The 283871-nt window shown below is 46.8% G+C and overlaps 13 protein-coding genes across 16 annotated transcripts in view; 6 read left to right on the top strand and 7 right to left on the bottom strand.

Moving 5' to 3' along the window:
* The window catches only part of FAM83E (family with sequence similarity 83 member E), a 26635-nt gene extending 3494 nt beyond the window's left edge, over window positions 1–23141 (top strand). Inside the window, exons 3-5 of the mRNA XM_063138050.1 lie at window positions 3020–3144; window positions 17979–18591; window positions 22902–23141. Coding sequence (XP_062994120.1) covers window positions 3020–3144; window positions 17979–18591; window positions 22902–23141 — 978 coding nt within the window. The remainder of the gene's footprint in view (window positions 1–3019; window positions 3145–17978; window positions 18592–22901) is intronic.
* Window positions 9343–9720, top strand: SPACA4 (sperm acrosome associated 4). Its single transcript, XM_063138123.1, has one exon. The coding sequence runs from the start codon at window positions 9343–9345 to the stop codon at window positions 9718–9720; it is 378 nt and encodes a 125-aa protein (XP_062994193.1).
* Window positions 23142–46123: 22982 nt separating the features above from the next.
* LOC134405653 (immunoglobulin superfamily member 1-like) lies at window positions 46124–52019 on the bottom strand (the record flags this gene model as incomplete). Its single annotated transcript, XM_063136897.1, has 4 exons — window positions 51971–52019; window positions 49307–49591; window positions 48385–48672; window positions 46124–46278 (listed from the first exon to the last, which is right to left on the bottom strand). Coding segments are annotated over exons 1-4 (777 nt in total), but the record flags the coding sequence as incomplete, so codon positions are not given.
* A 3553-nt stretch (window positions 52020–55572) lies between these two features.
* On the top strand, window positions 55573–59868 carry NDUFA3 (NADH:ubiquinone oxidoreductase subunit A3). Its single transcript, XM_063137455.1, has 4 exons — window positions 55573–55635; window positions 57632–57706; window positions 58655–58732; window positions 59658–59868. The coding sequence occupies exons 1-4, from the start codon at window positions 55620–55622 to the stop codon at window positions 59747–59749; spliced, it is 261 nt and encodes an 86-aa protein (XP_062993525.1). The 5' UTR covers window positions 55573–55619; the 3' UTR covers window positions 59750–59868.
* Window positions 59869–61120: 1252 nt separating this feature from the next.
* Window positions 61121–68134, bottom strand: TFPT (TCF3 fusion partner). 3 transcript variants are annotated; one of them, XM_063136466.1, is made up of 6 exons: window positions 68096–68134; window positions 65406–65639; window positions 64758–64828; window positions 64275–64344; window positions 63152–63388; window positions 61121–62084 (listed from the first exon to the last, which is right to left on the bottom strand). In XM_063136466.1, the coding sequence occupies exons 2-6, from the start codon at window positions 65628–65630 to the stop codon at window positions 61950–61952; spliced, it is 738 nt and encodes a 245-aa protein (XP_062992536.1). In that variant the 5' UTR covers window positions 65631–65639; window positions 68096–68134; the 3' UTR covers window positions 61121–61949. The 3 variants fall into 3 exon arrangements, with proteins under 3 accessions (XP_062992536.1, XP_062992535.1, XP_062992534.1); XM_063136465.1 differs by lacking the exon at window positions 68096–68134 and adding an exon at window positions 67548–67593; XM_063136464.1 differs by lacking the exon at window positions 68096–68134 and adding an exon at window positions 67376–67500.
* A 326-nt stretch (window positions 68135–68460) lies between these two features.
* Window positions 68461–80568, top strand: PRPF31 (pre-mRNA processing factor 31). Its single transcript, XM_063136463.1, has 14 exons — window positions 68461–68628; window positions 69825–70010; window positions 70790–70850; window positions 71397–71480; window positions 71960–72057; window positions 72525–72631; window positions 73577–73746; window positions 74624–74781; window positions 74873–74962; window positions 75307–75434; window positions 76118–76190; window positions 77127–77255; window positions 78165–78263; window positions 79368–80568. The coding sequence occupies exons 2-14, from the start codon at window positions 69837–69839 to the stop codon at window positions 79494–79496; spliced, it is 1500 nt and encodes a 499-aa protein (XP_062992533.1). The 5' UTR covers window positions 68461–68628; window positions 69825–69836; the 3' UTR covers window positions 79497–80568.
* A 1934-nt stretch (window positions 80569–82502) lies between these two features.
* Window positions 82503–117768, top strand: CNOT3 (CCR4-NOT transcription complex subunit 3). Its single transcript, XM_063137437.1, has 19 exons — window positions 82503–82600; window positions 92895–92941; window positions 94027–94101; window positions 94611–94678; window positions 94958–95032; window positions 96182–96271; window positions 99014–99142; window positions 101615–101710; window positions 102454–102673; window positions 103058–103191; window positions 103505–103561; window positions 104361–104676; window positions 108188–108293; window positions 109883–110060; window positions 111910–112009; window positions 112796–112997; window positions 113747–113879; window positions 114036–114161; window positions 116386–117768. Exons 3-19 carry the CDS (start codon window positions 94077–94079, stop codon window positions 116482–116484), a joined length of 2154 nt encoding a protein of 717 aa, XP_062993507.1. The 5' UTR covers window positions 82503–82600; window positions 92895–92941; window positions 94027–94076; the 3' UTR covers window positions 116485–117768.
* A 1241-nt stretch (window positions 117769–119009) lies between these two features.
* On the bottom strand, window positions 119010–126138 carry LENG1 (leukocyte receptor cluster member 1). Its single transcript, XM_063137446.1, has 4 exons — window positions 125950–126138; window positions 123566–123739; window positions 122085–122332; window positions 119010–120227 (listed from the first exon to the last, which is right to left on the bottom strand). The coding sequence occupies exons 1-4, from the start codon at window positions 126079–126081 to the stop codon at window positions 120011–120013; spliced, it is 771 nt and encodes a 256-aa protein (XP_062993516.1). The 5' UTR covers window positions 126082–126138; the 3' UTR covers window positions 119010–120010.
* Window positions 126139–127957: 1819 nt separating this feature from the next.
* On the bottom strand, window positions 127958–140182 carry TMC4 (transmembrane channel like 4). Its single transcript, XM_063136896.1, has 16 exons — window positions 140146–140182; window positions 138852–139086; window positions 137976–138124; window positions 137718–137879; window positions 137380–137465; window positions 137147–137292; window positions 136884–137031; window positions 134788–134961; window positions 133769–133932; window positions 132416–132542; window positions 131951–132048; window positions 130619–130805; window positions 130009–130139; window positions 129397–129552; window positions 129072–129150; window positions 127958–128022 (listed from the first exon to the last, which is right to left on the bottom strand). Exons 1-16 carry the CDS (start codon window positions 140180–140182, stop codon window positions 127969–127971), a joined length of 2133 nt encoding a protein of 710 aa, XP_062992966.1. The 3' UTR covers window positions 127958–127968.
* Window positions 140183–141324: 1142 nt separating this feature from the next.
* Window positions 141325–157190, bottom strand: MBOAT7 (membrane bound O-acyltransferase domain containing 7). 2 transcript variants are annotated; one of them, XM_063137701.1, is made up of 8 exons: window positions 156887–157190; window positions 149760–149840; window positions 148402–148531; window positions 146757–146883; window positions 146508–146664; window positions 144972–145332; window positions 144090–144272; window positions 141325–143058 (listed from the first exon to the last, which is right to left on the bottom strand). In XM_063137701.1, the coding sequence occupies exons 2-8, from the start codon at window positions 149833–149835 to the stop codon at window positions 142677–142679; spliced, it is 1416 nt and encodes a 471-aa protein (XP_062993771.1). In that variant the 5' UTR covers window positions 149836–149840; window positions 156887–157190; the 3' UTR covers window positions 141325–142676. The 2 variants fall into 2 exon arrangements, with proteins under 2 accessions (XP_062993771.1, XP_062993772.1); XM_063137702.1 differs by having other exon boundaries at window positions 156914–157190.
* A 205-nt stretch (window positions 157191–157395) lies between these two features.
* Window positions 157396–164913, top strand: TSEN34 (tRNA splicing endonuclease subunit 34). The gene is made up of 5 exons (XM_063137466.1): window positions 157396–157484; window positions 158909–159174; window positions 162468–162636; window positions 163848–164102; window positions 164361–164913. Exons 2-5 carry the CDS (start codon window positions 158926–158928, stop codon window positions 164546–164548), a joined length of 861 nt encoding a protein of 286 aa, XP_062993536.1. The 5' UTR covers window positions 157396–157484; window positions 158909–158925; the 3' UTR covers window positions 164549–164913.
* Window positions 164914–165854: 941 nt separating this feature from the next.
* On the bottom strand, window positions 165855–170600 carry GRWD1 (glutamate rich WD repeat containing 1). The gene is made up of 7 exons (XM_063137465.1): window positions 170291–170600; window positions 168993–169110; window positions 168674–168842; window positions 168359–168572; window positions 168118–168260; window positions 166895–167092; window positions 165855–166762 (listed from the first exon to the last, which is right to left on the bottom strand). The coding sequence occupies exons 1-7, from the start codon at window positions 170520–170522 to the stop codon at window positions 166451–166453; spliced, it is 1386 nt and encodes a 461-aa protein (XP_062993535.1). The 5' UTR covers window positions 170523–170600; the 3' UTR covers window positions 165855–166450.
* A 48526-nt stretch (window positions 170601–219126) lies between these two features.
* Window positions 219127–279234, bottom strand: GRIN2D (glutamate ionotropic receptor NMDA type subunit 2D). Its single transcript, XM_063137652.1, has 13 exons — window positions 279171–279234; window positions 249156–249577; window positions 247938–248530; window positions 246705–246819; window positions 245708–245904; window positions 245120–245273; window positions 244335–244488; window positions 241429–241554; window positions 241062–241291; window positions 235119–235279; window positions 229254–229441; window positions 224615–224847; window positions 219127–220569 (listed from the first exon to the last, which is right to left on the bottom strand). The coding sequence occupies exons 2-13, from the start codon at window positions 249552–249554 to the stop codon at window positions 219127–219129; spliced, it is 3993 nt and encodes a 1330-aa protein (XP_062993722.1). The 5' UTR covers window positions 249555–249577; window positions 279171–279234.
* Between the last annotated feature and the right edge of the window lie 4637 nt (window positions 279235–283871).

Genomic DNA, 283871 nt, shown 5'->3' with positions numbered 1-283871 from the left:
ATCCAACGAGCGTTTCATTGCACGCTCATTACTGGGCACTCACGGATTTTTTGCAGGGCCCTCCCATGACATCTTCTGCCTCTCGCGCATCTTCCGCCCCTTCTGGCCTTCCTTGTGTGACAAAAACTCTCTCCACAAAGTCCGATATATTTTAAATCTGGAAGTTGCTGCTCTCTCTTGCTATGTGCAGGAGAAGCATTAGAACAGCCAACTGAATGGGCCTCGTGCTCGTCATTTACTTCCTCTTTTGAAAAAGGAAGTAACTGAGCAACGTAAACACGGGCAGAGAAGCGACGGTAGGGAGTGTGTTTTCCCCCGTGTGATGGAGCTCCAAATCTTTCTTTCTTTGCTAATAAAACAGGAACAGGGGGTTGTCTGTGGCAGCCTTCCTGAACCTAGCACCCTCCATATGTGTCAGACTACAATTTCTAATCCAACACATCCGGAAAGCGCCAAGTTCAGGAAAGCTGATCTGTAGTGCCTTTGGAAAAAGCTCTCCCAAGGAGGTGCATCAGAACAAACACCTCCCTTTAACTTGTTAAATTTGAAAGAAAAACACACATAGAATGTCCTCACATGAGGAAAAATTGTGTTTCCTTACTGTTGCTTCTCCGCCCCCGCGTTTGTCCCTCATTACTTCCGTCCGGAGGGGAAAGAGGAAGTAAACAAAGACCACATGGCCCATTCAGGGGCTGTTTTAATGGCACCACTTTTCCTGCACACAGCAAGCAGGGGATCACGGCACATTCTTTTTTTTAAAAAAAAAAGTTGGATTAAAAGGGGTCTATTTTGCGACGGAAGAAGGAGCAGAAGGAGCGGGAGGCGGAAATCGTCATCTAAAGGACGGCGCACATCCGGAAGCGGGCAGTAGCGAGCTTGCGATAAAATGCTTGTCTGATGAACCACATAGTCCATCTTTTTAAACTGACTTTTGAGGAATGATACATTATTAATGGCGTTGTTGGTTTTCCCTGGTCACATGCTGTTGATGTAAGACTTCGTTTATTTCTTTTTAAAAATGTATGTTCCACTTTTCTTATAAAATAAACTCAAAGCTGCTTATAGACAAAACGTTAAGGACAAAACCAACATGGCATCATCTTAAGAAAACCCTAAAAAAGAAGACAACTGCAGTGGCCAATTGCTTCTTAATCAACCAGTTGTATTTCAATTTGATATTTGTGAAGAGTCTGAGGCCTCTGGCCATTTCCCTCCCAAGTCCAGTGTCAGTACAGCAGCCAGGTAAGGGTAATGTTAGGATTGAGTTTCGGCATAGATTACTAGTAACAAGCAATGGCGTTCAGGGTTACACTGCCAGATAATTTTGGGTGAAGATCCTATGCACAGGATTACAAGGAATGGGCATTTTTGTTTTCAAAGGATTGAATTAGAATATGAGTTATGGGATGACCTCTTCATGAAGCTGAGATTTGAGATCTAGGGGAGGGGCTTTAGATCTGTTTTGGCACAGAAGACCTGCCAGTATGATGAATCCTGTATGTTGAGCTGCAATAGGGAATTTCCATGGGTATGTGGGCCAATTTCACCCAACCAGGGCTACACCCATTCTCCCTGGAATCGCCAGTGCAGCACCACTGCCAAATTTGCAGCCTACGAGCATCATCAGACGGGGGAGAAATCACATTTCCTTACCGTCATTTCCCCCCCCCTCCATCTCTGTCCCACGATACTTCCTCTTTCTTCACAAAGGGGGAAGAAAGAGGAAGTAAACAATGACCATGTGGCCCATTCAGTGGCCATCTTTATCATGCCGCTTTTCCTGCACACAGCAGGAAATGGCGGCACGTTTCATTTTTTAAAAAATCGGATTTACCGGTGTCTATTTTGTTACGGAAAGAAGGGCAAAAGGAGTGGGAGATGCATGGGACGTGGACGTCGTCATCAAAAGGACCCGTGTAGATCTGTAAGAGAGGAGTAATGAGCGTACGATAAAACGCTCACCTGATGATGCTTTGTATTTGGCAACAAAAAATGGGGTGATTTAGTTTAAAACAAGTTGCGTGGGGAGTCAGACTGATTATTCAGCAGTAGGGACCACAAAAATGGTCAGGGAACTGCATGTTACCCACTCCTGTTTTAGAGGAACTAATGTTTATTTATTTATTTACATTTTTGTTTTTTTAATAAAACCTGGTCCAGGGAAGCAGATTTAAGTACCCATGCAGACTTTTCTTTCTGAAAGCAAAAAAGAGCCAAGGACATAAATATCCAAAGTATTGCCATTATTTCAGTCACTGGAAAGAATTGGGTTAAAAAAAAATCAAAAATCAATCCAGGGAAGTGAACTTAAGCGCTCTTCCACTAACACCACACGCCAGGGATTTCTTTTGCGACATTTTACTATCCTGAGATACATTGGAATTTGGGTTGAGTTAGTAAAGTGTCCCTGAAACCATTTGTGTAATGTGTGTGTGGTCAAGGATTTTAATAATGAATTGTTAAACAAATCTTTTCTGTAGATCGGGGTGGGCAACCCATAGCTATCGGGCCTAATTTCATGCAGCCCTCGGGCCAAATTTCCAAAGTCCTCCGCATGCCATTAGGTAGACCTCTAGCAGGAGTGATCTGCCCCTTCCTGGCAGCCCACTGCATGGGATGGAAGAGGGAGAGAAAGAAAAGGAGGTGGCAGAAAGAGAGAAAAGGAGTGTCCCATCCACTTTTATATCTTTATCACATTTATATGCCACCTTTCTTCTGTTGTGGAACTCAAGGTGACTACATGTGGTTCCCAGGTGGTCCCCACTCCAAGCACTGACCAGCCCCAGACCTGCTTAGCTTCAGCAATGTGGCTACCTCATGTGCCTTCAGACCACCTTTGGCTCTGGCCCTGCCGCTGGCTTCTGCCCTGCTCACCACCACCTTGTGCCCCCCGATGGATTACCCACAAGGGAATGCAGCCCACCCTTGCTTTACATAAACAGTTCATTACCTAAGTGGGATAGGAACTGGAAAAATCGACCACACCGTGGCTACTGCAATCCTTCATTGCCTTTTCTAGAACTTGAGAGTCCGGGTCATCCATGGTTGCATGTTCCAAAGCAGACACCAGAGACAGGTGACGGGGACCATGAAGGAGAAATTTGTACTGTTCGACGGAGAAGTCGTCATCACTGGCAGCTACAGGTAAGGAGAATTCTTGCCTGCTGCGATATACGACGGGTGGGTTGTAGCATGGCCTGGCTCAGGAGGTGGCCCAGCTGGGCGTTTGTGGGGCGGCAAAGAACCCACCTAGGGCTGCTGGATGGACAGGGGAACACCCCTGGCCAGCTCTTGTATCCTTGGTGGTATTCATATTGGCAGGTGAAGCTTTTCACTGCCTGGGAATAAGGATGAACACCTAATCTCTGTATATCAAGCTGCAGATAAAGGCACCTCTAGGAATGGATGGATCTCGGTTTTGCTGAGCCTGTCTGTTTTTTTTAAAGTCAAGCTCATTCTGTCCTGTTTCTGTAGAAGCGTGCAATTAAAAATCAATCGATCACTATTTTGTACTCATTTTTCATCATGGATGCATGAATGAGTGCATTTTTGTACGTGTTTTAAAATGTTTGCATTTGGGATGCATGTACCGTTGATTAAAGCATGTTTATGCACCTTTTGAGAAAGTGCACATTTTTCAAATGTCTGCATGCTGTCAAATGCATTTTGTTTTGGTTTGCAAGCTTGGAAATGTCAAGATTTCTGACCGCAAATTTCATTCGGGTCCACACTTGGTTCCCGGAGGTGTGAACTGGGTAAATCCATAAAAAAGAATTTTAAAAAAACTTGTCAGAGTGAATTTCTCACACATCCCTAGGCAAAGCTAGAAGCCCTCCTCAAAATCCATCTCTTCAGCTAGGGCTTATCCTCTTAATTCTCATTCCCAGGGCTGGCCCTGCCATGCAAGAGCATGAAGCAACCTGCTTCAGAGGGCACCTTCATTGGTGGGCATGGGGAGAAATAGATAAAAGTAAAAACTGGTTTCTGAACGGTGCAGCAAGACTTTAAAGCAGGGGTAGGGAACCTCCGGCGCCCCCAGACATAGTTGGACTACATTTCCTATCAACCCGAGCCAGCCTAGCCAGTGGTTAAGGATAATGGGTGTTTTAGTCCAACAGCATCTGGAGGGCCACAGGATCCCTTCCATTGCCTAAAAGTGTTGATCCTGGGGGTGATATTTGGCCCTCCTTCAGATGGGAAATGTCTTAGGCCAGGTACTCTTCAGTCCCAATGTTAACCAAACTTTAAGCACATGTTAACTGCAATTTCCCCCACATCCCTCCCTCCTTCATCTTGTCTCTTGCTCCCCACTGGGTATTTTAGATTGTAACTTACTTGGGGTCAGAGATCTAACTTTGTAAGTGCCTTACAAAGTATAGTGCCTACTCACATTGATGACACTGTATAAATTACAAATAATAATTCCAAAGGCTGGCAGACTCTAGATCCAACCCAACCACATTGCCATTGTTGCTGTGCATGGGACACCCCAAAAAGTCAGAGCCTGTACAAGAGAATATTTCAGTCTGCACACCTTCCCTCTTCCAGGTTAAGGGGACCCATTGACTTATCCAACCACCACCCCTCCCCAAATCCTGGAGCAGGTGTGGAATGTTACATTTCGCCCCCTCTTGTCGCCACTGCCATTTCTTCCAGGAGTTATTGCATCTCATTTCATTTCCATGCCATATACTCTGTTCCTGGTCTGCCTGCCCTCCCACTGCAATGACTCACAGTTAAGACTGCCAGGCATGGTGAAAGACTAGTTGCCACCTTTAGGCAGAGCCTCGGTGCCTTTAACAAGCCGCTTGACAGGCACGAATACAACAAGCGATGCTTTTGACAGCACAGGGCTGGGAAATGCTGTAGCTGTTCCATTTCTGCCAGTTGTACACATGTTAGAGATGCATTAAAGAGCCTCGGTGCGTGACAAAAATGATGGCAGCTCATATAAAAAGTGGACTCTCAGCCCTTTGACTGTGCAGTCTCCCACATTAGGGGCTGATGCTATTCTTGGGGCAAGAAATACCTCCACCGACAAAATCTCCTTCTCCCAGTTACTTTAAATTACATCCTCTGATTTATTGTTTGTTTCAGTGCAACTTTGGTATTTCTTTTGATGCAGCCAAAAGAAATACCAGGAAAGAAGGTCTTTTCTGGTTTAATTCTTGGTTGCGGGCAGAGGATGTCCGTGAGGTTCTGGATAGGAATTGTGGTGAAATTCAACTGGGTTTTGGCAGTAGAGTTGGGATCGATTTGATTACTCCTTGCTGATGGGATCCAAGTCTTACTGGCAGATGGTGAACCACTTTACAGCCCAAGGCTTGAATTCAATTTTAGAGAAGCTTTCAGGGGCTGCATTCTACTGCTGGGTGGGAATGAAGTCATAGGTTGCGTTTGGACAACACAGTAGTCAATGGTGGGTTAATAGTCAGCTCTATGGTTGATTATCACAGGGATACTTCCCACACAACATGATTATAATCAACCGTGATGTGGATTAAGGCCAGCGTAAGTTGACTATTAGTCAATGGTGCATTTGATTGACACACCTCCCCCCTCCCCCCCTCAGTCCTCCAACTGGTATCCCATCAGCCACTGCGAGTTCTGACAGCTGGACTAGAGCAGCAGCTACCGCTTTGGCTGCTCTTGCCAGGGGACTCTGTAGTCGCCATAAATAACCAACTGTGTGTGACAAAATAGTCACCGGTGTCCGACAGACGACATGATAGCCAATGGTTGCAATCTATATAAATAAAAATGAAAAAGACCGTTCGTTACTGTCGTTATATCTCCGAAAGTTCTTCACCAATTGCTTTGAAATTTTGACACAGCGTTGCGTTCAAATACACGAGCGTTGTTATGTAACTATGTTCTCTATGGGGTCAAAGGTTTGTCTTAAAATCGAAGAAATAGGCCTCCTCAAAACCAGTCCTGCTGATCATTGTGACATCACCAACCAGTAGGCCAATCCGCTGCCTCTGCCTCCTCTCCTATTTGCATGTACTCTCGCAATTGGCTGAGTGAATATAGATGTCACACCTGTGACAGTTACACGTTCTGAAGAAAAGTAACTGCCAGGAGTTTCCAGTAACCTCCTCACCGTAAAAACATGCTTTTATATCTCCGAAAGTTCTTCACCGATTGCTTTGAAATTTTGACACAGCGTTGCGTTCAAATACACGAGCGTTGTTATGTAACTATGTTCTCTATGGGGTCAAAGGTTTGTCTTAAAATCGAAGAAATAGGCCTCCTCAAAACCAGTCCTGCTGATCATTGTGACATCACCAACCAGTAGGCCAATCCGCTCCCTCTGCCTCCTCTCCTATTTGCATGTACTCTCGCAATTGGCTGAGTGAATATAGATGTCACACCTGTGACGGTTACACGTTCAGAAGAAAGGTAACTGCCATGAGTTTCCACTAACCTCAACGTAAAAAAAAACTTTTTAAAAACCAAACAAGCTGCTTTACTTCATCCAAATAATGCCTCGCAGAAGATCACACTTAGGTCGTCGTACTCGTGGAGCGGAAGCACTGCGACGAGAAATTGCAAATCAGACTCAGGAAGAACGGGCATCAGCAAACGAGAAAAAAAGAAAAAGAATGCCTCAAATACGTGCCAAGGAACCAGCCAAGCAACGTTCAGCCAGACTTGAAGATGCACGGTTGCGAGCACGGCAATCGCGTTCTACAGCTTCAGATCTGCTTTGTTCTCAACAGAATGAACGCGACAGGCTGAGAGTGGCTGAAAGACGTCAACGAGAAACAGCACATCAGCGTCAAACACGACTCCGTGGTAAACAATCACACGATTACAATCGCCTTGCATTCCGGTCCAACCCAGCTGATGATTATAGTTTGAGGCGGCATGTTCTCATTGGCACTATGACTGAAGTGTGTCCTTATTGCAAGGCTCTTAAATTTAATGGAGAAACAAAAGGAATGTGTTGCGCTGCTGGAAAAATTAAACTGCCTCAACTTGGAGAACCACCAGAGCCATTACAAACTTTGCTTGCCGGATATACCGCAGAATCAAAGCATTTCCTATCTAACATCAGGAAATACAACTCATGCTTCCAAATGACGTCGTTCGGCGCAGAAATCATCACAGCTCCATTTATGCCAACTTTCAAAGTCAAAGGACAATTTTATCATAAAGCCGGCTCCTTCCTTCCGTTTCAAGATAGTCAACATAAATTCCTACAAATGTATTTCATTGGTGATGGCAATGATGAATTGAATGCACGCTGCGGAATTTATACCGGCATAAAAAGGGCCATCGTTTCAAAACTGCAACAGCTACTTCACAAAAAAAACAATTTAGTACATTTGTTCAAAACAGCAATTGACATGATGCCATGTGATACACACAAGATTGTTATTCATGCTGACAAAACGCCTGCTGGAGAACATGTGAGAAGATTCAATGCTCCACCTATAGACTAAGTGGCAATTGTTATAGTCGGAGATCAATCTTGACAGGACCTTTCAAAGGTGAAGATGTCCTCATTCCTCGCATTCCTATGATTCCAACAGATATGCCATTTCAATTTAAGAGATTGCAATTCCCAATTCGATTGGCGTTTGCAATCACCATCAACAAAGCTCAGGGCCAATCTTTAGAATTGTGCGGTTTAGATCTAGACACAGATTGCTTCTCACATGGACAATTATATGTTGCGTGTTCTAGAGTCGGCAAACCAGACAATCTCTATATCTACACAGACAATGGAACAACTAAAAATATTGTATATCCACAAGCCTTGTGAAATTAAACATATTAGAAACATCCGCTTTGTCTTTTCTTTCTTTTCAATTTAACCAGACTGAGCCACAGCAACGCGTGGCAGGGTACAGCTAGTAATAATAATAATAATAATAATAATAATAATAATAATACATTTATTTGTTACCCACCTCTCCCTCTGGATTGAGGCGGGGTACAACACAAATAAAAACACCATAAAATAATCCACTCTGCACAGCGTTGGTTATTTGCGTTGGTTATTTTGGCCGAATAACCAACCATGGTGTGAAAAAGTCCCAACAATAACCAACGTTGACTATTTAACCCACTATTGGTTATTGTGTCATCTGAAGCCAGTCATAGGTACTATTAATTGACCCCAAGAACGTGGGAGCCAAGACTCTATACTTCATCCCCCAAAGACAGAACCTAACAATCCTGCTTAATCTCTCTTTCACCCCCAGCTCTATCACCAAGATTCCACACAATCTATGCACTGGGCAATACTGCCATGCCTTGTTACTCTCCTTCCTTCTGTGACATCACCAAAGTGATGTCATTTTCTGTAACCTCCAGCTGAAAGTTCTCAATGGTATCTGCCAGTGAGTGTTTGGCACCTATTGTGATGTCATTGCTTTAGTAGCCAGCAAAATCTGCTAGCCGTGGATTCATTCTATCCCTTGAGTGGATTACATTTGCTTGGTTGGAGATTGGTTGTCTGTAACACATGCTTAGTAAACAGAGGAATCCAGAGCCACGAGTTGGGATCTGGTTTTGGAGTTTTGTATACTGTATCAACCAGGTTTTGAGTTCCTCAAGCTCAAGAAAACTCAGTTCACATTGACTTTCTGGGAAGTTCGTGTACATCAGCCCAAAGGTTGGTTCCAAAGCTGCCCATGATTTAGTACCTCTGCTGGAGCCTAGCCAGCTCTAACACCTTTCGAGTTGTGAGTTCATCAGCTGGGATCTGCATTTCTGAAACTGGGCGATCCAAAACCAGATCTGTGATTTGCTCCCGAAAAACCTACTCCAATGGAAGCATGGATCGAACTGATGTTCTGGATCACTTCTAGAGTCAAGTATCCTCTGTCCATTTGAAGTTCTTATAGCTCAAAAAACAACGTCAAATGTAAGGATTACAATGATTAAGGAAGCCAATTTGGATGGTACTACTGATTTTTGAAAACACATAAGTTACAGAGAGTCCCAATCCTCATTAAAGAGCTTCCTGAGAGGGCAAAGAAAGGCCGGATCAAACACATTAAAAAGTATAGTTGAGAAGTTAAGAAAACCCGGACTTTTTCTTTCTTTCTACAATCAGGATACGAAGTCAATTCATTTCTGTGGAGAACTGGATTTGGAAAACAAATCTAGTTCTGAAATCTCTGAAGTCCCAACAATCCCAGTGAAACACTTAGAAAGTTGGGAAAGTCACACACACGCACCTTCAATTAAAAATAAAATAAATCAGCTGGCAGAGAGGATTTTTGGTTTTTGGCGGTCAAATTCACAAACCTCTGCATTTCTACGCCACTCCTCTGTGACTCAAAAAAGAAAACAGACGTTGGCAACCATCGTATCCTCAACCACGTGATGAAGTGCACGGTACCCTTTGGCCTGGTCTGCCTTCTGGTCTGCTACGTGCCGCCTTCCGTCTTTTCCAAGGAATGCTACTTTTGTGAAATCACAGCCTCGGCCAGGTGCCCCAGCACCCAGATGAGTTGTGCGGAAGATGAAGACTGCTTCGTGGGCGAGGGAGCCGCCTTCGGGGTTTCGATGATCCAAAACAAGGGGTGCACCCGCTCCATCAACTGCGGCAAGGAACAGCCCATACCCCACATGGGGGTCACCTACAGCTTGGTCACCAATTGCTGTAAGGGAAACTTGTGCAATGCAGCTCAACCTCCAGTTCTCACGTCCCTTTTCCTGCGGTTTGCCTTTGCCAGTATGCTCCTGCTGGGGCTCCTCTGATTGAAAAAATAAAACCTTTGCCATGTTTCTCAAATGTTGAATCCTGTGTCAGTGATATAATGGGGTGATTCACCCAGAAATGGCCACATCTAGGAACTAGGTGAAGAATAATTGCATATAATCTCTTGGCTTCCTTATACTAATCATTTAGGGTGACCATATGGAAAGGAGGACAGAGCTCCTATATCTTTAACAGTTGCAGAGAAAAGGGATCTTCAGCAGGTGTCATTTGTATGCATGCAGCACCTGGTGAAATTCCCTCTTCATCACAACAGTTAAAGCTGCAGGAGCCCTACTCAGTGACCAGACACAAAAGAAAGCAGGGTTCCTGCAGCTTTAACTGTTGTGATGAAGGGGAATTTCATCAGGTTCCCCATATTACAAATGACACCTGCTGAAATTCCCTTTTCAATACAACTGTTAAAGGTACAGAAGCCCTGTCCTCCTTTTCATATGGTCACTTTATTTATTTATTTATTTATTACATTTATATACTGCCCCATAGCTGAAGCTTTCTGGGATGATGATGATGATGATGATGATGATGATGATGATGATGATGATGATGATTCAATGGTACTTTAAGGTTACCAAAAAAAGAACCCAGGAGTTCACCAGCTCAAAGCACAGCTTCTCCAGAACATGTAGATCCCATGTTTATGGCTAGGTCCTCTGCGTCCATTAAGATATCACAGTTTGTTCCCTGTGGCGGCTGCAGCAGATTGCTGTGTGGAACGATGCCACCTCTGCTGTCTCCCAAGTTCAGGCACAATTTCTCCTTGTCGCTTTTCTGATGGCAATGAATCATGCAGCCTGCAAGAATCCTAACTCTCCCAGCTTTTCAGAGCTTGGCCTGTGAGTCCCTCCTCTGCCCTATTAGCTTTGCATTTCCTCCTCTCTGGGTTCAGATTTGAACCCAGAGAGGTTCCGTATGGAGAGGTTTTGAGCCTGGAGAGGTTCCATATGGAGAGGTTTTGAACCTCTCCATATGGAGTCTGAATTTGGAGAGGGTCTGATGAAGTTTTCAGCATTTTGTTAGGGTGAAAATGTCCCCCAGCTTCTTATAAAACATGAGGCTTAGGTGTTGGGTCTCAGGAGAAGTGCACAACTCTAATCCTTTTGTGAGAAGATGGAAAGACTGTCGTGGAATTTGGGGAAACTGCCTAATACCAGGACAGGCTATTTGTTCATCTTATCCCAGCATTATCTACTCTGACTGGCAGCAGCTCTCCAAGGTGTCAAGCCGAGATGTTTTCCTATCACCTGGCAAATGATCCTGTAAACAGGAGGTGCCAGAGATTGAATCTGGGACTGCCTGCCTGCAAAACTCTACTGCTGAACTTCAGTTCTTTCCCCAGGGCTGGGCAAAGCTGGTAATAGGCCCGGGCCAGATAGGAAATGTAGGCCCCAATTCAAATTGTTCATTAAGTATTTTTTAAATCAGTTCTAAATACATATGAACTAGAACGATTTATTAAAAAGGCAATGGCAAGCACTTTTATTCAAGATGCATATAAGACATCACTTCTTCACATGAAATGCTTTACGTGCTTTTCTTTGGGCAAATTCATCAACAACAGAAAAATCAAGCAACTTTGCCCAGGGGTACTCGGAGTAGGCCCCCTCAAAATCATAGGCCCATGTCGACTGGCCCCTCTCTGCCCAGCCCTGTCTTTCCCAGTCGACTTCAGGGCTGCTTTCCTTGTGATCTAATTGGAGAAAGATTTTTTTAAAGAAACATGGAAGTGTTTAGTCACAGGGCTTTACACCTGCTGAAATTCATTTTCTATACAACTGTTAAAGATACAGGAGCCCTGTCCTCCATTCCATAGGGTCACTCTAGGTCTGTCCCTGGCCTCCTACGTTTCTCTTGAACCAGGAGAAGAGCTGCTGCAGGCCTGTGTTTAGAACCCTGCCAGCAAGCTCTGGTTAATTAGCTGGTTACGTTACGAGCACTTCTGTTCAAAAGACAACACAAGGCAGCACTTTAGGATGGTGTGCGTGGCAGACTACGTACTACCTCCACTTGTAACTGTAACCTAGCAGCCCTTTCTGAAGAGGAGAAGCTGCTTTAGCAGAGGACGGTCAAGAGCACAGACACTTCAGCTGGCTTCGCGAACCCGGTGCCATCCAAGACACGTTGGACTAAACTCCCATAATTCAGTGTGGTAGCCCCCCCCCCCTAGAATTCCCTGCCTCTGGAGGTCAGTCAGGCACCAACTTTGAATTCCTTTCGGCGCCTCCTAAAAACGTCATTATTCCAGGAAGACTTTACTTAATGACCAGCCACGGTACACTGTACACTTTGATTCTTTTAAAATCTATTTTAAAGTGTTTTATTCTGGATTTATTTAATTTTATCTTGTATACTGCTCCGAAATTTTGAATGGGGAACGGAATATAAATATTGTAAATAAATAAATTCCCAGTTACCATGGCCAGTGGGAATTATGGAAATTGTAGTCCAGCACGTCTGGAGAGCACCAGGTTTAGTAATATTGTGCTACAGGCAGGGAGTACTTAATACTTTCTCCTTTTGTGGAGAGAAAAGACTTTGAGGACAAGCTTTGGTGTAGGAAAATGGGCAAGGGAAATATTAAATGCCACCTCCTCACACACTGTTTCTCTGCCCTTGTTTGAACCCTGCTCGCTTCTTCAAAAATGGCTGTTAGGCAGTGTGTGTGTGTGATGTGCAGTTTGGCTCTGAGAGAGCCGCTCAGTTCAGACATCACACCATGGTTTGCTCTAACCAAGGTTTACCTCCCCCCACACATACAAGATTTCGAAACCAAATCACAGTTTGAGCTTCCAGATGTTCTTGTAGGACTTAGAGCTACTTGTCTGCTTTTCATTTTCTCGTCTCTCTGGTTTCCGTGGTGTAGGGGCATCTGGATGTGGATTGCTGGCTGGAAGTAGCTATGGATTGTCAGTTCACCTTCACACCATGGTTTCTGATTCTGGTTTATTGGCTGGTCACAAACCATGGCATGTCAATTCAGACAGCTTGACAAATATATTGTACGGCCACTTTGTAGATACAGGCAAGCTAGGCAAAAAAGTTTGCAGATACTGAAAAGCTAGCAAAAGAAAGACCTCTACTTGCTTGTTGTTCCTGAGAAATTTCCTTCTTTTTTCCTTCCTTAAAAAACAATGCAGCAGCTATCTTGCATCCATCGTGGGGCTTTCCTGCAAAGCTGCAAGCTAGAAAAGTTGGGGACTCACTCCAACTTTTTCACCAGAGCGAGACGAATATGGCACATCTGCCATTTAACCTCACTCCGGCATTGCAGCGGAGGTGTTCCTGGGCGGATGGTGCCCCCTGATTGGTCACTTCCACCTGGGCAGAGGGTGGGCTTGGTGACACGAATGGACATTGGGGATTAGCTGCTGCCACCCGACAGCAGAGAAAGCGCTGGGTTGGTTTTTTTTAACACAGCAGTTACCCGACGCCATCAAGGCAGGACCCAAGTTTTATGTGGAATAGCTGAAAGAACTGGGTGTCTTTAAAGGGGGAGGGGGACATGGTTATTGCCTTTAAAGATCTGAAGGGCTGTTTCACAGAAGATGGAGCAGACATGTTCTCTGTCGCTTGAAAGGGTAGGATTAGACCCAATGGGTGGAAATCACAAGGAAGAACAGCTGTATCTTGCATTGTATTTTATTTATTTATTTACAATATTTATATACCGCTCCGCATTCAAAATTTCGGAGCGGTGTACAAGATGAAATAAAATAAAACCAGAATAAAACATTTTAAAATAGATTTTAAAAGAAGCAAAATGTACAGTGAACTGTGGCTGGTCATTAAGGAAAGTCTTCCTGGAATAATGACGTTTTCAGGAGGCGCCGAAAGGAATACAAAATTGGCGCCTGCCTGACCTCCAGAGGCAGAGAATTCCATAGGAGGGGGGCTACCACACTGAAGGCCCTTGTAGCTCCTACCTTGAGATGGGGTGGACTAGATAACCTCCACTGTCCATCCAAACTCTTAAAAAGTCTATGTTTATATACACGGGAGTGGATTAAAAAAGAGAGAAAAGAAAAAACTCGCCCTATTGCATTATCAATTGGCCACTGTCACTCACAGCAAACCTGCGTCGGTCCAATCTACTCAATTGCTAGTCTTTCAGAATAAACAGAGATCCAGAGTTTGGAACGGCATCAGTCAACACTTGCATTCCTTTGGAGAAATAATGAAGATGTGTGAGGGATCAAGTTACTCAGAAAAGCTGCAGAGTCCCGGCTGCCTTGACAGATTAACAATGCGGTGGATAAACAGCTGTCCTAGATGGTTGGTTTAATTAATCCTCTCTTAAGAATGCAAGGTGAGCCTTGCCGGATCACACTAAACGTCTGTGTCAACTCTGCATCCTGTTTCCCACAGTGGCAAGTCAGTTGCTTCTAGGAAGTCCCAAAGCAGAACACAAGAGCAATAGCCTTTTCCCACTATGGTTTCCATGAACAGGTGTGGAGAGATGTGGTGATGGCCACCAATTTGGATGGCTTTAAGAGAGGGTTGGATAAATTCCTGGAGGAGAAGGCTATCAGCGGCTATTAATCCTGATAGCTAAGTGCGACCTCCAGTATCCGAGGCAGTAAGCCTGTATACACCAGTTGTTGGGGAACATGGGTGGGAGGGTGCTGTTGCACCATGTCCTGCTTTGTTGGTTGCTGGTTGGCCACTGTGTGAACAGAGTGCTGGACTAGATGGCCCCTCGGTCTGATCCAGCATGGCTCTTTTTATGTTATTATGAGCGGTATACTGAGAGCTTTTCTACACAAGGTATTTGTTGTGTGGTCATCATTCCCTACTCATGGTTGTTTATGGGTTCTTTAGACAATGCTGTGACCACCCCCACCAACTCAGTTTTGCTTCTTTTTGTAAACAGTACTTTCTGCATTTAAAATAGGTGAAATGAGGTATTATTTCTGATTGGTGAAAGAAAGCACAATTTCTTCTTGTGCACTTGCGCTATTCCGTTATACCATAGCGCCACCTAGACGTTATGTAGGAAATGCTCCTTGTGTAGTGCTCGGATCTCAATTCTGTGACGAAACTGAAAATGGATGCCGTGGATTTACAGCCTCATGTAGAAAAGCCTAGCTTGTGAACGTGATTTCTATTTAACTGTTGTGACGAAGAGCCATTGGTAACAGTTTTCACCATTAATTAGAATCCCAAGCAGTGGAGGCTGGTGGCTCCAATGTCAGTAGAGTGGTGATTCTATACTGGGCTTCAGACAGAACTCTAAAGAAGCTACCCAAAGTGAGTTCTGACTGGTTCTGATTGAAACCATGAGCGGATTCACCACGTACTGACATCAGAGCCAGTAGCCTTCCCCAGTCTCCCTCCTACTTCTGATTCAGCACTGGGCAATGAGGAACTACCACTGAAACCTCTCACAACTGTGGATGTATGAGAAATTTGTTTCAGTTCGCTTTTGGTTAGGAGTTTGTGACTTCCGGAATGACCGTGGACTCAAATGCAATCTGGGGTTGGAGTCCATCCTTTTCCGAGCAAGCAGTATCATATACAGACCAAAAGAAATTGCGTTCGAACAGCTCCTTTAGAGTACTGAGTGGTTCTGACAGAAAACCAGAGTGGATTCACCACCCCACTGACATCTGAGTCACCAACCTCCACTTATCCCAAGATCCAAAGGAAGTGAGGCAGGTGGCTACTAGGAGGAGGGCTTTCTCCGCTGTGGCACCCCGGTTGTGGAATGAGCTCCCCAGAGAGGTCCGCCTGACGCCTACACTGTACTCCTTTCATCGCCAGCTGAAGACCTTTTTATTCTCTCAGTATTTTAACACTTAATTTTAACTTAAATTTAAATTTTACCGTTTTAACTCTATTTTAATTTTATATCAATTTTGCTGCGTGGTTTTTATTCTGGTTGTGCTTTGTATATTATATTTTGTATTTCTGCTTTTAACCTGTTGGTTGTCTTACTATGGTTTTAATTTTTGTGAACCGCCCAGAGAGCTTCGGCTATTGGGCGGTATAGAAATGTAATAAATAAATAAATAAATAAATAAACCCACCACCACCAAACAGAGCCAGGTGCAAAACACATACGTGAAAAATGAAAGAACAGGATGCTTTTGAGCCTAGGAATTTGTTTTCAGTATCAGCTCTGAGCTGAGCACTCCGTCCTTTCACACAAAAGTCCATTCCTAGTTACCACAAGCTTTCTTCAATCCAGCAGCCTTGTTGATGTGCTAAAACAGCCTTCTTCAACCTGGGGCGCTCCAGATGTGTTGGACTACAACTCCCAGAATGCCCCAGCCAGCTTGCCCCCTAAACCGACTATGGGGCAACCGCATGCATGTGCCAAGTTAGTCATCTCTTGAATCCAGGAAAATATTACTGCATCCCAGTAACCCATATTTCCAGTTGGTTACATGGAGCATGGTGAAATAATTTGCCTCATCCTACTTTCTGCAGGGGGTTTTAAGTTTGCCCTGCCAAGGGCCCACACTGCACCAGGGCCCCACTGACAAGAGCCCCGGGACTTGCTCCTCCCCGTTGCAACTTACAAGTTCCCCTGCCTCTCCCTCTGGCCAACAATGCAGGTAGTGAGAAGGAGGAACAGCAGGTGCCATGGCCTACTGGCTCACTGACTTTCTGCCTGTCAGGCAAGCAACTGGCAGCAATGATGAGAAAAAGGCTGAGGAGGAAGAACAGCTGATGACAATGGCAGTGAGAAAGTAGACTCATTGAGGGAGGGCCTCCACTGAGGGTGGGAGGGCCCCCACTGAGGGTATCTAGCCCAAGGGCCCTCAGAAACCTGGAGTGGCACTGAGAGTACCACATTCTCCAGTAGCCCAAGTCCACCCATTTCTCCATTGACCTGCTTGCCTCCAGGCCAAATATAAGAGTGGGCAACAGCTAAGTTAATGTCAACTGGTTGAACTGTCATTAGTTCACTTTGAGGAACTGTAGATTTTGCTGGGGATGGGGGGAGAAGTTACCTTCAAACTACAATTCCCAGAATTCTCTGGGGTGAGCCACAAGTTAAATCAAAATAAAACTGAGGGTTTTTCCACACAAGGCATTTATTGTCATTTTCTACTCACGGTTATTTACAGGGTTTTAGATGATGTCGTGACTTCCAGTTTCGCTTCTCTGTCTAACCAGTCCTTTGGGCGAGTTTTTTTAGAGCAGGAAAAATGCAGCATTTAATTGTGAAAGCAAAAGAAAGCGCTGTTTCCACTTGTGTATTTGCACTATACTTCTATACCACAGTACCACCTAGAGGTGCTGTAGTGGAAAAGCTAGAAAGGAAACACTCTTCATGTGGTGCTCGGATCTCAATTCTGCGATGAAACCCAAAGTATGTTCAGCTGATTAACAGCCTTGTGTAGAAAAGCTCTGAGATTTCCAGATTGAGCTCTACGTGCGAGGCAGTGACAAGATGGTATTCATTATAAATATGGCTTGGCCATTATCGTATTTTCAGAATCTTGTGATGCCTGCACTCCTCTACCTTCAAGCTTTTGGGGTTTTCTTTACTGAAAAATAAGTTTCAAGATCTCAGGCAAAAAAAGGAGGCCTGAGCTGTTTCTGTTAAAGGTTCAGACACCTGAGCATTCTGACCCGTTACGTAGAGAACTTACTGTCATTCATAGAACTAAAAAGATAGATCTCTAAGGCTTAAACCTATGCATGTTTAGACAGGAAAAAGTCCTACCACTCCCTGCATGCCCCAGCCAGCATAGCTGACTAGGGAATACTGGGAGTTGTAGGACTTTTTTCTGGCTAAACATGTATAGGATTAAGCCTTAAAAGTTGGAAAAGTGCAAAACATTGAACTCTTGGTATACACAGTTGTGGCAAATAGCCATCATAGCACACACACACAAAAGACTGAAATTAGCTAAAGGCAAAGTCAAAATATCAGATTTTTAAAAATAAAATATGGCATGATTTCATTTCATCTACAAGTCAGGGTCATATGCAGCAATAGCTGTCAAAATCTTTCCTCCAATTATGGAAGAGAGACTAAATAAAGTTTGTTATTATAAAAAAAACCCATTAAGAAAACCTCTAAACAGCCAATGGATTCTACCTATGCATTTCTTTGTAAAGGGAAATATATCTTAAATTGATATTTAATCAATTGTGCTCTCTCTCTCTCTCTACACACACACACACACACACACTTTGTTTTGGGGGAATTAATACAATTTAGAAGGAAGAAACTGGAGCAAACAGGATGCAGGATCCATGCCTAAAATTCCCTTCTTCTCAACAGCTTCACGTGGACTGATGCCCGCTTGAACCGCCACCTGGTCACTCGGCTTACAGGGGAGGTAACGGACGCCTTTGACCAGGAATTCCGCACCTTGTATGCTGCTTCCTTCCCCTTGCCGGCCCCAGAGATGCCACCTAGACCCCAGGTAGCTTCCATGACTCCGCTGCCGAGCATCAATGGGCCAGAGGTAGCTCCCTACATCAGCGTCCTGGATGGGGTGCAGCTGTCCAACCGCATTGCAGAGCGGCGCTCCGTGGCCCCTCAACCCGTGGCCAAGAGCCGTGCTGGTGACTGGGAGCTCGTATTAGCCTCACCTGCTACTGCTGAGGAGCCCATGCTGCCTGCCCCATCACCCGAGGTGTCCATTCGAAACCGGCTTGCAGCATGGCGGGGCCCGGACCTTTCTGGACAGGCCCCACACGGATCCCCTGATGGGCATAATGCTCTTAGCGATATCCTTAGGAATGTACAGCGGAGCCGGCTCTCAGCAGCCAAGACTACGGGGGCCCGTGCTAGTAAGTCACTCTGGGACCTCAGCCGCTTCAGTCAACTCTCTGGGTCCAGTGCAACAGGTTGGGGACGGAACGGGATAGACGCGGCTGAAGATGCTAAGGTAAGCACCGCCATTTTTGACTCGAGGTCCTGGTTCATTCTAAAGTAGGGGTGGCCAACTTGTGGCCCTATTTTGGCCTACAACTTCCAGCAACCCTAGCCAATGGTGAGTGATGATGGGAATTGTTGGCCAAAGCATCTGGAGGGCCACAAGTTGCCCACCCTTATTCTAGAGAGTCCAGACATCTTGGTTCCCAGGATTTCCTGCTCTAACCCATAAGATTCCCTTCCCTTCTCAGAGAAGTCTAGTTGAAGTAAGATTCAGCTGCCCGTCCATTTGTCTTCTGGAAATGGAATGGCGGGGGGAGGCACCATCTTGTACCACGAACTGCAACATGTCTCGGGCCGGCCCTCGTGGCCACAGCCTAAGTCCACTTCCGCCTACCTTACTTTGAGAGGATGTCTCTCCAAGCAAAGAGGCTCTCACAACAAACCTCTGTATTCTGCAAGCATTTTACGACTTTTTAGGAGCAGAAAGGTGTGACATCCTGAAACAGCTGATACGTCTCACTTCTGGATGCTTCTCTAAACCCATGTTTGCTGTGTAATGTAGAAGCAGAGAGTCACCTGCAGGAGAAAATCAGTGGGTGGGTGGGAGTGGAGTTTAAACCTCCGCCCCTTGTCGATTTCCCCTGGCAACCTTTTCCCCCTATTATCCACCAGCTCTGCTCTAACACCCCAAAATAAGCTCATCTGGGGAAGCAAAGAACCCAGGGAGCAGGGGAGATGGGATGTGGGCAAAGAGTTAAGCATTCTCATCCTGGGCACGTCTACATGAAAGGTTTGCCCCGAGGTGGCTTCGCAGTAGCGGCACGTCATCTACATGATGCAGCTGCCATTGCGAAGCCATTCGGGGGCAAACCCTGGAAACTCTGCTGAAAAAAAGTCGGGTACTTACCCAAACTTTTTTGGCAGTGGAGGCTTGTCCCAGCCCACGGCGCCCCCTGATTGGTTGCCATGGGCTGGACAGGGAAGGGGCGGGCCCGCACCTCTGTAAAAAGAAAAATGGGGAAAGGAGAGGAATGGGGCTGTTCCTCCCCCCCTTTTAAAAATTGTTATTATCTGTATCTGCACAGCTACGCAGATGCAGATAATAAAAAATTACTCCCTATTAGAGTTATCAGGTAAAGATGTGTTTGTCATGATGTATCCTGCAGCCTGGCCCCCAGCAACTTCGCCAAGGGGCATCTTTCTCTCTCTCTCTCTCTCTCTCTCTCTCACACACACACACACACACACACACTCTCTCTCTCTCTCACACACACACACACACACACACACACACACACACAAACGTGCAGGAAACAATTTTCAGAGGAAAATGTGGTCCTCTTCTCCCCCCACCCCCATGCTTCTTTCTATAAGACAGATTTGAGTGTTTTGGTTTTTTTAAAAAACAAACGTTCCCCTTTGTTTTGCAGCTTAAACTCTAACTCCCTTGGGAATTGAAATTCCTGTAGTAATTTAGGTTTCCATGGAAACCAAAAAAATTCAATATTCTCTAATCCTGATTTGTACAGGAGGTCAAATTTAACATTTTAGTAAATCCATGTCCTGAAAGGAGCAATGATTGTAAGCATTTGAGCACTGTGGGATCCTTCAGCAATGAGTTCTGGGTGCTTTTAGAACAAAAAGTTTAGTTTTTTTGTAAATTCCAGATGTTGTAGAAACCCACACTCAATAATTTCTCAGATATTCCAGTTGCTACAGAAACCTGCCCCTGATATTGAATTCCCAGAGGTTCTTGTTACTGTGGGAACCTAATTATTTGCCACCCCCCTCAGAGTAACCGTCCTGACATGGCTAGATGTATCAACATTTTGATTTCCCATTCCCAGCTACAATAGGGACAAAATATTAGTCTCTAAATGAATTTAGGATGCCAAATATGGTTGGAAACCCCTAAATAATGCTCTTCCCTTAAAAAAAATATCTTACCAAACATTTCGTTTAATACAGGGCAATAAAGATATCAATTCCTCAATGTTTGAACATTTTCATGTGGTTACACCACCCTGTGTAACCTTTACTATATAAGAAGAAAATAAATTATAGCTGTTCCTTCTTGTTGAACAAGACAAATTCCCAATGAGGCATAATTTAAAATTGGACAATGATTACATACGTAACGTGTTGCTTCTGGAAGCACGGGGCTAGAGTGCTATGCATGTAATCTGTGGCTGAGGTGAGATTTAATACTTCCTATATAACGTTTTCAAATGTCCAAAGCGCTTCACCTACATTGTCTCCCTATAATCACTGCAACAGCCTTGTAAGTTTGAATATTATCATCCCTATATTGCAGAGGTAGGGGTGAGGCTGGAAAGAGCGGCTTGCTCAGCGCTATCTGGTGAGGTAAGATTTGAACTCAGGTCCTCCAGTCTCACAGCCCAGCCTCTTAACCACAACCTAGACCTCAATAGGGGCAGCATCTTTGTTTTTCTTATCTTTTTTTTAAATCTACTGTACTTTTAACAGTTGACGAACAGGCAGTAAAGTTGTGTTAATAGTAATGCTTTTTTAAAAAAATAAAATAAAATTGGCAACCCTAAATTTCAGTTCTAATATGCCATTGGCTAATCCCATCTTCTTTAGTATGTGGACCGCCTCTTCTCACTGGTGGTCAGAAAAAGTGGAGCCCAGCCACTTTTAGGTGGCTGATTTGGACACCATTAAATATAGTTGAGTAGGTGACAGATTATTTGACCCATGGTGCTCAGTCCACTGGGACTTTCTCCTACACAGACCTCATGGGAGTTGCATGGGGCACGGCATTATTCTGCCCCATAATTAGTGAGGGTAAGGAGGTATCATGGATTTTCTGCCTAAGTTCCAAATATCCGTTGGTGGTGTCCTGCTCCTGGTCCCTGAGCCTGAGCTGCTGCATGGCTGTGTGGTTGTAGGTAAGCTGGTTGCCATTGGCAAGGCACAGGCCAGGTGACAGGCCCAAAACTGGAAGAGTTAGCGAAGGGTTGGGCCTGCCTCACAAACAGCCCAGGAGCTTTCTGACAAATTGGGGAGTTTGGGGAAATGCCTTCCTTTCCCAGCTCCCACCTTGGGCCAACAGCAGTAGGCAGCACCTTTGATCAATATTGAAAAAGGCCACACCCGTGTTAGGGCAGGGAGAACTCTTAAGAGTGACGAGTCTTGGACCAGAACGATCCCCTCTGCTTATCAGCTAGAGAGGCCACCTTCCTTTCCTGTGTCTTGAACAGCTGTGGGGCCGGCAACTCTGAAACAGGCGTAGCCTTTATTATCCCTTTAGTGCCAGGAGTGCAGCTGTTAAGGCACAGGGGGGAAAAGGTGGCCAGACTGCTCTTACTCAGAGGTTACTACTTTGCTTGAACTTCATACTCCTTTCTCTTCTCTTCCCCCATTGTGCTGGCATCACTTCCCCTACTCCTCCCTCTCCTCACACAAACTAATTTGCTCCCTTTCTTTCTCGCTGGGCCCACTATTAGGGTGACCATATGAAAAGGAGGACAGGGCTGCTGTATCTTTAACAGTTGTATTGAAAAGGAAATTTCAGCATGTGTCATTTGTATATATGGAGAACCTGGTGAAAATCCCTCTTCATCTCAACAGTTAAAGCTGCAGGTGCCCTGCCATCTTTTAAATCTGGTCACTCTAGTATTGCTCCTGCAGCTTAAACTGTTGTGATGAGAGGGAATTTCACCAGGTTCTCCATATATACAAATGAAAATCCCTTTTCTATGCAGCTGTTAAAGATGCAGGAGCCCTGTCCTCCTTTACATATGGTCACCCTACCCACTATTGCCTGTGGGGAGTTTAAGAATATGAATCCCATAATGTGAGAATCCTGCCACAAACGCAGAATCTCATAAGCAGACATTAACTTTCTAAGGAGAGAGGAAATAGGGTCTTACTATCCCTGGAAACCAAGCTCTGTCCCTTAACCACAGATGTAAAAGAATAGTGGTGAAAGCAATGCACATACTCATCCTCTCTAGTATTGTCCCACATGTTTCAGAGCTTTGACCAAGCTTTCAAAGCAGGTTTTGAAAGTGGCGGTAATACTTGGGCCCTGGCAGTAACCTCCATGGGCTGCTGAGAATCCCAGGTTCCATTTTATTTTAGTAAACCATTATATTTCTAGTTTCAGTAGTTGCAAAGAAGACCATGAGAGCACCTAGGCCATTTTATAGGCCTAGCTTCTCTTGACAACCGTGCGAACTACAAATTTTGGTCTAGATAAAGACATTGGAAGTGCCACCTGATAATTGTGTGTGCCTACACCCCACACTCTGGTTCTAAGTCTGAGGTTGTGTGTGTGTTTTAACTCTTTTACAGAAGTGGGGTTACCAGGACACACCAGCAAGGGAGCTGATGAAACAGCGAGGGGCTGGCCATGCCCCCGAAGAGCCAAGGATGCCCATCTACTTGCCACATGGACATATGAACCCTTCCCCTGGCTATTTGCCTTTAGGAAGACTACAAGGACAGCTGTATCATAAGCCTCCCAATACAGGCCTGCCCCGTGCATGGAGGCACCCAGGGAAACCCCAATATGGACATCAGCTTCGGTTCTGAAATCCCTTTGAACATTTGAGGGGGGGGGGCAGAATACTGGGAGGCTAACCTGGAAGTTTTCCTTCAAGCATGGCTCGCAGAAAGAGCCGAGGTTGTTCAAGCTGCAGGAAAAAGTAAGAAATGGTCACAAAAGCCTGGGGCTGTTAGTATATTCTATTATACTACCTAATGACCTTTCTACCTAATGACTTTCCCCATAGCAAATGGCGGTCCAGAAGTGTTACCGGTTTATACACTGTGACAAACTTGTTTTAATGAGATTTAGGTTTCATCAGCAAAACAGGAGAAACTAAACACATTTCCTCTAACACAGCCACCGTAGGTCAATGATGGTTCATACAGGCTGAATTGGAAACAAGCGGCAGGTTGGGGAATGTATACAGATTAGCTGCTCAAAGGTTCTTGGTTGCAGCTGCCAAGGCACTGAGAATCAATATAAAGGGTTATTATACTGGCAGAAAACAGGGTTCTATGGCCATCTTTATTTCATCAGCTACCCTACCCCCATCCACCCCCATTGGTAAAAATAGAACCCATTCATGCAGAGCCTCTGTTGTGAATGGGGGGGGGGAATACTTACCTGCTCCATTTTTACTAGGTTACATTTGCTCATAATTTCCACAATCAAAATATAGTATTTGGGACACTGGACCAAACCAGCGAGCAGAAAATGCATTGACATTTAAGAGGTCAGATTAATTACACTGTGCCCCACTGGTTTCAAAGGAAGGGATTTAGAAAAGAAGAGGGGATTGTTCAAAGGTTTAGATGCACACACAGATGTATTGCCACAGGGATGCCGATAAAGAGAATGAGAGAGATGCATCTCCTGTAAAATTGTGGGGAGGATCTATCCGTCCATTCCTCATAGAATCATTTCTAAAATCTGGTTAGACAATAACTTTGTTAGGACCATCCCAAATGTCATAAAATAGTGAGCAAGCTCTCTTCAGAAGTCTTCAGCCATTGCTTCTTTGCCCAGAATCGCAATACTTGCAGCAACGAGCTTCATCCCACGTACCTGTTTCCTTCAAATTATCCCCTACAGCACTAAGCCGTCGCCGTTGTTGCTGCTGCTACCGGGCGGCTAGATCCTTTGCATACCAGGAAATGGGTTTAAGGGGGGAAATGTAAAAAAATCATTAAAAAATCAATGGATGACCCAATCTGATTCAAATTTGGTATGCTTAAAGCTCTCCTTAATATCTATTACTGTGCCAATTTTGATGTCTTTATCTTTAAAGCTTACGCAGATGTAAGCATTTGTTTAATTTTTCTTCAAATCCTGCTCCTGTGCCCCAGTGGCCGCTCGGAAAACAACAAATGATACGCTCGAAAACTAGTAGCAAAATATTGCACTTCTTTTGGTTAAGAAGCGCAATTAAAGCAGGATGCATGGGGGTACTTCACAATAAAAGCAGATTATAAGCTGGAAAACTTCGGAGTCCTTTGCACGCAATTCGTAGTGATTGCACAGTATAACACGGGTGTGATAAAGCTCAACTAGGAGAGAAGTTTCAATGCAGACTTTATAGCTAAAACACCCAACCTATTTTTTTGTACTCCCCACCCCCACCCCACCGGCTCTATGTTACGTCCAGCCTGCTGAAGAATTCTGGACGACTTGAAAGCTTGCTCACTGTTTTGTGTCGCTTGGTTTGGTTCTAATAAAAGACTATTGCCCAATTGTGGATTATGTGGTGTGTGCTTTTCTTATGGATCAACACAGCTTCCTTTGCTCTTTATGTTTATTGAATCAAGAATGAGGAAGAGGGAAAAGATTCGTGCCTGTTTGAATCCAGACTACCAAAGAGAGAGGGAGAGAGAAAACAAACCCAGATAATTAAAGGAAAGGTGGGTCTATCAATGACTATTAGAATCTGTTCAAGGCTTCAAGTGTCCTGAAGTGCGAAGACGCCCAACCGAGAAGCCTCAACAAAGAAACTATAATATGCTGTTGAATCACATAGCAATTTTTCAGCATCGATACAAGAGGTGGAATTACCGTTGCTAGGAGCCAGATTCAAAAGGGCACCTCCTGTCTCTTTAATACAGACTTTTCTAACCTGGTGCCCCCCAGAAGTGTTGGACTACAACTCCCATAATTCTCAATGGGCATTGCAGTCCAACACATATGGAGGGATCCAGGTTGGGGAAGGCTGCTTTAGTAGTTACAAAGAAGCGGAAATTCCAGAAGGGTGTCGCTTTTTCTACAGGCAGCGTCAGGTTGCCGCCATCTTTAAAGAAACCCCACACTTTCGCTGTTACGGGGTGGCGGCAGCTTATCCTGACACAAAGAAAGTGTGGGTTTCCAGTAGCCATTCGGCCTGCCGCACCCATCCCCCTGCTCTGGCGGATGGCAACTAATCGGGAACCATCCACCCGGGAATTCCTCTGCCGTATTTGCCTCACTTTGGTGAAAAAAATCAGGTTAAGTCCCCAACTTTTTAAAATCACAACTCCACAGAAAAGCCCTGTGATGGCTGCTGTGTCGTATAACTCAGCAGTCCACAACCTTTTTGGCAACAGGGACTGGTTTCGTGGAAGACAATTTTTCCACAGACCTGGGGGGGTGTTTGAGGGGATGGTTTTGGGAAGCCCCCCCCTGCCCCCCACTCCAGCATCCTGGCTTCGCTTCGGCCGAAGCGAAGCCAGGACGCTGGGGCGGGTGGCTTTGGAACGGCGCGCCCGGAAGTCGCTCTCCCAGAGTGGCTTCCGGCCAGGTGCACCGTTTGGAAGCCACCCCACCCCACCGTCCTGGCTTCGCATCGGCTGGGCAGGTGAGAGGGCGCCCCACACCCAGGTACACTGGGGGGGGGATGAAAGCAACTCACCTGTGTGGTCCAGTTCCTAACAGGCCACGGACCGGGACTGGTCCATGGCCCGGGGGTTGGGGACCCCTGATATAACTGACACAGCACCACCACACACCCACACTTTCAGAGTGTCTAGGCAGCCCCCAGAATTGGGCAGACCAGGCTTTTTCATTTTTTACTAGACCTCTGAGGTCCACCAAGTGCAAACCAGTGGCTCAGGGAATAGGCCATACACTCTGAATTACTTAATGAACTGGCTACTAATCCTGATGGTTATACGCTACCTCCAGTGTTGGAGGCAGTATGCCTAGGTATACCCTTTGCTGGGGAACATGGCTGAAAGGGTATTGTTGCACTCATGTCTTGCTTGTGGTCTTCTGTCGACAGCTGGTTGGCCACTGTATGAACAGAACAGTGTACCAGCAGGGCTCTTCTTACGCTCTTACGAGTGCTTCAAAATACAAGCTTAGGAATTTCTTTTTGCATGAGAACTGAGCTTGCAGCCCTTTCATACACAAATGGATTCCTGATGTTGTTTGACTACAGCTCCCATAACCTCTGACCATTGACCATGCATGCTGGGGGCTGGTGTAAATTGGAGTCCCAACATCTGGAAGGCCATAGGTTCCCCTGCCTTAAAGCTTTCTCCATTGCAGAAACCTAATTTAGAGGGGAGGGAACCCCATTTTGGGGTTGTTCACATTGTTTAATAGGGAGTCATATCTCCTTGCCAGTCTACTGCAAGTCACCCAGAAATTTACCAGTAGATCCGATTCGGCCTTCTACATAGGAGGAGGAAAAGCTGGGGTTAGTGTAGTACTCCTTTTCTGGGCTCAGTGGTCATATCCTGCAGATGGAAGCCCCCAGATTCAGAGGTAGCCTCCATGGTGTATCTGTCAAGACTGAAAGAAGCTGACCAGAATCTAAACTCCAGGGATCCAATAAATTTTTTTGTAACCGAGTGGCCAACACCCATTATTTCTTCAAGGGATAAAATACAGCTGAGCAGTAACGGAAGATGATCCCAGAAGTCTTCTCTCGATGAAATGCTTCCATGACAGGGAAATCGTGGCCTCAGCACTCAAAACAGGATACTTATCATTGAGGATAAGGAAAGCGCCTCTACTTCCAGTTGCAATACCTACTGCTCAACAAAAAGTTAAGGATATATATATATATACAGTGAAACCATAATATTTAATATACAAAAATAAAATAAAGATGAACAATATTGCATTAAAAGTGCACTAACATATTGCACAAACTAATGTATAACTAAAACAACGTAGAAAAAGGCCAAACGCGTGAATATGCATTCATGTAACATGTTCTTTTTGTATATTGGATTTTAGCATTGGCCAGTGATGAAGACCTCTTGTCGAAACGTGTTTGGCCTTTTTCTACATTGTTTTCGTTATACATTGGTCTGCGCAATATGTTAGTGTACTTTTAATGCAATATTATTGTTAATCTTTATTTTATTTTTGTATATTAAATATTATGGTTTCACTGTATATATATATATATATATATCCTTAACTTTTTATTGAGTATTATATGGTTGTTTGTTAAGGATTTCACCTTTCCTTTCTTGCAATACCTACTGCAACAGTTAGTGCGATTTGGACTCTGATTGCACGAGTCTCACTGATGTTTGCCTGCACTAACCTTCCCCAACTTGGTGCCTTCCAGATGTTTTGCACTTCAATTCCCATCAGCCCCAACCAGCACAGCCAACAGTCAGGAATGCTGAGAGCTGTAGTCCAAATCATCTCCATGGCGTCCGGTTGGGGGAAGGCTGGTCTATTGGCTAGTGCCAGTGACGAGAAGACCTTTGATGACGTCACTCCTCCCCATCCATTTTGCTATAGCCAGCCCAGTAGCCCTGAAGAAAGAAGCCCGTGGGCCACATTCCAAGCAACCCATAAAAAGCAGCACGAAGGAAATGCCAGAATCATGTGGGCTTCCACAATTCACAATTCAACCATGGACAGTGGAAATTCTCACTTTCCCTCACTCCAATCCAATAAATGTTTCACCTGCTCCAGTGCTGGGAACTCATTTCCAAAGCTCTTTATAATACTATCCTCCGTTAACTATTAACACCAGGCATAGGAGTGTAAGGTTATTAACATACTAAAGAAATCTCTATTTGGATGATGGGGGAACCACAAAAAAGTATGGATGTTGCGCCCTCTAGGGGCTGGATCCCTAAGGGCACCCGTTCCCAGTAGCAACATCCACTGAAATCAAGGAACCACCAGGCACTCAAAAGCCCCTTTTGACAGGGCATGTCTGGATTAAACCAGAACAGTTCGAAGTCCTCCTGAATCTGGAAGCGGATTCTCCCACTACAACACCAGGACCTTCGCAATAGCAAAGCAGAACTCCTAGGACTCCTCCTCCATTGCACCATTCCTTTCTTGCTGTGTCTGCTGGTTGACAGGACAAAGTCAGTGGAACATCTTGCCACCAGCTATTAAAAAAAGGGAGGGAGGGAAGAGAGAGAGATTTAGATATCTAGGAGCTGTAAAACAAGGATCCAAGGACATAAGGTTTCTTTATACTTCATCACACCAGTGAGCATCTAGGAACGTGGGCAGCTACTTTCTGCCCACTCAAACCAGTGCCTTGCTCCAATATAGGTCTTTCATATAATCTATTATCATAGTGCTGGAGATTGAACATGGAACTTGCTGCATGCAAAACATCTGCTCTACCACAGAACTATGACCTTTCCTTGAAGATCTCTTCAGGGGTGCATAGATCCTTTGAACTCAAGAACATTCTTCTATGCTATACAGAAGAGGATGGTTAAACTCTGGAAGGTACCTGTTCAGATGGCAGGTGAGAAGAGGGCCACTTCATGCTTGCCCCACTACACGTAGTACATCAGCACATGGCAGACACTGAGGCTGCAATCTTATGCACATTTAGACAGGAAGAAAAGGCCTACAACTTCCGTGCTGGCTGGGAGATGCTGAGAGATTTTGGACCTTTTTCTGTCTAAACATGCATAGGATTGTGCCTTAAATCTTTCACCCTTTGCTGCTAAGCTTTCTATATAGAGGCATATTAAATAAACTTTGGGTCCTTAGATGATGTTGGACTACAGCTGCCATCATGCCAAGCCAGCATGGCCGATTACCAGGAAGGATGGGAACTGTAGTCCAACATCTGGGGACCCAAGACTGGAAAGGGCTGCTAGTCTAAACAGTGCCAGCACCTTTAGGCACAGGGCACCCAACAAGGCAAGCTCAATAAATGTTGGCTCCTAAAGTGGAAGTTCCAGAATGTTTCCGCTCCTACAACTTTCTCAAAGGGGCAAGGATTTGGCAGGGGGAGCGGCTGGAGGGATACTAGCATGGGGAAAGCACACACGTCATTTCCCATGTCTTACTGGGAATAGGGCCTGTTGACATGGCCAGGAGTACTCCATAATAAACAAAAGCCAAACATCTGAATTTTCAAACCTGCACATGTCAGTTGTGCCCATTAACCAAGTGTGCATATATTTAATGATACTTAGCATAATTTAAAAAATCTCTGCTAATTAAGTGGGCAAGGCAAGGAGCTATGCTGGGCAAGGAAGCCCTGACTCCCAAATAATGGGAACCCTGCTAAATCCTTCACTGGTTTCGGAGATTCCTTCCACCAGGCATCGGCCTCATGCTTTCACGGCAATCGTTGCAATGATCATAGCCAGACTTCTCGTTTCTCTGCCTTGCTATATGTTTTATTATATAACCACTAGATGGCACTATGGTATAGCAGAACTGCAGAATTATACACTATAAGTATAGTGGCATTCAGGAAATTATTGCACATTCCTCTATCTAAAAGAAAACACATGATAATGATTGCAAAGCACAGGAACGGCCCTGGAAGATGACAATGTCGTGTAAAGAACCTGCAAACTACCACGACTGAGCACTCACGAGTGCACAATAAAAGCCTCATGTAGAAAGGCCCTAAGATCTACAACAATTAAGTAAAATTATGCCGGCAGATTACTTGGGAATTGCTGCTGCTAGCTCACGTGGGAGACAGCATACAAACGTCTAGTGAGCTAGGAAGGCAAAAAAAATAAGGCCGAAGGATGTCATAGCTCTCCTCTGATGACACAAGGCCAGGATAGAGACACTCACCTGGCTCCAACTGCACAAGGCACCGGGAAACCTTCTTGCCTGGGAGTTTGAGTCTGATTCCCCGCACGGCCTTCAAGAAGCCCAGGCAGTCCCTGTAGCCTCGTTCCATGCTCAGCTTCCACAGCTGCACCTTGTGCTCCTTCCACACCATGGCCTCCAGCTTGTCCAGCCGCAAACCTGAAGGAAACGGGCCCAGTGTGCTTCGCAGGAGAGGGAGCACATCCTCCCCACCTGGAAGACAACACCACCACCGAGAAAGGCTTTTGTACCGTTTGGAACAGATCCTGGCATCCTGGAGAGGATAGCCAGCCCATCGGTCTGTGTGGAGGGAGGGCAGCCATTTGAGATTCACTTTTAGACATGCTTCACCTTGTTATGGAAACCACGGACAGCGCTACAGCCACACCACGACCTTGGGGAGGAAAGAGGGCTCTGGAGTAGGGTGACCATATGGAAAAGAGGACAGGGCTCCTGTATCTTTAGCAGTTGACTAGAAAAAAAGGAATTTCAGTAAGTGTCACTTGTATGCATGCAGCACCTGGTGAAATTTCCTCCATCACAACAGTTAAAGCTGCAGGAGCCCTGCCCTCTTCTGTATCCAGTCCCTCCCTCGGTGAGTCTACTTTTTCAGCACCATTGTCACCTCTTGCTCCTTCTCCTCTTTCTCATCATTGCTCCCACTTGCTTGCAGTTTGGGCTGAGAGTTTAAATCACCTTCCTTCTCATTGGAGCCCACCGGACACAACTCTCTAGTCTCCACTAATACAAAACCTACAAGTCCTGGCTTCCAAGCTCTTCAGTGAACCTGGCCCACGCTATAGGGCTGCACCTTTTCTTCTAAGGGGAGTGGGAGGGGGCAATATGCAGCACTCAGCCTAATTTCCAAAGCTCTCTGTAAGTGACGAGTTCAGATCTCTGGCAAAAGCATCCTGTTCCTCCTCTGGTAGCCAGCTTGGTGTGGGGAGGGGGAGAAAAAGGGAGTGCAGAAAGGGGAGGAGAGAGGGGTGACCTGACCACTTTGTCTCTAGCCACACACACAAGACACTGTCTTCCATTCATAATCTTCCTATGTTCCCTCCCCCCAATCCCCGTTTCTTCAGTCTTTTTTTTTTTTTAACTTTACTGCCCAAAAAATCTGTTAAGGAGAGAAAGCCAGAATAGGTCTTTTGATTGGTAGTCCTGGGAGCCCTCTGTGGATGCTTCCAGACATGAAAAATGCCATACGTGAGGCAGGGCAATTGTACGCTAAAAGGCTTCTCAAGAAGCAATCCATGTGTTTCATTTGCAGGGAGGTTTTTTTGTTTGTTAGTTTTAAAGGAAGAGCATTCAGTGTTGGACCTCTCCTGTAATCTGAAGTGTTCAGCATTCTACCACTTGTTTTCAGGAAAACAGGCCTCAGACACCTCCAGTGGTCTCTTCTCACTCATTACAAGCCTTCTTACACAAGGCTTTTATTGTGTGTTTGCTCATGATTGTTCACTCACAGTAGTTTACGGTCCTTTACACAACACTGTCATCCTCCAGGGCCTCTCCTGCTCTTTGCAAGCATTTCCCCGGCTTTTTTTAGATCAAGGAAAGTGCAATCCTGCCATACCGCAACACCATCTAGTGGTAGCGTAATGAAACATATAGAAAGGCAGAGAAAGAAACCCCACAGGAAAAAAAAACATGTAAAGGAGCTGACCTTAATCCCACAAAGATCTGGAAGCAGAAGCCTTGATAAAGATGTGGGTTAAGAGCCCTGTGTATATCTCTGTACCCACATGTGGCCCTCCAGATGTTGGCTATGCTGGCTAGGACTGATGGGTGTTCCAGTCCAACAACATCTGGAAGGCTGCACTTCCTCCACAACTGGTATAAAACCGTGATATCTGGACCTCAGTTTCCCCCCAGCTTTCAGGAACCTGAGTGTTACTTTCCTCCCAAAGCGGACACAAAGACTGGTGTTTGGTTTCTATAAGGCTCTTACGTTTCCTGGCTGAAGAAGGTTCCCTCGGCCACTCGTAGGCTGGGTCGAGATCATCTGAGGTGAAGTCGTAGGGATTATAAGCGGCCCTGCATGGAGTTTTTTTGTGCCAGCTTGTGGACTGAGGCTGTGCCTTGGGGTAGCCCAGACAGGAAGCAACCAACACTGTGGATACAAAACAGACATCAAAAACAATGACAAGATGGTGTGTTTTCTGGATACTTGAAGAAACAGAAAAACTGCCATTGAACACAGGAGTTCCGATACTCATTCTCACCCCCCCATGCTAACTGGGGATGATGGGAGTTGTATTCTAAGACTTCTAGAGGGCACCAGGTTGGGGAAGATTGTTCTAAGTTGCTGGGACCCAGTCCCTTTCCCAAGAGTTCTAGGTCGGTCGGTCGGTCTCTCTTTCTCTCACCCCCACCCAACCCACCACCTGCTCTAAATTTGGTCAAACCACACTTTGCTCTGCTAGGTGTGCTAATCCGTATCCTACAGAGCTCTAAACTATTACGCTCGCCTCCTCTCTTCAGCCGTCGAATTCCCTACTCACCCAACTTCTCTAGGCAGTCGGCCCCACATCCCTACTTGGAGGACTCAGAAGACTGACAACTCACAAAGCAGAAGTAGTAATAGGGTGACCATGTGAAAAGGAGGACAGGGTTCCTGCAACTTTAGCAGTTGTACAGAAAAGGGAATTTCAGCAGGTGCCATTTGTATGCATGCAGCACCTGGTGAAATTCCCTCTTCGTCACCACAGTTAAAGCTGCAAGAGCTATACTAGAGTGACCAGATACAAAAGAGGGCAGGGCTCCTGCAGCTTTAACTGCTGTGATGAAGAGGGAATTTCACCAGGTGCTGCATGCATACAAAAGACACCTGTTGAAATTCCCTTTCCTATGCAACTGTTAAAGATACAGGAGCCCTGTGCTACTTTTCATATGATCACCTTAAGTAGTAACCTTGCCTTACGTAACATATAATAAAGACCACATCATTCGTCTGCTGCATTATTTAACCCAGGGGTGCAGAATTTCTGTCCCCTGGAGATTCCTCATCTGGGCACGGAGCCATTGGCTTCCTCCAGGGGGCAGTGTTAGGAAGATTAAATCCATGGAAACCCCAGTTACACAAGTAATATGCACTGGGAACCAATGGGGCCTGTCCTAGGGTGACCATATGGAAAGGAGGACAGGGCTCCTGTATCTTTGAAGTTGTATAGAAAAGGGAATTTTCAGCAAGTTTCATTTGAATGCATGTAGCAGCTGGTGAAATTTTGTCTTCATCTTAAGAGTTAAAGCTGCAGGAGTCCTGCCCTCTTGACCAGATACAAAAGAGAGGAGGGCACCTGCACCTTTAACTATTGCTATGAAAAGGGAATTTCACCAGATGCTGTCTGCATACAAATGACACCTGCTGAGAATCCTTTTTCTCTACAACTGTTAAAGCTACAGGAGCCCTGTCCTCCTTTTCATATGGTCACCCTAGCCTGTCCGCTAGCACAAAACCTCTCCCTTTCGCAGAGGGACACTTTCTTCCTTAACAGAAGAGTGTTGCATGAGGAATAGCAACTCCAAATCCAGGGGTTCCGCAACTTGGCACATGCTCTTGAGTAAAGCTTTGCACATGACCTTATTCTTAAGACCTTGTTATGGCCGCTCAAGCAGCCTTCTGCAAACTGGCACCTTCCAGGTAAGTCGATTACAACTACCATCATCCCCAGCCATCACAGAAGGCAGGCCCCAGTTTGGGGAAGGCCGCCTAGTGTCTGTACACTATGCCTACGTTTTCCTTACTTCACTGCTTTTCACACTGAAATGCAACCCTTCCACCTCCTCTGCTCCAAACAACACTTTTTCTTCTGCTCATAATTCTTTGGAGCCAAGTCAATGAAAGAATGAGTCGCATGGCTGTAAAGGTACCCACAACCACATGTGGTAGTAGAGACCTTTGGGGAAGCATCTTTAAAGAAATTTCAGCATGTACTAACAACAAATTCCTGAAGATCTCAAATGCCTTGTTGGGCATTTTTGAGGAAGAACATAAAGCTAATTTTGTGCTTATTGGTGGCAGCAGGATTAGTTTTCACAAGACACTGGAAAAATAATATTGTGATTTCACTTGAAGTTTGGTAGCAAAGCGTTTGGCGTATAGCTGTTGCTGAGAAGCTAATGTACCAACTTAGGCTTCTAAAGGAACAAACAAGCCCAGATGCATTTTATATGATTTGGCACCCTTTCACTTCTTTCACAAACCTTTCAGAAAACAGGTGTACACCATCTGCCATTTACGCACAAATCTGGAAAACGTAATCATTGGTTTGATTCTCATTAGTGCTCTGAGTATACCGGGTTTTCTATTGATATTTCATTGCTGAAATCGGAGAACTATTATATGTAAGCTACCTCCTGCTCTTTGTACATCCAAAGACTTACAATAAAGTATTTAAAAGTTCTTTTAAAAAATAAAATTGTTATGTACCCCAAAAAGAAAAGAATGAGAAAAGGGCGTGCATGGCGGGCCAACTCAAGCCCTGGGGGCTGTCTATACAGTCTGAAAGCCCTACGGTGGGTGTGCGGCGGCGTGGCAGCAGTTATATGACGCTGCAGCCACCTTGAAGCCATTGTGGGGCTTTCCTACGAAGCTCCGCATTTTAAAAGTCGGGGACTTACCCCAACATTTTAGGCTGGAACAAGGCAGACATGGCTCTTCCTCCATGCGGAGGTGTTCCCAGACGGAAGGTAACCCCTGAATGGTTGCCAGAAGCCTGGGCAGAGGGCAGACTGGTGAGCTGCACGGCTGCCGGAAACCTCCTCCCCCTGCGTTGAGATTATTAGCCGCCGCCACCCCGCTGCAGCCCCCGGTCAGCAAAAACTATTATAGGAGAAGGATGGTGAGTAGCAGGGGCAGGGGCGTGCACCCATCCTGCAAAGCTGATGGCCAGAGAGTCCTATTGCCACAGCCACTGGTCTCTCCAAATACTTTTCTTACCTCTAGATAGACAACTGATAATTCTTGGGGGGCCAGATTAGGCTGAAGGCCTCTAGTTGCTTATCCCCAAGTCAGAGGCCATTAAAACACTAACTAATCTAACATTTAAGTGCTCTCGAATACATATTAGCAGACAGGAGTTACCGTATTTCTTCTATTCTAAGACGCCATCGATTGTAAGACCCACACTAATTTCAGTTCCACCAACAGAAAAAAAGCTTCGATTCTAAGAAATAATAAACGCACCCGCGATTCTAAGACACACCCCGTTTTTAGAGATGTTTATAGGGGGGAAAAATTGTGTCTTAGAATCAAAGAAATACGGTATTACCGCTCCCAAAGGACCTCGCTCCACACCCTAATGGTCTTCTGCTTCTCCATCTTTTAAAACAACACACTTTCAGCAGCAGACTTTCCCCACCTTTAGATCCACTGCACCTGCTCCGATCTAGTGGTAGGGTGGCTTCCCATTCCATGGGGTAAACTGGCGAATCCCTCCGTAGCCTCTTATAAACAGGTTGGCCTTCCTCCAAGACGGGTGCAGAGCGCTTCTGACAAACGCCTCCTTCAGCGGCGATCACCACAACTTCCAAGTGTCGTTTTTCCATGGTGGTCTTAATTTGGGTCCCCAACCTTTCCCCAAATACTGCACCACACTCTCCTCTCCAGAAAATTCAGGTATCCTAGCAGGTCAGTCTACACAGAGGAGGGGGAGAAACTCCACCCACATTCTATTTCTATATTGACTCTCCTCCAAGTTATGTTAATTCCACATTTCTTAAGAGCAAAGAAAGAAAAAACAAAATATTTCCAACTTGGATGAAACAGCAAATAACAAGGGGAGGGGAGGAGGAAAAAGAGGTACTGATTCCCTTTATAAGCCTACTTTTGCACAGGTGTAGCAAAAGGTCATTAACCGGAAGGGTGGAGCCTGAAAAAGGATAAAGCCCTTCTCCATTGGGCATACTCTAATCTTCAGGCCCATCACAAGTTCTTTAAAGCCGTAACTCCACCTTCTTAACTCAGTGCAATGGAAGAATTGCTTACTATTTATATGGCAAGTCATAGCCATTTTGGAAGGTGCAAATCACCACTGCTTCAGAGGGTGGAGGGGAGGGAGTAGTGAAGAGAGGCATTTAATGTTTGTTTTTAGTAATTCATTTCTGCAAATTTTAACATTTTACCCACTGGATACTTTAAAAGTAGTAAAAAAATAAAATAAAACTGGTTATTGGAAACTCCCAAACCTGCTTAAGCTTAAAACCTGTAATTGGGGTTCCTATTATGCAGGAGCCTGAATAACACAACAAATTGCTATGTTATTTCCCAGGGAATAGAGAATCCTAGGAAATGTAGCTGACACTTTATGGGATTCCTCTAAACCTAAAATCCATGTCAATAGTCAATTATTTAGTTTTTAGCTAATTATTTTATCTTCACCACTGAAGGCACCATTTCAATTTTCTGCATCAAACATGGTTCAGGATTTTTTAAAACTATCAACAGCAAAACTAGAAATTTCAGGAACATTAGAAAAACTTCTCATTTGGAATGAGCGAAATGCTTTTAAGGCAAGTTTACTTTGCTCAAAATGTGTATTATGATGGGTTTGTTTGTTTTTTAAAGCAGGACAATCTCCAGTATTAGAGAATGATAAACCCTGTGTATACTGCAGACCAGCCTTTACCTAACTGGTTGGAGATGATGTGAGTTGTATTCCAAGTTGTATTCTGGAAGGCATCAGGTTGAGGAAGGCTGCAGTAGACATATACAACACTGATTTCCAAAATGCATCTCCACATCTCAAGGGTACTGACATCTTCATGAATGCACCACATACACAGCCTTCATTTTCTGGTGAATTGTTGCCTTTTTGGTGGCAGCCTTTGAAGATACAAGGAGCAAGTATCCTGTACCTGCTACTTTTTACACCAGGCTTTTATTGTACACTCATGATTCCTCACTCATGGCAATTTGCGGGTCCTTTACGTGACATCCTCCTCCTCCAGAGCCTTTCCCGTGCTTTGCAATCATTATTGTCGTTTTTTCCTAACGAGGAACATTTGGTATTTTTCTCAGTGGCGTTATAGAAGCCTCGCAGATTTCTGCAATTGCACAATACCACAGTGCCACCTAGTGGTTGTGTAATGGAATATATAGAAAGGCAGAGAGAGAAATGGGGAAAAACGTTTAAAGGTGCCAATCTTAATCCTGCAAAGAATATGGAAGCAGGTATGTTTGGAAAGCCTCATGTAGAAGAGCCCCTGCTTGTTCAAAATATCACTGTCCCATGCATGTCTGTTCAGTAGTAAATCCCACTGAACTCTATGAGGCTTGCTCATAGAGTTTTGGACTTCAACTCCCATCAAGCCATACTGGGACTTTGTCACAAGTGCTGGGAGTTGTTGTCCCAAACATCTAGAAGGCACCAGGTTGGGGAAGGCTAGTCTAAAGCAGGGGAAGTCCGTAACCCTCCAGATGTTGTTGGATGACAACTCCCATCATCACAGACTATTGTGCATGCTGGTTGGGACAGATGGGATCTGAAGTCCCACAATGTCTGAAGGATCACAGGTTCCCCACCCTTGTTTTATACTTTTTCAGGCTACAACCCAATGCATACTGGGAGTATGCCCTATTGACCACAGTGGGTCTTTGAGTAAATGTGCATTGCATAGGATTGCTCTGTAAATGTCCTAAAAATGTCATACAGGATGATTTTATGCACCAAAGGAAAATGATGCATTTATGTCGTTCAAGCAGTAAAAGCAGCTTAGGTATGATTAGAAAGTAAGCAGTGCATGTATTTCAGTCATCCCCTTCCCAATTTCTACTTTTTCCATGGATTCAAAGTATTATGTTCTTAAGGGCTTGCTTCTGACATATTTAGGATTACTTTGTGAAAACCAGGCAACGGCCGCAACATCAAACCAGTATTTCTTCTCCTTCTCCCCCCCCCCCCCAAATACTTAACATCCAGTCTGGAAAACTCAAGAGCTTACTCATATTTTATGACATTTTGATCAGCCCTAATAAAGATTTTGCCCAACTCTGGGCTTCCGAATATTCTTATATTCAAGAGCAGCTCTGGCCCATTAGGAAATTCTGCTCAGGTACAAGTCTACAAGCAAGACAAAAGCATAACACCGTTTGAGAAACTTTAGCATATATGCAAAAAGAAGGGCAGCAAGAGAACTTCTTATTTATTTATTACTTATTTGATGTATAGCCCATCTTTCTACTAAGAAAAAATGACACCCTAGGCAACTAATGTACAACTCTAGAAGTAAGGCAGGCATAAGACACTGTTTGAGAAGCTTATTTTAATTCCATGTGGATCATCTGCTGTAAATTGTAATTTGTTATGAAGAAGTTCAAGAACCAATTTTACTTGTATTGTTTTCAGTCTGTACCTTGAATAGCTCATTTGGTGTTCTGACTGAAACCTGGAGCAGATTCACTGCTCCACTGACATTGGAGCCACCAGCCTCTACTGATTGTTTATGGTACTGGGGGCTGTCTAAACGTCGTCTGCCCCAGGGTGGCTCCGAGTCCGCACTGCATCAATTATATGACACAGCCGCTGATTTGGAGCCACCCCAGGGCAATGAGCCCAAGATGCGCTTTGGAAAAGTCGGGGACTTACCCTGATGTTTCCTGTTCAAGTGAAGTCAGTGCTGCTTTTCCACCTTCTGCCTTCACTCCGGCGCTGCTCCAGGGGCGTTCCTGGGTGGAAGGCAACCTCCCATTGGACACTGGAAGCTGGGGGAGGGATATCCCACTTCTGCAGACAATGGAACTTAAGACAGTCTGTACATGAAGTTCCTGGACAGTTACCTAGCTAGACACTGAGCAGCCCCAGGCCTGCTTAAGTTCAGCAAGGGGGCTGCATCATTAGGGTGACCAACTATCAGTATTTCCTCGGATTTGTCCTGGGTTTTGCTCTATCCTGGGTGTCAGGGGGGACTTTCTGTAATTTTCTATAATGTCCTGGAATGACACACTTTCCCCTTTAAGGCCTCCATTAGCATGGCATAGGGAGGAGGGGAATTACATGCTTTCTAGAGGCGTATCTCCCCCACTGCTCCAATTGGGTCCTTAAAGTGGAAAGCATGTCATTCCCAGACATTATAGAAAAGGCCCCGATTAGAGCGGGGGGGGGGGGTGAGAGAAAGTTGGAATGACACACTTTCCCCTCCAAATGGGGCCTTTAAGGTGGCCCCATTTGGAGGAATGGCGTGCTTTCCAGAGGCCCCTCTTTTTCAGTTTCCCAAATATGGCCCCCATCTATACGACATCGGGATTGCTCCTTATTAAATATAAACCCGAATTTTCATTGATTTGAATCTAGGTAAAGAGCGTCACACTGCAGCAGCAACAGCGATTTATCTCCCGATTTTTTTAATAGTGCAGTTATAAATGCGCACATGTGCATATACGATGGTATGATGCTACGGAGGAGAGATGATGGAAGCTATAAATTCTATATGCAGACCGCCGCAGATTCATGTAACAGACAAACTAGGAGCGGGAGGGGGAAGGAACGAGGCAGCCAAATCGGAGAATTCAAACTAAAAATGGCGCAAAGGAACGAGGCAGCTGATGGGTCACGTTGTCCTACCCTCAAAGCTCCACCCACATGTCAAAATGCAATTTAACTCCCCTAAAGACACAACCATAACACGGTGCAAACTTGGACATGATCCAAAAGTCACGGTAAGAATATGTGCATTATCATGTTAAAAACCCAGCACTACGGCAAATGGACGGCTGTGTCATGTATCCTGAAACACGAATATGCGCATTTAGGTCAGGGTAAACAAGCCCTGCCCTCTTTTAAATCTGGTCACTCTAGTATAGCTCCTGCAGCTTTAACTGTTGTGATGAAGAGGAAATTTCACCAGGTTCTCCATATATACAAATGACACCTACTGAAATTCCCTTTTATATGCAACTGTTAAAGATACAGGAGCCCTGCCCTCCTTTTCATATGGTCACCCTATACTGAAGCTTTTCCCCAGATGTCTAGTGCAGCTACAGTGGTTGGGGGGCGAGTTGTGTGTGTGTGTTTTCCATATAATGAGAAGGATTAAGCAGGGGGGAAAAGACAGCCACCAAACTTGGGACTCACTTGAAAGGCAATAGAAGCAAGGGGCAAAAACCTGTCATGAGCCTCTTCGAAAAACATCTTTTCCCACGAGAATGCAATAGATTTCCCTCTTTCCATACTTGCACAGGAAGTCATAAAATCTTTCATTTCGATGCCCTCCAGAAACAGAGTACCTTAGCTTTGGCACAATTTTGATCTCTCAAGAGAGCCCTTTGGTAGGAATGTGGAAACTACCAGGTAGCTGAAGCTAGAAGCTAATGTTTTAGAGTAATTAAAAAAGAGATCTGCCTACTAGTCCATAGAAAATCTCAATGAAAGTTGTGGGGCGTGTTCTTGTTGCTTCTTAAAAGGAAGAGAGGGCAATTATTGAGCTAGACCAGGAAGAAGCAGACTGCTAGTTTGAAGACAAATAAGCCACCTTTAACTCATCAAAGTACCACTTGTGTTTTTCTCATTTGTGCATCCCTCACCCCCAAACAACCATCAGACTATTTCTATGCACCATTGTGGCGTAACTTGCAATTTATATCTCTCACTCCCAATAAAGGGTGGAACCTAGGTAACAGGCTTCACCTGAGAAGGTAATCATTAACATGCAGACAGAGAAGTCTACATTCCTTGGTTTGCTACTATTTTTAAGAAAGGGGGATTCTTTTATTAATGACAACCACAGTAATGAATACAACTAGACAATCAAACCTATTATACAATTCATGACTGTAACAACATCAGGGTCTGTGTTACATCTGAAACAATGAAGAGACTTGTGGAATCTTAAAGACTAACAAGTTTATTTGGGCATATGCTTTTGTGGGTTACAGTGCACTTCAATCAATGCAAGGAGTTGTCCTGAGTTATATGATGGGCTGGGGAGGACTGCGTACAGTGAAATCAGAAGAAAATAAAATATAGAAAATACAGACCGTGACAATCACGTTTTTAACAGTGGCCACTCTCAAAACAGTTGTTGGTAACATAAACATCCTGTCATTGAGTAAGTCAGCCAGGTTTTCCCAACACTGGTGCCGTCCAGATGTGTTGGACTGCAGCTCCCATTAACCCCAGCCAGTATGCTGGCTTGGAATGTAGTCCAACATATCTGGATGGCAGCAAGTTGGGGAAGGCCAGGGTCAGCCAATTAACACATGTAGTGTATGTTTTTGTTTTTTTTAAAAAAAACATCCTGATTCAAGCCACAGGAGTAAGAATTGAAACACTTTAGGAATTATAAATATTTAACATTCCAAAATAAAAGAAAAAGGTTGAAACAACAAAAAGCACACTCCCGTATGTCCTCTCTTCAGTAAATAAAATGTTTCAGTTCTGATAATATTAAGATTTTCCAAAGTTTATCCATTTATCCATTTATCTACTTACGAATGTTTCTTGTTCCTCCAGTGTTTTATAAATGTCAGCTAGCAGGTACAATCGCTTTTGATATCACAACTACCCTTCCTTTAGATAAAAGACAAAGGCAGGCCGCACAGAGAGTGCAGAGTGCATGCAGCCCGCTGGCTGTGCAATCCTGATCTAGAAGATTTCATTATGTGCCCAAAGTGTGAGGTTGCCAGCTGTTCAATGGCCTCACTCCTGTGCCTTTAACAGCAGCCTGGCCTGCAGAAATTGAAATTCTTCCCACCGTTTAACTCAAAGCCGGGAAACACTTCCCCTGCGTAATTTCTGCATAGCAGCAGGAAGGAGGGACGATATAGTTCAGCAGCAGAGAGCACACACCCTGCACCTAGAAGCTCACAGGTTCAATACTTGGCATCCGTAGCCAAAACGATCCATCTAGCAGGACTAGGAAAGACTCTCATTCAAGAACAAAGAGAGCCAATCCCACCAGCTGGAACGGAAAGCGCTAAAGATGCAATCCTATGCACACTTAGAGTGAAAAGTGGTATTTCTTCGATTCTAAGACGCCATCGATTCTAAGGCGCACCCCATTTTTAGAGATGTTTATTTGGGGAAAAAGGGCATCTTAGAATCAAAGAAATACGAACAAAGACACACACTTTACCAACATAACTGGCTTCCTCCTTAAGCATTCCTCACAGCCACTTTCCTACTCTAGCCTTACAGAAAAAGGACGGTAACATACAGCCCAATTTCCCCGCGCTAATCTCTCCCAAAAGCGCAGAGTCCGCCCCTGCACGATTGCGCACGGGGTGGGGAGAGCGGCTGGAGCGCAGAGCAATAGGCGCCGTCCGAGGACCGTCACGTGCTCGAGACCCTCTCCCGCCCCCTCTCTTGGAAAGAGCCGAGAGCGGCTCCTCATCTCGTGGCCTCCTCCGCTATTTCTACCTAGACAGGATTTGTGTGTGTGCGTTTTGTTTTGCGATCCCATCCGATCTCTCTCTCTCTCTCTCTCCAATTCTGGGTTGCCGGAGGGTTCGCGCCCCGCCCATTTGGCTGGGGCCTCGCGCCAGGCTTTTGCTCTCTTGCTTCCCATCTTGCGCCGGCTCCGGCGAGCCGGGAAGGTCAATGCAACAGCAATTCATAGGCAAGACAGAGCAGGCAGGGCACAAAGGGCGGTAGATGGTTGCTGTTGCTGCTGCTGTCTCCCCCCCCCCTTTTTCTCCACAGGACGCGGGAAGTGGTGTGTGCTTAACCCCACACCAACAAACCGTTGCTTGCTTGCTGTGATTGCCCTGAGGCGGGGGCTAAGGATTAAGCCGCTCCCCTTTTTTCTTCCTTTTATCTCTCTTGCGAATGTATGTTGCTGTGCGGGGAAGGGTTAGAGGCGATTATTACCGTATTTCTTCGATTCTAAGACGCCATCAATTCTAAGGCACACCCCATTTTTAGAGCTGTTTATTTAGGGGGAAAAGTGCGTCTTAGAATCGAAGGAATACGGTATGTGCATTTTGCATGTTTTTGTGGTTTTTAATTTTTGTATATTGTTTTTAAGTGTTTTATCTTATGTGAACCACCCAGAGGGCTTCAGCTATGTGGCGGTATAAAAATGCAATAAAATAAATAAATACAATTCCTACAACTCCCAGCATTCCCCAGCCAGCATAGCTGGCTGGGGAATACTGGGAATTTTAGGACTTTTTTTTCATCTAAGCATGCATAGGATTGGGCTTAAGTTAACATAGGAAGTGGAGGAGGATCAACAAGTTTTGAGCTGCCAATACTGGCTGAGTTCAGACGACACCCTACTCAACCATTGTTTCCCATTTTGTTCCTATTACACACACACACACACACACACACACACACACACACACACACACACAGAGTTGATTAGCGAGTTGTCCGAACTCAGCCACTGCCTAGCAGCGTTTCTCCATGTTTTTCAGTTTTTCTCAGCCCTATCTCTGGACATGCCAAGGATTGAAGGCAGGATATTCTTCATGCAAAGCCAGGTGTTCTGCCTCCAGGCTATGGCTCTTCCCAAGATTGATAAACCAACAGACTGACTCAGTACAAGATCAGATCACTGTACATGGTGGTGGTAGAAGCCCTGTATGTACATGGCTGGCTGTAGACCACAGCTCTTGTTTCAAAGAAGCTTCTTCACTTTGACGTGGTTGCCCTAGAATAAATTGGTTAAGGGCTGCAGTCTATCCATCTTCGTGGGTGGCTCCCGATCCATCTTTATGTCTCTTTTCATCAAATGGTGCCACCAGAACAGGAGGTTGTTCAAACCACACACTCAGTCTGTTTGGCGGGATCTTGCCGGTCCAGGATCCCCACCCTTCGCTCAGTTCTGCTGGAGCCTCTCATTCCGACATGCGTCAGCTACGAAAAGTAGGGCCAATAAAAGGATGCTTGCTCCGAGTCCAAGGCGCAAGGAGTTAGCCGTGGTGAAATCAGTGCTCCGGGAACGCGAATCTTTAAAGAAACAAGAAAATATATAATAACGGGGAAAGAATGAACTTCTCCGATGAATGGCTCTTTAAAAAAACAGCATACAAAGGGTTTTTCTTTTTTAAAAAAGTCCAAAGCAATTGTGTCTTCCATTTATGGTTATGGGTGATTCCTAATGCTACCAATAATGGTTTTTCTGTTTTAAGTTACAAGAAAAGTTGTAACTGACTACCTACACTTCAGAGGTGTAGTGCTTTGTTGGAGTGTGCATCTTGCTATGTTTATTTATTTATTATTGCATTTATATCCTGCCTTTTTTTCCTCCAAGGAACCCAAGGCGGCATACATAATCCTCCTCCTCTCCATTTTATCCTCACAACAACAACCCTGTGAGGTAGGCTGGGCTGAGACTCTGTGACCGGCCCAAAGTCACCCAGAGGGTTTCCATGTCCACACAGTGGGTATGACATAGCCACACGTCCACTCCCCTTTTCCCGCCCCTCATTCGTCGCCATACCTACTCTTCTGCTGCTGTATTTCAAAGTGGGGGCTTTCGGTGCCATTTAACACCCTGTTATGTGCATGTGTGTGCTTACAGTTTTTGAAGCAGCACAATTGCTGTATTTTTTAAAAAGGTGTTTTTTTAAAAAAGAGTGCCTGCAGTGCATGGCAAGAGGATTGCGACTAAGCTTACTTCTGAGTAAATATGATTATGGATTGGGCTGTAAATCCCATATTTCACTGGACAATGGCCAATCTCTAGTTTAGTCAATTTCACAATGGATCTAATCCAGACAACCCGATCTAGTCAGTTTCACAAGTAAACTTGGATTTTACCTGCTCCTTGGTTGCATAGTACAACTGAGAATTTTAAAGAAACATTATTTAAAAAAAAAAAAAAAGTGCTTGCAACACAGGGCTAGAAGATTGCTGCCTTACAGCATTACAGACAGAACCTACAAAGATGTACTCAGAAATAAGTGCTGCTGTTTCCAGTGCAATCTACTAATTAAATAGCTAATTGAAGTATGTGGGCCGAGGAAGCATCATTTCCAGGAAGCAATTAATTAAGGCTGAGGGCTGGTAGATCGGGGGAAAGGACACATGGTGTGGGACGTGAAATGGTTCTGAAATTGGAAATATGTAGCAAGCAATAGAGAAAGGAGGGTTACCCCCAAATATCCTCCATTTTCCTCATGGACAACTCCCTCCACTGTGCTCTTTCCTATTCACAATTGTGAAGAGATTGAGTTGCTATTCTACTGTTTCCCTCCTTGACAGATTTTCTGTGGTAAGAAAAATGAAGTGTCGGGAAAACATGGGAGCACTGCAATTGGCTTACACTGTTGTCTGGACTCCCCGTTAAATTGTGTGAAGTTGCCATTGTGCTTCCGCATTGAAAGCCCCACCTGGTAGTAACTTACGTGGCCTGAAAACTCACGTTGACCCTTACTTCATGGCGGCGTGTTGGCACTGCTCTGCTGCCAAACCCCGCGGTATCGCTGCTGCAGGGCAGCGGCAAGTAATTCTCACTGGAGGAGACAGCACAGGCTTTCCGACAGCCATTCAGCTTGTAAGGCTCACCCCTGCTGGGCTTCTGGTGACCAACCGGAGGTTGCCTTTCTCCTGGGAATGCCCCGGCACAACACCGGAGCGAGGACAGGCAGCAGAAGAGCCGTAGTGACCTTGCTCCAGCAGGAAAAGTCGGGGTAAGTCCCCAACTGTTCCAGCATGCAGCTTCACGGGAAAGCCCCGCAGTGGCTGTGAGGTGACTGCTGCTTTGTATAACCGATGCAGTAGCAGCACCGTGCAGCCACCACGGGGCATTTAAATCATATAGATAGCCTCCTTGTGAAGCTGAATGCTTCCAAAGTGGGTAGAAAATATAGCACAACAGGAGCCATAACCTGAATTCATTGGCCTGTGCTTGGTTTTCCTTACCAGCCATGAACTAACACAGCATATTATAATCCTCGTCATCTTATTCGCTGTTTCTGGCCACTTTTCGCATTCTCTCTGGGCTTACCCTGTGTCCACACTTCGGTGTCGTTGAGCTGTTTTTCCCCATATCGACAGCTCAACTCTCCCTTGGTAACGTTGAGCGCCTCTTCTGTGAGGTTGAAGCATGCTATCCCCCCATCTTGCCAAGCTCTGGTTTCAGCTAAGAGCTGCCCGTCTTGGTAAAGATAGAACCAGCCCTCGGCACCGGTGGGCACTGAACAATTCACTCGATATCTCCCTGCAAAGTCCAACAACACCTCCTGGTATTTGGTGTCCTCAGCTACATCTGGAAGAGTCAAGAGTGGAGCCGAAAGGTGATAAAACTAAAAGGGAACAGCTCAAGAGAAGCTCACCGATGTCCCGTTTTCTTTTTTCCCATTTGCAAAACAATGTTTCTAGTCCTCATGACTAGGTTACTGTTTTGCATTTACCACTGCAGAGATTACAGGAATAAAAGTTGCTGACTGTGGACCAAGCAGGATTCTCAGCGTACCACAGTGCACAAGGGGCAAATGACAGGGCAGGGAAAGCATCAAGTAGGGAAACCAGTAATTCTGTGCAATAATTAGTACGGGTGAATTTAAAGGGTGATTGGTCCAGTTTTCCCTTGACCCATTCTTCTTTCCTATTTTTGCACAGAAGAGCAAAAAGGAACTGGGAATTCTATATAAAATGATTCAAACGTGTAAATTCACAAAATCCCAATTGCGGGATTGGCATAAATTGGACATGTTAGTTAAACATGAATAGGCATTTTAATCAATCTGTGTTCTTTTGTTTTTGGTTCAAAACAGGTCTGCTTGGTTTTTAGTTATCACCTACTTTCATGATTGGGATTTTTGGAATACGAGCGGGGGATTACACGCCTTTTTTAAACCCTGTCAAGGAAAAGCTCTAATGATACGTGCTTTCTTGATTACTGGAACTTTTTGGATTTTGTTGCGTTGAAGCGACATCAAAAATACAAGCCCATGAGATTTAATATCTAAACTCTTACTTCGTGCTTGGTGCTTTGATTGCGGATACCTCTGTATGTGTGTGTATGTATATATCTATATATTTCTGTAGAATAATAATAATAATAATAATAATAATAATAATAATATATTTATTTATTTCTTACCCGCTTCTCCCTTTGGATCGAGGCGGGGAACAACATTAGAACAGGAATCAATACATCTTAAAAATTCTTGATTTTACATTGATCTGGATAGGCCTGCTGGAAGAGGCTAGTCTTTAAAGCTGCCTTAAAATCACACAGAGAGTTAATTTTACGAATCTCCTCCGGCAGGCCATTCCACAGTCTGGGGGCTTCAAAAGAAAAGGTGTTCTGGGAAACTGAAGTCAGCCTAGTTTTAGCTGACTGAAGTAAGTTCACCCCAGAGGACCTGAGTGTGTGGGGCAGACTATATGGGAGAAGGCGATCCTGCAGGTAACCTGGACCCAAACCAATAATCTCACCATTCCTCCAAGGAGCTCAAGCTGGTGGATATGGCATCCTCCCACTTTTACCTTCACAACAACCCTGTGAGGTAGTTTAGGCTGAGAGAGTGACTAGCCCAAGGTTAGCAATGATCTTATGGCAGGGAGGGGATTTGAATTTGGGTCTTCTTGGTTCTAACCTGACACTCTATCCATCACACCAGGCTTCTCCAACCTGGTGCCTTCCAGATTTGTTTAACTATAACTCCCACCATACACCTGGGGAATGATGGGAGTTGCACTTCAACATATCTGAATGTCACCAGGTGTGGAAAAGTTGCACCACACCACACGGTCTCTGACTATTGTTTCAAGGTGAATCCAGAAAGCATGATGGCCCATAGATCTACAACCGCTTCCTGTTATTCCAATCCACTTCTCTTCCTTCCATTTTTACCCTGAGACCTCCCAAACCATCAAATTGCAGCCTGCAGCCTTACTTAGTAAGGTTGCCCATTCTCCCCAGCTGAGCTGTGTAAGAAGCAGAATTTCAACAAGTGAAATTCTTTTCTATCCTGGCACATTTATGCCAGGGGAAAACCTCCCTCATCCATTTACATTTCTGCCTGCAAGATGCAGAACCCCATCCAAAAAGGAAAGGCAGCAACTCTGGCCAGATCTACCCCAAGCAGGATATTGCACTATGAAAGCGGTATATAAAAGGCAGGAGACACACGGCTGCTTTATAGTAGCATTGAAGTGCACTGACAGCTGTTGGGGCCCATTGACACATCCCATATACTGCTTTCATACCACTATATCCTGCTTGGTGTGGCTCCTGCCTTTTATATACCGCTTTCATGGTGCTATATCCTGCTTGGTGTAGATTAGGCCTCTATGTCCAAGGTGACAAAATACGTTCTCTCTCTCTCTCTCTCTCTCTCTCTCTCTCTCATGCATATTTACTCACCAATGACTCTCAGCAGCACAGGGTCGCTGGCATTGGACCAGATGACAGGCTCCGCGATGCTATGGTAATAGCAAGTGTATCGGCCCGCATCAGCTACTGTGACGTTCTTCAAGGGGAATTCGGCGACACTGGAATCCCCCCGGGGGGTGACCTCGAACCGGAATTCCCTGGCCTGGTAGAGGACATAGCTGATCCCTGCTGATGGAGCCCAACAACGGACAGTCCAGTCCTGCCCTGCAAAGACTTCCTTATTGGGGCTCGCAGCAATGGATGGCTTCGGGTAGTGGTCTGAGGGAGGGAGAGAAACACCCATCTACATGAGCTTCAGGCATTAGGGGCTGCTTTTTTATTATTACAATGGTAATTGTTATTATGTTATTGCAGTGAATATTTTAATATTATTGCAATTAGTTTCTGTCCAGGCTCTACCAAGTGCCAACTCGAGATCTACTTTTCAAGTTTAACCCTTCCAACCTAGCCTCATGAACCTGGTCTCAAATTAAGTAATAAAAACAACAGTAGGAGCATCTGCAAAGCCAAAGGAATTTAGTATAAGCACCACTTCTCCTCTAGAAATCGCCCCCCCTTGTTACAGTTATCACCACCCAAATCTGACATTCCCGCACACTGAAGCAGTAAAACTGGCCCACACACCATTAACTCTTTTCATTAAGATCATGTCCTGAGAAACGCAAAAAAAAAAATTTTTTTTCTTTTGGGTTGAGGCTGAACAATCCAGTCGTTTGAACTGATTTGCAACTGACCTCTTGCAAAGCTTATTCTCCTAATTTTAATTAAGATGGGGAGGCAGACATGCTCTTGAAAAGGTGCTGATGGGGATCACGGCTCCCCCACTAGTTGGCGTCGTCTTTCGGCTGCCTTCCCTCCTGGTAAGCAAAACAGCTCATGGCCCAACACTCACCTTCCGTGATGTTTGCAGGGCCACTGAGCGGGGAGCGGATAGCTTTCCCTGACTCCCAGATTTCATAGCTACAGTAGAATTGCTCACTGGGACCAAGGTGGTCAACGGCAAAGGTAACTTCAGCTTGCCCGGGAAAAGCTTTCTGGTCAGCCATAGGCTCCCGGCTGCCTCCCTGGTATAGGTAGAACCAGCTGCCCGCATATTCCCCCTGGGCTGCACAATGGAGGTGGTGCTTCCCTTCTGCATCTGGAACCCGGTGCCAGAAGATGGACGGCTTTGGAAGGGCTAGAAGGGAGAGAGAGAGAACAATATGCCGAACCCGGGCATGCTGATTCAGGAATCCCAAGTTCAAGCTGACTGTAAGAATGTCACTGCCTGGCAGCATCAGATTTTGGCACACCTCCTGCTAGCATGTAGCCTCTGGCAGATTGCCTCTGATAGAACATGGCCCTCAAAAGGGGCGGGGGGAGAGAAATATTGGCCACCCCTGGTCAGTGAAGGCTGGTGGCTCCAATGTCAGTTGGACGGTGAATCCACCCCGGATTTCAGTCAGAACTCTAAAGGAGTTATTCAAGGCTGGCTCCTTTAGAGTTCTGACCAAAACCTGGAGCGGATTCACTGCCCCACTGACATTGGAGCCATCAGTCCCTGGTCTGTTCTTACTAGCAGTGGATTTCCAAAATGTTGGCAGAGTGAGCCTTTTCCATTACCTGCTACTCAGGCCTTTTAATGGGAGATGCTGGGTTAAATGTAGGACCTCCTGCATGCAAACATGTGCTCTGCCATGGAGCTAAGGCCCCTCTGCTTCCTTTTATTTCACCTAGGATTCTTGCACTCTTTTCTATTTGACTTCAATTCCCGACACGGTCCCAAGGCCGAGCAATAAATCCTACTCCCCTTGCAAATCAAGATGCGTCGTAGCCAAGGCCAGACGAGCTCTTTTGGCACCTGAGGCAGAAATCCCTCAAACCACCCTCTCCCTGGCAATTAAAAAAATACAGTACGGGCCCTAATTTTATAACCTTGGGCTCGTCCACATGGGTGCTTTGCCCCTGGATTGCTTCGGAGTGGTGGCACGTGATCTACATGATGCAGCCGCCACTCCAAAGCAAAGCCCTGAAGCTCTGCTCTAAAGATTTACCCCGACTTTTTTAGATTGGAGCAAGGCTCCCGCCTCTGCGGAGCCTTATTAAGGAAAAATAAATAAAATTTAAAGGAGGGGGGTTGGAAATGCAGCCAGGGAGAGAGCACCCCGTTGCTCCCCCTTGCTCCCCCACAGTTAGCTGTAAATGCGATTCTTCGCATTTACAGCTAACCCCACCCCCACCCCAAGAAAACCCATTTCAGCCTCATTTTCCCATTAAAACCCCCACTAACCAGCACAGATGCTTCCAAGTACCCCCAGACCAGCCTCGTGAGCGTTTGGGTGGGCGGGCGCCGCTGCTGCCTGAGAGCCCTCAACTGCGCTCCTTCCCATGTAGATGATAATAATATATTTATTTATTTATTTCTTACCCGCCTCTCCCTTTGGATCGAGGCAGGGAACAACATTAGTACAGGAATCAACGCATCTTAAAAATCCTTGATGCTGGGAAGGAGCGTCAGTGCAGCTGCGCCCCCCGGCTCGCTCTGCCGGGTGCAGCATTATCGAAGTCGTATCGACGAGGGCTAACATTACGCTGACTTTTCATGAGACTCAAAATCGGCTGCTTCCCTCCCCCTAACGGTAGGGCCGGCCCTGAGCTTTACCAGAAGTACAAGAATTGTCCCCGGAGGGAACGGCTAGAGTACCTCAGGAGCCCACCTCCCACTTGTGCCTCTTGCCCGCCAAACTGTACTCACTGATAGTAAGAAGCAAGACGGGGAGAGTAACAGGCATCCTTAGAACAGACGCAAAGGCTTCAAAGGAGAATTGGAGTGTCTGGGCACTCTCAGCATATATGACAACCCACCCACCCCCAGGAAATGATGATCCATCATCAGTCACTTTTTTGGTGGGGGGAGCGGGTGGTGGTGGAGAAAAGAGTAGTTCCCTTTCTGTCAAAGGCAGGAGCAAAAGGATTCTGACTGGAGATTATCGGTCGCTCTGAAGACAATTACCGAAGCCATTTCCTCAAGCATGAGGAAATTATGTGGGGCATTCCATAGGCAAAGCATTTTTAAATTGTATAACATGCTGCTTGGAACTAGGAAGGTATTCACCGCTGCCACATATTATTAAGGGGCTTTCTCTCCTCCTCTTCTTCTGAGGAATAATAGGTGTCCACAAGCAGAGATGGAATTTTTTTTCGCACTGAAAGATTTCAAACAGATCATGTTCAGGGGGTTGTGGGCACACGCTAGAGGACACACAATATCATGGCCTGCAGGTGTGTTTCCAGCAGTGTTACACAAATTGCTAAATGTGAATATTTGCTGGGCTGGCATATAAGACCAATTCTGTCCTGCTTGCATTGGCTGCCTGGATGATTCGGAGAAACCAAAGGACGAAAGCAATCCAAGTCAGGTGAAAAGAAGGGAGAAACAGGTTCTCAGGATGCAAAGGATTTATTGACACAAAGCACAACGCGTTTCGGCCTGTGTCTTTTCAAAGGTCTTCTTCAGGGGGGTTGTCCAGAAAAGTCTGCAGATTTTCCTCGAACACTAGTGTTACAACCCCCTCACATGTCCAGGCTGACGGAGACCAATCAGGGGTCATCATTGGCTGGGCCATGCCTCCGCTGTAACACCGGAGCAAGGCGACAGACAGCAAATGTGCATCTGGGCCTTGCTCAGAGGAAAAAGTTGGGATAAATCCCTGACTCTTTTAAAGCGGAGCTTCGGGGGAATGCCCTGGGATGGCTCCGCAATGGCTGCTGCGTCATATAAATGATGTGCCACCACTGTGGATCCACCCCGGGGCTTTCCCCTCGCCAAGACAAGCCCCAGGAAAAACTTCCTGACTGTTAGAGCAGTACAACAATGGAACCAATTGCCTAGGGAGGTTGTGGGCACACTCATTTTTTGATAAGGTAACCTCCCTTGTGGACCGTGGGAACGCTGTGGACGTCATATATCTTGACTTCAGCAAAGCTTTTGACAAAGTACCACATGGCATTCTGATTAACAAACTAGCTAAAAGTGGGCTAGATGGAACAACTATTAGGTGGATTCACAGTTGGCTACAGAATCGGACTCAAAGAGTACTTATCAATGGAACCTTCTCAAACTGGGGAGAGGCAACGAGTGGGATAGCGCAGGGCTCAGTCCTGGGCCCAGTGCTCTTCAACATTTTTATTAATGATTTGGACGAGGAGGTGCAGGGAACGCTGATTAAATTTGCAGATGACACAAAATTGGGTGGGATAGCTAATACCCTGGAAGACAGAAACAAACTTCAAAGTGATCTTGATAGGCTAGAGTGCTGGGCTGAAAACAACAGGATGAAATTTAATAGGGATAAATCCCAAGTTGTACATTTAGGAAATAGAAACCAAAGGCACAGTTACAAGATGGGGGATACTTGGCTCAGCAATACTACAAATGAGAAGGATCTTGGAATTGTTGTAGATCGCAAGCTGAATATGAGCCAACAGTGCGATAGGGCTGCAAGAAAGGCAAATGCTATTTTGGGCTGCATTAATAGAAGTATAGCTTCCAAATCACGTGAGGTACTGGTTCCTCTCTATTCGGCCCTGGTTAGGCCTCATCTAGAGTATTGCATCCAGTTCTGGGCTCCACAATTCAAGAAGGACGCAGACAAGCTGGAGCGGGTTCAGAGGAGGAGGGCAACCAGGATGATCAGGGGTCTGGAAACAAAGCCCTATGAAGAGAGACTGAAAGACCTGGGCATGTTTAGCCTGGAGAAGAGAAGATTGGGGGAAGACATGATAGCACTCTTCAAATACTTAAAAGGTTGTCACACAGAGGAGGGCCAGGATCTCTTCTCGATCCTCCCAGAGTGCAGGACACGGAATAAGGGGCTCAAGTTAAAGGAAGCCAGATTCCAGCTGGACATCAGGAAAAACTTCCTGACTGTTAGAGCAGTACGACAATGGAATCAGTTACCTAGGGAGGTTGTGGGCTCTCCCACACTAGAGGCCTTCAAGAGACAGCTGGACAAGCATCTGTCAGGTAGGCTTTAAGGTGGATTCCTGCATTGAGCAGGGGGTTGGACTCGATGGCCTTATAGGCCCCTTCAAACTCTACTCTTCTATGATTCTATGACTGAGCATGTTCAATAGCCATGACTGACTGACTGGAACAATGAACAGGGGCACTCTATACTGCAACAATTTGTTGCAGCATTCCATATTATTTCCATTCATTTTATAGTTATGGAAACTGAGGTTTGTGTGAATGAGTGAGTGAGTGAGAGAGAGAGAGAGAGAGAATATGTGTGTCTGGGTGCTCATATGTGTGGGTGTAGAAGTAAGAGGGAGGAAAAACTGTGCAACGAGTATGGAGCTGGGATTTGGGCAAGGATTCCGTCCCAGACTAGAGATTCAATCTGGAAATAAATGAAATTATAATAAACATAGGGGTGCCTCTGGGTAACCCAAGCCAGCCCTTATGCATCTGGCAACAGAAACGAGTCTCCCAAGATGCATAGTAAGCTTCACGCTACAGCAATCCTCTTTTTAGAAATGGGAATGAAATCCCACTAAACCCCAACTCCTAATTCTCCACAGGGGTATTCTAGAGCCAAACAGAATAGAATGTTTTAAATCCTACAGGCTGGCTGTTTCAAAGAGGAACTGAACGTGATATTATCTCAAAAACCGGAGTCTTGTGGTCAAGCGCGGCTGAAAGTTTCCTTCTCTCAGGCCCGGAAAGCCCCGCATGATTCAAGGAAAGCAGCTGCCAGTGTGTGAGGCAGGGATGAGAGTGTTTCCTTTGGGGTTGGCTGAGGAGACTGAATCTTGGTTCTTTGGAAAGAAAGTAGACCCTAGTGGTTAACTGCAGAGAGGTGCAGAGGTTAAGTTTTAAAAGTGGATTGCCACAGTTAAGTCCTGCCTAACTGCCTTTCCCAATCTAGCACTATGCTGGCCGGGAATGATTGGAGCTGTAGTGCAGCACATCTGGAAGGAACCAGGTTGGGGAAGTAACCTGTTCCCTCACGCTTAATCTCCAGAAGCGTAAAAATCAGTGGTCAGAGAAATATGCTCTGCACATGCTCTGGGTCATTGTTCCTGGTTGCCATCCCACCAGGAGCTGAGGGCAGGAGCTGAAACATTTAGCCCAAGACAAATAGTGTTTTGTTAGTCTTTCTGTTTCTGCATCCATAGTGGATCCAGAGTCCTTATTGCTTTGCTGTTGTGCTGCTTTACACCTCTCTCTCTCTCTCTCTCTCTCTCTCAATAGCGAAGAAGAAAAATTGTGTCCCAAGTTTTTTGTGTGTTTCTTTTTCGTACTGTTACTTACATAGTATCTGAAAATTGAATAAAAGGCTCGTTGGTTAATAGAAGTGAACTATTTTAAGGTTGTCCTACCTCCTAAAAGATGGACCCTTCTCCCTTGTTGCAAAAAGCACCTTCATGATGACACGATTGGCATCAGAGAAGGGGTGTACGTGTGTATTTAACCCTATCTCACGTTATTTAGGTGCACGTGGGAATGCGCTAAAATGCAAGGTGTGAGGGAAACCATTTTAGAATCGCATGCACATCATCGCTAAGGCTGCAATCCGGGACGGTATGCAGTTGCCTGGGAGTAAGCGCTATTGAACCTCATGGGGCTTACTTCTGAGTAGACGTCCATTTGTTGTTGTTTATTCGTTCAGTCGTTTCCGACTCTTCGTGACTTCATGGACCAACCCACGCCAGAGCTTTCTGTCGGCGGTCGCCACCCCCAGCTCCCCCAAGGTCAAGTCTGTCACCTCCAGAATATCATCCATCCATCTTGCCCTTGGTCGACCCCTCTTCCTTTTGCCTTCCACTTTCCCTAGCATCAGCCTCTTCTCCAGGGTATCCTGTCTTCTCATTATGTGGCCAAAGTCCATAGCATTGTACTATACTGTAATAGTTTCTCTCCCCCACCCACTTCTTCTCCGTGTTACAAACCAGGACAAAGCAAGACATGTTTGCCGCTTTTATACGATGCAGGAAATAATAATTTAAAACCCTCCACCACCATTACCACGATTTAAGCGTTATTTACTACAAAAGGTTAATGTGAATGAAATTGCAAGGGTCCAGCCTTGCTAGAGAGAAGCAGGTCACAAAATCGCGATTAAAATACACCCAGAAATAAGGGGGGGGGGGTTTTAGAGCGAGAGAGGATTTAAAACTACATTTCCCAGAATGCTTTACGCTCCTTCCGTCTTCATTGCAAGATGTCCGCGTTGAGTAGTAAGTGCACTACCAGCTTATCCTTATTTCTTCCTAGAAGGGGCTGATGGATCGGTATCTTTGTCAGTGCAGGATTCATACAGGGATCTCCCCACCCCCGTCGCTAAGGGCATCCGGGATTGGGTGGTGGGTGTCACTGGAGGGGATTTGCTTTTGGATGGGTGCGCAGATAGATGGACAAGGACGTTAAGAGGACGACCTTCTTGAACTGGTCTATGGGGAGGGTATGTCGGGATGCGGCCGAGGCCGTACGGTACGTGTGAAGCATGTGAGGTGAGATCTAGTTAGCTCTGGAGTTCTACACCTTGGGTTGCATCCAATGGGTTATATCTCACGTTAAATCCTATTCGTTTCAGTGTGTTTAACTAGGACTAAAATTGGATGCAAGCCTCTTGTGTATTTCCATGAACTAACCCACACCAGTATGTCCTGGGCCTGGCTGGATACCCCGCAACGTGTTCTCTCTTCTTACTTACAGAAAACTGTTCTCCTGGCAGATACAATCCTATATGCACTGACATATGCTTCCAGATGAGGCTTTTATTGTGCAAGAAGTGCCGTGCCTCATTCACAGAATTTTATGGGGGACCAGACTAGGGTGACCATATGAAAAGGAGGACAGGGCTCCTGTATCTTTCACAGTGGCATAGAAAAGGGAATTTCAGCAAGTGTCATTTGTATATATGGAGAACCTGGTGAAATTCCCTCTTCATCGCAACAGTTAAGCTGCAGGAGCTATACTAGAGTGACCAGATTTAAGAGGGCAGGGCACCTGCAGCTTTAACTGTTGTGATGAAGAAATTTCACCAGGTTCTCCATATATACAAATGACACCTGCTGAAATCCCCGCTTTCAATACAACTGTTAAAGATACAGGAGCCCTGTCCTCCTTTTCATAAGGTCACCAGACATCATTGTCTTCCTCTCGTAACCCTCCTGTGTTTTCCCAGGGCTTCTTCCATCTTTTTCCTTAACACAGAAAATCTGTGAAGGAAGAAAAGATGGAACAGCTGTGCAGTGCCTTCTGGCTGTTGCTTGTGCCCAGAGCCCTCCGTCTTCTACTCATAACCCTTCTGCATTTCCCCGTCACTTCTTCCATCTTTTTTCTTACCAGAAAAAAATCCGCTAAGGGTTGAAAAGATGCAGTCACTACACAATGTGCCTTGGCTCTTAGCATAAGGAGCACATCTATCTGAAAGTGCCTAATTGAGCTCAGTGGGACCTATTTCTGGATAGACATGCATATGCATCTTTTTTAAAAAAATTTAAAAATATTTCTATTCTGTTTTTCCATTAATAATTTTAAGTGCAGCTTTTAGTATTAGAAATAATAATTTTAAAAAAACCTCAGATCAACCACAAATATTAAAAGCAAGAGCACGAACAGCAAAGGGTAGAATCCCAACCAAAGCCTGAGTGAATAAAATGAGATTCGCTTGGTGGCTGCATGGCAACAGTGTAGGTATCAGGTGAATGTCTCTGGGGTGTTTATTTTGAAAAATGTAGTGCCACCACAGAAAAGACCCTGGGTGTTTCCAAACAAGGCTTTTATTGTGCAATCGCTCTGCCTTATTCACGGAATTTTACTGGGAGTCTAGGTGTCACCTTCAGTGTGTAACCCGCCTGTGTTTTCCCACCACTTCTTTTTTCCTTACCAGAAAAAAACCTTAAGGATGGAATATCTGCACAATCTGTCTGGTAGCCCCCTCCCCCATCTCTGTTGCCACCCATCTAACCTCAGAAGGATGGAGACACCTGGAGCAGGGTCTTTGATAGATTCTAAGTGAATTAAGCGTATGCAGCTATTATGCCCATTTTACAGATAGAAAAAATGAGGCCATGAGCAACCCTGGTGTTAAAACATCTCACAAATACTGGGGGTCCCGACACTTCAGCCCCCACCTGTTTAACGTAAGAGACCCCAAGCTGTTGCCAGAGAGCCAGCGATTGAAAACAATTCTGTTAAGTGTGCTTCTTTTTCTTACCCATCCTACAGAAATCGGTACATTTCTGAAAATCACATGGGGAAAGGAACCTGTGATTGTGGTCTCTTTCGTCATTGGCATTGCGGGTGAGTTCATGTAGCTTCTTCTCTGCAGCCCAGGGTATTCTATTTTAACATCATGGAAATTGAGGCAGCATGCAGAGGGGTGGGTGGGGGTCTCTCATCCAGACACTGACCAGAACTAGACCTGCTTAGCTTTAGCAAGGGTGCTGCATCATGTGTCTTGAAACCATTGCAACTTTTTAATTCTGTATTATTGTGTGTAGTTGTTATTATCTCTTCCCCACGCATACTTTCATTATTCATGGCTCAGATATTTTATTAGGATGTAGAGCCCTAAGTAAATGCTGTAACTAAATAATATCCCAGGGACTTTAATGACTATTTGCAACCCAGATTTCTCCTCCCTGACAGGGAAGGGCTGGGGCTCAGTAACAGAATCATAGAATAGCAGAGTTGGAAGGGGCCTACAAGGCCATTGAGTCCAACCCCCTGCTCAATGCAGGAATCCACCCTAAAGCATCCCTGACAGATGGTTGTCCAGCTGCCTCTTGAAGGCCTCTAGTGTGGGAGAGCCCACCACCTCCCTAGGTAACTGTTTCCATTGTCGTACTGCTCTAACAGTCAGGAAGTTTTTCCTGATGTCCAGCTGGAATCTGGCACCCATTCTGCAGAGGGCTCCAGGTTTGATCCCTGGCATCTCCAGGTAGAGCTGGGAAACACCCCTGTCTGAAACCCTGGAGAGCTGCTGCCAATTGTAGACAGTGGCCCCGTGCAGACAACACGCTAAACCATGCTGCTAAATCACAAAATGGTTAACGGAATGCATTGACCTTAATACATTCCATTAACCATGCTGTGGTTAAGCAGCATGGTTTAGTGTGTTGTCTGAACCAGGCCAGTCTTGGGCTAGATGTACCCAGGGCCTTCGATATACGCTGGTTTCCTGTGTTCCTTCGCCTACAAAGTGTTTTTAATTCCTTTCCGGCCTTGTTCTCTTTTCCTGCGTTTCAGCTGTCGTGGCACCCCTCGTCAGTCCGTACACAAAATATAGCGACATGATCAATGAAGTTGTACCATATGCGTATCCAGGTATAACCACATCCACAATGCGCCCCCCCCCCTTTTTAAAGAGGCCGTTTCTGAGGTTTAGGGGATAGCAGAGAAGTGAAAGGAATTCGTTGCACCTGTCTTTAACGTGGATCACGTTAGAAGCACTGCTTGGGAGGAAAGTATTGGAAGATCTAAGTCAAGTAGAGGTGACAAGGATGAAATTCTGGCGGGGTACGTAACAAATTAACAATGAGCAAGAACAAATGAACAAATCCCCAGCTCTGGAAAGCATCTGCCAGCCTTCTCTCACCTGGTGCCCTCCAGATGTGTTGAACAACAACTCAGCATTTCGGGGTGAATGCTGGCATATTTCCCCTTAAAGAGCTTGAGGGTAAAATGGTTTGCCTTAAAAAAAGAAAAAGGCAACTTGTCAGTAAAATCAGCCTTCTTACTGGAGAGTTGTCAGGGTAGCCACCGTAACCCATACTTAGAAATAGATCTGTGGTAAACTAAATGGAACCTCCATCTTCAGAGGCAGTGTACCTCTGAATTTTACTTCCCTACACAATGGGATGGCCCTGTGTGTGGTCAGAGGGGCTCTGGACCTCTATAAGATGTATGGCTGGCAAAAACAAAAGGTGCTGTGGACGGAGAGGAAGGTTCTCCCATGGCCTTCATGCCTGTCACACAGCTGCACAGAGATCTTTGTCAAGAAAAAAACAGCCAATTCTAGCTGCACATGTTAAGAGCAAGGGTAGAGATGTGATGCTGGAAGCGTCTTTTCAGACAACCCCTCAACCCTTGAGCTAACTTTGCCCTGCAGCGCCCCATTCTGTACAGCGTAGCATCCAATGTTTTCTGTCCTTCCCTACCAGAGGTATTTAACTCTTTTATCAAAGTTGCCACCAGACATGGATGCACACCCAGTTATTTGATTGCCTTCTCTTTCTTTCTTTCTCCACAGTTCCAGTTCGGGATGATGGCAATATGCCAGATATTCCCTCTCACCCCTGTGACAAGGAAGGCCGAAACCTTGAGTGGCTGAAAAACCTCTGAGGCGTGGGGTGGCTTGCAAACAGGCAGGGAGAGCTACCACGAGAGCCAACCGGGTCCCCACTTGACTCTTGTACATGTGTAACATTTCCAGGATGTAATAAACTAGCTGTTTACTTCAACGTGGGCTTCCTAACCTTTTGTCATAGGGGAGACATTCCGGGAGGGGGGACGGGGACACACAGTTATGGAATTTTTCCGCGCTTAGGTGTCATGGCTTCTTCCTTCAAGTTCTGAGAGGAGGTAATGGACTTCCCAGGATTATTTTGAGGGAAGCCATTTTAGTGGTCCCCTAGACCAACGATGTTTGGCAGCTCCTTTGAAACAGATCCGCCTTCCTCAGCCTGACACACTCCAGCTGTATTGGACTGTTAACTCCCATAATTCTCAGTCAGCATGCCATGCCAGCTGGGAATTATGGGAGATCAAGAGGGCAGGGAAAAAGAAGTGGGAGGAGAGTTGTATTTTGTGGTCCTCAAAGAAATATGAAACACAGAAGGCAGATTGGGCTCTGCTGGTAGATTGGTTGTAGTAGACTGGCAAGAGTTTTTGGCCCTGTTCAGAAGACACCTTAAACCACGGATTTAACCATGGTGAATAAAGCAATAGGCCATGGTTAAAGCCATGGTTTAAGGTATCTTCTGAATAGGCCCATTGACTCCCAGTGGTTTAACATTCTTCTCCACTCTAAGTTAGGCTGCTGAAATGGAGAATGTTTCAGTGTGTGTGTAAATCAGCGGGGATTTGCATTCAAGGACTGTGGGCTCAGTGCTGCAAACAAAGCCCCAAGCTCAACAATCACGCAGAGGCACCCTCTTCCTTAATTGTAAGTTACGCCCATCTCCCCACCTCAAGCCATTGGCTTGGGTTGATGGACCTTGGGATCATGGTTTAAAAAATAAAAAAGTGAATCCTGCAACCCTGAAGATGGCTCTAAGACAAGGGTGGGCAGAAGGTAGATCTCCAGGTTTTGGGGACTTCAACCCCCAGAAGGCCCTGCCAGCATGGCAAATGGTCAGGAATGCTAAATGCTGGTTGTTGAAGTCCAAATTCTCTGAAGATCTACTTCCTGTCCACCGCTGCAAGAAATGTATTTTTCTGATGTCAAAGTACATCTCTGTTAAACCTGTTCTGTTCAACAAAGCGAAGAGCAGTATTCATCATTTAGGGGTATGAGAATTTTGCAGGATTTTAAAATTAAATGTGATAAAAAATGAAGGTTTCTAGTCCTCATGGCTATGAAGAGAGGACTGAAACAGTGTAGGCATTGCCGAGGAAAGAAGAAACAGGGAAGAGTAGTTGAATCTTACATGCACCCTCTCGCTGGCTGGCTGGCAGAGGTGCAACCAATCCCCAAGAAACGGACAAATCGAATGAACTCACATAATTTATACAGGTTGTACAACTGCTTTTTCTTGGTACAGAACTGAATTTTGTTTTAGTGCAAACCACAACTAGCCCGTCCATCACACCGTTCCTAAAGGTTGTGACCTGGATGTTGGAACTTGGTTTAAGAGGAAGTCTTTTAGTCTCTTCAGAAGAACAGCAGCAGCCAAAACAGCCGCTCCTTCGGTTTTCATTCACTGTCTTGGAACAGCGCACATAATTTATCTCTCTCGGAAATGTACAAGTCCTGCTCCTGGAAGGGCAACGGAGCAGCGGCTGAATTCTGTCCCTCCTCTCCTATAACCTACTCATAACCCCTCCCCCCCCACAAACACACAACACTTAAAACGTACAAGCACTAACAGTTACGTATCTGTTTCTTAACCCAGATCCAATATTAAGCTGTTGAATGCGTGAACAGAAATCCATTCATCTCTCCAATCATGCTTTCCCCAAAGCTGGCGCCCTCTCAATGGGTTGGACTGCAACACCCAGCATCCCCAACCCATCGGGAGGGCGCTTGAATACAATTACACACCGACTGCCACGTTTTTGTTACTCGATCGAAGTCCAGTGCTGTTCGTTTGGTCCTCCAGCACTTCCCCTCAGCAGCTCGGTGCTGGTTCGGATCAGGCCCTCCGGGAATAGGGTGACAGTTCTATCGTCCCTATCCTGCTGTCCCCTGAGACTGAGCCAGTGATCCTTTGTGTAGAACGAGGCATCCTCAGACAGCACAGTGACTTCATTAACCCAGGAGGGAGGCAAACGACATACAGATATATACAATCGCCTTCGAGAGTTAGGAGAGAGGCCAGACTCAATCAAAATCAGAACAGGCCCCAGGGCTTGAAAACTTCGGGTAATGGAGTAGCTTGTCTCGCGGACTGGACTGCTGCCAAGCAGGTGTGAGGACATCCTCTTGCTCACACTGGAAATCCTCTTCAGATTTTATCTGTAGCCACACGCGCACACACACAAAAAAGGGGGGGAGTATGATTAGAAACACCATCACAAGCCAAAAGGAAGACTCAATAAGTTTGCTTATTTGAGAGAAAAAAACTGACACAGAATCGTTCTGCCAAGAAAAGGGGATGCTTCCAACCGCATTTTTTTGTTCCTCTTTTTGTGGGAAACAAGGAGGACTAGAAACTTGCTTTAAAAATAAAAAAAGCGAGATCCTGAATTTCATGTTTGACAACAGATTTCGCGTAGCTAATAAAATTAGTATTTTTAATTGATTTATATCCTGCTTCCCACCCCCTTGCCCAAAAGGAGTCCATCAAAGCAGCTTAGAAGGCATAAAAAGCATAGAAAACAAGCATTACAATGCGCAGACACCAAACTAAAAGCAGCGGCAAACCCCACCCCCCTCAAAACTGCAAAGAACCAAAACGAAAGGTCAGTTCATAAAACTAAGGAAGAGCAAAGACGAACGTGGTCTTCATTTGTCCATGGGGGACAGACAAAGAGGAAGTTGACCTAACCTCTTAGGAAAGGGAGTTCCACGTATAGGGTGGCCCCACCAAGTATTTTATCTCAGTATTTTAACAGTTTATAAATTTAATACGTTTGTATTTTAAAGTTGTATTCCTGCACTGCTGCTGATTTCATCCTGGTTGTGTTTTTTATATCATGTTTTGATACTGTTTGTTTTATATTTTGAATGGTTTTTAATTTGTGTGCACCGCCCAAAGAGCTTCAGCTTTTGGGCGGTATAAAAATGAAATAAATAAATAAATATGGGTGGGAGGGTGCTATTGCACCATGTCCTGCTTATTTATCCCTGGCCGATGGCTGGTTGGCCTCTCTGTGAACTGAGTGCTGGACTAGATGGACCCTTGGTCTGATCCAGCAGGGCTCTTCTTACGTTCTTAACACATCTGGAGGGTACCAGGTTGGGGAAAGCCACGCCGGAGTATATATAAGCCCAGCCATGGGATGAATATTGGGGAATATTCCTCGCCCGTCTCCTGGCGGGTGGTTAGGGTCAAACACAGACACCTCCACGTTCTCTAGTACCTGTACAGGAAACTCTTCCATAGGAAGCAAAATCTGGGCCGCCCGGCGCACCCTGGCTTCCTTTTCCTCTCGCAGCTGGCGCCGTCGCTTCTTGCTGGTGGGGCCCTCGGTCGGTGAGAGACCCTCGGGCTCTTGGGCAGGCAAGGGGCCCGGGAGGCACCGGGAGGCTTCTTTCTCGGGGGGCTCGTTCTCCGTGTTGCCGGGGGTCGGAGCGTCGGTGCAGTGGCTCCCTTCCTCCTAAGGAGAGAACACGGTTCAGGAAGGACATCTCCATCCTAAAGCTCCTTTCCGTCCGTAAGGAGGCAACGTGAGGGGATGTATTCTCCTGGATGAACTTGTGTGTGTACTCAGTTGAGTAAGAGTTCCCAATCCGAACCCTCCAGGGTTGTCCAGGTGGGCCTGTCCCTTCCTCTGTCCCACTGCCCTCACTCCCGACCGCCTGTCTTCTGGTCATTTCCTGGCAGTCCCCCCCTCCCCACATTTGAAAAGGCTAAAATGCATCTCCAGTTACAGGCAGTGAGAGTTTTGAGGTAAAATATGCTGGCGTTTTGGCTCCGCCCTTTTGCCTTAGGCAACGCCCACAGCTGGAATGCGGCCACCTCAGAGCGTCTCTGAAATGATTCAGCCCTCGGCCAAAAAGAGATTTGACAGCCCTGGTATAGGAGGATGTAAAATTAGTGTGACCATATGAAAAAAGAGAACAGGGCTCCTGTATCTTTATAGGAAAGTGTATTTCAGCAGGTGTCATTTCATCACCACAGTTAAAGCTGCAGGAACCCTGCGCTCTTTAGCTAGAGTGACCGGATACAAAAAGAGGGCAGGGCTCCTGCAGCTTTAACTGTTGTGATGAAGAGGGAATTTCACCAGGTGCTGCATGCATACAAGTGACACCTGCTGAAATACACTTTTCTATACAGCTGTTAAAGATACAGGAGCCTTGTCCTCAATCCATATGGTCACCCTAGGTAATAGACCCTCCCTTTGGAGAAAAACCCTGGGATCAGCTGAGCTTCTTCCTTCCCTCCCTCAGTCCTGGTCTGTCTTCTCGGTTCTGCCCAAACCGCTGCCCGTTCTTGCCCCCCACCCCTTCCTGTCAAGTTTTTGCAGATCCAGCCTTTCTTACCTCCAGGACTATATCGAGATGTCCCTGTCTGTAATCGTCACCATAGGAATCCAGCACCCTCATGAGAAACCTGGAGGGGAAGCGGAGGTCCATCAGAAAGCCATCCTCAGGAAATGTCACCACCACCAACCCTTTAGCAGCGCTGTGCTCTTATGCAAGGCGCAATGTGCTTTGGGGATCCACCCTCGCGAGATGTGGCAACCGATGCTGGCTGAGGCAGCTTTAAAAAGGGACTGGACGAATTCATGGAAGGTGGATCCATTAGGCTGGGGTATTTCATGGCACTCTGTGTTCAGAAGCAGCCCAGCCCTGAAACACCAAACAGCCCTGTGGCCTTCCCAGAGCTACCTGGCTCCCCACTGCTAAAAACAGGATGCTGGATCAAACAGACCTTTAGTCTGATCTGGCTGAGCTCTTATGTTCTCCCACTGAGGGAAAAGGAAGACCTTGAAATCTTGGAGCCCGATGAAGCGCCAGACTCACCTTCGCTCCTGCTTGAGCCGCAGTGTTATCCTCTGGACCTGATGCAGCCGGTTCAGCATCCTCTCATTTACCTGAAAGGGTAGGTGAGGTCAGAGGGACGCATCATAATGGCTGAGTTTGGACAACACGCTAATCAATGGTTGACTTCCATTTTGTTCCTATTACCTGCCCGCCTGCCCCCTGTTGATTAGTATGTTGTCTGAAGGCCAATGTCTGTTCTCTATTACCTTGTCTTGTCTTCTCTCCACTGAATGGTTCTTCATCCACAGTCTTCACCTAACAGGCTGTGCCATTTGGATCTTTATTTGGCCCAGTTTGCTGTCCCTCTGCCCCAAACCCCACAGTCTCCAATCATATCTCACCACTGGCTAGGGCTTGTGGCAGTTGTGCTCCCACAACATCTGGAGGGCCACAAGTGAGTTACCCACCCCTGACATAAATGGCCTCTGACGCTGGCAAAGATATTGGATGACTGCTGCCGATCAGGGCAGACAGCACTGGCCAAACATCAGATCGACGGGCCGACTCGGTAGAAGGCAGCTTCGTATGGCTTTACCCAGAGGAAAAGGGAACACAAGCCAGACGGATGGCCATGTATTCACTGCCCCAGCTGGTGCATTAAAACTACCCTCCCTGGCCATCCTTTACCTGTTCTAACTCCTTGCAGCGCCAGGCCAGCGCCTGGCACTTGCGCCGGGTCATCTCCTGCTGCCGCAACGCACCCTCCTCTTCCTCCTCCTCCGGTATCCCACTGTCGGCAAACTCCACCTCTGTCTCCAATTCACTCTCAAGGATATTGCCACCAAAGAGCGGGGGCAGGGCCAGCTCCGAGCCAGGAGGCACGGAGAATTCTTCAAAGCCCACAGCAGCCATGATGCGGTTCTGGAGATTCAAAGAGAAAGTCGTATACTCATTAATGTTAATCATCTCATCCCACCTTCTTGGGAGACAATAATGAGGTCTGCTAAATAATCCACAAAGCTTTATTCAAGCAATAAAATCCCTTCTCACCTGAAGGGAGTCTAATCTCTAAGAACTTTCCTCTACGCAAAACGATGCAAATTAAGCGAGACAATTGTCCTTTTCAAGAAGAATGGAAAGCCCTTTCCCAAAATGCGTTTGCAGTTTTGCCAGCCGGGCCAACTTCCTCTCACCTTCCTTTAGCTCTGCCCATTTTAATCTGCGGCGTACTCTAGGGTCAGCTAACCTTTGTGCCGTCCCCTTCGGGAGAATCCTGGCTTCCCACTGACTGTGTGTTGTTTACCCTTGAGGAGATAAACTCTGGAGGAGGTTCATTCCCAGCTGAAGAGCTCTTGAGAGCTTCCTCCTCCACTGGTATAATCTGGCATGTTTCTGGCACAGTCTCCTCTACTTCAGAGTCTGATTCTGACTGATCACCTAAAACACTTTCCCCCAACCCAGGAGGAGCAGGGCTAGACATGACACCTTCCCCCTTCTGATACAGAGATTCACTCAAAAGAGCCACACACTTTCCTATTCCTCCTCATTCCCACCATCATTTAACCTTCCCAAGGGCATTCGGAATATCACAAAGACAGCCAAGAAACCAATATCACACAGCCAATATCACAAAGACAGCCATCAGTGCTTGACGTTGTATTTCAAATAACACTGAAATATATTTTCTTATAACCCCCTGCAGATTCACATATAAATGCATACACGTTGTTTAAAGTATAAACTTTATATGGATATAGAAGTTTATGCTATAAACAATATATCTCCAAAATACTCTGGCTTTCAAGAATTCCATGATATCAAAGGTCCTTTTTAAAAAAAATATGCCAGTAAAATATTGAGATCCAGTTTTTAAGTAGGAAAAAAAGCATGATGGCATCTAAATACACTGATGGGCAAATCTGTCCCCCATTTCAAGGACAATTACTTTGTGACTGAAGAGTGAACCAATCTATATTATTCATTGGTTTAGACTGCAGTCCTATACAGTTTCCTAGTGGTTCTGGATGATGTTTTTATCAATGCATCACCCCACTTCATTCACAGAATTTTACCAGTGGGAGTGGGGGCAGGTGATGAAGATTTTGTTGTCTTCCACTTTAGTCCTCCTGAGTTTTCCCACTAGTTTTTCCATCTTCATTCTAACCACAGAAAAAACAGTGGGAAAGAAAAGATGGAAGAGCTGCACAATGCCTTCTGATTAAAAGTGCTAGGAGCCCCCCCCCCCCAATCTGGAAGCACCCACTGTTCCATTGAGCTCAATGGGATCTACTCATGAAGAGCCTTGCATAGGATTGCACTGTATTGGGCAAAAGGTGAGATACAAATAAATATAATAATTATTTAGATTTCCCCCTTTTCTTATCTCTGTAGCTCAAAACAGATTGCAATATATGAACACATACAATAAGATTTGAATACAATATATGAACACACACAGTTTAAAAAGATGTTAAGGAAAACTTGTGCTAGTGCAGCCTTCCTCAACCGATTTCCCCCCAGATGTGCTGGACTACAACTCCCATATTACTCAGACAGCATGGCCAATTATGAGGGCTGTCGTCCAACACATCTGGAGGGCACCAGGTTGGTGAGGAGTGTTGTAATGTCTCGTTTACAACTGAAGGTTTAATCCTGACCAACAGAATAGAAGTCCTTAATGCTTGTGAAAGGAGCTAAGGCTCTGCTTTTGGCGAATCTCCAAGGGAAGAGTTTCCACAAAGGACAGCCATGGAGAAAGACCCTTCAAATGGGCGCTTCTGATCTGCCAGGTGTTTTCTGCAGATGGATTTCCTGACGCATCAAACCCACCTTATTCTCTTCGGTCTCCTTGGCAATATGAACGGTTCTTGGGCGAGAGAAGGGATGAGCCGTCGCTGGTTGATGACGTACCCAAGTTTACAACAAAAGCGACTAGAGAAGCTCCTTGACCATAATTGAATGGGGAAGAGAAGAGACTGGGGTGTCGCGCTCTGATGACGCAATGCGAATAGCTTACCATGGAACAGCCAAGGCTTCGGTCGCGTTGCGATTACGTAAACAATTATTGTCCCTCCGTTCGTCTTATGGATTCTATAGGAACGGACTCGGGAGGGAAATTGCGCTTGCGCAATGAAGGGCACTTGCGTCATGAGGCGTTTGAGCGAGCCGTCAGATTGATTCTCTATAGGCGAAGTGGCGACGCTCTAGCCCTTGGCATCTCTATGTTGAAACGACTTTGTTTCATGGAAGGTTCAGCCCGGAAGTGCCAATAAGGCCTGCGATGTATGCATGAGTGTCCTTTTCTCCTACCTCTTTGGACAGTAAGTCTATGCTACGAAAATGCTGGCCTGATAGAGAATGTAGACTACATAACTTACCTCTTATGAGGGAGGCCTCCGTGTGGGGTAAGGCCAGGAATATCTTCTCAGCGGGGACACTCACTTGAAATTCAAATAACACTTCCGGCTCCCTGTTGAATGCGGGCTCCCGATGCAAAGTAATAAGGCGGCACCATAGAATTAAGATTGTAGAACAGCTTCATTCGGCTTTAGGCCCTTGCCACGCATATGGTGGCATCCGGTTTTGATCCGGAAGTAGGCGCTCTGCGCGACCCTTCGGCTTCTTTTTCTGTCCCCGCGGTTAGCTTCGCGCTTGGCACGGCGGTTGGAGGTGCTGGTTGATGACGAAAAGAAGAGCGACAGAGCCGGGTGCGTGACGTGTTTATCGTGGGACTGAGAGGCGATACGGAGTTGGTGGTGTTCGTGTGTGCGAAGCAGGAGTGAGGCGAAAGGGGGACGCGGGCGACTCCTGCGCTTTGGCTTCCTGAGGATCGAGGAGTTGGAGAGAGGCCGGGTTGAGGCTTCACAGTGGGCCGGGGAAGAAGGCCGGTGAGGAGAAGGCGGCGGGAGAGGTTTGCTTCATTTGTTACGCTTCTCCTGCGCTTCCTCCGAGAGACTCGGGTTCTTCAGCCTCATAGCAACCCTGTGAGGTAGGCCAGGCTGAGCGAGAGAGACTGGCCCAAGGTCGCCCAGCGAGCTCCGCGGCTCAGCAAGGATCTGAACCTGGGTCTCCTCAGCTCTAGTGTCCAGCACTCAAAGGGCCTCTCAGACGAGTAGGAATAGCGACAATTAATAGTAATCGTGCAGTCCTCTGAAGTGCTTCTCATTCACCAGGGGCTACGCCTGCTTCCCTCACCCCCTTTACCCTGCCCACCAATTGTTGGGTGGTTTCCTGTCTTTTGTGTGCCCCCACCACTAAAACCTTGAAATGCCTCTCCTTAAGGCTAGTTGCTAGCTGTAATTATAAGCTACAATATGCTAGTATTTTTGGCCTCACCCTTGTTACCTTTGGACCCCCAAAAGCTTCTCCAAAATGGAATTTGGTCCTCAAGCTGAAAGAGGTTCTGTGCCCTTGCTATATGATATCCCATTGTCACTTGGGAAAGGGGCACTGCCCCCAGCCCCAGTTGGATCTTTCACTGTTTTGTCTGGGCCTCCCCCCACCCCCAGATTTGTGTTCTGCATAGTAATGGGCCACTTTTATTTATCTTATTGATGGCCTTTGTAATTGCATCCCTGCACTGACCCTTGTTTTTGCCTGTTCACATATATCCAAGCAGCCTTCCCCAACCTGGTACCTTACAGATGTGTAGAACTACATTGTTGGTCATATTGGGAATGCAGTCCAAAAGATCTAGCAAGTGCCAGGCTGGGCACTACTCAGTGCAGGAATCCAGTTTAATGCATCCCTGATAGATAGTTGTTTAATCTCTGCTTGAATGTCTCCAGCAATGGTGAACCTACCTAAGTAGTTGGTTCCATTGTCTGACTGCTCTGACCATTAGGAAGTTTTTCCTGATGTCCTGCCTTCTATAACTTAAACCTGCTATTTCTTGGCTGGTAGAGAACAGGTTGTGGCCCTCTAGGTGCGTTGTTTGACTATCTGGGGAGTTCTTGGGATTGCTTCTACCTCATGGCTCTATTAGGTACTAAGAATTTCTCCCAGCCTAGTACTGAGGGAAATGATAGATTAGTAAGATTCTGGATATGTATGTCAGTTGTTGTTATTTGGTTTTCTTCCCTAACCCTGCCTCTCTTCCCTCTGCAGGCTTGATCCACCATGTCTTTAGCAGATGAGCTATTGGCTGACCTCGAGGAGGCAGCAGAGGAAGAGGATGGCAGCTTTGCAGATGAGGAGGATGAGCCTCCCATTGAGGATGTCCAGGAGGAGATGCAAGTGGATCTGGCGACCGATTCAGTCAAGAGTATCGCCAAGCTGTGGGACAGCAAGATGGTGAGAGAACTGAGCTGGTCTGTGGGATCACCTTCCTCCTAGAGCAGCAATGGCCAATTTAATAAGCCCATGGGAGACTAACTTTTTGTGACTAAACTGCTTAGGGTGGAAATGGAGAGGCACACAGTAGAATATATAAAATACACACACACACACCAGAATGTATCAGTGAGAATAGCATGAAATTGCTTGGGGAAAATCAAAATCTCTGGAGAATCCAGGTATTCACTCAGTTCAGTATCAAAGACTCAAATACGGTAAATACATTTCAAATAGTTTTTCTCTCCAGTCTTGGTGGCAGGAATTCAATGTACAAAATTTCTACTCTTCAGTATTCAGAAGCTCTTCCAAAAGAAGATTTAGTTTGTGCCTTGCTTGTTCTGTAACAGCCATCCCAAGCCTGATCCGCTCCAGATCGTTTTGGACTTCAACTCTCCTCAGCCCCAGTCAGCATGGGGAATGGTCAGGAATGCTAGACGTTGTAGTCCAAAAGATATGGAGTTAGACTATAAGAAAATAAGATGTATGCCTGATCAGACTCAGGGTCCATCTTGTCCAGCATTCTGTTCACACAGTGGCCAGCCATCTACCCATGGAAAACCTACGAGCAGGGCATGAGTGCAACAGCCCCCTCCTGCCCATGTTCCCCAGCACCTGTGATTGGGGAAGGCTATTCTATAATCTTCCATTCCTGTTCTAGACTTTGGGATGTCCTGTGACTTTAAAGAAGCCATCCTCCAAAGCATGCTTGAACTTCTTTTTGTATTTACTCTGTGCAGTTTGCCGAAATCATGTTGAAGATTGAGGAATACATCAGTAAGCAGCCCAAAGCCTCTGAAGGTATGGAGTCAGATTGGATGTGGAGACGAGATCGCCCTGCAGATGTGCAGGCGCATCATCCGCCTTTGAATCCTGGCATGCCACTGGGGCCCAAATCCATTCCTGCAGTGCAGAGCCCACTGCTGGGCCTTGTGTGCCCATGCGCCAGGGGTGAAGAACCTCAGACCTGGGGTTCCAATCCTACTTTCTGATATTCGCCAGGAAGCCATGCCCCCTTCCCCCACAACCTCTGATCATTTAGTAGTGTCCTGGATTTTGTGTGGTTTCTTCGCCATTCTAAGAGGTTGAAATACCTCTCCTGAGGCATAGGGTAAGAGTTTTAAGGTACAATGTGCTGGCATTTTTGGCTTCACCCCTTTACCCTTTGGCCTGCCTCCTGTTGCCTTCAGCCCTTGTCCACCGCTGGAATGCAGCCTCCTAGAGCGCCTCTGAAATTATATTTGGCCCTCAGGCTCTTCTGCACCCCCTGCCTCATGCCCTTCTCACTGTTACCTTAGGTAAAGGTCCCATATGATTTTCTGACTGTGCCCTTTCCTTTCTTCCCAGTTCTAGGCCCGGTAGAGGCTGCCCCTGAATACAGAGTCATTGTGGATGCCAACAACCTAACAGTGGAGATTGAGAATGAGCTGAGTGAGTGCAAGCCTTAGCTGCTTGTTTGGGTGGTGCGGGGAGGCAGAGGGAAGGCTTTGGAACAATACACCGGCTGCTACCAAGTGGTATGAGTGTGGCAGGACGAATTAGGCAAGTAGTAAAGCTGAAGAAGGCTGGATTCTCTGGGAAGGGAGCGTGATCTCGTAAGTAGAAGGCTGGAAGCTAGAAGTTTTGGGATGCAAAGGGTGTGTGTGTGTGTGAGAGAGAGAGAGACAGTGAAAAGTGTAAGGTAGTTCCAGGACTGTTTTGACTGGCGCACTTCCTTCTTGGGCAACAGATGGTCCAGATTGGCCCAGCGGAACTAAAACCTCTCTGAGTTATTGTTATATTTATTTGTATCCTCCTTTTGCTCAATACTGGGCCTATACCTGGCAGTCTGCTTTTGTTCTGTCTAATGTAGTAATGCTCTGTGTTGCTATCAGCCTTTATGGATTGTTTTTATCTTTTCCCCCCTCCAGACATTATTCACAAGTTTATCCGAGACAAATACTCCAAACGATTCCCAGAACTGGAATCCCTTGTTCCCAATGCTTTGGATTACATCCGGACTGTCAAGGTATTGCGCTTATGTCCTGAAATAAGCCAATTTAGTTTTTCAGTTTGCATTGATGACTAGCATCCTCTTCAGTGGCTCTGAAATCCTTATCGAAGGAATCCTTTGGTTACTTCTGCTACACTGTGGTTATTTGTCCCTTATTTAGTGTAGGTGCTCCACATTCAAGTGAGTATTTTGAGAAGAACAGGGTGATTGAAACATGTTGAAAATCTCTTATTCTTCAAAGCCACTGATAATTTATAGTTCTGATTTTGACATAATCAACCTTGATGGAAAGCTGATGGGAATTAGAACTGGCCTTTGGGCAGAAATCATGCTTTTCAGTACGGGTAGAGGGGGAATTCCCCCAAACGGATGAAGCTTCAGTTGCACGTTTACGATGCCCTGTCAGCCCGGCAGGTGCTTAGAGCCTTACTTTCTCTCTGCTTCGATAGCTAACGTCTGCTTAATATATCTAACCCTTGCAGGAACTGGGCAACAGCTTGGACAAATGCAAGAACAATGAGAACCTTCAACAGATCCTTACCAATGCCACCATCATGGTGGTCAGCGTCACAGCATCCACTACCCAGGGGTAAGGTGGGCGCTCTGCAAGGGCGAAGGAGAGGGCTTAGCAGGGATATGGCGGATCCGTCGGCATTTGGAACAGAAGATGGATAGGGAGTGAAAATCCATATGCTGCTGAAGGGGTTAGAATGGGCTGTGCCACTTGAGACTGTAGGTGTGTGTATTGGGGGGGGGGGAATCCCTGTTTTTAAAAGGGGAGCATTAAAAAATACTCCCTGTAAGAAGAAAACCTGCACACCCAAGGGGAGAGGGGCCAGCCCAGCCCAGCCCAATCCTCTTTGGTGTGCTATGCCATTTTCCCTTCCCTTGCCAAAAGCTTTTCTTTTATATTGAGGGAGCATTAGACAAGGATCTCCCTCCTGTTGTCCGGAGGGGTAGAGTGAACTCAATCGCTTCATTCTGCTGTGTGTGTCGAACAGGCCCATGCTCACAGAAGTTTTCCCTTTCGGGGCTATAGGGCCCATGTAGTTTTGCAGATAGATGTTGGGCTCTGGATGCAAGTGTATGATTTTCAGGTCGCTGCTCAGTTGTAAAAAGTCACAGAGTGGCCTTCAGGAAATCACCGGCTGCATCTCATTTGAGCAGGGTGTGGAGTCAGGGGACAAAAGGTCTCCACCCTGAATTGCTCTCAGCCATGTTCTTCTCACTTAAGCTTCTCATTTTCCAACACGTTGATGAGTTCTCAAATATGTACTTGTAATGTGATTGGGATCTTCATTCTGCTTCTGAGGCCCCACTGTCCAGATGTTTGGGCTTATAACTCCCATAATCTCTCCCCCTTGGCTGTGCTGGCTAGACTGATGGGAGTTGTAGGCCAAAACAACTGGAGGGCCACAGGTCAAATAGTTATACCTCAATTATTTATTTGTTGATTGCATTTCTCTACTGCCCATTAGCCAAAGCTCTCTGGGCGGTTCACGAAACCTCAAGCGTGGTCTTCCTCCCACTGTAGGCAGCAGTTAACTGAAGAAGAACTGGAACGCATTGAGGAGGCCTGTGACATGGCCCTGGAGCTCAATCAGTCCAAGCACCGCATCTACGAGTACGTGGAGTCCCGCATGTCCTTCATCGCCCCCAACTTGTCCATCATTGTGGGAGCCTCCACTGCCGCCAAGATCATGGGTGAGCTTCTCATCGGAGGTTTATAGCTTTGGCAGGGAGGAGGGGAGCGGAGCTCCTCGTAGATATGGATCCTCACCACTTCCCTGGTCTGCTCTTGGCAGGAAGGGGCCTAAAGTATTTGGGTCTTGGAGGGGGATATACAGCAAAACATTTCCTCCAAATTTGCTGCTCTGGTATGATTAGTTACTAGGGGAAATTATTTTATTCTTATAACCGATCTTTCCAACTCCCAAAGCCTGTCAAAATAGTGTAGAAACTGTAGAATGCTAAAATAATAAACATGAAACATGCACTATAAGCCCTATGAAGAAAGACTGAAAGAACTGGGCATGTTTAGCCTGGAGAAGAGAAGATTGAGGGGAGGCATGATAGCACTCTTCAAATACTTGAAAGGTTGTCACACAGAGGAGGGCCAGGATCTCTTCTTGATCCTCCCAGAGTGCAGGACACAGAATAACGGGCTCAAGTTACAGGAAGTCAGATTCTGGCTGGACAGGAAAAACTTCCTGACTGTTAGAGCAGTATGACAATGGAACCAGTGACCTAGGGAGGTTGTGGGCTTTCCCACATTAGAGGCATTCAAGAGGCAGCTGGACTACCATCTGTCAGGTATGCTTTAGGGTGGATTCCTGCATTGAGCAGGGGCTGGACTCTATGGCTTTATAGGCCCCTTCCACTATGATTCTGTATGCCCCATTTAGCAGCATAGGTTGAATTGTTAATCTGTGATTTGCTCTGGCAGGTCTCTGTCACTGGGGAACCTGCAGGACCAACTTTTTAGTGGGAAGGCCTTGTCTGCAAACTTCAACAGGCAGGGAAGACTGAGATGCCCAGGGCTGGCTGTGGAGTTCATTCCACATTGTCTTTCCTTCCCAAGGTATTGCTGGGGGCCTCACGAACCTCTCCAAGATGCCGGCCTGTAACATCATGCTTCTGGGTGCCCAGAGGAAGACGCTGTCCGGCTTTTCCAGCACTTCGGTGTTGCCTCACACCGGCTACATCTACCACAGTGATATTGTGCAGTCGTTACCTCCAGTATGTCTGTGATTCTCTGCCGAATTGGTATGCTGGCCTATGAGTTTCGTAGCAACAACAATTTAGTGTTGGTTTTTCTTCCTCCTTGCAGGATCTGCGGAGGAAGGCGGCTCGGCTGGTGTCGGCGAAATGCACACTGGCAGCTCGAGTGGACAGCTTCCATGAGAGCCCCGAAGGGAAGGTGAGGAGTGCAGGACGAAGGAGTCTTGTATATTGGGCTGGTAGTGGGTGGAGGGAGCATAACACAGGGCTCCAAGATCTCTCTGGGAAGTCTCAAGAGGCTAAAAGCTTTAGTAAATAGGTGCAACAGGGTCTTCTCATTGTTGGCACCTAGGATCTAGAACTCATTCCCTTGGGAGGTTTGTTTAGCCCCTTCCCTCTCCTCCCCTTCTAACCTTCACAAAGGTAGTCGAAATGTTTGCTTGGACAATTTTACTGCCGTCTGACCCTGGGCTGAAAAAGTTTTCCCACTTTTCTTGTATAACCCAGTACAGCTTCCCCCCCCCCCCTTCTGTTAATGTCTAGGTTGGTTACGATCTCAAGGAGGAGATTGAGAGGAAATTTGATAAGTGGCAGGAGCCGCCTCCTGTCAAACAGGTGAAGCCACTGCCAGCTCCCTTGGATGGGCAAAGGAAGAAACGTGGAGGGCGCAGGTGCGAGGGGGAATGGGAGACATGCCTCAAAGGGGGTGGTGGTGTGGGGGAAAGCTGGCTGAGTTGAGGGCCGAAGCAGGGCTGAGTGTGTGAGGAAATAAGAGCCGAGGGTATGCCAGATCTAGTTCTAAGCGATGCACGTTTATGTTTGATTTTATAATGTGACTGTATTTATTTATTGCATCAAATGGGTTTTTTTCATGGGAAAGAGAGAGAAAATGTGAACGTCTTTTAAAAGTATTTGTTTTTGAAATGTATTATCTCTCAAAATAAGCATTAGGACAGCATTCCCCAACCTGGTGCCCTCCAGATGTGTTGGATTATAACTCCTATCATTCCCAGCCAGCATGGCCAGTGGCAGCCCAACACATCTGGAGGACACCAGGTTAGGGAAGGCTGCATTGCGATCTGTTTTTTGAGCTGAGAATTGCATCAGAACATTCGGGAAGTGTTGAAAGGTAACTAGGTTTCATTCTCCATATTAGTCCAGGAGATGCAGTTCTGGTTAGCCTGTGTAGAATTCACAGAAGACCCCAGCCTATATCTTATCAGTGAATCCAGGACTCTTGGCTTGATCTTGTTGCCGTGCCAAATGTTTCATTTTTGGCCTCAAGTGTGTCTCCTAGCAATAGGGCTTTGGTGCTTTTCTGTTGATGTGAAAAATACTTTCCTCCTTCCTTCAGGTATCGTAAGATGAAAGAGCGCCTTGGCCTTACAGAAATCCGGAAGCAGGCCAACCGGATGAGCTTTGGAGAGGTATAGCACCCTGTAGTGCTTCCTTGTATAGGATTTCTCTTTGTCTTTGGGAAGAGATGATTGTCTAGCCCCTGAAAAGGGTGGTAGAAATCGGGATTTCTGGGTTCTGTTCCTCAGCCTTGCCCAGTGTGGGATGGAGAAAATCTTTTCCGGGGCAGGGATTGGAGGGCTGATTCACACATTACCTTGGAAAAGCAATGAAAAGTGCTTCCAAGCAATACAAAGTATTGCAGCCTGTCAAGTGTGCGTATTTACTGTCTGGTCAGATGTTCCGTGTCTGCCACATCTGTATGCATTGAAACGCAAGCCTGTGCAATCGTTGTGCGCAATGGAGTATGGAGGCTTCACAACCCTTCTTCCATGGGAGTATGTGGAAATATGTATATCAGATGGGAGGCTGATAAAATGAACAGCCTGCTAGATGCACTTTTTAACAGGTTATAGTGTCTATAAAGTTTGCCCGGCTGTCCCCTCCTGGTTGTGATGCGCTTGCATCTGACCTAAACCAGGCTCCCTTCGGAGGCTCCTTTCTGGGCAATGGTGTTTGTGTCCATTTTCCGCTTCTTAAATTGTCGGGCTAGGGATGGGGGCATGTGTGTGTGTGACTTCTGAATGTATAGATCTAAACTGAAAGGGGGATTCCAAAGAAGATCTCCGTTTGTCCCTGACTGAGCCGCCCTGGCCAGAGCGGGCCGTGCCCTTTGAATCAGTCAAGTGCAGCCTTCCTCAACCTGGGGCGCTCCAGATGTGTTGGACTGCATCTCCCAGAATGCCCCAGCCAGCAGAGCTGGCTGGGGCATTCTGGGAGTTGTAGTCCAACACATCTGGAGCGCCCCAGGTTGAGGAAGGCTGGCCAAGTGTCTTCATAGTAACAAATCCAGACTTGATCTTTTGCTGTCTTTATCCTGCCTCCCCTCACACATCTTCCTTCCCTAGATTGAAGAGGATGCTTACCAGGAAGACCTTGGCTTCAGCTTGGGCCACTTGGGCAAGTCGGGCAGTGGCCGCGTCCGGCAAACGCAAGTCAACGAGGCCACGAAGGCCCGCATCTCAAAGACGTTGCAGGTTAGGAAGCGCGGACTGCGGGCTTGTGCTGAGCGCCACAGAGCTACCAGTCCTGTTTTGTTTTGGATTTTTGTTTTGTTTTCTGTGATGGGGTAGCAGCATGAAGGCTGCATTTCAAGTTCTCTGGACGAGTGTAGGGCACTATTAGGAACACAGGGAGCTGCATCTTGGCCCATGTAGCCTGATATTGTCGACGACTGACAGCAGCTCTCTGGGGCTTTAGGCAGGAGTTTTTTCAGCCCTACATGGAAATGCCAGAAATTGAACCTGGGACCTTCTGCGTGCAAAACATGTGCTCTACCACTGAGCCACAGGTCTTCCGCGTTAGCACACTGTGGTCTGGGTTAGCTAATGCGAAGTGTGCTAACAAGTAGGGCCCCAGCTGAGTTCAAACTCTTCGCGGTGTAATTTTGTCTAGCCTCTCTGTCCTACCCTTACTCAGAGCTTTCAAGGAAATTCTCCCAGTACGTTTTTACTTGACATGGGGGCAGCCCTTGAAGACTGTTGGGAAGCTTGAGCAGGCTTATTCTCTAGCATGTTGCTTATGATTAGTCTCTGATAGCAATTGGTACATTTTAACATCAAGAGCGACTTCCTTTTTAATGTCGCTGTGAAGGTGGTGGCCACACTGTTTGCCTGTGATTGGAGACCGAACGCACCAGGGCAAGCGGAATAGCAAGAAACCCAGGGAGGGTCAGATCCTTGATGGCTCAACATGTGACATGGGCTTAACGAGCTTCTGTTCTAGGGAAAGCAGTAAATGTAGGCCCTACCCTTGGGCAATCTAATTCGGGGAGGACCAAATGGTTTAGCCCCCTCGCTGTGCATTTAGGGTCCCTTCTATCTCCCTCCACTGCTTCTCATTCAAAAGCCCTGACAGCTGCCTTTTGCACATGTCTTCCCAACCAGCGCACGCTCCAGAAGCAAAGCATGGTGTATGGAGGGAAGTCGACCATCCGGGACCGTTCCTCGGGCACTGCCTCCAGCGTGGCCTTCACTCCGCTGCAGGTAAGCGCTGCTCTTGGCTCACCTGAACCATCTGAAATTGGGATTGCTGTCTTGAAGGAATGCTGGATGTACAAAGAGCCAGGAATGGTGGATTCTGGGTGTTTTGGAGGGTAGAGTGTGTGTCTAACAAGGGAGCCATGTAGTCAGTTGATTGCTACTTTTATTCTGAGGTTGTAGAACGAAGTACATTTTTAATCAAGGTTTTAAGAATTGAGGAATACAATATTATCTTAGCTGTAACCCTAAAACCTCTGATTTCCCCCACTCAACTCTCTGGTTGAGAGTTTTGGGATATATTGCTGTTGCTTCTTTTTTATCGTGAATTTAACGAAATAGAAAACAAATTGTGGGGGGGGGGAAGATAAGAATAAGCATTACATGCATAGGATACACCATTCATAAAAAAAGGAGTGAGTTATGGATAGATTTCAAGAAAAGCAGACCGAATATCCATGTATTATCCACGCGCAACTGGCGTCTATATACCACCCATTCAAATGCTGATAGTGTTGTTAAATCCTCAGTCCATTGCATTATGGGAGGTGAACATTTATCCTTCCAGTGTGATAATGTCAGTCTTTTAGCTGTCATAAGGGCTTGGAAAATCCATTTGCGCTGACCGTGCGTTAACTTTCAAGGAACTGGTAGGTAGTTTAGAAGGACATGCACATCGTTCCATATTAAAAGCTATTTCAATACAAAGTTTATCCTTATTATGACTCCACCCAAAAGGGGGCAACTATTGGGCAGTGCCAAAACGTATGAATAAAAGAAGCATTAGGTCCGTTACATCTCCAACAATGATACAAATTAGATTAACCCTTATTAAAGAGGCGTTGTGGAGTCCAATAAACCCGAAACAATTTTTTTTGTGCCGAATAAGATGTAGCACTTGATATTCGCAGGAGTAGTTCATGCTTGGAGGGAAGATTGTTTCTTGTTCTCCGTTTTTGCCAAGAAATATGTTGCAAGCAAGTGACTTCTGTCCAGAAAATGCAAGCTAGGGGTTGTCACAGTTCTTTGCAGAGGCAGCTGGAACCCTACACTTTACATATTTTTAAATCATTCCCTCTCACACATCTTTTTCTCCCTTTCTGTTGCCAGGGTCTGGAGATTGTGAACCCACAGGCAGCTGAGAAGAAGGTGGCTGAAGCCAACCAGAAGTACTTCTCCAGCATGGCTGAGTTCTTAAAGGTGAAGAGCGAGAAGAGTGGCATCATGTCCACCTCATAACATTCTTCCTCTTGCCACGGACACTCCCAGCTTTTGACTAGTAGCTGGAACCACACATCAAACGCAGGCAGAGGGGCCTGTACATTGGACGTAGTCCTTTGTTGGAGTTCCAGAGACTGTCTAACCCTTCAAAATTCTCAGCTCTAAATGGGCCTTTCCAAATAGCTTGGACTTGAAGTGGTATTTTTTTTCTTCCTTTAACAATGTCGTCACCAGAGAGCCTATTATTCTTTATGGGGGAGGGATGTAACTGCATTATAGAGAGAATTGAGTTCTCTTCCCAGGTCTCATGCAGTATTCAAAAGCAGGTTAGTTAAGCTGTGAACTATTTCATAATATGGAGTGACTACGTTGAACTGACTGATCTATGCACCATCATCACTCTGGATCATTCTGTGTACAGTCCCCTTCACCACTGGACAAACAAAAGCAAACTGGATTTGTGTAAAACTTTGATGTAAAGATAAGGAATGCTTTGCAGTAAGCATCGTGCCACAGTACCTTGCTGTCTTGGTTTGAGACAGCGGCAGATGACCTGTGGCCCTCTATACATTTTGGCCTACAGCTTCCATCAGCCCTAGCCACCATAGCTAATGGTGGGGGATCATGGGAGTTGTAGGCCAGAACATCTGGAAGACCACAAGTTGCCCAGCCCCGGTTGAGGAAGAGCAGGCAACTTACCTTTCAAAATCTGGAGTTAAAACAAAATCCCCTAGTTAGACCTTGTGTACATTACCTCCCATGCTGCTGTTTCAAGGTTGCCCTGGCTGTGCTTTACTGTGGGAGCAGCAGTAAATAGTGCAGCCTCCCCCAACCTCCTGTTTTCCAGGTGTTTTGGACAGCAGTTTCCACCATGTTAGCTGGGGATGATACAGGAGTCACAGTCTTAATATACCTGGAGGGCCCCAGGTTAAGGACAGGAGGGCTCTCTCTGCACAGCCATGGGCAGCGATGGTTGACACAGCTGGGATTTGTAGGGTGTGTTTTAACAGCTGAAGCATGAGACCTATTTGTCTGAAATGTATTTGTAATCTATTCATTTTTTTGGAAGAAATATAACTATTGAAATCTTTGTGAAAATTCTCCACATTTATTCTTAGATTAGGCGCCTGTTTTTATAGTCTTGTGACCTGGATGTTATTTTACACCCTGCCCATGCCACTATATCTTTTATACATTCTTCAAAGGGCTTTACCTTCCATTATTAGGCATAGAATTACGCCTGGCAATGCTAAAATCATAACTTTTTTTTAGTTACAGATAGGTTGCTACCCTACATGCTTGCATAGTACAACAACCCTGAGTTGAGTTGATGGCAGCTCTGTGTGTGTGTGTGTGTGTGTGTGTGTGTTTTTTAATCTGATCTTGTAAATTGGTGTTCATCCCTGTTTCCGTATGGAACAATTAGTAATGCCAATCAGAAAACAGTCCTACTTCTGTTTAGTAATTGTCTAATTATAAGGGCTAGAGTTTCCAACTGCTGTGGGATGGGGCCAAAGTAACAGAGTATTCCTCTCTGTTGAGAGAGTATTCCTCTCTCAATATTAGAACCTGGGGTCACCTGAGTGAAGCTGATGTATCTCGACCTAGCATGACGCTTCTTATATCAACAAGGAATGGCACCAGAAAAGATTTTTGGGAAGCAAGTCTGGGAAATGCCTCTGGACCCAACCAGGATCTTTCAGATGTTTTGAACGACAACTCCCAGTATTCCTAACCATTGGCCATGCTGGCTGGGGCTTACAGGAGTTGAACTCCAACACATCTGGGGGGCACCAGGTTGGGGAAGGCTTCCCTGGACGATTCTGACCTATTAGTGAACAATACTAAGTTAGATGCACGTGGTGCAAAGCAGCTTTGTGGTTTTAAATATAAGAAGCAGGTAAAGAGGGAAGCTGGCCTTTTGCAGCGTTCATAAAAGCATGACAGGAGGGGATGTGTGTGTCCCCTTCTCTGTACCTTGTTCACTCTCCCATTTTTTGTCCCCTGTGTGGAGAGTTCAAGAGTTCCCTCTGCATTTGCCAAACAGCACCACTATATAACATTTGTAGAAGCTGCTGTAATAAAAGATGTGTGTTTTGTCCTAGCTGTATGCTGGTTATTGCTGAAAGAATAATAACAACAACAACAAAAGTTAATAATGAATAGTTAATAATAGTATTATTATTATTATGTTATTTAATTAATAAAAGGGGTGGTGAGCTGCAGCCGGAAGTGAAAAATAGAACGCTTAGATATTTCATCAATATCTACCTGGGAGTGAGGTAATTCCCTCCTCAATTATTGGCTTTTGTGAATTTAATTGACAGTTACTTGTTCCAATAAGATTCCTCCGCTGACGTCCTTGTCCCGCCCCTTGCTCGTGCTCCTTCGCCGTAACCCGCCTCACAACGTGTTTGCCAATACAAAGGAGGAAGGGGGCTGGGGGACGGCATAGCTGGCCAATGGAAGGGCAACATGTGCAGGCTTGCTTCACTACGGCCAATGGGGAAGCACGGCCTCGAAGTTACCCGCGCCTACGTCCACTAACGGTAGCAGCCACAGAGGAAGAGTATCAGATTGAGTGGCGTCATTGTCATCCAATAACTATTCTTGGGCTTATGAGCGTTCGCGTCGGAAAAGGAAAGCCAATAATCGAAGAGTACGATTTGAGAGACATTTTCATTGCCCATTAGAAAACTCCTTCTGCCACTAGCCCCTCCTCTTCGGCTTGTTTTCGCGGAGTAGTAGGCGTGGTCAGACTGAATATATCCGCTCCCTCTAAGCCAATCGCTGCACGATAACGCTTTGATAGACACCGCCTCTTGACAAATAAATCCTAGGCATTCCTATAAATGACAGCTGCGGCTGCGCCGCGTCGTCCCGCCCCTGTTTCCTTCCACCAGCCCCTTCCCTACCATCCAATAAAAATATAGGGAGACTTGAGGGGCGGGAGAGTCCACCAATGGACTTCAGGGGGAGGCGGGTTGAGTGAAAGGAGAGGGGGGTAGGCAGCCGCCATCTTGGATGCCGCGGAGCCCGAGAGAGGGGGGAGAGGGAAGAGGGAGAGAGAGGGAAAAAGAGAGAGAGAGAGAGAGAGAGACCCGGAGACCCCGGAGCCGCCGGTGAGAGAGCGAGAAGGGGCGGGGCCTAGCCTAGGGGCGGGGCCTATGAGTATCTGCGGGGCTCCGTAGGGGGCGTGGCCAATGGGGTCTATAGGGGGATCTATAGGGGATGGGTGCCAAACAGGGGGAGGATGTTTCCGTAGTGGGAGTGGGGAGGGGAGGAAATCTATAGGTGAAAAGGGCCTGGGGGTTCCGCGGTGCAACGATCTGTAGAGTCCATAAAGGGCCCCCAGTGGGGGAAGGGTTGTGATCCTATAGGTAGGACCTGCGCCTATAGGGTGTGGGGCCCATGGGCCCCTATGGGCAAAGGCGAGGGTGGGATGGAGTAGCAGCCGCTTCTGGTCGGAGGGTACGGGGATGGTATATGGTCTACTTTTGAGTCCCGGGGGCGGGGAGGGGGGGTGGAAGGGCTGAGCGTCCTGTTTCTCTGAGAGACTTATGCCTGCAACCTAAATGGTGATGGGGTGGGGGGTGGAGAGGTCCACTGAGGGGTTTGTGAATGTTTGTGTGTGAGACACACAGAGAGTTTATAGAAGTTGCAGAAACCAAGGAACTCTTTTCAGAAAGATCCACAGCATGTACAGGTCTTGCATGTGATGTGGATGAGTATTAGAGATGTGTGTCTAAGGTGGTGGTGTTATGATCTTTAGGACTTCTATCCCAAGGGGGTATCCAACTTATTAGCTCTGGCAGGGTAAGGACCTCTCTAAGCAGCTTCAAAGCAATAAGAATTTGTATTGAGGAATTTACGGATAGCTCTGCAACATGTCTAAATAATGCAAAGTAAATAAACAGCCCTCTATTTGCTTCTTTTCCCTAACTGATCCTGCTTTCGCTAGCCATGGAGAGAGACAAGGTGCTGTGCAGAGGGACGAAGCTGCCTCCTCTTGTCCAGGGGAAGGTTTGCTGGCTTTTGAGATTTCATCAGCCGTTACCCACACACTTTGCATCCATAAGGGATAGAAACTTGTTCCTTCTTCTCCCCACCCTCCTAAATTGAAAGCAGAGATTCTTAAGGTGCATAATACTGACAGCACCTAGTACCAGATTTCTGAATTTGTCCAACAGTACAGACAAATATATTAATATAGCCTTTGATTGTAATGGAGAAAGTACTTTACAATCCTCATCTCAGTCATCTTCATAGCAGTACTGTGGTGATGGGTGTGGAAATCAAGACTGGGAAAAATCTCAAAAGCTTGGAAAACCATTTGCTTAAAAATTGATGCTACTACCCAAGAAATTGAATCTTCAGTCCTTCCCACAGTCTCTCTCCAGGGTTGGGGCATAAAAATAGGGGACTTCACTCTAGGAATTTGAAATATTTCTCCCGCTCTGTAAGATATAGCATGTCAGTGTTACTACACCATAATTTATTTTATGTATGTATTTAAACATTTATATCTTTCAGTTCACAACTAACCTGTTAAAAACAATCAAACACAATACTTTAATAGTAGTAATAATAATAAATAATAATAAGCAATGCAGAATATATATTTTTTTAAAAAAGTGAAGGGGGCAAAAGACACTTCACACCATAGGCCTGTTGAAATAAAACTGTCTTCAGGCAGTGTTGAAATTGCCAGTGTTTGAACCAAGTGACTCTCCTGGAGCATGGAGATCTATAACCTGGGTGCGACCATGAAGAAGGCCCTTCTTACATCACCACCAGCTAAATCTCTCATAACAGCAGGATTTGGAGAAGTCCTTCTCCGGATGATCTGTGTAGAAGGTCAGGCCCATAACGTCCCAACATGTCCAGTTAAGCAGCCTTCTCCAGCCTGAGTCCCTCCAGATGTTTTGGCCTACAGCTCCCATCATCCCATAGTGGTTGGCTGGGGCTATGGGCAATTGAGGTCCAAAACATCTGGAGGTACCCTAGTTCGGGAAGCTCAGTTAAACCATCTCTGAGGGCTGCCTGAGGCCTAGGAAAGCCACTGCGAGTTAGAATAGAAAATACTGAGCCAGGTGGGCTAACCGTCTTGACTTGTTTAAGACAGTTTAATACGTTTTGATGTTAAGAGTGTGCAGCAGTGCCCTCCAGATGTGTTGGACTACCTCCCATAATTGGCTATGTTCTATGTTGGGGACTCTGGGACTTGTAGGCCAACATATCCAGAGTGCACCAGGTTGGAAGGTTGCTATACAGTTAGGGAATGTACAGGCTGGGATAATGATTTGCCTGTGGGTGCACATTGAAGCCACTGCCGAGGCGGGATTTGGATTCCCATGTTGACTGGATCATATTAGTGGTAGCTTAATGGCAAGGCTGTCCCTAAATCTCTTGACTCTGGAAAGCTGGGAAAATGCGACAAGATAAAATATATTAGTAGATGTTAATTGGATGGTTTGATGGCGGCATTTCCTCTTTGAGGGCGGGGGGGGGGGGAGTTCTTTCCAGATGGTTCTGTTATTAAGGTACAGGATGCAGATGTCTCTGTTCAAAGTTGGGATTCCGTTGCAGGAAAACGGCATTTTCCCCAGCTGTGGCTGGCCTGCTGGGAAAAATTTTCTGTATGATTTCCTTCCCTGTTGCATGTCAGTTGCAATTGTGACTCTAGTGTAAGAGCTGGTTGCTCAGGTGCTGTTGGGGTAATATCTTTGATGTCAGTCATGACGAGCAATGTAAATCCTCTCTTCCCCCGTCCCATGTCACAGTGAAAGTTTTCTTTCTTTTTTAAGTTACAGAAATCTTTGGAGCAGGGGTGGGGAACATGTGGCCCTCCAGATGTCGCTGGATCGCAACTCCCATCAGTCCTGGCCAGTATAGCAGTCCAACCATCTGGAAGGTTACGCATTCCCCATTCCTCCCCTTTAGAGTCTGTGTGCCCTCATGTCGCACCATTCAAGGGCAGCAGTGCTCATTTAGCCCTTGAAAAACATCCGTGCAAAAGCAGCTAAATATTGGCAAGGATACTCTTTTCCCAGCAACACCACCCCCTCCCTTTATTTTATGGACTGTCTCCTGCCTTGTTTGGTTTTTCTTTAGCTTGTTGAAGTCTCCCATGTTCTTCTCTCCTGCAGTGCCCCCCTCAGTGTTTAAAAAGAAAGATCTGAGTCAGTTTCACCCTCCCTCTTTTGATATTATTATCCCTATATTGCAGATCCCTGGCAAGGCTGAGAGAAAGTGGCTTTCTTAAGGCCACCTGGTGAGTTTGTAACATATGGGATTTAAATCTAGGATTCCCTCATTCGCGACTCAGTCTCTTAGCTGCTCCTTTGGGGCGGGCGGGGGGGGCACACACCAATGGAGCGTAGGCTGGTCACATGTTGAATGCTGCCATGAACACGGGAACCGATGCCATGGCAAGTGCTCTCATGGGCGGTAGGGGCGGGGTGTCGGTCGGAGTCAAGTAGAAGAACTCTTTTCCCACTGCCCATGTCACCATGCTGGTCTACAAATGGCCCCTTTAAACTGGATGCCTGAGGTTCATGATTGTGTGTCACTCTGGACTTTTCTTGTATCTCTGGTCTCCTCTGCAGCAAGTTCCCCCATACTGATCCCATGGGGTTTGCATAGAGTGCTTATAGAGGATTATATAGATGAAGAAAACTATGACTGGTTGCAGAAGGAGGGCTCTTGGTAGGATTGTGTAGATAAATGCAGACGTGGCAAGGGCTGTAGAGAACCCCGTACCAAAGGCCTGGGAGAATTATGTGCCAGGAGCGGTGTTGCCGGAGTCAAAAGCTGTTGCAAAATTGGGCCACCTTTTGGTGGCTGCTGACCAGGCTTGCGCCCCTAAGGCTGCAATCCTAAGCACACTTTACTAGGAAGCAATACTCATTGGAGAAAGTGGGGCTGCCTTCCTATTCCAAAAGCATAGCATCTGGGTGGACGATTGCTCCAGTTTTGCTGCCTTTTTATCTCAGAGACTCCACCTCGGCCAAAGCCTGGTCCTTTCCAATCTGCAGTATATATTTTGCAAGAATTCAGTAACCTCTTGGACTAGGTTAAATAGGTTGATTTACAGAGGGCGGATAGCAAGAGATAATCTCAGGGGGGAAACAACCCACAGTCACTCATGCAATGAAATCTAACAGTGGGAAGAGAGCTTCGGCTATTGGGCAGTATAAAAATGAAACAAATAAATAAGAGACAAAAGGAAGTGTTTCTATATGCAACACACAACACAAAGTTAGACCTCCAGATGTCTTCGACTGCAACTTCCCTTTTTCCCTGACCATTGTCCATACTAGCTGGGGCTTCTGGGAGTTGGAATCCAAAACATCTGGAGAGCACCAGGTTGTCCACCCCTGATGTAACAGAAGCGGCAATGGCCAATAACAGAGGCAGGTTTTCCAAAAAAGAAAGAAAGAAAAAGAATTAGAAAAAGTTGTTGAAGGCAGGCTTATCAGACACATCTATGAGCTCCCATTTCAAATATTTCACTATTTGACGTTGAGGGGTAGCATAGTGTAGTGCTTCCTCAACCTGGTGCACTCCAAATGTGTTGGAGAACAACTCCTTTTCCCCCAGCCTATGGCCTATGGTCAGAAATTAAGGGAGTTGTAGTCTAAAACATCTGGAGGGCACCAGGTTGAGGAAGGCTGGTGTAGTTCATGTTGGCATCATAAATTTGTCCGAACTGTCCTTGCTTTCCCCCCCTTTTCTTCCCATTGAATTTAATCAAACTTCTGTTTCTGTCCAGAGTTCTATTTTTCCTCATCCCCTCCTTTTTAAATTACTATGTGGCTGGGATCAGGCCTGTGGTCCAGCCATTCCTGCATCCGCCTTTCATCAGTGACCAGGTGTTATGAATACACAGGCTGTTTTGTTGACTCTCTCCTGTGATTCTAAACAAATAGCAAAATATTTTTCCATCTTTTCTAAGAAATGTCATCTTTAAGGTGCATAGTTGTTGTTTTTTAAAAAACGGAACATCAGCTTTTAAAGTTTGTTTGTTTAAAATCTGAGTTTGAAGTCTTCTTTTCTATGTAAAAGAATGAAGCTGGGCAAAACAGTTCCATTTGACATCAAGTATTATATATAGGTCACAACTGGTCAAAAACTTATATAGTATTGTGCAAATTGTGAGTATTTAGGCTGCAATCCTGTACCTGCTTACCTGGGAGTGAGCTTGGTTGAACTCATTGGGACTTACTTCTGAGTAGATTGCATGTTAGACTGTGAGCACAAATGGACATGTTCTGTCCCATGGAGAGAAATACTGTTCTGTTCACTAACTGCCTTAGTGGTTACTTTTTCAAGCAAATGCTCTTGCTTAATGTTCTTAGCTGTGTATAGAGAGAGCCAAACCAAAATGCTTAATCTCACAATTGCTCCGTGTAAAGCAAAATCAATTTGTCGGGCAAAAGGCCTATGAGCTCCACAAACAGAAATTGTAGATTTATGCTCTTGTATAGCATACAGACTCTGTAACTGTATATAGTTGTAAACATATATTTTAATAGCTGTAGCCCAGCTCTGTGCTTGTTGACTGAGAAGTAAGTCCCGTGGAGTTCAGTAGCCTGCATGAGATTTCAGCCTTAGAACGTGGAAATGAGATTTAATTCTGCCCATTGAGTTGATGAGTTAAATCAGTGATTTAAACTGCTTGATTTAAAATCAACCTTTTCTGACTCAGAATAAACTACTGCTGCCCAGTAAATAAAAATATGACATACAAACCTTCAGAGGGACTTTCAGTCTTGTGTTCTAGGAACCCTGTGGTTCTTCAGGAGCTCATTAGGGGTTCTTGCATAAGATGGTAATTGTGGAGAGGTTTCTTTGAAAGATCAGAGAATGTTGTGTGTCTTCAGGGAAGGAGCCCTAGTTCAGTGTTTGGACACTGGCTTTGCATGCAGAAGTTCCCTGGCATCTCCAGGTTGGGCAAGAAAAAAATCCTGTCTGAAGAAAAGTCTGGAGAGCAGCTGCTGCCAGACAGTGTCGACATTCCTGGGCTACATGGACCAATCATCTGACTGAGCGACCTGGTTCGCATGATACAACAACCCATGGTGGATTGCCAGCCTTGTTTGTTTCAGGGTGGCTTGTCGTGACGTCCAAGCCTAGTGTGGTTTCCTTAGCGTGGTTTGTTAACCATGCCTGAGAACCCACGGCTTGTTGTTGGGTTGTTCAGGGTAGATTGTTTTCAGAGTGGCTTGTCGTGATGTGTGAACCCAGCAGAGTGGCTTACGGATGGCTTGTCGGAAAGGGCTACAGAGCTGTTGGAGAAGAGCAGCAGAAAACCCGGTCTTTCCTTGTGATCTCATTAACGATATTCCCTCTCTGCTATGTTTTAAAATGGCACTAGTCAATTTACTCTTCCACACAGGTTTCCCTCCCAACTTTGGGAAGATTTGTGCAAATTTAAGGTGGTTGTTTTTTTCACTGTCAGGAGATTTGGGCATATTTAACTTTTTTTTTTCAACTTCAGGGAGATTTGCACAAATTTGCTAAAGTGAAGTAGTTACTCTGGTGTTGTTTTAAAAAATAGATTTGCGCAAATTTCCCCAAAGGTGAAAAAAGAGGTCTATAAAATACAATCTATTCCATGAATGCACTCATTAATGGAGTAAGCTGTTGGGGTTGTGCCAGAAAGGTCCATGGGATGCATGCTGGGAGCAGGTGGAAGGACTAAGGGGGAAACAAGCCACAGCAAGCCGCAGAGCGCCTGATCGTCTGTCGAGAGTAACATGGGTTAGCAAGTAAGCAAGCAACTCACTGCAGCTTATTTTCAGGGTGGTTTATCGTGGCATCCAAGCCAGCCCAGCATAAAGCACTTCCCTATGTGGTTTTGGCTGCATGCTCAGTTCATGCAGGGGTGGTGGTGAGACCCAACCTGCCTAGTCAGTGCTCCATCCTCCCTGATTGTCCTCCCTAGAATAGGGATGGGCAGAAGGTTGATCAGGACCTGCTGAGAGATCTCTGGGTGATTTGCAATAGATCAGCAAGGGTTTCGGACTTCCAATGGTGCAACGATAGCAACCTATCTCCCCACCCCTAAACTTGGTTGTGGAAATGAATGTTTGAGGTGGGGTAAGGGAAACAGGGACTAGGTTTTTGTGGAAGGGACTTCTGAGCTTGGCTGCGGTACTGATCACAAATTCTTGGGTAGGCCTGGGCTCGGAAGAATCCTGTTCCGTGGTTCTTAGCAAATATGTGGCTGAGCCACTGTTTTGTACCTGGCTCCAGTTGCTGGAGTTCTAGAAGCCTGCCCACTCCTAACGTAGAACACCCTTCCCCAACCTAGTGCCCTCCAGCTGTTTTGGACTGTAACTCCCAGCATGCCTGACTATGGGCCATGTTGTTGCGAGTTGAAGTTCCAAACATCTGGAGGGCAGCATCCTAGAACATGCTGTAGTCTCCTTTGAACGTCCAGCTGTTTCTTGGATGTAGAAAGTTTGACTTGTACCAATAGGCCAAAGGTAGGCAGATTCCGGCTGGACATCAGGAAAAACTTCCTGACTGTTAGAGCAGTACGACAATGGAACCAATGACCTAGGGAAGTTGTGGGCTCTCCCACCCTAGAGGTATTTAAGAGGCAACTGGACAGCCAGCTGTCAGGGATGCTTTAGGGTGGATTCCTGTATTGAGCAGGGGGTTGGACTCGATGGCCTTATAGCCCCCTTCCAACTCTGTTGTTCTAAGATTCTATGAAAATGAAATCAAGTTGTAAATAGCTGCTTTTCTACAGCGAGATAAATAAAAACACACAAAACAAGCCAGCTGGGAAACCCTCAGCAACCTCTCTCCCCCTGAAAGAATCCTATAACTTGCAGCTGTTCCATTAAAAACCATGCTTTCAGTCTTAGACGTTGGCTCCTCTGTTGCTTATTTTAATTTCAAACGAGCTGTGCCTGTCAGTGAGCAAATCGCTCCTGTTTTCTTAGCAGGGGGAAATCCTCTCAATGGTGCCTACACCTTTAAGGCCTCACAAGATGGCTGAAATGTAAGCCTAAGTTTGCCCACTGACTTAAAGGGCCTGGTGCACTCCTTATACCCAAAAATAGGCAGGGGCCCTTTTTTGTGCCGTGAAGATAGTCGTCACCATTCGCTAATGGCCACAGTTGCTGTTAATGGCACTGAAGCAACATCTGGTTAAAAGTAAAATGAACCCTCCAGCCCTTTTCCTCCAGTAGCCCCCTAACTGTTCCACCCCCTCTCCTCAGCTTTCTGTAACTAGTGGGACTGTAACTTTGCCCCATAGCTAGGGTGACCATATGGAAAGGAGGACAGAGCTCCTGTATCTTTAACAGTTGTCTAGAAAAGGGAATTTCAGCAGGTGTCCTTTGTATGCATGCAGCACCTGGTGAAATTCCTTCTTTGCCACAACAGTTAAAGCTGCAGGAGCCCTGCCCTCATTAGTATCTGGTCAAGAGGGCAGGGCTCCTGCAGCTTTAACTGTTGTGAGGAGAAAATTTCACCAGGTGCTGCATGCATAAGAATGAGACCTGCCGAAATTTCCTTTTCTAGACAACTGTTAAAGATACAGGAGCCCTCTCCTCCTTTACCTATGGTCACCCTACCATGGCAGTTAGAGGAAGAGCAGGGTGCATTTAGAGGCATAAGTATCCAGGTTTGATACTTGGCATCTTCAGATAGGGCAGGAAAAAGAACCCTGCTGGAAACGCTGGAGAGCCTCTGTAGCTAGTCACTGTCAACATTACTGGGCTAGAGGGACCCGTGATCTGACTGTGTAAGGACGCTTCTTACAGTCCTAACTCTCTGGAGCTTGGTTCTGAGAAGGGAGGGAACGGAACCAGGCTGCCTGTATTCCAAAGGCAGCTTAAAGGCACAGGCCTATGCCTGTTTAGACAGGAAATAAGGCGTACAACTCCCAGCATGCCCCAGCCAGCTGGCTGGGGCATGCTGGGAGTTGTATGCCTTTTTTCCTGTCTAAACAGGCATAGGCCTGTGCCCTTAATCTCAAGTCTCTTGCTTTTTAAAGGGGACTGACCCTTCAAAGCTTTCTCTTGAGCACCTGTTGGTCTTCTGGATTATTTAGCAGGGGATGAGGGGTCATGTGGGAGACCTGGAGTCATTTGTGTGGTGGGATCTAGCCCTCGGCAGTAGAGAAACAGGAAAACCAAGATTCCTGCATTCTCTGGAAGGAAAGGGGAGTTCAGGAAGTTGAAGAGGGTCAGGTGCACGCCAGGAGACGGAATCCTTGGGGAAGTTTCACGGACTAGGCCTAGTCTACAAGGCAGCAGAAAGGCGGTAGAATGGGCAGGGGTGGATCACGGTTTCGAGTACTCCCTTGCGTTTGTTTTTTTAAAATGCCTTGCAAGTAGAAAACTAGCCCAGCAGGGAGCAGACCAGGTTAGAACCTCTCTTCCTGGTACGGTGCTTTTTGTTCTTGTTTCATGGGGGTGCATTTAAACATGGTTCCCGCCCCTTGGTGTAGAGTGGCTCAGCCCGTTTTGCCATCTCAGGATTCTACTGCATGTGTACTTCTTAGAGCAGGGACTTGATAGCCAGGACTCTTGGGTTCCCTGAGAAGAGAGTGAGTACTTTTGTATTAGACGATAACTGTGCAGCGAGAATTGGGACCAGTTTGGCCATGTGAAGTAGCCTGTTACATTTACTAGCCCAGCTTGCACGGGTGTACCAGCATGAGTCATTGGTGACAGACCTACTATAGCCTGGAAGGAAGAAAAATAAACTTTTTAGGATGACCATATGAAAAGGAGGACAGAGCTCCAGTATCTTTAACAGTTGTATTGAAAAGGGAATTTCAGCAGGTGCTGTTTGCATATATGGAGAACCTGGTGGAATTTCCTCTGCATAACAACATTTAAAGCTGCAGGTGCCCTGCCCTCTTTTAAATCCAGTCACTCTAGTATAGCTCCTGAAGCTTTAACTGTTGTGACGAGGAGAGAATTTCACCAGGTGCTGCATGCATACAAATGCCACCTGCTGAAATTCCCTTTTCTATGCAACTGTTAAAGACACAGGAGCCCTGTCTTCCTTTTCATACGGTCACCCTACTTTTCCCCTTGTGGCCACAGGGAAACCTTTTTTTCCCCTTCTTGCCACAGGCTAGTGAGCAGGCAGCTGTTCACTTGCCCACCCTCATGATTGGTAGGATTGCCAACTTCATTCCTAGCTGAACCCCTGTGCAACGAGGCAAAATTCAGCAGACGGAGCTTTTTCCTCACAGATTTCCCTGCCTGCCATGCTTCTGCTTGGCTGTTAAAGGTTGCCGATACTTTGCTTTGCACCACAGTTCCCTCTGTCCACCAGTGTTCTCTCGTCATTATCCCTCACGCTTCCCAGCATGGTGGGCTGCTAGGGGAAAAGGTGGAGCTTTTTCCTCCTACTAGTCCTATGCTTTTCTCTCCTGCACAGGAACCTGGCTGGAGAGAGGCAGACAGCAAGCGCCCAGGGGCCACTAGGTAAGCACCAGTCTTTCTGTCGTCCTCCCCAAAAGGCACCAGGGTCCCGTCCCCCCCGAAAAAGCAGCACTGGCACATACCTTAACCTCGAAATACAGCTACCCGCCCCTGAGGCTTTCCTCACTTCCCTGTTGTGAATGTTCATTCGGGATTTGCCTTCGGATGGACAAAGGAAGGTACATCGATAGTAAAACTGTCCGCAAACGTTCGGGCTTTTGTAAAAAGCCAACCCGTGAGATCCAATTTGGACTGATGCTTGCGAGATGCAGCAAAAATCAACCATGCAGCTGCTTCTCTTCCATGGGGCTCTCTTCTTGATCAACTAGGTGCCTGAAAATGCTCTTCCCTCCAAAGTCTAACCTAAGACTGGCAGAATGTCTTTCCCCCTGTTTATTAAAATTGTCACGCATTGTATTCCAAAGGCTCATACCCTGATAAGGACCAAAGGAGAGAGTGACCAGATAAACATGGGAAGGCGGGGAGTTCTCTCTCCAGATCTTTCCCTCCCAAGATTAACATTTACTCCTTGCCACCCTAGTGGGGAAGGCAGGTCTCTTGTGCTTTTAATAGTTGCATGACAAAAGTTCAACAGGTGAAGCTTTCCCCTATGTTGCATTGTGTGCATACTGGGGGAAAGCTTCACCTGCTGAACTTCTGCATGTCACAAGAAAAGAAAACTCCTTAATTGTCCCTGTTCCAACACCCTTGTCTCTAGAATATCCCCACTATCTGCAGACATAGTCTTCTTCCCTCCTCCCTCCAGTTTTTCAGGGATCCTCTCCATAACCCAACTATTGCAGCCTGGTTTTTTTTATATGGCCAGAAGCTCTGTGCCTTTAACAGGCAGAAATCAATGGGGAAGGTTTTTTTACTAGCCTAGAAGTGCAATGATGAAGAAAGCCTTACCTGTGGATTCCTGCCTGTTATGGAGCTCTTAAAAGCAGCAAGCCTCTTCTGTTAAAAAGCAGATGGCCACCCTAATCTTACCTACCCTCTTTCCCTCCATTTAGCCCCTGCCAGTAGGGGGCACCAGCTCCGTCTTGGCCTTGCCTTCTAACTTGTCTTTCTGCTCGTTCTTCTTGTAGCGTCGACGCTCTATAAAGTATGAAGAGAGCCCCTCTATAGTGAAGGAAACATGGCAGATAAGAGGAAGCTACAAGGTAAGGGAGTCTGGCCTCCACTCTCCATGTGCCTGGCTAGGGACTTGCTAGATACTCTGCAGAAGAGGGTGGGGCTGTTGATCGGAACAGGTGAGTGAGAGCTGGGACACTTGGATCCTGTAGGGAGAGGGTGGGGTCTAGTTGGTTAGAGTGGACCGGAAGGAGGAGAACTGAACCAAGAGGCAACCAGATCCCTGGCCCTTTTTGAAAGAGGGAGTGGCTTTGAATATTAGGGACTAGAACCTTGGTTTTCTTCTTCTTGGGTTTTGCAGTGAGGCATAAAGGGAGAGTGGGATTTCGTGAAGGAGGTGGGAGGAGTCTTGGTTCTCTGTGGGTGGAAAGGCAGGCCCAAGGGATCCATAGGTGTTGGACTGGAGGGAGGACAGTGCTGCAGTCCTCTCACCTGCGCCATTCCCTCGCTTAGGTTGCAGGGAAGGTGTGAGCTGGGAGGGGCCGATGGTGTCTCTGATTGCTCTCAGCGGTGCTTTTCTCTCTCCCCCGCCTCCCAGGTGAGATTGATCGGTGTTTGAAAAAGGTGTCGGAAGGCGTGGAGCAGTTTGAAGACATCTGGCAGAAGGTGAGGGGCTGCTGCTGCCGCCGCCTCCTTCCGCCCCACTCCTTGGATCGTTCTACCATCCCGTGTTTGTTATCCTTGCTACATCCACGGACGGTTATTGTTCCTCCTCTTCTGCCCTCTGCCCTTGGAATCCTTTTGGCTGCTGGCTTTTGCTGCCCCAGTCTGTCCTTGCCCACTCCCCACCCCACCGTGACACCTGGGCCCCTAAGTCTTTATCACACCCTATTTCTCTCTTTTCTCTCTCCCCCCCGCCCCCGCCCCACTCTCCCTATGCTACAGCTCCACAATGCAGCTAACGCCAACCAGAAGGAGAAATATGAAGCCGATCTGAAAAAGGAGATTAAAAAACTCCAGGTAAGAATTTGCCATGGCTGCTTTCTAAGTAATTTTTTTATTAACCAAATGTTGGGAGAAGATAATCCTTGGTTGGATGGAGGGTGTGGGGATGGAGGGTGGCAGCAGGGGTCTTCAGGAGAGAGCAGAGGAAGATGGGAGACTTTGTCCCATTCCTGGTTTCCTGTTGGTTAAGAACAGAGATTGAGGTAGTCTGGAAACTAGGCACCCCATAGTTCAGGAAGTGGGAAGTCAAAGTGTTGTGGGACATGTACAGGGTCAGACCTGATTTCTTCCAGATGCCTTGGACTACAGCTCCCATAAACCCCAGCCAGCATGGTCAAGGTTTATGAGTGTTGCAGTCCAAAACATCCAGAGGGCACCAGGTTGCTTAACCCTGGTTGAGTGGCTTTCTTGTGAGGTTGTGAGTCAGTTGGATGGAACGCCAGCAAGGCCTTATAGATTAGAGCAGCCTGGTCCCCTCCAGACTACAACTCCTACCATCCCCAGCCAGCATGTGGAAGGCAGGATTAGTGTGAGAGAGCGGGGATTAGAAACACATTGTCTCTTCATAGAGGGCAGCATTGTGTAGGAAATTACAGATCAACTTGGAGCAGGAGTGGGCAATCTGTGGCACTCCAGATGTGGGATTTCACCTCCTGCTGGCCTTAGCCAGCAGGGCCAATTGTCAAGGATGATGGGAGTTGTAGTCAAGCAACTTTAAAATGGGAGGGGAGGAGAAGCTCAGTGGTAGAGCACCTGCTTTGCATGCGGAAGGTCCCAGGATTGATCCCTGGCATCTCCAGGCAGGACTGGAAAAACTCCTGCCTGAAGCCCTGGAGAGCCGCTGCCAGTCAGTGTCGACAATACTGGGCTGGATGGGCCCATGATCTGTCTCAATATAAGGCAGCTTCCTGTGTTCCTAACACCTGGAGGGCCAGAAGTTCTTGTTGTGAAGAGCGCAGAGAGAGCCTAGGTACCAAGGCTCCCTGTTCCTAACCCCACCGCTCAGGCCGATTGCTTGCAATAAGCAATCCATAAAGACTCCTTCCTTCTGTCTGATGGTTGCTCTGTCCACTGGGTTTTCACTACTGTGGGTGGAAATCTAGGGATGTTCTCTTTTTTTTGCCCAACGAATCCCGCCCCCTGTCAACGACTCTTCTTCTGCAGAGACTGAGGGACCAGATCAAGACGTGGGTTGCATCCAATGAGATTAAGGACAAAAGGCAGCTAATAGACAACCGGAAACTCATTGAGACGGTAAGAGGGGGTGGGGGAGAATCTACTAGCTGCTCCCTGTCTGCCCTGGGCAAGATGCTGAACTATAGTTCTTTTGGGAAGTTAGGTGGTTCCGTTGAAGGTGTAAATCAGACACGTTTCCCTTCGTTCAGCCCTTTTAAGGAGGGTGGTTCTTGACTTTTCTGGCTAACTCAGCTGATTTTTTGCTCTTCATACGTGTAGTCTTGTAGGTTTACCTTTGCTGAGCTCCTCCCCCACAGTGTTGCAATTGGCTGCCAGGCAGTGTGACCTCATAAAGGTGAGCCAGCTAGCCATTACAGTCCAGATAGCGGCTCGGCTGGATGAGAAGAAATAAGCGGTTCCATGGGAGGCCCAGGATTATCCCTTTGGCTCAGCTCTCTTGAGGGAGGCAGCATGGCATAGAGGGTGAGGACTGGGCTGCCTGGGTTTCCGCGATGCTTTTAGGACACCTGAGAGGAAGCTGGGACCTTGCTGGGTTCTTCGAGAAACTGGTTTTGACAGCAGCTTTTATTTTTTGCAAGGGTCAAGCTGAGTCTTGCATTTCCTGTGACAACTTCCACTAGCTCAGCCTTCCTCAACCTGGGGCGCTCCAGATGTGTTGGACTACAACTCCCAGAATTGGAGATGCAGTCCAACACATCTGGAGCGCCCCAGGTTGAGGAAGGCTGCGACTAGCTGCTGTTCAGATGCTAATTGCTTTTCCACCCCTTCTTTTTTTGCACTCTTACAAGCCTCAGGTCTATCATTTTCTAGCGCAAGAGTATCCGCCCCCAAGTGCTACTTGTTCATTATGGCCAAAACAAAACAAAAAGTGGGGGGGGAATGCTGATCGAGAATCCGCAGTGTTTGTTTGCAGGGGCAGAAAATGTACATAGGGCTGGATCTTTCAAACTCGAGGGCTGCTTCATGCATTCGATGGTCGCACATGTTTACCGGTGTGCATATGTGCAGTGCGTATTTGCAGGCAACCCCCCAGCTTCTCGGGCATATGGCGTGTGATTAGAAAACACCTGTTGTGCATGTACTCTTATTATTATTATTATTATTATTATTATTATTATTATTATTATTATTATTATTTATTTATTTATTTATATAGCACCATCAATGTACATGGTGCTGTACAGATTACACAGTAAATAGCAAGACCCTGCCGCATAGGCTTACAATCTAATAAAGTTGTGTTCTATGGGGATGCCTTACATCAGGGGCAGGCAACCTAATGCCGTCCAGAGGTTTTGGACTTCAATTCCCATAATCCCCAATCATTGAGCAAAGAGAGTTGTAGCCCAGAACCAAGCTGCCTCCCCCTGCCTTAAATCTACCCATATGTTACAAAGCAGTGCATGAAGCAGCCCTACAGAGACAACTATTCCAGGTAAAAAAGGTGCCGTTTCATTTAAAAGGTGCTATTTTCACTGCGATGGCATCGTGTATGCTAACCAACAGCACTGGAGGTAAAGTGGGATTGTTGGGAAAGCTGCCATTAAAGTTGCAAAAGTAGGTTAGAAGTCCAGGGTTCCTGGGTAGAAACAGATAGCGAATGGTTAGGCCACCAGCATTTGTAGTTACTTTGGGAAAGACAGTACGGATTTGTACGGTCTGGTCTACACATGGCAGCAGAACTGAGGTGGGGGCTAGAATCCTGAGGTGGTCAAGTGGAATGAACCACTTCAGATTGCAGATGAGGACAAACCATTTTTTAAAAAACTTTTTTAATTACTAGAAGAAAATTAGCACAGCGGTAGAAGGAGGTTCTAGCACAACCTTAGTCCTGTGTCACTGTGCTGGTTTTCTACAAGCAGGGAGAAGATTTAAAAAAATAATATAAAAAGCATTTAGAAATTGTTATCCCTGTCCTGCTAAGTGAGGTAGTACCGTCCGTTCTAATTACCACCTGAGGATTCTGCTCTTCCATTCCACTGTGGGTGGCGTTTCAGACTGGATCTACTGTCTTTTCCTGCCTTCTCTGTTCCAGGGCCCTCCAGATGTACTGGACTACAACTACCAGGGTTGCTGACCTTTGGGCATGGACATGGTGGCTGAAGCTGATGGGAGTTGAAGTCCAAAACATTTGGAGGGCACTTGATTGGGGAAGTCCGATCCACGCCCACAAACCTTCCTACAAGCCTGCAAAAGATTTTACTAATCTGGAGCCTGGCACAGGAGGAATATTTCTGTGCTGGGTTTGGAGGAACCGATCTTCCCTCTTCTCGCCACCCAATTCGTTTCTATGCTGGGCGCGTAGGAGGGCCGGGCTCGCTTACTCGCCTGCATAGCTACCAGGCTTGTGCTTAAATAAAAAGCTGATCTACACGTTCTGAGTAGTACAGCTCTTCTGGAACTGTTCCATTTCAGAATTCAGGCAGGAGAACTGCATGATTCTCATAAAGTAAGTTCCCAATGAATTTTTTCTTTAAAAGCCTCCTATAGATTCAAATTTTCACCACACCAAGAAGCATAGATTGTGTGTGTGGGGGGGGGGGGGGGGGGGGGACACACACCACCCTTTAGCCACCCAGATTGTGAGTCAAAAACGACTTAGAAAGTGTGTTCAGGAGTAACTAATCTTGAATTTTGTTCTGCAGTTCTTAATCTTCCTTACTGACGCTGGGCTTTCTGTATTTCCTGTCACAAAGGACCACTGTGAAGCATATGCTAGTGGCTTGAACTTCTCGGTGGCCCTTGGCCCTGTTCCCTGTCCTGGTTAGTTGAATAAGTCCCTCTGATCTGTCTTTCCAGCAAATGGAGAGGTTCAAGGTAGTAGAACGTGAGACCAAGACGAAGGCCTACTCCAAGGAGGGGCTGGGCCTGGCGCAGAAAGTGGACCCAGCCCAGAAGGAAAAGGAGGAAGTTGGGCAGTGGCTGACGGTGAGAACAAGGGGGAGGGTAGCTGGCCGAGGGAGAAGGAGGCGCATCCAGGAGAGGCTCTGGAGGCCCAGGAGGGGGTGGGGAGGATCTCTGACTTTCTTAAAGGGGTCTGGATTTAAAGTGTGTCTATCTTACGGGAGTGGAAATGAGTTGCTTTTATACCAGGGGTGGGCAACTTGTGACAGTCCATATGCTTGGGCCTACATCTCCCATCAGCCCTAGCCAGCATAGCCAATAGTGAGGGATTATGGGAGTTGTAGGCCAAAACACACACACACGTCCATGGTGGACAAACGGCCCTTTGGCCCAGAAACTCAGTTGCGGATGGCTTGTGGTTGAGAGAGAGGAGGGTGGTCTTCCCCCCCCCCCCCCGTCCCCCCTCCTGAGAGGGGAGCAACTGCACCTGGGAACTCCTGCCTTCAGGGCACCGGTGCTCTACCGTGGAGCTGTGGTGATTTGGGAAGAGGGATTCTGTCAGCAGAGTCCCAGGGCTTGCTTTAGGGAGAGCTGCTTTCGAATAGGTGGGGGGCGGGGGTGGGGGCGGGTGAGGCAAATGTGACGGCTGTCTACAAAATAGAAAGGAGGAGAAAATACAAAGGTTACAAGAATAATTCACAACCTTCTAAAGAACGAGTGGAGACAAGGGGTTATAGAGTTGGGTTAAAAAAAAAGTCTACCTAGACCTATTTGCGTCCTGTGAAGCTGGGCCATCCACCCAATAGGCCTCTCTTGTCCGTCCCTATGGTCCAGATTGCGATGTGCCCCAAACAGTACAATACTTGCAGAGCAGATAGATCTCGGTGGCTTAGGTGAGCCAATCCATGCAGCTCAGTGCTGCCAGACGAGGAGTGTGTTTTACCTGACAACGTTCCATCACTCTCCATGGCTTTGTCCTGTTTTATACTTTTGGCCAAGGGAGAATTGATGATGAGAGGTGATGGCCTTGGTAAGGTTTGAGCTACAATCCTCTCTATACCTGCTGATTTGGGAGTAAGCCTCATTGAATTTGATGGGATTTACTTCTGAGTAGGAATGTATAGGCTTGCACTTTGGAGGTCTTGCTTTCGGGCTGCTGCGTTGATTTCATTTTAGAGTGGCTAGATTTGCTGTTCAGGCTTAGAAACCCAAGAAGGAATTTGTGGAGGTTCAGATATGATCTGTGTTGTGGTTCTTTACTCTGTTTTGCTGTGGTGGTGGATGTTTCTTAGTTTTCAGAGGAACGGCCACATTTAGTTGGTTGCAGTGAAAACAGTGTCTTGTGGCCCCTTCAAGAGTGACCAATATAGTATGACACAAGCTTTTGTGGTCCGTACTTCATCAGATATATGAAGCATTACCCTGTGCTGCAAATATGGTTGATTTGGGGCTGAGGGGAATAAACAACGAAGTCAGAAGAACTGAAATGAAGGAAGTACAGGCAGTGATTATGTTATTAACAGCGGTGATTCACAAAACAGTTCTTGGTGAAGGTACAGACATCCTTGCATTGAGAACCTACTAAACACATGTTTCGTGATAAAAATGCCAGGATCTCTATAACTTCACCAATGGTTTTGTGATTGCCCTAATGATTATATGATTATCACTGTCGGTACTTCTTGCATTTCCTTTCCTTCTGACTTCACTGTTTATCTCCCCCCCCCCAAAAAAAACACACACACACACCCAAACATGGTTTATTGCAAATGGAGGGCTCCTAAAGCTGCCAAATCAAACGGCACCATGCAACAGTTATGTTTTTGCTCCCTTAATGGATTTTCTTCTGCAAGAAAAGGATGCAAGAAGTGGTGGGGAAGTGTGCAAATAGAAGATGGCACTGTCTGGAAGGCCCCCCTCCCCCGCCAAATTCTGTGTTTGACGCAGGGCAGTTGCGCAATAAAAGTCTCATCTTGTGCATAAAGTGACTTGCAGCTCAAGATAATACTTGATCAAGTGCATGAAGGAGACAGTAGTCCCCGAAAGCTTAACCCCATAATAAACGTTAGCCTTTAGGATGCCACAAGACCCTGTTTTTCAAAAGGGTTGATGTAGATGGTTAAAAACCATTTTTAGTTGGCCAACAAAAAGAAGTTGCAAAATAGTAGAGATGTAGCCAATAAGGAGAGATCTGAAGGGAACGGAGTCTAGCATGAATTAAGAATGTGAGGACCGCCTTGCCTAGGTCAGGGTTTGGCCCATCTAGTCCAGCAGTCAGTCTGCCACAGAACCCAGCCAGATTCCTCTGGACACTTGCAAGCAGAGTATGGCTCTGTTGACCTTCTCCTGTCGTTTGTGCCTGTTATCTGGTGTTCGGAGGTCTACTTCCTCTGGACATGGGGGTGGGGAGTTCCCATTGGTTTATCGTTATTCTGGCTAGTCCCTTATTGGTCTTTTTGCTTACCTGGGTAGTCTTCTGAGTGTGTCCATGCTCCCCAGAGGTTGACTGAAGGATGGTCTGTCTCCCTCTTCTCTCTCCTTCCCTCCCCCTTCCAGAATACTATAGACACCTTGAACATGCAGGTGGATCAGTTTGAGAGTGAAGTGGAGTCACTCTCTGTTCAAACGCGCAAGAAGAAAGGAGACAAGGATGTAAGTTGATGGGGATGGCTTCCCGGGAGGCTGTGTGTGTGTGTGATGGGGTCCTGTGCACACACAAACAGACCGTTTTCCGAAGTGGAGGGCATTTGAGATTGGAGGAGCAGCCACTGTAACTCCCTTTCCATGTATTTTCTTTGTCCAGGCTCAGCATCTGGATTATAGTGAGGCAGTATTGGGCTTTTAGCCCAGTTTCGGAGAGTGCCGTGAGGCATAAGGGGGAAAGGCAGCCTGTTGTACCCCACCTCGATCCAGAGGGAGAGGCGGGTAACAAATAAATAAATAAATAAATATATTCTTCTTATTGTTGTTGTTGTTATTATTATTATTATTATTATTTTATTGTATAATATATTATGGGTCAAATTGTTTCTGGACTGGTGAAAATGGAAATTTAGGATTCATTGGCTGTTGGCACGATTCGTATGAGTTTATTGGTTTCACTTCTATGTCACTCGTCCTCCCCAAAAGAGCTGAAAGCTCTCCATGCCCCCATCCCCCGGTCTTATCCTCATAACAACCCTGTGAGGTAGGTTACGTGTGTGACTGGCCCAGGGCAACCCAGTGAGCTTCATGGCTGGCTGGGGATTTGACCTCCGTCCTAATCCAACACTGTGGCCGTGCTCCCTCTCCCTCTCTCCCCCTCTCCCTCTCCCTCTCTCCCTCTCCCTCTCTCCCCCTCCCCCTCCCCCTCTCTCTCCCTCTCCCCCTCTCCCTCTCCCCGCACACCTGCACAGAAGCAGGACCGGATTGAGGGTCTGAAGCGGCACATTGAGAAGCACCGGTACCACATCCGGATGCTAGAGACAATTCTGCGCATGCTGGACAATGACTCCATCAATGTGGACTCCATCCGCAAGATCAAGGACGATGTGGAGTACTACGTGGATTCCTCGCAGGACCCCGATTTTGAGGAGAATGAGTTCCTTTACGATGACCTCGACTTAGAAGACATTCGTAAGTTTCCTCCTGGGGATGGGGAGCGATGGGAGTTGCAGTCCAGCACACCTCGGGGAAGCCTGGGTTACCCTAACCAACACACCCGAGGAAGGTACTGGTCTGTGCATGTGCCAAACGTATTTCATTGTGCAGGTTTGCTTTTAATTTCCTCTTCCTCCCCAGAAGTAGCAGTGGGATTTGGAGGCAAAAAGCAATGAGCTTCCTCATGCCAGCTTTCCTCTTAATATTGTTTTTAAGAGGCTAGCTCTCAAGGACGTTTTGGGAGTGCCACAGCCGCGAATTCTTCCAAAACGTGGCCAGTGGGGTCCCGCTCTGTTTCGACCCTGCCAATAATTGACCGTGGCCCACTTCATAAACGTTTCCTTCTTCTTGGCCCTGCAGCACAGGCCCTGGTAGCCACTTCCCCACCCAGCCACAGCCACATGGAGGATGAGATGTTCAACCAGTCCAGCAGCACGCCCACATCCACCACCTCCAGTTCCCCAATCCCACCCAGCCCTGCGAACTGCACAACGGTAAGGGGGCTCTGGCTGTTTGTTTTTCGGGCGGGGGGGGGGGCGCTCCAGCAAATAGTGCTGACTGCTTCCATAGGGCAAGGGTGGGCAGAAAGCAGACCTCCGGGTGCTTTGGACGTCCAGCTCCTAGCATTCCAGACCATTGGCCATGCTAGCAGAGGGTTCTGGGAGTTGAAGTCCCAAGCATTTGGAGATCTAGCTTCTGCCCACCCCTGATGTAGGGTGCTCTCCTTCAAGAAGTGAGGCCACACGCTCAGTCCCAGAGTAACAGCTTTTCCTACCGTGATGCTTACTCTAACCTTTCTCCCTTTAGGAGAACTCTGAAGATGACAAGAAACGGGGACGTTCAACAGACAGTGAAGTAAGCCAGGTGAGTTTGGAGTCCATCTTCTAATGGTTTGGCGGGAGCGGCTAGAAACCTTCCTGTTTGGGGGCAAAGGGAGTGGGGTTAGAATTCTTGGCTTTCTTGCAGAGTGGGTGGGGAGGCGTTGGGGCTGGCGGGTTACAGCCTTTCTAGTGTGTTGTTTCTGATGCAGTACGGCCCTGTTATGGAGACTGTCCCACTTCCAGAATGCACAAGGGGAGTTTTTTCTTGTTTAGAGAGAGAAATGCCCATCAAATTTGTGTTGCATACAGGACTGCCTGTCAGGGGCAAAGTTCCTATCTTGGCCTTCTTCCAGTGTAATTAGCTTTTACAAGCAGGGAGATGTTAATAGGCAAAATCCAAAATAAGTCCTATTTAGAGTAGACCCATTATAATGAATGGAGCTTCAGTCAGTTATGATTAAGTTCATTCCCATTGATTTCAATGGGTTTACTCTAACTAAGACTTACGTTGGATTTTACTTAATGCAATGGATGCATTCTGAGGTAGTATGACCCTATAAGAGGATTGTACTAGTTCAAGAACGGTATGTCTCAATAGGCTGTTCATGTAGAGCAGCCTTTCTCAACCTGGGGCGCTCCAGATGTCTTGGACTGCATCTCCCAGAGCTGGCTGGGGCATTCTGGGAGTTGTAGTCCAACACATCTGGAGCGCCTCAGGTTGAGAAAGGCTGATGTAGAGGGACGAGGGAACCAAGGTTTGGGAGTTCCTAGGTCTTGGTCTCTTAAGTGGTGTGAAATGGTGATGACACTAAACCTTCTCTCTGCCCTCTGTTCTCCCCCAGTCCCCAGCGAAGAACGGTTCAAAAAGCCTCCACAACAGCCACCACCAGCCACCTCCCACCATCCCACCCAGCTACCCAATGGGCGGCAGCTCCAGCACGTCGTCCTCGCTGGGGAATGGGCCAGGCTCCAACAGCAACGGGTCCGTGGCTGGCAGCGGGAACGCGAGCAGCAAAGCTAACCCTCCGGCAGGGCACGCACCCACCACCCCCACCCCTTACGCCCAGGCTGTGGCGCCCCCACCCACCAGCACCAACGCCTCACAGCCTCGGCCTCCCAGCAGCCAGCAGAACGCCAGCAAGCAGAATGGGGCAACCAGTGAGTCTGTGCTGGGGTTGGGCCCCAATATGGGCCAGAGGGTGGTGGTGGTGGTGGCTTCAGGTTCTCCAGAAGATTCCCGAGGTGTAGAAATGGCTCTTGTGCTGCAGATTATGGGCCTCCAAAGGTGGCGTTTATAGCTGTTGGGAAGCATAGACAAGCTGTGAACCTTTGTTTATAAGTCACTATGATCTCTTACACTGTGAACCTTGGTAAACACACAGGTTTTATAGCATAGCGTGAGCAAGGCAAAGGGAGAGACTGTAGCTTGGTCGCAGAGGACACGCTTTGCATGCAGAAGGTTCCTGGTTCAATCCCTGCCCTCTCCAGTTAAAAAATAATAATAGAAGAGGTTTGGGTAGGAGGTGATGGGAAAGTCCTCCGCTTGGGTCCTTGGAGGCCCAGGGCTGGTCAGAATAGACAACACCGGGTTAGATGGCCCAATAGGCTGGCCTGGTATAACAGGGCAGCTTTCTATGCTATGCACAGGCAGGGCCTTTGATAATCTTAGGTTATCTAAATGATTAAATGTTTGATAACATTTAATGTTAGCCCTGCATAGAGTAGACCCATTGAAATGAATGATACCTAAGTTAGCCATGACTAACTGGCCCCATACATTTCAGTGGGTCTGTTCTACAGAGGGCCAACGTTGGATGCTACCCTGAACTTCTACAGTGGGGGGAGAGTGTGGAAAGACGCGAAGAAGCCTGGGCAACGCCGGAGAGATGCGAGAAAAGATGGGGGATACTTGGCTCAGCAATACTACAAACGAGAAGGATCTTGGAATTGTTGTAGATCGCAAGCTGAATATGAGCCAACAGTGCGATAGGGCTGCAAGAAAGGCAAATGCTATTTTGGGCTGCATTAATAGAAGTATAGCTTCCAAATCACGTGAGGTACTGGTTCCTCTCTATTCGGCCCTGGTTAGGCCTCATCTAGAGTATTGTGTCCAGTTCTGGGCTCCACAATTCAAGAAGGACGCAGACAAGCTGGAGCGTGTTCAGAGGAGGGCAACAAGGATGATCAGGGGTCTAGAAACAAAGCCCTATGAAGAGAGACTGAAAGAACTGGGCATGTTTAGCCTGGAGAAGAGAAGATTGAGGGGAGACATGATAGCACTCTTCAAATACTTAAAAGGTTGTCACACAGAGGAGGGCCAGGATCTCTTCTCAGTCCTCCCAGAGTGCAGGACACGGAATAACAGGCTCAAGTTAAAGGAAGCCAGATTCCAGGTGGACATCAGGAAAAACTTCCTGACTGTTAGAGCAGTACGACAATGGAATCAGTTACCTAGGGAGGTTGTGGGTTCTCCCACACTAGAGGCATTCAAGAGGCAGCTAGACAACCGTCTGTCAGGGATGCTTTAGGGTGGATTCCTGCATTGAGCAGAGGGTTGGACTCGATGGCCTTGTAGGCCCCTTCCATCTCTGCTATTCTATGATTCTATGAAAAGGCAGCTAAGCTTTTCAACTGGGGGACAGAATAGAAGGAAAAGACAGATTTTGAAGAGGAATTTGAAGAAATGAGGAGGGTTTGACAGCCATTCCAGTGAACAGGAGTGTTGCGACGTGAGAGAGATCATCATTCTTATTTATTGATTTATTTATTGCATTTAGATACCCCATAGCCAAAGCTCTCTGGGCAGTTTATAAAAGTTAAAAACAGTAAATATTAAAAACAGATAAACAAAGTTTAAAAACAAAAAGCATAAAAACAACAGTATCCTTATAAAAACAGCTATTCTGTGGTCCGTTAAAAACAAACAAACTCAGCATATGTTGTTAAATTCTTCTCTATGACTGACTGCACAAAATACAAGTGAAATATGCGGGGCTCTTCTTGGTTTAGATTATGGGGAACTGACAGGACTTTCTTCAGTGTTTGGGCTGGTTATGGCTGCCTTGGGCCTTTGGGAACTCATGGAGCCTGAGGAACTTCCACAGCTGCAACTTTTCCCATCACAGTTGCAGTGATGGGAAAAGGTGCAGCTGTTAACTGCTGTTCTGCTTCAGAGCCCTTAAAGTGACAGGAGTAAACTTGATTTTGCCCACATTGTGATAGTTCCACAGAGGTAGAGATGTGAAGGCCTAGACAAAAAACCTGGAAAAATTTGGGGGGAAACCAGGGTTTTTCCATTTTTTTTCCAAAGCCTCTTTTGTTTTTTTTCTGAAAAATTGGAAAAATTGAAAAAAATGAAGAAAAACGGGATTATGGGATGTTTTATTTTAGCATGATGAATAAAATGTTTAAGACAAGATGTTCAGATATTTACTTCTCCAAATGATTTCTAAAAACTGTATTGTATCAGATTATTACAATGTCTGTGCACCAAGGACAAGCAAGTCCTAGGTTGCAAACTGAGACTACAACTCTCAAATGCAAGAGGAAGATGCATTTCTGCCTCTAGGGGGCACTGCCATGGAAGCAGAGACTGAAACTAATACTGATAGCTGTAGGTCAGGAAATGAGTCTGATTAAATTTCATGCATATTCATTGAATCTTGGTTCCCCCTTTTTTCTCAGTTCTTTTTATGGGAATGGGTACTTTATATGGAAACATAAATACTTTTCTTTTTTAATAATGTTGGTGGTTTCTTCTGTTGTTTTTTAAAATTGTTTTTTGCCTGCTCCTTTTAAACTGGCAGAACCAAAGAGGTTCCTTTTCAGGTGTTCCTAACAGTTCAGGAGCTTGTAGCTCCATTTGTTACCCAAAAGAGGTAAAAAAAAGTAAATTAAATTTGTAATAATTGTTTGAATACACTGTACTTTTAATATACCAAATGTAATAATTGTATTCCAAACCAACTTGGACATAATTACATTTTATGTTACTAAAGTAACAAAGTGACTTTCAATCTGTAAAAAGTGCTAATATTGCATAATTTCAATTTTTCCGAAAATTTCCGTTTCCCCCCCCAAAAAAACCCAGTTTTTTTTCATGGCTTCAAAATTTTCGGAAATTTTGCATCTCTACACAGAGGCACTTCTATATAGAGACGTATCAATTGTCTGTCTCCCACTCAGGTTTCTTCTGTACTGTATAACTGCACACATTAGCCAAAACATTAGTTTCTGTACAGCTCTCGTTCATTCTCGGTGTTAATTAGCAGTCCTTGCTTTGACATGACCTTATACATTATCTGTGGCAGTGTTTTGATCTGCAAAAAAAATTAAAATCTCAGCAGGTGCTTATCTCCGTGCTGTGGAAAGCGCCACCGGCAAATCCTTGCATGTTGAGCAGCAGTTAAAGGCACCAGAGCAGGCCGGACTGTCTTCGTTCTGGTCAGTTGGCAATGTAGTGAGGCAGGCAAGATGCCATTTTATAGGTTGTGTGGGAGGGTGAGAGTGGAAGCAAGCTAAAATTACTTTTTGCTCCATTGGATTCATGATTGGGCCAAGAAGTCGAACCCAGATTATAAAGCCCACTTCTCTCTTGCCTGTGATTTTTTGGGGGATTGTTTGGTGCAAAATTCAAGCACGGTATTCTCCTCCCTTGCCTTCTGCCCAGGTTACAGTTCCGTGGTAGCTGACAGCAGTTCGGATTCGACACTAAACAGCAGCAACCAGTCCTTGCCTAACCAGACAGCACCGCACAACCCACCCAGCGCTTCCACGTGAGTTTTTCCTTTGCTCCTTTCCAAAAGATCTCCTCTCTCCCACCCACCCCGCTCGTCCCCCCAGCCCTGCATTCTCTTTCCCTAGCCCTGGGAAGTCAGACCAAACAACTCTGGTCTTGTATCAACTTCATTGGTTACTGATTAAGTTGAGCCCATTTCTAGGTTCAGCCTAAAATGTGATGGCACTAACCTTTTGAAAAAGCCCAGGGAGGTCTAGAGCCAGGCTAACTCTGGCCTTCTCTTGCATTAAGCTTTCCGAGCATCAGCTTCAGAATCCTTGCTGTTTGTCCTGTCGGTGTTGGAGATATGAGAAGCAGATGCAAAAGAGAAGGCCTCCTTTTCATTAGGGGCACTGAAACTTAGGAATGCCCTCCAAAGCTAATAGAGATCCACCATGTTCTCTCTCTTCCCATGTTTAGATGGGTTTTCAAAACCTACCTATTCAAACATTGTATTTATATTTTATACTTTGGAGATTCTCCATTGATGTTTTTAATTTTGCCAGCCACTCTGAATATAACATGACTATAGAAAAGCTAGAGTAAGCTAAGTAAATAATCTGAGAACCACTTTGTGTTAGATGCAACGGAGCGTAACAAGACAGCATGTTCAAATCATGTCTGAGAAATTCCATTACTCAAACCAAAAGACCCTTAATATTTCTCAACGTTACTGAAACAATAACATGTTCAGAGCCGGTACAGATGGGGTCATGCCTACCTCCACTAGCCTGATGAAACTTACGAGCAGTGCCTCTTAAGGCTGACCATAATGCCCTGGTAGGCTCAGACAGACGTAGGCAGTCCTTCAGCTAATCTGGTCCCAAACCATTTGAGTCTTTCAGGTTCAAACCACGACTTGGTATTGAACCAGGAAATTTATTAATTTATTTATAACATTTATATCCTGCCCTATATCATTAAGATCTCAGAGCGGCATACAGATAAAAGCATACAGTATAAAACAATAAATATGCACAGTTAAAAACAAATTAAACCATGAACCAAGTTAAAACAATATATAATTTAAAAGCAGTAAAAGCAGTTAAAACAATGTGCCAGTGAGTTTAACCATCGAAGTCTTTGTTGAAAAGCCATGTTTTTACTAGGCGTTGAAATGAAGTCAGTGTTGGTGCCAATTGGGTGTCCAAGGGGAGGGCATTCCACAGTCGGGGTGCCACAGCAGGCAACCAGTGAAACTGGTACAGTATTGGTGTAATGTGCTCTAAACACCTGGCCTCTGCAAGCATTCTACAAACAGTGTTCTTTACCAGTTGAAGTTCCCGAACAGTCTTCAAGGGCAGCCCCACATAAAGTGCATTACAGCAGTCTAGTGTGGCTCTAACCAGAGCATGGGCAACCGAGCCAAGGTCTGCTTTCTTCAGATAAGGTTACAGCTAGTTGGCCACCCAGTTTAAGCTGGTCCAGGCTCTGGGGGCCACCAGTGCCACCTGTGTCTTTATAGATAACCAAAATGGATTTTCATAAACGTAATCTGGAAGTTGTTCTCCTTCCCGCGATGGCTTTTGAGGGACAAGCCATCTATCCTCGCATGTGCATCTGTCTTGTCCTGCTTTCTCCTTCCAGGAAAGAGCCCAGCGCAGCTCCTCAGCCGCCAAGCAGTGGCAGCAGTACTGGGTCCAGCCTCCTGGTGCCTCTGACTGCCAACCCGCCTGTCTCGCCCACACCCAGCTTCTCTGACAGCAAGCCTGCCCAGACCCTGCTCAATGGGCCGCCCCAGTTCAGCTCCACGCCTGAGATCAAGGTGAGAGGCCCTCCCACCACACACGGTTTAAAGAACAGAAAATGGAGCACATCCGCCTCCCCCAGACCTAGCTCCTTCCAGGTGTGTTGGGGCATCAGGTTGGGGAAGGCTGGAGCCAGCTGTCAGATCTCACAGTGGAGGGACACAAACAGTGGGATCCCCGAGTATCTGTTTTGGGACCAGTTCTTTTTAACTTGTTCATAAATGTTTTGGAGTTAGCAGTGGGTGGTTTGGTGGCCAAGTTTGCTTACGACACCGCATTTTAAGGTTTGCTAAAACAAAAAGGGATTGCAAAGCGAACGGGCATTAAAATAGCAAATATGGTTCAACATAAGCAAGTGTAAAGCGTTGCGCATTGGGGCAAAACATCCTAACTTTACATATACGCTGATCGGGTCTGAACTGGTGGTGATTGACCACAAAAGAGATCTTAGGTTTGCGGTGGACCGCTTAATGAAAATGTACACCCAGTGTGTGGCCACTGTGAGAAAGGGAAATTTCACGTTGGGAATTATTAGGAAAGAAATTGGGCAGACGGTGGTGGGGATGCCAATATCATACTCCCTCACACACTTGGAATACTATGTACGGTTCTGTTCACTGCACCTCAAAAAGGATATTGTAGAGCTGGAGAAGTTTCAGAAAAGGGCAATCGAAATGAACAAGGGGACGGAGCAACTGCCCTGGGAGGAAAGGTTACAACATTTGGGGGCCTTTCAGGTTAGAAAGAAGGCGAGTAAGGGAGAACATGAGAGAAGCGTATAAAATCATGCATGGTATAGAGGAGGGCTTTTGCCTCATAGAAGAGCCAGTGTGGTGTAGTGGCTAAAGTGTTGGACTGGGAGTCGGGAGATCCGGGTTCTAGTCCCCACTCGGCCATGGAAAACCCACAGGGTGACTTTGGGCCAGTCATAGGCTCTCAGCCCAGCCTACCTCATGGGGTTGTTGTTGTGAGGCTAACATGGAGAGGAGGAGGAGTATGTACGCCGCTGTGGGTTCCTTGCAGGGAAAAAGGCGGGATATAAATGAAATAAATAAATAAAATAATACTGAATCGATTCAGGAAAGATAAAATTACTGCTTCACACAGCACATGGTTTGAAGTACCAAGGTATTCTGTATATTGTTGGGATATAAATTGAAATAATAATAATAAATACATCCACACCAACTTCCAGAATGCAGCAATACTTTAAACATGCTTAATAGCCAGGAAATTCCTGTATCAATAAAAGACAGCATGACTTGGCAAAGCCTGTCATGTCCATCTAGAAACTATGGAATTTCGATAGCACAAAATGTAGACGGCTGCCAAACTGGATGGCTTTAAAAGGGGATTAGACAAATTCATGGAGGATAAAAGTGTTAATGGCTATGAGCCATGTTGGCCATGTATATTCTTCCCAGTTTCAGGGGCTTCTGAATACCGATTACTGTGGAACGCATCCAGTAGGCGGCTATTGTGGCCGTGTCCTGCATGTGGGCTTCCCATAGGTCCCTGATTGGCCACTGTGGGAACAGAAACCTGGACGAGATGGGCCTTTGGTCCTATCTAGCAAGGTTCTTCTTACGATCTTATTAATCTTACTACCTATTTTTAGCCCATCTTTCCTGTAAGGAAGTTGGACTGGTGTATATGGGTATATGTTTGTCCTATGTTATCCCCTCCACAACCCCCGTGAGGTAAGTTAGCCTGAGGGGGTGTTGACTGGCCTGAGTTCTCCCAGGGATTTTCAGTGACTTTCATTTGTACAAAAGAGTTGTCAGACTGCTTTTATCGTTGTCTTTCTCTCTCCCTCTCCTCCCTCCCTCCCCCTCACCTTCCCATGGTTTGTCTTTGGCTCTGCAGGCATCTGAGCCTCTAAGTACTTTGAAATCAATGGCTGAGAGGGCAGCTATCGGCTCTAGCATAGAGGACCCGGTGCCATTGCTTCATCTTGCCGAAAGGGGTAAGTGAGAAGAGGGGCGGATCTCCTCTGTGAAACTGTGGATGGGGGGCAAAATATTCCTCTGTAAAAACATCTCTGCAGTTCAGATACAAAACCAAGCCCCATAGTATTCTGTGTACATGACAACCTAGACCCTTGACCAGAAATTTGTTTTCCTGGAAGGCTGCTTCAAATGAGAGGTGGTGAGCTAGGGCCCCCAATTTCCTCTGTTTCCCCCTCCCCCCTTGAAACTAACCTACTTGTGAGTCCTTTGGCTACAGCTGCCTTTCCCTCTGCTCACCTTTTGTGTTGGCAATATGGAAGAAAGGCAGGATAGTAAATATAAATAAATCCCTCTGGGCCAGAGGTTGGCCCGGTTGCTGCCGGTTGATGAACTTCAATTCCGTGGCATGAAACAAAAGGACAAAAAGCACCTTAAAATAACAGATGTCCACTGTCTTGCGAAGAATAAAATAAAAGTGCTCTGTGAAACTGCGAGAGGCGGGTGATGTTTGGAGAAGGAAATTGGGAGTCTTACATTTTGAGTAAAGCAAGCATCGTCCCGGGCGCCATAACCAGTAGCAGCCATTAAGAGATGGCAATGAGGCAACTTCTTCCGGAAGGATCCAGGAACTCATTGTGATAATGCGGGGTGTGGCAGGGAAGCTAAGTGGCTTTGCGAGGAGGAGGAGCTGCATTTTAAAAAATACTTCCTAGTCCATGGTCACTTAAATGGTGTACTATGGGTGTGTTCAGCCACCTCTGAACGTTTCTCTCTCTCCCCCCACCCTCCCTTTTCCACTGCAGCTGATATCTTAATTACTAGTACGACCTCCCAGCCGGCCTCCAACCAGCCCCCCATCCAGCTGTCTGAGGTGAACATTCCCCTCTCGCTTGGGGTGTGCCCCCTGGGTCCTGTGCCTCTCAGCAAGGAGCAGCTCTACCAACAGGCCATGGAGGAGGCCGCCTGGCACCACATGCCTCATCCCTCCGACTCAGAAAGGATCCGGTAAGGGGGGGTTGGGGGTTGGTGGGAAGGAACTGAGGAGAGACGTGGCCAAGAATAAATTTGTCCCCTCAGGGAAGGGAAGTAACAACTAGCGGAGCTCTCAGAGCCTCGAGTCCTGCATTCCCTGGACTTCTTAAGTCTTTGGTTCAATGTTCGGATTGCAAATGCGGCTCAAAAGCTGCCCAAAAGGGCAAGCAAAACCCCACCCCTCGTCTTAAGCTCAACAGGGTGGTTAAAGGCTGTAATGAGTTTTCTGCCAGAGTTACAGAAAACAAGATCCTGAGGGGTTAAGAGGCAAGGGGTGCTGGGACACGGATTGCTGGAGTTCTCATGGCAAAGTGGGAAGGACTGGCTAGTCAGGCTGCTTCATCTGCCGATGGGACACTCGGGAACGTGCACTCGGGAGGCATATTCTGTTTCTCCCACTTGCCCTCATCGTATTGACATTCGTCTTCCGTCCTCTGCCTGCCTGCTCCCTAAAACCCTGGGTTACTTGCCGTTTGGGGAAGGCTCGCCTCTGCTTTCCCTGAAATAAGACTTCAGCCAGCGGTGAATTGTTGGAGTTTGGGGCCAGACTGCGAGTGTAATGGGGGCTGTCATGTACCAGCCATTCGACATGCCAATAGGGGTGGGAGAACAGGCCCGGAGCCACCAGGGTGGAGTTGGGAGCTAAGAGTCTCGGATTTTCTTATGGACTCCTTCTCTCCGGCTTCTTTTTCTCTCCCCACCCCCCCTCCCCAACTCTCTAGGCAATACCTGCCTCGGAACCCCTGCCCAACCCCACCTTACCATCACCAGATGCCTCCCCCACACTCCGACACCGTGGAATTCTACCAGCGCCTCTCCACAGAGACCCTTTTCTTCATCTTCTACTACCTGGAGGTAATACGTCAAACCCCATTTTGGTAGTTTCTGAGGGATGATGCTACCTCCCCTCTTCTCCCCCCACCCCCGCTAAAATAATAATAATAATGATGATGATGATGATGATGATGTCCTGGGAATCTAAACCCCAATCTCTCCCTTTCTACTCTGAAGGGCACGAAGGCGCAATACCTGGCAGCAAAGGCGCTGAAGAAGCAGTCATGGCGCTTCCACACAAAGTACATGATGTGGTTCCAGCGGCACGAAGAACCCAAGACCATCACTGACGAATTTGAGCAGGTGAGAGAGAAGGTGACCACCGAACATCATATTGACTTGGTTTTATCTGTACCGGGCGCAGACCGTGGATTCCTATCCACAGATCATAGGCAGAATTCAGAAGGGGTGGGGGAGCCATGACTGGATATTGTGATTACAGGGTAACAAGCCGATGGACTCCTAGATGCTCCATCTGTTAAACTGTTTTGCAGAGAAGTTCAGCCAGTCATCTGTATGGCCATGAGGACTAGAAACCCTTTTTTTTCAAAAGTTAAATGTAGGATGTGTGAATTCCAGCACAATTCCCGTGTGCAACTTCGTGGCTGTTTGGAACTTGTTCGTTCCAAATTGTATGCGTTATGGGAGCAGGCCGGGGAGCACACATGAGTACATGATCCGACGGGGGATTCTAGTGCCATAAGCTTTTCTCCTCTGCCTTCGTATTTTTGAAGCGGAGCAGAGATTTAATGGACAAATTGACTCCGCTTCTTAATCTGGAAGGAGGGGGGAGTTTTCTTCTAGGTCTTCTAGGTGGTGGTTGGTAAATGGGGCTGAGTTATTTGCACCACAGTTTTGCTTCCAATTTATGTAGTTTATTAAATTGATATCCTGCCTTTCTGCCAGAACCGCTCAAGGCAGGTAACAATAATAAAATATAGATTAACGCAGTCTTGGTTAAAATAGAGGATTAAAAACACAGCAGCAAGACATCGTGAGCTCCTAACTGATGGCCATGCCAAAGACTAGCCTGGATAAAAACATACAGGCCTGCCTGCAGAAGCACAACAAACGAAGAGGGAGGCAACCCAGCCTACCTCCGCTCCAGAGTCTGGGAGCGGCCGCCATCTACTGAATATAGATGGAGGTTCTCAGGAGCTGTGGCCATATTTCACAGAGAAACCTGATTATAGCACCACCACCACCCATTACTGTGTTTAGACAACACAAGAGTCAGTGGTGGGGTAATGATCAACTCCACAGTTGTTTATCTAGGGTGTACCCCCCACACAACATGATAATAAACAACCGTGGTGTGGATCAGGATCAGCGTTGACTATTAGTCCACAGAGTTGACTCACTCATCCCCCCACCCCCCAGTCCCCCACTAGTATCACATCAGCCATTGCTGCCGAAAAGCTTATTCTGTAGGCTGGACTAGAGCGGCAGCACTCTTTCCTTATGACTCTGTGGCTGACAAAATAACCAACGCTGCCCTCCATACAACACGATAAAATAGCCAACTCTGCACAGTGTAGGTTATTTGTGTTGGTTATTTTAGCCAAATAACCAACCATTAGTTGAAAAACTCCTTTCACACAACACGATACCCCATGGTGGATTAAATAAACAAACGTTGACTATTTAAACCACTATTGGTTATTGTGTTGTCTGAACCCAGTCATAGAGAAGGGAGGTTGTTCTGTATACTACTGCTTGCTAGCACTGAAGTGGGTGAAATGCTTAGTTCTCTCTCCCTGCGTGACGGGAGAGCATTGAGGAACCTCTTACCCACAGATTGCAAACGTGAGAAATAATAATAATAATAAATTTATTTCTTACCCGCCTGTCCATTTTGATTGAGGCAGGGAACAACAATAAAATACATAAAACTGAATTAAAATGTAATATACATTGTTAAAACATCCTAAAAAAACATTCTAAAAACATCTTAAAATTCCACTGGATAGGCCTGCCAGAAGAAATCAGTCTTTATAGCTTTCTTGAATGTTAGTAGACTGTTAAGTTGACGAGTCTTCTCCAGCAGGCCATTCCACAGTCTGGGAACAGCAGAAGAGAAGGTCCTCTGGGTAACAGTTATTAATCTAGTTTTTGCTAGCATAAGTAGATTGTTCCCAGAGGACCCGAGTGAGTGGGACGGATTGTACGGGAGAAGGTGATCCCGCAGGTAGCCTGGACCCAAACCATGTAGGGCTTTAAAGGTGATAACCAACACTTTATACTTCGCCCGGAAACTAATTGGCAGCCAGTGAAGAGATTTTAAGACTGGTGTGATGTGATCCCCCTAGGTGTACCAGTGACCAGCCTGGCTGCCATATTTTGAACTAGTTGAAGTTTCCGGACTAGGCACAAAGGTAGCCCTATGTAGAGCACACGGCAGAAGTCGAGCCTCGAAGTTACCAGCCCGTTCTCGTTTTCTGGTTTTGAAAAAGAGAAACCGGAGCTTACACAAGCCCTGCTTTCTTGCTTGACAGCATTCACTTTTTGCTCTCTTGTTTCTGCCCAGGGCACTTACATCTACTTTGACTACGAGAAATGGGGCCAGCGCAAAAAGGAGGGTTTCACCTTTGAATACCGCTACCTGGAAGACCGGGACCTGCAGTGATGCCCTGGGGCCAGCAGGGGGTGCCAAGCCTTCCTTCCAGAGACAGCTGCGGGGCACTGGGGGGCAGTGGCCAAGGAAGACCAGCCCAGACCCTCACCTCACTCCATCATCCACCCCACCCACCCCCTCCACTTCACAACTCTGAGGGGGGGGAAGAATGGGGCGAGCCGCACGTTTTAAAAAAAATGCATGCAAGTTTTAAAAAGTGACCGCGGGACGGAGGAGGGGGCGGCAGCAGCGGGACTCTCCTCTGCCTTTTCCTCGCTCTCTTCCGCCTGTAACGTGTACGAAGAGGTCAGCAAAATGGGGAGATGCCCTTCTTGTGCACCAGGTCCGAGTGAGAGAGTGGAGATTAAAAAAAAAAAAGGAAAGAAAAAGAAATTGAGAATCCCACCAAACGAGTGACTTCCCCTAATCTCCATTTTTGTTTTGCGTCCTGAATCAAAGAATTTAAGCCCCCGACCCCACTGCAGCCAACACAAGCACCCCATTCTCCTTTGCGCCCCCCTCTCACGAACCTCTTGACACAGATCTCACCCCTCCATTTGGCTACTGTAAGCCCAACTTACAGCGTGCCCAAGCGTGACACTTAAGGGCATTACGGGCCCCATGGATATTCCCCTGCAGTGTTGGGAACGTATCCGTGGTGACCTAGCTCCCATCTGGCCCATTTGTCACTGCTGGAAATGGCCAAAAGGTAAATGCTAAAACTATTACAAATTGGGGGAAAGCCAACCTGTGGCTGGAAAGGGCCCCGTATCACAAAATATTTTGGTGGACTGGCACCTCCCATCACGAATTCATTTGGGTGCACCACTTCTACTCACTTTTTTCAAGTGATTGCCTTGGGGGACATGCAGTGTCCATTTACCCTCATCATACACTGGTTGGAAGAGTCCCAAAATCTCCTTTCCTGGCTGGAACTTTTGACTTCAGGAGTCTAACCCCTCCCCTTCTCCCAATCGCTGCTTCCCTCCTCCTCTTCCCCCCCCCTTTCCAAAATATTGTTTCCACCCCTAAATTTGGTATGAGCTCGCACCTGATCTGCTGCTGCTCCTGGAGAAAGAACCCTCTCCCTTGATGACTTGCAATGGATTCCTGATTGGAGGGGAAAAGATTTGGGGGAAATCCCCGGGGAGGTGGGGAGACTGCTATGTTCCTCCCATCTCTCCTCATCCAGCCCCCCCTGAACTGGAGCACCCTGCCCACGCCGCTGTTAAGATATTTTTTCGTAAGCCTATTTTCGTTTTGGAAAATATTTATGAATAAATAGTTTTATATGAGTGTTCCTCTTCTCTTGTAGAAAATGGGGAGAACCAAAATGTAGTAATGGGTGGGTGGGTGACAAAAGTATTCATTACCCTGCGGTCTCTTTGTGCATCAGAGAGGTAAGGACTGTGACTCAGGATGGTGGTCCAGTACTGAATATGAGAAACACCTCCCACAACTGCATGGAACGTCTCTTCCCCCCCACCACCCCACCCCAAATATTACATGAGGGGTTAAGAATGGTGGCAAGTGAGAGAAGCATTCTTCACGTCCAGGCTTGCATGTACTCCACCCCATTTACATTACTGAACCGTGGAGGGGTCTTAAAGCTATTTCAGAATTTTTCTAGCTCTAGAAAAAGTATTAGAATTCTTTTAATCCACTGAAGAAATTATTCAGACACCTTTCCCTTTTTTTGAGATGGTGGCAGGCTAAACACTTGCTTTTTTAAAGTTTGGCTGGAAGCTGATGTCGGCGCCTTTTTTGCACTTCTAAACCAATGCAGCCCTATTCCTGTGTTGAAGGGCACTCCCATTTCTGTCAAGTTATTATTATTTATTTATATAGCACCATCAATGTACATGTTCAAAGGTCAGTGAAAGTTACCCCCCCACACACACATTTAAGGCTTGCAGGGAGGGTGCTAAAGAGAAGGATGGGCTGCTACTACCCAGCGGTCTCACTGATATCCAGAAATGTTAAGAGTATATGGATGACTCAATGCTCCAAGGTTCTTTGGAAATGGAATCTAGAACGATGGGGGAAGGCAGGCTGTTTGGTATGGTTCAGATGAGAATATTTAGCGTGTTTAGTAGGCCAGTGTGGGAGCACAGAACTTCCTTGATGGCATTTAGTTCCCGTGAACAGAAACAATGCCCGAAATAGGCAAGAGGGGTCGTATATAGTTCCTGCCACTGGAACCCCAGATCATCCTTCCCATGCCTACTACAGCTCCCAGCATCCCCCATGACTTGGTTAATTAGCACGCTTTAATCTCAAAAAACCAGATTGCATTGCGTTTTTTTTTTTGCCTCTTTTTTGAAGACCTCAGCTGAATCATATCTCTGTTACCTTTTATGCCCTCCTGATCCGAAGTTCTCCCTTTCGTCCCCATTCTCACATAACGGCACAAACAGCAAATGAAGCAGGAACACCGGTCCTGGACTGTACTACTTCATAGTTGTTTAATTTTTTGAATACTCTGATTCCCTTTGCTTCATTACCAGTAAAAAACAAACTCAGGGAGAAGGCTAAGGCCCTTCTCATATTATTATTATTTTATTTATATAGCACCATCAATGTACATGGTGCTGTACAGAGTAAAACAATAAATACCCTTGTGTATGTTCAGAAAGGTCCTCTGCAAAGGCAAGCATGCAATCATGCCAGCAGCGAGGGTGGCAAATGGTTGGCCTTGTTCCCTCCCTCCCCTAGTGGCAACCGATTGTGTCAAATGGCTACAGAAGGCATGACGAATGGGTGTTCCTTTCCCAACTCTGGTATCTGATCCCTCTGTCTTGCGTGGAGGTCTGCCATGTATTTGCCATCTTCATATAGAAAGTATCATGTGTGAATGCTTTTGACTACTGGCATACCATTCTATTCCTCGTCTTAACCCTGCCCTTGCAGCTGAGAGGAGCTGTAAACTGCCTCTACTTCATATATGCCTGTTGGTGATACTATTTCCTCTGAAGACACATGGAAACCAGGCACCAATTGTTCTGTGCCCCTCATTTGGATAACCAAATTCAAAGAAACATCCATATACTGCACAACGAAAACTGCTAGTCATTTTGTTTAATTATACTAACTTCCTCGAAGAAGGCTTATGAAGAATGGAGACAACAGGCAGACAGACAGAATGAAACCTACCATCATCAGCCCTCTAGGACACAACCTCCCAAGTACTGGGCGTTCATTTTTGCAGTCCTGGGTAGGCTGCAGAAAAGACAATTTCATCAAGCCCTTGGAGAATCAGCCCTGCTCCAGAGAACAGTAGCGATAAGGTGAGTGTGTGTGGATTGCAGATCACCTGACAGCAGAACTTCCTCACCCATAATCTGATTGCTGCAGATCACATCGGGCTGTCCATGCAAGAGTATGATGTACTAAACAATAAAATCTCCAGTTCCTTTCCACTCTTTGATGCCCCAAAACGGAAGAGGAGGGGATAATGTGTGTGCACACGCCCCCCCCCCCCATCATTGTCGCTTGTGTCCGAGGGCTGCGTTTGATACCATCACACCGACAGGCCTTCTCACTGTGGCTCCCGGACCCTCTTCCTCGCCAACTGGGGGTGGAACTGGGAATTGTAGCCCCGTTTCCTTTCATCCACTTCCTCTTCCTCTCTGGGCACGAAGGTTCCTGCTCTCTGGGCCAGAAGAGCTTCCGCGCGGGCTCGCTCTGCCTGCTCCCGGTGCAACCGCTCCTGCCGCAGCTTCTGCAAAGAGGAGGATGCAGATGAAGGTGTAGGCCTGTAGAGGAAATGGGGAGGGGGGGGAGAGTTTCCAAGAAGAGAGAAACTGAATCGTACATGAACTTAGGGAAGTTCTGCAATCCTTAGCCTTCTAGCTGTAGGGAGGCGGGGAGATGTCCAAATAGCAGCATTTTGCTTGAGATGTTTAATACCATCCTGACTGGCATGTGGTCAGGTCCTCTGTCATAGAATCGCAAAAGAGTTGGAAGGGGCCTATAAGGCCATTGAGTCCAACCCCTGCTTAATGCAGGAATCCCTATTAAAGCATACCTAATAGATGTCTGTCCAGCTGCATCTTGAATGCCTCTAGGGTGTTCTCTCATCCTATGCTCACCAGTGGAACTGGTGAGGAAGGGAGGCTGTCCCTTTAAAATTTAGGGGCTGAACTACAGCCCGAGAAGAAGCCCAGGAGAGGCCGCTCATGCTATTAGCTCCTGACTTGCCTGATAGGACTATACTCTGGCTGAAAGGTGATCTAGAAAAGGTTATGTTATATTAGCATATATTACCTCCCAATTCAGAGGCAGTACACCCCTCTATACAAGCTGCCGGCAGGCAGGAGTATAAAGGTGCTATTAACACCCATATCCTATTTGTGGGTTTCTTGTGGGCAGCTGGTTGGCCACCGTGTGAACAATGCTAGACCAGGTCCAGCATTCCTATGTAATGTTCCCATAGCCTGCTTTTCATTGCAAAAAGCCCGGGTTCAATCCCTGTCATCTTGAGTTTTAAAAAAAGATTGGGAAAGGAAGACCTTGTAGTCAAAAATAGACAATACCAGCCTGGATGGACAAATAGTCTGACCTGGAATATAAAGCATCCTAATACTTCTAGTAACAAGTTCTTGACACTCTGGAAACTTAAGCATGTTTAGACTGAAAAAAAGTCCTACCACCCAGCAATTCCCTATGCTGGGAATTGTAGGACTTCCCCACCCCCGGTCTAAACATGCATAGGATTGAGCCCTTAACAGCTTTTAAACATTTTCTACATCAACTGAAGTGGCATGTATAGTATTCCCGGGAGGTCTACCCAGGCCCAGACTTGCTTAGCTTCAGCAAGGTTGGTGTTATCAAGCTTCTTCAGACTATGCCCTGGGATCTCAGAACAGCCCTGCACAGATACGAGCCTGGTTTTAAATAAAACCAGCAAAAGAAGCAGCCCAGTTAATTCCAACAACAACAACAACAACAACGCAAATAGGATAATTGCAGGAGGAGGATGCCAGCGTGTTGCTGGTTGGCAACTGGCAGCCCATAGGTCAAATCTGACCTTCAGCCAAACGGCAGGAGGCCCATCACTCTCCTCTACCCTTCTTGCAGCAATTGACTACAGGCTGATATTCCCTTTACGGCAAGTAAGAGTAACTGATGGCTCTGCTGAGGATCCAACTCAAGTCTCTCCCTCGCTGCCCCCCCACCCCGCCGTGTCTCAAGCCCACACCCACCTTACAGAGGACTTGCAGTTGATTTGTCAAAATAATACAAAGTGCTGCTGAGTCTGTATTTCCGAGAGATGGATTTGGGGGTGCTTTGAGACGGCACAAAAAAAGCAACCGCCCCCTCAGGCCTGAGGGCCGTTTGGTGCTCTGGGCTGAGACGTTAACCTTCCCATGTGTGCGCATGCACAAAATACTTTTCTCTCTTTTGAAGCAGTCACTTCAAAAGGGTGGAGAATCTACCAGATATAAACAAGCTGCATTCCTCACATCTGTGGTCTTACTTTCTCTTAGGTTGGTAGCTTTTTGTCTGGGCATCCAGACTCAGCTATCTGAGTCCGGTTCCAGCAAGGAGGAAGAGTCAACATCTCACTCCTAGACAGGAAAAGGCGGCCTTGCCTGGGCCCACGTACACACCTTGCTGCCACCTTTCCTCTGCTTCCTTTTGGCCTCGCCTCCCCTTTTTCTTTCTTGTGGGAGCCTTTCTTCTTCCGCAGATGCCTTTCCATCTCAGCCAGGGGGTCCAGCTTCCCTTTCAGCTTCTCATCCTTGGCCATAGCCTTGCTGCGATCCGGCAGCTCCTGGTACCAGGGACGACTTGTCTGGGCCTCTGCTGCGCTCTGACCCAAGTAAGTGAGGATGCCCAGCGCTTTTTCCTGCCGCTCCTAGGAAGATTGAAGGAACCCAAAGGAGTCACCCTGCACACTGTTAATGCCACCCATGCTATGAAGTATTTATACATCCATGTACTATTTACAGAGAACCCAACTTCTCCTTTACAAAGCTCAGCCGTTTCCAGTAGACTCCCACCCAGGCACTGAGCAGGTCTCATCCCCCACTTAGCTTCCAGAGTATTACAGGTTCATCACTGGGCCTCAGGTTCAGAATTCTAGTTCCTTAGAGATTGGAGCCCTCTGTCTATCCAAAGCCATGCTGGCAAAAGCCAGGCAAGGCAGGAGGAATGACAGGCATTTTTGCCTCTCACTCCTCCTGAGAAAAACCAATTTTTTTTTACTTAAGACAGGCCTCAGGGCTCATCTAGCTGACTTACCAGCAGTGGGCAGGGACAGCGACTCTCCCACCATCGTACACCCTCCGGGGGGGGACGGGGGACGACAGTACAAGGGGAATGGCCTGATGTGAGATTCCCCCTCCCAATGTGATAGAACTGACTGTCGCCCTGGAAGGGAGAATCTGACATGTATTTTAGGATCCCCGGAACAGAGAACTCCTCTGTTAAACATAGTCGCTAAAGGCAGAATCCTATTGGGAAGGCTGTAATCCATCCAATGCAAGCAGGAGGACTGGCGGAGGCCATCATCACCTCCACGCTCCTTCTGTTCTGCATTTCAGCTAGATGGGCTTTTCTGCCATCTAGCTGAGGCATTGGGGATGGGGCGGGAAGGAGGCCGGAGGATTCCTCCTATGGTAGCCTCGCCCCCTCCCCATTACCTTCCCCCCAAGGTTGCCAGCGCAGTTCTCTCCATGTGGCCTGTAAGAGGGAGGACGCTGGGAGCTCAGATGCCTGGGTCCAAGCGCTAACTCCAACCTCGGACACCATCTAGGGGCGTTATAATCACTAACAGATTATAATCCCATTTCTTCAGTCAGCTGCCACTGAAAGAGTGGAGAGAGGAAATTCCAGTTTCTACCACCCTAAAAGTAGGACAGCATGGTGAGTCAATAGCTACTGATCTGCATTAAGTGATAACTCTGCCTACTTTACAGAGTTTAATCCAGAATGAGAAGCCCTACAAGTGATACTGGAGCAATTTGGGAGGCCAGGAGCAGCAGGAAGCCTAACTTTTCTGGGAGGAGGGAAAGCCCTGAGCATAAAGGAGTTTGTTGGCTAGAGGAAGCAAAGCCTTCTCAAGCTTGCCCGTCCCCGCCGCCCTTACTTTCTCTTGCCTCTTCTCCTCCGCATATTCTTTGTTGCCGCTCTCTTGCGACTCTTGGAAGAGGTTGAGATGCCGCAAGGGATCTTCCGAGGCTAAAGGGACGAGGTCCGAGCTGCTGTCGCCACCTCCTGGGCCTGACAGGCGTGTTTTCTTGCGCAGGAATTCAGTCCGGGCCTAGAATCAAAAGTTATTTTTCGTGAACCACCCCAAGACATTCAGCTACAGGGCAGTAGAGAAGTACAATGAAATGAAAAAGAGAATATTTTGTCCATAAAACACCTTATCACTTCCCTGCCTCGATAATTACCTTTCTGGCACATGCTTACCTGCTGTGACGGCCTCTACCTTTTCCTTCCCAATTCTTCAGTCTCTCACACTATTCCCTACAAGCTTGTGTCTCATTGCACCATAGACAACTTGTAGTCCTCTTCAAATCCTTAAAAGGTTGTCACACAGAGGAGGGCCAGGATCTCTTCTTGATCATTCCAGAGTGCAGGACACGGAATAACGGGCTCAAGTTACAGGAAGTCAGATTCCGGCTGGACATTAGGAAAAACTTCCTGACTGTTAGAGCAGTACAGCAATGGAACCAGTTACCTAGGGAGGTTGTGGGCTCTCCCACACTAGAGGCATTAAAGAGGCAGCTGGACAACCATCTGTCAGGTATGCTTTAGGATGGATTCCTGCACTGAGCTGGGGGTTGGACTCGATGGCCTTTTAGGCCCCTTCCAACTCTACTGTTCTATGATTCCTATTAAGGGTACAGCTATCCAAATTCCTGGATACACAATTGGTGACAGGGAAAGACTGGGTCAAAGAAGAAACGTTAAGCAGAGAACACTCTTTTTTTAATTCAGATCATTCTGTGGTTTCTCACAATGGAACTGGGTTGACAGCAATCAAGAGCAAGTGTGATTAACAAAAAAGCAAAGACTTTGCAATACATGTAGTGCTTTCCTCTTGACAAAGGACTGCTTCCTTTACAGCATCTCAGGCTTTAGAGCAAAGGACACTGGATATGTGGTTAGTGCATGGGCAGTAAGGCCACAAGATCACCCAACAATAAAATTCTTTTGCTGCTTTAGAGGCTATCAGATTTACTGCGGCACTAACTTTTGCGAACTTCACCCCATTTCATCAGATATGTTAATTGTTACTCACGGTTGACAGATTGTATGTGTATATACACAAAGGAAAAACGGATAATGGGTGGTGGTGGCAGTGTAAAAAAGCTATGAAATGCAAGATAAATCTTTGGCCTGTGATGTTTTTATGCAATGTTCGAATATATACAACAGCTTTCTCCAGCTTGGTGTCCTCCAGATGCTTGACTACAACTCCCATCATTCTTAGCCAGTATGGTATGGCTGTGCAAGTTGGGGATGAGAGGAGCTGTAATCAATATTATTTCAGAAAACTGTCCTGTCACAATGCAAATTTATTTCCAAATGGTCCAAATTTAATAGTAACTGGTGGGAACCAGGAACAAGGCCACAACACTGGGATTCTTAAGAGAAGGGAATTCCCTCCTCTAAGAACTCTGTGACTTCCTCTTGCAGCCTTCAAAGAGGCCCACAAGACTTGGGGGGGGGGGGAGGCAAGCCTTCTATTGATCTGGTTAATGGCTCCTTCTATATTAAGCTGATGCTGCTTTAGTATTTATGCTGTACTTGTGGTTTGAATTTTTTTGAACCACCCAGACAACTTCGGCTATTGGGCAGTATAGAAATGCACTAAATAAAGTAACATCATTTATTGTATTCTATCAGTTTAGAACCTTCACTGTAACCCATGTTGTGACGTTTCTCCTAAAAGGCAGGTAGTATTTTTTTTAGTCTTCTATGCACTTTCTGTGTGAAGAAATCATGCTTTTTCCCTACGGAGGGGAGCAATGAACCGTAAAAACCCCTCGGCTGTAGACAGAATCTAGTCCAGCCTTCCCTAACCTGGTGCCTTCCAGACATGCTGGGCTACTACCACTCCCAGTATCCCCAGCCAGCAAGTTGGGAGGTCCATTTGGAAGTTTTATTCTGTTTCCCCACGTTTAAACATTGTAAACCGCCTCGGATGCCTTGGCAGAAAGGCGGTTTAGAAATATGGACCTGGCTCGATGCAGATCAGACACGCACGCGGGTTATTTATTGGCAACTAGGGCCTCACCTCCTCCCCCCTCCCAGCGCTTTCAGCCACCTCAGTAACTTAAACATTTCAACCTCCCCCGCCCGAAAATGGTTTAGTCCAGACAAAATTAGAACGCAGGGAAGCCTCCGCATGCGCAATAGGTAGTTTCTTCTTTGCTCAAGCTAGGAAAACAGCGCATGCGCGGTGCTTCCATATTAACCCCTTCGCCACCTCTCCACGCATGCGCCGTAGCGACTACGTGCCTCTTGTTCCGCAAGTAGCACTCTGGCTTCCCTCTTCCGCCGCTGCGCTTCGGCCTCCGCTTCATCCCGTCGCACCCGGGCCACATTGTCCTTGTTCCGCACGTGCCACGACTTCTTGGGAAGAATATTCATCCCGGCTGGTGGCGATGCTTCTTTCGGAACCCTACAACTTCCTCCCCTGATTTCCGCTTCCGGTATCCCCGCCTTTTCCCCGATTGGTGCAATCTAGCCCCGCCTTTTGCTCGTTTGGGGGCGTGACCGTGCTGTGCGTCTTCGTGCATTGTTGCGTCATCACCCGCTCTCCTGAAGCGTCGCAAATCCATACGACGTTCTGATTGGTTTGTGGTTGTTTCATCCTGTCATTTGATTGGTACGGACTCACCAGACGCTCGACTCATCGATGGCGCGTGCATTTATTTTTTTTTAGTAATTTTTAATCTGGGTCAGTGTATTTAAATGATTCCAGGGACACTTTGGTTCTGACATCACATATTAAAAATACTTTTGTACTTTTTCAAAAGTATGTTGAGATCCTGGCTTTTGCTTGCGTTCCTTGTTAATAATAGTTCCCTTTGCATATGAGTCCCAGACTATGTCAGAATCGCAAAACGACCTCAGGTTTTAGTCTTCACTTAAAACTCAATTACTATTAATTCTTCTTGTAACATTTCTCAGTACGGGGGCACTATATGCAATTTATCTGGGTTGGACTGAAGGTCTAACTAGTCCAGCATTTGGATTCCACATGGACCAACAAGATGCCTTTTGCCAAATACATACTCCAATGATACGAAGTGCTTTAGGGCACAATCCTATATATAGTCAGGGCCATGCTGGGAGTTGTAGGTCATATTTCTGTCTAAACATGCATAGGATTGCTTTCTTAATTCATTATCTTGGTAATCTTGCAAAATAGGCCAGTGGTAAGAAAAAAGAAGAGCCATGCCGGATCAGATCAAGGGTCCATCTAGTCCAGCACTCTGTTCACGAAGTGGCCAAGCAGCCATCAGCCAGGGATGAACAAGCAGGCCATGGTGCAACAGCACCCTCCCACCCATGTTCCCCAGCAACTGGTGCACACAGGCTTACTGCCTCGAATAATGGAGGCAGCACACAACCATCAGGGCTAGTAGCCATTGATAACCTTCGCCTCCAGGTACTGGTAGGGGACTTGAGGGTTAGAGGTTTGACCAAAGCCACACAATTAGGACACTGCAGAGGTTAAATGTGAATAAATGCCTTGGACCCAAGCCTAAGCCAACACACTGTGAGCTCAATCTTGTACATGATTACTTGGGATTTAAATCACCTGCTGGACTGACTCTCAAGTAAAAGCAAAAATTAAATCTTAAAAGTTTTACATAAATGTAAACTACAAAATTTGCAGGATCTTCCTAATTCAGATTGGTGACTCTTTCAACATTTCTGAATAATAATATCTTCAAATTTTTACCACCATAATTTGAGTTTTGTCACCAAGGCTTGAGCATTAATACATTGCTTCATGAGAATGAAAGTTCTACTAAAAACTTTGTAAGTTAACATCTCAAATTAGGGTTTCAAAATGTTGCATTCTAATTCAAAAGGAGAATATTTCCATTTTAAAAGTGTATTTATTCAAAGTATTATAGGCCTCATTTTAGAGCCAAGCCCTCACAAAACACTATACAAATAGGAATACAAATTTAAACTCTAGTGCAGAAGCTACGCTTAGGGGCACCACGTTTCAGCACAAGGGACCAAGGAGTAAAAGGGACCATTCTGGCTTTCAAGAAGGCATAAAAATACATTTACTGTAGAGCAAATTTGGCCAGAAACCTGTCTTGGGAGAACTGTGAAACAAAGAGGGCCTACAGCATCCAAGGACAGATTATTATTATTATTATTATTATTATTATTATTATTATTATAGCACCATCAGTGTACATGGTGCTGTACAGAGAAAAAACAGATGGGCAAGGATCAGAGGATCAAAACAGTAAAAAAAAAATCACTGATAAGTTCTTTCCGACACGGGGCTCACTGGCTCAATTCAGAAATTTGCTTCACCAGGAAAAGTTTATCTTGACCCTCCTGAATGAGAGAGAGATAAAGACAGTAAGAGAAAACAGAAAACAATGGGGCATATCCCAACCACCCCACTATAGCACACTCACAGCCTTGTGAGATTACAACTCTCACCACACCCAGTCAGTATGTAGCTGTCTTTCCCACCATTTTTTCAGTATCTACTCTTTTTACTAAGATCTGCTGCTCGTTTTGCAACATTTTGTATCGAGGAGAACCTCACACACACACACACCCATTGGTAGCCACCCATAAGTGATATAATGGTAGGTGTTTTTAAGCAGGGGCTGGATAGCCACTGAAGAAGTGGGCTTCCTACATCAAGCAGGGGTTTAAACTGAATGACCTTTCGGGTTCTTTTCCGTGATTATAACCTCAGCCAACAGAATATGGTCACATTGTGCCAGGACTCTTTCACCTGCACTGGTTGCCAGTTCATTTTCAGACCCAATTCAAAGTGCTGGTACCTTCAAAGCCTTAAATGGATTGGGTCCAGGTTACCTGTAAGATCGTCTGCTCCCACACTTACCTATCTGGATCCCAAGATCTTCAAAGACCCTTCTCAGGGTGCTCCCACCAAATAAGGTTCAGTCAGTGCCCATCAAAGCTAGGGCCTTTTTGGTGGTGGCATCCAAGTTGTGGAATGCCCTCCCCAGAGAGGCTTGCCTAGCACCAGGTAAAGACTTTTTTTTAGTTTCACAGGCATTCCAAGATCATTTTGAGTAAATTTTAAGGCCTTTAATGTTTAGCTCTGCTGTTTGAACTGTTTTGTCAACTGCTGGTTTTAAATCATTTATTAGTCTTATGCTGCAGTTGATTTTTATTCCATTTAATATTTAGGACGTTTGCTGTTTTGTAACTTTGGACTTTTATGGTTAACCGTCCAGAGGACATGGTTAATTGGGCGGTAGACAAATACTGTAAATAAGTAAATCCTCAGTCATTGTAATAACTTTATCAATGTGTACATTTCACTGTTGGTCCCTTCGGCTTGCCACCTTCCCATCCTGAACTGGCCCCTCCTGGAGTTTCAGCACCCGCTGCCCCCCACTTACCAGACGGAGCTGCCCTTTGAGGCCTTTGACCATGGAGCTGTACGAGTCAGCCAGAGCCTTGAGGTAGAACATGAGGATACTTGGAGGTGGGAAGACAAAGGAAAAGGCAGGGAAGAAGAGACAGGTATAAGAACGTGCTGCTAATGCATCTGCTAATTCATTACACAGGCTGCAAAGCTCTAGAGTACCTTGCACCAACCTGGTGCCTTTCCCCACACTGGGATGGCTGCTCTAGACCCAGAATCTCTCTCTCTTCTCCCTCCCATTTCTGTCCTCTGAACCCTAGCCCAGTAGCGTGCAATACAAGCACCCAATTCCTTGTCACCTCAGGAGCAGGAACAAGGGCACAGCAAACGCCACGGAGCCTACAAACTTCAAGAAGTCCCGGGTTCTGTAGGGTAGCTGCAACACAGCATCGTCGACGGTGTTCCACATGGTGGGATCACCCCGGAATGGGCCACAGGCCTTTGAAGGGGGCAAGCTGTGCAAGAGAGAGAGAGAGATAAAGAGACAGGTGAGACTGAAGCATTGGTAGCAGCTGGATGGGCAGGGGAAGGAATTTACTTATGTATTAAAAAATCATTTATATCCCACTTTTTAATTCCTCTGATCCTCCAAGCTGGGTTATAAATAAAGCATTATAAAACTACCATTAAAATATTGCCAGTTTAAGCAGGGCCAAACGCCTGCTAGCATAAATACTTCTTTCTTTCTTTCTTTCTTTCCTTTTTCAGTTTGCCAGAAAGCAAATAGAGAAGGAACCAGGCGGGCCTCCTCAGGATGGCATTGGAGAATTAGGAGGGCGTTGTCATGTCTAAAGGGACCCAATCCCTTCTGCTACACATCTGATGGTGGGAGACACTGAACCCCAATAGTCCGACACCAGACGCAAGACAGACAGATGACAACATCTGGGAGAAGGCGACATTATACTTACACAAGCATGCTGTATAGTGCAGGGATAAAAGAAATACCCAGACCGAAGAGCAAAACCAAGAGAAAGAAGAAGTTGGAGCTGGAGGCACGGAACGTCCTTTCAGCCGGACGGCAGTTGGCATAGAGGGTCAGCTAGGATGGAGAGAGGCGAAAGCATCCCTAAGCTCAAGAGACTTGGTTCGTGTCCTTCCTGCTGTAACACTCCCAACCCCAAAACGCTTCCCAGGAAACCTCGGCCGTTTTCTCCATCAGACTCTCATAGATCTCTTCGACTTCTCTCCTGCCCTACTTTGCAGTTAAGAAGAGCCCTGATGCCGGATAAGACCAAGGGTCCATCTAGTACAGCTAGTTCTGCCCACACAGTGGCTGCCCATGGGAGACCCATGCGCAGGATATGAATGCAACAGCACCCTCCCATCCATGTTCCCCACTTCTAAGAAAGAGCGGTAAGAGATGGTGGGGAAACACGAGAGAGTTACAAATGGGAATGTCATAGTCTGGACCCCTCCTCCCCGTAAAATTCCAGCAATGGGTCACCCCAGACGGGAAGCACCTCAGAACCACACACCCTAACGTCTTTGCTTTCAGAGCCATCTCCCTCACAGAGTCACCTTTTTCAAGTAGAAGACAACAATGAACTTGATGGTGTTGAGCACAGGAAGCAGGGGGCAAAAAAGAGCCCCCGTCCAGCACAGGGTCTGCCCGTACACCAGATCCAAGACGTTGGACGGCACCATGAACTCCTGCTGCCCCCACCATTGTAGCAAAGAGCAGGAGGGCAAGTAAGTCACCAGCATCCTAGGAAACAAGGGAGGGAAGAGCAGATGTGGGCCCTTTCTACACCTAAGGGTTATACCAGGCAAATGGAGGGATCGTCCCTGCCTGCTCCTGGGATCCCCTGTGTGGCATTTGAATGCACAGGGATGGTCCCAGGATAAATGGCTGGTGTAGACATGCCCGTGGATTCTGCAGGTGACCTGAACTGAAGACCACTCACAACCAGGTGCTATTTCATTTTTCTCTCTCTCATTCATTCCCTTTGTACTCCACCTTTCATCCTAGAAGCACCTTGGCTGGCTCCTTTGTTTGTTTGTTTGTTTATTACATTTATATCCCACCTTTTTTCCTCTAAGGAACCCAAGTCGGCATACATAATCCTCCTCCTCTCCATGTTATCCTCACAACAACCCTGTGAGGTAGGGTGAACTGGGAGTCTGTGACTGGCCCAAAGTCACCCAGTGAGTTTCCGTGGCTAAGTGGGGACTAGAACCTGGATCTCCCGACTCCCAGTCCAACACCTTAGCCACTACACCACACTGGCTCTCACACTGGCTTTAGAGTTCTGACTGAAACCCAGATCGGATTCACCACCCCGCTGACACTGGAGCCACCAGCCTCCACTGTGTTCTCCTCCTCCCATGTTATCCTCACAGCAACCCTGTGAAGTGGCCTAAGGTTGAGATGGAGCAATTGGCCCAAGGTCACCGAGCTTCATGGACAAGCAGGGATTTGGACCCTGACTGTTCACAGTCCTCGTCTGATATTAATCAAAACAGAGAGCCACAAACTGGGGTTAAAAAAAGGCAAGCTACCTCAGAAAACCCTGGAATAGGATGGCTGCAATGTTCCATGAATTTTTTAAAAAGTAAGTGAACAAAGGATGAGAATTCTAGACTAAAACTGCTAGTGTGGAAGCAAGCAACCCTCTGATCAGCATTTTAGGCCAAAATGCTGATCAGAGGGTCAAGAATAAAGGGAAAACATAAAAGCCGCCCACCACCACTTTTGTGAACCGCCCAGAGAGCTCCGGCTATTGGGCGGTATAGAAATGTAATAAATAAATAAATAAATAAAACACACCCAAACCAAGCTAAAATGACTTACTACTGCCCAGGGCAATCTTATACCCAGCTTCTATAACACAAAGGGGATCAGAAACTTACTTTCTTGGAAACTCCACAAACAATATGATGAGGAGTATAACAACCAAGTCGAAAATCATCAGCTTGTACATTTCCTGTCCCACTGAGGTCTCCCAGCACTGGAGGGATATAAAGATTCAGCTCAGCCATCTGGGAAGAGTGTCATGTTGAACTTTCCCACTGCTCTACTCCCACCATTTCCCTCCCAAATAATCCAGGGATCTATGGTTGCTAACTACTCTTTGCCTAACTTAATACTTCTCCTGTCATGGGGCGGGACGCCCAAACTGCCCTCACTCCAACCTACTGGACATAATTCCCCCCACCCCCAAAGGGAAGGCCTACCAGAGGCCTTGCGGTAACTAGCTAAATTCTAGCTCCTTTTAAGAGAACCAAGGCCTAGTTCCAACCAAGGCCTAGTTCCTATCGCCAACCAGAGAATCCAGGAGTCTGGACTCCAAACCTCACATTCCCCTCTAAACTTACCGGGTGAAGGCGGTTATTGTAGCCACAGTTCCGACACTCTGACATGTGTGGGTCCCCAGTACAGGTGATCTGGGCCCAGAGCGAGATGAGCACAACCCCCAGGCTTGCGAGACGGAGGAAGACGCTCCTGTTAGACAGAAATGGGAAGACATGTAGGGTTGCCAACTGACCGGGGAAGAAGAAAAGAAAGCCATACTACTTTCTGAAACCTTAAAGAGATGCTTCCAGGCTGTAGACAAATAATGCTGAGCTTCTGACAGTCTAACGCAGCTTCCTATAACCCATGCTCTAGCCCTAGGTTCCCTTCCCATCCTGATATTTCTTCATATTATTTTAATTCATTATTTTTTGTAAGGGGGACATTGGCATGCTACAAAGCAAAATGCTGCTCACCAGCATCAGCGTTATCTGGGTTCAAAAGTGTGGTTTTACATTTTGGAGGTCAGACCCCCAACTCTGCTTAGGTTTTCGGACAAGTTGCTTTTCTTTTAGTCTTACCAGCTTGCCTTCTGGGAAAAGGGATTTTTTGTGACCGGCCATGCCTACCAATTTATGGATGAGCAAGCGCCCCTCCCTACCCCCCCCCAATGACAGCCATTTTGTGAGAGTCCCCAAAACACTTTCTTACCATTCTAAATGTGCCTCTTGACCTAAAAACATTGAGGATCCCTGCCCAAGTGCTATCTGCCTGCCCCAGCCTAGGCAATCCATCAGAGACCTGATCCATTCTGGGCCTCGCTAGCCAGTCATGCTCTACGCTACTAGGGTTCAGTGCCCCGAAAAAGAATTCAGGAAGCAAGATAAAGGGTGCTTTCAGACAGACAGCCTACCACTACCAGCCTGAGGGCAATGAGCCACTGTTCTACCTTTTCCCTCCATAACTCAGGGTTTTTTTTGTGTGTGGTAAGAAAGAAGATGGAAGAAGCTGTTGGAAATCTTAAAGTGCTTTCATTACAAATGAAAAACAATATCTAGACACCAGTAAAATCCCATGTTTGAGACAGGAAATTGATTGCACCATAAAAGCCTCATGTGAACTGCTTACGAAGGAAATCTCATCAATAACACCACTCTAAAGTGCTCCCATTCTTCCACTTACTTATCATGATCATTAATCTAGCCCCATCTATCTATCGTTCAGAACAGAACTGAAAATAATTCAGAAATTAAGATAGGCTCCCTCTTGCTAACAAAGGGGAACTGATAATACCACCGTAGATCCTATTCTATAACTTGCTTTTCGAGGACATTTATCCAGCCCTGTCTGTCATTCAGAGCTGAATCCCACAGCTGCCTCTGCACATAAGGGCCGGTGTATACCAGGCACCCCAGAGGACCCAGCACTTCCTGCACCTGAGAAGCGTGATTTTGATTTGAAAGCTGAGCGGGTATTTCTCTAGTTGAACGATGACCTCAAAGATCAACGGGAGAAGGAGGTTGGCAGCTGTGATGACGGCGGATGGGAGATAAGCTGCTAGTAACTCCAGGAAGTATTGGCCTTTGATTGGGGAGTCAGTCTGCCAAAGGAGATAAAAAGATAGATCTAGTCAAGATCACCGTGGTAATAAAGGGAATAAGATTAGTCATCTCCTTTTCCAGAGACTGTGGCCTGGTTCACACTGAACGCTAATCCATGGTTTATTTAACCTATAGTTTGTTGCCGTACTCTGGGTTTGTCTGGCAGATGATCGAACAAATGGCAGTTTGTTCTCAATCCCGTGAATGTTTCCGTCCTCCTATGCTTGTTCCTTCCTCGTATCCCAAATGCCTTCGTGGCGCTGTAGAGTGGATGGATTTATTTATTTTTTACCGCTCTTGTCCTCCGCCTCTGTAGCCTGGCAAAGCAACTCCATGAACAACCCACTGTTTCAGATCACACATAACCATCTAAATAGCCCTGAATAACCCAACAACAAACCCTGGGTTCTCTTTCTGGAATGTTCATGGTTAACAAACCATAATTTGTTAGCACAGCGGTGCTCATGCATCACAACAGCCCTGAATTCAGCAACCCATACCAGGGTTTAGCATTATGTGCGGACCAGGTCATTGCCTCTTACAGACAGAACTTCAACAGATTGGTGATGCAATGATGGGCAGAGCTGTGCCAGTTGAATTTCTGCCACTCACATGGCTATAAAAAACACGGAGCCATCATTAGTAGAGTCTCAACCCGGTCTGCTAGTCCAGACAACATAAAAGCCAGTTTTGTGTCACCCCAAGTGCAACTTGTAGGGCTGGGCTGTCACTGTGCCCAGGTTGGGGGTACAATCAAAGCAAACCCAAAGAGTTGCTTTTTTTAGCGGGGAGCGAGTAGGGTCCACCAGAAGATGGTGAAGGGAAGACATGTCAAGTGATGGCTATTTCCTCACCTTTTCCAGCAGCCACTGGGAATAGCTCGTTGCCCGGAAGATGCAGTAAAATGATCCTCCCAGCAGCCCCAAAACCAGGATGTTGATCAGGACCCGAAGGACATAGAGACTGACAGTTTGTGCTGTGGTCCGCTCTGCCTGGCACTTGCGGAGTGCTTCCTCCTCTAGATCCATCTGGAGCCAGAGAGGAAGGGGAGGATGAGAAGCAGAAAAACTAGCATCCCAGAACCAAAGGGAGTTAAGCAACGTACGTCCGAAGCCAGTGGTGAGTGGAGCAAGAGCCAAAAGTGGACGAAGCCCCTCTGTTTCTCTCTTTCTGCCACCCTCTTCTCTCTCTCTCTCTCTCTCTTTCCAACACCCCTTCTCTTTCTTTCTGCACTTGGAGGGCTCCAGGGAGAGGGACAGAGGATGGACCACTCTTTCCAGAGATTTGAACCTATCCCTTGCATAGGGCTTTTGAAATTAGCCTGAGCAAGGGCCACGCATGGTCCGAGGACCACATGTTTGCCCAACCCTGGGTTAGATCTTGCAGAAGGCGACACTCCTCCAGCTGAGCAAATGGGGCAGAAAAACAACAAAGAGCAGTTTTTAATTGAACTGGGGGAGATGGAGTCAGGCCACACGGGAATTCTGCAATGTCATTTTATTTTACAGAAGGCAGGTGTAGGCAAACCCCACCCCACCCATATGCATTGAGCTGTGGTGAAGGGGAGGGAGGAGAGAAGGGGTCTTATTTCCCCCCCCCCCCTGCACTGCAGCCCTAATTTAAGTTGCCCCTGTAGCTGCAACTAGCTGCAGAGGGGCGAATGTATAGGCTTAAGGCTAACATCAGGGCAAATAGCTCTGCGAGTGGAGTCATTTTCAGTGGGGAAATGGCACAGGGTGAAAACATTAACCTCCTCGCCAATCTAGATGGGGGCCTTTAAAAATACATGATCCTTTCCTATAACGAAAGGTTGCTTATTCCCAAGTAAAGGTGTTAAACAATGGGATTAGCAGAGGCAAGCTCCATTTTGTTCCTGTGTTCATGACGTTGCTATGGTTTCAGTGAGTTTAAAATGCAAACTTGCACATGCTCAGAGTATTTACTTTTTCTTGTTCCTTTTTATTTGGGGTTTTATTTGTTTTGCTCTAACAGAATCAAGTAAGTAGAAGCAGTTCCATGTAAAGCAGAGATGGGCGACTTGTGGCCCTCCAGATGTTGTTGGACAGGAACCCCCATTATCCCTCACCATTGGTTATGCTGGCTAGGGCTGATGGGAGTTGGGGTCCATTGTCATCTAAAGGGCCTGCCCCTGATTTATTTATTACATTTTTATACCGCCCAATAGCCGAAGCTCTCTGGGCGGTTTACAACAATTAAAACCATGAAGAGCATAAAAACAACCAACCAGCATGAAACTGCGGTGGTGAGAAATGTAATTTACACATATCCAGTGGAGGCTGGTGTCTCTGATTTCAGTAGGGCTGTGAATCTATTCTGGATTTTGGTCAAAACCTGCCAAAACTCTAAAGGAAGTATTCAAGGTACTTTACCCTGTCTCCAAAATAGGTTCAGTACCTTGGATCGCTCTTTTAGAGTTCTGGCTAAAACGCAGAATGGATCCACAGCCCCACTGAAAGCGGAGCCACCAGCCTCCACTGCACATGGCCTTTCAAAGCCACCCCTACCCATCGTAAGACCATGAAGTCCAGGGTCTGAAATTACCTGGCTGCACCACTCACTACTCAATGCAGTGAATATACAACAGCCTTCCCCAACCTGGTGCCCTCCAGATCTGTTGGACTACAACTCTAACACAAGACATCTGGAGGGTACCAGGTTGTGGAAGCCTTCCTGGGCAGTCTCCAATCCAGACCTCGACCTATTTAGCTTCAAGAAGGTCGCCACATAGAATCATAGAATAGTAGAGTTGGAAGGGGCCTATAAGGCCATCAAGTCCAACCCCCTGCTCAGTGCAGGAATCCACCCTAAAGCATACCTGACAGATGGTTGTAGCCACAGTAGTAGTCTCTGTCCTGCCCCCCTGCAATCAAACCCTAAACTCCAGCAGTATGTCTTGGCATCTGTTCCTAGCCTACCTGGTCTGCCTTACCCGCAGCTCATAGCGGATGCTCTTGTGTTTTAACTCCACCATCCTGCCTTGCACCAAGCCAAAATCCCAGCCGGCAAAGACTTTGTTGCTGTAGGACCCAAGGGAAGCGTCTTCACTAACCAAGCTGCGTTTGAGAAGATAGATGGACCTGGGGAAGGAAGGAAGGAAGGGAAGAGAAGGGCAGATATTTAAACAGAGGATGCCCAGAAATGCAGCTGCATTCAGGGTGGAGGATGGCTCACAAAGTGCAGAGTTGCCCTCACCTCTGTACGATCCACACCAGACAGAAGAGGAGGTAAAAGAGTGCCGTGAGCAGATACGCAAGGGGGACGTTGTACGAGAAGCCCACGAAATCGACGGCCGAATGTTGGTAGTAGCCGTAGAACAGGTAGGTGAGCTCTATGAACCCCTGCAGGGAGACACACATTCATAGACACTGGAAATGGGTCCCTGTGGCAGTGTTCCAGGGTTAATTGTCAGGGTTACAGTATCTCACCTTGCCTGACAGAAGATCCATGACGTAGGAAAAGTAGCTGACCAAGCCTTGTGGTGTGGGGTTGTAATGCAGACATGATGCATTCACTGAAAGAAATAATGGGGAGGAGTTAATTTCCTCCTCATCCTCAGTAGGAGTCTCCTGTCATCTACGGCTCTCACCCTTTAGACCCTCTTAGATTGCAATTCCATGCACGTTTAAACCGGAAAAACTCCTACAACTCTACACAGCTATTCAATGCGTAATGGCCCTGCTGGAGGAAAAAGATGGAAACTACTCCTCAGTTTTCCTTGGGAGTTAGAGCTCCTTATTTCAAATCCCTGGCTCACAAGACCTACCCAAACTGTCGTTCCGTTGACGTGTCCGATTGAGCTGCAAGGCCTCAAACGCCGCATTCGGCGCCACCACAAATCCCACCACCAGGAGGGAGGCGACGAAATTCATCAGGACCAAGAAACGCAGGAAGTTAAAGTAGGACTGGATCCCTGTTCCAAAGTGGCCTTGGAAGAAGAGAGGACAACAGGTCAAAGGGCAAGGCCAGGAAACATATGCAAGCTGTCCCTGGTCCTCTGTTCACCAGGACACTTTCCCCATACCTTCAATGTGGCGCAGCGTGCCCCGCCACACCTCAGCGTAGGAGAGGACCGCGCCTGCCTGGCTCCTGAGACGGCGCAGCGTCCGTCGCTTGCCCACACGCCAAAGCTCCCAACCGCTGAGCCTGCTCGTTGCTTGCTCCTGCAGAACTCTTGAAAAACAGGGTGGAAAGAGCCCAGATAGCTTAATGGGAAACTGAGATGGTTAAAATCAATGCCTGCCTGGAGCGTTGTTTCTCTGGAGTTATGCAACTGTGTGCCCCTCGGTCTCTCTATGTTTATTAGATCTTCGAGGCAAACGCCCCACATAGATTAACACCTTGTTGTCCTATTCAAAGAGCTCGAGGAGAGGGGCTGCATCTCCCCAAGCGACCTCTGTGCCACCCCAGCGAGACCCAGGCCCCTCCCTTGAACCACTTCAGCAGCTCTCTGTGCCCTTCCCAGACGTTCTGGATTCCCAGCATCCTTTGCTCTATCTCAGAAGGGCCAGTAGAACAACCTGGGGATCCCTATATGGCTTGGCTGTGCTGGCTGGGGATGATGAGACTGGTAATCCATGCGGATGGCATCAGGATGGAGAAGGCTGCTGTACAAGATAACCCAGTCACAAGGGCAGTAATTTCATATCAGTGGTGGAAGAAAGGAAATTCTGGTGTCAATTGAGTCCCAAAGGAACAGAATCAAACTTGAGAATTCATTTTAGTTCAGCTGTTGGCCATACTAGCTGGGGATTATGGGAGTTGTAGTCCAACACAACTGGAGGACACCAAGTTGGGGAAGGCTGCTTTTGCGGGGAGCCCATTTGAGGGGTAAGCCCCACCATCTCAAACGTTAAGAATATTCATCCCCCTCCCCTCAAGGATCCAGCCATCCTGCTACCTGAGTTTTCGTTTCGACTCAAGGCAGAGGGGCAGCTCTTTCAGAGGCCTGCTGTCTTCCTCTTCCTCCCCCAACACAAATTCCGGGACCAGTTCCTGGGGGTCAACTGCGGGCTCCGATGCCCCCTCCAAAGCCGCTTCCCAGGCCGTTGCCTTGTTGCCACGGAAACGTAGCGTCTGGTTGCTTGGTAGCTGGAGAAAGAGAGACGGGGCTCCATGGCGACCCCAGCTGGACCCTAGAGACAGGGGTCCAGAATAGGACGCAAGACATGCATGGGTCAGAGAGAAGAAGCCCAGTTGGAATGTGCCTCCCTTCAGACTCCAATGTAAGTATACAGAAGGGGGCCAAAACGCCACCAAATCATGTCCCCACTCCCTGAAGCATCAGCCCATACAGTTCAAACCAATGTTCGTAACAAGGGATTCACCCCACAAAGGTGAAGCCACCTAGAACAAGGAGAAGCAAAAGCACCTCACAAGGATTGCTAATCTGTTCAAAGTGGGAGAAAATGCATTTGTCACATCTTTCCCTCTAAGGGCAGCACACCCACTACCATAGGCTCTCTTATAGTATCAAACGCTCACATTCCCCCACCTTGACTAGGAGGCCTGTCGCATTATTACCATATATATAAACTTATACACAGGTGTTCCTTTTGTCCACCATTCGTTCCTTCTTATGGCTTTTGGATCCCTTTATGTGACCACCTTTTGTTTCTGTCTGCTCGTTGTCGAACTCTATGGTACAGCTGGAAACGTGTGTCCCTCCAGAACGCCATTCTGCTCCAGCTGGTATAGCCAATGGTGGGGGATGATGGGAGTTCCAATCCAACAATGTCGGAGTGGGTGTCATGCTCCTTACCCCTACTTTATGGCATCTCATCTTAGCAGATCTGAAACGTTTACACCAACCTGAGGTCCAAATTCCATTTCGGAAAAGCTCTCGCTGCCCTCATTCCAGTCTTGAGCAGGGCTGAATGCAAAAGTGGTGAGGCAAAACTACTAACGTATTTCAGCTTTCCCCCTAGAAATCAGTTTTAAAGCTGCTCTACAACCTGTAATCTGGTATCCATTCTAATTCAAGTGCAGCCTGTCCCTTTCGACAGGCTTTTCATTAAAGCAGAGCTCAATTTCCCCCCATGGTTCTCTTTGCATGTGCCTGCAATGCTCTTAGCTCGGGTGATGGTGGTGGTGGTCATAGTAGGAATCTTGCTAACGCCAAAAAAGTTAAGAGAACCTCCTAATCAGCCAGTCCCAGATCAAACCAGACATCCCTAGGGCAAAAATCATGGTACCTGCTTCATTTTCTCTGCTTCTCCAGCTGTCATCCATGGCTGCAGGTTATATGTACCCGCAGTTCTCGGTCTGTGTGCTTTCCTCTAGTTGACAGAGAACAAGGAACAAGGAAGTAAGAAGGCTGGGCATGGATTAATGATTCCTTCGACTGGCTTCTCCCAAAGGCAGTAACTTGGCAACAGACAGATCAAGAGGCCTAGAAGTGGTGGCTGTGACAGAGAGATTTCACTTTACTATAATTCCTTTGAAAGGTAGAGCCGTCTCTGGAATCAGGGTGAGGATGGTGACTGGAAACAGGTTTTTTGTTTGATTCTAAAATGGAAATTCATCATAAAACTTGGGCTTTGCCACTCAACAGCCAGTTGAAAGAGCTAGAGTGGTGTAGTGGTTAGAGTGTTGGACTGGGAGTCGAGAGGTCCCGGTTCTAGTCCCCACTCTGCCACGGAAGCTCATTGGGTGACTTTGGTACAGCTGCTACCACACAGGGTTGTGATGATAAAATGGAGAGGAGGGGGAGGATCATATACTCCACCTTAGGCTCCTCAGAAGGAAAAGTGAGATATAAATGCAACAACCAGTCCCCACTAACTGACAATGGCAGTGATACTTACATTTTCTTTGTTTTGTCACATTCATACATTAAACCTGAGTGCACATTTGGACAGCTTAGGAGTACGCCTGAATAAATAAGGTATGAAGTAGCCCACACCTTTCGACGGGAAAAACACAGAAAATGCCATTTCAAACAGTACACAGAACCACACAATATCACCCTGGGATACACCAGGTGGAAAACACGTGAAAAATTTGTCTTGGTAAAGAAAGATGGTTTCCTTTACTGACAAAAGTTTGCTTGAAGAGGATAAAGCAGAAAGATTTGGGAGGGGCTGATTTGGGCTGGCAGGACAAATTAAAATAAAGGGATTGATTCAGGGTATTGATAGGCAGTAGTGAGATCCAAGAGAACAGAAGAAAATTAGAGGTGGTTTATGTGTTTGGGGGAAGGATTGCAGCACTGCTGTTACAGGTGGCAATTGGTTCTATAGAGGGAAAGAATTATTTATTTGTGATAGGAATCAAGAGAACGCCGTTTTCAAGACAAGGGGCTTGCCCTCTGTTGCCCTCTGCAGAATACACAAGGAACTGAATCCATGAGACTGTTCTTTTTTAAAAAAAAACTTTTATTTTTCCAGTCAGGCTTTCCAATTACATTATAGTGGACTAGGCTACAAAGTATGTTTACAGACAGGTTGTTTCATGATTAGATTTCCTTAAGACATAAAAAAAAGTTATCCTTGAGACAGGTAAAATTACAATCATTTTTGGGTTCTGCAATGTAAACCCCACCTTTTATTTATTTTATTTTTATTTAAAATATTTCTGGGCTGTCTTTCAGGGCAGAAGCCGTCCCAAACCCCTTTCAAGGCCTTTTGAAGGCTCCCATTTGTGCGTGAGTGTGTGTGTGTGTGTGTGTGTGTGTGTGTGTGTGTGTGTGTGTGTGTGTGTATTCAGGTCCCAAAGACCAGAGACTGTGATTTTGCAGTCCATAACTCAAGTGTCATGGCTGAAAAGTTGAATTTGAATCAGCTCCCTATAACTGACATTCAACACTGATCCATTTAAATGTGGCAGTCTTTACGTGCAAAATATCATTTCATTGCTAGTTTTCCAACACTACATAAGCAAAACATTATGTTTGCTGTACCACTCTTTTGCTGCGCTGGCTTCTAGGCCCAGAAGTGCCTTTTCCCCACCCTGAATCTCACTCCTACATTCAGGGGCTCACTGATTCAGGACTTGGTGAGAGGCTGTCATGTTTTTGCACATCTCACTACAGAGGGATATCTGCAAACACACTTGACCTGGCTGGGGCTTTTTCAAACTTTTCAACACCTCAGTGTCCTCAGCTGACCTACCATCCAGAAGCAACACTTCCCCCTCTCCCGCAAAATAAAAATCCACATAATTTCAAAGTTACAACTGTGGCATTAAAAAACGCACACCACAAGTATGATGTCAGTCAGGAAGCAGGCAAGTAATGGAGATCAGTTCTTTATTGCAAAGCCCCAGTTTGTCCCCTGTAAAATGGCTGATATATATATATATATATATAGAGAGAGAGAGAGAGAGAGAGAGAGAGAGAGAGAGAGAGGGGAAAGTTTAAGAGTAGAGAGATGCTAGGAATCAGGCCTCCTGAGCTTTCTGGGACAGAATGAAAGCTAGAAGGAAAATCTAACAGGAAGGATTTAGGAGTTAAGATGTCTGGGCTTTTCTCCCCTGAGGATACACTGTTGTGGAGTGAGTTATCAGAGATGCAACGATGTGAGGATTCCCATATCCTCTAGTATGGGCGCAGATGAAGAACAGGGATTTGGAGACACCACTCCCGGTTCCTTTTCTTGGATCCCCAACTCTGATTTCAATAGTGAAACACATCAAAAATAGCCATGTGTCATGTACGTTCCCTGCCTCCAAGGCCCACGGAAGTGGCCCATGTCATGGGGCTTGTGCTGACCTTGCCTCAGCCCTCTCAGTCTCGCCACTGGGGGTACTCCATCACTCCCTCTTTGCCTTTGTGGGAGACCCGCTCCCTCCGGGCCCCCAGCACCTTCCCCAGCAGGAAGAACGCCAGCGCTGCCACATGGATGCAATAGTAAATCGAGTTCCAGTAGCGGACGGTGTCCTCAAAGGTGAGCAGCACGAAACCCATGCACATGTAGTCGTAGGCCCTCATCTTCAGGAACCACTGCACCCAGTCGCCACAGAGACGGCCAGCAGAAGAGAGGTGTCTCAAGAAGCCGCTCTCCATTGCGCCCTCAGAGGCGAGGCAGAGTGGGATGGTAAGGAAGCTGAGGTAGTAGCCAGGATGAATTCCGTGCCAGTAGGCGGAGATGAGCATCGTCCAGGCGCTCCTGAGGAGAAAGCCTTGTCAATTCTGGAATCCTTCCCTCAGGCCAACCTGCCACAGTTCCCAGAATCCTTCATAATTTCCCTCACACTTTCCAATTACCAATATGTGACACTTTCACCGTTGTTTTTTCGCTACTCTCAGTCCGCCCCAGAAGCGTTCACTGATCATCTCACAAGCCAAGCCTCCAGCTATGCATTGTGACTTCCTTCAACGGATCCATTAACAATTGCAAATCCTCCATGCTTTTAGCACTCAATTCCTCCTGTTTTTAGCTTAGCCTCCCCCAACCTGGCACCCTCCAGATGTGTTGGACTGCAATTCCCATGATGCCCAGCCATTGGCCATGCTGACTGAGAATCACGGGAGTTGCAGTCCCACACATCTGGAGGGTGCTAGATCAGGGGAGCCTGCTAACTATTCAGCCTCTGTTTTGCAAAAACAACAACAACCAAAATCTGCATGTGAATCATTCCATCTCACATTTTATAGTCCTCCCTGCTTCCCTCTCCCCATCTAACCCAGAATGCTTTACTGTACCACTCAAACTTCACCATCATATTTTTGGCTCATAGCTCACTTCCTTACTGCGGCTTCCCCTACATAATTATCAGCATATTCGTGACAGTCCCCATCACTCCTCCTGCAAGAACTGTCTCCATAGTCTGTCAATCCAATCTATCCCAGAACTTCACTGTTGTGACCTTCATAAGAACATAAAAAGTGCCATGCTGGATCAGACCAAGAGTCCATCTAGTCCAGCACTCTGTTGACACAGTGGCCGACCAACCATCAGCCAGGGACCAACAAGCAGGACATATGTTCCCCAGCAGCTGGTGCACACAGGCTTACTGCTTCGAATATTGGAGATAGCACACAATTATCAGGGCTAGTAGCCATTGATAGCCTTTGCCTCCAGGAATTTATCCAACCCCCCTTTTTAAAGCCATACTAAGCTTCTCAGTTTACTCCCTACAGAGTGTCTCCTTTGTGCCCTAAATCTTCTACCTCACTCCGCCATAGTACTCTACTCACCTCATAACGTAAGAACGGACAGGTGCACTTTTGTAGATGTACTGTGCCAACCACCATTGGACACTCATGTTCCAATAGCGCATGCCATCCTTCACTTTGACGCAGAAGTCTGTGCCATGCGGATCAATGTTCTTGATTGTCTCATAATCATAGGCAATGATGGATGCATCTCCATTGGCTGATCTGCTTGCAAGAGAAAGGAAAACTAAAGAAAACACCCTTAATGCCTTATCTTCCAGGACTGACTACTGTAATGTACTATGTCTGGGGCTGCCCTTGAAGGCAGTTTGGAAGCTTCAACTAATACAGAAACATAGCAATCTACTTCCTGGGGGTGGGAAATTTCTGCAACAGCTACACACTAATTTCTGTGTAGTGCTAATGGCCTATAAAAGACAACCTCTTTTCATATAAACCATTCCTTTTGCTGAGTTCTGCAGAGAGCATTATGCTGGAGATTCCATTTTGGTATTGTATGGAAATTGTAGCCACATGGAGAGTGGTGAAAGGAGGCAAATTGCATTGAGCAAGCGAGTAGGACAGCTTGACCAGAGCCATTTTGAAGTTAATGAGAAAGAACAGAAGCTCCGCCCCTCCTTCCTCTTTCAACACCCACCCCTTGTGACGCAATTTAAAATTCTACAAAAATGCATATAGGGTTAAACAACAGTACAGGTGGATTGACCAAGGTGATAGATGCTTTATGCACATTTTACCAAGTTAACGCCAGAACTTGATCATACTTGCAAGGCTTAGATTCCATTACCCAGCGAGCGGGATCTGCAGAGTGGATCCCATCCCTATCACTGCTTCTTTAAATCTAGCCCACTTTGCATAGGAGATGGAACCTCAGCCCAGACAGGGAACCTCTCCTTGACTCACTTGCTGAGTGGCTCGTACTCCACCGTGGGTCCCCCGCCAGATCGCGATTTGGCGCTGGTAGGATAAGCGCCAAAAGCTGCAGAGATGCAGGCGCATTCTGCACACAGCCAAGCCACGTAGAAGCGCATGCGGAAGACGAAGAAGATGGGGACCATGTAGAAGAGGCGGAAAGGGAATCCTCGTCCGTAGAACTCATCGCTTCGGACGTAATCGAGGGGGAAGTAATGAGAGACCACCAGGAAAAAGGCCCCAAAAATGGGTATCATCTTCGACCTAGAAATCAGCGGTTGCCAGCTAGGGATGACCGAGGAATCGGGCTGGTTCAGCCAATCGTGGTGAGTACGGTACCGGTAAAACGGGCCTGGATACAACAAAATGAGATTCAGAGCTATGAGCAGACAGAGAAGATTGTGACCCAGAAGAACCAAAATGAGGAAGGAAATAATAACGGAAGAATATCTGTAGCTTGGGCACAGGAGGAGGTGCCCAAGTGCCCAACAGCCTAGCCCTATATCCTCCCCCAAAATCTGGTGACACAATCGGAACCTGTGGAACCTCTGCTTTCATTGTAGGTTTCTGGCCTTCATGTCTGGAGCTTCTCTGAAATGAAATTCTTCCTTCAGGCTGAGAGGAGTTCTGCACCCCTGATATGGATATTCTGGGGCTGTTCGCACAACGTGACAGCCCGCTGTGGGTTATTTAACCCACAGTGAGGCTGCAGTGCGTGTGGGGGACATGCAGGTGCCATTATGTGTATGTAATCCCTGCTTGGGGATTGTCGTTTCATGCGAACCTGGCAAGTGTAGTGTATGTGAAGTTAAACAACCCTTGCATAACCCCCGGTCCTTTTTAGGGTTATGTGAAGGTTGTTTAACCCTCGCATAATCCAAGCTCACTGGGGTCACACAACAACCTCCAAGTGGGAGTTGGATATGCAATTTGGTGCCTGTGGGCACTGTGGCTCATCATGGGTTAAATAACCTATAATGAACTGCAGTGTGTTGTCCGAACCCGATCTCTGCAATTCTCACAAACCAGAAAAGGAGAGAACAATAAACGTTACAGTACACAAACTGAAGACACACAAAAGTAACCAACAGGAAGAATAACAAATTCTTTTGATAAGCACCAGGGGGCTCAAGGTCAGGCATGTATAAGCATGGGCACACACACAAACACACGTAACACACCACAAAACCAAGAAAAAAGACAGCAGGTATGACAATTGGGGCAGAGGGCAAAGGTGAAATATGTTCCATTCATTTGACTGCCTTGTTCTCATCTCTCAACTCTTTTTTCCTTCAAAAGGAAACAGCAACAGAAAGGAATAACTGCCAGGCACACGCTGTCTCCTGTCAGCAATTTTTGTATAGGTGTTTAAGGTTATGGACATTAAAAAGGAACCAAAGCTATAGTAACCATGGTTCAAAAAGACACCCAGCCAATATGGCTGCCAGAAGCAAGATGCACTATGGTTTGTAGACATATTTCACCCTACCCCATTGACTGCCACTTTCCATCAGGTAACTCAGGTACCTGTCATGAGCCCCACATAGCAATAACTGTAGCACAGTATCTCCACCAGTCCGGGCATTTTGGGGATCACACCAATCACAGAAGACTTGGCAAATGACGTCACTTCCTGTTTCTTCGCCTGAGTGAATTCTTGCACCTCGTTGGCTAAGCTCACCATCTGGGAGACACAGATTAAGGCATCGTGGGAAACACGTTTCCTAGCAGAGAAGCCCACCCCTGAAACCCATCCAGACCACGGTGCACTTTTACCTTGAGAGTGAGCAAAAGTTGCACAGCATTGGTGAAAGGTGTTGGCTCCGGGAGGTCAAAGTAGGTGACTGTGCGGAAAAAGAACAAGTAGGAGAAGGTCCATGCTAGCGTCAGGTAGTGGCACGATCTGGTGTGTAGGGGAATAAATAAAGAGACTGTAATTATTAATGAATGATTCACTTCTTACATTGAATCCCTACTCGAGGGGTGAAGAATCTCTTTCAGCTAAATTCCAGTGTGGATAAATTCTTGGGGGCTGCATTCCAGTGGTGGGCGGAGCCGAAGGTGAAAGGGGGCAGGGCTAATCACTCAAAAATACCCACACATTTTAGCATAAAGCTTTACTAAGCCTTAGGAAAGGCATCTGAATTGTTTAAGTGGGGGGGGGGAGGTGCACCAAATGATCAGGGGATGGGGAAAGTGGGTGGAGCCACAAGAACAGAGTTTGGCCTTCTGGGAACTCCAAAGAGCAAGATCTAGCCCACAGGCCTAACATTCAGCAGCCACACACATATCTCTGCACTAAATGTCCCATTATCACTGACAAGTGTTCTAATCTGGCATGTCTCTGTCCCATTTTCGAAGGGCCCAGGAGTCCTGACTCTAAGCCTCGTTGCTAATACATCCTTCTCTGAAAGTCCGTAGATATTTTTTTAAGCCCTCCATCGTTTTAGCCTTTTAGACCAGAGATGGGTCAACTTCAGACTTGTTGGATGGTTATATATATATATATATATTTTACCAGGTAGACAAAAGCCACCAACCAGTGCAAAAGACCAGTGAAGGCTGGTGGCTCCGATGTCAGTGAGGGGTGAATCCGCTCCAGGTTTCAGTCAGAACCAGTCAGCGCTCTAAAGGAGCTATCCAAGCATAGTGCTGAGTGGTTCTGACTGAAACCTGGGTGGGGGGGTTCACCGCCACACTGACATCAGAGCCACCAGCCTTCACTGCAAAAGACATGCCCTTAGCATTAAAGAACAGGGTGCCTGTAAGCACATCCTTCGCCTAGGGAGTTGTTTTCAGTACCAGAACTGAATGAAATTTGATTTCAGTTCACAATCCTTTCAACAAATGTCCGCTCTTGGTTACCCCCAGGTGTTCCTCATCTCATCAGCCGAATTTAGGTGGAAAAAAGCAATTTTGCAGTTGTTTCAATAAAACAATTGGGATCCAGAGCCCCTTGCAGAGAAATTAGCTAGGGAGATCGTGGGCTCTCCCACCCTAGAGGCATTCAAGAAGCAGCTGGACAGCCATCTTTCAGGTACGCTTTAAGGTGGATTCCTGCATTGAGCAGGGGGTCGGACTTGATGGCCTTATAGGCCCCTTCCAACTCTACTATCCTATGATTCTATGACTACAAATCACCCAGAGATTGGCCAGTAGATCCCAATCTATCTCCTGTCCACCCCTGCTTTAGACCTCACAGCTAGAAAGTTTGCAACATCAGATTCTGAAAAAAACACCAACAACCCATAATGCCCTGCAGGACATTCCTGACCACATTCCTCTTCCAGATAGCAGAGATGCCATCCTTCCTTGCATGAGGCATCCCAGCATTCCATGGGAATGCAGTGCTCCCACAGTTCCCTGCTCTGGCCCACCAGGTGAGAGCAACACCCACCCACACCCAGCTGTGCTCCTTTACCGTGGCGAGATGTTGATAATGAGCCATGTCCCCAGGATGGTGATGAGCGAGTGGATGGTGTGGATGTGGCAGGTGGCCAGCGTGAGGCCGAGCCCGGCAGCCGCTCCTCCGAACTGCTTGACCTTCAACCCTGCAGAGGAAAGAGAGGAACCCATTTCCCCACTGCCAACAAATCCACAGGGCGGGTTTGAGAGACCGGATGGCGATAAGGGGCACAGAGAAGAACTATAGGTGAGTGGCAGAAGGGCCCAGTTTCAGTCAGTCCCTACAATTTCCAGTTTGTTTGTCTGAAGTATCTTTATCCTGTTTCTCAACCCCACAGGCTCCTGGAATGGCTTACGTGCAATTAGTAAAATAGGGTGACCATATGAAAAGGAGGACAGAGCTCCTGTATCTTTAATAGTTGCATAGAAAAGGGAATTTCAGCAGGTGTCATTTGTATATATGGGGAACCTGGTGAAATTCCCTCTTCATCACAACAGTTAAAGCTGCAGGAGCTATTCTAGAGTGACCAGATTTAAAACAGGGCAGGGCACCTGCAGCTTTAACTGTTGTGATGAAGAGGGAATTTCAGCAGGTTCCCCTTATATACAAATGACACCTGCTGAAATGTCCTTTTCAATATAACCGTTAAAGATATGGGAGCCCTGTCCTCCTTTCCATAGGGTCACCCTAAGTAAAACAAGACAGTTCCTGCCTGCAAGCTTACAATCTAAAAAGACACAACACACAAGGACAAAGGGGGGGAAGATTAAGATTAAGGAATTAAAAATTAAGTAGCCGTTCAGCATCTACTGCTCCTTCTCACCACCGCCGCCGCCGCCAGAGCAAGAGGCAGGCAAATAAGCAGGATGCAACGGGGAAGAGGAGGAGCAACTCCAGGGGACTCTTGTCTGTGCCCCCCTGCTTCGGCGTGGGTCTTCAGCAAGGGCCCAACCATGTCTACCCTTGATGCTGGCCCTGGAGGCTGCTAAACAGAGTAGTCAAGACTAGATGGACAAATCGTCTCGCTTGCTAAAAGACAGCTTCTTCCTTTCCCTACTTGTTCTTTCTCTTTCTTTACAACCCACCCACCACAACAATCCTCCATCCTTAGGCTCCCGTATCTTTGAGAGGTGCATGGAAGGCGTAATTCTACCAGCTGCAGCTTCTCCTGCCCCTACAGTCCTGTGATGGGAAAAGCCACACTTAGGCAGAATTCTCTGTCCTTTCCAACATTCTCTTGAGGTCCAGACCCGGTAAGTGAGGTGAGCCACAGGTAAAGGGCGGGGGAGGCTCAATGGCTTAAACCAGAGTCCTTGAATGTTGACCCCTCTGTGGTGTGGGAATGTCTGCTCCCCCCCAGGTTTCGCACTCACCCCCTTTCTTGAAAAAGAAGCCAATGGGGATGGAGACCAGAAGCACCGCCAAGTAGATGATCTCATCGGGTGACATCGTGGCTGGCAAGAGAAAGGGAGAGTCAGAACAAGTTAGACGTATCGAAGCTGGAAATACTAGAAATACCAGATAAAGGGCCTTGACGGAGCTGATTGGGAGGGGGGAGGGCGAGCGAAAGGGGGAAATAATTTTGGACTGCATATCAGCATGATTTAGAACGGCCTTCACAAACTTGGGGCTCCCCCAGATACGTAGACGAAAACCCCTAGGGGATTCTGGGAGTTGTCATCCAACATGTCTGGGGGGCGCAAAGTTGGGGAAGGCTGTTTTCTAGAAAGTTAAAGCAGGGATGCATTTAAAGACTTGGATCTTGGGTGTCAAGATTAAGGAACTCTGGGGTTTAATACTAGGACACAGGGTCACTCCATGCAATGGATGTGAGTAGATTCAGAAGGAAGCCCTTCTTCACACTACGTGCAATTAACTTATGGAACTGCCTGCAACAAGAGATGGTAATGACCATGGCTGGCTTAGGTATTTTAGAAGGTGATTTGGCAAATTCATGGAGGAGAGGTGCATCAGCCAGTGGCAACTGATCATGGAAAGGGCCCCTTGAAACCCAATATTGCAGCAGAGTGCACCTATTCTGTTTGCCAGCCATGCCCTCTGCCAGGTTATGCCATTCCATACTTCCTCCCAGTTGTTTTGCTGTTCTCCAGAACCTCAACCCCCCAAATCAGTTAGCTTACCATGGCCATTAAAATGCAGTCCCCACTCTGCTGTTTTAGGGGTTTCTCACTATTAGTGGGGATTGCAGGGGAGGGGGGCTGAGAGTCAGAATTTATTTATTTATTGCATTTTTATACCACCTAATAACTGAAGCTCTGTGGGCGGTTTACAACAATTTAAACCGTGAAAACCATTCAAAATATAAAACAAACAACAGTATAAAAGTATAGTATAAAATGCACTATAAAAACATAACCAGGATAAAACCAAGCAGCAATGCAGAAATTAATACAGATTTAAAATACAAATACAGGGAGGTTTGCTTGGCGCCTACATTGTTTTCCTTCCGTCACCAGCTGAAGACCTTTTTATTTTCTCAGTATTTTAACACCTAATTTAACTTAAATTTAAACTTTGCTGTTTTAATCTCATATTTTAACCTATATCAAATTTTGCTGTGCTTTTTATATTGTATTTTGTATTTGTGTTTTAAATTGTTGGTTGTTTTTATGCTCTACATGGTTTTAATTTTTGTGAACCGCCCAGAGAGCTTCGGCTATTGGGAGGTATAAAAATGTAATAAATAAATAAAAATAAATAAAACAGCAAAGTTAAAATTAAGTTGATAGACTGTTAAAATACTGAGAAAATAAAAAGGCCTTCACCTGGCACCTAAAAGAGTATAATGTAGGTGCCAGGCGAACCTCTCTAGGGAGCTCATTCCACAGCCGGGGTGCCACAGCAGAGAAGGCCTGGGCTATGTACACATTCGAGATTTAACCATTCGAGACCCAACTGTCTCCCCTCCCCACATGCCTTTAAGAGCTGTCCAACCAGCAAGAATTTAGCAGGCAATGCTTCCATCTCCCCCTGCCCACACCCATCACTTAGGGTGCAATCTTGTGCATGTTTACACAGTAAAATAAATAAATGAAAGGTCCTACAACTCCCAGCGTTCCCTAGCTAGATGCTGGGCAACTGTGAAAAGATACAGATGAGCACCGTCAAGGAGAAGAAGAAAGTTGGCAACTCTATTTCAGAATGGGAAGCCCCACTCAAAACATACCATTGTCAGGGTGGGTGGGCCCAACCTTTTACCATGCTTAGTACAAGGGAGGGTGTGCGAAGTGTATTAAGATGTAAGGAATAAACGTTTATCTCAAAAGCAGCTTTCCTCAACTTGGTGCTCTCCAGATGTGTCGGATGCTGCTTGGGGATGATGAGAGTCGTAGTCCAACACATCTTGAGGCCACCAGGTTGTGGAAAGGTAGCCTTAAGCATCTCCAGAAAGGGGGTTAGTGGGAAAGCGCAGGAGCAAGTAAAAGAAGAGACTCCTTGTTCTGTACGCAGCTAGGAGAGGAGGGAAGACAGAGGCTGAGTTCGGACGACACGCTAATCAACTGGGGTGGTGGTAATGGGAAACAACCATTGATTCGTGTGTCGTCGGAAACTGAGCCAGGAAGTCACACATACATCTTTATTACCCTACCCTGTGCCTGTTTGGTGCATTCTCTTCCCCTCCTTATTGTTTTATTATGATTTTATTAGAATGTTAGCCTATGCGGCAGGGTCTTGCTATTTACTGTTTTACTCTGTACAGCACCATGTACATTGATGGTGCTATATAAATAATAATAATAATAATAATAATAATAATAATAATAATATGCAAACAAAATAGGTTTTAGCCATTATCATCCTTCACAGCATCAACAAAAGTCATCTTACAATATATAACAGAATATTATCATAGTTTAGTCACGATAAGATATATTAATTGCAGTTCCGTTAATACATCAGGATAAAAATTATAGCGGCCCATCCTGAGCCGGGTCATTGTCCCCTATCACGGTTCTAAGCTGAGCTGCTGTAACTGCAAACCTAGCTATATTTAATAAAATGGGCTTCGATGTGTTTTTAAGTAGATATATAATTTTATCCATATTATTAAGATTGGCTACTGTTACTAGGTATCTCTTTAGATATTTATCTCTAAAGTTTTTATACAGTTTACAGTGTAAAACGTAATGTATCGTATCCTCCGCCTCCTGACTCAGGAGGTCATGCAGAATATAGCTTCCCCCAACTGCAGGCACTGAATGGGGTTATGCGCCTTTAAGTGTTGCACAGAACGGAGCAAGAAGATACCATGGTTGAGGACAGCTACACGTGGAAAAATCTCTCTCCTAGGCCCTCTCTGCTCTGCTCATAGTATTCTGCAATCCAAGCTTGTTTACAAAAAAACGATCACAATTTAAGTCCCGTCTCCTTTTCCAATGGCAACTACAGTAGCTGATCACACCCACATAAGTTTTCACACACTTGCACAAACTGCTCCAACCCCCACACCGCTTTATCCCGGTTGCTCTGTACCAACGTCCTTATCTCCCTAATCCCTTGTCTCCTTCCCTTTCTATATTTAAGTAGGAATCTTTGGGCAGATTAAAAGCAAGTGTCTCTCTAAAGATGCCAATACAAGACACACACACACACAGAGCTCCAGAGAACCAAGACAGAGGCCCAGCCTGCCAAAAGTGCGGGTGAGAGATCTGCATCACTACATTTCCAACACTCATAGAATCATAGAATAGCAGAGTTGGAAGGGGCCTACAAGGCCATCGAGTCCAACCCCCTGCTCAATGCAGGAATCCACCCTAAAGCATCCCTGACAGGTGGTTGTCCAGCTGCCTCTTGAATGCCTCTAGTGTGGGAGAGCCCACAACCTCCTGATTCCTGGTAACTGATTCCACCGTCGCACTGCTCTAACAGTTAGGAAGTTTTTCCTGATGTCCAGCCGGAATCTGGCTTCCTTTAACTTGAGCCCGTTATTCCGTGTCCTGCACTCTGGGAGGATCGAGAAGAGATCCTGGCCCTCCTCCTCTTCCTGGTATCAGAGGTGCATGGTGGAGTTGGTGCTGCTTTCCCCAGTTTGTAGCAGCTTCATGCCCCACCTCCATCAAAGGCTCCTCCACCGGCTTGAGTTGCTGGGAGAGTGAAAACTTTGTGTGCTGTTGAAAGTCAGTGCAGGAAAAAAAGGAAGGAGGGAGGGAGAACCCCGTAGGAGTGTGCGGGGGGGGGGGGGAAGCCAACCGGCAAGGGGTGAAACCCAAAAAGGAGTTCTTCATGAATGTTATTTCAATAAGGCTTTCTTGAAGTAATGTTTATTCAGACAAGCCAACGCGTTTCGGACTCCAAAACCAACCTGGGTCCTTCCTCAGGGCAGTTTCAAAAAGCAGCTTTAGTTCCTTATATGAATACAGTAAATTCCTAAAGCTGCTTTTTGAAACTGCCCTGAGGAAGGACGCAGGTTGTTTTTGGAGTCCGAAACGCGTTGGCTTGTCTGAATAAATATTATTTCAAGAAAGCCTTGTTGAAATAACATTCATTAAGAACTCCTTTTTTGGTTTCACTCCTTGCCGTTTGGCTTTTTTTCCGCACGCTGCTGTTGAAGTCAGCAAGGAGTAAAGAAAAGACGGGCAGGCAACAGAAAAATGATTAAACATATAGACTGATGGGGAGAAAGGAGTTCAAGAGAGAATTGTGCATTGAAGAAAAGGACATACAGGGTGCAGAAAGACCCATGAGGTGAGGGGGGGGAAAGAGGTAGTTGGGAGAAGAAAGGGCAGAGAGACCTGGAAGAGTGGGGGGACTGATGGAGGTACAAAGAGAGGTGAGTGTTATGGCATACAGAGAGAAAAGGAGGAAGTAGCTGAGAGACTGGGCTGTAGAGAGACCTGCAACTAGGGAAACAAAAAGTGACGGTGAAACAGACTGGGAGGTATCAAGGAGTAGCCCATGCCAGGAGTCTGAGAGGCTGGCAGGAGGAGTCTTATCAGGGAGATCGCTGCAGGTGCATCCCTGCAAGGAGAGGGGAATCCCTCCTCTAAGACAGAGGCTGAGTGACCACCTAACCCCCCGAGAGTTGTAGTGTTTTAAGAGGCAAGCCAGAACAATTGTTGGAAGAAGTGCCCAGTTGCAGAGGAAGGCTTCTTATGAGTAAGCAGGGCCCTTCTCACGAGGAGACTTTTTCCAGATTTTCTGATGTGCTGCAGCTGGACCCTGGCTGGAGCTCAGAAAGGTTCTTATTTATTTATTTATTTATTGCATTTATATCCCGTCTTTTTTCCTCCAATGAACCCAAGGCGGCGCACATAATCCACATCCTCTCCATGTTATCCTCACAACAACCACCCTGTGAGGTAGGTTGGGCTAAGAGTCTGTGATTGGCCCAAAGTCACCCAGTGGGTTTCCATGGCTGAGTGAGGACTAGAACTCGGATCTCCTGACTCCCAGTCCAACACCTTAGCCCTACACCACACAGCCTTACCACTTTACCACCTTGACTCCCTCCTGTAAGCAGGATGGGGATGGAGGAGACAGAATTCTTTCTCTACCACACTACAGAAGAGAGCGAGAGAGCCATGTTCAGAGAGAACTGTTAATGGTGCAGAAAAAGAAGACAGCCCAGTCTATGGGGGCCCGGGGAGAAAAAGAGGGTTTAAAAAGAAAACCGCCAAGTTAGAACTGCCAAGTTAGAACTCTCCAGTATCCAAGGCAGTAAGCCTGTGTGCACCAATTGCTGGGGAACATGGGTGGGAGGGTACTAATGCACCAGGTCCTGCTTGTTGGTCCCTGGCCGATGGCTGGTTGGCCTCTCTGTGAACCGAGTGCTGGACTAGATGGACCCTTGGTCTGATCCAGCAGGGCACGTCTTATGTTCTTAAGGAAATCTGTCTAAAGTGGAGTTTAAGTTAAAATCTGAAGTTTCTCTTTAGATGACACTCTCAAGGAATTTGGAGTGAAGAGCTGTTGTTGTTTTTAATAAGATTAGCAAAATACCTTGGGGAAGATCTGCACATTCAGATCAACCCACATTTTTTGTGGTGTGTTTAGGGGGGAGGGAAATCAATTTATATTGGGGGAAGAGAAGGAAAGGAAGCATTATCCATTTCTTGGCACTGGTTTGTGGTAGCAGAACACACCCCTGGCCATTTTTCTGTAGGGGAAAGAACCACCAATGCTCAAAGTACCCGACAAATTTCTACCTCAGAAGAAATCATAATATAATAATATTAACCCTTGCCAAACTCTGCTTTGCATGTCCCCATTCCACTCCGAAGGTCCGCTTTTGTTCTCTGCTCTGGATTTAATGCCTTTGAGTATTTGTAAAGGGCATCCCCCCCCCCGCCCCCGCCCCGTGAATAGCAGCAGTAAACGGCCCTAGTGGATCTAGGATAAGGGGCAAGGATTTTTAATTGGAGGTTTAGGAGCAAAATCAAATGTCTACTTGGCTTGGTAACATTCACAACTTTTCACGAGAATCCATGATACTACTATAATACCTGCTCCTAAAGGTAGGAGGAGAAGCAGAGAAGGCCGAGGAGGGGAAGGCAGCTGAGGAAAAAGATGAGAGAAGGCAACAGAGTGAAGCAGAGCTGTTGAGGGGAAACATAAAGGCAAGCAGCCATGTAATGAAGACAAAGATCCAGAAAAAGCAGCCCTCAGCCAGTGAGGAAAGGCAGCAAGAAGAGTCCAAGAAACTGTGGACCCTCTCATACCTGTAATACTGAATTTGCAATTAATGGTGGTTTAAGGTTAGATATTTGCATTTGGTCTGAACAGTCATATTCCTTCTCTGAATATCTTGAAGCTAAATACCTATTTTTATAGACTCCTGAGTGACTGCCAATTTGCTCCTCCTCCTGACACTAGAACTTGGCAGTATTAAAACAAAGGCAAGATTTTGTGTAGGATTTCTCAGGTGCTGATGAAATTCCTCAGGGTGCCTGGGGGTGGGAGGGGAAGCGCTAGTAGTTTAATTCCTCAGGTAGGTTCTGCCCCTGCCTCCCCATCCACACTCACAATTAACAGAGTAAAAACTATAATGCAAACAACGTGGCTATAAAATGGGCTTGAGCAGGCTTGGCTGCCACCCCCCCCCAGGTCTGTGGTCTAGCAATGACTAGGCTATATGGAAGAGAAGGCAGGCATGCTAGTTCCTACTGCTCTACCCAACCAACCTCCACAAGTCAGTTCTCCTGAACAAATCTAGTGCTCCCTACTGCTCCAGGGGTAGTATCCACCATTACACAGAGTAGATCCGATGTTGTCCTACGTAGAGCAGACCCACTGAAATGATTGATACGTAAGTTAGTCACAAATGAAGTCCCATTCATTTAAATTGGTCTACTCTACGTGGGATTGACATTGGGCACTACCCCAGACTTCTACCCCACCTAGATTTCTTACGCGTGAGCACAAAGCATAACCTGTTCCCACCCGTGTAATGACAGTGATCCAGAGAACCCAGGAGTCCGGGCTCCTAGCCCCTTGGGGGAAGGCCGTTGCTTGTAAACCACCAAGTTCCCTTTATTCTTACCTGTTCTGACCCACCCTGTGGACTCACCTCTCTAGAGAGAGGACGTTTCCCCACGTGCAACTGTCCCGAAGTGCGGATCAAAGGAGGAAAAGGGGGCAGCCGAGGAATGCGGGCGAGGGCTCAGTTGCTTGCAAAATCCATTTCTGAGATGGACGACAGATCTACCTCCTTGGACAAATCCTTGCACAAAAATATAGATCTATTTCTTAATCGTGCCTGCGCATCCCCCCTTGCTTCCTGTCTCTGGTACGTGGTTTCCTCTTCGCAGAGTGGACTGTGGGCGGTGTTGCTTGGCGCTGCTGCCTCTTTTTGGGTCTCTTCTTCTTCTTCGCCCCCTCCCATTCTTTGCTCCACCCGGAACAAGCCATTGGCTCCTTCTTGCTTGACCCTACTGGTGAACGCTGCCATCACTCCGAGCGCTCAGGCTACGGCTAAAGAGTGATTGGAGGGAGAAGAAGAATGATTAGCCCGAAGGGGGCGGAGACTAAGAACAACAGGAGTCCCGGGTTCGCACGCGAGGAGGAGTCCAGGCGTGGGTTCAAAGCCAGGTTCGCAGATCACGTGTGAAAGTGGTTTGGGACGATACAGAGAGAGAGAGGTGAGCGCGCCCGGAATGGAGGGACCAGTGGTACTGCTGGAGCTGGACTGTGGGGAGGGGGCGACGGATGACTGCTCACAGAGCTAAAAATGACGGGGCAGCGGCAAACAGATCAAGCCTCAGGACTTGAGCTTGCATGGACAAGCAGGGGCTGATCTTGCAACTACAGAAGGGTGACCATGTGGAAAAGAGGACAGGGCTCCTGTATTTTTTAACAGTTGTGTAGAAAAAGGAATTTCAGCTGGTGTCCTTTGTATGCATGCAGCACCTGGTGAAACCCCCTCTTCGTCACAACAGTTAAAGCTGCAGGAGTCCTGCCCTGAGTGACCAGATACACTACAGCATCCTTTATTTCTCCTTACGTTTATAAAACTTAATAGTCGGGATGTCTGCAGTTATTGGTGCTCTTTTTTATTCGTATATTCTCTTCCTCAAATAAATTAGCATCAGGGCAGCAGAAGCAAACCCCATTATATTCTTGTAGTCGTGATGGTGCAATAATGTAAATGAATCTAAAGTGCAAAACGGCACATGCTCAGAGATATTTTAAAAAACAAAACAGGGTAGATGGACAGATAAATAGCAATCCAAAAGTTTAAAAATATTTTAAAATGTAATAGCTTAACAGGAGGGATCTGTGTATAATGGACATCTTCCATCCCGGCATCGAGGGTGTATCTCACTGTCTGGCATGGGAACTTCACCCCAGAGATTGCTGGGAAATCTGTCCAATGAGGTGACCGTCCCACCACCACAAAGGCTGGTGAATAGCATAATATTTTCTTGTGTGGTTTATTATTATTATTAATAATAATAATTTTTATTAATTTTCAAAATACATAGACAAACAAAAACATACAAAGAATTTTCATTGTTGGCTGCTGGCAGAAGGTAGTACATTTAACATACTTTATCCATTTCTTTACAGGTGTAGTTAGGAGTAGAATCTATTAATTAATTGGAGATTATGTAATTCTTCATAGCTGTACATTATAATTAGTCTCTCTTCCATAGTTTCAAAAAGGGCTGTGACAAGTTTTGCTGCATATGCCCTTGACTTGTAAATAATATAAAGTTGTGCCATATACTGTAAAAATCAGGAGTCTTAGATTCGCCCTTAGCTAATTTGAGTTGATGTGTCAACTTTTCTGCCATAGCTATTTGCCACAATTCCATATACCAAAATTCTAAAGTTAATTTCTCAGTTTTCCAATTTCCGGCAATTACCCTTCGAGCAGCCATCAAGATTAATACTATTAATACTTTAGACTTCACATTTACATTTTGTTCCTTCCAAATTGTTAGTAATGCTAATGCTGGTTTAACAGTTATAATTTGATGTGTGATCTTTTCGATTTCTGTGAATATCATATTCCAAAACCGTAAGAGTCTTGTGTGTTTTGTTCCTCTTCCATCTTTGCAAGAAAACAAGGGCCCAAGCATGATCCGAATCCAGATCTTGGAGGGGAAAGCTTTTGTGTGGAATTACGCTGATGCCCGGCGGATCCGAGAGGAGCATCACATTGTGGGCACACTGGTGGGGGCGTTGGCTCGGAAGCCACGGCAAAACGTGCGGCTGGGGCTTCCCCTACAGCTGCTCCCGGAAGAGGCCCAATTGCTGGCGGAAAAAGGGTTGGCAGTCCTGTTTAAAACCACGGCATCCCACCCCCTTGGAGAGGATACAAGCCAGGTGATGGTTTATACAAGCATTGCGCCTTAAGAAGGAAAACACACACAACATATCCTGGAAGGACACACCGCTTAGTTGCCACAGCCTGCAGAGTGTAGATCAGTACCTTTCTTTCAGATCACATCTAACCTCAGTCTGCAACATGTAGCCCAGCTTTGATTCTTATCGAGTCGTACGCTCCTTTTCTCTTCTTCAGGGAATATCTGCACTGAAAACTTATTGGTTTAACAATCATTCCTTCCCTCCAGAGCAGTGATGGGGGAACATAGAATCATAGAATAGTAGAGTTGGAAGGGGCCTATAAGGCCATTGAGTTCAACCCTCTGCTCAAAGCAGGAATCCACCTTAAAGCATACCTGACAGATGGTTGTCCACCTGCCTCTTGAATACCTCTAGTGTGGGAGAGACTACAACCTCCCTAGGTAACTGGTTCCATTGTCATACTGCTCTAACAGTCAAGAAGTTTTTCCTGATGTCCAGCCGGAATCTGGCTTCCTGTAACTTATTTTATTTATTTATTTATTACATTTTTATACCACCTAATAGCCGAAGCACTCTGGGCGGTTCACAGAGGGTTGAGCCCATTATTCCGTGTCCTGCACTCTGGGATGATCGAGAAGAGATCCTGGCCCTCCTCTGTATGACAACCTTTCAAGTATTTGAAGAGTGCTATCATGTCTCCCCTCAATCTTCTCTTCACCAGGCTAAACGTGCCCAGTTCTTTCAGTCTCCCCTCATAGGGCTTTGTTTCCAGACCCCTGATCATCCTCATTGCCCTCTTTTGAACACGGTCCAGCTTGTCTGCATCATTCTTGAAGTGTGGTACCCAGAACTGGATGCAATAGTCAAGATGAGGCCTAACCAGAACTGAATAGAGGGGAAAATGTACCCCTCCAGAGAGGTTGTTGGCCTGCAGCTCCCATGATCTTTCAGTACTGACCATGCTGGCTGTGGCTGCTGGGAATTGCCACCTAACAACATCTGGAGGGCCACTCATTTCCCACTCTTGCTCCAGGGAGTCCTGGGAAATGTAGTCCAGAGAGGCCCCCCTAAGGATCTTTGACAGAGTTCTTGGCAGTTGCACCATACGACAATTTCCGGAAGTCTTGTGAAGTGGGAAAGCCATAACAATTAAACTACTGTAGTGTAATGGATGGCAAGAGTAGGCATAACCTCACCGTCAATTCAGGTTTATTACAGTAAATAACCAGCATGTCAGAACAAATGAACAGTAAAATACTGTTAAAAATGAGAGATTGAAAGTGGGACTATACAAGCGCCAATAGGAGAAAACAAGAGAAACCCAGCTGTAGAACCTTCAACAATGTTGATTTATCACCTCTCTTTGACAGATGATGGCTGCTGTGCAAAATCTAGCCACTTTAGCTGTGACCTGAAAGTTCAGGTCCAACAAGAGATACTCTAGGTTGATAACCTCACCGATGCTTTTTTCGTTCTCCCCCTTTCTCCCTTCTTTAAAAGGCAAATGCCATTGGTGTGACCCACCTTAGTCAGGCACTGATTCCCTTGTGATCCCAAGCCACACAACCAATAGGAAACAGCCTTAAATCAGGTCAGATTATTTGTCCATCTAATCCAATATCATCTACGCTGACTGTCAGTGAACTGGGTTTTTCTGGCAAATGATTGAACAAACCATGATTTGTTTCTTCTCAATCTCTGGGTTGTTTCCCTCCTCTTCCGCCTCTTCCTTCCCTGTATCCCACATGCCTTTGTGTTGCTGCAGTTCTGGCATACAGAATGGCTGGAATTTTTTTACCGCTTTTGCCTGTCACCTCCATAGCCTGGCGAAACCACCCATGAACAACCCACTGTTCTGGATAGTTTAAACTCATAGTTTAAAGAACCCAGTATTCACAACTCAACAAGAAATCAAATGTTCTGTTTGGAGTTTTTCATACTACATGATATTATTTAACCCACGTCAACACTGCGTTATGTGTGTGGTGAGCGCGGCCACCATTTTGAATATGCAAATCCCATTCAGGGGTTGTCATGTCATTCAAACCCTCACATAACCCATGGTCCATTGTAGGGTTATGGGAAGGTTATTTAACCCTCCCATAACCCATGCTTGCCAGGTTCACATGACACATCAACCCCCAAGTAGGGGTTGGATATGCAGTTTGGCAACGTGTTATCCACAGCCGGTTTTTCTGGATTGTTTGTGGTTAACAAACAATGGCTTCGTAGTGTGGTTGCATTCACACATCACAACAACCCAGAACTTGGCAACCCATCCATGCTTAAGTGTTATGTGCAAACACATCCAGTTATTCTTGCCCATCAAGTGTTACTGGAGATCCCTTTTGAAAAGCAAATCAACTGGAGATCCTAGGGATGGAACCTCAGACTCTCTGGATAGAAAGCATGGGCATTACCATTGAGCATGAATCCTAGAAAAGTCTACATCAGCCTTCCTCGTGTTTTGGCCTACAACTCTCGTCATCCCTGACCATTCATGCTGCCTTGGGCTGATGGGAGTTTGTATGCCAAAACATCTGGAGAGACCCAGGCTGGTGTAGACGGCTGTACTTATGTACGGTGCAGAATTGTTGCTTTTCCCTAGCTAGTTTTGTAATAATGTGATTCTGTTAGCTGCCCTGGATCTCTTTTTATGAGAGCAAGGAGGGATAGTAAGTCAATCAGCTGAGGCTTGTAAAAGTTGAAATATGTTAGAGGCTTTTGAGAGCTGGTCCAAAGGAGCCTGCCATGGCTAATGTCCAGACCACCCACTGGGCTCCAAGAGTACCAGTGTTGAGCTAGTGGATCAAATTTGCCTTGCAGGGTTACCTGCCCCACAACACAGGGTCTTTAGTGACCCATCCATCTGCTTCCTCCTCCCTATGCTAATAGGGGGTGGGTGAGTGGGGGGGGGGGGAATGAATCAAGTCTATGCAAAACCTCCAATATCATATTTGAAGCAAAGTAGCCCACCCTGTATGTCCTTCTCTTCACTGGCCTGCACATGCAGTGGATTGTAGAGCAGACTGTACCACTTTGGATTGCAGGTATGCTCCATGTAAATATATATTTATAGATCTTGTAAATCAAAAGATTCTAGTGCAGCCCTCATCCTCAGCTTGCAAGGTGGCTTTCCATGTAGGGTTGTATTGAAAAGACACGGTTCAGGTGAAGTGGCACGTCTGCTCTACCTCGGGACTGCAGCACTTCATTTTGCTGCATGCATAGACTTGGCCTCTTCTGAGGTCTGAATGTGACAATTGTGGAGACGGAGGGTCGGTGGTGTTGATATTGGTTTGTCTCCTTAGGATCCCTCCTCGTCCCTGGAGGTGGCTGCGTACCGAAAAGGGCTAGAGGAGAACTATCAGGAGCAGCTCAGGCTTGCTGCTGAACAGAGGAAAACTGTACTGGACACTCTTGCCCAACGCATAGCTGACGGCAGGGCAAAGAAGCGGCGGCAGAAAGAGGAAGGAGCAGGTGAGCATTACTGTTTCCGATGTGGCAGCTCTTATGTTAAAAGATGCAGGCCCAGGAGACTCCGGAAGAGCAGAGAACACCCGGGCCAGATTGGGCTGATCCGGTATTGGGGCCTCTCCCAAGTACAGGTCCCCAGAGATGCTGGACTACAACTCCCATCATCCCCCAGCCAGCATGGCAAATGGTTGGGGACAACAGGGGCTGTAGTCCAAAGTCCAGGGGCCTCGGGTTAGGAAAGGCTGTGTACTGTTGCCTCCATCAGTGGCAAGAGATAGCTGTTTAGGAAGTGTATTTATTTATGTATCTGAAGTATTTGATGGTTTAAAATTTTGTATTATCACTTTTTAATGTTTTAATCTTTTGTAAACTGCCCAGAGAGCTTCAGCTATGGGGCAGTATAGAAATGTAAATAATAATTTTTATCCTGCTCCTAAGTGTAAGTAGAATAAGTAAAAGAAAGACAGTCTTTGCCTGCAAGCTTACAATCTGAAAAGGCACAACACACAAGGAAAAAGGAAAGGGGAGGGAAGAGGAAAAAGTGTTCAGCAGGCCTGGAAAAATGGCCCTGCTCCCTCTTCTCATTTCCCTAGAGTATTCAAAGCATTCAGATTGCGTTATTATAAATATTTCTGTATCTGTCTCGTGCTCTGAGGTGCTGGGGGTTCTCAGCAGCCCTTTGTGAACAGTGCAGGCAGAGTGCAATGTCCCACCATCTCTTGTAACACTCGCACTCAGGATCCCCCAGTGAAACACAACAGCAGCAGGTTCAGGACAGACAAAATTGCTTTTTTGTGCGACGTGTAATGATGCACTAATGGAACTCATTGCCACAAGATGTGAAGATGGCCATTGGCTCAGGTGGCTTTAAAATGATCTGAAGAAACTCATGCAAGGAATGTCTAACAGTAGCTATTTTAGCCATGATGGCAAAATGGAGCCTCCACATAGGAAATATATTTCAGAATAACATTTGGGGGGGCGGCGGCAAATGGGGCTATTATTTCCATGTTCTGTTTGTGGACTTAAAGCTATGTGCCTATTTGTGTTCCTTTTTACTGGGTATGTTTGGGGAAAAGGAATAAACTTGGCTTGTAGTCGCTCTTTCCTTTCTAATCCATGGTTTTACTTGGTGTATTTTAAACACATACACACACACTCCTTTGGCTGACAAGGTAGGGACTTAAGATCTGCCACCCTTCTTTTGTTTCCAGATCCTCCCTTGAAGCCTGCAGATTTGGAACCCAGTTTTGTGCTTCCCCAAGAATCTATGATGATCCAACTCCTGACAGAACGGGCCCAGCCAGGCCAGGAAGAGGAGGTGGCCTGGCATGTGCCCTCCCAAGACTGGCCTTATGCCGGACAACAGGACCATGAGATGCGTTGCTGCATTTTCCGGAACCTCTGGGAACAGGGCTACTATGTCACCAGCGGGAGCAAATTTGGGGGTGACTTCCTCGTTTATCCAGGTAGTTACAGGCTTGTAGGGTCTTTGGGAAGTGGCAGGTGGGGAGAAATAGCGGGGCCTGGGTTTTTCAGAGCCTGTCCCAGAGATCCTCATCAAGTGAAGAATTAATAATAATAACAATGAATAATAGTAATGAATAATAATAATAAACAGCTCACTTTGTCCCAGGAGTAAAATGAATATTCATCTAAACCAGGGGTGGAGAAGGTGTAGCTCTCTAGATGTTTGTGGTCTGCTAACGTGTCTCCCTCTCTTCTAGGCGACCCAATGCGCTTCCACGCCCATTACATTGCCCTCTGCGTTCCTAAAGATGCATCCCTCTCCCTGCATGACATCATCAGCGCCGGGCGGCTTGGCACCAACGTTAAGAAGACTGTTCTGCTCTGTTCAGTGGACCAGGATGGGGCTGCAGTATATACATCCTTGCAGTGGACTGGGATGCAGTGAGAACGGACTCCCCGGGGGTGGATGTCCGAGGTTTGCCATTCCAACCGTATGGAGGGGCTGAAATCATTGGGCTGCAGCAAGATCAGTCATCTCATCTTCCCATGTTCTGCCTCGCTCACCGTTGACATTAACATCACCATTACGTAAGTGCTTGTTCATAGGACCCGCATGTTGGCGGGGGCAAGCACTGCATACAGAAACAGAGACTGTGGGAGGAAAAACTTAAGACCATATTCCTGCAGCATTATAAAAGGAATTTTGCTTTTCGGAGCTGCCTTGAACGATGTATTTGTGTCCACTCAGCATCAGTAAGACCAAAGGGCTCCTGCTGTATGAATCAAGAAGCAGGGGGAGGGGAGGTTTGGGAGCATGACATGGATCAAAATGGCTGCTCATAAGCTGTGGAAGTCCCTGCTGCTGGCAGGCAATTTTTTTTTTTAATACAGGCAGGTTTTCTGCATGTAAGCTGGTCTGCTGTTGAAGTAGGGGGTGTTAATTGGTTGGGTGCTAACTTTTTTAATGCTGAGTTTTTAATTGATTTGTTTTTATGGTATATTTTATCCAGGACTTTAAAAAAAACCACTTATTTTTTGCCACATCAAGTGCCATTTTAGGCAGAAATGAGCACATTCGCATGTAACTCAATTTACGTGTGAATGAGCCCATACATAAATCAGAAGTTAGAATTACATGTGTGAGCAAAAATGTGTCTAGTACATTTACTGCAATCAGGAGGAGGAAATACAATTTGTCTTGATTTTCACTTTAGTAGATTTCTCATTTGTTGTTTCGGGTGCACAAGGAATTGTGATTTGAAGTAAATTCTATTTGGCAAAGCAAACCATAAACACCACCCAGAGTTTGAAGCTAACTTGTTAAACAATTGACTAGAGCTTAAGCAATTGACTAGTTAAGCAACCACAATTCCTGGATTTCATCTGTCCACAAGCCATAATCTGCTAAAGTGAAACCAAGTTCTGGTTTTTCCTTCTTCTAGCTGCATAGGAGACAAAGAGAGGGGAGTGCTTGAACCCATCACTATGTATAAGCATATTCCTGTTCATGCATTTAAGTCTAAATCATAGCTTACCATTATGTGCAAACTCACCCAAGTAAGACTGTCTCATTGGGAAGCTTCCTTCCTTCTCTCAAATCAGATGGATTATTTGCATTTCTAAGCAAGCAGCAAAACAAACAGATTTAGTATGCCTCTGCTGGGCTGCGCTTGGCTGAGCAGATCCCAAGATGTGCAGAGGCACATGAAGAAATGTGCAACTTCAGGAAAGATTGAATGCAGAGCTAAACCTTTCTTCCAAAATAATTTATATTTAAACACACATCATTCTTTGCAAACGCTTCTGGTTTGAAAACTGTTCGCTCCCTCCCCACTGAAGTATCGTCCGCAAACCTATAGTTCGTACAGATACTTAAAAGGAGTTTAATAAACCATACAGACTAGACAGGTCCACGCACAGCAGAAACCCCTAATCCGTTTGAACTCTCTGTTTTCTCTCCTATAGCAGAATGGTAGCATCTGCATGAGGCCTGAGTCATCCAATTTGCTCACGGGTAGAAAGAATAAACCCTATGAAATTAGTGCAGATAAAGGAGAACAGAGGCTATTCTAATCGTTATCATCCATTAATTGGAGGGCAGGAAAAGCGGATGACCTCATCAAAAAAACTGCCAAGCTTATAGTCTAGGACAACTGTGGAGACTTCTATTCCAGAGTAGAAATGATTAGTTAATTTAGACCAACAAAAGAAGCCCTTTTAGAAGGTTCTTAGTCCGCAGGAAGGAGAAGTGGCAGCCATCTTGAAACAAGCAGTAGTGAATAAAAGGCCAAGGGCCACCTCGCCTGAAAAAGAGAGGCATGAGGTGGCCATTTTGAAAGCCTCTCCCTCAGACGCTGATGGTCCGAAAGATGTTAAAACCAGACAGGGCTGTGGTGACCAGAGTGCCAGGGCACTGTGGGTGCCAGTGCAGTTCCTTGATGTCATTCTCTCCCTGGTGAACAAACAGCAGCTGGGGTGGGATGGAGGCTAAAGCAGAGTCCTCTGCTTCCCCTTCCTCGTCTCGCTCCACAGCCAAGTCCCACTGCGTCACCTGGTCATCGGCTCCAGAGGCGGCAAAGACGCCACTGTCTGTAGGGTGCCATTCGACAGACGTGATGGGGGCCGTGTGCTGCTTGAAGGTGGCAACAGCAGAGCCTTTCTACAGAGAGAAAAGAAGACAAGAGTATGGTTGAATAAGAGGGCCATTGCTGGTGAAGAAGCCAGAGATTGGGAGAGAAAGAGAATGTGCGTAAACACATATATGGTTGGCAGAAAGGAGCCATTATCTAACCTGGAACTGCCTCAGGTCCCAGATCCTTAAGGCCCCATCATCTCCACCACTAACGATGAAGGGCTCATTTCCATTCCAGCTGATTACATTGACGTCTGCATCATGCGCCTGGCTGGCTGTCAACATGCAGGCTTTCCCTGGCGCCGCCCGTGTATCCCAAATGCGGATGGAGGCATCAGCGGAGCAGGAAGCAAAAACCTGTCCCAAGAATAGGTGTGTACGTGTGTTAAGAATCGTTACTCAAAACATGCTGATAAACCCATCCAATTCCATGATCAGGGCTTGTACCCTGCAAATTCTAGCACCACCGTATAGGCTAACTGGATCTTGTCCCTTTCTCCTACAAACTAACATCCGAGCTTAACAGCAGAATCGATGCCCTCCTGTTCCAAGTCCCATCAGCTACCTAGATATTCGAAATCTTTGCTTTAAAAAAAGGAGTCAAAGTCTGGGCTCAGAATAAGGAACACAAAGCCAACACCTACATGGATTTACTTCCTTCATATAAGTAAACTTACTTTGTGCGTTTTATTGCAACTCTGTACAGAATTTGGTATTTTGTCAACAACTAACAGTGGAGTGGAAGGAGAAAAGGCACAGCTGGATGAATAGCCGTGCAGGTGAAAGGAAGAGTTTAGCCTCGTTCTGTGCCAAGTTGGTCCTGCTTAGGCCCATTGATTTCGATGAGCTTAGATGCATTTAACTCTGCAGAGAATTGGGCCAGCCACACCACAAATACTCCCCGCCCCCAACTAGAGGATTTTTGACAGATCTAACTATGCCCAGATCTGCACATTGTGCCAAATCATTACGAATGTGGAATAGAAAGCAGGATATGACACTATGAAAGCAGAACACGGAATGTGGATTGTGTCCCAACAGTTATCAGGGCACTTCAATACCTTTATAAAGTAGTAGTGTAGATCTAGCCTAGATCTTCCCAATGAGTACTAGGAACTTAGTTTGGAAAGTAGGGAATAAACAACCTAAGGTTGCAACGTGTGGCGCTATCCTATGCATTTTTTATGCAGAAGTATGTTCCACTGTTTTCATTGATGCTTATTCCCAGATAAGCATACATAGGATTGCAGCCTTGGAAAATCGTCTTGATTGTTCTTTTGATTAAGAAGGTGTCCCTGTCTAATCAGGCAGCAGGTTAAAAATTTCCCAAAGAATCCAAAGACAAGCTTGCAAAACTAGCACACCGCAAACCTGTAACTCACCGTAGCTTCGTTTGGGGACCACTGCAAGTCTTCCACGGATGCGGCGTGGGCTGTGAAAGGTCGCTGGTCTACAAACCATGAGCCGTCCTCCTTGGGTGTCCACAAATGTATATTTTTGTTGCAGTCACCAGTCAGAAGAGTGCCTGGAATGGACGAAACCCAAAATACCTTAAATAGCAATACATCCATCTTCTACCTGCTTTCCTAGCTCTACAATGCCTTTCCCATCCCAGCTGATCACCTGGCTTCTTGGGGGACCAGTCCATGGCGAACCCCTCCGTCATATGCCCAGCGAATGAGAAGATGGGTTTGATCTTGGCCTGCTCTTCTCGCAGGAAGACTGCCATGGCTTGAGAGTCAGACACAGCCACTAGGGGTTGCCGTAAGTCATAAATAGCCACCTGTCCCTTCTCAGACCAAACGGCTGCTATCTGTGATTCACCCAGCTCCGTCACCTACCCCAAAACAAGCAAACAAATAGGCAGGACCGTTAAGGTGGAGTGCTTTGGCATGAGGATCAAAAGTGAGAGGGCCCAAGAGGGAATATGGCCCATACCCGCACTCTGTTAATACCCCCATAATGGGGAACCATGGCCAGTTCCAGCTGGGGTTTCTTCTCTTCATCTTCTTCATCTTCACTCTCGCTGCTACTGCTCTCTGACCCCGAAGTATCTTTACCAGCTCGTTTGGTCCCATGGAGGTTGTGCATCTTCATCACCATGAGCCTATTATTTGGGTGAGTGGGGGGTGGAGAGAGGAAAAGAGAGGTATTAAAAAAAAAAAAATAGGACAAAAGATCGCACATCCTTTTGTGCCAACTTCAACACAGAACTGTTGTCTGCTTGTTGGAGGCCGAGTCCATTGCAAATTCTCACCTATTGGCTTGGGCACTTTCAGCCTGAGTTCCAGCACAAAGAACAAGGCTCAGTGGGTAGCTGTTTCGGTTGTCTCCAAGGGCATCTCGCACAATGTCAAAGCTCAAGCAAGGGGCGCCTGGAGAGGGGAGGGCAGTAACAGAAGAAGGGGCATCAGCATTCATCTCTGGCCTTGGCTCTGTATCTAGGTTGCTATCTTGTTTTTTGCCCATGCTGCTTACCGTCCTAAGATGCTCTTCCTTAAAATTGCATAGCAGCCTCCTACCATGAGCACACAGAATATGGTAGGATACTAACAGCCCTACTGTGCACTCTAGAAAAGTAGATTCGGAATAACAATCAGCTCCTAGTTGTATACACACAATTACTGATGGGAAAATACTCTGGCTCCTCTTACCCTTTAGCCGCTGTGATTGCAACCTTATGAAAGTTGCACTTACAGAGTAAGGCAGGGATGTACAGTGTGTGGCCCTCAAGATATGTGGCCTACAACTCCCATCATCCTTCACCAATGACTATGCTGGTGAGGGCTGATGGGAGTTGAAGGCCAAAACATCTGGAAGACCCCAAGCTGCCCACTCTTAGAGGACAAGGTTAGCACTTTGCTTCAAGTAGGTTTTAGTATATGTCCCTGGTCCCTTTACACCTACCAAACACAACAGCTTTCCCCAATCTGGTGCCCATGAGATGTGTTAGAAACATAAGAAGTGGCCTGCTGGATCAGACCATGGGTCCATCTAGTCCAGCACTCTGTTCATACAGTGGCCAACCAGCCATTGGCCAGGGATGAACAACCAGGACATGGTGCAACAGCACCCTCTCACCCACGTTCCCCAGCAACTGATGCACACAGGCTTACTGCCTCGAATACTGAAGGTAGCACACAACCATCAGGGCTAGTGATGACAATTCACAACACAGATGCTGGGAGTTGTAGTCCAACACACCTTGAGGCACCAGATGGAGGGGAAGGCTGGAATACATCCTCTCTCCTCAGCACTGGGGGTCCTCTTAACCTCTATCACCACCTACCATGCCTCTGACTGAAGGATCTTCTCATCTAAACCCCACAGCTTTTAGTGACATAGTAACCTACATATCTACGCTCAACCCCATTCGTGCATTCGTACCCCAACAAATACCCACCACTCACTCTCTATTTCTGCGATCTTGGAACCAAGCCTGTTCACGCACTTCCCCGCTCCCTCCTTCGCAGGTGCCCCCTTCCACCACCACCCTCTAAAACAGCAAGGTCTGTATTAGACACTCTCCCAACCCCGCAAAAAAAACCTTCTCACCTGTGCCTGCACGATGGTAAAGCCGATAGGCGCCCTCATCCATCACCAGCTCTTCTCCAGGTGCTGGAGGGGGACCCTGTCCCGGCACATACGTTCCCCCGCGACCCTTCCCTTGTACTTTCGCTCCTTCTGGCCCTTTCTCCCCCATCTCCATCTCCTCCTCTTCGTCATCACGATCACTGCTGCTGCTGGAGCCGCTACTTCTCTCGTCCCACGTGCTGGACTCCTCCATCTTGACAGCGGTCAGAGACTCCTCTTGGCCCCGCCCCGCTCTGGCTTCAGCCTCCCTAACTTCCGCCGGTGTTTCTGCTCCTCCTTCCACAGCGCACGTATCTCTCAACCGGGAGAAACGACGGCTGGAGAAGATCGCCCAGCCCAGCCCCCAGGTTGCGTGGAACGTAAATGGCGCAGAAGGCGCGTCTGCATTCAATTAGGGTGGGAGGGGTGTTTCAGGGGGCAATTGAACTACGTTTTATATTTGCTGCAATTGACCGTGCAATCTACCCACTTACCTGGGATGAAGCCCCATTTAACTCAATGGGACTTGTTTCCGAGTATATCTGTATAGGATTGCATGGTTAAGGGCGCAATTTTGTGCCTTTTTAGACAGGAAAAAAAGTCCTACAACTCCCAGCATTCCCCTGCCAGCCATATTGTATGTTTTCCATGGGATTGTTGTTGTTTTTTAAAAAAGCTACTGATGCAGAGTGACCAGGTGTATGTGTGTGTGTCCATCTATCTCTTCTTTCACTACATCGTTTTAAAGCACTACTTACTTTACGCTTGATTATTTTGCAAAAGTTTGGCTACGTTGGTTTAGTTGTTCTCCTAATTACACAGTGACACTGCATTGCAGGGTGGTTGTAAACAAATCAACTCCTACTGGACCCATTTTCTTCCACACACAAAATTAAGATTTCAGAAAGAAAATAAACTCCGATTTTTAGCTTTTCTCTAGTTTCCCTTGAGCAGCTGCCACTTTCTTTCCGGGGGAGGGGGGAAGAATGAGAATTTCGAGAAAACCTTTTGAGCATTGGAATGATCAGTCTAAATTTTTTAGTCTATGGTTTACAAAGAGGGGCGCCGTTTTGGAGAAGGGAAAGAAAACATAAAGCCATATTAGGAAACGCTCATCAGTCTCGCTCTCCTTTTTGGGCTTCGTACACCTGACGTCTGCCCCCTCAGTAATTCAACAAGTGTTCCCTTGACATCTTGAAATCAAATTAGAGCTCCTTTTTTAATGTAAAAACGCTTAGAAGCTACATTCAGTCACTCTTTTTCAACGATAGGAAAAGCCGCCATGTTTGTTAAGGGAAACCGTCCTTTGAAACCGGGTGGGGAAACGTAAGGCCAGCATGACTAATGTTGAGGGATGCTGGGAATTGCAGTCCAACAACATCTGGAGGTCACACGTTCCCCATCCCTGTGTTAAATAAACAAAGTCGCAGAGAAGCTATAATTTGTAAGTTGGGGATTGGAGGGCACATCTTTGAGGAAGTGGCATGGTGGTGGCTTAATTTACAAATATTTTTAAAAGGCTTGAGTATGGGCAAAGAGTGTGCCGCCATTTTGAAAGATTTGTACTCCCGCGCTGTCGCCATCTTAGAAACGGGCAATCGCTGGCCATCTTTCAAACGTTCTCTAAGAGGTTGGTCTTATGGAATAATTTATTGATTTCTCGAAAAGGCCATTTTAAGTGTGGGCGCATATAGCAAGCGACATTTTGGAAAGGGGCAGGCGATTCCCTACCGCACCCAACCCACAGACACTGCCGCCCCAAACTTCATAGGGCAATAGCCTAAGGCGCCATTTCAGAAAAGGGCAATTGGTTATATCACCATGGCAACCGAGCATTCCCCGCAGCCGTATTGATTTAACCATCCATTTAGTTTAAAAGCGCTGTTGAAACGCTCCGCGTTACCTCCCCCACCTCTTGAGGTGCCTCTCTTTTTCATAGACCCAGCCGCCCTAAATGTTCTCCCCTAAATATTTACATTAATAGCATCCGTAATTCATTATAGTTTAGCATCATCTTCATTTTATGGAGATTCCCACTCCTCTTTAAATGAATTATCTGGTTAATCACACAGAGATTCACAGAAGATTATCTAAGATAGAGTGCAATGTTGACAACAGATGAAGTATTGCAAGAAACTGAATACATTAATCACTATGGGCCATTTATTTGGTACTCGTTTTGTTTAAAATAGCAAAGTCCAGGTATCAGTGGAACTGGTTTAAAGGTTTTTGTTGCATACAAAGACACAGATAAAAGCAGCAAAACCACATAAAGAGATGTAGCTTGGTTTAATACTAAGCCGCAGCACTGGGACATGCTAGTAAAGATATTTGAGCACATGTAGGGTACCCCTGAGTAACAACAGCTAGCTCTCAGACATTTAGAATTGAGGGCAGTGCTTCCATGTTAAAGGTTGTGGGAAACTGTTGAAAGATGGACTGCCTAGGCCAATTTTATCATTCCCTGCTTCCACCACCTAAAAATCTAATATAAATAGTCATGAGCTACTGAGGTCACCTTTCCCACAACTGCCTAACTGCAATGTTATACTCATTTACCTGGGAGTAAGCCCCATTGAGTTTAACTGTTTTAGCTCTGAGTAGACATGTATATGAGTGATATACCTAGCCCTGATAGTTGTGTGCTATCTCCAGTATTCGAGGCAGTAAGCCTGTGTGTACCAGTTGCTGGGGAACATGGGTGGGAAGGTGCTGTTGCACCATGTCCTGCTTGTTGGTCCCTGGCCGATGTCTGGTTGGCCACTGTGTGAACAGAGTGCTGGACTAGATGTCCCTTTGGTCTGATCCAGCAGGGCTCTTCTTCTTATTATTATTATTATTTATTTATATAGCACCATCAATGTACATGGTGCTGTACAGATTACACAGTAAATAGCAAGACCCTGCCGCATAGGCTTACAATCTAATAAAGTTGTAGTAAACAATAAGGAGGGAAAGAGAATGCAAACAGGCACAGGGAAGTGTAAACAGGCACCGGGTAGGGTGAAGCTGACAGTATAGGGTCAGAACAAACTCAATATTTAAAAGCTATAGGGAAAAGAAAAGTTTTTAGCTGAGTTTTAAAAGCTGTGATTGAGTTTGTAGTTCTCAGGTGTTCTGGAAGAGCGTTCCAGGCGTAAGGGGCAGCAGAAGAAAAAGGACGAAGCCAAGTAAGGGAAGTAGAGGCCCTTGGGCAGGCGAGAAGCATGGCATCAGAGGAGCGGAGAGCACGAGCGGGGCAATAGTGTGAGATGAGAGAGGAGAGATAGGCAGGAGCTAGACCGTGAAAAGCTTTGAAGGTCAACAGGAGAAGTTTATATTGGATTCTGGAGTGAATTGGAAGCCAATGAAGAGATTTCAGAAGTGGAGTGACATGGTCAGAGCGGCGGGCCAAGAAGATGATCTTGGCGGCAGAGTGGTGGACAGAGACCAGCGGACTGATGTGAGACGAAGGAAGGCCAGAGAGAAGAAGGTTGCAGTAGTCCAACCGAGAGATAACCAGTGCGTGAACAAGAGTCTTGGCAGAAGAGACAGACAAAAATGGTCGAATCCTGGCAATATTATACAGGAAGAAACGACAGGATTTAGCTACTGCCTCAATATGAGGAATAAAGGAGAGCGAGGAATCAAATATAAAGCCAAGACTACGAGCTTCCTTGACCGGAGTAAGCGTGACATCGTTGACAGTAAGAGAGAATGAGAGGTGAGGAGAAGGTTTAGGAGGAAAAACAAGCAGTTCAGTTTTTGCCATATTAAGTTTCAAACGACGATGAAGCAGCCAGGCTGAGATATCTGAAAGACATGCCGAGATACGATCGTGAACATCAGGAGAAAGTTCCGGAGATGAGAGATATAATTGTGTATCTTACCATTAGGGCCTCATCGATGCCTTTTTCCCCTCTTCCTGTTCAAAGGCCAGTTATTATTATTATTGTTATAATTATTTATTTATGTAGCACCAGGGCATACAGATCGAGGTGACTTGCCTACTAGAGAAGGAGTTGGCAGTGCGCTTCCCAGGTGAGTTAGCAGTTCACTAGCAAGCTACAATCCATTATGGACATTTATGATTAGTGTAGTTTAAAGCTATCGGTTAATTGTGCTAATTCTGTATTCCTAGCTGATGACCAAACTAATGGAATTTAAGAAGAATGGGAAGAGCTTATCAGATGTATATATGTATATAATACCCTTTTAGAACAAGAAACTTCCCTAGAACAAAACAAGATGCAGGAGAGAAAATATAGTCCGCTATTAGGGAAAAGAGGATGACAAGCTTCTTAAAAAGAGCATTGAAAACTCTTGAAATCAGAAATTCTTGGATGTGGAATCCGAGCCCGGGGGCAGAGTCAAGTGATTTGGAGCAAATTTGGGAATGGAAGACCCAAGTGCAAAGGCAGTTTATTCACCCAAGGTGTAAAAACAGAGGGGTGAAACTGGCTAGATTTCAAATAGTAACATCTTCTCAATCTTGAGTGGTGCAGAAATAGGGCCTCAGCTACTTTTTGTATAGATGCAAGGTCTATGTGCTTTTAACAGCTACGTGCAGAAATTCAGCAGGGGCAGCTTTCCTTGATGATGCAGTCAAGGGGGAAAGGGCTGCTGTTGAATTTCTGTGTGTCATTCTGTTAAAGGCATGAGAAGCCTTTGCAGGACAAGAAAGGGTGACGACCATATACTTCCCATATCCTGCAACTGATTGTATATTCAGCTAGTTTTGTTTTGTTTCTAAAGCAAGGGGCAAACACCAGCAAGGCTACTTCTTCCTCCACTACCATAATAGCATAGCTCCTTCCACCCCAATCTATTATATCCGGATGGATATGGCCATATTATTGCATCTTCTAACATCTCACAGATAAGAATAGCGGCATGCTTTCAGTACCCCCAGTTCTCTGAGCTCTTCTCTCCTCCACCCTGTTAATGCATTATTGAAGTCTGTCTTAATGGCAACCCTAAATGTACAATTGATTGCAAACTCAATTGAAATGATTCTTGGGAAAGCCTAATGTTCATAAGTGATGCTTCCCAGTCTAAACAAACAAACAAACCAGCTTTGCTAATAAATTCGCAAAAGTCACTAGCCCTCAAAAACAGCCTTTTCCATAGCTATAGTTAGTTACATTAAGAAAAGCAAAAGTCATCCATTTTCTTCCAGTTTTACAAATACCATTTAATTTAGTGTCTTGGAGTTGATTCTAACTCACCATAGGTGTTTCATTAACAGAATTAAAACAGTGTGGCGACGTGGTGAGAGTGTTGGACTGGGGCTTGAGAGACTCGGGTTCTAGTCCCCACTCAGCCATGTAGCTCACTGGATGATTTTGAGCCAGTTACTGATTCACAGCCTAACCTACCTCACAAAGTTGATGTGCGGATAAAACGGAAAGCAGGACCATTATTGCATTTATATCCCCCCTTTTTTTTCCCTCCAAGGAACCCAAGGCGGTGTACATAATCCTCCTCCTCTCCATTTTATCCTCACAACAACAACCCTGTGAGGAAGGTTGGGCTGAGAGCTTGTGACTGGCGCAAAGTCACCCAGTGGGTTTCCATGGCCGAGTGGGGATTAGAACCTGGATCTCCCGATTCCCAGTCCAACACTTTAGCCACTACACCACACTGACCATCCAAGCTGCCTTGGGCTTGCAAGAGGAAAAAAGGGAGGATATAAATGCAATAATAAATAAAATAAATAAGCATGACTAAGTACAGATCTAACCCTACATCTTTGTTTAGTTCTAGGTGTGTCCACTCAAGCCTTCTCTTAGTGAGTTCAGTAAGGGAGTGACCCTCCCTGAAATTTCCTTTCCCGGTAATTCCTGTTCCCTTTCTATCCAAGGGCAGACAGGTATAGAAGAGATTTTGAAACTTGCAGCCTGCGAGAGCAGCTCCCAAACCCAGCATCCCCTTGTTTTGTGCCAAGCTTCCATCTTGGCCAGATATTTACACCAGAGAACCCTCGATTTCCTTGGCCTTCCCTAGAGCACCCCTTCCCTCCCACTTTTGTTCTGGAGATCACAGCCATCCCTGTTTCTTATGAATCCTAGCCCTGCAGGCTGCCATCTATCCTCAGCAGGATCATAAATTGCTAACAAGCATGTCCCGAAGCCTGCCGGCTGCCACGGCTCAGCCAGAAACTTGCCGTGTGCAGTCGAGCGGGAGGGTTGCATCCCTTAATGTGACAAGGCAGGCAGCTCACAGACGGGTCCTGGTGGCGGGCAGCTGAAGCTGGGTGCTGGTGGTAACGATGATTGGGGCTAAGCGAGCACTGAAGGGCGCGCAGGGAGAGGAAAGGAAGAATTGGAGGTCTTCAGCAGGGGGCGCTACAGCGGAGGCAACATAGGGGCAATGCTACTTTAAACAAACATAAGTATGGCAAAATATCTATGGCAAAATACCTTTTTGGAAGGAGGAGAAGGTTTTGCTGTATGTCCAGCAGAGCACATAGTGCCAGCCCTACAGTTAGTCGTGGTGAGGCAGTAACAGATTTCAGGGCACCATTAAAAGGCAGCAAACTGTTGATTATTTAATTTATTTGTCCTGGCAAGAATCCGGTGCCTTAAGCAGCTGCATGTCAACAGGAATTCAATAGCTAAGGCTTCCTCCAGCAGGGGTGCAATGATGGAGAATTGTTTACTTGTTAAATTCCTGCCTGGGGTGCAGTGATGGAAGTTACAGAAACCTCATCAGATCAAGGCAGCAACCCTAACTTTCCAGGAGGGCCATAGTTGAGTGGGTTACAGTGCCTGTATAAAGTGCTCAGCATCTTCTGCCAAAGGGGTAACTATCTACCTAAGAATGGGAGAACTGTCTGAGTGGACATTACAGGGTTGGACTGTCTACTGGTTTGACTCAAAAGGCAACTGTTTATACCAGCTGGTATTGAAGCCGGATGAATCCAATGTGTGGGTAGGGTATTAATATTGCTGTGGAGTAGGACACCTACTACTTACCGGAAAGTAGACGCCTGGCTACTGAAAGACTCACACAAATCTTCTGGCAGAGTATTTTGCCTTCCATTTTGAGCTTGCCCCCACAGCCCAGCGCTCTCTCTCTCTCTGCTTTCACTTGTTTGCAACATCTGTCGCATTTTTCAGCTTTGGACGGCATTTTCAGCATCGTTGTCTCAAAACAACAACCCTGTGAAGCCAATTCGTTAGGTTGAGAGATAGTGTCTTCCCCAAGGTCATTTAGTCAGCTTCATGGCAGAGCAGGGACTTGAAATAGCACCTCACCTCCGAGGCTCTGTGCAGACAATAATTCCTGAAGAGCAGTGTGTCTGCATGTATTTGGGTGTGTGGGGGTATGTGAGAGTTTCCTTGTAAAGCGACCCTGACACTAGCCTGCAGAAATGTGGCAAACTCTGGTGCAGCAGGCCAGGCCTTGATGGGGCTTCCTGCAACCCCAAAGTAGCACAAGCGGACTCCCACTTGCTCATACCTGGGCATCAGGTTTGTGACCCCAAGCTATTGCGAGGTGTAAACAAACTTCTCTCTGGGTTTGTGCCTCCGTTCGCAGAGGAGCAGCAGACTCTGAGTCCTTTGAAGTAGGTGAACATTAGATAAAGAACTGGTGTCTCCATAGAGTCGGTACCCTAAAGCTGACAGCTTACCTTCATGAGCACACAACAACACGTTGTGTCCAATTAGGGTAAACGAAGAAAGAGTTTTGTTTAGGATAAGAACAAATAGTCAGGTGTAGTAAGAGGAATACAAAACAAAGTTGCAGAGCAAAACAAATGCAATTTCTAGCCCACACCAGTGATTGAGCAGTGTGTGTGTTTCAGGGTGGAGAGCTGAATTCCTTCTTTTACAACAAAAAATGCAGGCTTATTTCTTCCAACACTCGCAAGCCCTCCCAGTTGTAGGTAGCACGCCTGGCGTGTTTATGGAAACCAGCCTATAGCATACTAGGTTAGTGGTAGGGCCTGTTCAGACAACACACTAAGCCATGGTTAGGCCACTAACCCTTTTGCAGCAAATGGTTTTAACGTGTTTAAACTGTGGTTATGTAGCCACCATGGTTAGGAATGGCTCATACAACACACAAAGTCACAGTTCACACAACAGGATGTTTAGCTCAGAATGTTTAACTACTGTGGCTTATCGTATCATCAGCGAGACCACATCACGCCAATCCTTTTACAACTTCATTGGCTGCCAGCCCAGGACAGGATCTACACTACTGCTTATAACGGTTTATAATGGTTATGACTACGGTTTGGGCCCAGGACACATTACAAATACCATTTTCATACCGTTTTAAAAGTGCTATATCCTGCTTTGTGTAGATCAGCCCCCTGTCCGGGCCCAATTCAAAGTGCTGGTACTAACATTCAAAGCCCTAAACGGCTTGGGACCAGGTTATTTGAGGGAATGCCTCCTCCCATATGTACCTGCTTGGACCTTAAGGTCATCCACAGGGGCCCTTCTCCGTGAGCCCCTGCCAAAGGAAGTGAGGCAGGTGGCTACTAGGAGGAGGGCTTTCTCCACTGTGGCACCCCGGCTGTGGAATGAGCTCCCCAGAGAGGTTTGCCTAGTGCCTACACTGTACTCCTATTGTCGCCAGCTGAAGACCTTTTTATTTTCTCAGTATTTTAACACCTAATTTAACTTAAATTTAAACTTGCTGTTTTAATTCCGTATTTTAACCTATATCAACTTCTGCTGTGTGGTTTTATCCTGGTTGTGCTTTTTATATTGTATTTTGTATTTGTGTTTTTAGACTGTTGGTTGTTTTATTATGCTTTTCATGGTTTTAATTTTTGTGAACTGCCCAGAGAGCTTCGGCTATTGGGCGGTATAAAAATGTAATAAATAAATAAATAAATAAATAAATCTGAACAGGGTAACAGCGGTTCCCACCCCCCCTCGTCATCAATGGTCAGGGATTATGGGAGTTGTAGTCCAACAACAGCTGGGGACCCAACGGTGGGAAACCCTGTGGATGCCCCTCAGGACTGCTGGCCCGGTGAAGCCCATGCTTTGCATGCAAAAGCTCCTGGCTTCCATCTCTTATATCTCAGGTAGCAGAGTCGGGAACGGGCCTCTCCTTAAGACCCCGGCAGTCTGCTGGCAGTCAGGATGAGATGGGCAAGAGGCCTGGCTCAGTAGACGGCAGTTTCATATGTGAGAGATTGCAGCTTCTGCTGCTTTCTCAAAAATCCATAGTCTACTCCGGGGGAACATTGGGAACCGCCTTACATACCAAGTCAGATTCTTCGGCCATCCAGCTAGTATTGCCTACTCTGGCTGGCAACAGCTCTCTAAGGCCTCTGGTGAAGGTTTGGCAAAGCATGTGCTGCTCTGCTGCTCAGTTATGGCTCTCCAGAGGATCTGTCCCTTGGCTACTCCCTGTGACTATTTCCTTTGTTCAACTTGTTCAATCTAGCCCCCACCCCTTCCTCTGCCAGAGGGCAAATACATCCCTTGGCCCATTCCTGGGGTATGCCAGACGATGACTTCAGCCTTGCTTTTCATATGCAGGCTTCTTGCCCACCTGGGTTGGCAGGGAAACTTCTCAATTAAGGAGAAAGGCTGGATTCATCCAGTCACCTGGGATGGACCCCTGGCCAACCGGCTGCTTGGAGTGGCAGGGACATGTTTCAAGGGACTGGATGGGTATCGTATCAAACGAGCTCAGTGTTGAATTATGAATGTGTGTTTTTAATCATCTGATCTATGCCAACGGGAAGCTCTCTTGGGTTCTACCCCACTCCGCATCCCTCACCCCCCTTGAAATGGCAAATTCCTTCACGCTGAGAGTTGTAAATATGGGGCAAGGACAAGAATGGGAATTGAAGGCAGCGCTGCAGGCCTTTGCCACTAGGTGGCACTCTAATTTCACAACCACAAGGCGGTTGAGAATGACCGACTAAACGCGCAGTCCTATGTCTGCCGCATCAGTGGCAGCTGGCTCTTTGGAGCCTCTGCAGAGCTGGTGTGTCCAGGACAAAAGTCCCATCAGTCTCCAATATGGGCCGGCCCTAACCATGCTCAAGTCCCACCCCATGCTCATGCAGTGCCTTAATCCCAAGCCTGAATCATTTCCCTGCCGCCACCTCTTTCAATTCCCCAGTTATCTCAGCCTGGGGTGTTTTACGGAAAGCCAGCCTGTAGCATACTGGGTTAATTTAATGGGTTCCCCTTGGGACTGCGGGACTGTTTATGTTGTAGCTTTTCCGCTGATTTCCCAATTTGATATGAAAGCTAAATTAAGCAGTGGCATGGCTTGCGGGTCTCGCCCGCTGCATACCAGGGAGGCATTGGCACCTCGTGGGTTTGCAGCAGGCCTCCCGCGGGACTTGCCACCTGTCAGGGCTGCAGCCAGCATGAAAATCAACACTAGTCGCTGAACACTCCAAAAACAAGAGGGGGAAATAAAAGGAGACACCCTCACTTCAGGGTAGCGCATGGCAGAGTGGAGGGAGGGAGGGAGGGTGTGCAGACTATGGACTTGAGGGCATTAGCAGGCTTAAAAAGACATGAAATTGCAAACAGAAGCAGGCTTAGGGCTCAGCTGAATGAGCTACCACACGACAAATAAGCCCATAGGATCATGCGCAAACGTTGCTGTTCCGAGGAAAAGGCACAACTTGTGATGGGTGAGCCAGCAACACAAGTCGAGCCGGGTTGCTGGGGTGGCGCATCTGCTTATGTTGCTGCTGCTGTGCCAGATGCTCCTTCTAGATGTTCTGTTGCAGGAGGTCAAAGCCTTTACTTGGCGATAGAACAGGCTGAGAAGGAACATGACAGGGGCATCATTGAGCCAAAGGGGAGACTGTTCACCCGCTCACCATCCTAAAGATCTGTTGGCCCTCATATGTGTCTGGCATGGAGCAATCTTTGGTTGTAGCCAGACTTCGTCATACCAAAATGAAAAATACTGGTGCTGATCTTGTCTCAAAGTGACATGTCAGGTGAAATCCCATTCCTTAATCTTAACCCACAGATTTTCTGGCCTGGATTGATTATCTTCCTTTTAACATGAAGGCCATGTTATGACTGGATCGTGTGTGTGTGTGCGTGTGTGTGCGCACACACACACACTTCTATTTTTCTCTATGCATTTGCTGCATGATTGGGTGACATGGTTGTTGTCCAGTCTTCATTCTGTGTCTTTCTGCTTCATGGCTGTGATGCATTTGTGCTTATTTTCTAACTGCCACCAAGTTGTTGGATGTGTGGCATTATTGTCATAGTATCTGTGGTGGCTACAGCAATAACGGGGCAAGGATGTGTGTCCTGCCTCAAAGTCCTTTGGTATACTTGTATTGTATGCTTCTGATGGAAGATGCTTTTATGTGGTTTGTATTATTTAGAAATTCTATTTGTGTGTATTGCATAGAATAGTAGAGTTGGAAGGGGGCTACAAGGCCATCGAGTCCAACCCCCTGCTCAATACAGGAATCTGCCTTAAAGCATCCCTGACAGATGGTTGTCCAGCTGCCTCTTGAATGTCTCTAGTGTGTGAGAGACCACAACTTTCCTAGGTAACTGGTTCCATTATCGTACTGCTCTAACAGTCAGGAAGTTTTTCCTGATGTCCAGCTGGAATCTGGCTTCCTGTAACTTGAGCCCATTTTTCCGTGTCCTGCACTCCGGGATGATATAGTTGAATATATATATATATATATATATATATATATATATATATATATATTCTCATTCATTTTTAAATGTATTTGTAGCTATTTTCTAGTGGGGGGGGGCTGTGTGTGTTGCATATTTGTGATCTGCCACCTGTCTTGTCGAGGTGCCTGTAAGCACTTCTTCAGAGACATCTGATACAGTACATCTTTGTGTCTTTGTGTTCCTGATGGGACTAAAGTGCTACTATGCCCAAGTGTGTGTGATTTCAGTAGCACTGTGGAGTAGCATGTAGCTGAGCTGCATCTCATTTACACCTGGAGGCTTCTAGGGAGCCAAGATGCAGCTGACTCTGGGGAGAGGGCCGCAGCTATTTGTGCGGGAATCCCATCCCTCGTCGCCAGGCTCTGTACAAAATAACTGCAATGTTCAGCTGCATCAGCAGGGAGAGAATGACTGAGGGAATCATTTTCTGTCTCTGAGCTGATAATAACTTTGCGTCTTGCAGCCAAGAAGTGTGGAGATCCTGAAGATTAAACCAGAAAAGGGGGAGAAAGACAAGGGAGAGAGAGAGGAAAGGAGAGAGAGAGAGAGAGAGAGAGAGAGAGAGAGAAAGAAAGAAAGGGAATTCGAGGAGTGAATCTGTTTGGTGGGGGAATCAAGCTCTTGTCTGTTAAGGATTGGGGGCTGGTTGGAAACATATTGGGGTAAATGGATAGAAAGAAGGAAGGAGGGGTGTGTGGAAGATAGGAGGGGAGGGGAATGGTGAAAAAGCGGAAAGATGGCACAGGGAGCCTTTTCTGTGATGCTTTTGGCACAGCCTCTTGGCCCCGTGAAGCCTAAGTATGTGTGGTGGGCATAGAGCTTTTACAAAGTACAAGAGACAGGTCTTTATTCCAGGATGCCTACAAGTTATAATCCAAAAGGACTGTTGCCTCTCCTGTGTCAAATTTAAAGTTGTAAGCTCCTTGGGGCAGAGACCTGTCTTCTTATACTGTGCACATTGATGGCACTATATAAGCATTAATAATAATATTCCAGGCTACATTCTTGTCCCCAGCCCCCAGAAGCTTATCAGGAACATTTAACATCCTCAATAAGAAGATCAGTGATGGCAGACAGGCTTTCCTGAGACAATTCACCTGTGTTTGCCAACCCTTTCCTGCCATATGGAGCCACAAGAGATAGTGGGCATGTTCTAGGTCATATTCTCTGTCCAAGAGGCCCAACAGGTCTAGCCAGCAACATGAATGAAGTAGTGTGTGCAATAGAACCTTCCTGAAAACTGAGGAGCCCCTCCCTGTTCCTCAGTAAATGTGTTGACATGAAAAAGGATTCCTTGAAGAACAGATCAGTCAATGGGTCAAAGAGCTCTATATGACTTCAGTCAGTAAGTCCCTTGTCACATATTAAAGAAGGCAAATCTCTCATATGTTATCTCTGTCTCTCTCTCTCTCTCTCTCCTCCACTCTTCAGATAAAATAGACTACCAGAATGGCTTACATATCAATAAAAAAATGAGACAGCCCTTGTCCTCAGGCTTACAAGCTAAGAAGATATGACACAAAAGGAAACAATATGGGGAGGGAAGTGAAAAGAAGCAAACACAGGCACTGGCTGGTAGCTACGAAGTCCATAATGATGGGTTGGAATGCAAAATATTTCAAGGAGAGGAGTAGCCAACAGTTGCTGGTCTCTTGGCTGAGCCAATGGAATGGCCTTGTTTCCCTTCTCTTCCTCCCTGGCTGCAGCCTGATGGAATGCTGCTGCCGGATAACACATGATGGTGGGCAGAGCCTGGCTTCTCAGCAGAGCTGATGGCAGCCCCTGTTTCCTTCTCTTCTTGCTTCACTGTGGCCTGATGGTATCAGGTAACCAAACTTGACCTGGCGTGTGTGTGTGTGTGTGTGTGTATGTACACAGTTTCTTCCCACCCTCAAACATGGTCATCGTAACTCTGGCACTGGCCTATGAGTACATCCAGCTGCCTGGTCTTCTTGAAAGACATTTAGTTGGGACTCAGGCAGACTCATGCCGCTCAAGATCCTGCCTCTGTAGATTTGAGCTGTCGGTCCCAAGGTGTGGAAGCAGGATTCTAAATTGAGGGCATCCGAGCCATGGCAACCATAATGCCCTCACCTCAGAATAGGTCTGCGATTGAAGAAGGAACAGCTGTGGGGTCGACGGATGCACGGTTGCACAAATGAAAGGAAAAAGAGGCGACTGGATGGACGAAAGAGTAAAGGAGAAATTGCTGGTTGGAGAGCTATTATGGCAAATGAGGGATGAATGCATCTATGCGGTAGGGATTCACGTGAGACGATGAGTAGCCAGATGCCTGCCTTTCTCTCCGTTATCCCTCGGAGCTTTTCTACATGGTCATTTTATTGCACAGTGAATGCCCCTTTGTCTTTCATTTGTTGCACGAGAGCCAGATGTCTTCCCCCAGGTTTGTACTTCCATCACCTCCTCTGAGCCAAAGTGCAATATTTTTTACTTGGGGGAAAAAAAGCTATGCTTTTCTCCCAAAGAGCCTGGGGTGGCGTCTGCGGTTGAAAACACTTTGTGGAATGTATTTCCACGAGTCCCACGGGAACTTCTAGGGTATTTTCTGGCACCTAATTTCATGACAAATAGCACAAAAAACTCGCCCAACCTTGCTACCATGGCTTCCAAAGTTAATGAACCCTTTAAAGTTTTAGATCAGTGTTGTTCATTCTTGGAGAATTGGGTGTGCACTTCTCTCAGTGCAGAAATGCCCATGTAGCCATCATTTTTAAAGTGGCATTAACCAAAGAGGCTCTCCCCATTCCTGCCCACAGCAGTGCTTCACCAGATTGATTATTTATTTATTTATTTATTTATTTATTTATTGCATTTCTATACCGCCCAATAGCCGGAGCTCTCTGGGCGGTTCACAAAGATTATGAACTTTCTCTTTATTTCTATTTTATATATGAGTTCATTTCATTTTGTGGGCACGGGGGAGCAAGTTTGCTTCCCCTTTCCTTAGCTGAGGCATTATTATTATTTTTGGAAAGGGGTTGAATAGTAGCAGTATGGCTATGCAAACCCTAAAATGGAGAGGTGGCAATATGGGATGTACAAACAAATAGAAGGCAGTAGTTTTTAAATGACTAATACATATAAGGTGGACGCACACAACTACCCAAACCACTAGTGGAGAGAGCTGATTAACAAGAAACCCATTTATTATTATACAAAAATGACAAAAAAGCTGATGTATCCCATAGTTGTTAAACAATAGTGGTGTTGGGTACTATAATACAATAAACCAATGATTGGAATGATATTCCTACTATAAGACTATACAAGTCTATAATATAGCCCAACAAAAACACACTATAGTATATTAAACACATTTGGCAATACATCAGTACATAAACATATATTCACAGATATATTATAAATAAGGTTTGTTCTTATTATATTTTGTTCTTTCCAGCATTGTAAGTTGTTGACAGGATTTTGCAATATATTTCCCGTTTTCGCTGCTCAAGCTTCCTCGGAACAAATGCCATATCAGGTTAAACCGTCAATTACGGAATATTCATCCTCAAAAACTTTCTCGCGGGGGGAGAAAACCCCTCCAATTGAAGGCGGCCTGTCTGTTTATGGTCTGAAGAAAAACTCAGAAAGCAGCCCAACAAACCTTATTTATAATATATCTGTGAATATATGTTTATGTACTGATGTATTGCCAAATGTGTTTAATATACTAAAATGTGTTAGTGTGTTTTCGTTGGGCTATATTATAGACTTGTATAGTCTTATAGTAGGAATATCATTCCAATTATTGGTTTATTGTATTATAGTACCCAACACCACTATTGTTTAACAACTATGGGATACATCAGCTTTTTTGTCATTTTTGTATAATCATAAATGGGTTTCTTGTTAATCAGCTCTCTCCACTAGTGGTTTGGGTAGTTGTGTGCATTCAGGCACCTTATATATATATTAGGCAATATGGGATGTTACAATATTGTCATTGGGAAATTATTCACTGAATTTTGGTCTGAACCAAGGCTTCGATCTTAAAGTTGGGTCGATGCATCCCCACACCCTTGACTCAAAAGTGTCAGACAACGCAAAGAGAAAGTCATCGCCATAGTTGTGGGTTGGCCACCAACTAACACAAAGGCTGCCAAATTGGATTGAGCTGGCACCCCCTAGAGGGCAGATGGCTTTATCCTGTTTCCTCTCCCCCCACCCCCTGACCCTTAATAGTTTTCTAATTCTAGAAGGCCAGAGCTACCATCTCTTTTAGGAGTTTTCCACCTTCAGCAAGTAACCAGACATATGTCTCATCTCGCCGTCACCTTCATTTCTTCTTGAGTCGAATCTAGGACGAGGCCTGGCCTGGCTGTCACTGTCTGCCTGAGAAAGATTCCTGTTTTAAGGCGAAGATTGGATCAGTAGCTTGCTGCAAGCCCAGGGGGATGTTTACAAGAAATTCAGAAACAAAGACGAAATTCAGTGACTCCGTGAGGCGGGTGAGATGCGAGGAAGATTTTTGCTGCATCTCCAAGGGAAAGCCAAGAAAAAGCTTGCTTGTTGCTAATTTGAATATGCTAAATAACCCAGACTAGAACCCTGTAGCCAAAGATCTGGCTCTGGACCAAGATGTGAAATCCAGCTCTCCTCACCTCTCCACGTCCCTCCCCAGCAACAGCGTGCAGGGCCTGCGTGAGATTTCTCCCTTCATCTCATTTCCACTTTGGCCCTTGAACATGGTGAAGCTCACTCTTCCTGTGCAGGTTCAGGATGATACCATGGCAGGATGGTCAAAGTTAGAGGATGGGGAGAACACAACAAGAGCCCTGCTGGATCAGACTGAGCGTCCATCTAGCCCAGCAATCTCTTCACACAGTGGCCAACCAGCTGTCACCCAGCGACCCATAAAGCAGGACGCAATGCAACAGCACCCTCCCACCCATGTTTCCCAGCAACTGGTGCATACAGGCTTTCTGTCTCGGATACTGGAGGTAGCACCTAGCCATCAGGGCTAGTAGCCATTGATAGCCTTCTCCTCCAGGAATTTATCCAACCCCCCTTTTAAAGCCATCCAAATTGGTGGCCATCACCACATCTTGTGGTAGTGAATTCCATAGTTTAACTATGCGCTGTGTGAAGAATTAAGGGCAGCCTACATGAAATGAGAGCTCTTAAATGGCTCATTGACAAGCATTAAAAGCAGTGTGTCTGTGTGTGGTGCTTGGTATGCAGTGTAACCATGTGATATGTTGAGAATCCAGGCATGGAGCAGATCATGCTGGATGCACTCCTAGCACACCTGGACCTGGCAATTTACAGAGGCCTGTTGGATCAGATCAACCAAAGCTTCATCTAGTCCAGCATCTTGATTCCTGCAGTGGTCAACCAAATGCATCTAGGCAGCTCAGAAGCAGAATTGTACTCCCAACACATCTGGAGGGTTCCAGCTTGGAGAAGGCTGGCAATACTGCCTCTGAACATGGAGGTTCCACATAGTCTTCATAACTAGTAATTGTTGATAACCTTCTCCTCCAGGAATTTGTCTAATCCCCTTTAAAAGCCTTGTCAGCTAGTGGCCATCACTACATCCTCTGGCAGCAAATTCTATGAATTAATTACGCATTGTGGAAAGAAGTACTTTCTCTTGTCTGTCTTGAATCTACTGCCCATCAATTTTACTGATGACCCCAAGAACTAGTATTATGAGAGAGGGAGAAAATAACTTCTGTCTGTCTCCATTTTCTCTACATTATGCATTCCCCAAATTAGGGCCCTCCCATAAGCCTCAGCTAGCATGGCAATTGAAGGAGAAAGCTGCCCATGCCTAATTGTATGAACCTCTGTCCCGTTCCCCCTGGTTCCCACCAACACCAACCTAAAAGCACCAAACGATTTAGCCTTTCCCCATAGGGAAGTTCTTCAAACCTCTGCTGATTTTGACTGCTCTTTTCTGCACCTTTCCCACCTCTGGGATATAGGATGGTGCATGTAGATGTAGTTGCATGTGAAGTTTTGAGCAAGACAGAGCTCTTCACTGTGCAACGTAGCTGCTGTTCCCTTCTGTCCAGTGATGAATTATTTGTTTGTTTATTTAAAGCATTTTACCCTGCTCCTCAATCGAAAAAGTTCCCAGAGCAGCCTAGATAAGATCACTTAAAAACAAGGCGGTCCCTGCCTACAGGCTTACTATCTAAAAGACCTGTTCTTAAAGTTACAAAGTTCTTATAAAGACCTGCTTGAATGGAAAATGTTCGCAGAGAGGAGGAGCCGAATGGAATAGCAGCGGCTGTTGCTTGACTTCCATGTCACTCTAAAGCTTGCACACTCCTACACTAAGAGGAGATTGTAATGCCTTAGTAAAACAGGCACCTGGCAGCCCTGGCGCGTGCGTTCACGTGGGAGGCACATGGGACAGTGGAGGGGGCTTGAGGGAGCACCAGGATTGGGAACCAAGAAAGCCACCTGGAGTGCCATTTTTCTTGGTGGAAAGGCGGGGTACAAAACAAATAAATGACTATGGGGAGAGATAAATAGCATGGAGGAGTTGTAGGTCAGGAGCAAGGTGCGTGGATGTCAGGCTAACGTGGTTCAGTGTGCAGAGCAGGGACGGTGGGATTTGAACCCGCCTCATTGAGAGTGCCTTGGGCTAGTCACCATTTCTCATCCTCAGTTCCTCATTTGTAACAGGACTGTGACATCAAAGAGTATTTCTTTTAAACCTTGAAGGCTCTTTGTAGTAGCCCTCCTTTTTAATGGGGGCGCCTGCGATGCCATGGGTCCTGTCACGGCTGTGATCTTTTTATAGCCTTTTCCTCTCCCACTTCCCAGCTGAACTGTGAATCGCTCCAACCCCTCCTTTCCCCTACCCTGCAGGGAGGCCTGTACCTCCAGCCCAGCACCATCCCCAGGGAGCAAGGAGTCATCCTGGCTTTAAAACAAAGATCCTGACAGGTTGATAAGCAAAGCGGAGGTGTCCAACTGAGCTCAGCAAGGGGCAGTAAAAGCACCTGATCCCCCTTTCTTGTTCTGCTGCCTGCCTCATATCTGGGTTTTCTGAAGGAGGATGTTGCGTTACTGGTTAGGACCAGTTATTGGGTTTTCCGGGATGGTCTTGATTGGAACCAGGGTTGCTGAGAGACAGGATTCCTGGGTTCTTAAGAGCAGGACAGTGTGTTAGAATGGCTGATGAAAAGTGAATTGCAGTATGTTCCCCCACCACCACCTCTGGAATTCCTATACTGTTATGGGAACTCTTGAGTGCAGTAAGAAACATGGACAAATTTTTTTTGGTCAGATCTCTGTACACGATTCCCATTCTTGCTACTGTTTATGTGACAGGGAAAGGCTGGCGGTTCAGGAGGGAGCAGGAGTTGAGAGTTGGGTTCCCCTCTGTCTTTCTTCCCCCTCCAGCTCTCACAGTGTAACCTTTTCTTCTCTTCAGAGACCGGCAGGGCCTGTGATGGATTCTCTCAAACCATCTGCTCATCTTGTTAGGCTCTTAATTAACAAGTAATTACGGACTGCATATGCACAGGCTGGGCAGGCTTTGTGGCTAGGGCTTATCTTGAAGTAGGCTGGGGTACGTGAAGAACATTAGCAAGCCCTTTGTAGGATGAGATTGGGGTATCTTCACCCTACACTCTGCATCCTACACCACTGCAGACCTTTAAAAAAAAACACCCAAAAAACTCCCTCTCTAACCTTTTGTTTCTTTCTCCACTCGCTCATCCAAGCCATTCATCTCATTGCTTAATTTGTAAAACGAAAGGTTCTGGGGCCAGAGCCAGAATGCAAGTCGTACCCTCTGTCCTGGGAGCCCTAATCTCAGATGCGTGGCAGGCAAGCTGGTAGTTACTCAGCATGCCAAAGGAAAGGCGCTCTGCACATGAACAGACATGCTCTTATTTTCCTGATGGCTTCACATCTGGGATCAAGTCCTGACACTAAAATTAGATTCTGGCGCTAAGCCTTGGGAACTTCAAGTCATGTTGATGGCCTCTTTACACATCACACAAGGGCTGCTCTCAGAGCACCATCAGGCTAGTGTTTTATTGCACGCTTGTTATTGGGCACTCACAGATTTTCACAGGTCCCACTCACAACGTTGTCCCCCTGCCCCTTCTAGCCTTCTTCGCGTGGCAAAAAAACAACCCAGTGAGTCTGACTTAATTTTTGAGATGGAACTTGCCACTATACCCTGCTGTGTGCAGGAGAAGCAGCGCAATCAAAACGGCCCACTGAATGGGCCACGTGCACGTTGTTTACTTCCTCTTTCGAAAGAGGAAGTCATGAGGGACAAACATGTGGGCGGAGAAGCGTCAGTAAGGAAACGCGATTTGCCCCTGTGTGATGACACTTTTGGTCTCTCTATTTGAGAGTGATTGCTGTGTGCTGAGCCATTCATGTGAAGTTGGTGGCTAAGAATGGGAGGTGGTCCCAGTTGAAAATGCAACCTTATGCATGAACTTATGAAGGGGCCATTAGGAGAGCCACTGTCCTGTCATCTGCAACCCCCCAAGCCTACATTGGCTATACTGGGGTGCTAATACTGGTCTACCTTACCAAGCTGTTGTAAGGAATAGCGAGAACATTTACGGGAGGTGCTTTGAACATTTGAAACGTGCTCTATTGTGGTAAAACATTATTACTAAGAATACAACAGGGTCCATCCATCCATCCACACCTTCAGCCCACCCACTCCTCCTCCCAGGTGCTGGATGCTTTCCACTTTGGGGCTGTCTGTCTCATAAATGCAGACAGATGTCTCTATCCAAGGTGATCGCTTCTCACTGCTTTTAATGAATAATAAATTGCCAGGACTCAAGGACTTGCATGTCACGTCTGAGCTGCTACCAATTTATCTTGCTCTGACCTGACCCAGGTGACCAGCGATGAGGCTGGGGGTGGTGAGCCAGAGCCAGCTAGTCCCGAATTGGAACTGGTATTCCCTTGAGAAAAACACACACACCCTAAACTGTTCCCCCTTGGGTGTCTCTCTCTTCTCTGGGCTCTGACCGGCTCTCTCATTTTCTGTAATGAGTGGCTCTGGCTGGGTTTGGGCAGGAAATCCATCCCTAATGAAGCCTCTAATCCCATTGCCTTGGGAAGCTTATCTGGACCACTAGGCCTGGCGTTTTGCCATCATGTCATAACCCCAGCCCTGTCTAGTTCATGGGGGAGCCACAACTCCTGAAGCGTCTGGAAGAGAGGGAGGGGAGGCTATTGGTAGTGGCAAAGAAGAGGGGTGCCGAGGAGTGAGTATGTGTAAATGGCAAGCATGAGGCCTAGTAATGCCACTGTGAGCACTTTGAAAAAGAACAAGAGAAAAATGTAATGAATGAATGAAATGGTGGGTGAGAGCCAAATATCTGGGAGACAGATCAGCAGGGCTCTTTGGAAGGGGAATGAGACCTAGTAGGTTTATTTCTTTTCTGCGTTTGATAAAGGTGTGTACGTGTCTGGAGGCCACAATTTCAAGCTTCTCTAGAACAAGGGTGGGGGTTAGAAATGTTTCTTTTAAACTGCAAGGCAACTACCATGATGCTGGAGGAGGGTGATCAGATGCAAAGAAACGCAGGACTTCTGCATCTTTAAGGTTGGTGCATGTGTGCATTACTGGTTTCCTTCAATTATTCCCTTTCTTTATTTCTTTTATAGAAAAATAGCATGATTTCATTTTAAAAAGGAGAGAAATAATGGGAAGAAACCATAATGTAACCCTGCCTTCTACAAAAAAACAGAATTAAGGGAAAATCCATCACTAATCTCCCAGCTACTCTGAATAGGAAGCAATAAAATTGGTGGAATCTAGAGGGAGGGAAGTTTTAATTAATGTCGCTGAAGAACTTTGCTGAGCAGGACTTAGGTGTTAGTAAACATTTTAGAAAGAACCTGGCCATGAAAAAGGGCTCTGCTGGATAATATGTTAAGTATTTGTGTGGAATCGCTATTTTAATTCTGCGTCTAGCTAATTGCAGAACAATATTGCCTCAACAGTACTAACAGATTCTAGCTTGGAAGCAGCAGGGGTGAGGTAGTTTTTTGGTGGTGATGGAGCTAATGAGTTAGGACAGAGTTGTACATAGGAGTCAGGACACTTGGATTGTGTATGACAAGACCAGGTGCCAAGGAGGACAAGGCTCCTCTGTCCTTAATAGTTATGGAGGAGAGAGGATAGGGGCAGTTTTTCATGCAGGGCTGAGAAACAATGAGCCTGCAGGAATTCCCTCTTCTGCACAACCTTTTGCCATCTTCATCTGGTACATTAGAGAAGTTGGACCTGGCCTTGGTAATTCATGCCCCAGCCACATCCAGATTAGATTACTTTAATATGTTCTCTATGGGGCTGCCTTTAAAGACTATTTGGAAACTCCAATTGCTTCAAAATGCAGCTGCCAGGTTGTTAACTGGGTCCTGGAGGTTAGATCATATAACTCCTATATATTATGTCATCTTCACTGGCTACCAGTTTGTTTCCAGGCTCATTTCAAACTGCTGTTTTTGACTTTACAAGCCCTGAATGGCCTGAGACGAGAGTAAAGGACTGATTCCTTCCATATAAATGTGCCCAGACACCAAGGTCAATACAAGGGGTTTTACTCTGTGTTCTTCACTGTTAGAGGTGTGCTAGGTAGGCACGAGGGATGGAACCTTCCTTGCTGCGGTGCCAATACCCTCCTAACTGTGGTTTACCTGGTTCCATCTCTGTTCACCTTTCAGTGGGCAACAAAAACATAGTTATTCCATTGGGCTTTTGGGATACTTTTTAACAGATCCCGCAAGTCTAAACTCTGCCTATGCCTGGATTTGAAAAGTGAGGTATGGGAATCAGGTACTTGGATTCTTTGGGATGCCAGTAGGATCTGGCTCCATTCAATATTGAACGGTGGTGGCATTCCAAGATCTTTGGCTTCTCTGAATGAAAGTGAGGTCTACTGAGTTCATGCAATATGCATTGTAGGAGGGGCTATAGTTCAGAAGCGGAGCGCACGATTTGTGTATAAAAAGTCTCAGGACCAATCCCCTTCCCTCAATCTCTAGGTAGGGCTGGGAAAGACCCCTGTCTAAAAACCTACAGAGTCACTGCCAGTCAGTGTAGGCAACACTGAACTGAGTTGCCTGACTCGGTCTAAGGCAACTTCCCATGCTGTAATAGGGCTGGAATGGAGAGACACTGTTGCCCTGGAGCTGTTGTTGGATTCCAATTCCCATGAGCCCCAGCCAGCAGAACCCATGTTTGGGGATGATGGAAGTTGTAGTATAGCAACTTCTAGAGAGCCACAGATTCTCCGTCCATGCAATAAAGGACTGGGAGTTAGTATTCCTGGGCCCTCCTTTCTGTATTCATTATTTGCTATCCTTTCTCTTTCCTTGTCCTTGCTTGCATCCTTTACATCTAATTTGGTCCCCATACCATTCATCCTGATAGCCCACAACCAGCCAGTTAATAAGCAAACCTCAGCCTCTGGAAATCCCCCCCATATCCCATGGGCCTGGGAAAAAGGATCTCCGATGAATCTCTTTGAGATTTCCTCCCCGGAAGAGCAGGATTTGACCAGACTTTGAGGGCACTTAATTAAAGGCCAAGCCTGACCGCTGAATATTTTTGTATCTTCCTGCTCGCAAACATTTTAACATTTCATGGAGATGCTGTGTGTGCTAGACTAAGGATCATGAGAGAGTTGGGGGGAAATCTAGCCAAGGGAGATGGGGTAAAATAAAAAAAATGGTTTTAATGAAGGGCTTCATTACATGTATTGTGAACAGGTTTTCTGAGAAAATAGGTTTCATCTTTGCCCAACCATGCTGGATGGGGATGATAGGGCTTGTAATCCAACCCAGCTGGAGGGTACCAGATTGGGGAAGGCACCATTAAATGGTGGTGAGGATTTGTGATGGGACAGCAGAATGCATATTTTTAATAGGTTAGACTTGTATGGTGGGAAACACCCTCGAGAGACTTGCCTGGCACTTAGGGCTGGAGGATCTCCCCTTTGAGAGAAGGTTATATCAACTGGGATTGTTTAGCTTGGAAAAAAGGAGGCTAAGGGGAGACCTGATAGAGGTGTACAAAATTATGCATGGTATGGAGAATGTGGATAGGGAGACATTTTTCTCCTTCTCTCAAAATACTAGAACCCGGGGTCATCCCATGAAACTGATTGGTGGGAGATCCAGGACAAATAAAAGGAACTACTTCTTCACACAGCGCATAGTTAAATTATGGAACTCACTACCACAAGATGTAGTGATGGCCACCAATTTGGATGGCGTTAAAAGGGGGTTGGATAAATTCCTGGAGGTGAAGGTTATCAATGGCTACTAGCCTTGATGGTTGTGTGCTATCTCCAGTATTCGAGGCAGTAAGCCTGTGTGCACTGGTTGCTGGGGAACATGGGTGGGAGGGTGCTGTTTCACCATGTCCTGCTTTGTTGGTCCCTGGTCGACAGCTGGTTGGCCACTCTGTGAACAGAATGCTGGACTAGATGGACCCTTGGTCTGATCCAGCATCAGGGCTCTTCTTAGGTTCTTAGGTTGTGGTCTTTTCCACACCAGGTGAAAGCCTTTTTATTTTCCCAGAATTTTTACGGTTAGTGGTTTGTTATATCCTTTGGACTATGAAAGCTTTCTGTTGCCAGTTTTATTCTGATGCTGTTTTAATTGTTTTAAGATTTTAGGTCTATATTTTTGTTTTTATAGTTCATGATTTTAATTTTAATTTTGAACTGTTTATTTTTATTTTGATGGGTAGTAAATGTTATAAGTAAATAAATAGGAACAGCCCATTTATCCATTTTGGCTTTAGTGTAACAATATGGAAAGACACATTTGTAAGTCTTATTAAGAATACCTTTAGAACACTGTGCATGTATACATCATGAATACAAGGAAATAGAATGACACCTAACCATCATGCACAAAGACATAGAAACCACAGAGACTTGTTTACTATCTCTTATACATGGACATGTAAATATATGCGTACACTGTGTCATGTATGCCGTGACACTCTGCCATGCCATGGCAGAGAGTACAATCCAGGTAGCCTTCTGTCTCCTTCACTCTCTCACACAAACACATAAAAACACCAGTTGCCAACACAAAGACACAACACAAGGTAACTCTCTCATACTGACATACAAAAAACCTGACATATTGCATCCTGTACATCATTCCGTTTTTCTCACATGCATTCCCCCCTTCCACCACCACCTCACAGCCATTCATCATATACATAAATTCATAGACACAGAAACATGGTGACAAACCACTGAAATCTTTCATATGCAAAGGCACACTGTGACCCGCACAACATCTCTTCCCTTTCTTTTCACACATACACACATGTCCTTAAGCTTTGTATAAATAGATGGACACATTGTGTCTTGAAAAACCCTGCATGAACACATGCACACACTGTAGCTTACCCTCAGATACACATGGATCTGATACACATGGATCTGCTGTAATGTACACCATCCCAGACATCCACACGCAGTGTCAGATGCCCACATGGCAGGTGGCAGTGGTTGCTATGGCATCGTCAGTCTCCTGTTAGCCATTTAGCACCAGAGTGACCCCCGACAGTTCCAGGCACAATGCAAATTTAACTGCCTGCTACTACATCTCTCTTCTGGAGAACCCAGGAGTCCTGGCTATCAGCATCTCCCCTCCCCATCCTTGCTCTATCCATCAGATTTCACTTTGCTCCAAGAGAACCCAGAAATCTGAGCTCCCAGCTTCTCCCATTCTTGGAACTTTCTAAATTGCATGCTACTTACTGAGAACCAAGAAGTTCTGGCTTCCTCTTCCCTCTAACTCACTGGGCCACATTTAACTAATCTATAGGGCCTCAGCCTCCCCCACTCTTTTTGACCGATCCTGTGACTTTTTGTCAGCAGAATAACAGGCAAAAGTCAACAAGTGAAGTATTTGCTATCATTGCATCTCCATACAGAGAAAGGCAGCACCTGTTCAATTTGTTCCTGTCACATAGCGGTTAACTAAGAGGAGCCTTCCCAGAAAAGAAAAGAAAAAAGAAGAGGTGGCAGCAGGAGTCTTGGCTCACAGCTTTCCCATTTCTTTAACCAACTAGGCCCACTCCTTGTCCAGAGAAACTAAAGGTTCTGGCTTCCAGCCCCCTCCTCCTCCTCTCTTCTCCAGGGTTTCTCAGACTCTCCTAGGGCAGCATGAAAAATGTGCCGCATTAGCATTAGGCCTGTAAACCGTTTTAGTTTCTCAAAGTGAGGGCTGTGAGTGACTCCAGTGGGACTGCTGAAAGGGAAAATGTAGTGGGCCCAATTAACTCTGTCTGGAAGTGAAGTGGTACCAGTTGAAGGTTTCTAGATGAGGGAAAAGGCTGGGGTTGGGGGAGATAAATGGCAAGGGGTTTTGTGGAGTCTGGGAGGTGTGGAGAAAGCCAGAAGTCAGAGAGATGAACCCAAATTGGAAGCCACAGAAGAGCTAATTGATGGCGAAGGTGGGGTGGGTGATTTTTAACGTTTGCGAAAGATGGCCGTCTCTTAACCCACCTGCCCACCAAAGCACAGAGAAACCCAGCCTTCTAGTTTTTAGCCTTCTCCCGGTCTTACCATCCTTTCCCATTCTCCCAGGAGTCCTGCTGCCTCTATGTTGCTTCCTCCCTTCCCAAAACTCTCTAGTGCCTCTCCTTTTCCAGAGAACCCAGGGGTCCAGGTGCCCAGGTCCAAGAAGGTGTGTGCATCCAGGTCCAACCCTTTTCTGCAAAATGTGCTGGTGGGAGGAGGTTCTATTTGTATCCTTTACCTGGTGCCAAGGGACACCAACACCTGGGCTTGGGAGACTGTGTATACTAAGGATCCTGTGGTCGGTCCCTTTTTCTAGTTATTTTTCTGCTCTCTGTCTCCCGCTAATCTGATTCTCTCACCGGCTCTCTCCCCTCCCCCATCCCCCCCTGCTGTAACCGTGGTGATGCCGGTGACAAGTGCGGTAATTAAGCGCCGAATTGCTCCAGATGTTCTGTTCCTAAACGAATAAACAAGACCCGCTGCCCCTTGGATAGGAACAAATAGGTGGGGAGGGGAGAGTGCTGAGATGCACATAAGAAGGGCAAGTCCTATGGGGAGGCTGGAGGACGGTACTGGGAAGATAGGAAAAGAGAAAATGGGGGATAAATCTCCCACTGGGTGCTGTGCTAAGGCTAGATGTGTGCACCGCGTGGCTGTGGAGACCGCTATGCAGAAGCTCACGGCAGTGGCTAAGGAGAGGCAGTTTGGGCCATTTTAATCTGTTTAGGGAACATGGGACGGCAGCAGGTAGGAGGTGAGGTTATTTTAATCCTTGTACTAATCTCCCACAAATAGTAATAATAATAAAACGCACAGCAAAAACAGTTCCATATTAACTGCCCAGGGGAAACCCAAGCAGCCACTGCCTTTGTGTAGCTGAGAGATAAGGGTCTGTTGTGCTGTGGAATGTACAATCAGATGAAGGCCTTGCTAGAGCTGGGTGTTGGAACCCTGGCATCTGGCCCTGCAGCTCTCCCATGCCAGCCCCAGTACACCTAACGCCCCTCCCTGTGTAATTATGGTAGGCACCTTAGTTTCCTTGCCAAGGTTCCTGTTTCTTTAACATGTGTCCAGGAAGAAGAGAGCTGTGCCCATCGGCTCACAAAAATAAGGGAGAAGGAGGCAGGATCCATGGAGTGGGAGGCAGGCAAAAGTCTTACAAGTGTTTTTGCTATCTTTTAAGGGCATTCCAGAGCAGGATCGCTCCCCCCCCCCACATTTCCTTTTTGCCTCTTTAACCTGTATGACAGACAGAAATTAAACAGGCACAGCTTCCTGGGTCCCCAGTGTATAACTCACATGAGAAAAACTTTACCCATTGAATGCTTACCTGTATCATACACCTTTTGAAGGCATAAGTAGCCTGCCAATGGGGAGAAAAGATGGTGACCCTACTGAGAACTTAGGAAAGTCCACTCTGCGTCTATTAGCACTGGATCTCTCCCTGCTCCCTAAGGACCCAGGAGTCCCAGCTTTAAACCTTTTAATGTTACTCTCCTACCAAAGCACCCAAAGCCTTTGACTTCCCTCCTCGCTGCGCTAAATAAATTCTGCGTTGTTACTTCCCAAATCCTTCCCCTGTCCAAAGGCCTCATCTACACATGTGGCGGAATGTGTATAATTCTGAAGTCTCCTATGCCGTTCAGATTGCTGGTGATGATACTATTGCTCCCAGAGCAACTTACACATCAATCAAAAACAAGGCATTCCCTGCCGTCTACAGAATAAAAGACATGACACAAAAGGAATCAAATTCTTGCACCAGTTCTGAAACTTACAAAAGTTCTTATTAGGACCACCTGGGATGGAAACAGTTCTGGGAGAGGAGGAGCTAAAAGGAGCTGGTCTCCCAGCAGAGCTGATGGAGTGGCTGGCCCTGCGTGCCTCTTCTCCCTCTGCTGCAGCTTGAACGAATGCTTCTCCACATAAGAATTTATCACACATAAACAAACGATAGGTTACCTTCTTGTGTGTGTGTTTGTAATTGAACTGAAAACATGCCTTTGTAAATAAGATTTTGATTCCATCATTGCTTAATTTAACTTATGTTTTGGGTGCTTCCAGACAAGGCTTTAACCCTACTTCATTCATGTAATTTTACCTCATTCAACGTCTTACACTTGGAACCCTCCCATGTTTTCCCATTGTTTCTCCCACCACCATCGTTTTTGTTAACACACAAAAATTCGTTAAGGAGAAAAAGACAGAAATTGCTGCACGATGCCTTTTCATTAGTAGCGCTAGGACTAGAAGCCTGGAAGCACCTACTGTTGGTTTTGGCTTTTTGCCTTGCTCTTTTTCGTGAGGGGTGCGGGGGAGGTTGATTTTACTCTTGAGTTTGGGATTTTTGTTCTAATGATGGTTTTTAAATTTGATTTTTGCTTCGTTACACTTTGCTGCTTTGAGCCACTCGTTTTTGGAGGGGAGAAGTGGAATATAAATGTTTGTTTATTAACAAGCCAAATAACATATCAGAGAAAATGCTTCGAGCTGAGCCCACTCTTTGCTAGTTTTCTACTCACAGGAAGGTCCTTAAAATCAGGGAAGCATTCAGCAATGGTACTGCCCAACTGCAGTCTGAAGAGGTGCTGTGCATTCTACCACTTTATAAGCATGTATAAGCCTAGGAGGGTTCATCCCTCGGAACTCTGGGCTCCTACCCCCATTTTCCATATATACTAGAAGGGAGCCTTAGCTTCCCATTCCCTGCTATAACTCAAGAGGAACCAGTACATCTCCCCTCCTCAAAAAAACGGGAGCCTCCTTTTCTTCTCTAACCCATGAGCGCTCTCTCTCTCTCCCCCCCTCCCCATTTTCACTCCCCTCCCAAGAGAAACCAGGCATCCTGGCTCTCAGCCTTAGCACCATCTGCTTCTCAGTACAGTTTGTCAGATCTTGCGTGCCCTGCCCTGTTCTTCTCTGGACGATGTTTGTTTGTTTCTTGTTATAAATAAACCTAATTAATTAGAAATTTTCGAGCAAGATGAGAGCAGCACTTGTCACACCGCCTGCCAGGAGGGGCTGTGTGCAAGGAGCCGCGCAAAGCAAACAAGCGGGGTGAAGCACCCCAGAAGGCACTGGGTATGGGCTCAGGAGGACTCCTGCCCTTCGCGGAGGAGGCAAAGGTCTCGCAGGGGCATGTTCCCTTTGCAGTCCACCCTGACATAATGAAAGTCATCATTCATTCAGACGAACTGTCAGACTAGCAACCTTCTGTCATGCTAAGTGCGGGTGTAAATTATTCAAAAGAGAAGTCACCCGCAGGAGGGTGCAGGGAAAAAAGGACGGGGGTGGGGGTGGGTGGGGTGGAGATGGAGTTTGACAAAGAGAAGCTGAACTGAATTTGATTTGTTCTGTACACAGAGATTGTGTGACTATTAGACTTCTTTCAAAGCAGGTTTTCTCTCCAGGCCTTCTGGACTCCGAGGGTCAAAGAATTGGTCTCAAGCATTCTGGGAACGGGAGTAGGATCCCAGCCAAATTAGGACATCTCTTGACATTAGGGAACGTTATCCCAAACTATAGTTCCTGAGAAGAAAAGGGTTAGACAATAATAGTTCAGTCATTTTCATGCTTCCTACCCTTCGGGAACTCCTTCCGCATCGTTTCCCAGGTAGAAGTCCTGCACACTTCAAAGGATTCTGGGGCACACTGTAAGAGGTGCCATTAATTCATACAGAGACCAGGCCACTATCACCCCATGCAAACAGAAAGCTCATCTGAAGCTGTACTTTGAAGGGAAGACAGTAATGATGTCTGCTATTACCAGATTTCTTATCTAGGAGCCTTTGAAAAGCTTCTACAGATCCCTTGAGTTCCTCGGAGCATCCTTGGAATACCACTGTAGCTAGGAGAATTCCAGTGTAGCATGAAAGGAGAAGGACTATCCCCCAAAGATGTTTAAAGCAAACTGCCTAGGACTACCTGACTGTCCCAGATAAGTATATCCAAATACACTGTATAAGAACGTTGTTGTACCATCCTAGAAATTGGAGATGAAATTGAATCACTGAGGAACATAAGAACATAACTGGTTTGTTAGTGATAGGTGAGCTTCCCTTGCACAATTAGGAACTGGCTCAGCATGTAGGTGGTTTCTCAGCAAGCATTTATACATTAAAATACTCAACTATTTCCCAAGGGTTCTCTCGCAGTGCTAATGTTGGCACATGTGCACTGAGGGGGCCATGCGCATGGACATTGTTGCGCTGCCCCCTGGGAATTGAGGTTTCATTCCATTTCAAATCTCCACCAGTCAAAAGGAGAATTGCTTAGGAATTTGGTATCCCTTTCCCTCTGCCTCCAAAGAAGCAAGCACACCTGGGAACAAGAGAGGATTTTAGATCTGGGTGGGGAATGACAACTACATGAAATGCTTGCAAGAAGATATCCACTATACAAAAGGCTGCTTGGTCCGGGTGTCGGTGGGGGTGGGAGGGCAGACGTTGGTCAATTTTTTCACGGCAATTGATGAGAGTGTCATTGAGAGTAAGGGGGTAATATTAAGAACTCCTGAGCAGGCATCAAAGCAGTCAGCTAGCTTTGGGCCCCTGCCCAGCTGAACACTGGTCATGCCTGACAGAATCTCCTTCAATATTCCAAGCCAAGGAAGAACTTCTAGGGGAAATGGCACTTGATTTGTACTACAGCAGAGTATTACGAACTGGACAACCTCATTTACTGAGTCAGGTAATCAGAAATGTCAGCAATATCCCCTGGCGGATCATCTCAAACAGTCATCTGTTCTGGCATTTAGACTCCAACATGGCTAACCACATGTCTCTAGAAAACCCGCAAGCAGGGTGTGGTGGAGATTGCATGTCATCCCTACTGTTTGTCCCCAGCATCTGATCATCAGAGATATATTACGTCTGAATATGCAAGTTCCATTCCTAGTCAACCTGGCTAACAGCCATTAAGAGAGCTAGCATTGATAGACCTATGCATCTTCTTGGTTTTTTTTCTTTCTTTCTCATCGTTAAAAACACACACAAACCTATCTAAGAGCGTCTTTTGCCATATCCTGTGGTAACGAATTCCTTCATTTAATTCAGTGTTCTGAAAAGTACATTCTTTTACTTGTCCTGAGCCTACTGTCAGTCAGTGTCATTGGATGACCCTGAGTTGTAGTGTTTTGAGAAACAGAAAACGATTTCTCTCTCTTCACTCTCTGTCTAGACCGTTCATAATTTCATAATCCTCCATCACAATCCCCCTTTGGCTTGGTCGTCACTTTTCTAAACCTTTTAAGACTTTCTTCATAAGGAAGATGCTCTATCCCTTTGATCGTTTTATTTGCCCTTTTTTGAACCTTCTCCAGCTCTAAGATATCTTTTAACAAGACATTTCTGAATGGTACTTAACTGCCTGCAAGATGCTCAGTCATACCCAACATGCTCAAGTAACTTGCCGATTCTAGACTCTGTGTACACAAGCGTGGTCCTCAAGTGGTCCATTCTAGCAGAAGATGAACTACTCAGGAAGAGATTTCGGTGGTGGAAAACAGTTCAGCGATTCCCAGATCACACCACAATGGTCAGGAACTTCTAAACCTGTGAGGGTTGAGGAAATTTTTGACACCCCCCTTAAGAGGAAAGGCTAAGATTTGGGGGGCTTTTTAATTTAGAAAAAAAAGGGGATGGAAGGAGGATGTGATGGATGCTCAGTTATGAATGGCATGGAGGAGAAAACGGACAGAGCAATTTCCTCCTCTCCTATAAAGTTAGATCTCTGCTTCACCCGATGAAGTTAAATGGCAGTACGAACAAAATAACAAGTGAAAAGAAGGGAGAAACAGGTTCTCAGGATGCAAAGGATTTATTGATACAAAGTCCAACGTTTCGGCCTGTGTCTTTTCAAAAGGCCTTCTTCTGGGGTGAACCGCCCAGGGAGCTTCGGCTATTGGGCGGTATAAAAATGCAAATAATAATAATAATAATAATAATAATAAGAAGAAGAAGAAGAAGAAGAAGAAGAAGAAGAAGAAGAAGAAGAAGAAGAAGCAGCAGCAGCAGCAGCCTGCAGCGTTTTCTCTAACACTGGGCTGCATCATCTGAAACTTGTCATCATAACTAGTAGCCATTGATAGCCTTATTTTCCATGATTTTTTCTACTCCCCTTTTAAAGCCATCCAAATTGGTGGCCATCACGTCATCTTGTAGCAAATTCCTTAGTTTAACTATGAATTGTATGAAGAAGTACTTCCTTTTCTCTTTTCTGAACCTCCCACTATTCAGCTTCATTGGACGAACTCAGGTTCTAGTGTTTCTCCATACCATGCAAAATTGTATATACATCATGTATGTCGTCCCCCCCCACACACACCTTGCTTACCTTTTTCTTTTAGATTAAAAGCCCCAAACACTGTAACCCTTCCTTATAGGTGAGTTACTCTAGTCCAGTAGTGCAGAACCTCAGGTCTGACGTCCCAATCCGATCCTCCATGTTTCCCCAAGTGGCCACACCCCTTCCCCTGGCGCCACCGTCTTTCCCTTAACCACTGATCATTTGGTGGTTTCCTGGCTTTTGTCCTGCTTCCTTTCCCCCCATTATAAAGTTTGACATGCCTTTCCCAAGACTTAGTTACTGGCAGTAAGAGCTTTAAGCTAACACATGCTGGTATTTTTGGCCCTGCTGCCTTTTCCCTTCAGCTCCACCCACCAATGGAATCTCCACCTCCACCTTCTCTGAAGTGGACTTCAGCCTTCAGGCTGAAAGAGACAACACCCCTACTGTAGTCCCCTGATCATTTTGGTTGCTCTTTTCTGCAGCTTGTACAGCTGTATAATAATATCCTTTTTGAGTTGTGGTGACCAGAACTGTAGATTCAGGGCAGACGAAGGAAAGCACGACTTCTTCATCCGATGCACAATTAACTTAAAGAATTTGCTGCCACTAGGATGTGGTGATGGTGCCTGGGTGAGGTGACTTCAAAGGAGGATTAGATATTTTCCTGGAGGACAGATCTTTCAATGGCTAGTATATCCGTGTTGCCTAAATGGAAACTCAGTGTTCAGAGGGAGTATAGCACTGAATAATACGAATTGTTGGAGAGCACCAGTGGGAGAGAGCTGTTGCCTTCACACTCCTGGAAACATGTGGTTGAACATCATGGACTAGAGAAACCTTCGGATGGCCCAGCAGAGATTTATTTATGTTCTGTCCTGACTATCGCTGCAGAACAAGATTTTGCTGAAGGAGAAATTACTTGTACTTCAAGGAGATTCTTAAGAAAATCACTCACATATTTTAGCATTAACCAAGAGGTTCAGTGTTCTCCTATGATTCATATATAAATTATATGTGCAACCTAAGATTTGGCAGGTGAGCTGAAGTCATTATGCATAATTCCACCACCTCCACCCAACCAACTGGTCTCCCAGCACCACAGCCTCTCTCTATCCGAAACACTCTTCCCGTCTACTTCTTGTTACTTTAAAACTATATTGATTTTACAATCTTTATATGATAAATATTCATACTTACAGGGTTTTTAGAGAATTTCACATTTTTTAATTACAATTTGGGGCCTAGGGTGCTTTCTGATGAGACTTTTATGGCAACATCACCTTGATTCATCAACGGAATTTTACGGGAGATCCAGATGACAAAGTCTTCCCCCCATAGCTCTTCCATGTTTTTCCACCTCTTCTTCCGCCTCTTTCCTTACCATGGAAAATCCGTTAAAGGGGGGGGGGGGAAGGAGATGGAATTGCTGCACAATGCAGCCCTGATTGTTACTGCTAAGAGCCCTCCATCTGGAATCACCTGACATCATCTTCTATTTGTAACCCTCCTGTGTCTTTTTTTTCTTAAGTAGAAAACCCATTAAGGGAGAAAAGATGAAATAGCGCTGCACAGTACCGTCTGGTTGCTAGCTTTAGGTGTCCTTCATCTGGAAGCGCCCCTAGGGCAGAAACAACCTAACTATTTAGAAATAGAGGTGTTTACTTAGCTTCAGTGGAGAAGGTTGTGTCTTTGTCTCTCCTCCCTTTAACTCCTCTCTGTGACAACAGAATGAGAATGAAAGCATCTTGAGAGTTGTTAAACCTAAGTAAATGTTCATGTCAATATAGGCAATTTCAGTATACCCAGCATTCAGGTGCAGAGTGGTGATGCTAAGTTGTAGTACTGGTTGTGATAACAGGACCTAGATCAAGTTTGACTGATATGGTATATATATATATATATGAGAGAGAGAGAGAGAGAGAGAGAGAGAGAGAGAGAGAGAGAATGGTCTTGTGAATAACCAAAAGAAGGAAAAGTTTGTGCGCATGCGCACTGGGGCAGAAAGTGTGAATCCACAGATCATAGACAAACAAACACACTCTCACACTTTGAACATCTTCTACAATTCAGCAATCTGATCCTGAATGGAAGTGACAGGCGAAGCAGGAAACCCAGGCCCTTCATCCATGTGTGATACGTTATGGTCTTTGTCCTGCCACGCCCGGGGCACCTGACAGCCATCCCCAGCCCTTTCCCCATCTGATGGCACCAGGCCAGACCCTCGAGTGACGGGAATCTGGAAGACTTTTTCCTCTTAGGGAGACAAAGAGACTCTGTGACAGCTGAGGTCAAAAAGGATGGAAGCCAGCCGAGTCCTAATGCAAAATGGGAGGCAATATGGAGAAATGCAGCTACCTTTGGGGTAGAGTTGGGAAAGGGACAGCAATTTATACAAGGATCCCTAAGCCCAGTGCTAGGATGCGGTGAAACCCCACAAAAGGGACTCCTGGCTGCCTGATCAGAGACACAAGGCCTTGGATCCCAGCCCCTGTTCTGACATTGACGAGGACACAACGAAATTACCTGTCGTGCAGCACGGAGGTGTTCATTAAATCCAGAGGAAGGAGTGAAAATTCACTGACAGGGCGAGAACAAAAGAGAACTTGTTAGAACTAAGGGCAGCCGGTAGGCCAGGGCTCTGGGGAGCTCTTGGAAGGGAGTGAGGACTAGTGGCATAAGAATATGGGTTGAGTGAGACGTCAGAATTCCAGAAAAGTCCAGTGGGCATGGAGACTGGATATTAGGATGCCCACCCATGTTTTCTATGAGGGCGGTAAGGAGAATTAATTAGAGCAGCATTCCCCAACATAAGGCCCTCCAGATGTGTTGGATTGCAATTCCCATAATTCCCAGCCAGCATGGCCAATGACCATGATGGCTGATAATTATGGGAGTTGTAGTCCAACACTTTAGGGAGGGGGGAGGGCACCAGGTTGAGGAAGGCTGAGTTAGAGGAAAGGTTGTGTTGGTACACTAGGTCCTGTGAGTTAGAGAACAAATACTAGTAGTGAGTCCTGAGTCCTCTACAAAGGCAGAGGGGCTTAGTGGGCAAGGTCTGGTTGTAACAGGAGATGTATGATGGAGAACGAATTGCAGTATTGCACAGAAATCCACAAATGACCTAGATTTCTAGACATACTCTCATTGTTATTTTGATAATGCTGTTTGATTATTACTGTGTTATTGTTTACTTTGACTGGCTTAAGCTTTTCAGGATGTTGACATAGCTTTGCATGGCCTGTTTCTCTAATTTTACTGGACCCACCTCAAAACACTGATATGCACTAAAAATTGAAAATAAATAAATCATTATGCAGAGCTTGGACAGTTGGCACCTGGAATGAACAAACTATATTTCTAAGATTCTTACACTTTCATGGAGATGTGGGGGGCCCCCCCGAGGAGGAGCATATTCACCAACACTGGAAGGTCAAATCAATATGGGAAGAAGAAAGTAGGAGAGGGCAGTCAGATTGAGAATAGGCCTCAGAAACCACCGTAATGGAGCAAAGGATTGCCCATGGTTTGTTGCTGGATTAACTCTGAGTTGTTTAACCCTTAAACAACCCAGACTTCTGGGTTCGGATGTCACAATAGCAACCTGGGTACAGGGCATTCCTGGCTTGTTGATTGAAAATGCAAGCCCTCAACACAGAGGGGGCAGCACGTTCGCTCGCTGCTGCTCGGCGTCAACGATTCCTGGGCTAAACAACCCAAAAACTGTCATGACGTGTGAACCGGATCTAAGCCTGACTAAATCTGGACCTCTCCCAGTATCTCACTCATTCATTAGGTACAGGACCCTAAAACCAGGCTCTGTGCCAAGTACTTCGTTATACCATTCAAGGGCACGGAGAAAACCTTTCACCTCTAGCCCTCGGTAAGTGGCCTGGGGGACCCATGAGCCCCCTCCCCCTCCCAAACAGGCACCTACCTCTCCTATTGGCATGGCTTTTGCCCCTTTCTCCTCTTCTCCCAGTGACTGCGGATGCCCCAGTCCTGCCCACTGTTTCTTTACACGGCTGGCATGATGTATGCGCGTGTCCAGTACCGTGACTGGGAGAAATGGGTAATGACGTCAAAGCCAGGCCGGGCCGGACCGACACAGAGTGCCTCACAGCTAAATTGATCTCCACAAGCTGGAGGAGATAGAGAGGGAAGGACTGTGGCCCAGAGAAGCCCATCCTATTATGCTCCCTGCCCCCCCCCCCCCGCCCAGTGGGTGTCTTGCGCTGTGCCCTCTTGGCATGGCAAGAGGAGATCCTGCCCCCCACCCCCGGTGCTGGGGCACTGGCAAGTGAGGAGACCTTCTTTTATTCCTCCCCTCTTGGATGAAGGAAGGCTGATTCGAAATTAAATACATTTTGCAGTTGCAGTTTGCATAATTAGGCTACTGATTTGTATATTATGCAAATCCTATTGCCTGGATGTTTAGGCCTGGGGGTTAAGTATGCGGGCGGGCGGGGGGGGGGGGGTTGGGAGCCAGGACTTCTGGGTTCTGTAACTGGTAGGAGCAGGGAAGGGAGGTGTCAGGAGGCGGAGGCCTGGTGGGTTAATGTCTTCTGTGTGTTCGTGCTCAGAGTCAGGACATCTGCATTCTCTAGGTGGGGAGGGGGGGGAGTCGGGTCCTGTTAGTGTGAACGGGAGGAGGACCTTGGGTGTTCTTTGCTTGGTGACATGCCTTCTGCTCCCTTTCTGCATTTTTGCTGTGCAAGCCAAGGCACCAAGCAAATCACGTTCCATCATAAATAACAGCGGCAGAGGAGAAAATAGAAAATCAACACCAAGCATTAGGGGGGGCGGGGTGGGGGGGGGAAGAGTGGGAAAGAACTGGAAAGGGTGATGACTCTCTTGAATATCTAAATAATCAAGAGATAGTTTTGATTATTTTTTCCAATCTGCCCCCCCATCCTGCAGTAATACACAGCTAGTCCCCGTGTGAAGATATACAACTGCCCTCTGTATAGCAATGTAATCGTAACCAGACCCCACACACATCTCGAATTGTGGTGATGGTCTTCCAGGCCCAAGGCAAGGCCCAAGGCCTGGGTAAGGGGAGCAAGTGGAGGGCTGGCTGGCTGGCTGGGGAGCGGGGAGACTCTGATGGGCTTCCCCAGGGCCCAACATTTCTCTCCAGGGCCTGCCTTGGACTACCAGGATCCTTGCCATGTTTACATATTGAAGGTGTGAAGCCCAAAGTGCTTAGAGCAGGGAAAAGAGCTGGATGAGAAAGGAGCTTTCTCTCCATATGTTCCAGAAGGCAGATGACAGATTGTGTTTGGCTTCATCCATGTGGGGTGTTTGCGATACACAGTGTGTGTGTGTATTTGTGTGAGCAGCATTGCCTCTTGCTGTATTCTCTGGAAGAGTAGTGACGCAGTTTAGTGGGTTGGAGCTATGGGGCCTGGGAGCCAGGATTCCCCCAGCTTTCTCTGCAATAGGAATAGGATTGACACCTCTTCTCCCCACCCCCCTGCTCCCTAGAGCTAGAATAGCGACATGGCAGGCAGAAATTCAGCTGGGGAAGCTTTCCCTTCTCTTAATTGCTATCTCTGGGAAAGATGCATTTGTTCAATTTCTTGTCCCTTGTTAAAGGACAGAACCTAAGATGCCATACATAAATAGGAAAGGAGCAGAGATGTGGCCTGACTTCTCTGGGGGAGGAATTGGAGGTGGGGTGGTATCTAGCAAGAGGTGTGCCTCTCCACACCCCACCTGCCCCAGGAGACACAGGAAAATAGGATCCAGGAACTAGGGATGCCAGGTTTGGCTCCTGAACCTTTTAATAGAGGGGGAATTTCAGCAGGTACTATTTCTTCCCATGACCTGGCAGCAGTGGCATTTCCCATTTTGGCCAGTTCTTGATGGTACAGGATCTAGATCTTAGGGTCTAGACCTGATGACTCTCACGAGTACATTCTGTGCCTTACTGGGGAGAGGTCGAACCGTGAGAGCGGAGAGTCAGTACTTCAAGTTTTTCTGACAACAGATGGGTTGTGAAAGGTAGACGCTGGAGTTTGGGGGCCTTTTAAGCAGAGTAGAGAGGACTGGAAGTCAGGTCCATTAAATTCTCTGGGAAGGAAGTCTTCTCAGACTTCATGCTTATAACTATCAAAGTTTACTTTTAGAATATGAGAAAATAAGCATTACCACCCACCCCTGTATTTCGCAATAGGCCATGTTTTTTCCAGAGCTTGCCTGGTCAGTGAATCATGCTGGGATGCAGAGACCAAACTCCCCTAAGAGCTGGTGAATCTCTGGCAAACACTTTAGCCACTACACCACACTGGCTCTTCACATTGGAAAGAGTCAAGACCAAACCAGTGGATCATGCAGAGGCGCAGTGGGCAACCTCCTCGATGGATGGTTCCTTTTTTGCCCACAGGGCACCTCTAATCTCTAGTGCATGGTTTGGATTTCTCCAAAGGCGGCTGGGCTGGGCTGGGTGGGTTAAGGGAGGGAGGGGCTGCTGAGAGATCTCAGTCTCTCCCTCCCCTCCACAGGGCTGCCCAGTTCTGCTCACTCAGCATCACTTTCTGAGTTCAGAGGCAGGTGACGAGCTTAGGAGATAACGAGATGGAGGGATGGATGGCTCCGTTGCAGATTACTAGCAATTACCCTATATTAGAGGGCCTCTGAGCAGAGATGCAGGCTGTGCTGAGCCAGCAGCTGCCAGGGACGCCGGCCCCCTCCCCTCCCCTCTATGCTCCAGCATGCTGCTACTGATACCCTTCAGTCCTGAACTCTCAGCCCACTTCCTCCACCTGCCACGACTGGCTTCCCCTCCTCACCCACCCCAACGCCCTGCCGCACCTTCATCTCCTGAATGGAAGGATCGTTTTGGCTTTCCAGTCCACTCCCCACTTTTGCGTGGCAGATGCTGTCAGCTTTGACATCTGCTGAATATTTCAGAGGCCAAACATGAATCTTTAAACACAACAAGTTGCTCCTCTGCTCCGGTGAGACTTGTTGGGGGCCTGCCAGCGCGAGGGGGCAGAGGAGGAGGCCAAATGCTGATGGGATGGGAGCTGCCCTGGTTGTAACGGATGCCTTTTGTCGAGGCTGAAAAGAACCTGAATTACTCCGGACTGGCAGACACCCTTTTCCCCCCAAGCTCTCTGTGTCTTCAACAGTGCAGGACAGGTAGAAGGGCGTTAGGCTGGCATTGCTACTCTCTGGCGTGGTGCGGGCTCAGGGTTTTGTTTTTGGGTTGGTTGGTTTGTTTTTGGAGGGGGGAAGCAGTCCTTGTTGAATTTCTGCCTGTTATGCTGTTTAAAGATGTCTGAAGGCAGGAAAAAAAAAAGGTTGGGATCCTAACACAGTGTCCCCGGTGAAGAACACAGGAGACCATTTGTAGACCCTTAGCCAAAGAACAGTCTGGTGGGTTAGAACAGAGTTGGGCCATAAAGCCGACGTGCTGTAGGGGCCTTGAAGCGGGCTTTGAAAGATCCCACGTCCAACATAAACTCTGCTTCCGCCTTGCTTCCTCCCCTGCAAAGTGAGCAGAATTCTATCTTGCCGGATGAGAATTTTTTAAAAAGGAAACTTGTGAAGCACTGAAAAAGATGTTGGGTCTGAGGCGTGGCTCATGCTTTCTATGTATGGGGTGTGTGTGTGTGGCTGCTCAGGGCAGAAGACGCACAATTATGAATGTGCCACTTTGAATTAAGCCCTCCTGTTAGGAAAAAGAGCGTGTGGCTTAGAAAGGAGATGGCTAGAGCTCCTTGGGCCTCAGTGAAGGAGCAGGGTCTAGGAGGGTAGAATAAACAGCGGCTGGCAGAGTTTCTGGTAAGGTTCTGAGTCAGTTACTGGGTGATAAGAGGACACATCTAGAAACCAGAACTTCTGCGTTCTCAAGAATGGGAGTTGAATTGCCAACTGCCAAGGGGGGGAAATGGCTTGGCTTGCTCCTGCGACTTTATCCGTGCTTTGATCTGCAAGAATTAGGAGGTGAAGCTTTTCAGGGCATGAAGAGAAACACAATCACTGCTAATTGCTACTGACGACCTCTCAATTCCACCTCGGAACTAGCTCCTGCACAGCAGCAAGGGCTAGTTCAGAAGTTGGCAATCCTAAATGGAAAGGGGTTCAGTAGATCAAAGGAGCCCAAAGCCTTAGGTTGTGGGGGGGCTGTGGGGGGTTGAGTGGGTTGGAGAGGAGGGTCAGACCTGCTGGGTGTTCTCTGTCTGATTCTTTTCCTTTCATGGGCTGCTCTGTCACTGCAGCGACCGTCTGGAACTTTGGAGAAAGTTCATTTACATAGAAATGAAAAATTAAATTAGTGCAAATGTGTAATTCAGCCGGAAAATGTGATTAACGAGATGCTGGGCCAGGGGAAAGGAGGGGGGAGAGGGAAGAAGGGAGGGAGGGGAGGCACAGGGCCAGAAGCAGACTGGTTTTGGGCTGCCACAAGGGGGCAAAAGGCTTTAGATTGCCCTGGCACATACACGCATCCATCCATGCAAGCATGCGCACGTTCAGAACTGCACCTCAGAAAAACAACACCACCGGACTGTCCCATCATCTTGGCTACCATCCTGCGGCTCTCACCTGCATTTTCTGGCACGTCTGTATGGATCTAGTTTCACTTCTTTTCCTCTCCTGGCTATTATTTCAGATGCCCTGCAGACTAGGGCAGACAGGTGAGCGATATGAGCTTCTGTGCTTATGGTGTAGATTTTAAAAAGGGCTGTGATGTGGGGGTGGGGGGAGAAACACCCTCACCACATTTTCCTAGCCAGAGGATGGGTGCTGCTGCTAAGAAAGCACATTTTTCATTTTATTAATGGAAAGCCATGGCTCTGCTGCCTTCTGCAGTGAGGCATCTGGACGAAGACGGATAACGAATTGGGCTTAATCTATCCATCCTGTGGCCGCCTCTGTTGCCAGTTAGAGAAGAGCTCAGTGCCCCCTTCTGACCCCTGCCTTTCCTCGGGTCCCTTGATGCGTTCATCTTCTTGATTTATGTTCTCCTCATCCTTTCATCTGCCCATTAGGCCTTCCTTTTCTTCCACATGTACAGACAATTAAAAGGAAGAGTGGGAGCTGGAGGATTCCAGGGATCCTAGAGACTTTGAGCCGGGGAGGAGAAGTCTGGGAGATGGGCCTCCAGGGTTCTTCGAGAGGAGCCACCCATGGGCCCAGTTCAGATGTCATGGTCAAACTGTGGTTTGGCTACCAGGGTCGCCACACCTCAGGGCTCCAATTACCCCCTTCACTTCCAAGCTCACATCTTATATTTTGCCTGGATGTCCGAATCAGGCAAACTAAGGTTACTGCTACAAACCAGAATTGAAAACCGTGGTGTGAACTGCGGTTCCAGTTTGAAGGCAAACTATGTGGTAGTTGTACTTTGCCCAAATCAGTCATCATGACAAACTGTAGGTTACTGTGAACCAAGAAGTGAGGGAGGGAACTGGAGTGCTTGATAAATGAGTGGGGCAGGAGGGGGAGAGCAGAGGAGGCAGCATGCAACCCCAGGGCACAGCCCCAGTGGGCAGGTTTCAGCTTGGCTGTGCCTCATGAACCAGGCCACTGAATCCATGGCTGAGATGTGCTTTTTTCTTTCTTTCTTTCTTTCTTTCTTTCTTTCTTTCTTTCTTTCTAAGTACGCTGTCCTTTGGATGGAAAGAGCTACATAGAAAGTGAAAAACTATCCTGGAATTAGAAAGGGGAAATGGCATTTTCAGTTCCAAATCCTGGGCAGTGAGCAAAACAGTGTTTAAATGTTTCCTGAACAACACTATGCCATCCTCAATTGGAACTAGCTATCTTTCCCCCCCTGGCATGGCAATGGAGCATTATAGGGGTTAGAATATTGGGTAAGGAACAGGGAGACCGGTGTATGAATCCCCACTCAGCCATGAAGCTACCTAGGTGACATTTGCCAGTCATTCTCGCTCAGCCTAACCTACCTCTCAGGGTTGTTGTGAGGATACGACCTGTCTTCTTGGACAAAGGACAGGATAAAAATGTAATAAATAAAACCATATCTCAGTAAAAAAACACCTGCCTAGCAAATAAAAATGCTTCGGGTGAAGCTTTCCTGAGCATTGCCATGCTAGGAAAGGTTCAGCTGTTGAACTTCATTTGGTAAAACCCAAAAGCCTTGATAGAAAACAAGTTGGCAGCTTTATTTAGAAGAGAATGAGGCCGAGCGCTTGGAAATCTTCTGTACACTCTAGCCAGGGGATTAAAATGTTCCAAGTTAGTTGTGCTCTCCTGTCTGGTCTCTTGCCTCCAGAGATATGGCTTTAGTTGCCAATGCTGTGTGTTTTCGTGGGTTCATTCAACACTCAGAGCTACACTGTGGCCTGCGATGTGCCATAGGACGGGCAGTTGTATGTATTGTTATGGATTTGGCTTATGGATTACTGTGAATGAGCATCTAATGGGAGGTCAGGGATGTAATAAAAGGATGTTAATGGTCCTTAATGGCTGGACCTTCCTTTGCCTTTGGAAGGTGACACATTCCAACTAGTGGGAGGGGAAAGGAAACTGTACTAAGTGTGAATTGGAACAGAGGCACAAAAAACTGTGAGGGTTTTTGAAAGTAGTGATGGCTAAAGGTGGATTGCAGTAGCTCTTTGGGAATTTCATACAGGAGTGGTAGTTGTGCTGCCTACTTTAGAAATCTGCTTACTTCCAATAGTGTCTGCTTATATGTTTATAAAGAAGCTGATATTACAAAGTCACCATATGCTCTCTTTTCCAAAGGAGACCATGCCCTATAGCACCAACCATGGCATCTCAGTGTGGAGTGGAGAGCATTTAGCCATAAAAATGCTGCATTGAAGGAATAAAAACCCTGCACCAAAGTATTCCAGAGTGTGCCAACGCGAGCTGGATCGTGCATAACTCAGCAAATGAAATAAGCTGACATGTCTCTGCTTATTTTACATGACTTAATGTAGGTGAACTGCATGCTTGCTGTTTTCTCATTTCCTCTTATGTTTGTTACTCTACCATTTGGTGGAAGTGGAGAGAGGTTAGTGGTTTGTTAGAGAGAGATGGAGGAAGTGGGAGGTGGATGATTCTTCAGTATAGACAGAAAAAATGAAGATAAAACATCCAATAAAGAAACAAGCTCCCAGTGCGCGCACCCACCCACACCCAGAGAAACCACACTAGGGCAAAGTCTGAGCGGGATAAAAAAAGCCTTTATTTCTTATGAACTCCCTAAAATAGTATCGAAAACCCTAGCCCCTCCCCCCATCCGGATGCCTGGGTCCCTGCCCCACCCAAACCCTGCCCCGTTCTGATGTGGGGCGCTGCCCCATGATCCTACTTCCCCACCCACCCCAGCGAAACCCCACCCACTCCAAGAAAGACCACCCCCACCCACCTACCCCGCTCCCTAAAACAGCATTTCTAAAGTTATTACTAAATCGCCCCCCCAAAATAGGAAAAGGGACAGAGACACAAGGAAGGAAGGAGAGAGAGAGAGAGAAAGAAAGCAGAACTGGGAATGCGAGATAGATTGTGAGTTTGTTTGCGAGTGTATCCATGAGTGGGGAAACTCACTGCATGGTCCCAAATCTGTGTGTGTGGTTGTACCTTGATTCATTTGTTTCAGGGTTTGAGCGTGCGCTTCTTGCGTGTGTATATTCCATTGCATATTTTCACGTAAGCTATAGTTTCTATAATTTTGTACCTCCATGTCAGTGGATCCTGTGCATTTTATGAAATACTAAGCAGGTTGCCTGCAAAGGTCAGTGTCTCAAGATACCTGCTCCTCTCTAGGATACCACGACACCCTTTGCTGCTAGAGACTAAGGGGCCACTTCACATAGGACGTAAGAGTCTAGATGCATGGACTCACAACAGAATCTACCCACCTGCCACATTTCGCAAGCGAAGGTGTAGACTTCTCTCCATGTAGGAACAACATCCGACTGTACCGCAGTCTTTACATGGCTGCTCTTTGGGAATGTGCCTGCCCATGTGTGTGATTGTGGGTTCCTTTGAGATTCTGTGAGTGTGCCTGACAGCCATCCTGCTTCGAGGATGGAGGCTGCGTGCTGGCAACATTTGCTCTCTTTAATTGTGGTACCTTTTTTTTGCTGTGCATGCTCCATTAAGCTGCACGTTCAGTCTGTTTTGGGCAATGGTGGGTTTTATTTGCAGAGGCGCGTTCCTCTACCTGCTGGCATGATTTGTTCGGTGTGTGCTTGTATGCCTTTGTGCTTGACTCTGGCTGTGTGATTGGGGTGTGTGTGTTTCTTCTTCTTGCGGCTCACCGTTGGCAGTGCGTGTGCATGGGTTTGGGAGCGACGGTATGTCGCCTTGGCACCTGGGATTGCGCCACTCTTCTTGCCACTGTATTGGAGAATATTTAGAGTTGGGAGGGACTTCATAGTGGACCCTCAAATCCAACCCTAGCCCTGAGACAGGACATCCTGTACACCTAAAGTCTCCTCTGCAGGTAGGAGATGCTGCAATGCCCCCTGCCACCTTGTTCTATGGCTGAATAATTAGGAGAGCACCAGTACCAGCTGGTTTCCCAGAAACAGTCTGGGCCTTATCCTGGTAGTGTCCCTCATCAGGGCTCCATTTGTTTGTGAGAATGCTAGCACCTCAGGAAAAAGCCGGGCTACCGTCCACCACAGGGTCCCTTGCTGTTCCGGACCAGCCTTTGCCAGGATCATTGCTCCCTCCTCCTCTTACAGCCCAGTAACACCAAGTTGACGGGAACGTGGTCAGATCCTGATGGCGGTGGCACCTGTACCCTTCCTGTACATTAAGCCTATGGTTTTGTGTCCTTCCCATTTGCTGTTCTCTCCTTTCTTTCAAACACCTTTTTGAACATTTGAAAACTGCCAACATGTCTCCCCACCCCCACATCTTATTTTTCTCGAGGCTAAACAGACCCAGTTCCTTCAGCGTCTGCATGTACGAATTGCCTTCCAGACCTTTGATCATCCTTGCCGCTCTCCTCTGAATCCTTTTCAATTTGTAAACATCCTGCGCGAACGGAGGGGCTCAAAACCGAACGCAGCACTTCAAATGAGGTCTTGCTGAGAACGCGTTACTGGGCTAGGGAAGGACTCCAAAGAAGAGAGCAGCTTTACTGGGTCAGACCAGTGGCTCATTCAGCCCAGCATCAGGTCTGGGCCTGTGCATCCCCTCCGATGAATGGGAACGGTGTGCAAAGTTAGCCCCACAATACACAAAGAAAAGCTTACATCCGCTATCGGTTGAACTAACAGATCTTAACGGAATTGCCAGCTTTCTTTGGCTTGTCACCTCGTTCTGATTCTGCTCTTCACAGGTAGGGACAAGCGGCTCCATGAATCTCTTCAGCCCCCTGCCCTCTAGCCTCTGGAAATCCTTGAGCTTGGGAAGCTTTCTCAAACAGGCCTGGCGTTAGCACATGGCGCTCTTGGACAGCCCATCAGTGCTGAGGCCTGCCCTGGGCTCCTTGTGCCAAGCAGCTGGATCTCCAAGCTGCCATTTTAAGTCCCCCACAATGCCCCGCCCCCAGCACAGCATCGCTCTGAGGAACCGTGGGAAATTATGTAAAATTTCCCACAACACCCCAGGGGAATGCTAAGCTGGAGCAGTATGGGAAATTCAAAATGACGGCTTGTAGCCGCTCACTGCTGCTTAGAGGCAAGACCCACATCTTAAAGTCCACCGAGGGGCCCACCGGAGGACACTTAGCCAAGCCCATCCCCCCCCATACCCGGAGCCAGCTTACAACACACTTCAAGATGATCTTACCAACCATAACGGACAGAAACGTGAATGATTCTCAGGATGCACAATTCCGTGCCTAACATCAAATGCTGTGTTTGCCTGGAATTGCGGCACACACATCTCTGCGAGTGACCAGCGGCAAGGCTGGGGGAAAGGCTATGTGGCTGACAAGCCATCTTCAGCCCCTCAAGTAAGCTTTTCCTTTGGTACAGTCTTTTCTATTTCCCCGCATATCCCATTGTCGAGGCTTGCGGAAGACCAGGAGCCTTGGGGGTAAGGAGCAAAATGGATATGGCTGCTTCTTTCTGGTTGTGTCAAATTTCTATAAACCATGGGATCACCACTGCAGGGGGGGATGGGTGGGAGGAGGATGCTAAACGTAGAGCGCTTTGGCTATTGGGTGGCATAGAAATGAATTAAATAAATTATTTGTCCTGTCTATCCACTTCTAAGCTGTTTTTCTCCTGGCATTGGTTACCTCTGCTCTCAGTGGACTGGGAGATAATGGGCAGAGGAGAAGTTGTTGAGAGTGTGGGTAGGGAAGGGCACACTCCCATCCACCCCCTGCTTTATAGGAATTTGGCAAGGTGTTGACCGTATCACATAGACCTGCCACCATAAAATCTAGTTTGCCCCCATAGGCTCTAGGTTACACATCCCTGCATTAGGGAAAGTTCCAAACCGCACAGGGTGCAAAGAATATCCTAAGAGTATTTAGTTCCCTTTGTTGACCCCTGGATTTTTGCTCTCTTAGGGCCATGCTGAGCATCAACCCATCTTGTCTACGAGCCTTTTATATTGTTGTCTTCTGTGAGTTTTGTGTAATTGTTCTTTAAAGAATCATTTAAAAACAGTGTAATCGTTGCTGGGAACCACATCCTGTTGGAATGAGTTTCACAGATCAATCACAAGCTGGATGAAAAAGCAAGCACTTTCCTTGAAACCTGTTGCTGTGTCAATTTTGTCAAGTACGTTTGGCTTCTTGTATTATGCAGGTCTCTCTTAAAAACTTCCCACATTCCAAGCCAGGGCAAATTCCCTGCAAGACCCTGAGCTTTGAGCTGGTTTTTGAAGACCAGCTTCCACAATTCTGGGGTCCTGGACAAAGGGGGAACGTGTGCATCTTCTCTATGGGAAGCTCTACCTGCATCAAGAGCACATTCATCTCTCCCACAGTGGAGATGCATGATTCCCCCGTCGTACGGGAAGCATGGAAAGAAATTGCAGAACCACTTGGACATCCTCTGTTCCTGCTTCCGCAGCATGTGCAAAGCAGGTGGGAGTGACCAACTTTAAGACAGCGTATGGCAATTTAAGTGATGATTCTATACAGCATTTCATCTTAGCATGAGGTTGTTCTTCTGTTAGCTTTTGTTTTGTTTGAAATGTGGGTGCCCTTTCGGTCTACAGTAGGGTATTCTAATAAAGTTTAATCTTGCTTTCTGCAATAGCTGTCTTAACGCTGAGAGTGTCCGTAAATTGGTGGATATGGTGTAGGGTATGTGAAAACAAACCCTTCGGGACTTGGTATTGGTTTGTCTCTGCAGTTTGGAGGACTGTTTCCTTCTTCTTTTTTGTCCGTAACAGCGCACACGTGTGTGAGTTTGCATTTCAGAGTCCATGGCGTGTGTTGGCATGTGTTGCTATGTCCATAAGTATGGTTGCATGACAGCAAGATTAAAGCAGGGGGAAAGGAGAAAGAAGAAACGTGGGCGAGAAGAGCAAAAGAAAGGGGGAAGGGAGAGGAGGAAAAGGAAAATGTGCAGGAAAAATATCACAGTTTTCTGTTGAACGAAGTCACAGTTTTGTCTCCTAACATCCCCTCCCACCCAGAAGTCCAGACAGTTGTGTGGCGGTTGTCATCCAAGCCCCCCCACCCCTCGCCCCCGGAGCCTGACCAATGGCACTTTTCCCCTGCTGCCAAGTCTGTACGGGGATGCAGACTCTCTCTCTCTCTCTCTCCATGTTCATGACTGGTCCATTTCAGTGGCTCTCTCTTGGGTCTTGTTCAGAGAGGAACAGCCCTGCTGTTGCAGTAGCCAGCTGCCACTGGCCACAGGAACCCACCCCATCGAGGTGCCACAGGGTGGCAGGAAAGCCCTTTTTCTGGATATAAAAGGTCAGTTATGGAAACACAGGCGGGAACAGCTCCCCTCTACCCCCTTCTGTAAATCGGCTGGTGGAAGGGACTGGGAGTTTTTGTCACAGGGAGCTATTCTGGTGGCACTTGGGGAAGCAGTAGCAGGGTGTCGCCCCTCTCTGAGAAATCCTCTCCACTCGCCCATCTGTTGTTGTTTTTAACGGGATCACCAGTGGTTCCGTTCCCCACTGCGGGTTTTATCTATTCAACTCTTTTGGCTGAACAGTGCCCCTTTTCTGTGGTAGGGAGATGTGGCACTATCCCATCTCTTCCTGGCGGCATCCTGGTGGCATGCCCTTTGTCTTGGTGGGCTCATTTGTGGCACTTTTCTGCTTCCCCCTCTCCACAGTCATCTTCGTGGTGCTACCTTCGCTCCTTGGGTTGGGCCACAGTGCCATCGCCACCATTTCAGTCCCCGCTCTGTGGGCTCAACTACAGTACAGTCCTTTTTTTTTTCTTTCTTTCTTCCTTTCCTGTCATCCCATCTGAAGTGTTCTTCCCCCACCCCCACCCCACTCCCACCCCACCTGTTGCTGGTCATACCTCTGACTCCAGGCTGGAGAAATGGGCAGAACCACGCCGGGCAAAAAGCTCCCCGCTACGGCTCACCCGGCGTGGCAGCCACTCCGGCGAGAAGCCACCCTGGTGCCGATGGGAGGCCCCGCAACGCATCACGTGGCAGGAGCTGAGGTCCTCCAGGCTGCGGGAGGTGGGGTGAAGGGCTCCTCCCGCCGGCCCCAGCTCACAGGAATGGTGGTGGCAGCGTCGGTGGAAACCGTGGCGGTGCCGAGAAGCCAGGCAACCGTACAAACTGCAGTGGCGGTGCTCCCAGTCCAGCCGGCGCTCCAAACGCTCTTCGGAACAGCTCAGGTAGCGCAAGGCCTCCTTGCGACACGGCGGGGTGGGCGGCGGGAGCATTTCCAAGCTCAGGCAGTGCTGGCAGGGGCCGTGGCATCCGTGGCACTTTGCCAGTTTGTCGGCCGACCAGTAGTGCAGGGGCTTGTGTGTGGCAAAGAGCTGCCTCTCTCGGGACGGATACGTACAGAAATAATCTGGTGACTGGTACCAGCAGCTGTGGCCATCACTGTCCCTCTCACAGATGTCGGAATCCGAGTCAGAGAAGTCCATATAATGACTTTGGCTGTGCAAACTGGCACCGACGGCGAGCGGGTGGGAATGGCTGCGGCAGATGTGAGCCCGGGAGCTCCTCTCTCGGCTCGATGAAGTCGAGCATTTGGCTTCTGTCTCAGCCCGGGGCAAAGGCGTCTCTTCCGCATGCCGGTAGCGGGGAAGAGGTGGGGACCGTTCATCTTCATAGGATAGCCGAGTGTAGCCATAGCGGCCCCGCTCTTTCCCGAAAGGCCGGCTGCTGCCCCTTTCCAGCTCGCAAGGGCTTTTGGTGCTGTAGCTGCTCGAAGGTCCATCGTACTTCTTCACCTCTGGGGCTCGGCCAGCCCCTTTCCCCGCCTGGAAACTTTCATACAAGCCCCGGAGGGATTTGCGTTGCCAACCCGAAGCCACTGGTGGCATGTCAGGAGAGTCTTTCTCACGCACAATGGCAAAGTAGGAGGGAGGGTTTTCCAGCCCCCGGGTGGGTGGTGGTGGAGAGAGCTGACAGGGCGCCATCTTTTTGCCGCCAACGTGATCGGAGAGCCCTTCAGGCTCAATGGGGCCATAGAACCGGTGGAAGCCGTCTGAGAAAGGGCTCTTGAGGCTGTGGCGTGGGGGTTTGGCTGTGGGGAGCTCTGCAGGCGTCGGAGGATACAGGTCCTTGTAGCAGTTGGGGCTGCGGGCATGTCGCCATCGTTCGACAATACGCCGCTCGCGGGGCAGGAAGCTGGAACAGGGCAGTGGCGGGCCAGGGGGACTGGGCAGCGCTGGGGCTGCACCTCGTGACGGCCCATAGGTGTGGTTAAGGATGGGCAATTGCTGCTGGTCTGGAATTTTGGGATCTTCACTGCTGCAACAGCTGTACATGCCCTGGAGCGAATAGGAGAAAAACAGATGCGTAAGTGGAACTATAACACAACCGCCTAACTACAGGGCGGGACGTAGTTGGAATAACACCTCCGCAGAGAGCATGGTGGGGCAGTTGTGAATAATAAAGGACTAACTTGAGGGTGGATTCTGTATATGAACCCCCTCCCCAAGGGGTGATCCGTGTGGAAGAGAGGGAAAGCTATCTGTTTTGCACGCTGCTTGTGAAATGCAGTGGTGATGGGACCATAATGACCCTCTCCTCTATGTGGGGAAGTGTTGCAGTCACAATGCTCCCGTCTCCCATTTCTCTGCTGTCCTTGCACCTTTTTAATGTCAAAAGCATAGAGCATTGTTTCTCAGGTGTTCTGAAATAGCACTTGCCTTCTAACCCACAACCTAGCAATCTCACTGGGGATCCTGATGTCTTCCCCACCTGCCTGTCTCCTATGGCCTCCCCCATGCCACTTCCCCCCACCCCACTACCCACTTTCTCTGCACCCCGTTCACCACCACTAAGTGATAACACAGCTTCCCTACCTGGAACATCGCTAAATCGCCTTAAAGCCCTCACCCCATTTCGCCTTTTCAGTGGTCCCCATGGGGTCACAACCCACGCTTTGGGAAACCCTTGCGGTTGCATATCCTTGATGGTGCCCCCTATTCCAGGGGGATGGAACCCCTTTCAGCCTGAGGGCTGAATTCCGTTTCAGAGAAGCTCTCAGGGGCTGTGTTTTCACAATGAATGGGGCCAAAGGCAGAAGGCGCAAGGCCAAAATACCAGGCCTGCCACCATGTCTTGCTGCCGGTAACGAACCCTTCGGAGAGAGGCATTTCCTCCTTTTAGAAGAGAGGGAAAACTGTGCAAAAGCCAGGAAACCAGCTCGAAGGTCAAGAGAAAGGGGTCAAAGCTAGAAGGGGGTGTGGCTATCTGGGGAATCCCAGGGGGGCAGACTGGGACTCCAGGTGGGCTGGACTTGTTGGTGATTCTGGACCTGTGCTTTATCCCATTGTTTGAGGAGCACTATCCTAAAGCGCTATTGTATAACGCTTCTAATTTTAATACCTATGTTGGATAAGCCAGACACTGTGAGTTATGGAAAAACTGGAATCCTTTACCTCCCCTTCCTTTCTCTCCCTCCCTGCTCCCTTCTCTCTCTCTCTCTCTCTCTCTCTCTCTCTCTCTCTCTCTCTCTCTCTCTCTCTCTCTCTCTCTCTCTCTCACACACACACACACACACACACACACACACACACACACACACACACGCTTCCACCCCAAATATCCAGCCACATCAGTTCCCATCACACACAGCCTTCTGCTATTGACACAGAGTGCCCTTGCCTCCCTCCCTGTGCTGTTGAGCTTGTCCTTCATTGTAGGTCATTGGTTTCAGAGAAGGATCACCGTGGCAGTGAATGGAGGGAAGTAGATAGGAGGAGATCAGAGAAAGGAGGATCACTGAAAGGCAGGTGGGCAAATTGAGACTAAGAAGGTGGGAAATGAGCCAAAAGAGGCAGGGAAAACAGGCAGGATAGGGTGGGATTTTGCCCACCTGGCTGAGTGATTTATTATTATTATTATTATTATTATTATCATCATCATCATCATCATCATCATTATTATTATTATTATTATTAGTCTCGGTGCTAGGCACTGGTAATTTTTAATCTGTATTTAAAGTGATCAACATATGCAAATAAGAGCTATACAGAGCTCAATACGTGCTGTGCTCATGAGAATTGGTTTGGAATGCCAAGAGGATGGCCTGTTAACATCACCACCACACTACAAATTTAATCTAGTTTCAAATCTGTTTTATCTCCCCACCCCACCCCTCTCTCTCTCTCTCACACACACACACACACCAATGGGGATTGTAGTTTTCTGAGAGCACTGACAATTTTGTGTTAGCCATCCAAACCGTGTCACAGAGCTACAATACCCAGGCTTCCCTCAGTGGGGGCCACAGCCATTTAAAAGCCATGGAACTGGTTTAAGTTTGCATTGTGTATGAATGCCTCCTTGCCAAGTAGCCACAGTCCCTGGCCTTAGCTAGACCTACGGTTTATCCTGGGATCATCCCAGGGTTGTCCCTGCCTGCTCCCGGGATCCCCTGTGTGTCGTTTACATGAACAGGGATAATCCTGGGACGATCCCGGGATAAACCTTAGGTTTAGCTAAGGCCCCTGTATCTCTGGTATTAGGGAACAGGACTTTCTAAAATGATAGGTATTGCAGCTCAAGTCACATTCTTTGACTTTAGTGTGATGTGAGCTGCAATACCTATCATTTTAGAAAATATTATTATTATTTATTCATGAAATGTATATACCACCCCATAGCCAAAGCTCTCTGGGCGGTTTGCAAAAGCTAAAAACAGTGAACATTAAAAAGTATACAAAATAATCACTAAGGACCCAGATAAGAAAACAGAGTAGCATAGGGTGCAAACAGGTGAATGTTAACACAGGATTTGCTGCATCATAGGAACATATGAAGTTGCCTTATATTGAGTCAGATCATTGGTCCATGTAACCCAGTATTGCCGACACTGACTGGCAGCGGCTCTCAGGGGTTTCAGGCAGGATTATTTCCTTGCCCTACCTGGGTCGGATCTACACTACTGCTTTAAAGCGCTTTATAACAGTTTTAAAGTGCTTTAACTGCTTTAAAGCGCTATAAAACTGTTATAAAGCGCTTTAAAGCAGTAGTGTAGATCCGGCCCTGGAGAAGCTGTGGGTTGAACCTGGGACCATCTCCATGCAAAGCATGAGTTCTGTCACACTGAACTGTGGCCCCTCCATCTTTTCCCTCTGGAAAGGCAGCTTGGCTTCTCCCACCTTTGCGTTGCATTTGGTGGTCATAGTAAGCAGCAAATCAAATACTGATTTGCTGGCCTGTCTGGCACCTGCCGCCCACTCTCTTCTTCCTCTTTTAATTTTTGAAGTGCAACGTTCAACTGAACATTCATTTTTCACCTAAATTTAAAAAGAAACACAATGCAATTTTTTTAAAAATAAATAAATAAATCTAAAACTGAAAAAATGCTGCAGGGAGGTGGGTTTGTGACTTTGCTGTTTTAATTCCATATTTTAATCTATATCAATTTCTGCTGTGTGTTTTATCCTGGTTGTGCTTTTTTATATTGTATTTTGTATTTGTGTTTTTAGACTGTTGTTTGTTTTATTATGCTTTTCATGGTTTAATTTCTGTGAACCGCCCAGAGAGCTTCGGCTATTGGGCGGCATACAAATGTAATAAATAAATAAATAAAATGTCAAAGGCACCAACCAATTAGTTCTGTGCACAGCTGACTTCTGTTGCACAGAATCGGTTTCCCTGGGCTCAGTCCTGAAGAGCAGATTTGTCTTTGAGAGCAAAACACACTGAACGGGCTTCCACAGCCGTCCATCACTGAATTTATGCACGTCTGTATGCAACCACAGATGAATAAATAGGGAGAGAGGAGAATGTAGACAAGGATGTACACATTGTCTAAGCTAAGAAAAACAACATCTTGTGCCAAGGTAACCTAAATTCTATGATCTCTACACAAACTATGCAAATTAAGCACATTTACATAGCATGACTTGTTTTGCATGTTTTAGTTACAGGGAAATGGTGAAGCAATATGCAGGCTCAGGAGCCCCACCCTCCGGCCCCCGGAAATCTTGCTGAGTCCCCAACCTCTTGTTTCTGAAGTTTCCCAACTCATTGCCTTCCACCACCCCATACTCCACACGCACTTTCAAGCGGATCTTTGTAACGTCTAGAAACTTGTGGGCGGGGAGGAGGGCGTTAAATGAAAGCTGAGATGCTAAGAATGTGGATTTTTGCACACAACACACATCTCTGTATTTGCGTGGTGTGATCATAGAATACTCGGAGCCCCGGATGAAGGGAGAGAAGTGGAGGCAGAAAGGGAGGGAGCGAGAGATTTGCTCTCTGGACAGTTCCGAGTGTCTGCATACGGATGGAAAGAGAGCTTCGCGTTGGCGTGAGCCATGAACGCAGAGCTGGCCCTGGCTCACTGCGCGGCCTCACCCTGCTGAAGGCAAGCAGGAAGTCCAGCCGTCCCGTGTGTCTCATACAGTGACGTAGTTTCCAATAGATGAGGTGCTCCCAGGCAAAGACCAGCAGACTCAGCCCCATGGCCACCAGGAGCATGTAGAAGACCCCAGCCATATTGTCTATGTCCAGCTTGCTGCTCATCACCTCGATTTTGTCATTGTGACAGATCCCTGACAGCCACAGGCGCTCCAGGAGCTCAATTTCATCTGAAACGGAGGAGGGGGAGGAACGGTATGGAACACGGGAGATTTATTTATTTATTACATTTCTATACTGCCCATTAGCGGCAGCTCTCTGGGCGGCTTACAAGACAAAGCTTAAATCCATAAAATACAATAGCATAGTAAAACATCATATAAAACCATAACTTTAAAACAGAAAAAATTCAAGGTAGTCACCAAGATAAAAGCCAGCAGCAGCGCAAAGATCTAAAAACACACTGACAGGGCTAAAAAGCCTGGAGGACTGAAAATGTCTCCATGTAGCACCGAAAAGACCACAGTGCAGGTGCCAGGCAAGCCTCTCCGGGGAGGTCACTCCACAATGCAGGTGCCAGGCAAGCCTCTCTGGGGAGGTCACTCCACAACCGGAGGGCCAATAATCGAAAGGCCCTCAGTATAGTAGCCGCCTGCCTCACCTTATTTGGCAGGATGAGCTTAGGGTCTGGACAGGTATAAACCAAAAGAGACTATCTTTCAGGTAACCTGGTTCCAAGCTGTTTAGGGCTTTGTAGTTAATACCAGCATTCTAAATTTGGGCTGGAAATGGACCGGCAGCCAGTGCAGAGCATAAAGCACTGGCATAATATGATAATATTGGCCACTCGCCGATAACAAGCTTGCTGCCCTATTTTGGACTAGCTGAAGTTCCTAGACTGTTTTCAAAGGGGGCACATATAACGCACTGCAGTAATCCAAACGGGAGGTTACCAGAGTGCGAATAACTATAGGAGATGTGCTTCTCCCCAGCCCTCCCTGTAAATGGCCTATTAGGCCTGCCCCCATCAGAAAATGTAGATACCTTCTTATTCAGGGGTAGGGACTGATGTCTGAAGTCTCGAGTGATCCAGAAGCTGTGATCATTTAGCTCAGCCTTCCTCAACCTGGGGCGCTCCAGATGTGTTGGACTGCATCTCCCAGAATGCCCCAGCCAGCAGAGCTGGCTGGGGCATTCTGGGAGTTGTAGTCCAACACATCTGGAGCGCCCCAGGTTGAGGAAGGCTGATTTAGCTGCAGCATGATAGAACTTAAGTGTGGGGATTTAAGCAGACCAGGAGAGAGGTGCCTTCGCAGCTCTTGGGGGTACATACGTGCTCACAGATCACGGTGCAAAGCACTTGCTCTTTAACCATGCTTCATTGTCCTTCCCTACTAGCTGTTGGGCTTGTGAGGGACTGTTCTTGTCCTCCCTTTGCCATGCATGTCTATGAATCCTAATCCAATTTAGCGACTGCAAGGATGGAGCCATGCAGTGGTTGTTTTTCCGGATTAATTAATGCATCATACCAAGATCTTGTGCATGTAGTGTAAAAGGTAGTCCAGAGGTTTAGGTAGTATGATTTGACAAATGGGTGGGTTGCTAGGCAACTGTTTCTCTCTCCCCCTCCTCAAATAAGCCACTGGAAGCGTGCAACAGTCTGCACATGTGCTCTTGTACACCCACAGACTTTCCAAAACACTTGAATACCCTGATACCCCTCATAATGGACATATTCAACTTATATACACCAACATACTGAAGAATTCCAAATAGATGGACAGGGAGAGTGATACAAACCATTCATCATATATATTATATACCCTCCCTCCACACACACAGAATGTTTCCGTGTTACATATCCTGAAGTACTTTGAGACAAAAACCTACCATTGAAGTAAGTTTTAAACATTGATCATTCATATATATATTATATTATATTTGGATGATTCATTTTTGTATGCACATTTTTGGAATATAGAGTACATACAAGCCAACAAATGCTCTCCAGTAAATATGTTACAGTGAATGTCTGGAACCTGGTCACTTGTGAATGTTGACATCCCAAACAAACGTGGCAAACATTCAGTAACTTGGAGATAGCCCGGAGAATGTGACAACCACCAAATGGTGATTATCAGTGTTCACTTGAGCCTGTCCCCAAAATGGGAATGTGTCTGTTTGTAGAAGTCACAAGATTCATCTGAAGTACTCAGCATTTCCATGTGAATTGATCACATTGACCACCATATTTGGGGCATTCACTGTAACGTACCCAAACTCTACAAAGCAACTCTGTCGCCCTCTCCCCCGCACAAATCTTTTACACATCATGAACCTCACAGGGCATTTTTCACAACGGAAGCAAAGAACGCCTCTGTGTCTGGAATGCTTCATTTCTGAATAATGCAGCGCAGAAAGCTGGGGAGAAAGCCATGCTGTTTTTTCATTCAACTTAACTGATGCGAGAAAAGCAAGATGATTTAAGCGTCGTGGAAACTGGGTGGCCCAGTTGAAACGCAGCCCCATCCCCAATGGCTGCTGGCATGCCCTAGTGGGGCGGGAAAAGCCCCGTGCCCCATTCTCCTGGGGATCCCCAGAGTCAGACAGGCCTATTAGGCGAAGCAAGGCTGTTGGCTAACAGCAATTAGAGCCTCAGACTGAGCCCATTAGCAGCAGCAGAGGCAGAACCCAGGTTCCTCTGCTCAGATCAAACGCACCAGAACTGTGTCTGTTCATTATCCCCGGAGCTAGAAATAGAAAGCGGGATGTCTGTCTCCCATCGCCTTTGCTCTGAGTCTAGCCCACAGAGGCTTGCTTCCTCTCCCAGGAGTCCTGGCTCCCTGACCTCATTGCTTGAACTGGCTGGGCCCCACGGCTCTCTTGGGGTTCCCACTCACTTCCACTCTGGATTAATTAATCCAGAATAAAACATCACCATCTGTTCACATTCATCAATCTGCAGGGCTGCTGAGAGGTGGTCTGGGTGGGGCAACTGTGAGCACAGTCTGGACTCCTGGCAGAGGAGACGATGCACAGGCGGATTCTCAGGCATTGGGGGGTGGGGGTGGGGGGTTTACTTCTGGGGCCAGAAATCCTCTCAGCAAACCCGTTAAGGTGGAAACTCCTTCCTCCATGCACACATAAACATGCACTAAAATATGGTCGAACTTCACAGATTTGCTAGAGATATGAATTTGGCTCTCTTGATTAACATACATGAACCTACCACTATGGTTTTGCCTGACAAACTGGTGGTTGATTAGGGACTTGACAAATGGGCCTTAATAGCCATAAGGACATTGAAACTTTCTCTGGCCTTGGGGATGCAACACCCATGAGAGAATCTGGGAAAGGGTAATGGAGACAGCAAGAAGACATTTTGCATTTTTGAACTGAGTCAGGGGCCTCATCTACACCAAGCAGGATATTTTCCACTTTGAAAGTGGTATGAAAGCGGTATATAAAAGGCAGGAGCCACACTACTGCTTTATAGTGGTACTGAAGCGCACTGACAACTGTCGGGACCCATTGACACATATCATACACCGCTTTCATACTGCTATATCCTGCTTGGTGTGGCTCCTTCCTTTTATATACCACTTTCATAGTGCAATATCCTGCTTGGTGTAGATGAGGCCAGGGAGTCAGGGAGCTGTGAGTTGGCTAAAGGCAAAGCAGTTTGGAGCGAAGGGGCTCTTGCTCTCTGGGTGTCTGATACGGGATTAGTGGATTCTTGCTTGCAATAGGAGGGCCTATTTGCTCCCACTATACTCCATCTGTAGATCAAACAGGTTTTATTAAAAAGGGATCATATGTCTCTGGTGCATTCCAAAGGAAACTAAACCATGCAGCCCTGCCCCTGCATCTCTCCTTACTCAGGGAGGACATAATGCTATATTTAACCACCCCAATAGCAAGCACCTATTCGAAGTTAAAGCGTGTTAAAAAGAAACGAATCTGTGTTAACTAAACTTGAAAATCCAGGCAAGGGCAATTGGGATCATAATCCACTTTCTAGCTAAGGGCAAGGAATGCTCCGTTTCTCCAAAGCAGTTGCCCTGCAATCCAGCCAAGCCACCGCCTGCCCTGGGTTTTAATACCACACATGTGAGGGAGGCTCTTGTTCACCAGTCCAAGCAGAGAACACAGCCTATTCATAAGGCCAGAGGCAGGCAGGCAGTTTGGTACTGGGCGTGATGTTTTAAGAAGTATTTTAAATGTCTGTCTGAGGAATGGGCACCAGATGCCCCTTATTTAGAGCTGTTGTTCATTCTTGATAGGTAGAGCCTGCCTTCCAGCAGGAACTGGGACTAGACAGTCCAAGACTCTTTTCCAATGCAAATTATTCAAGAGTATCCACAGAACATAATAAATAATAAATATCCCTCATTTCAGACACTCCTCACTCCAGAATGTCCTTTATTTCTGAACTCTCTCCCCTGACAACCCTTGTCTGGTGGAAGAGAGGGAGAGAGAGAGACAGAGAGAATACCATTCACTCAGCTGTTGGAGGAAATATACTCTCCACCTCCCAGTTCCTCATTTGCTACTCTTCCAAAGAACCCAGGCATCCTGGCTCCTAGCTCATCCTCTCAGTGCCGTCCTTAGAACCTGGCATGCAGCTAGGCCTTACCATCACTCAGAAATTGGAGAAGGGCCAGGTCAATGGGCCGTTTCCACTTGGATCCCTTCTGCAGCGCAATGCCATAGCCTGTGGTGGCAAAGACTTTCCCACTTCCTATGGTGACAAGTTTACAGCCTTCTTCCTTGCGGGCCATGTAGTTGAGGACAGCTGCATCATAAATGAAGGCGTCCAGCTTCCTGCAGTCAGACAAACAAGACAGGCAGAGACAGATAGATGGGTGTAGTGTGGAGCAGAGCACCTGCAGGGATTAAGTGGTTGGGCTATCTGCAAGGCTGGTAACTGATTAAAAATTTCTCCATCTTTGATTTGTCTGGCTTTAAACTGATCTATTGATGAGGTGTAAATACTTATTCGTATTACAAATAAATTGAAGGCACCTTACTGAGCATCTTGAGGGAGGGGCCAGCTTTCTTTAAGTATGGGATACCTTATCATTTAAGTATGAGATACCTTATCATTTAACAAACAAATGCTAACATTCATAGTTACATTTTTACATAGTTACACGGATCCCAGAATTGTTGTTTTTAAATGGATACTGTTGTTTTTATACTGTTTTTTATGTTTTTGATGGTTTTTAAATTTTTGTATACTTTTGATGTTTACTGTTTTTAATTGTTGTAAACTGCCCAGAGAGCTTCGGCTGTGGGGCGGTATATAAATGTAATAAAATAAATAATAAAATAAATAAATATAGTTTAAAGGAGAGGCTCCCTTTAACAAGTTTCCTTTCATACCATATCTGGATATTTCTTGTAACAGTAACATATTAACACCAAAATGGCTTCAAAAATAAAAAGGTTCAAGACACATCAGTACTGTGGAAGAGACAAGCTTTAGGGTGGATTCCTGCATTGAGCAGGGGATCGGACTCGATGGCCTTATAGGCCCCTTCCAACTCTGCTATTCTATGATTCTATTGATTTCTACAGAGCATGGTGACTTCAAATGCATATGGTTCTTATTGATAAATGGAAATTATGTGCCAGTTCACACATAATGACCAACCATGGATTAATTAACCCATTGTATACTGTCTCCCACCTGTGCATTGCTTCTGCTTTGCATCCAGTTTAGCAAACAACCCAGGAACGGTTGTTTAGTGTGACATACAGACCTGGCACACTGGCTTGTTGAGGGAAAAACAACCTAGAGTTTTAACCTAACAATACAGCCTCGATTAAAAGTCTGGGTTGTTGAGGGAGGAAACAACCCAGAATGCTGAGTTCAGATGTCATGCGAAACAACTCAGGCTTTCCTGGGTTGTTTGCAAAGTGGAAGCTGGTGGGAGGCAGCATGCCCCTGACAACCCATGGGCCCCATAGTGGTTGTTCTGAGAGGCAAATGTTGATGAGCTTGGGTAACAAACTGGAAGGAAAAACGACTTTAACTTTCTTCTTTGTCATCGAATGTCACCGGCAGGAGCTAGCAGCTAGCTGACACATCTGTGTGGCCTGCCCAGCAGCATACCCTTCAACAGTGCTGAGCCTTTGTTTATTCAGAGTTTGACCAATTAACCAGGGGGCACAGTTTTTATTATGTTACTGATTAATCTTCCCATTAAAACAATTAACGTTTTCAGCCATAGTTATATAGCATAGGCTATATGTTTAATAGGCCTGTGGGGGAAAGGAGTCCTGGAAAGGTGAAGAAAAGGGCAACCAAAATGATCATGGGGCTGGGACAAACACCCTCTAAGAAAAGGTTACAACGCCTGGGACTGTTTCGCTTAGAAAAAAGGTAAGTACAGGAAGACATGATAGAGGTGTATAGAATTATGCAGGGTGTGGAGAAAATGGACAGGACTCTCTCATAATACTCGAACCCAGGTTCATCCCATGAAGCTGAATCGTGGGAGATTCAAGACAGATAAAAGGAAGGACGTCTTCACACAGAGCATTAATAAATTATGGAATTCATTACCACAAGATGTAGGGATGGCCACTTGGATGGCTTTAAGCAGGGATTAGACAAATCCATGGAGGATAAAGCTATCAATGGCTACTAATTATGATGCCTATATATCAGCTCTAGTGTCAGTATACCTCTGGATCCCAGTTACTGGCAACGTGAGTGGGAGAGCTACATTGCATTCACCTCCTGCTTGACATCTTCCCATTGGGGCATTTGGCTGGACAATGGGTGAATAGAAATCTGGACTAGATGGGCCTTTGGTCTGATCCAACAGAGCTTTTCTTATGTAGTGCTAGAACTGCAGTACATGCCTTGCTCCATTTTTTATCTTGCTTCCCCCCCTGTTATTTACCTTCCACGTATTCACCCACCTTCTCCGAGATACCTTGGTTCCATGCTTCCCCCTCCGTCCTATGCTTCCCTCTTTGCTCCCTCTATGCTCCCAATCCTAAAAACAGACCAGTCCTATGCAGAGCCCATTGATGACAACTATTTATCCCTAACTTTGCATAGGGTCAGTCTGAGGGGTCTCCAGCCCTGTTTCCCTGTGAACCATACACACACACACACACACACACACACACACACACACACACACACTGCACATCACAGCAAAGTTATGGTGGGTGTGAACAAGTGATGTTTAAAAACAAAAGACTCACTTAAAGCAAAAGTCAAAGAGCAGCCCACCGATTAAAAGCGTGGGAAGGACTTGACAAGTGGCATACGTGCAAAGCATCATGCAAAGCACTGAATTCTGGAGTAGATGATTGGTGGAACGGTCAGACCTTTAGAAATTCCACCACAGTTGAAATGGCCCGAGGGCTGCCAGCCCAAATGGAAGAAGGCAAGGCCACAGTATAAGTGGCCCCCTGAAGGGAATCAAAAAGGACTAGCTAAAAATGTGAAGAGGGCCAGAACTCACTCCGTCCTTGCTTTTTAGGGTTGCTGACTTTTCACTGTAAAAAATAAAATAAAAAAATCTGCCTGCCCCTAGGGTAGAGCCAGGCAAAGCCGGTCTGGAAACTTCAGCTGGTACAAAACTGGGCAGCCCGTTTACTAACAGGGACTGGCTGGTGAGACCACATTACGCCAGTCCTTTTACAACTTCATTGGCTGCCAGTCCAGGTCCAGGCCCGATTCAAAGTGCTGGTATTGACATTCAAAGCCCTAAATGGTTTGGGGCCAGGTTATTTGAAGGAACGCCTCTTCCCGTATGTACCTGCCCAGACCTTAAGATCATCTACAGGAGCCTTTCTCCGTGAGCCCCTGCCAAAGGAAGTGAGGCAGGTGGCTACTAGGAGGAGGGCTTTCTCCGCTGTGGCACCCCGGCTGTGGAATGAGCTCCCCAGAGAGGTCCACCTGGTGCCTACACTGTACTCCTTTCATCGCCAGCTGAAGACCTTTTTATTCTCTCAGTATTTTAACACTTAATTTTAACTTAAATTTAGTTTTTACTGTTCTAACTCTGTATTTTTGTGAACTGCCCAGAGAGAATTTTTGTGAACCGCCCAGAGAGCTCTGGCTATTGGGCGGTATAGAAATGTAATAAAATAAATAAATAAATATTTTAATCTTATATCAATTTTTGCTGCGTGGTTTTATCCTGGTTGTGCTTTTTATACTGCATTTTGTATTTGTGTTTTTAAACTGTTGGTTGTTTTATTATGGTTTTAATTTTTGTGACCCGCCCAGAGAACTTCGGCTATTGGGTGGTATAAAAATGTAATAAATAAATAAATTATAGGGGTGCAGGATTGCAGCCACACCAGGAACTGATAGAGCAGATTTAAAATCAGGTTAAGAAATCATTGTGGATAGAACCTGCTTGGCCAAATCTGGAGCTCACCATCTTTTCAGCACTGCAGTTTTGGTTATCTGACTACTAAAACTATTTGGACCAATAAAATAACCTGTGGGCAACTCTGCCTGTTTTGGAACAGGCACTCAAAAACATTCAATGTGGATTAGATCACACTTTTAAACCAATTGTGATTGCCACGCAATAGTGTGCTTTAAAAGCAGCTTTCCCTTTTGTTTTTAAATGCGTGTTTATTTCAGAAAATTTCTTTATCTAAATTGTCATTTAAAAAAAATCTCAGAGCCATTCACGAAATAAAATCATGATAGGATCGCATAAAACCAATTAATAAAGCAATAAAATATCTCATTAAAATGACCAAGTGTGGCTGACAATGCTAGCAGTCAGGAAAACGCCCGGGGAAACAAATATGTCTTAAATTGTTGGTGGAAACACTCCCCATTCGGAGCCCACCTGATCTCAAAGGGGAAATCATTCCACATGGTGGGCACCACAACAGAGTAGGAAATGCATAATCGTGAGGGGTGGCTGTTAATCTTGGTTAGTTAGCAGTGTGTCTGGGTTTGATCTTGTGTACATAGGATTAAATGGTAAATTATAGAACTATAACTCAGCCATTCCAATAGCAGTAGGGATCCCTCCCCCCAAAAAAGGCTGCTCAACCTATAATGCACTCCTACATCCGTGAAAAATAATATTGAAGTCACAAAGGCCCACAAATAGAAGAACCCCACATGGAAGTCTCGTTAACAGCGTGATGATGCAGCTCAATCCTCACTGAATGCCTCACTGTGGGCTTGTCTTATTTGGTTTATTTATGAAATGAGTCCATAGGAATTCATAGAAGTTCACAGAAGCATTGTTGTAAGAAACAGTAGGGAGGCTCTCTTGCTGGTGTGAGCAGCTACTAGTGCTAGACAAGCACTTGTTCACTGGATTATTCAGGGAAGGAGTGTACAAACCGTTTAAAGAATAATAATTTTAAAAAGGACTACACTGTTTATCGCATGGTCTTCTGCATACTTATTTGGAAGCCAGTCTCACTGTGTTTAGTGAGGCTTCCCTTCTAGGTAAGTGTGCATAAGGTTGCAAACTCATTGATTAATTGGTTAGATTAAATTGATTAGGAACATCATGATTGACTAAAAAGGAGTCCACAGTTAATAAGGTAGTGGATTTTTACATCAATCTTTTTAAATAAAAGTATTTATCAAAACTGCACATGGCAAGCATGTTGGAAGAGGCATTCCTTCTTGCCTGTTAACAACAGGGGAACACCTCTTCTAAGAGGATACTAGTTTTACAATATATGTGCATATTATCAAAAATCAAAGAACGTATGCTTCTTTTCCATTTAGAACTATTTTTTTTTCTCATGTGCACATTTCTGCAGATTTAATTAATTCACTGATTAATTGACCAAGCTCATATTATTAAATTGATTAAAATTTACTTAATGAAAATAGACGAATGAACTTGTTACAAGGTCACAAAATAGTGTGGGTATGAAAGCTAGCCATTTCGCAAGCAACATCCAACAGCAGTCCACGACACTCCCACAAATCACATTTCACACGGCTCTCGTCACAGCAATTAACGTTCCATATCTGGTGGGGCAAGAAAGGAAGCATGGCATTTTCTTCAGTGAATATTGCGCCCTATGTGCACAGGGATTTGTCTACCACAAATCATCATGTGAGCTTGTGAGTCCAGGGGAAAATCTGCTGATATAGAGCGATTAGCTCATGAGTATATGCAAAAGTGCACAGTTGAGTCTAGCACTGAATCTGAATCGGATGCTAACGTGGAGCTAATACACACAGTTCCATCCAGTTCCCTGCTTTCTGAAGGATCTTTGGAGAGAGCAAGCCACACACAACTTCAACCCACATGTGGCTTCATGGGTGCATTGTGTGGGATAAGAATAGATTGTGTGGAAAGGTTGTTGGAGAGTGTGTGGGGCCACTTTTTGGGCCTGCCACAGAATATGTGCCCCAGGTGACGGGGGGGGGGGGTTAGGATGAAAAGTTCAGACATACAGGCAGAAGAGGGGGGGGAATCTTGGCCTCACCCTTCCTGCCATCATCACCATCATTTCCCCCACCCGCACCACCTACCCTGTCTGTAGGTTCTGGAGTGCATCCTCCACACTGCGCTGGTTGTATTTTCCCATGTATTCATGCATTTCCCCATAGTTGTTCCGAATATTCTTCTCGGTGCTTCCGTTGGGAACAGTGCCAAATCTCAGAGGTGGATAATGATGCTGGGGTCTCTGGAACTGTCAAGGGTGGGAAAGTGACAATGGAGCATGAAGAAGAGCGCTCACCTGGATCTTCCGCCACCCCTTTCTACTCCAGTCCCAGAAATGAAAACTGAGCAAGGACAGAAGGCTCTTAATTCCGTCCGAGTTCATTTTGGGCTACTATATTGTCACGATCAATCAGCTGGGTGATAAAGTTGACATTTGGTTGGCATTAGAAGAGAGATCACCTCCCCAAATGTTATAATTTCGGGATATAGAGAAGCACCCTATGTGTGTGATGGGCAAGACAGATGGGTGTAGGAGTGGGTGGATAGCTAAGAAAATGCAAATGGTGATGGATGGCTAGGTAAATATTGTGTTTGAATAAGCGTGTGGATAGATTGTCTTAATTTACTTCATTTTTATCCCATTCTCCAAGGATCTGAGGAAGGTCCCCCATTTTATCCTCACAACAGCCCTGTGAGGTTGGTTAGAAAGATGGATTGGATTGGGGGAGGGGGCAGTCAGGAAGGTGTCTCCCTGAACATAATCATGACGTTTCTCTTCATTTCTCACAAGGCATCAGGAGTGGCCACAACCCAAGTGAACTTATAAATATTGGCTGAAGTTAAACTCCCTGTGGTATGTCTCATTGAGTGAGTTTTGCATAAGGGGATAACTAAATTTTACACATGAGTGTGCATAACTGAGCCCCAATACCTTTTTTTTAAATATATGAGCACTATTAATTAGAACAACAACCGCACAGCTTTGGGAGTGGAGAATTTAGAGTGGAGAATGTTTGGGCAAGTATGTTTTTGGAATCAAACAAAAGGAAAAACTATATGAACTATATGTATGTTCAGACAACATACTAAGCCACCGTGGTTAAACATTATGACTTAACGTGTCGTGTGAACCATGATTTAGTGTGCTGTATGAACCATTCCTAACCATGGTGGCTATATACCCATGGTTTAAACACACTCACTAACCATTTGCTGGGAAAAGGGTTTAGCAGCCTAATCACGGCTTAGTGTGTCGTCTGAACAGGCCCTATGTGTCTGTGTGACTTAGGACACAAAAAGGGTAGGCAGGGAGAGGGTTAAGTACCCCCTGACCTGCTGTCTGTTCACCGGTCTAAAGTATCCTCTTCCAAAGCTGCTTTTCATTTAAAAATGGCTTTGGGGGTCAGTTTTATGCATTTGTGTGTAACAGTTAACCTCACAGGTTGTGCTTTATCAGCACGTTTAGGGTTTGGTTGCTTGAAAAATACAGTCTTGCCAAAATAAGAGCGCTACCATGAGAAAAGTCACGTGGACTGAAACAAATGTACTTTTCAGATGCAAACAGCGGAACCATGTGGATTGGCCCAATTGAAGTGGGTTGAAAAAAGACCTGATCTGGGAGCTCTGACATTGGCTTTCCCAATATCTGGGGATTTGGGGTAAGTTTAAAAGCAGCATAGGGTAGGTAACTCTTCCCCCTTTGTGTGTGTTCTCCAGTTGAAATAATCTCCTCCAAAGCTGCTACAGCTATCCATTTGAGCTACGGAAGGTTATTCTGATAGAGATAATAATACTGAGAGAAAGGGTTAAAAGACCCCCACCCTCCAGTGCATCTGCCCTAATCCAATTCCCCACCCATCACAACTTTAATGTTGTAAACCGCCCAGAGAGCTTCGGCTGTGGGGTGGTATATAAATGTAATAAAATAAATAAATAAATTAATAAACTACTTTTGAGCTTTAAAAAATAAATAAAGACAGGGCTTCCCTGTAATGTGTAGCTTGACCCTCAGAAAGGCAACTAAATAAAGATGGAAAAAACACAGGTGCCATAAGTATGTTTCTCCAGACCACTTCCCATAGAGAAGGTCTGAAAATACACATGACATAATGTGGAGATACTTCTAGGGAAAGGGGGAATGAAGAAGGCTCTCTGGTTGTCATTATTGTTTTATTGATAACATGTTTTTAATTATTATTGAAAGAAGGCTTTCTAGAAAGTTCTCTGTTGCCGGTGATTAACTTAAAAACACCCACCACAGAACAAATTATTTAGATTTTAGAGGGAAATATCAAGATGGAGACTGACAGAGTCCAGGAATAAGACTCATAAATAGACGGACGTAATGAAAAGGTAATTCTGGGTACAGACGGATTCAGCAGTTGGCAGAGAGGATTGTTGACAGAGAGGTGCACAGAGAGATCAGCAATACTGAAATAGACTGGGACACATTTAGAAATATGAAGGGCAGAGACAGCCTGTTTGTTCTATTACAAGAGACCGCTTCAAGAAGGCTGCGGACAGAGAAAAACATCTTTGGCATGTTTCGAGCATTACAAAATTGGCTCCACGGAACAATTCTCCGAGCCAATTCAGTGCCTCCTTGATATTCCTAGGGCAACTGGGCCCTTCGATATGGCAACTGGAAGCGAGGAAACAGCAAAAAATCAAATGCTTCCCAAGTTAGGGACAAAAATCAGAGAGCCAGCAATCGGGCGGGGGAGGGGGGGGAGAAGAGCTGGCTTTCCTCCAAATGGGGATAATGGAAGGAGGCTGCCAAGTGTCGAAAGGCTTAAAAGCCATTAGACAAAAGTGCCTGGAGAAAGTGAGAAAAGAAGGTGGGAGATTGGTGCAGATTATCTGGAATTTGACAGGAGAATGTGTATGACAAAGGAACCGAAAAGAAATAAATGGGAAAAGGGGCAAAAAGAGGTAGATGAAATGCGAAGGCAGAATATGAGGATGGAGAGAAAGAGAAACTCTACAACACTAAAAGCCAAAAGGAGTAGTGTGGTACCTTGAAAACTCTATTGTATAATAGCTGATATGCCCGGCGTTGCTCGGGTCCGTGAATAATGTTTATAACATTTATTTGATATATAATAAATTTCTATGCAACTCATTCATCTTTAGGTTGGTTGGTTGGAAAGAAGAGAGGGGATGGCAGGAAGAGAGACCGAAGGAGGAGGGCAGAAAGACAGAAGGGTCTAGCCCTACCTATGTTTTGGTTCTGGCTTCATCCACTGCTGGCATGTGGTCCTCAACATATCATTCCCCCCAGGGGAATGTGGCCTTGGCAGAAATAAGGCTCCCCGCCCCTGCAGTCTAAACTAGAAATCCACCCTTCATGTACCTGACAAAACAGGCTCTAGTATACAAAAGCCTGATCTCTACCTATAAAGCGGAAAGTATGTGTGTGTCATGTATGTCCGGAAATGTTTACGCACTTGCACATATGGTGCTGCCTTAATGCTGTTCACCCAGATAGGTTTTCATGTACATGGATCAGAAAAAAAATATCTAAAAACATGAATTTTGGGGTTTTAAGTAGTTTTAAAGAATTTAATAACAAACGTAGGTTTACGCCTACAATTCCCAGCATACCTTGGGTGGGAGGCCAGACCAACCAACCTAAAGATGAATGAGTTGCATAGAAATCTATTATATATCAAATAAATGTTATAAACATTATTCACGGACCAGAGCAACGCCGGGCATACCAGCTAGTATACAATAAACAAGTGAGTTTTCAAGGTACCACACTACTCCTTTTGGCTCTTGGTGTTGTAGAATTTCTCTTTCTCTCCATCCTCGTATTCTGCCTTTGCATTCTCATCTACTTCCGCTCCTTCTGGCTACTCTCTGCCCCCCTTCTCTCACTTTCTCTCAGCCCCCCCCCCATTTCTCACTCTCTTTTCTGTCACCCTGTTTCTCTCCCCACCCCTCACACTCGCCCAAAGCAGGCTACCAGAGGAACACCACTTTGTTCTTCCCCAAGGTCTGAAGGGATTGCTTGCAGAGGACTTTCAGAATTAGGCCAGAGGCTACGTGAAATTAGGCTCAGGACCACAATTGACCATAGTGGCAAAATCAGAGGGCAAGTGGTGTAATGTGGGCTTTGGTCCACAAAAGGTGATGCTGTAATTAATCTGTTTGTCTTTAAGGTGCTGTAAGGTTGTTCCTTGTGTTTGTTGCAACTGACTCACATGGCTCCTCCTCTGAAATCTTACAACACTAAGACCGCAATCCAATATACACTTATCTGGGAGTAGGCCCCATTGAACTCAGTGGCGCTTCATCCTGAGTAGACGTGCACAGGATTGTACTGTTAAAGCCCTTTATTTTGCTCTCCACACTCTGCCTAGATTTTCTTCCTCTGCCCCCTCCCTCAAATTGCTCCCTACTCAGTACGAGTTTGTTAATCTGAGCTGTTTTAATATTTATCTGCGATTGTGTTTCGTGTTGGGCGTTAATTACGTCCATTAATTACATCCAAGCTCGTTAGTTCTTAACGAAAGGGATTCAATTGGAGCCAGACCGCCTTGCCACAGCTGGTCCAGTTTGCGCGCCCCCCCCTTCCTTACAGCTGTGGTTGTTTGTCAGGAGCTAATTACCAAGGGATAATCAGCCACGTCCTGGTTTATAAATACACACGGTGCATGCTGGGCACCAGCAAGGCATCCCAGTGGACTGCTGTGTGGAACTACCAAGTATGTGAGCCCAATTGCTCAGGTCAACCACCTCTTAATCCTGCCCGCATGCGTGCGCTCACAGGATCTTCCTTCTATGGACCTCTTAAGGGAAGACACAGATCCACACCGGAAATTAGTTAATGGCTACCAGAAGGCTACTTAGATGGGTTTTGTTGGGATGGGCAGGTGGAGTACAATATTTTTTAAATTAAATAGCAATCAGGGCTTAACGGTAGTCCTGGAATCTGTTTTCAGTGCCACAGTCAATTCTAGCAAATATAAAATGTGGCATGAGTAACACGCCTGGTGTGCAGATGGGCAGTCTACTAGAACCTGTTAGCACTTTTTCCAGAGGAGGGGTTATAAATCAATGGTAGAGCATATGCTAGAGAATGTGAACTGTGATCTGAATGCACTTGCTTGGTATGTAGAAGGTCCCAGGTTCAATCCCAGTCAGGTCCAGAGCTCCCTAAAAACTTTCCATTGTCAGTTCTTGCATTTTTGGAGGGGGGACGGGACACACATGCAATTGTACAGCTGCCTGCCTGCCTTCCAGTCTGACCTTTGCCTTTGTTTTAGGCAGTTTCACCTTCCCTGGCATTTCCTCAAAGCTACTGGCGCTTGAGGCAAGCTTTACAGTTGCTGAGCTTGCATGATTACAGCCAGATAGCTTCTCCACAAGCTATTTAAAATAACCTTGCAAAACCTGAGCTGCTCAATCAAAAGAGAGTCCCCTTACAAGGCAGACTCTTTTGCAAGTAAAAGACAGCTGAGATCTAAGGCACTGCAAGCAGACTTTGCAGGATCCTGACGTCTTTGTCAGGAAACGTTTTGATGAAAATGTACAGAGCGGAATAAACGGAGGCCCAACTCTACTTTTCAGCCTTAAAGTGTACCAGTAGCACACGACTTCCTAGTTCGTTGGTTTTTTTGCTTTAACCTGTATAAGGTCTATGAATATACATTTATCTCAGTTTTCCTCGCTTTCCTTTCATCATTAGTCAAACACTGTGGAAGAGGTGTGTGTGTGTGTGGAGGGGGCTCAGTATTCCGTGCCTACATCTTTGCTGCCTTATTTTAAAATAACAGAAGTGGTGGTGTTTAATTTGCTCCGGGGGCAAGCTTCATGCCTGGCGCCTCATTTGCTTTTTGGTGGTGGAAAAGAAAAAGAACATTTTGAATAAACAGAATAAAAATGAGAGCTGGTAAGATGGAACGGATGGGAAATTGTGTGTACATGTAGTAGATAGATATGTCTAGATAGACAGATGTGACAGGAAGGGAAACAGATGAGGCCCACATGTATTATTCTCCCCTCAAGCCCTCCCTTCTCCTCACCTTCTGGTCACTGAGCCCAGACACTGTATCTACATATTCCTCCTGGATCATAAAGGCGGCCAAGTTGGCTGTGTAGCTGGCAAGGAAGATGACGGCAAAGAAGGCCCAGATCAGCACCATGATCTTGCTGGTGGTGCCCCTGGGGTTCTCCACAGGCACAGAGTTGTTGAACACCAAAGCCCAGAGCAGCCAGATGGACTTCCCAATGGTGAACTTGGAGCCTCCAGTGCCTAGCAAGCAGGATGGGGAGGGCGGGGGGGGGGGATAGAAATCAAAGGCTGAACTTTCCTGCGGAGGCTTGAGAGCCTTGCTTGCTTGTCACCCGGTTCCCCACCCGTGCCCCTCCCTCAAGCTGATTTGCACTCACGTTTACTGGCGCTGAGGCTGCGATTGTAGCCTACTGGGCTGAAATACTCGAAGATAAAGACAGTCACCGCAACAACAGTCAGGCACATGACAAACATCATCACCCAGACAGCAGGGCTGTAGGGCTCTGTGGGAAGAGAAACATGGACCGCAATGGTGGAGGGCCCAACCCAGCTGGGCTCTAGTGGGGGGACGTGGACCTTTAGCACTGAAAGGAAAGGAAAGGAACCTCTCGTGCAAGCACTGAGTCTTTACTGACTCCTGGAGGGACGCCAGCTTTCGCTGACGTTTTCTTGGCAGGCCTTATAGCGGGGTGGTTTGCCGTTGCCTTCCCTGGTCGTTATTACCTTTCCCCCAGCTAGCTGGGTACTCATTTTACCGACCTCAGGAGGATGGAAGGCTGAGTCGACCCGAGCCAGCTGCCTGAAACTAGCTTCCGCTGGGATTGAACTCAGGCCGTGGGGAGAGTTTCAGCTGCAGAAACTGCTGCTTTACCGCTCTGCGCCACACGAGGCTCTGAGGGCCTCCTAAAACAATAGCAATGCTTGTTTACACCTTTCTAACCTACAGCTGTGTCTGCACAATAATCTTAAGCCGGCTTTAAACTCGCTCAACACTCATGGGGCTGTGCAAGCTGAAGGCATGTGAAGACCCCACAACAGCCTATCAGAGCTGATTTAAGAGTGCTCCAAAAGGAATATAGTAAAAACAGGATGTAGATCTACCATCTTACCTTCCTCTCAAGGGAACTGCAGTTTTGTGAAGGAGCCCCGAGCATTCCAAGGGCTTATCTACACAAGTGCAACAACCACCAGAACTGTGTGAAGTCATTACTCAGTAATGAAAGATCCCAACATCTTTCCTAAAATTGCACATTTCTTAACTTGGGAGTTTTGCCATTTCCTTTTTTAAAAGACAACAGTTCTGTTTGGAGGAAATCACATTCTCCCAGCATTTGGTCCTCTTATGGATCAGTGACTGATTAAAGAATGGGCATCCAAAAGGCAAATGTAAGCAAGGCCATATCTAGACCTAAGGTTTATCCCAGGATCATCCAGGGTTCGCCCCTGCCTGAGCACTGGATCCCCTGTGTGTCACCTAGATGAACAGGTTTGACCCCTGGACGATCCAGGGATAAACCTTAGGTCTAGCTGTGGCCCTGGTGTAAAGTGATGCATGTTGGGGCAAAAAAAAAATCCCAATTTCAAGTATAACCTGACAAGATCTGAGCTAGTGGTGCCTGACCAAGAAAGAGATCTTGGGGTTGTGGTGGACAGCTTGATGAAAATGCCAACCCAGTGTGCGGCTGCTGTAAAAAAGGCAAACTCCACGTTAGGCATAATTAGGAAAGGAATTGAGAATAAAACTGCCAATATCATACTGCCTTTATAAAAATCCGTGGCACGACCACACTTAAAAATACTGTGTATAGTTCTGGTCACCACACCTAGAAAACGATATTTGAGAGCTGGAAAACGCGCAGAAAAGGGCAACTAAAATGATCAAGGGGCTGGAACAATTACCCCTATGAGGGAAAGTTACAACTGGGATTATTTAGTTTGGGAAAAAAGAAGAGTAAGGAGAGACATGATAAAAGTGTACAAAATTCTGCATGGTGTGGAGAATGGGGATAGGGAGACATTTTTCTTCCTCTCCCATAATACTAGGATCCAGGGTTTTCCCATGAAGGTAATTGGTGAGACATTCAGGAAACACATAAAAGGAAGTACTTCTTCACACTAGTTAACCTATGGAATTCTCTACAACAAGATGTAGTGATCACCAATTTGGATGACTTTAAAAGAGGGCTGGATCAATTCCTGGAGGAGAAGGCTATCGATGGCTACTTGTCCTGATGGCTATGTGCTACCTCCAGTATCAGAGGCAGAATGCTTATGTATATTAGTTGTTTGAGAACATGGGTGGGAGGGTGCTGTTGCACCGTGTCCTGGGTTCCGGTCAACAACTGCTTGGCCACTGTGTGAACAGAATGTTGGACTAGATCAGCCTTCCTCAACCTGGGGCGCTCCAGATGTGTTGGACTGCATCTCCCAGAATGCCCCAGCCAGCTGGCTGGGGCATTCTGGGAGTTGTAGTCCAACACATCTGGAGCGCCCCAGGTTGAGGAAGGCTGGACTAGGTGGACCCTTGGCCTGATCCAGCAGGGCTCTTCTTAAGTTCTTGGATCACAATGTGCTCCTGCTAAAAAACGCAGTTTCCCCCTCTCCTCAGCTCACACTTCCATTGTGATCCTAAGTGCTGTGTGAACAGCAGTTATGCGATTATCAAGGGCACATATTGGCAGGTTCCCGGGACACCACAAATGGGCAAGCTCTGTGTGTCTGGCTCTCCCGGGTCTCTTTCCCAACTCCTCACCCCATGGCCCATCATTCTGTATGTCCATTTTAAGATTTAATTTTATGTAAAACACTTTTCTCATTGATTTAAAATATGTGTATCCCTTCTTGCCATTTTTCATTGCCTAAGGTGGATTACAAATACTAAAATAAAATGAACAATAAAAAAATCCAAGACCCAACCTTAGCAATAAAGGGAACTCTTAGGAGACCTTTCTTCCGAAGACTGAATGGGGCCCTTTCTACACCTAAGGATTATCACAGGAAAATGGAGGAATCGTCCCTGCCTGCTCCAGGGATCCCCTGTGTGTCATTTGCATGCACAGGGATGATCCCGGGACGATCCCTGGAAAAAAGGCAGGTGTAGAAACGACCTACATTCCTATGTTAAAACCAATAGGTGAGAGAATGGGGAGGATTAGGACTCCTGAATCCTATCCCATGAGGCATTCTGTTTTGGACCAAGAATATCTGGCCAGCTCCTTGCCCACCACCTGCTACCACCCCTACTTGCTTTTTTCTTTGCCCCATTCTGGGGATGGGAATTCACCTAGGAAGGCAGAAGGTGAAACAGTTCCATTGCTACGGGATACCATGACGCTGATTCCCGTCTCAACAAAGGGCACAGAGAAATCTATTACTTCAGCTCTCTCCGCATTGATGGTCAAGGATCCAATTGCCATGTCAGCTCGCTTGTAAAACACCTGACAAAGAGAAAGGGAGAGAGAGAATGAGTGACAGGTTTTCTGGTTATGACCAGACAGCGTAACCCACCCTAGAACTGGAGCGAGAGCAGAAGATTCTGTCTGCCTTACCCCACAACATAGGGGTGTGTGTGTGTGTAAAAGCACTGGGAGAACTGGAATCCAGAAATTGTCAGAAGATCCTTCCAGACAGAGGGCTCCTAGCACTACCAATCAAATGGCTTAGCGCAGCTATCCCATCTTTTCCTCCTTAACAGAAGAAGGAGTGGAAAAACACAGGAGGCTTAGACCTCTTGTCAAATTCCATGAATGAGGCTGGGCAATTGCACAACAAAACCCTCGTCTGGAAGCAAGTCATAAAGCTAGAGCGCAACCCTCCCATAACACATGAAGCAGATGAACCGCAACCCTTACAATCACCGTTGATGCACTGCTCAAATAGTCCTTTCCTTCAAATATAATATCTAGACAGCCTATGGGCTGGACTTGTGAGTTCTCTCAAGAGGAGTTCAAGTCGCTGATTTTTACCCAGGATTCTCTAGTTCTTTGGAAGTCGAATAGAATCCAGAGGGTTCTAGGAGGTTTTGTGGGAGCCCAGCCTCTTAGCTCCTCCAAGAGGGAAGGAGCTTACCTCTCCAATCATGCCATTCCACATGCCGTTCACTTTCTTGCCATGTTTGCCGTTGGTGACGAGATAGAGATCGTAGGTGAAACCCAGAGTCTTAGCCAGACGCTTCAGAATGTCAATGCAAAACCCTTTGCAGCATCTCTTCTCCAAGTGATTGCTGTGTGAACAGGGCAAGAAAGGGAAAAAGGAACTCAGCGAGTGGTTTTGGAGACCCGCAGAAGGTAAACAAGAGCCAGCGTGGTGCAGTGGTGAAAGTGGCAGACTAGGAACAGGTAGGTTCGGGTTCAAATCCCCCAATTGGCCATGAAGTTCACTGGGAGAGCTTGGGCTAGTTATGCTGTGGATAAAATGGAGCGGGGTGGTGGGAAGTAGGTGTACCACTTTGAGCTCCTTGGAGGAAAGGCGGGACATAAATGGAAACACTAAACAAACAAGCAAGCATGGACCTGATTGGTGCTTGGATGGGAGATCCCTGGGAACCCCACGCAAGCTGCTCTGAACTTCCCCAAGGAACAGCAGGATCTAAGGGTAAAAACAAAGAAAACTTTACCCCCACGTAGGAGGGAAAGTTGGCCGGCGTCGCTGGAATACCTGTTGGTACGGTTGAGTGGGTGGCGGCAGGGCACTGAGTCACGGATGCAGGTCTTTGTGGCAGGATCAATGTCGTCCACAATCACAAAGGGCCTTTCCTCCAGGGTTGCCACCATGAGGTGCTTGTTGTCGTCGACAGGTTGCAGGAATTTTCTGTACCGTGACATGCTCAGGATTCTACGTTCCCACCTTCCCACCTGCCTCCCGGGGCATAGAGAAGAGGTTAGATACACCCCAAACCTTTCTCCAAATTCTTGCCAACCCACCAGTATTGGTCCCATTTAGGAAAAATCTCCGAATTCTCTCTCTCACACACACACACATATACACCCACACAGTTCTGAAAGACACCCACCCCATCCACTCCCTGGCAAAGTACACTTCTCTCCAGACTTACAGCAAACTTCCCATCAAATCCTTACCTTAAAATCACACCCACCCTTCACATCACCTCTCTATGTCCCCCTTTCTTCATGGGCCTCCATGACCAACCTAGAGGGAGGATGTTAGGTGACTTCGTAAGGATTCAGTGGATGGGCTTTGCTTACAGTCCAGGGCTGAGCAACCGTGAAACCTGGAGTCAGGGATGCTCCCACCACCCCTGTCAGACGGGGTAGCAAACCGCACAGGGCGTGGCCTTCCCTGTAGGTTCACCTTGACTTGCTTGCATGAGTAATTCAGAGCTCTAAGCTTCTCTGGCTCCTTTCTGTTGGGCATCTGCAGTCTTGATTGTGCCCGTGGGTGCTGGCATGTGAGTAGCAGGGGATTGGGACTCGCTGGTCTTTCAGCTCTCAGTGTTTATGGGCCTTGAACAGTTCTCCAACTTTCAGATTCACATTTGTTCCATTATGACCCCAAGTCAACAATGCACCTTCCCCACAGCCCTCGCTTGCCACAGTACTACCAGGTCATATTGACCCCAAATCATCTCCCCCTTGGCTCATCAAGCTTCCTCCCCAACCCACCAACCTTTCCGCCAAACCTCCCTCAAACTCACCACCTCCCAGGTTCGGTCTTTGCTGAGGGAGATCACAGCCAAGGATGGATTGATGAGGTACCCATCCTCATTAAAGGAGAAATCCTTCTCACCCCAGGTAACATTCATGAAGTACCTGTGAAAAGGCATGAGGAGAGCTCTTCAGTGTCAACCTAAAGCTCGCCCTCCATGTACTGCTATCCCATCTTCACTCCCCCTTTGCCTTTGTCCCCAAGACTGACCCCCAAGGCTTTCACCTGACATTTCCGACCCAGTAACTGGAGAGCTATTGCTTGGGCCTAGCAAAGCAAAGAAGGAAAAGTGCCTTTTAAACCCATATTGAGATTGGTGACAGTGGGGATGGATGATGGGGATGCCCATAGCTCAGTGGTAGACCACCTGCTTTGCATGCAGAAGGTCCCGGGTTCAATTCCCGGCATCTCCAGGTAAGTTAGGAAAAACTCCTCCCTGCAACGCTGGCGAGCCACTGCCAGTCTGGACTGGATGGACCGATGGTCTGACTCAGTATAAGACAGCTTCAGATGTTCCTATGTGTGATTGGTTCAGTGGGTGATCATGGGGCTAGAGTTACGACAGGCTGTATGGGGAGATATGAACCAGGAAAACAAAAGAGCAGGGGGTAAAGCAAGGACGATGGGGACATGATGGGAAAGAGGGTCAGCAAACGGGGTGGCTCAAGGTGAACAAATGAATGAGACAGGTTGCTGTAGGCATGTGGGGTGGGTGGATATGTAGAGAATCCACAAATGGAGGAAAGGAAGTAAGGAGAAAGTCAGGATTCATGGATGGAAGTGAAGAGAAATTAATGTGGGGGTTATTTGGTAGGCAGATGGAAGCAATTTCCAGAAGGGTTCCCTTGTAGGTCTGCATTGCAACAAAAACAACGAAGCACTGTGTGGCACCTTAAAGCCTAACCAATTTATTATGACACCAGCTTTCACGGACTAGAGCCCACTTCATCAGATGCATCTCTAGTCCACAAAATTTTATGCCATGATAAATGTGTTTGCCTTTAAAGTGTCACACAAGGCTCTTTGTTTTTTTAGATGGAAGGATGCTTTGAGGAATGTAATTATAAAGTGAAAGGTAGAACGGAAGGGGAGTGGAAGGAATGGTGTGGGCACAACTCGGATGCACTGTGCATTCTTTGTGGACAACAGCATTTCCCTTTTTCTCGTCATTCCACCACCCTTCCAGCTAAAATCCACCTCCCAAGCCTTTTTCCCTGCTGACCGATGCAAGTTCTCGTTGAATTGGGTGAGGTTGGGTGCCCGGCAGTCATTGTTGAATTTTGGGATTGAGCCGTAGACTTGGAAGAGAGCCTCAGCCCCTTTGGCAATGATGGCCACCCCATTTTGCACCCTGTGGTAGAGGTCGTCTTTCCATCCTGCTGAAAGCACCATGAAGAGACCCTCCGGCAGTTCATCCGGCATGTACTCAGTTCTACCAAAGTTGGCACCGGCCATGAACCAGATGTACCCGGGGCCTGTCAACTTGACTTCACGAGCCGCACGGAAGATGCTTTCCGCTTCTTCGCGGGAGCAGTAGAGAAGGCAGATGCGGGCATTGATGTCCCGGAGCTGGCGTTTGAGGCGGGCCCCGTCTGGGTCATCGGTGAGGTTAAGGGTCACAGTGCTGCGGCGCTCCCATCCAATGAAACTGCTATCGGTCAGGACCTCGATGTAATCTACAAAATCTTCATAGCCAGGAAACAGTGTCGTAATGACAGCAAATGCTGTCCAATCATACTGTTCCAAAACCTCAAACATCACCTGCAACTGTTGTTTGGTTGAGGAGCCCAGCTGCAGGAAAGTTGATCCTTTCTCCTGGATTTGAGAGGGGGCAAAAGAGACGGGGTTGAACAGTGGTCCCTATTCGCCCCCCTCCTTTATGTCCAGTCTCCATCCAATCAAGGCATGGGAGAGCTCTCAGAATGGGTTTAGTCAAGGAATAAAGGTTGGTTTTCAGTTCTGATGAAACATTTTCCACCCTTGTATTCCACAGGAATAATTCCAAAAGTGCTCATGTGCAGGAAATCATTATACGAAAGCTGTCCTCCTGTCAAATCTGCTAATGCTCCTCTAACCTTGAAGAGGGGGGCAATGCAATCCCTTCCCTTACATGTATGACATTTCTATTGCTATCCCAGCGTCCCTCCATCCCAAACAAAGCCCTTCCATGTAACCACAGCTTTATATGTCCTGCACTTTAAAACATTACCATCCTGAACTGAAGTATCCTAAGTTCTGTACTAAAAAAGGGTGGATTCTGCGATCATCTGTATGCAAATTAAGCAGATTTCCATGAGTGAGTAAATTTCCGTAATATATTCAGGTTGCAGAACTGGGTTAGGTCCAGAGTTCGGAATGCATTTTTTTTTCAGTGCAGAGAAACACAGCCTTGTGTCTCATGGGTCTCAGGAAGGGTATAGAACGTAGGAGGGTACTTTACCTTGGGTGTAAGAACAATGGCTGATCCTCCGTTGATGCCAATGATGGGAACTGAGGTCTGGGCTGAGATAAAGTCCAGGATCTGGGCCACAGCCTCTGTACGCGTATCGTCCTCAAAAACAACGCCGTGGATGTGCAGGGAGGAGAGAACATCACAGAGACGCACAATGAGGCTACGAGGGTTGGTGTCATTCAGAACCACCGGGATGGGGTTGATCTCCATGGAGAAGTTGCGGAAGTCCTCGGGCGAGAACCGGGCACTGTCAGGCGTGTAGGTCGAACCACTGAAAATGATGGGGATGTTGATGGTTCGCCGCCGCAGGTCCAGGAAAGGGCTGGCGCAGGCCAGAGCCATAACAAAGAGCATCCTAGCAGCGGGGGTGCCCGGGGGCAGGCTCATCTCGCAGGGCCTCTACGTTCCCCCTGCAAGTGGAAGGGGGAGGAAGGAAAGGACAGGCAGGGAGAAGGAGAGAATGAAACCAAGAAAGGAATCAGCCAATAGCCCTTGGGGCTCAAATTGACAGACCTCCGCTAGGCAACGTGTTCTGCTGATGGGTTACTCTGAATGGTGGCCGGGGGTGTAGGGTGGGGAAGAATAGTGCCGGACCAAGCTTTCTCCCCAAGTGGTCTGACATTGCTCCCCCACCCACTCCCCCCACCCACAGTCTTTCTTCCTGACAACCCATTGCCCCAGAATATGAATCAGCTCAGGTCTGAGAAGGGAAGGAAAGAGAGAGAGAGAGAGAGAGAGAGAGAGTACTGGGCTTGCAAAAGGAAGCAATGCTTCTCATCTGCTTGTTCCTCAACCAGGTGGCCTACTTCAGGGGCTCAATCTGGTGCTTGGGTCACCAGCTGCCCATTCCAGCACTACCCCCCTTCTGTGGAGCTCCTTTGGAGCAACAGAAAGATTCACGTACTGGTGGGGAACCGTCTACTAGCAACCACATCTTGTTCTGAGCTGTAGCTTACGGGGAGCTGATCAGGGTGTTCGGGCACAGAATCTTTGCATGCTGTGTTGCATGGCCCTGCCATTACTGCGACGTGTGCTTTTGTAGGCAAGAACCTCTTTCATGAGCTGCATAAAGGGGATGGAGAAGGAGACTGATAGACCTACAGACAGTAGGAAACCATGTTCTTGAAATGGAAGGCCAAACCCCTCAAGCCAAAGCCACGCCCTGAGCGGGAGGGCGCGTCAACCCAACAGAAGCGCTCCCTACTTGTTCCTCCCACAGTACCCCCCCCACCCTTCTCATAGCGCTGCAACCTAAACGATGCCTTTGAACAACAGACCATCCTCTTCACATTCCCACCGTCCATGGCCTAATCTACACCAGGCAGGATATTGCAGTATGAAAGTGGTATATAAAAGGCAGGAGCCACACCAAGCAGGATATAGCATTATGAAAGCAGTATGAAAGCGGTATATGGTATGCGTCCGTGGGCCCCAACAGTTGTCAGTGCACTTCAATACAGCAGTCGTGTGGCTCCTGCCTTTTATATACCGCTTTCATACTGCTTTCAGAGTGCAATATCCTGCTTGGTATAAATTAGGCCCATGTCTCACTCGCTTCCATCCCAGGCCTTAGCTAGACCTACCTGATAGTCCGCGACGGAGGAGGGAAGTTCTCGCGTTGCTATTAACGCGAGATCCCTCCTCCGTTTATACGCGAGGCGCAACGACCTCAGTAAGAGAGGCGTTGCGCCCGCCATTTTTATTTTTAAAGGAAGAGGAACGCACGAACGCTCGTGCGCTCAAGGTAGGTGCTTTTAAAAATAATTTCATTTCCTCGCTCCCCCCACCCTACCCCCGATGGGCGCAGCGCGGCTCCTGGCTCCGCGCGAGTAAATCCGCAGCAACGGGCCCAAAGGGGAGTGCTCTATCCCGGGGCAAGGGAGGGATGATCCCTCCCTGATCCCGGGATCCCCTGTGCATCATGTAGATGCACAGGGACAATCCCGGGGTTCGCCCCGTGATAAACCCTGGTCTAGCTAAGGCCCCCGTCTTCCTCATATTTCTCAATCCAAATACAGCCCCTATATAAACAGAAAGATAGCATTAAACCCCTGTCCTCCTGTTGTTAAGTTTACTAAGTTTGGGCAATGCTGTGATGGGATTGGAGGGTGGGGGCGCACAGGCCTTTGGAAAATGAAATTGTAACCCAGGCGAGATATTGGGGCTATGAAACGGAAGGGGACAGGTGACCAGGCAGACAGAAATGGGCACAGCCCTAGCTTGGCAAAGTCACAGATCTTGGCCATCCATGAATTTGAGTGGAAGGATTCAAATGATCTCAGACACTCTTTGTCTTTAATCTTTTATCCATTAATCACTTAATGCTTTCCACCCTTTTCATTCCATAAGCCAGGAAGATGTTTGACCCCAGGAGAATGCTGTATGATTTGGCCAAAGAAATAGCTTTTCCCAGCAGCAAGCTTTTAACGGAGAATACAAATGAACAGGAGAGACCATTTTATCCACAAGTCTTAAGTTGGCCAAACACCAGTCTGTAGAACACCAAGATGTTGGCTGCTGGTTTGACAAGATGTCAGGAGCTCATCTGGTACTCCATTTACCTCTCCATGAGTAAAAATAGATGGGTGTCACACAGTGGTGGACACTAAACCAAACCAGCCCTAAATAAAACAGACCTGGTATGTTGGCTCTTCCTCACCCAACATCAACAATGCAGTTTTTCATCCTCAGGTTAGAATATTGCTTTTTCACTGCTTTTTCTTGTTTCTTTTTAGCTTCGTCGTATTTGCCGGATAGTGTGTGGACTGACCACCATGAAAGCCCACTCAATTTATTATTCATTGTAAGAATTTATATCCCCTTCTTTAAATATGTTCAGGGTAAGCACCTCTATCTTTCATCTCTCCCAAACATGTCCCATAAGCCACGGTATCATCATGAGCTTATTCCACCACACTCCTGTTTCTCTGTGACTAATTATTCATCAGGTCTCTCCACAAACTTCACAGCAGGCCTCCACTAGCAGCCATTTCAGTATTTGCCAGCAGTAGCAATACAACCCCACATATTGCTTGCTGGTGATACAGACCTACACAGTAGATCTGGTTCACACATAACACTAACCCATGGTTTAATTAATGCATGGGTTGTTGAACTCTGGGTTGTTGTGATGTGCAAACCAAGCCACACTTAACAATGAACAACCCAGAAAGAGAACCTATGGTTTATTGTTGGATTGTGAACTATGTATGGGTTATTTAAAACCATGGCTCATCATTACATTTGAATCCAGAATCGGGGTTATTTCGCCAGGCAACAGAAACAGCAGGCAAGAGTGATAAAACAACAACAACCAGCCATTCTACATACCAGTAGTTCGGCACTGCAAAGGTATTTGTGATACAGGGAGGGAACAGGTGAAGAAGGAGGAAAACAAACGATCTAGGGATTAAGAAAACAAACCACGGTTTATTCGATCATCTGCCAGATAAACCCTGGGTAGGGCAACAAACCATGGGTTAAATAAACCAGAGGTTAGAATCATGTCTGAACCAGATCTTTATGTTTCTCCCCCAAAAAATGAATTATCATACAAAATCAAAATTACAGTATGCAATAAGGAAGCTTCATATTACTCAAGGAAGCAAATCAAGTTCCTGGCTGCATGCAGAGACTTTTCTGGGTCATTTGTCAGTCAGATCTGGGGGTGGGGGGTGATGTGGATGGGGAGGAATTCCTTCCTGACTCTTGGGTAGACTCCTGATTCAGCTATCTTGTCGTAGGGTGCAGCCCAGACTGAAAGGCTAGGTAAGTCGTGGATGATGAACATCTGAACTAAATGACCAGGAGGATCATGTAGTGCAGTTCTTGCTGAAGTGGAATCTCCCCACTTCAGATCTTAAGGGTGCAACTGTATTTTTAATGACCCCAGCGTATAAAAATGAGCATGTTAAGGAGAAGGGCTCTGGCCTTTCTTTCCTCTAACATACTTTGTGTGGGGCTTTTTTATAGGGGGCGGGAAGCATTCAAATATTCAATTGCCCACTAGTAATCTGAAGTGGTGCAATCCAGCGTGTGGTTCTGCTGCTTATATAGCTTGGCTCCACAATAACCCTAGCCACAAAGCAAGACCTCTCCAGCAAATCTCTTCCTGGACATTTTTAGTGGGGTGTTCATCATTCAAACATTCCATATGTACTAGTGGACAACTGGTGATGCAATAAAGGCGTTGAAGTGTGTGGGAATAGAGAAAGGAAGCAGACACTGGGAAAGCAGACACTGTTGTCAGAAACCAAAGTCAAAACTTATACTCCCCAGTGTGTTACGATCCCCCTAATGTTGACAGTGAAATCTTTTGCGCGCTGCCCACACTTCCCTGAATTCCAAGTAATTACACATAACCTCAGCAAGTGTATGTTCCCAAATCTGTATTTGCCAAAGTAATATGAATGTAGGAGTGGGGGAATTGACAGTGAAAAATTGAGAGGTGCAGTGGCTTAACCCTTCCCATGCCAACAGACTCTCTCTTGCAATGTTCCCACCTGGGTTTATTTTCTGACCGGGGGGGGGACGGGACATATTAAAGGTAACCAGAGGGGTAAGGATCAAGATGAAATTCGTTTGAGTCTCATTTTAATATGAACCAACCCAGTTCTCATTTGTAGAATGCAGACATGAACCAGAATGCAAATATCCTTCCATTTTTGGACTGGCCCTCCCATGAGGCAGGGTAAATCCCCCACCTCAGGTAGCAGATTGGGAAGAAGGGCAAGCTCACTGCCAGGAGTCTCAATGCTGTGGTTGCTGCTGCCCCATGCCTCTCAAAGGCGTAGTTCACACAACACTTTTCTCTATGCAGCGTGAAAACTCCACTCAACGGTGGAGTTTTTAGGAGATACACACCACACATATTCCAACTCCACTATTGTGTGAATGTGGGCTCCCATGGAGTAGAGTAATTGACAGTTCTTCTGCCCTCTCTCCAACCCCAGTCCTCCCGATACTATCCCAACTACCATTGCTGTGAAAAAAACAATACCGGCGGCTCTCCTAGAGTGGCACTTCCTCCTTCAGCCGCTCTAGTCAGGGAACTCTGAAGCCAGTGGGGAAACTCTACTCGATGCAGCAAGAAACTCCACGGAGCCCTCCAGACAACACGGAACACAACGGTTGTGCAGGAACTCTCCTCTGCACAGCATGGATATTCAGGGTGGAGTGTGTGTGTGTGTGTGTGTGTTTTAAAAAAAACTCCACTGTGGGGTGGACTTTTCCCTCCAGACAACACATTTCACTTAGAACTCCATTGTGGAGTTCTAAAACCACCATTGAGAAATGTGTTGTCTGACCTGCGAGGCATCGGGTGGGTGGGTGCTTTAGAGAGCCCTATTAGCTACAATTAATGCTGCAGCAGAAAAGCGGCCATTGAACCTCCTCAGAAGATCTGCTGCTTCCTCACCACCACCATGCTTCACTCTGAGTCAGGCATAGGTGGGTGGCAACTCTGCAGGGTCCTGCTGGTTGCTCTCCTGCTGCAGCAAATGCCATAGCGAGAGAGCACCCTGCGTGGCTCTCCAGAGTAGGGTGACCATATGAAAAGGAGGACAGGGCTCCTGTGTCTTTAACAGTTGCATAGAAAAGGGAATTTCAGCAGGTGTCATTTGTATATATGGGGAACCTGGGGAAATTTCCTCTTCATCACAACAGTTAAAGCTGCAGGAGCTATATTGCAGCTATACTGTGACCAGATTTAAAAGAGGGCAGGGCACCTGCAACTTTAACTGTTGTGATGAAGAGGAAATTTCACCAGGTTCTCCATATATACAAATAACACCTGCTGAAATTCCCTTTTCAATACAACTGTTAAAGATACAGGAGCCCTGTCCTCCTTTTCATATGGTCACCCTACTCCAGAGCGCACCCAGCCAAATGCCGTGCTCCGAGGGGTCCTTCCTCAGAGCGAGGCATTGGAGTTCACCTGTGCCACCATGGCATAGGCGGTTTCGGGGGCCACCTCCTCACCAATGACTCTGGGAAAAAGTACCCCTCAGAGCAGGTGGGGGCAACTGGCAGGGCAGATGTGCTCTCCCACCAGTGGTGCGTGACAGCGGCTCAAATCCCCACCCACCCCGCAGCAGTAGCGCTCAGTGGCAATTCATGCTTCCCCTCCTCCCACCCTGCAGCACCGGCCCTTGTTTTTGCACGCCTCCAAATTTTACGATGCAGTTCTCCAATAAAAAATAAAAAAATGCATACAAAAGTGTCTACGTTAGAGGAAAATGGCTCACAAAAAAAGTATATGTTAGAGGGATCTGTGGTGCAAAAATGCATACAAGTTTTATGTCTGTGAAAATGTACACGAGCGTGCATCTTTAAACAAGCATTTGCCAACTGATGTGGAAATGAGAAGGGACAATCCTGTGCTTGGAAAAAATAGATGAACATTATAGAAGGTGAAACAGGCAGACTTGTCTTTCCCTAACAGGGATGGGGGGGAAGGGGACGATGACAGAACAGAGAGAGGGTTAAATGGTATTTGATGGGAAGAATCAGTGAATGCAGACAGGTTTAATCTCCCCACCCCCACCCCCAGCACCATTTTGTTCTACAACTACCCCATCCCCACAATCAGGCTACAAGGCAAAGATGGGCTTTGGAATGTGTCATTCTACCTTCAGTATTCTAGAGAAATGATTCCTGGGACTTACTCTTTAAAGCTTATCTACGGAAATACTTAACCACTCCAGACCATACACACCTTTGTAGGCCTTTTCCTAAAGAAAGGAACTGAAAGAGAGAAAGCCTTATCACATGTCAAAAGATTACAAAGCAATAGCCTTGTTTTCCCCATGCCAATTTTAATTAGAGCCTGCACTGCTCATTAGACCACTTTATTTGGTCTTTCGACTTCAAAGCTCTCTTAATGCTCATTTTGAGATGTCAATAACCTTCAGGCTGCTGCTCTTACACTGGGCAAAGGGACACCCTACCCTGTGTCTACCAATAAGTCTCACCTAAGAGTATAATTAGAATCCCCCCCCTGCAAAGACTGAGTCAAGTTTATTTTCATATTTATTATCATTTAAGTGGCATGTTTTAACTTGCGGTCACTTTAAATCTTTAACTTCTTCTTTCTCAGAACTACCTTCCAAAGTCGGTCATTAGCTCAACCACTTTATAGGCAGGGAAGAAACAACCTTCAGTAGTTATGTATGTATTTATTTATAGGTCGACTTTTAGCGTACCAAACCCTTTCAAGGTTAAAAACAATAACATTGTATCCTGAATGTAGATAAAGAAAAAGTGTGTTCACCATCATGAGTGAACTGAAGCACAAGCACTTACTTGTGGTGAAATAAAACATTTGAGTCGTATTCCACATGCAGTGAGGTACACACACTTTTTCCTGCTTAGCGAATCTTGTTGTTGTTTATTCGTTCAGTCGTTTCCGACTCTTCGTGACTTCATGGACCAGCCCGCACCAGAGCTTTCTGTCGGCCGTCGCCACCCCTAGCTCCCCCAAGGTCAAGTCTGTCACCTCCAGAATATCATCCATCCATCTTGCCCTTGGTCGGCCCCTCTTCCTTTTGCCTTCCGCTTTCCCTAGCATCAGCCTCTTCTCCAGGGTATCCTGTCTTCTCATTATGTGGCCAAAGTACTTCAGTTTTGCCTTTAATACCATTCCCGCAAGTGAGCAGTCTGGCTTTATTTCCTGGAGTATGGACTGGTTTGATCTTCTTGCAGTCCAAGGCACTCTCAGAATTTTCCTCCAACACCACAGTTCAAAAGCATCTATCTTCCTTCGCTCAGCTTTCCTTATGGTCCAGTCTCGCAGCCATAGGTTACTACGGGGAATACCATTGCTTTAATTATGCGGACCTTTGTTGTCAGTGTGGTGTCTCTGCTCTTAACTATTTTATCAAGATTTGTCATTATTTTAATTGTGGTTTAAGGTCAGGAGAAGGAATCTCTCTCTCTCTCTCTCTCTCTCTCTCTCTCTCTCTCTCCATTCAAAAATTGTGTGAATTGTTTCAGGAGTTCTTCAACTAGAATAAGTAGAAAATGTTTTATAAACAGACTTTGTTCAAATGGTTGTGACGGTAAAATAAATACTGGGCTGGAGGGAAGATTTTCAGAGGCAACAAAGAGAAACAGCATGGATGCTTTCCAAACAAACAAAACTAATAAGGGTGACTTGTTTGAGAGAAATGTAATGCATAGCTATATTCATTCGGAAAACCAGAGCTGCTGCGTAGGTTAATAAAAGGCCATAAAGACCTGCTTTCCAACTCTGTACTTAATAACTAAAATAATTGGAACAACATGACCAGTTACGTTTGTAGTAAGTCCCTTGATGTCCTATTTTTTTTTCACTTCCTTGAGGAGGTGAATGGTCAAGGCTGTCCATAATTTCCACATTAAAAGATGGATTCCAGTCCATCAATATTTATGCCATAATAAATCTGTTCGTCTTTAAGGTGCCACAAGACTCTTTATTGTTTTTGCTGCAACAGACTCACGTGACTGTCGCTCTGGAAGTTGTTAGATTTAAAGGCTGCAGCCCCATCCTCGCTTGCACTTTCAAGAGTTTCCGAGAACAGATGGGAGACACCAGTGCAGTGGCGCCTTGTGGGGGGTAGTCTCACATGCGCTGAAAGAAGGGATCTGTTCTCTTCAGCAAACGTGCCCCTGTCTCCCTAGCCCATAGGGTTGCAATGAGAATAGAAGGGATGACAGATATTGTAAAACCCTTTGCACATACTAAGTGCTATGGGGATTATAATTTATAATAATATGGCCACCACCTGCCACGCTCAGGAAAATCCTATGCCAAGTATGTTAATTCTGTGCCGCTCTAATATGCAAAATAGCTATGGCCCTCTGGCTCGTGATATTATTTCAATGCAGTCCGCAGTGTTAAACAAGTTTCCTGCTCCTGGTCTATTGCCACCTGGCATATCCAATGTTTGCTGTAGGGAGAAAAACCAACAGGCTAAAGCCCCACCGAGGACAACAGTGCCAATGCATATTTCCCTGCAGTAAAATGGGCAAAATTGCATCAGACTCTTGCCAAATCCGGATATTTCAAATTCAGAAGGTTAACCAGGGAGGTTTGGTCCACGGCTTATCTGATTGAAGAAGATCCATTTCCAGGTCCTGCCTAGAATGGTTGACCTGATGTACAGGTCAATGGTTCAACTGTGTGCGATTCTAGACGCCACACCTAAAAATGGAAATTGTAGAGTCGGAAAAGGTGCAGAAAACGGCAACCAAAATGAGCAACTCCCCTCTGAGGAAAGGTTACAAGGTCTGAGAATGCTTAACTTAAAAAGAAATAAGAAAAAAAAGCAAGTACTGGGAGTAATGATAGAGGTATACAAAATTATGCATGGCATGGAGAAAATTGATAGCGAGACATTTTTCCACCCTCATAATATTAAAATGCCTACGGTATTCTGTATATAGGTGGGATATAACAACAGCATCAACAACAGTAAAAGAGCTTGAGATCATCTAGTGAATCTGACTAGTGAGAGATGATTCAGGCCAGATAAAAATGTACTTCTTCACATTATTATTATTATTATTATTATTATTATTATTATTATTATTAGCCCGCCTCTCTGATTGGATCGAGGCGGGGAACAATAAGCGTAAAACCCATAAAATACTGATTAAAACATGGTATTCACTGTTTAAAAACATCCTAAAAGCATTCTAAAAACATACTAAAATATCCTAAAATTCTACTGGATAGGCCTGCCGGAAGAGATCAGTCTTGACAGCCTTCTTGAATGCTAAAAGACTGTCAAGCTGACGAGTCTCTTCCAGCAGGCTATTCCACAGTTTGGGAGCAGCAGAAGAGAAGGTCCTCTGGACCTTCTCTTCTGCTGCTCCCAGACTGTGGAATAGCCTGCTGGAGGAGACTCGTACAAGTTAAACTATGGAATTCAATTTTTGTGAACCGCCCAGAGAGCTTTGGCTATTGGGCAGTATAGATATGTAATAAATAAATAAATAAATAAATAAATAAAATTCACTACTACAAGATGGCCACCAGCTTGGCTGGCTCTAAAAGGGGATTAGGCACCTTCATGGAGTGTAAGGCTATCAATGCCTACTAATCACGATGGCTATATGCTACCTCCCGTTTCAGAGGCAGTAGGCCTCTGTTCATCAGTTGCTGGGGAACACGAGCAAGAGGGTGCTGTCGCACTCATGTCCTGCTGGTACGCTGGTTGTGGCCGTAATGGTAGACAGGGCTTTGGTCTGATCCAGCATAGCTCTTCCTATATTCTTATACTATGTCAGATATTTTCCTGTAATGGGAGGTGGACTAGGATGTAACCTCTGCTACAATCTCTGTCCCAGAACAACTACTTCACATTGCTTCATGGTAGGACCGGCCCTTATTACTAGTATTAGTGACTAGAAACCTGAAATAGGAATCATAAAAAATTAAAAATCCCAGCCCAGGATTTCCTCTAGGTTAGAATATCTCACCAATGCAACCCAAAATGATAATAGGAAGGTCTGGTGTTCCACAGTTGAGCCGTCAGTTGCTGGACTAAATACAACCTCAGTGGCTTTGGGTCTCCAACTCTGCGGTCTGCCACAGCTTAATGATGGACTTGTTTGGAGAAGCACCAGGAAATTCAGCTCAGTGAATGCCAGGCCACAGCGGGGCGTCTCCTTGGGCTTGCTGCCCCATAGAAATATTTCTATCTCCCAGGGACTTGCTGCAATCGATATAAACAATTCGTAGCATATGTCCACAAACTGCAGGCTCCGTTCTACTTGTTGTCCTGGCTCCTGCCTGGACCTCACCAGCCTCCTTAATACCACTTCTTCCACCTTGTCACTTGCCAGCTCTTGCCCACCTTCAGGACTGTCAGCTCCAGGCTGCATCTCTCAGAGCTTCACAGTCCCTGGGGCTGGCTTATGCGGGGACCTGTTAATCTATTGCACGTAGGCTCAAATCTCCGAGGTTCCATTTTTGAACCCTACACACTTGCAGTGTCTAAGCAGCTAGGTCTTAGAGGCTGCACTATCACACATCCTGCTCAATTGCCTTAATCCCTAGAAGCATTCTCTGGCCTAGGCATCCCACCCCCTTCGCTCCAGGAAGCCAAATCCTCTCGTTTCATGATCTTGAATAGCCATCTCTCTAAGCATAGCCATCTTTCCCTTTGAGATGCAAAGCGTTCTCAAACCAACACTAAGACCCTCAATCAGTCTGGATGTAACTGTAAACAAGGCGTTTCCCTCTGTGTAGATTTAAGTGCCTGTATCAAGATTCCTTTGTGCAAAACCGTATTTGTGTTGGGCCTTAGCTCCTGGGAAGGTGGAGTTTCTTTCTGTACCATGAGGGCTGAGCATTCTGCAGCACGCCTGGTCAGGGCGCCAATCTCTTCCTGAGCACAGACAATATACTGATTGAAATCCTCCTGTAGTTCCCTGCTTCCTCTGCCTGGGATCTTGATCCCCTTCTGATGGGGCATTTCCTGACACCAAGTGTGCAGTGGTTGGGTGGTCCCAAGATCTATGTTAGCCTACATCCCTAACCCTGTGCCCTCCAGACGTGCTAGACTGCAACTCCTATAATTCCCATGGGCCACACTAGCTGAGAATTATGGGACTAGCACTCCAACACATCTGGAGGGCATGGGGTTGGGGAAAGCTGGTCTAAATCCACATATCCCTCCATGCTGTTCATCATCTGGTATGTCTTCCTCCATGAACTGCAGTTCTGGATTCAGACAGAGCCTGAAAATCGGCTCTGAGCTTGTCTGCTTGCTGCAAACCCAGGAGAGATTGGTTCCCAACTGTGGTCGGCCGTCAGCCTACCGGGGAGGGGAGGTTGCCCACGTGCAGGCTACCTGACTAAAGCCAGTGCAGGGGCCTGACTTCTTCCCGACAGAGCTCCATCCTGGGATGAACATGCTGTTCCTCCCTCCCATTTTTGCAATCCTGGCACTTGTGTGATGATCGATGGGCTCCCTAGGGCAAGGTGGTTTGAAGAGGGCATAGAGCAGCTGCTGAACTGGGCAGAAACGCAGAGGGGCGTCATGGCAGGAGTTTGCTGTCGAGAGAACGTTATAGACAACGCTGGCACAGATCTTGCTCGTCATTCCTATCTCCTCCAGGCTCGGGTCTACCTGAGAAGCTGTGATACCAGCAGGGGAACCAATTGGCACCAAGATAGCGTGTGCTGTGCTGGGAAGGATAAAGCATGGGCAGCTGGTACGAAATGCCAGTGCCAAATGCCAAGGAGGAAGACAGAAAGAAGCACATGCTACAAGTTCAGCCGCAGCTTTTAAAGCTCAGCTAAAAACTTTTATTTTTCCTAAAGCTTTTAAAACTTGATTTTGTTCTGACTTTATACTGTTAGTTTTACCCTACCCTGTGCCTGTTTGCATTCTCTTCCCCTCCTTATCGCTTTACTATGATTTTATTAGAATGTAAGCCTATGCGGCAGGGTCTTGCTATTTACTGTTTTACTCTGTACAGCACCATGTACATTGATGGTGCTACATAAATTAATAATAATAATAATAATAATAATAATAATAATAATAATAATAATGCTGTGGATGGATGTACACACAACCAGACATGGAGCCTCGCACACTCGGGAGGGCTACACAAATCCAGGCACAAGCAAACAGCCCTAGCGTTAACTCTCCCGCCGCCTGACGGGGGGCCAGCACATGTGCCGCCGCCACGTCGTACACCTCTGCTACCACGTCACGCCCCACCCTCCATACCCCCATCGCATTGCAGCAGAGGTCAACAAGCTCTCTGGAGAGTTGCATCAGCCAAAGGAAGCGGCCAGTACAGTTCTTCAGCGATCCGGCCAAACTACCTGGCTCTGAGGGTTCCTTCCTGGGCTTGGGAGGGGCGCCCCAGGATATCACCTGTACAGTTATGAGGAATGACCCCATCAGAGCCGGGTATTTCAGCCTGGCCGGCTCTCTGAAGAGCTTCCCTTCGGCTATGGGGTGGTATATAAATGTAATAAGTGGTGTGGTGCAGTGGCTAAAGTCTTGGACTGGGAGTCGGGAGGTCTGGGTTGTAGTCCCCACTCGGCCATGGAAACCCACTGGGTGACTTTGGCCCAGTCACAGACTCTTAGCCCAACCTACCACACAGGGTGGTTGTTGTGAGGATAAAATGGAGAGGAGGAGGAGGATTATGTATGCCGCCTTGGGTTCCTTGGAGGAAAAAAGGTGGGATATAAATGCAATAATACATACATACATAATAGATGATGATGATGATGATGATGCAGCAGCTCTCCAGAGAGCCCACCTACCAGCCCTCTGTCCTGTGTTTCGCTCTGAGGATCCCCTCAGAGTGAAACAGAGAGCAGGCTGCTGCTCCAGAAAGCCCTGCCGGCCGCTCTCTCGCTGCAGCGTTGCCAAGGTGGGAGAGATGGAACCGCCGGACTCTCCGGAGCATCACTGAGGTGGTGGCTGCTCTGGAGAGACTTACCAGCCCCTCCCTCCCGCTGTGGCAAATGCCATGACGAGAGAGTGGCTGGCGGCCTTTTCCGGAGCACCTGCTGGAGGTAGCGGCAGCAGTGGGTCACTCCAGGCATGGTCAGGAGGCACAGTGTAATTCACCGCTCCTCCCAGTTTGGCGCCTGAGGCAGGGGCTTCACCCCGCTGCATGGGGGCGTTGGCCCTGCACACACACAGCCTCTACCCCAGCAATGCAAACGTGCACATGTGCACGCCAACCCCCATCTTCACCAGTACCGAGTAACATGAATACTGCAAGTGTATATAGATGTACCGGCTCATGCAGCACCACCCTATTAACGTATTGACGCATGCAAGCAGGAATACTCTGCTTAATGGTTATTCATTGCCTGTCGTTTAGTTTGTCTTTTTCAGTACCACAAGCCAGGGAGGGTGAACCTGTGGCTCTCCATGGTGCAACTGGGCTCCCAGCAAACTTGGCCAATGGCCAGGGCAGCCATCTGAAGGGCCACAGGTTTCCCAGCCCTGCTGTAAGTTGCTCAGAGCATTATTAATGGAACAGTGGGCTAGAAATATCGTAAATAAATAAACACCCTTGTATGTCACTCTAGCCAAGTGGAAAGCCACATTCTCTCCCAAAGGAGACACTGCACATGTGCAAATACAGAACGCAGGTATGCATCCAGACTGTGCGGGCTAGTGGATAAAGTGCTCGACCCAGGAGGCAAATCACTTTTGTTCTCAGTTTCCCCACCTGTAAAATGGGTCTACAGCACAACTAGGCAAGTGTGTGTACACCTACACATTCCATGATGCTGAGGGATCAGAGCCACAGGTGACATTTTTCAGTCTCTATTCCAACCTTAAAGAGGAACTGGCCGTTCAAGCTTAGCAAGGAACTAATGATAGGACCGTGTTTAACCCAGGATTGCCCATGCAGTTCTTCCCCAAAGTTGGAGCCTATGCTCTGAAGCTGGAATTAGAACGCAGACCCTTTGTGCCCTAAGCATTAAGGCAGCCTTCCCCAACCTGGTGCCTTCCTGATACCTTGGACTACAGCTCCTGTCACTCACATCCAGCATGGCCAGAAGGCTGCCCTGGGTGGCTTCTGCCTCAGGAACAGCTGCCGGGATGGGAGGGAGGTTGGACAAGCAGAGCTGGACAGTGAGCTCCAGTCTGAAGAATTGTTTGCAATGCTGCTTGCTTAAGGGAGTGTTGTGACAAGGATAAAGACCACACGGAATTCTGCACACTAAAAATGCCATAGGCATGTCACATGATAATTCTGTTCCAGAGGTTTAACCATCCCAAACAGCGATGAAGCTCTTTGCTTGCACACTTACAACCATAAAACACCCCTAGAACCGTGCAGCAGTTAAACAGGCACTGACACACTCACATATATTAATATTGCTCCTCGTTAAATTTATATCCTCTCTCCGCATAACAGCTCTAGGCCACTTGCAGTCACAAAAATTACATATTACAAAGTTATAAAACTCCCGGTAAAGCAGTAAAGAATTACCATAAAAGCCAAAATAGAAACCGAAGCCTTAAAACAAATCAGGACGAAACAGGTCAGATAAAAGCTAATTCACAGTTTGGAAATGCTTGGCAAAATAAGAACGCTTTACGCCTACATATATACAAGCTGTCAGGGAACCCGACTTACATTTATGCTCCCAAACATGTCACAGCCAACCAGATGACAAACCCAGTTACAAACACACTTTATACTAGCACACAGGCGAATGGCCCGTATTTTCACATCATGTGCAAATGCGCAGCAGCGTTGCTGCACAGGAACAGACCTCTTCGTACGTCCAAAGGGCATTCTAAGACCACTTCAAGGCAGGCCATTTCTCTCTCCTCCCATTTCAGCTGCCCATTTCGCAGTCCTCGTTGCAGTGGTTCAGAATGTGGGTGAATGGACGTCTTCCCTTCCTCTCTTTCGAGGCCTGGCCCTGTGTGGAATGTCCAGGTAAATCTGCATTTGTAACTGCAGAAGGGAGACGGGGAATGATTACCATTCTGAAGTTGCGCACCCACCGAGGACCTTGAGCACTGCTGAGGCACTGCTTTCCCGCAATTAAATTGAAGCAGAATTAAAACAGAGATTGATTCCACATAAGCATTTCAGATATTATTGTGAGGAGGAAGAATACGGCTCATAAAATTTATTCAGTGCTGTACAGTGTACAGAAATTTAAAAATAAGACCATTCCCCCCACCCCATCCCCGTAGGCTTACAATCTAGAATGGGTGGAGATTAACTTTCAGCCCAAGGCGTGATTCCACTTGGGAGAAGCTTTTGAGGACTACATTCCACTGGTGGGTCCAAAGGCAGGAAGCAGGGACAAAATAACAAAAACGTCACTATATTTTCACTTAAAGCTCATAGGGCCAAGTATCGAAGCCGTAGGAGAAGCATTTTAATATTTTAGAATGGGGGGGAAACTGTACAAAAGCCAGGAAGCCACCGATTCTGTGGTTGGGGGATGGGGTGGGGTGAGGGTGGGGAAGAGGACCCACCTCGGACTCCCAACCTGCAACATGGAACCCACTTTCAGAATTTCACAGCATGGCGGCAACAGCTTTGCCGTGACTCATTTGGCCTGATCCCGCAACCTACTTTTGGGTCGCAACCCACCAGTTGAAGAGCACTGGTCTAGCAGAAGGAATGGGCCCTGCTATTCCAGTTAGCTCTATGCTGCAGCCAGGCGGAATGGCAGCGAAGAGATTGGTGAACTATAGTGCCATATTTAGGGTGACCCTATGGAAAGGAGGGCAGGGCTCCAGTATCTTTAACAGTTGTATCGAAAAGGGAATTTCAGCAGGTGTCACTGGTATGCAAGCAGCACCTGGTGAAATTCCCTCTTCCATCACAACTGTTAAAGCTGCAAGAGCCCTGCCCTCTTTAGTATCTAGTCAAGGGGGCAAGGCTCCTGCATCTTTAACTGTTGTGATAAAGAAGGAATTTCACCAGGTACTGCATGCATACACATGGCAGCTACTGAAATTCCCTTTTCTATACAATTGTTAAAGATACAGGAGCCCTGTCCTCCTTTCCATAGGGTCACCCTAGACATATTATCCAGCAATGCCCTTCCCCATGACTAAGATCCTCCCATAATGTTTACTCACAAGTAAGTCCCATTCAGCAGAGGTTCCCATCATCATTAATTATACGTTTCCTCCTTGTAGCTTTAGCCTATTTTATATCTACCTGATGAGCACTAGTGGATGGTTAGTGATGAATTGCCTCTTAATAACCCCTTGACTATCCTCTCTGATTTGTTCCAATATCAGTTTCTATTCCAGGGGGGTGGGGGAGGCTTTAATAATTACTTATTTCCTCTCATTATCATTTTTTCTTTTTGTTTTTATAGTGAAATCACACAGTCACATTATTAAAAACAATAAAAACAATCACTATTCATCACTAATTTGTTCCCATTCGTAGTAGGAAGAAATAAAATGGGATGGACCTGCAAACAGGAAGTGTTTAATTAAAGGCAAAGGAGATCTGAAAAAAACCTCAATTTGTGCTTTGCCTGTCAATATTAGACAGGTTGGTGCTACTCTTAAATGTTCTTACAGGGAGGGTGGAGTCACCGCAAATTAGATCTAAATAATAAAAACAACAACAGGAAGACAACATAGGAAACCCTGGAATACAGAAGGAAGAGAAATTAAGTTATCTGGATGCTCCACTAAAGTGAGTAAATAAAGGGATGGTAATATGGCACGTGAGGCTGTCATTTTGCGATCACAGGGTGCAAATACCCTGTCCCTAACCTTCAGACAGAGACAGAGTATAGAGCCCTGCATATATGCTGATTCAGTCCCATGCGCCAAGACTGTAATTCAGAATCCTATGTCAGCATCACACATAATGTACCACAGAACCACAGGGATAATGCTCAACCATGTGTAGGGTGACCCTATGAAAAGGAGGACAGGGCTCCCGTACCTTTAACAGTTGAATAGAAAAGGGAATTTCAATTGGTGTCATTTGTATGCATGCAGCACCGGGTGAAATTCCCTCTTCATCACAACAGTTAAAGCTGCAGGAGCCCTGCCCACTTTTGTATCTGGTCAAGAGGGCAGGGCTCCTGCAGCTTTAACTCTTGTGATGAAGAGGGATTTTCTTCAGGTGCTGCATACATACAAATGACACCAACTGAAATTCCCTTTTCTATTCAACTGTTAAAGGTACGGGAGCCCTGTCCTCCTTTTCATATGGTCACCCTCCCCATGTGCACATGGATCATCTTACTAGCAAAAACTGGCACAAACCTGCTGGGAAATATAGAGATGGTCAAACCAAAGACTTGAGCATGTTGTAGTAAGCGCTACAGGGAATACTAGTTCTATCCCAATGTACTTGGCCTTCTTTCCTCACATAATACTGGAAGCATGCCGGTATTATGTGAGCCCACGCTGCTAGTGTGATCTCTCTCTCTCTCTCTCTCTCTCTTCCCTCAAGTGACCCTGCTTACAGGTAGACTTGTAGATATATTAGTAAACAGAGCAATTGCATCTTGTTTCAGATGCCACGTGTAAAAATGCAACATGGACAACAGCCTAAATATCAACAGCACTCAGGCAAACAAACAAATACACATCACCGCGTTTTGACGAGACACAACAATAAACCATTTACGCAGACCCACGAGTTAGAATATGGGGCCACCTGGGCTTCTTTAGTCTGTGCTGGGGCAACCGGAGGCCTGATACCAGGGTAGATGGACCTCCGGGTGTGATGCTGGCTGGAAGAGAGGAGGTTAAGCCCACATCCCCTGTGCCTCTTTGCTGAGGAGACAGTAATTTCCGCAATCACAGAAGTGTTTCTATTCCTGGGAGTGCAATCAGAAGCCGGCACACTGCCTGGCTCATCAGGGCCTGTTGCAAGCAAAGACACCCCCCTTCCGCCCTTGCTGATCCTGTCACCCTACCACCACCAGGAACAGGCATGGGGGGCCAGGCCAACTTACAGGCCCAAGGAGGAGAGAAAATGGGGTTGGATGGATATACAGAGGCCCAGCGCATGGAAAGTGGTTTCAAGCGCTACCTCTGCCGTCGCGTTCCAACATAAACTAGGGGGGGGGAATGTTTTCCCGCAGCCCCGTTTAGCTTGCCTGTAAAATGGGGGTAATGTCATGTGTTCTCACAGGGTTATTTGTGGACACGACGCAGATTGCAAAGCCCTTTCCAAATTTAAAAAGTGCCGTGTAAAAGACAAGCGGCACACGATGTAACCACACGGCGAATACGCGCAAAACCCTTCCCCTAATCCCCGGTGCTCCTTTACATTGTATGAAATGTGAGAGGTGAAGAGTCAGGAAGGTGTCGTGGCTGGAGAGTGGGAAGTAGGGCCCAGGACACCTGGGTCTAAATCTCCGCTTAAACATGATGCTCTGCGGGGGACCCTGGGCCAGTCGCAGGGCTCTGGCGAGGAGGAGAACCATGACTTTCATACTATAATATATATTAAGAATAAACATAATTTCTCATTGGGAAGCAGGAATTAACATGCCACCTGCATGTAGGAATTTCAGCAACAGGCAAAGCGGCCCACATGTTCTATGGCACAGAGTGTGCAAAGCCTCACCCCTGAGCTCAACACAGTGGAATCACCCGCATGAAGCCCGTTCCACACACACACCCCACCCCACGGCGAGGGGGCTTTTGCCTGCTCTTTTGCCCCGGCTCTACATCTTCCCAAAGAGCACCAAAGGCCTTCCCGATTCTCAGCCCCCCTCGCTCGGAGTCTCCAGCTCCCACTTCCCCACTCAGCCTCCTTCGCCATTCTCCCAAATGAGCTTTCCCATCGTTTCTCTTTTCTTCCTCCTCTCCCCTCGCTCGTTGGTTCCTGCCGGAGTTATTGATTTTCCTGCCTTTTCTTTCTCTCCCCTCGGGGCCCCGAGTCGTGCTGCGTTTTTGTCCTTTTTCTCGCTTTTTATTTCCTGCGCGCGTCTCAGTCGGAGGAACACAGAAACGAACACGGCCCCCGGGTGTTTGACATCGCCGGGTGGATGCCACACACCAGGGCAAATGTCCCCGGCATGCCCCTGCAGGCAGATGGCTCTCACGGGGGGCAGGGGTCTAGGAGAGGCAGCTGCTTCTTGGTGGGGGGCAGCCCTTTGGACAGGGGTCCATCCCTTCTTTGCCAGTGAGAATGCATCTGCTTCTGGAGGGGGAGCAGCTGTTTATACGTAAAGATGCTCTGACCGGACACTCGCCCCTAGCTTGGGACTTCAGTACATGCAAGGATCTCTACATTTGCTTCTGGCATGTGGCTTGTAGACATGGGGACCCTTTAATCCATCCCTTCTCCAACCTGATGCCCTCCAGTTGTGTCAGACTACAAATCCCATAGCTGGCTGAAGGATTCTGGAAATTGTAGTCTCATACATCTGGAGGGTGCCAGGTTGGGGAAGGCTGCTTTACTCAATGCTCAGGAGCAGCCAGGGTGGAAAAACAGGAGCCTTTGCTTGATGAAACTGCTGTATTCCAGCACCAGCAGCCTTTACTGGTATACGTCTTTATTAGCACAAATGCTTCCAATAAGTAGTCACCCACAGTGAAAGCTTCGGAAGGTCTTTTAAAAGTAGACCTGTGTTGGCCCAGATCCCCCGTATTTGTTGTGCATTGCAGTTTAGGCCAGACACTGAACTGCAGCGGAGTGTGGTGTAGAGATGCCACTTCCATTTCGGAGTGACTGGGAGTTGTAGTCCAACACATCCGGAGGACACTGAATTGGGAAAGGCTGGGCCAGGGGGAGGGGCGGGATCATAAAGGCCTGACAGGGTGCATAGCTCAGGGCTAGAGCACATCCTTGGCTTGTATCAGCCCCCCTCGGCACCTCTGGTTAAAGGATCGCAGGTGGCAGAGCTGAGAGAGATCCCTTCCTGAGGTCTTGGAGGCTTGGGCTGGGTGGAAAGGTGCCCTAATTTGATGCGGGGAGCCTGTGAGTTAGGCGTGAAAGGCCTGAGAAGGTGCTGTAACATCAGGGCCTTGGGGATGGCTGCATTCAGCTTGAGGGAAGGGCCGTAGCGGAGTGACAGGACGCTTGCTTCAAGTACAGAAGAATCCCAGGCTCAGTCCCTCCCCCCGGCATCTCCAAGTAGGGCAGGGAGAGGCTCCTGCCTGAAACCCTGGAGATCCGTTGCTGCCAGTCAGTGTCAACAATGCTGGGCGAGATGGACCAATGGTCTGACTCAGCGTGAAGCAGCTTTCTATGTTGCTATGTTGGGTGACACGGAGATGATATTCGCCTTAGCGTGACTTGGTGGAAGAATCCAATTGCCACATATGGGTGGGCGACAAGGACCTTGCCTTATTTCTCTTAGCAAGGGAGGAACATAAGAAGAACTCCACTGGAACAGACCAATGCCTCCATCTAGCCCAATATCCTGTCTCCAACAGTGATCAGCCAGATGCTTCTAGCAAGAACTAGAACCAGTGGCAAGAACCATTGTTTATCTTCTCCAGCAACTTATATTCAAAGGTACACTGCTTCTGAACATGGAGGCTCCACTGAGCCCTCATGGCTAACAGCCATTGATTGACCTCTCATCCTTGAATTTTGCTTTTTAAATCGCTTTCTCAAGCCAGCCAAGCCAATTGCCAACACATCTTGTGGCAGGGAATCCCACAAGTCAATTATGCCCTGCAGGAAGAAAGCTCTTCCACTCTTTCCGTCTCGAGTCTCCTGCCAAACATTTTCATCAGGCGACCCCACGTTGTAGCATTGTGGCAAAGCGAGGAAAACTTCTTTGTACCTTCATGCTCTGCGCTATGCCTAATTCGATAAAGCTCCATTATGTCGCTTCCACAACTTTTTTCCCATAACCCCAAAGCCCCCAATGGCTCTCGTTTAGCGTCGTGTGGCATCTTAATTTGGGGGTGAGGGGAGGTAAAGCTGGGATCATCAGACCCGGCTTCCCTTTGCAGACACGCTGTACCGATGAGACACACACACGCCTCAGAGAGGTTTAATCAAAGTCGGCAGGTTTCATTTCCACCTGCCAGCCGCCTGCAGGAGCGAAATCCCCCTGGATCACGGCGGGTTTGGGGGGAGGGAGAAAAAGAGGGGGTCCAAGAGAGGCAGCAAGGGAAAGGAATATGGGAGTGGGGGGGAGAGAGTTATTAGCCAAGAGGAACCAATCACCAGATTCCTAAGGCCAGAGGGGTGATGGGGAGGGTCCAGGGTTTCGTGCGTCAATTTCATGCCTCCCACAAACCCTTAATCCCATCAAGTGACGCTCACAGCCTCTTCTCTGCCTGTAATTAATTTGGAAACCGCGCGCACACACACACACTCAGGACTTGTGCGCGCAGCACCTCTGTTTGCTGATGCCTCATGCTCCCAGCTTGCTACTTCTTCCCCGCACCCACCCACCCCCGCCACCTCCATGTTGCGCTTTCTCCCTTCTTGTCCGGCCCTGCTCTTTTCATCCAGACCTACACATCTCGCATTGCCACCGCGCCCCCCCCCCTCCACCCCAGCTTAACTTGAGCCAGGATTTAGCCACAGCCTATGTATTCAGACCTGGCCCTGAAATATATGGCGTAGGAACAGAGCATGCGCAGAGTGCATTTGACATATGTAACTGCACACAAACTGCAATTAGGCTGCTCTTGTTTAGCATCTGACTTACGGAGGGCAAGAACTGAACCCCAGTATTTCTCAGGAAAAAAAAGAAAAGAAAGAAAGATCTCCTTCTAAGTGGTTAATTTGTAAGTGGTGAAGCGTTTATCGCCTGAACCTGTTGAGAAGTTACACTCTCAGAACCTGGAATCCCTATTCCGTAATTCCGGATGGAGTGAGGGCTGTGGTTACTTAGTGCTGGGAGGGGAAACACTCTGCGCATGTTCATGGAGATCTTTAGCACTGAAAAGGAGTCTGGATGAGTCCAGGCTCAAGCTGGCTCGCCCTTTGCCTGCACCTCGTCGTCGCCCTCCTCCTCCAATCTTCATTTACGGCCTTTGGCTCTCACAGTGGAGGATCCCTGCCCAAGCAGCTGTTTCCACCACCTCTCCCATCCCCTCCCTCTATTGGCAGGGGCCTTTTCCTTCAGCTGTTTCGGTGTGCGCACAGATTTCGAGCAAAGCTGCCAAACCATCAGCCTCACACTGGATCACCCCAGTTTCTTGGAACCCGGACAACAGGGCACTTGCGCGAGCACAGCTGTGCCTGGCAATTCTTGAAAGCGCCTCCCCCCCCCCACCTGCTCTTCACTGGAGCAGGGGGGACCTTTTCATAAGTGTCCATTAGCGGCTTGTTCTGGAAACTGGAGCATCTGGAGGAAGGGGGGGGTCGGGAATTGTTCCAGAACCCTCTGGGTTTTTTTTGCAGGGAGGAACAGGTGGGGGCTGGTGGCAGTGAGAGATAAATGAGAGCGGCTGTGAAGGGGCACAGAGACAGCATGGATGGGAAAAGGGGCTGGCGGCGAGAAGAGGAGGGTAGGCACTGCCAGAAAAGACCTGTAGGTTTGGTTGAAGCAGGACATTAGTAAGCAGCACCATGGTTTATACGCGGAGGAGGAGGAGGAGGAGGAGGAGGAGGAGGAGGAGGAGGAGGGCAGGCAGAGCGCGTCGACAGCCATCTACAAACAGAGCATCTTTTTCTGAATGGCTGTGTCTGTAGCCTTAAAAGTCTGCCTATGTGCAGGAGGTATTTTGCATAGTGTCTGAGTTAGGGTGTACGTAGGAGAGGGAAGACAGCGGCAGGCCAAAGCCCGATTCAGGAGGATCCCCATGTGCAGCCCGAAAAAGAAGACAACCAGAGAAGGTTCTGGCTTGGGTGTGAGAGTGTATCCATGACAAACTGCACTGATCATCTGGATTAGCGTGTCTGTAAGAACGGGATGCAGGCACAGGATGGATGTTGACAGCTACAGCCAAAGAGTCTATGAGCAAGGGAGGGGTGGGGGAGAGAGAGAAGAACTGCCTTCCCCCCTTTTTTATCTGGACATTAAAAGAACCCCTTCATTACAACGTGAAGCTATAGAGTAAAATTGCACTTAAGATGGCATGTGTGGGGAAACATAGCAAAAAAAAATCTGGGGAATGTATTTATATGTACTGTACAGCTGGCTAGTCCATTGGTGGCAGTTCGATGGCATTTGGAGGGGTTGCAAACATCAGCAAGAGAGAGGGCATAGGCAGCTGCCAAATCAGACCATGGGTCCATTTAGCTCAGTACCATCTGCAATGACTGGTTGTAGTACAATAGCATAAAGGATGAGTATAGATGTCGGATCTAGTGTACGTGCCTTAAAACAACGTTGCCGTCCAGCATGACGAAAATGGTGTAGGTACAAGCGGAGGGGCTACATAGCTACAGGGTAGTTAAAGTGGTGTCAATGCGCATAGCATGAGATGACAACGTTTCCTTTGCAAGAGGTGTAAATGGAATACCTGAGAGCATGAAGTATGTACCTATAGTCCATGTTTGCACTGGGGAATAGATACAGTGATACCGTCCAGGTATGCTTATAGCCTAGCCATTATAGCCAATGGTGAGGAATGATGGATGTTGTAGGCCAAAACAACTAGAGGGCCCCAAATTGTCTACCCCTAGCTTATGGGAAGTGTTGGTCTTAAGAGGAAACAGTAAAAACTATGCATCTGAATTTCCCTAGAACATACCGGAAAAGTTATGTAGATACAGACCAGAACCCTACTCACAGAAGTATCTATATTTCAGATATATGATTAACATGGGGAAAATGTGTATATTCCCCAGACATTGTGGTGAATATCTTATTTGTACGAACAGGGGGACTATGGACACCACCCAGTCAATATGCATAACCCTCCAAGAGATGTTAGGGAATATGAGCATTTCACACCTGACCAATGACTGTGCATATTTTACAACTGGAGAATATGCACAATGGCCAGTCAATGTGTGAAAGACCCTGTTTATGCAGTCATGTTGCACACACTCCCCAGCATCGTTTGGAGACTTTGCACATTGACTGGACAATGTGAAAAATCTTTTGTTCATTTGGTATGTTCTCCACAAGATCTAGTGAACGTGCACAGTGGCAAATGTTTATGCCCATTCTCCATTCAACCACAAGGCGTTTACATATTAATTAAAAGGATACCACTCTGTTTGCTTGAAAGTCTGTTTGATGAAAACTCCTTGCAAAAATGTGTGGGCAAACTATTGATTCTACCTCAAGGCTTGCAGATACCGCTAAATGGGTGTCTTAAGGACAGGCAGGTTCATTATGCAAATCTGTGATGGCAGTCTAATAGTATATTTCAGAGACACATGGGAATACAGATGGAAGACTGGTGATGCCAGAGACCAGGCAGTAACTATATTTCACCTGTATGCGTTCAGAGCTCTCCTGGTTGTGTGCACATACAAGTTGACACTTCCACTACTACTATCAGTACCGTAGTAGTATTTAACATTCCTTTAGTAATGCTATAAGCACCTCAGTGCACTGTTCTAAATCCATGCAGCACAATTTGCTGTCCCGCCCTAATGTGTTGCTAGGAAGCTCCTCCACGAGCCAACACCTCTTAAGGGGAGAAAACATAGAACCCATGTGAAAAATCCATGAGTGACAGCGAGAGAGAGTCATTCTGATAGCTATGTGTTTGGTGAGGACAGTCCGGACCAGACATGTGGCTCCTTTGTCAAGTGGGAGAGACAGTACAGTTATGAATATCATTTATAGTGGGCCAACAGGGCAAATGTGCTTGACCATCCTTATGTGGTCCATCCCCTAGGTAGATCACTAGTATCACCATATTACAGATGGAAAACTGAGGCTGAAACGAATTTGTCCAGGACTGTCTAATGAGCTCATGGCTGAACCTGGAGGTGGCTTGAACCCAGCTCTCCTGGGTCCGTAGCCATCCCCTGCATGCCAAGCCATCATACTGGTTTGCTTGGATGCATATAGTTGCAGGCAAGAAAATCCACCAAGACAGACACTCACAAACACACAGCCAGCCTGAAAAGAGATAATTATTGGTAGCGGGGCATACTCATGCCAGAAGAGTCAACCGATCAACAAGCACAGTCAAGAGAGAAAACAGTCGGTGAAAAAGACAGTCAGAAGGGAAACCACAGATCCACACACACAGTTAGAGGGAAGAGAACAAGCCATGTGCACAAAAGGGTGGCGGCGAGAGAGCAAGCCTCTGACACAGGTACACACAGTGCGGAAGAATCAACGCTCCCCCCGACACACACACACACACACTCACTGGTACAATGATCAGTAAGGAGACAGCCATTGATGCACCTGAAGCAGCAGCAGCAGAGGGGTTCATTGACGCACATGCACAGTCAGAAAGGAGAAACAGCCACTGAGACACTCGGAGCTCCTTCAAGGGCACACCTGCTTCATAAGATGCTAGCAGTCTCACATGTGAACAGGCAGCCTCCGTGTGTGAGAAGCCCACAGACGCATGAGAAGAAGCGCACTGTCAGTCAGGCACTACATGCCCAGCAATGTGGCATCCGAAAAGGTGAATATTTAAAGACAAAGACATACTCAAAGGTCATAGTCACCATCAGACTGGGCCATACCAATGATCCATCTCAACCTAGTATCCAGAATCCGGGGAGGAAAATATCGCTTCAGCCCCCACAGCCGTGGAAGCACCGCGTGGCCCCATTTCCAATCCTAGGAGAAAGGGGGCAGAAACATCTTTGTGACTGGCAGCCACAGACTGCCCCTGGGGATTGCACAAAAGATGGAAGGGGCACCAGCCGCTCAGCGTTCTGCCTTTGGGCTGCACTGAAACACCCACCCACAAAAGAAATTGGGCCAAAAACAGAGTCAGAACGGAAGGCGCACATGCATCCTTTAGCAAAAGCTAGCATCTCCTTAGGGATTCCCCCCACCCCCTCCTCACACTCTGAAAACACAGTTACTAGAGGAAACCACAGTGGTAATTATGAAGTGATTTTATCGTCTGCCTTGCACTCAGTCCTACAGACATCTTCAGCATGTGTCTGCCTCCTCTCTCCATCTCTGTTGGCTGTTATCAATCTTATCCCATCCTCCATCATAGTGTTTACCCCCCACTAAAACAAACAAACACCTGTCTTGAACCCCCTACCGAGTTGCAGAATCCTGTGACAGTGGGCTCCACAGGTCATTCATGGATTGTGGGGGAAGTGTGGGGGAAAGCCTTTCGAAAAGGATGTCCAGAAGATAGCAGGTGGCAACAGAGCAGCAACAGGGAAATACTGAATGGACCACACCCCAGCCAACAGGGGGCAATACTTTTTATTCATAAGCACCAGCCGTGCCCGCAATGGTCCCTGACTTTCTTTCTTTGGAACAGCATCCCCTGCCCTACGCCTCTCTAGGAAATAGCACCCTCTAGGGGCTACCAGTACCAAAGTCTCTATCATCTTCCTAACCTGCTGCCTACACTCCATCTTTGCTTCTCTTCCCTTTCTTCAATTTCCCCTTGCTTGGCATGCAAGCAGTAACAGGACTGTTGCCTGCATTCTACAACCGAGCCTCTGAACTCTTCCTTCTGGAAGGACCATAGCTCCAAGGGAGAGTTCCTCCTTGGCATGGAGAGGGTCCTAGGTCCAAGCCCTGGCATCTCCAGGTAAAAGGCTCAGGTCAATGGATCATGGACAGAGACCCTGCGAGAGATGGACCAATAGCTTGGCATGGTGTGAAGCCACTTCCTAGGTCCCCTGCACTTCTCCCATCTTTTCTCACTCCCAAATTACTTTTCACACACACACCACTACTGGTTCTGTTACAGGAGAAATGGAGGGCCTTTCCCACAGGGTGGCATTAGAGTTTGTATATGAAAAAGAGTGGCATACAAGTCAGCGTATGGGAAGAGTGCTTGAATGATGGGGGGCAGGTAGGGGCCCTTAATACAAGCCACAAGCCCCACCTTTAAGTCCCCCATTTTAGCCAAATCATGTTTCTAAAGACAGCCAACCCTTCTCTGCCCCCTACCTGCAATTTGAGCATAGGGATGGGGTGCAGATGGGTGCTTTCCGGGGATAAGACACAGCTGGGAAGGCAGGCATCCAGGCCCCGACTCACCATGCCCCAGCCTTTCGCCAAAGAATCCCGTCCATGATTCAGTCAGGCCAGAGCAAAGCCACCCTCTTGGGACAACATGAGCATGGGAAGAAACCACTGGCCCTGGCTAAGCAACCGGTTGTCTTGGGAGTGCGAAGGGACGGAGGAGATGTGGGGGCAGCCCAAGCGGGATTTGCTTCCCCAGGCACACGGAGCCTGGATCTAGTGGTGGCTGTAGGGAGGGCTGTGCCCTCCTAGCCTGGACTGTTGGCGTGGCGTGGGAAATGGACCGATTGGAGCAGAGAAGCTGGGGGGCCCTCTAGGAAGAGCGTGGGCTGGAAATAGGGAAGCCAGCTGCTCAGTTGTTTAGGAGGGGAGTCGGGTATTGGGGGTTGAGCCAGCCAGGGCCCCTGCTGCAAGGTCTTGGATACAGCTGTTCCCTACTCATCCACCTTCCTTTGGGGGGCAGATACAGACCCAGACAGGATTCTGTTGCCCTTCTTGCTTTGAAGTGGCAGCAGGGAGATTTTTTCTGTTTTAATGACTGGTAGAGATAAATCACTCTCTGGCTCAACATCTGAGTCTTTCGACACCGGTTACACAGAAAATCCTCCTTTAACTCGCGTCCGACCTGTCAAAAGCCCTTATGAAGAGGCCGCTTTAGTCAAACCCCTCTCCTCCCCCCCCCAAACCCGACGGAAGGGGGACCCTCAACACCTACTCAACTTCCCCCCCTCTCCGTCCCCAACCTCCACAAGCCCCCTTTCTCGGACACGGACTGGCCTGGGACCACTTCACACGTTCCTGGTCTTCAAACCCAGCCATCTTAGGATCCCTCTGCTGGCTGGCCGGCCGGCCTGCCTTCCTCCCTCCTGACTGAGAGGTGTGGCCCCCGCGCGATCACGGACCAAACCCGGGTGGGAAAGGGGCTTCGTCGCCGTCGCCTTGCCCGCCCCAGCTCCAGCTCCAGCTCCAGCAGCAGCCTTCTCACCTCCACCAGCTTCTGATCCAGGCGGGCCAAGCGGCGGCTTCCTTTCGTCCTGCCGCAGCACCCTCTCCCCGAAGGGGGCCCCGCCGTGTCCTCTCGCGCGCGCCCCTCGGAGGGTGGGGACTGTCGGGCAGCCCTGGCGGCGTCTAAGGCCCAGTCCGGCGTGTGTGGGGAGCGGTCCTCACGCCTCCCGCTGCAGCCCCCTCCCCCGAAGCTCCAGCCCCCCTCCCCTTTGTGGGAGAACCCTGCCCCGGGGGTGGGGTTGGAAGGGAGGCTCTGTCGCTCTAGTCATTAAACCCCCTACGGAGATCTGAAGATGTCTGGCTTCTTGCCCCACTTTAACCACTATAATCCACTGCCTTCCTGAAGAAGCCAATGACTCCTGGCCGTTGGCTCCCGCCTGGTCTCAACCCCGCGCTCCTCCCAGAAGACCCAGGCGCTTTGGCTCGCTCGCTCTCTGTCGCGCGCTCTCTCCCTCTCTCCCACCGCACCCCACTCCTCCCCCTTTACGCTCAGCTTTAGTCCTGCCCAGGCCCACTAACCACTAGGCATTTGTCTCCTCCTGAACAACCCAGGCGTCCGAACTCCCCGCCGGTTCGATCCACTAGATTTCATTCCCAGAGGCCCCCGCGGGGGCCCTCCTAGCCTGTCCACACTCCCACGGGCGAACCGGGCCCGATCCTGCTGCTTCCCTCGTCCCCTTGGCCGTCCGAGTCGAGGCCACCCAGAAAAGGAAGCCGCGGCGCGGGGGGGGAATGCTATCCTCCCCCCGGCCTTCCTTTCTGTCTCTAAACAGGGGGTAGAGGGAGGTAGATGCCCTTCAGTTGGCTATTATATTATATTATAATTTTTGTCCAAAAATACGGACGGCTTCTCTGCTAAGAAAATCCAGACGCTGCAATCAAGTCTCCCTGTCTCTGTGATTCTTTTTCAGTCGGAATTGATTCAGAATAATATCAAGGAGGGTTTTCAAAAACACATTTTAATTATTATTTTTTTGCATCTCATGCGCTTGCAGTCTGTGTGATCAATGCCCAAAGAAATCACGCGCGAGCGTACACACACACGGGGGGGGGGGGGCGCAGCACCCATTCTTTCCCCTGCAAACCCAGCCCCCTTGGGGGTGGGGGTAAAAAGGGCGCTTTTAGAAGTCTGAACTCATATCTTGGGGGGGGGTGTCCCTCACGAAAAAAGGGACAAAAACGTGAAATCATTGGGGGGGGGTGTCTTTTCAACTAGGGTCAGTTATATATTAAACAGGAGTGCTTCGAGATCATCAGTACAATTGAGGGGGGCTGTAGATTCCCCTCCACTTTCCACTAAGCCCCCCCCCCCCCGGTCACTTTCCCTTTAAAAACATCAACCAACCAAAGGTACCGGGGGATAGGGGGAAAGAGTCAGAGAAGAAGCCCCCTCCTCCATATTCAAGCAAGCAGCAAATCCCTGTGCCTGTGACCCTGCGTAACGACACCGGGACGTTTGTCTTGAATAGGGGTTTTAATAAATAAATAAACAAATAAATAGATCTTACCTTTTCATGACAACTCCCGAGGAAAGAATAAACCAGGAAACTGAAGAGCAAAAAATAAAATAAAAAATTCTCCGCGTCTGGAGGGAGAGAGAGAGAAAATTGTTTCCTCCTTGATCTTTTTTTTTTAAAGATAATTTTATTTATTCCTATTTTTTCCCTCCTCTTAATCTCCTTTTCTCCTGCGGGGAATCAAACAAGCGCTAAATCCAACCAGCCACGAGAGCAGCAGCAGCATCTTCTCCCCCCTCCTTTTCTCTCCCCCCCCCCTTTCTCCTTTTCTTCCTTTCCCTTCCAAAATTTATTTCCGATCTTTATTCACCGCTCAGGCACCCCCCCGCCTTTTCTCTCTCTCCCCCCCCTCTCCGTGTCTGTCTCCGTTCAAGGTTGTTGCAGGCTTCCGCGCTACACATGTTGCATCCCAAAGTTAAAGCAGAAACCGGCGTCGGAGCGGGCGGATGGTCGCCGGCGAGGAGGGATCAAAATAAATAAATAAATGCCAAAGCCAAAGTCGCTTCCTTGCAAGCTGCCTTTCCCCGGGGCCTTGAGCCTAGAAATCTCTGCATCGCTTAGAGAGTTGAGTTTTTTATTTATTTTCTTCTTACCACCACCACCACCACCACCCCTCCCTTTCCGGGTCACCTTTCTAAAAACACGCGGCGGTGCAAAAAAACCCAAAAAGATGTAAGGGGGGGGAGATGTTGAGAGAAGCGCATCGGGAGGGGAAGGGGAAGGGCGAGCGGGGGGGGCTTGATATATTTTTATTCCTTTAACGCAGACAAGACCACGTCGTCTGTTCTTTTCCCCTCTCGCGCAAGGCAAAGATACACACACACACACGCACGCACGCACACCAGAGAGGGTCATTAGCATTCAACACCAATACCACAATCCCCACCACCACCACGGCAGAAGCAGGTTGCAAAGCGAGAGAAGGCGAAGCTCAGCGCGCCGCAGTCCTAGCCGCTGGAGGGGCGGGTGGGGGGGTGGGGCTGGATCAGATCGGATCCCTGGCGCCAACGGATCGGTTTCCCCAAGTCGAGCTGGGGGGTGCCGGCGGGGACTCACACGCGCGCACCAACCTGGCTTCGGCAGAAGGTGAGGTCTGGAGCAAAGGATTCGGTGTGGATCGGCTTAGCAGAGGCCGAGCGAAGGGGAAGGGGCGGCAAAGGGTGTGAGGTTCTGCCCCCACCCGCCAGATAGGGTCGCCCCACCGCCACGCGGAAGGCCCAACAGCACATTCGTTGCAGAGAAAAGGTGAAGTTCGACCGTCTCTGCACAAATCCTCTCCCCCGTCCACCGCACCCCTACAGAACACACACACACACACACACACACCGCTTTCCAAACGTGCCTCCAGAATTAGAGGTACTAACTGACCCAGAGAGTGAGAAAGAGGCAGAGCGGGGGGCGGGGGGGGATCCAAAGCCAACCATCGGCTATTTACATATGATAAATCACTGAGGTGTATGGAAATATAACTGTCCGCTGCTTGCCATCGATCACAAACAAACAAGCTGGCCGGGTGGCAGAGGAGCGCGGGGGGGGGACACCATTGCAGCCCCCTTCTGGCTGTCATCCACCCTGCTATGAAGGCACACGGCGGTGCTGAAGATGAATGGACGGAGAGGGCATTTAAAAAGCAGGAAAGCGGTGTCGTAAAAGAGAAGGCGTCCTGTCACCAAGGGCCAGCAAGATGCACAGGGGAATTATTATTATTATTATTATTATTATTATTATTATTATTATTATTATTATTATTATTATTATTGGGAGGATCTTTTCGTGTCGTTCCTGCAGCGTCACAGGATGGAGACACCACGAGGCTGAGCACACAGCGACGGATAGGAGACCACAAGTGGAGTAGAAAAGGAGAGGAAAGCCGTGGTAGTACACACAGGGAAGCGATAGAGGGCGCTGTAGGACTTAGGCCCAACTGCCCTTTGGCACCACCACGTGGGCAGTCAGGGGTGGGCTCAGTGGGGTGGGGGTGGGAGGAACAGGCCAGGGGGGAGGAGCCTACAAGGAAGTGTGGGTGCCACTGAGCAGTGGAAGCCAGGGAGGACAAGGGCAGGTTAGTCCAAATTTGGGAGCGTGTGTGTGTCTTGTGAAGCAAAGAACCCTGTTTGGAGTTGGATCCTTTGGTAGTAGCAACTGAGGGGAGCGCTGCTATCGCCCTGCTTCAGGAACTCAGGGTGGGTTGCAAAATGGCCCACCAGGAAGAGCTCACAAGAGACAGGAAGCTGCCTTACTCCAAGTCAGGTCATTCTGGATGGTCTCTCTAGCTCAGTAGTGTCTGCAGTGCCTGGCAACAGCCTCTCCAGGGTCTCAGGCAGAGGTTTACCCACCTCTCTCTGGAGCCGCCAGGGGTTGAACCTGGGCATGTGCTCCACCGCTGAGCTTTGGCTCTTCTCCAAAGCCATCCACTCTTCTGGCTCTGCTCGAGGAGAAATATATCCCCTTTAAGAACCTGATGGCACAACAAACGACACTTGCCCTCTCTAGACTTCTCCTAACTGGCATCTCTGTCCTCCTAATTCACTCAAAGAAAGAACTGGGCATGTTTAGCCTGGAGAAGAGAAGACTGAGGGGAGACTTGAAAGGTTGTGAGACTTGAAACCACTTGAAAGGTTGTCACACAGAGGAGGGCCAGGATCTCTTCTCGATCATCCCAGAGTGCAGGACACGGAATAACAGGCTGAAGTTACAGGAAGCCAGATTCTGGCTGGACATCAGGAAAAACTTCCTGATTGTTAGAGTGGTACGACAATGGAACCAGTTACCTAGGGGGGTTGTGGGCTCTCCCACTAGAGGCATTCAAGAGGCAGCTGGACAGCCATCTGTCAGGGATGCTTTAAGGTAGATTCTTGCATTGAGCAGGGGGTTGGACTCAGTGGTCTTATAGGCCCCTTCCAACTCTACTATTCTGTGATTCTATGATAATGATGGAGGGGAGCAAAGGAGGAGCAATCCTCCTCCCTGCTCCCTTTCAGTCCTGCAAGATTCAGCCCCATAATCCTGACCACAACAGAGAGTACGAGAGAAGGGGGATATCGTGCCACTCATAAGGTGCGTGCAGAACAGAGAAAGCCCCAGATGGTTCAAGCCAGCGAGCCAAGGCACACGCTACAAGGGAGGACCCACACACAGCCCACATCTCAATGTACCTGGCCATTTTGACCTGACATGACACATTCCTTCCTGGCCCCAGATAAGCTGATTAGGGAGACCCAAGTGTGATGCAAAACCCACTCATTTAACCCCCCTGTCCTGTTCTAGTTGCATCAAGACAAGCACTCTTTGGTGGGTGGGTGGGGGGATCCCACATCATGGCCTGGAGAGCCATTGTCCTTTGGGATTTTCTAAGGAGAGCTGGAATGACCCATTCTGGTGGTCTCATTTGACCTTTGCAGTAGACCCTGGTTCTTTCCATCACAGTCCCCTTCCCCACTAAATAGAAGAAGAAGGAGAAAGTCTGGATCAGTTTTCCTCCCAAAATCCTTTCATCAAGGATAAAGCCCTAACAATAGCTATTAATCATGACAGCTAAACTTGTATTTATTTCTACAGTACCATCAAGGTGCATGGCATTCGAGTACAAAGGACAGTTCCCCAGCATTTTACAATCTATAATTTGACACAAGGAGGCAAGGAGAGGCAGAGGTAATTGGGAAGAATATGCATTAAGAGGAATCCCTTTGTTCAGAGGTTGTGTGTCACTGAATACCAGCTCCAAGGGGATTGTGGTTTTCTAAGATGCTTTTGGCTGTCCAATGTGTGAAACAAGGTGCAGCATTAGGTAAACCTTCCATCTGATCTGGCTGGGCTCTTCTTGTTTCCTGAGGTCCCCTCATTTTTAATCCCTCAGACTCTGAGGAAGCATCTTAGAAGTTCTTCATGTTTGATGCACCAAAAGGGAAAGAGCCTTCTGGCAGATCTCTGCCTCTCCTTGTCTCAGGGCTCAGATATTTCTCCCAAACTTGTAGTGGTAGTTGCACTTACTCTATGGCCTCATCTACACCAAGCAGGATATTTCACTATGAAAGCAGTAGGAAAGTGGTATATAAAAGGCAGGAGCCACACCAAGCAGTATATAGTGGTATGAAAGCAGTATATGGTATGCGTCAATGAGCCCCAACAGTTGTCAGTGCACTTCAATACCACTATAAAGCAGTTGTGTGGCTCCTGCCTTTTATATACTCCTTTCATAGCACTTTCATAGTGGAATATCCTGCTTGGTGTAGATGAGGCCTTGATCTCACTTGTAGAACTTTTGGGTTGAAAGGGAACTTGAGGGGGTCATGTCCAATCTTTTTGTATTGAGGCAGGCTCACCGTGTACCAGGGAGGCCCCAAACCCCAATATAATAGCTTAACACGGGGTGAATGGAAGCCAAAGGGAGACCTCTTTGCTTTCTAAACTCAAGATGCCATTATTGTGGCATGTAGTTCACAAGAAGCAGGCTTGAAAAGTTGGCAAGATCCTGGTGCAGTTTTGTGTGCAGTGCGGAGAGGTAGCTGTTCCTGTAATCGTTCAGTGCAGGGAAGTGTTCCTTGTCTGTTTTGGAAGGAGTGTCAGTGTCTCTGGGCAGACAGTTTTGTTGCTTCCAGAAGCTCGCAGATTGCAGGCTCAGTTTTCATGACTGGTCTCATAAAAGCGCACGCTCGCACACAACCTTGGGACTGGAGCATGTTTTGGTTTTGA

The sequence above is a fragment of the Elgaria multicarinata genome, chromosome 11, assembly GCF_023053635.1.
Source record: "Elgaria multicarinata webbii isolate HBS135686 ecotype San Diego chromosome 11, rElgMul1.1.pri, whole genome shotgun sequence".
Lineage (NCBI taxonomy): Eukaryota > Metazoa > Chordata > Lepidosauria > Squamata > Anguidae > Elgaria > Elgaria multicarinata.
The sequence above is the reverse complement of the archived record's forward strand: the minus strand, read 5'-3'. Positions and strand labels throughout refer to the sequence as shown.

Coding starts and splice junctions, on each gene's coding strand:
- CNOT3 (XM_063137437.1), top strand. CDS start 94,077: ATGGCAGATAAGAGGAAGCTACAAG. Junction 99,143..101,614: donor AAGTTGGGCAGTGGCTGACG/GTGAGAACAAGG, acceptor TCCCCCTTCCAG/AATACTATAGACACCTTGAA. Junction 114,162..116,385: donor TCACTGACGAATTTGAGCAG/GTGAGAGAGAAG, acceptor GTTTCTGCCCAG/GGCACTTACATCTACTTTGA.
- MBOAT7 (XM_063137701.1), bottom strand. CDS start 149,835: ATGTCACCCGATGAGATCATCTACTTGGCGGTGCTTCTGGTCTCCATC. Junction 148,532..149,759: donor CTTCTTTTTCAAGAAAGGGG/GTGAGTGCGAAA, acceptor TTTCCTCTGCAG/GGTTGAAGGTCAAGCAGTTC. Junction 144,273..144,971: donor GAGTACGAGCCACTCAGCAA/GTGAGTCAAGGA, acceptor TCTTGCAAGCAG/ATCAGCCAATGGAGATGCAT.
- SPACA4 (XM_063138123.1), top strand. CDS start 9,343: ATGAAGTGCACGGTACCCTTTGGCCTGGTCTGCCTTCTGGTCTGCTAC.
- TSEN34 (XM_063137466.1), top strand. CDS start 158,926: ATGATCCGAATCCAGATCTTGGAGGGGAAAGCTTTTGTGTGGAATTAC. Junction 162,637..163,847: donor GCAGAAAGAGGAAGGAGCAG/GTGAGCATTACT, acceptor TTTTGTTTCCAG/ATCCTCCCTTGAAGCCTGCA. Junction 164,103..164,360: donor TGACTTCCTCGTTTATCCAG/GTAGTTACAGGC, acceptor CCTCTCTTCTAG/GCGACCCAATGCGCTTCCAC.
- TMC4 (XM_063136896.1), bottom strand. CDS start 140,182: ATGGATGACAGCTGGAGAAGCAGAGAAAATGAAGCAG. Junction 138,125..138,851: donor GAGTCGAAACGAAAACTCAG/GTAGCAGGATGG, acceptor CTGTTTTTCAAG/AGTTCTGCAGGAGCAAGCAA. Junction 132,049..132,415: donor ACAATAACCGCCTTCACCCG/GTAAGTTTAGAG, acceptor ATATCCCTCCAG/TGCTGGGAGACCTCAGTGGG.
- TFPT (XM_063136466.1), bottom strand. CDS start 65,630: ATGGCTGCTGTGGGCTTTGAAGAATTCTCCGTGCCTCCTGGCTCGGAG. Junction 64,829..65,405: donor GCTGCAAGGAGTTAGAACAG/GTAAAGGATGGC, acceptor CTACCCTTTCAG/GTAAATGAGAGGATGCTGAA. Junction 62,085..63,151: donor TGGAAGAGTTTCCTGTACAG/GTACTAGAGAAC, acceptor GTGTGGCTACAG/ATAAAATCTGAAGAGGATTT.
- LENG1 (XM_063137446.1), bottom strand. CDS start 126,081: ATGAATATTCTTCCCAAGAAGTCGTGGCACGTGCGGAACAAGGACAAT. Junction 122,333..123,565: donor AGGAGAAGAGGCAAGAGAAA/GTAAGGGCGGCG, acceptor CAATCTTCCTAG/GAGCGGCAGGAAAAAGCGCT. Junction 120,228..122,084: donor AGAGGAAAGGTGGCAGCAAG/GTGTGTACGTGG, acceptor TTTCCTCTACAG/GCCTACACCTTCATCTGCAT.
- GRWD1 (XM_063137465.1), bottom strand. CDS start 170,522: ATGGAGGAGTCCAGCACGTGGGACGAGAGAAGTAGCGGCTCCAGCAGC. Junction 168,843..168,992: donor GAAAGTGCCCAAGCCAATAG/GTGAGAATTTGC, acceptor CCCAAATAATAG/GCTCATGGTGATGAAGATGC. Junction 168,261..168,358: donor CTGGTCCCCCAAGAAGCCAG/GTGATCAGCTGG, acceptor CGTCCATTCCAG/GCACTCTTCTGACTGGTGAC.
- PRPF31 (XM_063136463.1), top strand. CDS start 69,837: ATGTCTTTAGCAGATGAGCTATTGGCTGACCTCGAGGAGGCAGCAGAG. Junction 75,435..76,117: donor AAGAAACGTGGAGGGCGCAG/GTGCGAGGGGGA, acceptor TCCTTCCTTCAG/GTATCGTAAGATGAAAGAGC. Junction 76,191..77,126: donor ACCGGATGAGCTTTGGAGAG/GTATAGCACCCT, acceptor TTCCTTCCCTAG/ATTGAAGAGGATGCTTACCA.
- NDUFA3 (XM_063137455.1), top strand. Junction 57,707..58,654: donor TTTCGTCATTGGCATTGCGG/GTGAGTTCATGT, acceptor CCTGCGTTTCAG/CTGTCGTGGCACCCCTCGTC. Junction 58,733..59,657: donor TGTACCATATGCGTATCCAG/GTATAACCACAT, acceptor CTTTCTCCACAG/TTCCAGTTCGGGATGATGGC.
- GRIN2D (XM_063137652.1), bottom strand. CDS start 249,554: ATGAGCCTGCCCCCGGGCACCCCCGCTGCTAGGATGCTCTTTGTTATG. Junction 248,531..249,155: donor CCATTGTTCTTACACCCAAG/GTAAAGTACCCT, acceptor TCTCAAATCCAG/GAGAAAGGATCAACTTTCCT. Junction 241,292..241,428: donor CAGCCTCAGCGCCAGTAAAC/GTGAGTGCAAAT, acceptor CCTGCTTGCTAG/GCACTGGAGGCTCCAAGTTC.